General features: G+C 46.5%; 1 protein-coding gene and 1 non-coding gene across 5 annotated transcripts; both read left to right on the top strand.

Annotated features, from left to right (window-relative positions):
• The first annotated feature begins 54,788 nt into the window (after positions 1-54,788).
• Positions 54,789-205,564, top strand: SH3RF1 (SH3 domain containing ring finger 1). 4 transcript variants are annotated; one of them, XM_065907954.1, is made up of 12 exons: positions 54,789-54,913; positions 56,380-56,862; positions 160,898-161,173; positions 161,912-162,007; positions 176,552-176,854; positions 177,868-177,978; positions 185,219-185,367; positions 186,119-186,289; positions 188,663-188,919; positions 190,534-190,838; positions 195,440-195,732; positions 203,661-205,564. In XM_065907954.1, exons 2-12 carry the CDS (start codon positions 56,470-56,472, stop codon positions 203,827-203,829), a joined length of 2,523 nt encoding a protein of 840 aa, XP_065764026.1. In that variant the 5' UTR covers positions 54,789-54,913; positions 56,380-56,469; the 3' UTR covers positions 203,830-205,564. The 4 variants fall into 4 exon arrangements, with proteins under 4 accessions (XP_065764026.1, XP_065764027.1, XP_065764025.1 ...); XM_065907955.1 differs by having other exon boundaries at positions 54,792-54,913; positions 56,375-56,862; positions 185,255-185,367; XM_065907953.1 differs by having other exon boundaries at positions 54,792-54,913; positions 56,375-56,862.
• TRNAC-GCA (transfer RNA cysteine (anticodon GCA)) lies at positions 79,112-79,183 on the top strand. Its single transcript has one exon. It is a non-coding gene; the product is annotated as a tRNA-Cys (tRNA).
• Positions 205,565-211,857: the final 6,293 nt, after the last annotated feature.

The following is a 211,857-nucleotide window of genomic DNA, read 5'->3' as shown; positions in this document are numbered from 1 at the left end:
TCATTTTGTGGCAAATAAAAGGGGGAATAGTAGAAGCAGTGATAGATTTTATTTTCTTGGGCTCCAAAATCACTATGGACAGTGACTGCAGCCTCATTAAGACACTTTCTCCTTGGAAGCTAAGACAAACCTAGACAGCATATTAAAAAGCAGAGACATCACTTTGCTGTGATGTATGTATACAAAATCTGTATGGTCAAAGCTACAGTTTTTCCAGTAGTCATATACAGATGTGATAGTGGGACCATAAAGAAGGCTGAGCACTGAAACATTTTTTTTTTATTTCAATAAAAACTTTTTATTTATATATATATGTATTTACTATTTTTTCATTTATTTATATTAGTTGAAGGCTAATTACTTTACAATATTGTAGTGGTTTTTGCCATACATTGGTATGAATCAGCCATGGATTTACACGTGTTCCCCATCCTGAACCCGCCTCCCACCTCCCTCCCCACCCAATCCCTCTGGGTCATCCTAGTGCACCAGCCCTGAGCACTTGTCTCATGCATCAAACCTGGACTGGCGATCTGTTCCACAATTGATAATATACATGTTTCAATGCTATTCTCTCAGATCATCCCACCCTTGCCTTCTCCCACAGAGTCCAAAAGTCTGTTCTATACATCTGTGTCTCTTTATATGTCTTGCATATAGGGTTATCGTTACCATCTTTCTAAATTCCATATATATGTATTAGTATACTGTATTTGTGTTTATCTTTCTGGCTTATTTCACTCTGTATAATGGGCTCTAGTTTCATCCACCTCATTAGAACTGATTCAAATATATTCTTTTTAATAGCTGAGTAAAATTCCATGGTGTATATGTACCACAGCTTTCTTATCCATTTGCCTGCTGATGGGCATCTAGGTTGCTTCCATGTCCTGGCTATTATAAACAGTGCTGCGATGAACATTGGGGTGCACGTGTCTCTTTCAGATCTGGTTTCCTCAGTGTGTATGCCCAGGAGTAGGATTGCTGGGTCGTATGGCAGTTCTATTTCCAGTTTTTTAAGGAATCTCCACACTGTTCTCTATAGTGGCTGTACTAGCTTGCATTCCCACCAACAGTATAAGAGGGTTCCCTTTTCTCCACACCCTCTCCAGCATTTATTGCTTGTAGACTTTTGGATAGCAGCCATTCTGACTGGCGTGTAATGGTACCTCATTGTGGTTTTGATTTGCATTTCTCTAATAATGAGTGATATTGAGCATCTTTTCATGTGTTTGTTAGTCATCTGTATGTCTTCTTTGGAGAAATGTCTTTCTTTGGCCCATTTTTGGATTGGGTCATTTATTATTCTGGAATTGAGCTGCAGGAGTTGCTAGTATATTTTTGAGATTAATTCTTTGTCTGTTGCTTCATTTGCTATTATTTTCTCCCATTCTGAAGGCTGTCTTTTCACCTTGCTTATAGATTCCTTTGTTGTGAGCACTGAAGAATTGATGCTTTTGAACTGTGGTGTTGGAGAAGACTCTTGAGAGTCCCTTGGACTGCAAGGAGATCAAACCAGTCAATCCTAAAGGAGATCAATCCTGAATATTCATTGAAAGGACTAATGCTGAAGCTGAAGCTCCAATACTTTGCCACCCAAAGGTGAAGAGCCGACTCATTGGAAAAGACCCTGATGCTGGGAAAGACTGAGGGCAGGAGGAGAAAGGGGCAGCAGAGGATGAGATGGTTGGAAGGCATCACTGACTCAATGAACATGAATTTGAGCAAACTCCGGGAGACAGTGAAGGATAGGGAAGCCTGCATGCTGCAGTCCATGGGGTTGCAAAGAGTCAGACAGACTTAGTGACTGAACAACAACAATTTACATGGCAAAAATAAAGGTAATGCAAGACAGTTTAAAAAAAAAAATGTATCTAATATTTATCAAGGTTTTCAAATGTGCGTTTATTGTTAAAAACACTGTTATAATTATTTAATTATACTTAAATCAGTGTCCCCAAAGATTAGAAAGGAAATCAAGCATAAGAAGACTGCATTTTATGACAATTATAGCAATTTTGTAAATTATTCAACAGAAAACATTCTAGATAGTTAATATGGAAATATTGGTTCTGTGTGCTACTCAGCAGAGTCAGGACTCAACAAGATTACAGGCATGTCCATTATTTCTTTGCAAAGCATAAAGTCAAACTGTCTTAATTATCATAGCTTTAGAATGTATCATGAGCATCTGTTCAAGTCATGATGGAATGACAAGGAACAGATTTGCCCTCTGTAAATTTCAGGGCTGTCCAGAGAATCAGAAGAGATAGGAAGCATGTTTATTATAAGAAATTGGCTCACGTGATTATGGAGGCAGATACAGAACCTGCAGTGAGGCCCAGGCTCAAGATTCAGGCAAGGCAGTGGTGCAGGCCTAGTTCTAAGGCCGTTAGCCTGGAGACTGGGGAGAGGCGATGGCGCACAGCCTGGTAGGCGGACACCCAGAAGAGCTGGTGATGCAGGTGGAATCTCAAGCCTGTCTGCTGGAGGCGTTTTCTCATGGTTGGTGGGGCCAGTCTCTGTTCTCTCCTCCAGCTGACTGGATGAGGCCCAGCACATTCATGGAGGGCTCTATGCTACACTCAGAATCCACCGATTTTAACGTCAATCTCACACAGAAGCACTCTTCAAGTAAATACATAAAATTAACCTTCACACCCTCCTTCCTTAAATGACTTCAAAAACAGACAAAGTAAAAAAAAAAAAAACAGACAGAGTACAGTGTTCAGACATTGGACACAAAACCCTACAGAACTATGATGTCTGAGTGAAAGGCAACAGAGGACGGGAACCTTGTCGCTGCCCAGCTCACTGCCTGGGAGAAGCCGTGAGGACGCAGCACAGGGAGGCAGTCAGACTGTGTCGGTCTCCCTTGGATGGGGAGACAGAGCGCAGAGTTTGAGGACACCAAGGGGGCTGAAATTTGCAGAATAAAGCCCTGGATGGGAAAGAGCTGCATGTGAGGAGCTGAAACGAACGGAAGTCTTCCCTCAAGTTCCCACCTTAGTCCTGATTTGTGTGTGTCTGTGTGTGTGCGCGTGTAAATTTCGGGGAAGGTCCTACTGGAATGGAACAGGTGGCACAATCTTTGGAGCAGAGATGGCCAGGAAGCATTTGTGTCCCCGCCTTCTGGAGTGGAAAAACCTGGCAGTCCATGGGGCGTTGGGTAAACGGCTCAGAAAAACATCACCTCACTTGTTCGGTTGCTAAGTCATGTTCAGCTCTTTGTGAGCCCATGGACCGCAGCAGGTCAGGCTTCCTTGTCCTGCACCATCTTCCTGGAGTTTGCTCAATCTCATGTCCATTGAGTCAGTGATGCCATCCAACCATCTCATCCTCTGCCTCCCGCTTCTCCTGCCGTCAATCTTTCCCAGCACAGGGTCTTTTCCAGTGAGTCAGCTCTTCACATCAGGTGGCCAAAGTGTTGGAACTTCAGCTTCAGCATCAATCCTTCCAGTGAGTATTCAGGGTTGATCTCCTTTAGGATTGACTGGTTTAATCTCCTTGCGGTCCAAGGGACTCTGAAGAGTCTTCTCCAGCACCACAGTTTGAAAGCATCAATTCTTTGGCACTCAGCCTGCTTTATGGTCCAACTCTAACAACCATACACCACCTCAGTAGCAATGCAGAATTCTTCCTAGACCTAAGACTGTTCTGACTCTAACCAGATCAACTTGAAGGTAAGCCTCAAAAGGCTTTTGACAAAAGCTAGATCGCTTTTGTCATGTCCGACTCTTTGCGACCCCATGGATTGTAGCCTGCCAGGCTCCTCTGTCCATGGCGTTCTCCAGGGGATCTTCCCAACCCAGGGCTTAAACCTGTATCTCTTCTGTCTCCTGCATTGGCAGGCAGGTTCTTCGCCACTAGTTCTACCTTCTGTCCCCAGCTGTTGGCCACTGCCTGAGGCAGATACGATATTCAACAAGTGCCTCTGGTTCTTTCCACAGATGGCTTTTGGAGAAAAGACCTTTGCACTTAGTGAGCTCTAAGTCAGGTTAAATAGAGCAGCCCTGCCGGTGGGGTCTTCCAGGGAACCCCCAAACCAGTTATATAATCACACTTCTCTGGGAATGAAGCTTTGAAGGTGCTGCAATCTGGATTTGCCCCCTCTAGTGGGTGCTAGGCTGCTGTTTTTCATTGGGATTATGAGCTGCTGATTCTCCAAGCTACTGAGAGGAGCTACCTGAGAGATGAGAGTAAGGCAAGTTAAAATACCACCCACCTCACTGCCCTTGCTGGATTGTCATTTTTTAAAAAAATAAGTGCTTCCCAGATTGCTAAAAGCCTCTGTTTAATTTCCAGAGCTCTGAAGAAGTTAAACTTGAGCACTTATGCTAATTCTATCATTGCTTTTATGGAGGAGAAAATTTTCAGTAGTTCTCCATTTTTACTTATATTAGACAGTAAAAATTTATAGTATAAATTTTCTATAGTTATATAGCAAAGATGTATACTATAAACTCTAAAACATCCACTGAAAGACAGAAAGAGCTATGCTATGTATAATAAACTTAAACCAACAAGAGATAAAATGGAATTATAATGGTTATTCAATTAACAACAAAAAAAGAGAATAAGGGAAACATATGAGAAATGGGACAAGTCAAGAACAAATAAGGAGACGTCAGATTTAAACCCAACCGTATCCATATCAATAATCACAATATGTGTCAATGGCTTAAACATCCCAATTGAAAAGCAGCAGTTGTCAGTTTGGATGAAAGAAAAATAAGAGCCAAGTCTATGCCTGTCTAAGAGAAGCACAGTTTAAATGCATATTGAATAGATAAAAGAAGCTCCTGGGTGCCAGTGACCTGAGGGCAGCTGGTCAAGAAAAGTCCCTGGTGGTGGCTGTCGGGGGCAGAAGCACATGAGGCCTTATGACCCACAAGGTGGTGGGTGGTGACCAAGGTCAACCCAGGCACTACACAGAGAGAAATGTCAGAGCACACCCAGACTTTGAAACTTCAGAGTGAGTCACTTAAGAGAGCATGGCGTAAGAGAGCATGGCGTACGTGACACTCCAGGTGAAAGCGACGAGGCTGGCATGAAGATTGTTGAAGGGGCCATGCGGGTCCAGTGCCTGTTCAGTCTCCACCAGGAGCCGAGGAGACATCTGCGGGTGGCCTCTGCGGCCTTCTTTGGCATTCTACTGTCCCAGACATTGCTAATTCCTCTTCCTCTGTGAACACTTCAACACCACTCATACCACAAAGCTCTGCGCCTCCTACATTGCAGAAAAGTTATTGCTTCGGTTTTCCTTCCCAAAGGGCTTCAGAAGGCTCTTATAGCAGTGACTGTCCTATTCGTCTTTGCATTTCTGACATCTGGCCCCGTGGCTGGCTTAAGCTAGGGATTCAATAAATGTTCGTTGAATGAATGAATACAGAAATCCCTTACAGCCTGTGGAAATTCTAGAAAATAAATTTTGTCTTCAGTATCAAGTTTGAGTCTTGTATTGATTAGACAAAAGCAATGAAAATGACAAACTCCCTGTAGCTGGCCAATAAAAGTGATTGAGGCACATCAGGTAACTCTGATGTTTGGCTCAGAAAGCTTCTTACTGAAAATGGAAATTCAAGACTTCAGTTGAATAAAGCATTCCTGATGGAGAGCACTTGATTAAAAAGAGCTCATTAACGAAAAACAATACTGTTTTTATAAGAACTAAGCTCCTTTCATCCCGCCCTGGTTTGGTCTCAGGCTTCAACAGATAGCACCTTTGGTAGTCATGGACGCCTGCTCCGCCACAGGCCGTGTTTGCAGACGCTCAGGCCCTTCCCTGACGTCACCCTGGAAGAGATTACTAGCTAATTAGCTGGTCACCATTATTGCTTTCGAGCTCCAAGGCAGGGCATCTGGTGAAATCACAAGGACTTCAACAAAATGAGCTTTTTTTTTTTTTTTTGGTGACACCAAAATGCTTCTCAGAACACTGAAATTTTGGATAGTTGGGATGGAATGTACCTGATGAAAGGTGACATGTAGATATTTCAAAGAGCAGAAAAAAAAATTTCTGGGATGGGATGAATACTTTTGACTTTGTCTTCAGATCAGACATGGGGGAAAAAATCTGTTTCTCAGATTTTAGTTTCTGTCTCTTCAACTTCTCTTTCCCAGCAATACATCAGCCATTCTGTCCATTGTATCTTCTCTGAGAATCTGTCTTCAGATTGTTTTCCTCTAAATAGGCAACAGCTTTTCTCCGACTCCTGCCCTCTAGAGCCGTCACCCCACCCTACAGAGGTTCTGTGAGTCCTGTCTCTACTTGCAAAGACCATTCTTGCATTTTCCAAGGGAATTTGGAATTTGTCACTAGTATCTATGTAAATCTATTAGTGGTCACTCTTTATTAAGTCTTCTTAAGTTAAAAATGCTCTGTGTGGATTTTCTGCCCCATGGGGGACTGGAAAGGCAGGGAGGTGGGTCACAGGAGAGGGAAGATGTGTTCTGAAGGGGTTCCCTGAATTGCAGTGCAATTGTTTTAATTCTTATTGCCTTCTCCACTTTTCTTTCTGGGAAATTCCAACATAAATCTTTAACTTTGAGGACTTAAAATTTAAAGTCAACTAATCCATGATTTTAGCCAAAGGCCTTTACAAAATACAGTACCATGTTTAAGCTGAAAACCTTCACTTTTGGCCATAGAAATTTGTACAAAATTTTCACGTTTCTTTGATATATGTACTCACCTAATCAGAGTGTGTCACCAGGAACAACTCGCTTGGTTGTTCCATAGTTGTGAGCTCCATAGTTGGGAAAGTGACTCTATTTAGTTCTCCTTGGCTTCCCTGGGGTGTCCAGAATAGAAGTTAGGAATTCATTGAATGGATGTTTTATGAATATACTTGGGGCAGTTAATACAAATGAGAGGCTTCTTTAGGTCACAGACATGAAACAGTAATCTACTCTGAGGAAGTCACTGGACTGATGGAATTTGCTCCAGACAGAAGTGATTTCTAGCCTGGGGACCTTGGTCAGGTCACTTAAGTCTGTGCATCTGTCAGACAGGACTGCCTCAAAGTCCTACTGAGTGAAATATCATATAAAAGGCCTTATTGAGTGAGACAACATGTAACGTGTGTCTGGCCCTCAGTGAGCACACAATAAACACATGCAGGCATCCTTTTTTTTCTTTCACATTCTGTCTTGAACAGTTCCAAAGTCAGTGTGATGTGGCTGCAGATGCATGAACAAAATGGAACAGGTGGAAAGATGTTCCTCATCCAGCACTGCCCTAAAAATTTCCTACAGCCCCTTTTTGCTGAGATTTGTGCTCATTTAATTACATTATACCCGATTAGTTAAAGACCCTTGGGCAAATTTATGATCCGGGCTTAATATTTTTTAAAATAATTTTTATTTTTGGTTGTGCTGGGTCTTTGTTGCTGTGCTTGGGCTTTCTCTAGTTATAGCAAGTGGGGCTCCTCTTCATTGTGGTGCGCCAGCTTCTTACTGGGTGGCTTCTCTTGTTGCAGCCCCTGGCCTCCAGAGCACAGGTTCAGTAGTTGTGGCATAGGCTTAGTTGCTCTGTGGCATGTGGAACCTTCCCAGATTGAGGCTTGAATCCATGTCCCCTGTTTTGGCAGGCCGATTTTTAACCCCTGCTCCACTAGGGAAGCCCCATCCAGGCTTAATATTAGAAGTAGATACATTTCTCACAAGTGAAATCATGTGTAATTATTAGTCAAATCCATTTCACCTACCATCGGCAATCAAGGCCATTTGAAGTCTGTTAGTTCCTCCGAGCATGGAGCCTAAACAGTAAGTTGTTTGACTGAATTGTTTTCCAGGAGCATGGAGTCAGCTGTGCCTAGCTCAAGCTGAGCTGGTTGAGACTGGATGGGACCCCGACCCTACAGCTGGCTCTGTACCAGTGTCCAGCTGATGGCTTCTAGACTGTGCAGAGGCCTGTAGACCAGGTATACTTCCCTGAATGTTGAGTATGCACCAGTTTCCAACCCTCTTTCCCACACTCTCCATGCCTCAGACTGTCTGGCTTCTTTATTTGTTATTCTATAAAGATCATGAGCCTCTTGCCTTCAGGGGACAGATTTGAGGTCTGGTATTCCATGTCCTCCCTTGACTGCTTCTCAAATAAACTCTCTGCTTCAAATCTCGGCTCTGCTTTGAGCGAAATGAACCTGATTCAGTAACAGGCAACTAGTTTACTGTTGTTGTTTTTGGAACTATAAAGTGTGTAATTGATCTCGTTTGTCTCTTTCCATTGGCTGGTAGAAAACTTAGAATCAAATTTGTCACTTAATCTTTAGAAAAATGTATCCTTTTGTTAGCTTCATTCCTAGTTCTATTTTGTCTATCAATTTTTTCATATTACAGCATGTTTTTACTGACTTGTAATTACTGTGATCTTGATATGTTTCTTATAAGCTGTCTGTAATCCTGGGAAGCATATAGGAGACACAGAGAAATATGTATGATTTGTCATCTTCCATGGCAACAAACATCAGTTGTAAAGGGGAAGTAAAAACAGAAGACCAAAGCACCTTGTTCATTTCCTTTGACAAACCTAATAATGGAGGATTTCCCTGTTCTCTGTGCTATTTTCCCCTCAAAAGCATGCTCATCAAAACTTATTTAGCCTTACTATCTTGTTTTTTTTTTAATTATTATTACAAATAGAAAAGGAATTGATTTCAAGGGTATGCGGTAGGTCACCAGGAGTGCTGGAGAACCATGCCTAAGAAATCACCAAGCTCATGGGCTCACAGTGTGCAGGCCATCAGACTGGTGCGGGTGGGGAGCTGTGGTTCCGAGCTGTAGCCCCTGCCTGCCCCGTCCCCTCCGTCACACGGCTGCTCTGCGGCCCCTGCTGCACCTAGCCTTCTTTTCCCAGCATAGCTGCTCCTTATTCAAAGTCCTGGGTGGAGCTGCTCACTGGCTGAGGCTCATCGCATGATCCTTGTCTAGCTGCAAAAGCACCTGGGAAATGAGTTCTGGTTTTTAACCACCTTCTTCCTGATATGATCTTTTTAACCTTTACAGTGAAAAGAGGGTTCTGTGTCTTTCCACACTCACCAAATAGAGAATGGTCCCAAAATAAGAATGTTCATACCTTAGCGAAATGACAACTGTCAACTCCAGCACCCCCATTTGCCTGCCTTACAGCCCACACGTGCTTTTCCCCCCATACCTACATTTTTTTAAAAAGGATATTATCTAACCAAAATATACAACAGCAACCAAAAAAACAAACAAACAAACAAACAAAAAAAACAAATTTCTATCTCATTCTCTTCCCAATGGTATACAACCCAAAGCCTTGTCAGTTACTGCAAAGAGCTTCCTCCTCCTCTGGTTTGGCACAACTTGGTTCCAATAGTTCTATACTCTACTTAAGTTCCACTATCAATAACACACCCTATATAAAATACTGTGGAAAAGGGAGAAAGAAGCTTTCAACTTTTGAGAAGGTAGCTTGGTGATACTTTAGTTGCTCAGTCGTGTCTGACTCTTGTGACCCCATGGACTGCAGCACCCCAGGCTCCTCTGTCCATGGCATTTCCCAGGCAAGAATACTGGAGTGGGTTGCCATTTCCTTCTCCAGGGGATCTTCCCAACTGGGGGATTGAACCCACACCTCTTATGTCTCCTGCATTGGCAGGCAGATTCTTTATCACCTGGAAAGCTCTTGGTCAAACCCAAAGATGAGTGGGCTTGGCTCCCTCACGGCCCCTCCAGAAGGCCCCGGACTTCTGACCATGTGAAGGGTAGGGGTGGTGGGTTGGGGTCCTAGAGATCTGACACCCCATCTTTAGTCTTTATACCAAAGGAGAGAGGAAAGGGTGTAAGGATTGTCTGTCTTTTTCACCGATATTGATTTCCAGAACATAACAATGTGTTTGCTCATAGATATGTAGATAGGAAGAGTCTTTTTCTCTCTGCATCTGTGTATGCGTCTCCCTCTCTGAGGAAAGAAAAATGATTGAAAGAAAATATACCAAGTTGGGAAACAGTCATTGTCTCTAAGAAATAGTTGACTTTTTCTACTTCCTGTTACTGTGCTTTCTAATGTTCTATAATGATCCGCTTTATTTACATCTACAAAGACACATATAAAATAGTTTTCTATCAAGTGTGAATCATCTTATCTCTTTGCTCTGTGGCAAACAACTAGCTTAAGCACTGATTTAACTTAAAACCAAGAAGATGGATTATTAAGGGCTTCTCAGGTGGCACTAGTGGTAAAGAACCTGCCTGCCAATGCAGGAGATATAAGAGACGCTGGTTCGATGCCTGGACCTGGAAGACCCCCTGGGGGAGGGCATGGCAACCCACTCCAGTATTCTTGCCTGGAGAATCCCATGGACAGAGAAGCCTGGTGGGCTACAGTCCATAGGGTCACAAAGAGTTGGACACAACTGAAGCGACTGAATGCAATACTTGGGTTATTTAAAACTCTATTTCTCTAGAGATAAAATGGCTTGTGTTAGCTAAGAAAGTATACTGCTGGCTATAAAAGTCAATTCTATGGTCCTGGTGATGATGGAATGTTGTGTCTTGACTGTGTTGGTGTCAACATCCTAGCTGTGATATTGTCCTTTGGTTTTACAAGATGTTATCATTGAGAAAAATTGAGGAAAGGGTATAAAGGATCTCTCTGTATTATTTCTTACAACTACATGTGAATGTACAATTATCTCAAAATAAAAAATTCAGTTTTTAAAAAGTCCCTAAAAGATACCACTCTACTATTTCTTAGGTACATTAAAGGCCGAAAGTCTCCACTGTTATTGTCCATGTTGGGGTGATTCTGGAGGTAGATATTTAATATTCTCTCCTCATGACGTTGATGATAAAAATTTTGTTGCCTTGTCTTTTTATACTTTAGGCCACAGATTTGGCCATATCCAAATATCCTTGACCAAGTGGAAGGGTTTTCTGTCAAATAAGAACATGTATTGTTGAGGATCAGCTCTCCTCAGGTCTCCTGTGTTTCTGCACTGACTGCTCTCTGCTCTGGATGATCCTTCAGGGAGGTGTGTTTTGTGAACAGCCTTGGAAAATAGTGCCTCCATTCAAAGCAAAGGACAGGCCCATTAAAAATTTTAAAAATGCCCATTAAAAAATGTGTGGGTTCCCCGGGCTCAGGGTCCCATCTGTAGCACACCCCACTGTGTGTGGAGGTGTCATCTGGTCTCTTTTAGTCATCTGAAGGAGCTGGGGTTCAGGGAGTCAGTGACAATGTGGAAAACCTGCTGGTCCTCAAGCGACTACACTGCTATAAGCTCTGCATGGTCCTTTGTCTCTGACCCAAGAGTCTCCCATCTTCTACCAGCATCCATGAGATTGGACTGGGCTGACTTAGACTGCATGTGGGGTAAACTCAGATCCTTGAGAGCTCCTGACAGTTCTGGTGATTAGGCTGGGGTGCTGATAGAGATGTGACCTCTGGGATAGGAAGGATGAGGGCCTTGTGGTCTAGCTAATGGGATTTGAGGAAAGTCCATGGGAACTGACAGGAGGCATGCTGATGAAATTGTGTAGTCAACAAAATAATACATGGTCTTTCCCTTTAATTGCTTTTAAGGGGGAGAAATTGGGAAGAAGTTTGCAGATGGGGGTATGTTTAAAGAGAGCTGCACCAAAGGTTCCTTGGTGGTTACTCCCTGTGCTCACATGGAGGAATTCCTTCCAATCTGGCAGGTCCACCCATTGTAACAACCAACACCTAGATTTGCCCTGGGTAGGCAGAAGCATCTCCCCTTCAAATAAAAGTACTGAGAGCTGCACCTACACAGTGTATGAAAGGAAGGAAACTCGTGGCTGCAGCAAGCAGAAACCAGATGGGTCATCAGAACAGGGCTGGCTTGTGTGGGAGATGAAGCAGCTTTACTAAGAAAGACTGGCCACAGCCATGTGCCTTGTGGCTCAGCCCCTCACAGCCCCTCATTTGGAGATGAGAGAATATTTGCATAGGGTCCTGGCTGCTGGAGAAAAATTCTGACTGTTCTGGAAGGTTCTCAGAGGAACCCATCAATGAGGCACTGACTAGTCCTGGGGCTCTCACTGCACTGGTTTGGGTTTAAAAAGCTGGTGGAGGTGACCAGTAGGATGAGACCCTGCCAGTGGGTGAAGCTGATGAACCCTGAGAAAGTGAACTCCGGGGACAAAGCAAGGCTGCTGGTGGCTCCATCTGGGTCCCTCCTGCAGACGCCCGTCTCAAGGTGCCGATCTCGTATGAGCCCAGCTGGATCCATCCTCCTGCTGAACATGGCTGCACATCCCCATCAGGGATTCTGCACCAAGCAGAGGATTCTTGGGTCTGCTGCTGAGACCATGGCTGCTGCCGAACCTGGGATTCCTGCCATGAGCTGCCCATTGGTTGTGTGGCGGGGAGGCCACCTTGCCTGGGGTATTACCTCTGTGAGGACCTGGCAGACTGAATTCATCAAAGCTTGGATCCTTCTAGAGGCTGTTGGGGATGCCCCATCATTGTTGACACTTTTCTTGGTTGCAGTGTGGCTGCTGTTGTCTGAGCAGCTGGGACTGCCTGCGGCCCTGTGGCCCTGGGGACTTCTCCGTGGCAGGCTTTTGTCTTTCCGGATGGTTCATCTGAGAATTGTGCACTTTTGTCACAGGAACTATCCGCCATGGTGCTGTGAAGGTCAAGGCATGCAGTAGACCTGTCCCACCCTCGGCACCCACAGGCCCCTGATACTGCTGAGCATTTGAAAGATCTCCTCAACACCAACTCATGAAAGTCCAAGGCAGTGTGGCCATGGAGTCGGCTTCCCCAGAGAGCCGTCAGCGCCTCTCAACTGCCCCCTAGGTAATACCTGCACAGAAGTTGTGAGGACCTCTCTTTTGGACATTCAGGATTCTGTCCTGACAGGCCTGGGCAGGGTGTCTTTCTTTCCCCTGAGAGCAACCCCAGTCTGGCCCGGTTTGTTCAATCTGGAAGGCAGCCTGTCCAGAACAGGGCCTGAGGAACCAGGTTGAGTTCTGGTTCTGATGTGGGGCCTGTCTGGCGGGGGGCTATCCTGGGTCGTGAGCACAGTGGCCATGTGGCGAGTGCACACCTCACCCAGCCTTCCTGCTGTGGCCCCAGGAGCTGATACGGGGGTGTAGCGGGCCTCTCTGCTGCTGCTGCTAAGTCACTTCAGTCGTGTCCGACTCTGTGTGACCCCAGAGATGGCAGCCCACCAGGCTCCCCCGTCCATGATATTTTCCAGGCAAGAACACTGGAGTGGGGTGCCATTGCCTTCTCCTAGCAGGCCTCTCTAGGTCTCATAAAAAACACCCTCATCTCCCTTGCATCTAACCTGTCCAGACAAGAGGTCTGCATGCAAGTAGGAAATTATTACAAAAATAACTGCTGAGATGGGCCATGATCTTGTGGTGCTAGAACAAGGGAAGGGGATAGCCAGGCCCGGGAAGTACAGGTTTGAGAGAGGGAAAACCCTGACCCTCTCCATCTTTCCAAATCGCCCTGACACCCTCCGCAGGAATGGAAGTGCACAGGGGCATTAAGTGCCTTGCTCTTACCTGGTCCTGGGTCTCCAGCCCCTTCCAGACAACTCCAGCCAGGATCTGGTCACCATCCCCCTTAACCCAACATGAGTGTAGTTCCTGTAACAACTCTGGGGTCTGCTGGTGGCCTGGATGAAAGGACAGGCTGGGCTGTCGACCATCAGACAGTCCCACTGAAAACACAGTTTCGACCCAGCTCTTCTGCTGCGCTGGCAGCCCCAGGGCTTGGCATCAGCTGGGGACGGCGTCTGAGGCTCTGCCAGGCACGGCTCCCAATGGATGTGGCACCAACGCTTGTAAACAGCGCTGTCTTTTCAGGTGTTTCCCGGAGACTGTACTTTTTTATAGGTGCCGTGTGTTCACTCACCTTCCTGCTGGAGACGTAGTGACGTGCATGTTAGGAGTCGTCTTCGAGATCTCCAAGTGTTTGTGGGAGCACACCTCCGTCCTGCAAGCTGTCCAGGTAACTTCACCCCTGCCAAGACTGTTCTGGAAAGTAGAATGGCCCATGACTTCTGCCTCATGCAATTGCTAGTCACCCTGCTGTATGTGGAGCAAGGCCACCAGCCAGGAGGGTTTCTGCGGTAGACTCTCATGGTTCATAGCATTTCTTCAACTTGGAGTGGGGCCTCTGGGGGCATGGTCAGGGTTCCCTGTGTGGTTTGGCCTTATCCTAGTGCTTGGAGTCCTGTGGGTAGTAACTCTAGAGAGAGTCTGGGAGAGTTTGAGTAGATTTGGTTTTAGCCGCTGTCAGATCAATCAGCTTGGCTGATGAAGGACAAGTTCATGGAGAAATGTACCAGAAGCTGAGATGGTTGGGTTGGATGGTGGCCCCCTTCCAGCCCCCTGCCCCCCACAAAGATACCCGGAACCTATGAATGTGACTGTACTTAATATTTGTTTTAGTTTATCTGGCTGCTCCAGGTCTTATTTGTGCATGTGGGATCTTTACCAGGGCATGTGGGCTCTAGTTCCCTGAGCAGACATCAAACCTGGGCCCCCTACATGCAGAGCTCAGGATCTTAGACACTGCGTCACCAGGTAAGTCTCAAATGTGACCTCATCTAGAAAAAGGTCTTCTCAGAGGAACTAAGTTAAGAATCTTGAGATGAAGTCCCAGCTTGTCCAGATGGGCCCGCATTCCAGTGACAAGTGCTTGTAAGGGACAAACCGAGGAGACACAGAGGAAGACAGAAGCAGGCTGGAGCTGAAGTGACACAGCTCAGGCACACCGCCCCGGAGCCGCCGGAGCTGAATGGGAGGCGGCTCGGAGCCTCTGGAGGGGACAGGTCTGGGCCATCAGCTTGATTCCAGACTCCACGACTCTGTGTAAGAGTAAGTTATGCTGTTTTGAGGCACCTAATTTATGGTCATTTACTGGGGGTTTCAGGACATGAATACAACCATGTTGAGATGAAGTTTAGTTATTGGTGGGAGAAAATTTTCCATGAGTGTCTCATTTTTTAAGTGAAATATAGTTGATTTATAGTTGTAATAGTTTCAGGAGTACAGCAAAGTGACTATGTGTGTGTATATATATATGTATTCTTTTCTATTATGGTTCATTGTAAGATGTGAATATAATTCCCTGTGCTGTACATTAGGACCTTAACTATTCATTCATTCTATATATAATAGTTTGCATCTGCTAATCCCAAACTTCTCTTTGCTAATCATGTCTGTTTTCTATATCTGTGACTCTATTTGTTTTGTAAATTAGTTCATTTTTATCATTTTTTTATTCTGTATATAAGCAATACCGTCTGATATTTGTCTTTATCTCACTTACTTCAGTCAGTAAGATAATCTCTAGGTCCATCCATGTTGCTGCTTATGGCATTATTTTGTTCTTTTTTATGGCTGAGTCATATTCCACTGTATATATATGTACCACATCTTTATCCATTCGTCTGTCAGTGGACATTCAGATTGCTTCCATGGTGAGTACCTTATTCTTCTGTGTCTTAAAAACTGCCATTTGTCCCAAATTTTCTTTTTGAGGGACAACCTTGGATACAATTGTTATTTTGACTGTGGGTTAAATCTCAGCCTCCTCCCAGTTACTAACAGACTCCTTTCTTAAGTCTTCTGTAATCAGGCTGTGACTACCTCCCTAGCTCTGCTGCCTCCCTCTGCAGATGCCTAACGCAATTCCCTCCCCTCCTTTCAGACTCTCTAAAATATGTGAACATCACTTGTCACAGAGGCAGATCAGTTGTAAACAGATTAATTTATTATAACATTTTGTATTTGTGCCCATGAGGAATGGGAAGTAGAGAAGAGAGAAGTTTTCGCTTTTAAAAATCTGCTGAGTGTGGGAATGGAGACGAGGCGGGTAGAAACATGAACACGTGTTGTTATCTTTGCAAAGTCCCATGGAGTCAAGAGTGCTCTCGTGAGAACAAATCACCCCTTCTTGTCCCCTCAAATGAGACGAGGAGCTGATTTGTCAACAACTCTTCTGCAGGCAAGAGACATACATTCCTCTCCTGGTTCCCCGCCAGCCTGGAGAGCTGAGATAAGGAGTCATATTGGCATGTGTTGAACATTATGAGATGACTACTGGTGCCCTCTGTGGTTAAATGTCCTCAGCGCATCCTGTCAGCAGTGCTATCGTCACAGCTCCAAGCAGGTGGAAGGATGAGGAGTATGGGGTTATTGATGAGGGCTGACTGCAGGCTGTGTGGACCAGAGGCAGCTCCACACACGATTCTCCCTGCCCAGCACCTCAGTCAGCTTTGGGGCTGGGGGCAGAGCCAGAGCCGCACACTGCTTCCACGTCGGGACCCCCCTCCCTGCCACATCCCCCAAACCTGCGGGACCTGGCCACCCAGAGACCCCAGCCCTATGCTGCAGCTGAAGGGGGTATTCAGTGCAGAAATTCACAGGTTTAACCAGAGTAAAAGGCCAAATCCCTTACGACTGTACATTGGAAGTGACAAATACATTCAAGGGGTTAGATCAGATAGACAGAGTGCCTGAAGAACTATGGACGGAGGTTCGTGACATTGTATAGGAGGTGGAGATCTAAACCATCCCCAAGAGAAAGAAATACAGCAAAAAAAAAAAAAAAAAAAAAAAAAAATGGTTGTCTGACGAGGCCTTACAAATAGCTGAGAAAAGAAGAGCAAAGGAGAAAGGAAAAGATATACCCAACTGAATGCAGAGTTCCAAACAGTAGCAAGGAGAGATAAGAAAGCCTTCCTCAGTGATCAATGCAAAGAAATAGAGGGAAACAATAGAATGGGAGATACTAGAGATCTCTTCAAGAAAATTAGAGATACTAAGGGAACATTTCATGCAAAGATGGGCACAATAAAGGACAGAAATGGTATGGACCTAACAGAAGCAGAAGATATTAAGAAAAGGTGGCATGAATACACAGAAGAACTATACAAAAAAGATCTTAATTGCCTGGATAATCATGATGGTGTGATCACTCACCTAGAGCCAGACATCCTAGAGTGTGAAGTCAAGTGGGCCTTAGAAAGCATCACTACAAACAAAGCTAGTGGAGGTGACAGAATTCCAGCTGAGCTATTTCAAATCATAAAAACTGATGCTGTTAAAGTGCTGCACTCATTATGCCAGCAAACCTGGAAAACTCAGCAGTGGCCCCAGGACTGGAAAAGGTCAGTTTTCATCCCAATCCCAAAGAAGGGCAATACTAAAAAATGTTCATACTACTGTACAATTGTGCTCATTTCACATGCTAGCGAAGTAATGCTCAAAATCCTTCAAGCTACACTTCAATAGTATGTGAACCAGAAACTTCGAGATGTACAAGCTGTATTTAGAAAAGGCACAGAAACCAGAGATCAAATTGCCAACATCTGTTGGATCATAGAAAAAGCAACAGAATTCCAGAAAAAACATCTACTTCTGCTTCATTGACTATGCTAAATCCTTAGACTATGTGGACCACAACAAACTGTGGAAAATCCTTAAAAAAATGGGACTATAGACTACCTTAACTGCCTCCTGCGAAAACTGTATGCAGGCTAAGAAACAGCAGAACCAGACATGGAACAATGGACTGGTTCAAAATTGGGAAAGGAGTGCATCAAGGCTGTATATTGTTACCCTGCTTATTTAACTTATACACAGAGTACATCACACAAAATGCCAGGCTGCATGAATCACAAGCTGGAATCAAGATTGCCAGAAGAAATTATCAACAACCTCAGAAATGCAGATGATACCACTCTAATGGCAGAAAGCAAAGAGGAACTAAAGAGCCTCCTGATGAAGGTAAAAGAGGAGAGTAAAAAAGCTGGCTTAAAACTCAACATTCAGGACTTCCCTGGTGGTCCAGTGGTTAAGACTGGGAGCTCCTGGGCGCTCCCAATACAAGTTCAACCCCTGGTCAAGGAACTAGATCTCACTAAGACCTGGAGCAGTCAAATAAATAAAAATCTTTTTAAAAGCTCAACATTCAAAAAACTAAGATCATGGCATCCGGTTTCATGACTTCATGGCAAATAAATGGGGAAAAAATGGAAATAGTGACAGATTTTTGTTTTCTTGGGTTTCAAAATCACTGCAGATGGTGACTACACCCATGAAATTAAAAGACACTTGCTCCTTGGAAGAAAAGCTATGAAAATCTAGACAGCATATTAAAAAGCAGAGACATCACTTTGCCAAAGGTCCATATAGGTGAAGCCATAGTTTTCCAGTGGTCATGTACGAATGTGAGAGTTGGACCATAAAGAAGGCTGAGCCCCGAAGAATTGATGCTTTTGAACTGTGATGCTGAAGAAGACTCTTGAGAGTCCCCTGGACAGCGAGGAGATCAAACCAGTCAATCCTAAAGGAAATCGGTCATGAATATTCATCGGAAGGACTGATGCTGATGCGGAAACTCATCAGTACTTTGGCCACCTGATGCAAAGAACTGACCCAATGTAAAAGATCCTGATGCTGGGAAAGACTGAAGGCAAAAGGAAAAGGGGGTGACAGAGGATAAGATGCTTGGCTATCGTCACAGACTCAATGGACATGAGTTTGAGCAAACTCCAGAAGACAATGAAGGATAGGGAAGCCCAGTGTGCTGCAGTCCATAGGGAAGGTTTCACGCTTTCAAACATGTAGACTGTGAGTGGGGTCTCAGAACCTGCAGAAGCCACTTCCCACCTTGAGATAAAAAAGCATCACCAACAACAGCCATCAGTTGCTTCTGAGGCCCAGCGATGCCCAGCCTAGGAGAGGGACAGGGACCAGGAGCGCAGGGGGAAGAGCCAGGCTGGACTTCATTTTTCAACTGGCCTTTGGGATAAGCTGACATTTCTTTGCCCTTTTCTGAGACCAGAGAGGTAATATACCATTGTAACATTTTCTCTAGAATTCGAGCACTTCACGAGGGCACTCACTGGCCTGCCTACGTGTCCCACACAGGGCAGAACCACACACGTGCCCCAGCCATGCGAGGAAACCCCACTGGCGTGGTCTTTCCTGCGAAACAGCCTTCTTTCTGGGGATCCTCTCCCAGGGATAACTTAGCCTCATCTCGTGGCAAAATGATTCCTTTCTCTCACTCTGCTTGGGCAGCCCCGTGAAAATAAGGCAAACTACTGGCCTGGCCGTACTAATCTCATTCTCATTTTTTCTGAGACCTATGAGTTGTCTCACCCATAATCTGGGTAATTTCAAGACAACATTCCACTTTTAATTACTTTCCTACTTTCTGATGTCTTCCTTTGACGTTTAAGAAAATAATTCACTTACAAACAAAAATGGTTTGCAGATGGCTTTTTTCCCAAAAGAGAAATTTCCAGAATAGGCTATAAATTAAGATAATCAGATGTACTGTTTCCTGGAGATGAATATCAGGATTTGAGATGTTTGGGGGACTTTGTAGAAAGCTTTTAAGACCCTCCAAACTATCACTCCTATTTTTCATCTCACCTCTATTTTTAGGTCTAGAAGGGTGAAGACACTTGTCTGTAGAAATGAAATTGGATCCCTGAGAACTGAGTGTCGGCAGAGCTCCAGGCAGGGACTCTGGCAGGAACACGCAGGTCACACACTCGGCAGAGCCCGAGGCCTTTGCCTGCAGGTCCCGGGGGCACGTCGCTGGCCTGGAGCCAGAACCATGAGCTGTTGGAGCCCTGTGCACTTTGGACCCCTCTACCAGGAGTGTTGCAGAGGTTCCGGGCGTGTTGGTGAGGGAGCCCTGCAGGACTCCCGTGCTGCCGGCTCAAACTCCAGAAACTCAGCCTCCATCTTCTCCTACTCAGCGAATTTCTACTTATTCCCATCTTGGGCTTCAGTTTTTAACAGAAGAGTTGGCGCAATACGAACGTTCCTGTACTTCACCGCAAGAGAAGCGTCTGCCTAGGCTTAGTGCATTTATGAGCATGAATGCCGTGTAAGCTGTTTATACCTCTTGGGTGAGATGTGAAGTCTGGAGGTGACATGTGTGTGTGTCAGAGGCCCCAGGGGAGGGTCCTTCTGCCTTGATGTATATTTGTTTTAGCACGCCATGAAGGGACAAAGGGGCAGGATGTTTAAAAAGCACAGGCTTTGGACACAGAAGCAGCTCTACTGCTAATCAACTGTGTGATGTCTGGGAAGTGATTTGCTTGGGCTCACCTATTTCTTGGGAATAATGACATAGAATTTCCTTAGGTTGCTCTGAGCGTCACCTGCTGACAGTACCAGTCTCGGTGGGCAGTCAGTGAAGACTGTGACCCAACAGCTGTGGAAGATGTTATTCCAGCCTGTTTGTGAAGCAGAAAATGAAAACCACATGATCCTTTCTGAACACCAGCGATGCCCAGGAGACACACAAGCTCCCCGTCCTGTTCTCAGTATTGAAGGATAGCTGAACACGTGTGTGCATGCTCAGGTATGTCTGACTCTTTGTGACCCCATGGACTGTAGCCTGCCAGGCTCCTCTGTCCAAAGGATTTCCCAGGCAAGAATACTGGGGTGGGTTGCCATTTCCTAATTCAGAGGATCTTCCTTACCCAGAGATCGAACCCACATCTGTTTCATCTCCTGCATTGGCAGGCAGATTCCTTACCACTAGCTCTACTAGCATCACCTGGGAAGCTGAACACTATAAAATATACAAAATACAAAACACAATAAGCAAAAGACATCCCACTTATCTAGCATATGTAAAGAACTCCTACAACTCAGCGACAAAGACAATCCAGTTTTTAAAAATGGGCAAGAGATGGTACTTTCTTGGTGATCCAGTGGCTAAAGAGTCTGTGCTTCGAATTCAGGGGCCATGGCAATGGTTTTGATCCCTCATCTGAGAACTAGATCCCACATGCCACAGCTAAGACTCAGTGCAGCCAAATAAATAATTGTTTTTTTTTTTTAATGGGCAAGAGATCTGAATAGACATTTCTTCAAAGAAGACATCAATAAGCTCATGAAAAGATGCTCAACTTCACTCACCATCAGGAAGATGCAAGCCAAAATCACAGTGAGATGCACTTCACATCCATGAGGATGGCTGTGATTACAAGACAGATAATAACACGTGTCAGAAAGGATGTGGGTAAATTGGTACCCTCAGACACTGCTGATGGAAGTGTAACGTGGTGCAGCGACTTTGGAAAACAGCACAGCATTTCCTGGAAAGGTTAAATATAGAGTCACCCTATGACTCAGCAGTCCTACTCAGTTCAGTTCAGTTCAGTCATTCAGTTGTGTCTGACTCTTTGCAACCCCATGAACTGCAGCATGCCAGGCTTCCCTGTCCATCACCAACTCCTGGAGTTTACCCAAACTCATGTCCGTTGAGTCAGTGATGCCATCCAACCATCTCATCCTCTGTTGTCCCCTTCTCATCCTGCCCTCAATCTTTCCCAGCATCAGGGTCTTTTCCAATGAGTCAGCTGTCCACATCAGGTGGCCAAGGTGTTGGAGTTTCAGTCTCAACATCAGTCCTTCCAATGATTATTCAGGACTGATCTCCTTTAGGATGGACTGGTTGGATCTCCTTGCAGTCCAAGGGACTCTCAAGATTCTTCTCCAAAACCACAGTTCAAAAGCATCAATTCTTCGGCACTCAGCTTTCTTCACAGTCCAACTCTCACATCCATACATGACCACTAGAAAAACCATAGCCTTGACTAGACGGACCTTTGTTGGCAAAGTAATGTCTCTGCTTTTTAATATGCTATCTAGGTTGGTCATAACTTTCCTTCCAAGAAGTAAGCATCTTTTAATTTCATGTCTGCAATCACCTTCTGCAGTGATTTTGGAGCCCAAAAAATAAAGTCTGACACTGTTTCCACTGTTTTCCCATCTGTTTCCCATGAAGTGATGGAACCAGATGCCATGATCTTAAGTTTTCTGAATGTTGAGCTTTAAGCCAGCTTTTTCATTCTCCTCTTTCACTTTCATCAAGAGGCTTTTTAGTTCCTCTTCACTTTCTGCCATAAGGGTGGTGTCATCTGCATATCTGAGGTTATTGATATTTCTCCTGGCAATCTTGATTCCAGCTTGTGCTTCCCCCAGCCCAGCGTTTCTTATGATGTACTCTGTATAGAAGTTAAATAAGCAGGGTGACAATATACAGCCTTGTGGTACTCCTTTCCCGATTTGGAACCAGTCTGTTGTTCCATGTCCAGTTCTCACTGTTGCTTCCTGACCTGCATATTACCACATGTGAAATAGATTGCCAGTCCATTTTCGACATATGAGACAAGTGCTTGGGGCTGGTGCACTGGGATGACCCAGAGGGATGGGATGGGGAGGGAGGTGGGAGGGGAGTTCAGGATGCGGAACACATGTACATCCAGAGCTGATTCATGTCAATGTATGGCAAAAACCACTACAATATTGTAAAGTAATTAGCCTCCAATTAAAATAAATTAATTTAAAAAATAATAAATTTAATTAGATCCCATTTGTTTATTTTTGTTTTTATTTTTATCATTTTCAGTTACCACTGTGAAAAATGTAAAGCCTATGTCTAGGTAACTTCTTTGCTGGTGAATGTTCAGTTTTCCTAACATCGTTTGTTGAAGAGATTATCTTTGCTCTATTGCACTGTCTTTGCTCCTTTGTCAAACATCAATTGACTCTCTTCTATTCCATTGATTTATTTTTCCATTCTTCTACCAATACCTCACTGTCTTAATTACTATAGCTGTACCATAAGTTTTGAAGTTAAACAATATCTTTTCCTCCATATTTTATTTGTTGTTCTGGGTCTTTTGCCTCTGCATGTAAACTTTAGAATCAGTTTGTCAAAATCCACAGAAAACCTGCTGGAAGTTTAATTGGGATTGCATTAAATCTGCAGGTCAGGTTGGAAATAACTGACATCTTTACCATACTGAGTCTTACTATCTATGAACATGGGATATCTATTCATTTCTTTAGTTCTTCTTGATTTCTTTCATCGGAGTTTTAAAGTATAGACCTGGGACATATGTTTTTTAGATTTATATTCAAGTATTCCATATTATGGATTGCTGATATCAATTATATTGTGTTTTTAATTTCAAAGTATCCTTGTTTACTGCTAGTATATAGGAAAGCAATTGGTTTTTGCATATTAACCATGTATCTTGCAACCTTATTATAATAACGGATTAGTTTCAGGAGTTTTCTTGTGAATTCTTTTAGATTTTCTACATGGACAATCAGGTCAGCTGCAAACAAAGACAGTTTTATTTCTTCCTTCTCAGTCTGTATGCCTTCAATTTCCTTTTATTTTATTTTATTTTTTTTACATTAGCTAGGACTTCTAGTATGATGGTGAAAATGGGTGGTGAGACAGTGCATCCTTCCCTTTACCTAATCTTAGCAAGAAGTCTTCAACTTTCTGAGCACTAACTATGATGTTAACTGTAGAATTTTGTGTATGTTATTTAGGAAGTTGAGGAAGTTTCCCTCTACTAATGGTTTCTTGAGAGCTTTTATCATGAATGGGTGTTGAATTTTGTCACATGCTTTTCCTGAACCTATTGATACAATTATGTGATTTTTTTTTTTCTTTAGCTTGTTGCTGTGGTGGACCATAAATGTTGAAATAGACTTGCATCCCTGGGATAAGTCCCAGTTAGTCATGGCATAGAATTATCTTTATACATTGTTAAATTTGTTAATTATCCTTGTTGAGGATTTTGCATATATGTTTAAGATAGATATTGGTCTGGCATTTTCTTAATGTCTTAATAATTGTTATTTCTTAAAAATGTTTTTTTTTTTAATTAGGGTAGTGCTGATTTCATAGAATGAGTTAGGAAATATTGACTCTGTTTCCATCCTCTGAAGGAGATTGTAGAGAATTAATATTTCTTTCTTAAATATTTGGAAGAATTCACCAGTGAGCCCGCCAGGTTCCTCTTTCCATGGGGTTTCCCAGGCAAGAAAACTGGAGTGGGTGGCCATTTACTTCTCCAGGGGGTCTTCCTGACCGAGGGATCAAACCTGCATCTTTTGCATCTCCTGCATTGGCAGGCGGATTCTTTACCACTAGCACCACCTTGGAAGTTGAGAAGAAAATAGGATCATATGAAACACTCAATTAAAATCACAAAAGGCAAAAAAAAAAAAAAAGACTAGAAGACAAAAAAAGGGACCTAGAACAAGGATATAAGTAGAAAATAGTAACATCTATGATACACATTAATTCAACCATATCAATAAGCATTTTTAATGTCAGTGGGCCAAAATACACCAAACAAAAGACAGAGACTGTCAAAGTGGATCAAACGAGACCCAACTATATGTTGTCCACAAGAAACCAACTTTAAATATAAAGACGTGTGATTAGAAGTAAAAGGATGGAGGAAGATATGCCATGTAAACAGGAACAAAAAGCAATCAGGAATAACCGTTAATTTCAGACTGAGTAGACTTCAGACTAAAGAAAGTTATCAGGAATTTAAAAAGGGCATTACGTGATGATAAAGGGATCAGTTCTCTAAATCGCATAACAGTCCACAATGTGTATGCACTTAACAACCATTTCAAAATATGAGGCAAAAACTTACTAGATGAATCTAGTGTTATAGTTGGAGACTTCATTTCTATCAGAAATGTACAGCTCTAGCAGGCAGAAAGTCAGTAAGGAAGTAGTTGAAATCAAGAACATCAATCGTCTAGATATACTGGACACATGTACTGTTTCAGCCAGCCACAGCCAGGTACACATTCTTTTCAAGCTCACCTGAAATTTTTTATTTTCAAATTTTTGGTCATGCCACGTATCTTGTGGGATCTTTGTTCCCTAACCTGGGATTGAACCCAGACCTTTGGCAATGAAAGTACCAAGTCCTAACCACTAAACTACCAAGCAAACTTCCAAGCTCACCGGGAACATTTGCTAAGAAAGACCACATTCTCAATCATAAAACACACCTTCACAAATTTAAAAGAGAAGAAAGCACATAATGTCTGTTCCCAGAACACAACGGAAATAAGCTAGAAATAAAAAAATGAAAGATAGGTGGAAAATTCCCAAATACTGGATGTGGAACAACAAACTCCTAAATAACACATGGATTAAAGAAGAAATTTCAGCCCGCCAGGTTTCTCTGTCTGTGGGGTCGCAGAGTCGGACATGACTGAGCACACGTGCACTCCTATTTTCTCCCCCTTAGCACAACAGGTATGCTGCTGCTTTCTTTTTTAGTGGTTGCCCTAGAAGTAATGCTTCCCAGGTGGTTTAGTGGTAAAGAATCCGCCTACCAATGCAGGAGATAACGGGTTTGATCCCTGGGTTGGGAAGACCCTCTGGAGAAGGAAATGGCAACCCACTCCAGAATTCTTGCCTGGAGAATTCCATGGACAGAGGAGCCTGGCGGGCTGCAGTCCATGGGGTCACCGAGAGTAGGACACGTCTGAGCAACTATTATTGCTGTCATTCAGTTCCAGGAATTCAAGCTGGATTTAGAAAAGGCAGAAGAGACAGAGATCAAATCGCCAACAGCCATTGGATCATCGAAGCATGAGAGTTCCAGAAAAACATTTGCTTCTGCTTTACTGGCTGCGCCAAAGCCTTTGTATGGATCACAACAAACTGTGGAAAATTCTTAAAGAGTTGGGAATACCAGACCACCTGACCTGCCTCCTGAGAAACCTGTATGCAGGTCAGGAAGCAACAGATAGAACTGGACATGGAACAACAGACTGGTTCCAAATCGGGAAAGGAGTACCACAAGGCTGTATATTGTCACCTGCTTATTTAACTTATAAGCAGAGTACATCATGAGAAATGCCAGGTTGGATGAAGCACAAGCTGGAATCAAGACTGATAGGAGAAATATCAGTAACCTCGGATATGCAGGTGACACCACCCTTATGGCAGAAAGTGAAGAAGAACTAAAGAGCCTCTTGATGAAAGTGAAGAAGGAGAGTGAAAAAGTTGGCTTAAAGCTCAACATTCAGAAAACTAAGATCATGGCATCTGGTCCCATCACTTCATAGCAAATAGATAGGAAAACAATGGAAACAGTGACAGACTTTATTTTGGGGGGGGCTCCAAAATCACTGCAGATGGTGACTGCAACCATGAAATTAAAAGATGCTTGCTCCTTGAAAGAAAAACTATGACCACCCTAGACAACATATTAAAAAGCAGAGACATTATTTTACCAACAAAGGTCTGTCTAGTCAAGGCTGTGGTTTTCCAGTGGTCATGTATGGATGTGAGAGTTGGACTCTAAAGAAAGCTGAGTGCCGAAGAATTGATGCTTTTGAACTGTGGTATTTGAGAAGATTCTTGAGAGTCCCTTGGACTGCAAGGAGATCCAACCAGTCCATCCTAAAGGAAATCAGTCCTGAGTATTCTTTGGAAGGACTGATGCTGAAGCTGAAACTCTAATACTTTGGCCCCCTGATGTAAAGAACTGACATTTGAAAAGGCCCTGATGCTAGGAAAGATTGAAGGTGGGAGGAGAAGGGGATGACAGAGGATGAGATGGTTGGATGGCATCACCAACTTAATGGACATGAGTTTGAGTAATCTCTGGGAGTTGGTGATGGACAGGGAAGTCTGTCGTGCTGCAGTCCATGGGGTCGCAGAGTCCGACATGACTGAGCGACTGAACTGAACTGAACTCAGTTCACTTATACATTAGCACACATCACCTGTTTATATATGCAAACACAGTGGCTGACTGCTAGATGGGCTTGGCAATGAACAGCCTGTGTATCTGAATCCTGAGGCCCCTCAGTGCTCACCATCCTTTTGGCTGTAATGTAAGCGCTAGACAGCTGCAGCATCCTTTGTTGATATGGCAGTAACAATATAGTTCTCAAGTGTGCTCAGCTTTTTACCCTGTTAGCATGGAGTGGCAACTTCCAGCCCCTAACATGCCAGACCAGAACCAAAAAGTGCTTTTTCAGTCTGTTTTTCTTTAGCTAAAGTGGTTGGAGGCAGGACAAACAGTGGGAACTCAAAATTTGAAATGAATTATTTTGAAATCTCAGAAATCTGATTTTGAGCAGGATTGATTGCATTGACTGGCTTTGAACAAGCATCCTATCTCATCCTTCAGATCCTGGTTGGATTGCAACTGGCCCCTGCAGGTGGGAATCTGTAGGATCAACTCTGAGAGAACAGTGCAGAATGATCTAATCACATCTCACATCAAAGTTGGCTGGGGGACGTGAGTCGTCTACCTCCTATTACACGCTCAGTCTCTCTGGCATCACCTGCCCTGACGTCCCTTCTGCAGTCCTGGTTCTGCCTGCCTTCGGCATCTGCTGTTTTTCAGATCCCGTAGTTCCTTCTCTCCTGTTTCAATTCCTTGTCTGCTTGAGCATGCCCTCACACAATGTCTTCTGAAAAATGCGTGAGGCATAGGCTTGCTGAGTGTTTGTGGGTCTGAAAATAGTTTGCACGTGTCCTGCGTTATTGATAGACTGGCTGACCACAGATCTCAAGGAGAAGAGCCTTGCACAGGTATTCTGTGAGAGAGAGCGTAGGGCCTGCAGTGTGGTGGGGTCCAGGGCGGACAGCGCCTATACCAGGCCACAGAGCTGGGGCCTCAGAAGGGGGTGTGGAGGGCAAGGGTCAGGGCCTCCAAGTTGGAGCCAGCATGGCTCACAGAATCCAGAGATAAGGGGAAGGACTAGGGGAGACCCACCTAGGTGACTAGGAAGGCCAGATTTAGCCAGAGAGAGAAATACAGGCTATCCAGTTAACTTTGAATTTCAGATAAATAATGAATAATTCTTTTACTGTAAATGTCTCCCATGGAGTCTATTTTATCTGGTAACCCTACAGATAAAATACACACATCCATCTGGCCCTCACAGGGTGGCAGGGAATTAACAGTTGAGCTGAAGCCTATATTATCTTCAAGGCTGTGAGAAAACAAACCTTCCTAGCTGAGGAACCTGGGTGGGGCTTGAGGCGGCAGGGCAGAGCAGCTGGGATGAGGAATTGAGAATTTTCCAACTGATACCTTGTCTTTCTACGGGACCTCCTATAGCTCGTGGGATTGGTTTTGCTTAAGAGGTGATCTGAGAGGGCAATGGCACCCCACTCTAGGACTCTTGCATGGAAAATCCCATGGACGGAGGAGCCTGGTAAACTGCAGTCCATGGGGCCACGAAGAGTCAGACATGACTGAGCGACTTCACTTTGACTTTTCACTTTTATGCATTGGAGAAGGAAATGGCAACCCACTCCAGTGTTCTTGCCTGGAGAATCCCAGGGACGGGGTCGCACAGAGTTGGACACGACTTAAGTGACTTAGCAGTAGCAGTAGCAAGAGGTGATCAGTGCTGCAGGTAGGGAAGGATGAGCCGAGCACGCTGTGTGTGTGGTGGAGGGCGGGGGCAGGCAGCCACTGGCAAAACACAGGCTGGAGGAGGGTGTTGGGTTCCACGGAGGGCTGGGCTGCCATCGCCCAGACTCAGGAACAAGAGCTTCATCTTAAAGAGCACAGCAAGAGTGCCGAAAAAGAGTACGGCCACTGATGAGAAGTAAAGAGAGGCCTGAGAAAACAAGTGAAGAAAAATCTCTCGAAGCAGTAGAAATGCAAGGACAGAAACCACAGAGCAAATATAAGGGGACCAGAGGTAAATGCAGAAGTTGTAATGTACGCAGAAGCAGGCATTTGAGAAAGAGAAAAAGCAATCAAGGGAGGAGAGCCGATATTTAGCAAATAGGTGAAGAAAATCTTAACAAAGCTAAAAAAATACTTGAGTCTTCAGACAGAAAGGATTATTTGCGTTCCAAGGAAGGAGCATCAAAAAAAAAAAAAAAAAAAAAACGCACAAGACAGATTCCTGTAAAATGTCATTCCAAGGATAATGATAAAGTTTCACAGTCTCCCAGACAGGAAAAACAAGTCATTGACACAGAAAGAGAGTCAGGCTGGCTGTAGATTTCTATCTGCAACTCTGAAATCAGAGGTCAGCAGGATAGTATCTACTGATAACTGTCAGCATGGGTATAAAGCAAAACCCAACCGCATGTTACTTAAGAAACCCACTTAAACAAATGAGAGAGGTTGAAATTCAGAGGATGTAAGAGAGGCCATTAGATAAATATAAACCAAAAGAAGCCAATTCTGGCCTTTAATATGGGAACAAGCAGGATCGATATTATGTAATGGTAAAAGGCAAATTTATAAAATAGGTGTAACAACCATAAACCTTGTTCACCAGTCAATATAGTAGTTAAATATATAAAGCAAAAACTATTAACACAATGTAGTAAACATGCAATTATAATAGAGGATTTTACTACATATTTTTCAGGGTCAGACAAATCTAGACAAAAATTAAGAAAAAGAGGAATAGAATAAAAGGACCAACAAATTTGACTTGCAAGATATATGGAACTTGTAGAGTTTATTTATAATATGGGCTTCCCTGATAGCTCAGTCAGCAAAGAATCCTCCTGCAATGCGGGAGACCCTGGTTTGATTCCTGAGTCGGGAAGATCCGCTGGAGAAGAGACAGGCTACCCACTCCAGTATTCTTGAGTTTCCCTGGTGGCTCAGCTGGTAAAGAATCCACCTGCAATGTGGGAGACCTGGGTTCGATCCCTGGGTTGGGAAGATCCCCTAGAGAAGGGAAAGGCTACCCACTCCAGTATTCTGGCCTGGAGAATTCCATGGACTTCAGTCCATGGGGTGGCAAAGAGTTGGACATGACTGAGTGACTTTCACTTTTTCTATAATATTAAGATAGTTTTAGGTGTACAGCATAGTGATATGATATTTTTGTAGGTTATGCATCATGCAAGGTTATTACAGTATTATTGACTCTATTCCCTGTGCTGTATGTTACATCTCTGTGACTTACTTATTTGAAAACAGAACTTGCTGCTCTTGGTCCCTTTCACATACTTTATTCATCCCCTACCTTCTGTCCTCTGGCAACCACCATTTGTCTTCTGCATCTAGGTGTCTGTTTCAGTTCTGTGAAGTCTATTCTTTGTTTTGTTTTTTAGATTCCACATTTTTGTGTGTAATCATATCATACAGTGAAAACATATAGTATAGTTGACCATTAGAAATCATGGGTTTGATGGGCTTGAACTGTACTTAGTCCACTTATATGAGGATTTTGCTCTTTTTTCTTTTTTTTAAGGATTTTTCAATAAAATATTGGAAAAAATTCTGGAGATTTATACAATTGGAAAAAAACACATGGATGAACCAAATAGACTAGAAATATCAAAAGAGTTAAGAAAAATATATTTCATGAATGCTTAAAGTATATGTAGATACTAGTCTATCCTTACTCAGGCATAGGTTTTATTTAATATAAAATTAATAATGTATTAGTTTTCTTACTGTTTTATAACTTTGTTTTCAAAGAATTACCTTACTGTAAAGTATGTCTCTGTCTCTCTCATAACAGAAGGAACTGCATATAAGCCTATCATCTTAGGTGAGTGGTTTTTTAAAAGCTATAAAGCAATATTTCTAATACTATATTATAAATATGACTGCATGTCATAAAATTACTATAACAATTGATTCATTAGTGTATAGTTAGGCTACCATAAAAACATTACTACATATTTCTTTTTCACCTTATCTTTCCATTTTTGATGTTTAGTGTTAGTTGTACAAATAACATCTACAGTGTCGTATTGTATCAGACCATGTTGATACTGGTAGTGAAAGACAGATGATTCATCATGCAGACAGGCTACATGAACTTAACAGTTCTGACAAACACAGAACCAGTGATGTAAATGGATTTTCTCTCCCTTATGATTTCCTTGATAACATTTCCTTTTTTCTAGCTTACTTTATTGTAAGAATACAGTGTCTAAGACATATAACATACAAGAATGTATTAATTGTCCATTTATGTTATTGGTGAGGCTTCTGGTCAACAGGAGGCTACTTGTAATTAAGGTTTTGAAGCATCAAAATTGATATGTGAGTTTTCTATTGCCAGAGGGTTGGTACCCTTAACTTCTGTGTTATTCAGGTTTCAACTTGTATTTGTCTTTTGCTGTCTGATTTATTTTTCCAAGCATAATATGCTCTAGGTCCAAGCATGTTGTCACACATGACAAGATCTTATTCTCTTTTGTGGCTCAGTAGTACCACTGTATGTTTATAGACCACTTCTTTATCTGTTCATCTGTTGGTGGACACTTAGGATTCTTCCATATCTTGGCTACTGTGAATAATGCTACAGTGAACATAGGGGAACATATATCTTTTTTAATTAATATTTTCCTTTCCTTCAGATAAAAACCAGAAAAGGAATTGCTAGATCATATGGTAGTTCTAACTTTAATATTTTGAGGAACCACTTTACTGATTTCCACGCTGGCTGCACCAATATACATTCCCACCGACAGTGCACCTGGATCCCCTTCTCTCTCCATCCCTGACAACACTTTTTATTTCTTGTCTTTCTGAGGATAGCTATTCTGACAGCTGTGAGGTGATAGCTTGTTATGGTTTTGACTTACATTTCATTGATGATTAGTGATGTAGAGCATCTTTTCATGTGTCTGTGGCCATCAGCATGTCTTCTTCAGAAAAATATCTATTCAGATCCTCTGTCCATTTTTTAAGCTGGTTTATTTGCTTGTTTGTTTTCGCTTTTGGATTATATGAGTTCTTCATATATTTAGAGTATTTACCCTTATTGTGTTGGTCACTCAGTCATGTCCGTCTCTTTGTGACCCTGTGGAATATAGCCCACCAGGCTCCTGTCCATGGAATTTCCCAGGCAAGAATACTGGAGTGGGGTGCCATGCCCTCCTCCAGGGGATCTTGCTGACCCAGGGATCAAATCTGAGTCTCCTGCATTGCAGGCAGATTCTTTACTATTTGAGTCACCAGTTTCCTCCCATTTAGTAGTTGTCTTATTGTTTTGTTGATGGTTTCCTTTGTTGTATGAAAGCTTTTTGCTTTGGTTTCCCTCACCTGAGGAGACAGATCTGAAAAAAAAATATTGCTGCCACCAATGTCAATGTTTTTTTCTTGTTTTGTGTTTTGTGTTTCCAGATCTTACAGTTAGATCTTGAAAACATTTTGAGTTTATTTCTGTATATTGTGTTAGGGAGTGTTTTAATTTCATTCTTTTACATGTAGCTGTCTAGTTTTCCCTGTACCATTTATTAAAAAGACTGTCTTTTCTCTGTTGTATATTCTTGTTACCTTTTTTGTTGATTAACTGACCATCAGTGTGTGGGTATATTTCTGGGCTCTCTTTTCTGCTCCATTGAAGCCATGAAATTGAAAGAGGCTTACTCCTTGGAAGGAAAGTTATGACCAAACTAGACAGCATATTAAAAAGCAGAAACATTACTTTGCCAACAAAGGTCCATCTAGTCAAGTCCATGGTTTTTCCAGTAGTCATGTATGGATGTGAGAGCTGGACCATAAAGAAAGCTGAGCACAAAAGAATTGATGCTTTTGAACTGTGGTATTGGAGAAGACTCTTGAGAGTCCCTTGGACTGCAAGGAGATCCAACTAGTTCATCCTAAAGGAGATCAGTCCTGAATATTCATTGGAAGGACTGATGTTGAGGCTGAAACTCCAATACTTTGGCCACCTCATGCGAAGAGCTGACTCATTGGAAAAGACCCTGATGCTGGGAAAGACTGAGGGCAAGAGGAGAAGGGGACAACAGAGGATGAGATGGTTGGATGGCATCACTGACTCAATGGACATGAGTTTGAGTAGACTCCAGGAGTTGGTGATGGACAGGGAGGCCTGGTGTGCTGCGATTCATGGGGTCATAAAGAGTCGGACACGACTGAGCCACTGAACTGAACTGAACTGAACTGAACTGAAGTGTATTTCTGGTTTTGTGCCAGTAGCATACTGTTTTGATCATTGTAGCTTTGTAGTGTAGTCTGAATTCAGGGATTCTGATTCCTCCAGCTCTGTTTTTCTCTCTTAAGCTTGCTTTGGCTATTTGGGATCTTTTGTGGTTCCATATAAATTTTAGGATTATTATATTTGTTTTAGGCTGATAGTCATTTGAAAGCTAAATGTTTTTAATTCTCCCCCAGCATTTTATCTTTTAACAACGTATTTTACATCTTCTTGTGTATCCTTTTATTACTTATTATAGTTGATTTTACAACCTTTGATTATGGTTTTTTAAGTGGTTGATCAGCTGCATTTATATTTGCCTTTCCCAGTGAGATTTTTTTCTTCATATATTTTCTTATTTCTTATTATGGCCTTTGCTTGAGCATGATCCTTTAACATTTCTTTGAAGGCTGGTTCAGTGGTGATAAACTATTTTAGTTTTTGCTTTTCTGGGAAACTCTATCTCCTTCAATTCTGAATGATAACCTTGCCAAGTAAAGTGTCCTTGATTGTAGGTTTTTTCCCTTTCAGCAATTTAAATATATCATGCCACTCCCTTCTGGCCTGCTAAGTTACTGCTGAAAAATCAGCTGATGGACTTACGGGGGATTCTGTAGGTGACTCTTTGCTTTTCTCTTGGTGCCTTTAAAATTCTCTCTTCGACTTTTTCCATTTTAATTGTAACATATCTTTGTGTGGCCCTCTTTGGTCCCTCTTCTTTAAGACTCTGTTTTCTGGACCTTGATATCTGTTTCCTTCCCCAGTTTAGGGAAATTTTCTATCATTATTTTATCAAATACATTTTGTGTACTCTTCTTTCTCTTCTCCTTTTGGGACCCCTATAATGTGAATGTTGTGCATTTAATGTTGTCTCAAAGGTCCCATAAACTGTCTTCATTTTTTAAAATTTGTTTTTGTTTTTGCTGCTCTGATGGGGTGGTTCCCACTATCCTGTCTTCCAGGTCACTTAAGCGTTCTTCTGTATCATCTCATCTGCTGTTGTTTCCCCTACTATAGTCTTCATTTCAGTTAGTTTATTCTTCAGAGCTGACTGATTCTCCTTTCCTACTTTCTAATTCCTTATCCAGGTTCTCACCTTGACCTGTATTGTTTCCCAAGGTGCATGAGGCTAGAGCTGAAGGTGAAACTGGCAGGTTAGCTGGAGCACAGACGCCTCTATGTGCTGCCTCTGTCCTGGGACTCAGAGGGAGTTAGCATTCACACTGCTTAAGAGCTGAATCTTAATTTCTTACAGCCCTCTGGTTCTCCCAGTTGCAAGCTCCTCTGGTTTTCAAAACCCTCTAAGCGGGCTTGCCTTCCCAGCGCCGGTCGCCAAGGCTAGGGTGCCCAATGTGCAGTCTGCACCCTCATTCCCTAGGGACCTCAGAGTTTGTGATATCCCCTTCTGCTTTGGGTGCCCTGTGGAGGGTGCGGGTCCTTACTGGATCACGTCTCCACCCTGCCACCTCTCCTCACGTGGTTTTTTCCTTCACGTCCTTGGTTGTAGGAGAACTGTTCTGCCCATCATTATGTCGTTCTCAGAGAGAGCTGTTTCATACATAGTTGTAGTTTTGGTGCATCTGTGGGATGAGGTGAGCTCAAGGTCTTTCTACTTTGCCTTCTTATTTCTTCCTACTTTGCCTCTCTTTTGTATTTTAATGGAACATCAATAAAAGTTAATGTCATCTTTGCTCCCAAATAATATCTAAGATATCTGAACTGATTCACAAAAGTAGAGATTTTATAACCCGCATTCCCTGATTGTTATTTTTTTTAAAAAGGGAACTCCTGTCCACTCCAAAACCCTCCAGTTATTAGAAATTCAGATCCAATATCCTAAATAAACTTCTGTCAAAATATAAATAAAACTGAAATTATAAACCACCTACAAAGCAATGATGGAGGAAGCTTCATACCTAAACATACATGACACAATTCAAACTATTCCAACTGGGAATTTATAGCCTTAAATGCTTTATTTTTAAATAAAAAATAGAAAAATAAATTTAGAGCTCAATCTGAGGAATAAGAACAGCAAGATGAACCAAAAAAAAGTTTAAAAAGTGAATAAAGACAGAAATGAAAGAACGGAAAGCAACAGTAGTTGAAAGGATGCATGCTGCATCACTTCAGTCGTGTCTGACTCTTTGTGACCCCATGGACTATAATCGCCCACCAGGCTCCTCTGGCCCTGGGGTCTCCCAGGCAAGAATACTGGAGTGGGTAGCCATTCCCTTCTCCAGGGGATCTTCCCGACCCAAGGATTGAACCTGGGTCTCCTGTGTCTCCTGCATTGCTGGCAGATTCTTTACCCACTGAGCCACCAGATAAGTCCATCTTAAAGCTGATTTCTTGAGAAAGACCCCGTGAGTAGACGAGCTCCTGGCCTGAGGAGGGAAACGAGAGGGAAGTTATGAAAGCCAGTGCAAGTAGCTGACCCAGCAGGCACAGGCAGGAGGTGCTTCACTCTGTCCCACCACTGCCTTCTGCCATTTTTGTCAGAAACATTTCATTGCTCTTGGTGACATTTCCGGTAGAACCCATGGCTTTTCACCCACTTTGGTTCTAATAGTTGCTCAGTCCTGTTCAACTCTTTGTGACCCCATGGTCTGTAGCCCTCCAGTCTCGTCTGTCCTTGGGATCCTCCAGGCAAGAATACTAGAGTGGGTAGCCATTCCCTTTTCCAGGGCATCTTCCCAACCCAGGGATCAAACCTGGTCTCCTGCATTGCAGGCAGATTCTTTACCATCTGAGCCACCAGTGAAGCCCTTGGTTCTAACAACAGTCCCGTTTTTAGGGACCCTGTGGCTTGATCACATTTAGATGAAATGTGGCCCGTGCTTCCTCCCTTCCCAGCACAGGCCCTTCACTGCCTCTCAAGGCCAGCACTGACGAAGGGGCCGGACTGCCCACTGCACTGGCGCCCCCACCCCCAGGGCCCCCAGAACCTCTGGTGGTCTCTCCTGCTGCGCTTTGACCTTCTGCTTCTCTTGATGTCAGCGTCTGTCCTGGGACATACCCGTGGAGGCCACCACACCACGCCTTTCCCTGGAGCAGCGGATGCATTCACCAGCCTCTGAGATGCTCTGGCCACCATACTCCCTGCCCACTGCCGTTTGTATGTGGAGTTTTGTTCGTGTGTTTGTTTTCTTTTTTAGAATTCAGGTCACCCTGACAGGTAGCCCTCTCTCAAGGAATAATTTCAAGATGACCCACACCCTGCTACCTAACGGTGCTATGAGAGGAACAGAAGCTGTCAGATGCTGGAAACGCTCCTCACTCTGCCGCCAGCCTGTCTTGCTGCCCATGGAAGGTCTGCTCCAGCCCACCCACCCCCTGCAGACTCTGGAGGGGGAGACCCGGGCTCATGCTGTATTCACAGCTGACCCTTGAGCTTCAGGACGCTTGCCCGGTCCCACAGCCAGGGGAGAATGACAGGATCCTTCTCAATCACTCGTCCACGTGGGCAAGTGTAGTTACTGAAGCTCACTTCACCCCATTTGCTGGGGCAGTGGGGGGACCCAGCACACCGCACACTCCCAGCTGGCCTGCAGCCCTAGGCCAACTCTCTCTAGCCCCATGTTGGAAGCTAGTTCTCTCCTTTCTCAGCTGGAGGAGTTGTGGGGCTGTGGTGGGGGTTAGGTGAGCCCAGGGCAGAGCAGGTGTCCGTGGGGATGGATGGTGGGAGCAGGTGTGACTGTCAGAGATGAGCGGGAAAAGTGTCTCGATGAGGGGTTTGCACTGGAAGCCAGCAAGAAGGGTGCCCACAGATCAGGAGAAAATCAAGCCTCAAAGGACTAATGAGAGAAACACCTAACCCTCTGAATACAGCTGAAACCCATGAGAGTGCATACACATGTATATATGTATATAGATACATTGAAAGTTTGAGAAGTAAGAGCATATTTTTGTCTCAAAATACTTTCTAAGAAAATATTTGAGAGAGAAAAATGTAACTCTGCAGTGAAGATACCATCTGAAACAAGCTATCTAACTGCCCATCACCAAATCCACATCATGTGCCCCTGGCGGATGCCAGGACAGGAACACAGCATTGCTTCTGAAGGGGCATAACCCAGATAATGAGGAATCATTTCAAACCCAAGCTTTTCAAAGTATCTGGCCTACAACTTTCCAGAAAATTCAAGAATGAACAAAGTTTTCCAAGGTGAAGAAAGGGGTGTGCTAGCTGCCTGCGAGGTCTTGTTCTGAACTGAGTGAATTTTTGCTCCATAGGACATTGCGGCGGCTCCTCCTCCTCCTCCCTGTTCTCGTTGCTATTATTCACTGTTGGTCAGACGCCCTGGTGGTGATGTCTGAAGGCCAGTGAACCAGTCCTGGTGGTGGTGCCGAGGTTTGTAGGAGAAAGTCTGTGAGGTGACCTGACATCATATTGGCAGCTCACTGTCAGACAGTTCAGGAGAATGGAAGTTCCTCATCTTGTACTCACAACTTTTGTTTCAAAATTAAACAAAATTTGAAAGTTTATGAATAGAAAGTGAAAAGACTAACAACTGGGAAAACTCTGAGCAATGCCTGTATCACAGAGGCACTAATATTTTAACATATGAGGGGCTCTGATTAAGATAGAGAAAATAAGACAAAACCCACATGGCAAGCGAATGATAAACAGAGATTACCTCATTGTTGTCAGGGACGAGCAATTAAAATATTAGCCACCTAACATAAGGTACCTGTCAAACTGATAAGAATTTTAAAGAGTGGCAGCCAGAAAGGGTGACTTGGGATGTGGAGTGATTATTTTCATCCTATGAATGGTAGAAATGTAAATTGTTTAGTTTTTGTGGAGTGAAATCTACCTGGATCTGTTAAAAATGGATATTCCATCACAACTAGTAGAAAGAGAAGTTCTGGAGATTGGATACGCAAACAGTGATACTAGTCAACCCTAGTCACTGTATTATAAACTCAAAGATACTGAGACTAGATCTTAATTGCTCTCAACACAAAACAGAAATGCTCATTGGGTGACATGATAAAAGTGTTAGCTAATGCCAAGGTGGAATCACGTTGTGATGCTCACGTGTATTGAGCCAACTTGCTGTATGCCTCACACTCACACAGTGCTATATGTCAGATATATCTCAAATTTTTAAAGTAAATTATAAATATTTATTTTGTTGTAACTATAAGACAGTGAATGTGGTCAAATCATAGCAAAGAAAGTGTAAAATTTAAAATAGTTTTGTTGGAGTCATGGAATTTTAGTTATATTTGTTTTTGCTTTTAAATTTTTCTTAAAAATTATTTACTGGGTTTCTATAAAATTCACTTTCCGCCATTTTGAAAAAACTTCTCCCAATCACGGAAAACTTTTTTAAAAAGGGGGGGGGAGGGGGGAAGAAAAAATACTTTCTCATGTTCCCAGCACATAGGAACTATTACTTTTGACTTTTCAGTGTACAGATGACTCATTTTTCTGTGTACAAGATTTGGTATGTATGTCTTCAATGCATATATAAAATCTATAAGCATCATCACTATAAATGTCTTTCTTAAGTATCTTGAATCAGGGATCAGTCCAGATTCATTGGAGTCGAAGCTCACACAACTGAGTGCCTCTTTGGGAGGAAAAATGAAAAATTGCCAAGATAAAATTAGGTGTTACCCCATGCACTGTAGTCTGCCAGGCTCCTCCCTTCATGGGATTTCTCAGGCAAGAATACTGGAATGGGTTGCCATTTCCTTCTCGAAGATATATCTCAATTTTAAAAATTCTTTAATGCATTTCCCTCGATGCGGAAATTCCATCCTGGAAAGCCTATTCTGTAGAGACAAGAATCTTCATTGAGATTTTGTTTTTATTTTATTTTTAAAAAATGTATTGAAATGTAGTTGAATTACAACATGTTACTTTCTGCTGTAGAACAAAGTGGATCAGCTATCTGTATACGTGTGGGACACTCGTCTCTTTAGATTTGTCCCGTGTAGGTCATTGCAGAGTGCTCAGTAGAGCTGCCTGTGCTGTATAGTAGATTCTCACTACTCACCTATCTTATATACAGTGGCACGTGTATGTCAGTCCTGATCTCCCGGTTTATCCTGTCCCCTGCAGCTTTGCTTTTAGTAACAAAAAGCAGAACAGTAAATGACTACTAGTAGGGAAATGACTGGGATACAAACACCCCATGGAGAACTTAGCAACCATGATAAGTAAGGAAAGCTCTTTGCCAATTGACTAAAAGGGCTTCCTACAATATATTTGTAGCAGGGGAGAAAGGCAAGATGCAGAGAAATACATAAGGTACATTCCTATTTTTCAGCACAGTTAACTTCCCAATGCATATAAACCATTTATTTTATGCTTGGTTGCAGGAGCAGGTCACAGAATGCTCACCCTCATGGTTACTGCACCATACATTGGTTTGGGGTGAGGAGTGGACACAGATAAGAAGGAGAAGATGGATTTTGATGGTATCACTCCATTTTGATTAATTTCTATTGCTCTACAAACAGTCCTTACAATCTGGATTAACTGATGGCTGAGACACCAGCAGTTTGGGTGAATTAATAGAGAAAGATGGCTACCATGAGACAGTGACAAGTAACAGTCTGCAGACCCACTGCACAACAGAGGAGGCTGGAGCCAGAACCAGCAGCTGGAGGCAGAATGAGTGATGAACACGCTCAGGAAAAAATCTGTGAAGACAGAGGTCCCAGGGAGGTTTAAGAGAAGATTCACAACTGATGCTTATTTTATTCACCAAAGGTGAGTGAGGGACTGGTAAACGGGGGAGGAAGAGAGTGAGCACGAGGGGTGAGCGTCAGAGGCCAAGGACACGTGGACTCAGGGGTGGCGCTCAGGAGAGAATCAGCTTGTGGGAGGTGGGTCTGGAGCTCAGGGCAGGAAGGTTGTGGACAGAGCAGGGCTGTGGGGTATCCTCCTCTCTCCACCCTCCCACCCTGCAGCTTTTCCAGCCCTCACCATTAGACATTTGCGCAGCTTCTGGCGTCAGGAGGAAGGGGAGAAATACAAAAACAAAGGACTAAGCCCAAGATTTGCAAACCTAACATTTTTATATTTTTAAGAAAAAAAAAGTTCCTTAATTTTGTTGTTGCTTAGTTGCTACATCTAAGTGGTGTCCAACTCTTGGGACCCCATGCACTGTAGCATGCCAGGCTTCTCTGTCCGCCACTATTTCTGTGTTTGCTCAAATTCTTGTCCATTGTGTTGGTGATGCTATCTAAACATCTCATCCTTTTGCCTTCAGTCTTTCCCAGCATTGGGGTCTTTTCCAGTTAGTTCACTCTTCACATCAGGTGGGCGAAGTATTGGAGTTTCAGCATCAGTCCTTCCAATGAATACTCAGGGTTAATTTCCTTTAGGATTGACTTGTTTGGTCTTCTTTCAGTTCAAGGGACTCTCAAGACTCTTATTCAAAAGAAAGTTGTGGTACATATACACAATGGAATATTACTCAGCTACGCATTTGAATCAGTTCTATTGAGGTAGATGAAACTGAGGCCTATTATACAGAGTGAAGTAAGTCAGAAAGAAAAACACCAATACAGTGTATTAATGCATGTATATGGAATTTAGAAAGATGATAAAGATGATCCTATATGCAAGACACCAAAAGAGACACAGATGTAAAGAACAGACTTTTGGACTGTGTGGGAGAAGGTGAGGGTGGGATGATTTGAGAGAATAGCACTGAAACATATATATTATATGTGAAATAGATTACCAGTTCAAGTTTGATGCATGAAACAGGGCACTCAAAGCCAATGCACTGGGACAACCCAGAGGGATGGTATGGGGAATGAGGTGGAAGGGGGGTGGGATGGGGGACACATGTACACATGTGGCTGATTCTTGTCAATGTATGGCAAAAACCACCACAATATTCTAAAGTAATTAAATTAAGTTCAGTCGCTCAGTTCTGTCCGACTCTATGCGACCCCATGAATTGCAGCACACCAGGCCTCCCTGTCCATCACCAACTCCCGGAGTTTACTCAAACTCATGTCCATCGAGTCAGTGATGCCATCCAGCCATCTCATCCTCTGTCGTCCCCTTCTCCTCCTGCCCTCAATCTTTCCCAGCATCAGGGTCTTTTCAGATGAGTCAGCTCTTTGCATGAGGCGGCCAAAGTATTGGAATTTCAACTTCAGCATCAATCCTTCCAAAGAACACCCAGGACTGATTTCCTTTAGGATAGACTGGTTGGATCTCCTTGCAGTCCAAGGGACTCTCAAGAGTCTTCTCCAACACCACAGTTCAAAAACATCAATTCTTCAATGCTCAGCTTTCTTTACAGTCCAACTCTCACATCCATACATGACTACTGGAAAAACCATGGCCTTGACTAGACGGACCTTTGTTGGCAAAGTAATGTTTCTGCTTTTTAATACGCTGTCTAGGTTGGTCATAACTTCCCTTCCAAGGAGTAAGCGTCTTTTAATTTCATGGCTGCAATCACCTTCTGCAGTGATTTTGGAGCCCTAAAAAATAAAGTCTGACACTGTTTCCACTGTTTCCCCATCTATTTGCCATGAAGTGATGGGACCAGATGCCATGATCTTAGTTTTCTGAATGTTGTGCTTTAAGTCAACTTTTTCACTCTCCTCTTTCACTTTCATCAAGAGGCTTTTTAGTTCCTCTTCACTTTCTGCCATAAGGATGGTGTCATCTGCATATCTGAGATTATTGATATTTCTCCCAGCAATCTCGATTCCAGCTTGTGCTTCTTCCAGCCCAGCGTTTCTCATGATGTACTCTGAGTGGAAGTTAAATAAGCAGGGTGACAATATACACCTTGACATACTCCTTTTCCTATTTGGAACCAGTCTGTTGTTCCATGTCCAGTTCTAACTGTTGCTTCCTGATCTGCATACAGGTTTCTCAAGAGGCAGGTCAGGTGGTCTGGTATTCCCATATCTTTCAGGATTTTCCACAGTTTATTGTGATCCACACAGTCAAAGGCTTTGGCATAGTCAATAAAGCAGAAATAGATGTTTTTCTGGAACTCTCTTGCTTTTTTGATGATCCAGCAGATGTTGGCAATTTAATCTCTGGTTCCTCTGCCTTTTCTAAAACCAGCTTGAACATCTGGAAGTTCACGGTTCATGTGTTGCTGAAGCCTGACTTGGAGACTTTTGAGCATTACTTTACTAGCGTGTGAGACGAGTGCAATTGTGCGTTAGTTTGAGCATTCTTTGGGATTGCCTTTCTTTGAGATTAGAATGAAAACTGACCTTTTCCAGTCCTGTGACCATTGCTGAGTTTTCGAAATTTGCTGGCATACTGAGTGCAGCACTTTCACTGCATTATCTTTCAGGATTTGAAATAGCTCAACTGGAATTCCATCACCTCCACTAGCTTTGTTCGTAGTGATACTTTCTAAGGCCCACTTGACTTCACATTCCAGGATGTCTGACTCTAGGTGACTGATCACACCATCGTGATTATCTGGGTCATGAATCTTTTTTGTACAGTTCTTCTGTGTGTTCTTGCCACATCTTCTTAATATCTTCTGCTTCTGTTAGGTCCATACCATTTCTGTCCTTTATCAAACCCATCTTTCCATGAAATGTTCCCTTGGTATCTCTAATTTTCTTGAAGAGATCTGTAGTCTTTTCCATTCTATTGCTTTCCTCTATTTCTTTGCATTGATTGCTGAAGAAGGCTTTCTTATCTCTCCTTGCTATTCTTTGGAACTCTGCATTCAAATGGGAATATCTTTCCTTTTCTCTTTTGCTTTTCACTTCTCTTCTTTTCACAGCTATTTGTAAGGTCTTCTCAGACAACCATTTTGCCATTGTGCATTTCTTTTCCATGGGGATGGTCTTGATCCCTCTCTCCTGTACAATGTCACGAACCTCCATCTATAGTTCACCAGACACTCTATCAGTTCTAGTCCCTTAAAGCTATTTCTCACTTCCACTGTATAATCATAAGGGATTTGATTTAGGTCATACCTGAATGGTCTAGTGGTTTTCCCTACTTTCTTCAATTTAAGTCTGAATTTGGCAATAAGGAGTTCATGATCTGAGCCACAGTCAGCTCCTGGTCTTGTTTTTGCTGACTGCATAGAGCTTCTCCATCTTTGGCTGCAAAGAATATAATCAGTCTGATTTTGGTGTTGGCCATCTGGTGATGTCCATGTATAGAGTCTTCTCATGTGTTGTTGGAAGAGGATGTTTGCTATGACCAGTGTTTTCTCTTTGCAATACTCTATTAGCCTTTGCCCTGCTTCATTTCGTACCAAGGCCAAATTTGCCTGTTACTCCAGGTGTTTCTTGACTTCCTACTTTTGCATTCCAGTCCCCTATAATGAAAAGGACATTTTTTTTGATGTTAGTTCTAAAAGGTCTTTTTGGTCTTCATAGAACCATTCAACTTCAGGTTCTTCAGTGTTACTGGTTGGGAAATAGGCTTGGATTATCGTGATATTGAATGGTTTGCCTTGGAAACGAACAGAGATCATTCTGTCATTTTTGAAATTGCATCCAAGTACTGCATTTTAGACTCTTTTGTTGACCATGATGGCTATTCCATTTCTTCTAAGGGATTCCTGCCCACAGCAGTAGATATAATGGTCATCTGAGTTAAATCCACCCATTCCAGTCCATTTTAGTTAGCTGATTCCTAGAATGTCGACATTCACTCTTGCCATCTCCTGTTTGACCACTTCCAATTTGCCTTGATTCATGGACCTAACATTCCACATTCGTATGCAATATTGCTCTTTACAGCATCAGACCTTGCTTCTATCACCAGTCACGTCAACAACTGGGTATTGGTTTTGCTTTGGCTCCATCCCTTCATTCTTTCTGGAGTTATTTCTCCACTGATCTCCAGTAGCATATTGGGCACCTACCGACCTAGGGAGTTCCTCTTTCAGTATCCTATCATTTTGCCTTCTCATACTGTTCATGGGGTTCTCAAGGCAAGAATACTGAAGTGGTGTGCCATTCCCTTCTCCAGTGTACCACATTCTGTCAGACTTCTCCACCATGACCCACCCATCTTGGGTGGCCCCACACGGCATGGCTTTGTTTCACTGAGTTAGACAAGACTGTGGTCCTGTGATCAGATTGGCTAGTTTCCTGTGATTATGGTTTCAGTGTGTCTGCCCTCTGATGCCTTCTCACAACTCCTACCATCTTACTTGGGTTTCTCCTACCTTGGACGTCGGCTATCTCTTCACAGCTGCCGCAGCAAAGTGCAGCCGCTGCTCCTTACCTTGGACGAGGGGTATCTCCTCATGGCCACCCCTCCTGACCATGAACGTGGATTAGCGCCTCCAATTAAAATAAATAAATAAAAATTTTAAAGAAGAGTCTTATCCTATATACCTCAGTGTAAAATAATTATGTCAAAACTAAAAACAGAGCTACCATATGATCCAACAATCCCATTCCTGGTCAAATATCTGGATAAAAACATAATCTGAAAGGATACATGCCTCCCAGTGTTCATTGCAGTGTTGTTTACAATAGCCAGGACATGGAAGCAACCTAAGTATCCATCAGCAGAGGAATGGATAAAGAAGATGCGATACATATGTACAGTGGAATATTGTGTGTGTGTGCTAAGTTGCTTCAGCTGTGTAAGTGATTCTTTGTGACACTATGGACTGTAGCCTGTCAGGCTCCTCTGTCCATGGGATTCTCCGAGCAAGAATACTGGAATGAGTTGTCATTCCTTTCTCCAGGGGATCTTCCTGATGCCGGGATCAAACTTCAGTCTGTTACGTTTCCTGAATTGGCAGGTAGGTTCTTTACCTCTAGCACCACCTGGGAAGAAAAAGAAAGAAGTAATGCCATTTGCAGCAACATGGATGGACGTGGATATGATCATACTGAGTGAAGGAAGTCAGACAGAGACAGACAAATACCATATGACATCACATATGTGAAATCTAAAAAAAATGATACAAAGGAACCTAATTACAAAACAGAAATAGTTTCTAAAAAGCAAAACTGTGGTTACCAAAGGGAAAGGGTGGGGAGGGATAAATTAGGAGTTTAGGATTAACATATACACACTACTGGATATAAAACAGATTAACACCAAGGGCAAGAACTATCTTCAATACTTTGTAATAAACTGTAATAGAAAATAATCTGAAAAGGCATGTGTGTATATATATATATATATATATGTATACACACACACACACACACACACACACACACACACACACACACACTATAAGGGGCTTGGGGCTTCCCTCATAGCTTAGTTGGTAAAGAATCGCCTGTAATGCAGGAAACCCCAGTTCCACTCCTGGGTCAGGAAGATCTGCTGGAGAAGGGAAAGGCTACCCACTAAGTATTCTAGCCTAGAGAATTCCATGGACTGTGTAGTCCATGGGATCACAAAGAGCTGGACATGACTGAGAGACTTTCATTATACGCACAATATATATCTGTGTGTATGTATACACACATACGTATGTATACACACACATATATATTTATATGGTATGTGCTAAGTCACTTCAGTAGTGTCCAGCTCTTTGTGACCCCATGGACTGCAGCCCTCCAGGCTCCTCTCTCCATGACATTCTCCAGGCAAGAATACTGGAGTGGGTAGCCATGCCCTTCTCCAGGAGATCTTCCCGACCCAAAGATCAGACGTGCCTATCCTGGACTCCTGCATTGCAGGCAGATTCCTTACCACTGGGCCAGTGGAGGAGCCTATATATATCTGTGTGTGTGTGTGTGTGTGTGTGTAAAAATCTAAATTACCTTGCTGCACACCAGAAACTAACAACATTGTAAATCTACTGTACTTCAATAATAAAATAATGAAATAAGTAAATAAAATAATCATATTCTTACTGCTACTAAGACTAGTGAAGGTTTACTAAGCTCTTACTAAGTGCCATATAGATACACCAAGTGCTTCAAATGTCTTCTCTCTTTTAAGCTTCACCACAACCTGTGAGGGCGGTACATTGTCTCCATTTTCCAGATGATGAAACTAAGGCTGACAGAGGTTAAATAACTGTCTTAAAGTCATGTGAGTAAACTTTCTAAAGCCCTTCTATTCAAATCTGTCTGAGTCCACAGTCCTATTTATCCTGTTTGTACAATAATTGATATTTGCAATTATGGCCTGGAGTTGTCTGTAAATGTTAACCTCTTGTGTTTTTGATTTCAAAAAATCAGGGAAAGGTGTACTATCTCTCTGATACTTTCATCCGAATAAAAATTGATTTTCCAGAGTGACCCATATTTCAAGAATTCTGGATAGCTGAAGCTTTAACCGTACTTTGCAGCTTCTTACTAAATTTCGGTAATTAAAGTTCTACAAATTGCTTGCAATTGAGTTGCAAGTAAAATTTTTATGAAATGCTATAAAATATAGTGGTTATAAATTCTGAATGCTACATAAATTCTATCTATTGCCATTTCTTTGCAAACATCAATTTTAAAAAGGTTTTTAAATGTTTTTGGCAGAATTTTTTTTCAATGTAATACTTCAATATGTACTTTTCTTGGCAATCCATGAGATTTCCTGGAAGTTCCTGCTGCGTATACACTTACTATGTAAACGTAAAACTTGACTCCCCAGTATAAGCATCAACCATTTGCAAATGCCAGCAGGCTTTATAAGCAATTTGTAGTCTATACAGTCATCATATTTTTCTCGTATTTTTTTCTAATGCTTGGAGCTTGGACCACAGAACTCTTAGAAAGACTATTTTCAAATTCCTTTTGCTTTAAGATCTCTCCATCGTTTGACTAAACATTCCTTCATCTTCCTGGAGTAAATCTTATTTAAAATGTCTAGTCAGCTTACCTGATCACAATTCCTCCAATATGTCAACATAGCCATAACTTCTTTGAACATTTAACCTTTCCTAAACCCCCAGCACCATTGTACAACCACATATAACAGTGTATACAGTTCCTTTTCCTTTATCAAAGGAAAGAATCGTTGGGGAATAAAAATTTGACAGCTCCAGTTACAAGATAATTGTAATACTTTTAAAAAAAGAGAAAAAGAAATGAGACAGATGGTGTACGCTGGAGACATGTGGAAGTTTGCTTGAAAAAAGCTTCAGAAATTCCACTGACACTGAAAAGAAATTATGCAAATTGTCATTTTTGCACAAAAGCCTCATGGAAAACAGGCAAATTATCTTAATCTGTAGTCTTCAACAATCTTGTCTAAGAGAGAGACTATCAAGTGGACTGAAACCCTCCTGGTGTCCTATTTTTTAAAAAGCTCTGTAGCCATTCATTTTTCTTATTTATTTTTACCTATTTGTTGGGTCCACTCATTTTAAATCACAAGGAAAAGAGATTAAATTGAGTGGAATGGTTAAGAATATCTTCTATTTTGCCATGCTTAGGTCTAAGTCATTAATATAAGCCATTGATACCTTTTTTGGATGAGTTATTCAGTACTTTTATCATACACTATGGAATTTACATAGGGGAGTGCTTTATAGTAAATTTGCTAGCTATTTCATCAGATTAATTTATGTGGAATTAAAGGATGATGGAGATTTAATTTTAAATATTATGCTTGTCACTTTAAAGCAAGATTTTCACATTGTACCTTTAAACTTTATATGCTTGTCTGATTTACACATTACCCAAAATTTATAAAAAAAGAAAATAAGAAAATCTGAGGCCAAAGAAGCTATGAGGACAGGAATTCTAAGAAAGAGTGTGAATGTTGGAGTGAAAATTCTGGCATTGTAGGTTGAGGGGACTGAAGGACAGAAAATTAGTGAGCAATCTGATTTCAGTAAAAGGAGGACAATCACATCCTGAATTCAGGCAAGTGTTTGAAGAACAGGTTTGGAGTGTAACACCATCAGTATCTCGTGTGATGAACATGTTTATTTGGGAGCAAGAAGGAGCAAAGGTGACCTGTTAGCTGTAGATAAAAGAAAATGTTATGATGGGATCATTTCAGCTCATTTTGAGATCATGGAATATAGGCTTGTGTCTGAGTGTACATATGAATCAGAGAGAGTAAATGAAGAAAGGCCCACATCTTTGACCCAATATTATAATGAAAACAGAAACCTGGGTCTTACATTATGAGTGTCCCATGAGTGTGAGTGTGTGTTTAAACTGGCCAATTTAAATGCCATTAGAAAAGTCAACCTTTATATTTAATTTGAACAGAGAAAGAGAAGTCTAAAATTTGATAAACAACAACCTTAAAGATATAAGGCACTCCCCTTATATTTCAACCTCAAGTATATAAGGTTCAGACGGTAAAGAAACTGTCTGCAGTATGAGAGACCCAGGTTTGATCCCTGGGTCAGGAAGATCCCCTGGAGAAGAAACTGGTCACCCACTCCAGTATTCTTGCCTGGAGAATTCCATGGACAGAGGAGCCTGGCGGGCTACAGATGGGTTACCAAGAAAGATGATGGAATTTCATTTCCTGAAGATGGTTAGATAAAGTGATGGATAGTCGGGAAGACTGCTTTAGAAGCAAAAAGATCACTTCAAGGTTTAAAGTTTCTAAGTGAAAATGGAGTTTAACAAGAGAAAGTATTTTTCACAGAAAGAAAGACATCCTAGTACATTTTCTTCAGATAAGTTACGTTTATGTTTGAACTTGGGTCAGCAGTCTCTCTGGCATGCTTACAGTGACATTTCACAGTATAAGCTGCCGGACCTTCTGAGGCTTAATGTGGATGACCCTGGACCACATCTGGGTCCTGAGTTAACTCAGGGTAGCCATGCGTGTTTCTCTGGGAAAGCTAATATTTGACTCCCTTATTAACTGATATCCTTTATATAAAAATCTGTGCAGCTTTTATTAAGAGGAGAGACCAAGCCATGGACAGTGGGGTGGGTAGGCAGAAAGGAGACCAGAATGAAGGTAGGTTGCGACACGCGGGTCCTTCCTGTTACTGCGGCAAACCGGCACTGGCTGGAGCTCCTGTACGCTTCCTTGGCTTTATTAACCAAAGCCCAGAGGGCCCTCGAGGGCCTAGCTTCCCTGCTCAGCTCTGGGTGACTAGATCGGTCCTTCCTTAACTGCGGGCCTAGTGTCAGTTTGTTATAACTGTGTGATTCCCAAACCCGTGCTGGTCCTGGTAGGAGAGCATCCCTAGGGACGGGCTGGAAGCCTGCATTTTGAAGGAGCTCTGTCGGTGATTCTGGCTGCACTGAAACTCAGGACCCATCCCCGAAGCCTGGGTCAGGATTAGAGGCACTTATAGAGCCCCGGCGACTCCCCAGTCAGGCAGCTCCTCAGATGTCTCAGGGAGGCTGGAGGAAGGTGCCATTCCCCACCCACTCCTCGGCCTCGCTCCCCAGCATCCATCCTGATTGAGCTGAAGTCCCGGGGAGGGGCCTGTGAATACTCCATCTGCTTGAATTTTTTTGCCAGACAGTGGAGTTTGCAGCATCTTCCCACTCCTGAGACCAAAATAGCCCCTCTGGGTTTGCCTTCTCTGAGCTGCCAAGAGTCCTGTTTCCTGACAACTGTGGTGCCCCAGGACCCCTGTCTTTCTACATGGTAATTCCATCACCCTTAGGTGTCCTTTATGCAGTTAGGTTGGAGATAAATATTTAATTGGGGCTTCCCAGGTGGTGCAGTTGGTAAAGAGTCCACCTGCCAATGCAGGAGACAGATTCAACTCCTGGGTCGGGAAGATCTCCTGGAGGAAGACGACCCACTCCATATTCCTGCCTGGAGAATCTCACGGACTGAGAAGCCTGGCAGGCTACAGTCCACGCGATCACAGAGAACTGGACACGACTGAGAAACTAAGTGAACTTGCACACATACATTTGTTGCCACTTGCTCAGAATGTCACTACTACATCCAGGGCAGACTGTGGAGACAAGAGCGGAGGCCGGGAGGCTGACGAGCAGGGCCAGAGGCCAAGACCCGTGACGGTTGAAGTAAAGGTGCAAAGAAGGCAAAGGCAAGTAGGTAGAAACTGAAATATATTTGGGGGCGGGTAGCTGGCAGACTTGTTGATGGAGAAGAAATGGGAAAAAACACCATGACCCATGGGTTCCTAGTTTAAACACTGGATACATCATGCTGGTATTTACCAATACCATGATAACTGGAGGAGGAATTAGTTTTTTTTTTCCTGTAATAAATATTTATTATGAGTCAAAGGAAGTTGCTTTTAGCGAATATATCTCACAAGCTTTTTGTTTAACCACAAAACTTAAAAATCAAATGGGAAAATCTAGGAAATTGCACAAACATTTGTGGTTGAAAAAGTTATGTAGGTTTTCAATTTGTCATTAAATGTCAATAAACATAGATAAGAACTGTTAGCACAGTAATAGTAAATATGTCAAGTACAACTTTGCCTCACCTGGATCATTTCCAAAGTATCTCTTTGGTTATTATATTCTTGTGGAATTACTGAAGTATTAATATTCTGTAACTTTAACTTTCTGAGGTGGTAACTAATGGTGCACAACAACTTGCTTTTTTAATATATTTATGTTGGGAGAATTAGTTTCTGTCTTTACAGTGTTTCCCATCAGACATCACTGAATTTTGATTCGTTTCAATTTTAAATAAGTCTGGTCACATGAGGCTTCAATATTTTTATAGTATATAACATATATAGCTGATATACAATATTATATGTTACAGGTATACAATACAGTGATTCATAATTTTATAAAGGGCTTCCCTGGTGGCTCAGACAGTAAAGAATCTGCCTGCAATGAGGCAGACCTGAGTTTGATCCCTGGGTTGGAAAGGTCCCTTAGAGAAAGGAATGGCAACCCACTCCGGTATTCCTGCCTGGAGAATCCCATGGACAGAGGAGCCTTGCAGGCTTTAGTCCATGGGGTCACAAGAAGCTGGACACGGCTGAGCAACTAGCATTCTATTTATAGCTATTATAAGATTCTGCTATAGTCCCTGTGTTGTACAATATATCCCTATAGTTTATTTCATAGTGAATAGTTTGTACCTCTTAATCTTCTCCACCTATAACGCCTCTTCCCCCTTCCCTTGCCCAAATGGTAGCCACTAGTTTGTTCTCTGTATCTGTGAGTCTGTTCCTTTTTTTTAATGTTATCTTCAGTAGTTTGTGTATATTTTAGATTCTATATATAAGTGATATCACACAGTATTTGTCCTTCTCTGACTTATTTCACCTCCAAGTCCATCCATGTTTTGTGAATGACAAAATTTCATTCTTTTCATGGCTTTATCCATTCATCTGTCAATGGACACTTATGTTGCTCCATATCTTGGCTATTGTAAATAGTGCAGCTGTGAACACTGGGGTGCGTGTATCTTTTCTAATCAGGGTTTTTAATTTTTTTCCGATAAATACCCAGGAGTGGCATTGCTGGGTCTTGTGGTACTTCTATTTTTAGTGTTTTAAGAAACCTCCACATTGTTTTCCGCAGTGGCCACACCATTTTACATTCCCGCTGACGGTGTAGGAGGGTCGGAGGAGGGATTGGTTTTGAAGGAACTTGGTGAGCAGACACACATGTTTCTGTATGTGTAAGCATGTATACCAGAGCTCAATAAAGAGCATGCTGGATGGGGAATGGAAGAGTCTGACTTGTGTCAAAGCATCATCACTGCCAGCAGGAGCTTCTCGACACCTCATCTTTTCCCGTCTGCAACTGGGGAATGATTATATCTGTCTTCACCACTTCAGAGGGATGCTGAGAAGACGAATGAGATAGTGTTTGGGATAACACTTTGAAGTCTTGGTTGGATGAGAACTGTATGAATCCCAGCTATCATTATCATGTCAGGGCGTGTTTATTTCTCATGTATCTGCTCAGAGTCATAGGGGCCATGTGTATATCATGTGTACATCCTCTCCTTCAGGTTCAGTTCCCAGAAATGGTCAGATGAACGTGTTTTTCTTTCCCTAACCCTCGTTTCACCTATATTATTCTCTTGACAGAATTTTACAGTTATTAATGTTGCTGCAGACTTCTTAAAGACCCTTGGAAGAAAGGATTTTGCCAAGTATAACTTTCCAAGGTGATTATAAAGATAATGATGATACCTTACTATAAAAGAGATGTACAAGTTATAAAGAACCAGGGCTCTGCCTCACAGAATGCTCAACAACAGTCTAGGAAAGGTATGATTTTCCCCCCCACCATTTGACAGAGGGACGGTGGCTCAAGAAGTTCAAATAATTGACCTAAAGCTTTACTGTACATGTTGGAATAATTCAAACTAATGAAAGAATTGTGTTCTAAAAACAGAGTGAATGAGCAGAAGGGATATTGAAAGAACTGAGCCATTTGTGTCACCAGTGTCCCAGGTGACACTTTTGGAATTGTGTGAACATCTTTCATCCCTGTATCCCAAACAATCTCCAGGTCTTTCATAATGGGTTGCTGTTTTTCAGTCACTAAGTCCTGTCTACCTCTTTGCGACCCCGTGAACTGCAGCCTGCCAGGTTCCTCTGTCCATGGGGTTTCCCAGGCAGGAATACTGGAGCGGGTTGCCATTTCCTCCTCCAGGGGATTTTCCCCACCCATGGATTGAACCAGAGTCTTCTGCCTTGACAGGAAGGTTCTTTACCACTGAGCCACCAGGGAAGCCCTTGATAAGGGGTGCAGCTAGGCATTTTCTGGTCTAGAGTTTCAAAAGCTGGACCATTCCACTCAGGGCCTTGTGCGCGTGCATGCATGCATGCTAAGTTGCTTCAGCCATGTCCAACTCTGTGTGACCCAATGGACTGTAGCCCATCAGGCTCCTCTGTCCATGGGATTCTCCAGGCAAGAACACTGGAGTGGGTTGCCATGCCCTCCTCCTCCCGGACCTTGTGTACTGTTCTCTAAATACAAACAAGTAACTAAAACAAGAATAAAATAAAACATAATTGCCCTTTGGTCTCCATAGTCATTACCTGGTTAAGTGTCAGCTTTCCCTTGTAGGTCACACAGCACGCTCAGGTGTGCCTGAGGTGATCTTCGAGAGACATCCTTGGCACAGCAGGAAGAAACTGGACTTGGAATCTAGACATGAGGTTGAGTCTCAGTCCAAAGTGGCTAGCTGTGGTGAGTGAACCTGTCTGAGTTTTGGTTTTAATAACCATAAGTGACATGTAATATTTACCTACTTACTGACTGTAACTGTCCGATCAGCCTTCCCTTCACCCAACATGTTGCAGATGCAGAAGTTGATAGACTAAGTAGTCACTTTCAGGGTGACTTGGTGGATTAGTGGTTTAAAACTGGTCTGTTCTGATCATGTCCCCCCTTGTCTTTCTCAACTCAAATGCAGGTATATATTTGTTCACTTCATTTTTTATTATATGCAGATGTTTTTACTGTTCCAAACTAGGTAGTTATTTTTTTTCTTATTAAGGTTTACATTTATTTGTCAGATAAATACACATTCTAGGAGCTAAAAATGAAACATTTTCAAATAGTATCTACATTTTACAATTCAGTGTGTTATGAACAACTTGAAATAACTTAGTTTGCTTTGAAATCAGCAATGCTCAAAACCAAATCATTTCCATAGCTCCCTCATTCTGCTGCTTGATTTTGCCTCTCTGCACATCTTTCATCACCTTTGACGTTGCTCACTTCTTGTTTTAATCAATAGTTTGAAACTTAAGTATGGGTGATTTACAGTGGTGTGTAAATTTCTGCGTACAGCAAAGTGATTCTATTACACATACACAGACACCCTTTTTAAGTTGTCTTTTCCATGGTGGTTTATCGCAGAATACCAAACAGCTCCCTGTGCTGTACTGCAGGACCTCGTTTATCCATCTTCTGTATGTGTATTCACTCCCTTCTAATGGAGGGCAAGTGGCCTGTCCTTCCTGGCATTCATGCAGTAGACTGTCCGCATATTCAACCGTTAGCGCAAAGCTAATGAGAGAACGGGCTTCCTTGGTGGCTCAGATGGTAAAAAACCTGCCTGCACTGTAGGAGAAGTGGGTTCCATCCATGGCTACCCACTTCAGTATTCTTGCCTGGAAAATCCTATGGACAGAGGAGCCTGGTGGGCCACAGTCCCTGGGATCACAGAGTCAGACACGACTGAGCGACTAACACCCCCGCGGAGGGAGTGGACAGGGCAGCAGTGAGGACCTGACCGTATCTCAAACGTCAAGCAGTGACCGCAGTCAGTGAGAGAGCGGTGACTGCAGGGTCACGGCGTGTCCTTACTCGGGTGGTTCTCGTTTGTCCGCAGTGATTTTGCCGTGGCCCCAGCCGGACCTTAGAGGACCCTTAAGGACTCCCTTAAGAGGGTTGGGCTGGGTGAAGGGCAGACAGCGGTTTCTCGCAAAGGAGTACGTGTCCCCACTTCTCCTTATATTCTGCACACCTTTGAGGAAGGGTAGCTGGGAAAAACGTTTGTTGAGTGGACGGTAATGCAAATAAAATGACAATTTTGAGATCAATGACAAAATTTTAACTTATCTTCCCTCTAAACTGAGTATGAGAAACAACCCCCCACGCCTGTGCACGACGTTTTTTCAAAGGACCTTTCGGTTAACAGGTGTGTGTCTGGCGTTACAGGTGTGTGCGGGGGTGGGGGGAGCGAAGGTAGGCAGAGGCCTCGGGGCTGGTTCCGGCCAGGCTGACCCCGGGTCCAGGGCTGGGCTTCCCGCCCGCCCCGCTTTCCGGGTCCTGGCCCGGTCCCAGTGCTCGCGGTAGGGTCTGTGTCCAGGAACCCAGCGGCGCCCGCGCCTCCTCTGCGGCCAGCGCGTCCCTCCTAGACCTCTCTCCCAGCCTCTGCGGCGGCCGCTCGAGTCCCCTTCACGGCCCTTCCCGGGACCCGCCCCGGCCCCCGGCCCCCAGCAGGGCCCCGACGCCGGAGGAGGGCGGGCGGCGCTCCTTGCCCCTCCTCCCTCCGTCCCTGCCCCTCCTCCCTCCTTCCCTGCTCCTCCTCCCTCTCCCTCCTCCTTCTCCGTCCCTCCCCTCCCCCTCCTCCTTCCCGGCCCCGCCCCATCCCGCGCACCTCCCCTTCCCGCCCAGCCCCGCCCTCCAGGCCCCGCCCATCTCCCGCCTCCTCCTTCCCGGTCCCGCCCCTCCCCTCCCCCTCCCGCCCGGCCCCGCCCCTTCTCTCCAGCGCTCCTCCCCCTCCCGCCCGGCCCCGCCCCCTCCCCTCCCCCTCCCCGGGCCAGGCAGGCGGCGGCGGCGGCGGGAGCGCGCGGGCGACGAGCGGAGCCCAGAGCTGCCCGGCGTCCGAGGCGGGCGAGCGGGAGAGCGCGGGGCGTGCGGACAAAGAGGGCGCCGCGCTGAGGTAGGACCCCCCCACCCCCCGCCCCGAGCCCCCAGCCCCGAGCCCCCCGGGCCAGGTTGGAGAGGGTCGGCCGGCCGGCCCCGGGCACTGCGGCGGCGGGCGCCTGGACGCCCGGCGGGCGGACCTGGCGACGCGGCGCTGCGGGCGCTCCTGAGACCCGAAACTTCCCGAGGGCGCGGGGCTCCTGTCCGGCCAGGCCCGGGGCGGCGGCCAGGCGGCGGGTGGACCCACCCGGCCCGGCCCTGCCTTCCCGGCCGCCGGCCGGGGCGCGAGGTCTGAGCGGGCGGCCCCCTGCAGCAGCCCTGGGGCGCGTCTACACGGGCGGCCCCCGGCACTTGGCCCCGGGATGTCTACGCGGGTGGCCCTAGCAGCAGCCCCGGAGCGCGTCTACGCGGGCGGCCCTAGCACCTGGCCCCGGGCGTCGACGAGGGCCGCCCTGGGCACCTGGCCGCGGCGTCTGCAAGGGCGGCCCCCTGCCTCTGGTCGCGGGAGCGTCTACACTGGCGGCGCGGGCACCTGGCCCGGCGTCCACGCGGGCCCGCAGTACCAGCGGCGACCGGAGCGACGGCCAGGCCCCCGCCCGCATCCACACCGTCACCTGGCTCTCCTGGGCACGCCTACACTGAACCAGGGGTCGAGGAGAGCGGTGCAGGCTCTTTTCTGAATGCTTTTTCCTGAATGGCCCCATTTTCATATTCTGCTCGCGGTTCCCAGTCCAGCATTCCATTCTCAAATTCTTTGGGTGATAATTTTGCCAGATTTTCTGAATGGGATTAGCACAGGCCGTTCAGAAATCGCTTCCGAGTTTGTCAGCCGCTGCCCTGAAGGGCGGTACGTTTATATTTGAGCTGCTTTCAGGCCCATCTTCAGTGTGTCCTTTAGAATTGTCAGCCTTCATCTCGTTTTCCTTGGGCAAGATTAAACAATTCTATTTTTAAGACCAGCGAAGAAACATATGTATTTAATACTGGGATCATTTGCCACAAGCGAACCACTCAAGGAGTGGTTTCTTAACCACCAAAGTGGCTTGAATGCTGGGGAACTTGGTTGGATTTAAAAGGAATTTCAGGTGGAGGAAACAGTTCATTTGCCACTTTCACCTTCTCAGATAAGTTAACGACTTAGTTAAGGCCTCAGGTTTCATTTTGAGAGCCAGAGAAATTATGTTTCTATTGCATTTCATAAGTCCTGTTTATGGTAAGAGTCCCCTGTGGTACTTGATAGCTGTTCCAGCACGGTGAACTGGATGTCTTCACGGATTTAGTGTGAACTGCTTAAAAAGCCTATTTTGTTTCCAGTTGTTGACTCTGGAGCTCAGGCGCCATGTATTCCAAAGCTAAGCTTGGTCCTCTCAGGAAGCACTTCTGTGTGCTGTTGGGTTCCTGGCTCTTCTTTGTGCCTTTACCCCCCAGTGATGGTGCTCCTTCTCTGTCTCTCCCTCCTCTTCCCCGGGGGCCCCAGAGCAGCGTCTGACATGGATGTTACATGAGGCACTTTGAGAGCTGCACACAAGTATGCGTGTCACTGCTGCGTTTCCCTGGGTGAACTAGAGGAAGATGGATGAGTCGGCCCTGCTGGATCTGCTGGAGTGCCCTGTGTGCCTGGAGCGGCTGGATGCCTCTGCCAAGGTCTTACCTTGCCAGCACACGTTCTGTAAACGCTGTTTGCTGGGCATCGTCGGTTCCCGGAATGAACTCAGATGTCCCGAGTGCCGGACTCTGGTTGGCTCGGGTGTGGAGCAGCTTCCGAGCAACATCCTGCTGGTCAGACTTCTGGACGGCATCAAGCAGCGGCCGTGGAAGCCCGGCCCTGTGGGGGGCAGTGGCACCAACTGCACCAGCGCCTTGAGGGCTCAGAGCAGTGCTGTGGCCACCTGCAGCCCCAAAGATGGCCCGAGCTCACAGGGTGGACCCCAGCCGCGGGCGCAAGCCTGGAGCCCCCCGGTGAGGGTGAGTAGCCTGCGGAGGCAGTGCGGTGGTTGTTCCGAGCAGATGTTCGCATGTCTTCTTTATTCTTTGGGTGTTTTCTACATCAACTCATGGCTGAAGGAGCCACATCATTGGAGCAGATAGGAAATTATGTGTCAGAAATTGTTTTTTTCTTTTTTGGAATGAGATTGGATATAAATAATAAGTGGTTTTGTTTTTAGAATTCTCTCCTGGATGGTGGGCCTCTATGGCCTTTTAAGATAAATTTTGAGAAACAGTAGCAATTATTCAGTGAAATCTAAAACACAGCAGTTTTTTTTGTCGAATGTAAAGTGGAAATGTGTTGTGGCTTTACCTTTTTGATTGCATTGGAAGAGTCATAATTATGCATGTATGTGTGCATATGTGTTTGCATATTATAAATAGGTGTGTGGGTAGGTCATAAGTGGGAAATTGAGCTTTAATTTTTATGTGGCTTGGAGCCATTCTGTGGGTTTTATGAATGCACAGCACAGAATTTTCTGGTTGGAGGAATTTTTAACAAATCATGGCCACAGGTAGCAGAGTTTTGTTGCTGTAGCAACAGATTGTCATTGAGAGCCATGCTAAGACAGCAGAGAATCTAGCTTTATGTTGACTTTTATAGGGACTGAAACAAAATGTTTCCATAAGAAAGATTTTTCTGGGGTTTTGGGTTTGGGCTGAAATAATTTCAAGTGTAGCTAAGTATCTCGACAGTTACCACAACAGAAATTTCTAGAAGGTAAGATATTTTGAAGAAATCTGAATTATGTTGCAGGTGATGACATCCTAATGAAACATGCTTTTCTCATTTTTGTAAACCTCAAAAGTAGTTCTGGACATTTAAAGCAAATCTGTTTTTTGTTTTTTTTATCCTGGAAGAAATTATTTTAATGATAGGCCAAATTGAGAAAATGCAGTTTTAAAGAACAGTTAATCTGGATGAGAATATTTTTGTCACATACTCATAGTAAATACACAGAACTGACTTCTTTATGTAATGTAGGAGTGACCTTTGGGATGTTGTTAAATAGTGTCAACTCACAGGTGTGGCTCCATGGGAGCTGTAACAGACGACTGCCTTTCTACCATTCCTCTCCTTCCTTCTCAAGCCCGTCTCTTACTAATTGTGTGTTTGCATCTCTAGGTGGTTAAGTACAGAAAGTGTGTTAATCGCTGGAAAACAGTTTTATCCTCAGGCTCTCAGATTTCTTTTAAGTCACATTTACCATTTTTTTTAAGACAGTGAGAACTTTGTGTTTTGGAGGTTTTCTTTGCATATCTGAAGCCCCCTAGTTATGAAATTGCTTATAGGGTTTTCTTAGATTTTGGTTTTTTTTTTTAAAAGGAGTTTACACGATTAGCATTCACGGACTCATGAATATTTCAAGCTCAGAACCTCTGATCAAGTTGGTCGTTTCTGAGGCACCTGACGCAGGTCTGCTTCTCTTAGCTAGGGACTGGATTTGCCTCTTGGAAGGATTTTGTTTCCTTGTTAATTATGCTGGAGAGTCATAGCTTCTGGCTGTGAATAGAAGCGTCTCATCAGTTGACAGGTTGCCTTACCTGTTGTGAGGAATGTGGTGAATGTTTGATTACTGATAAAAAGAAATTTAAGACAAGGGCTCAGCATTCAACTTGGTGTCCTTTGAATTCTAAGGTTTTGTTTTTTTCTTACATAGAAACTGACAGCGTGATGCTGGAATGTTCATTTATTTGAGCTGCTAATCTCCCAAAATTAACCGACACTTTTCTTAGATATGTTATTTTGAGGTTTTGATGACATCAGTATTATTATTCTGACTGATTATGGTTTTCCTAATTTACTTTGTGTTTCTTCTTTAGCATAAGAAAAATTACTCGTCAAGAAGCTCAACTGAGCTTGAGCCTTATAACTTGGATAAGGTAGTTGAGGCCATTAAAAATAGAAGGTGATGTCTATTACTTGGCGGGGGAGGGGGGGACATGGCACTAAGAGTGGAGGACAAAATAACAAACAAACGAAGTTGTTCGGTAATGTGGGTGGATGCAGATGCTGCAGTTCTTATAAAAAGAACTTTTCCCCCACCTAGTCTAAAATAATTTCTCATTAGCAGTTACTGGTACCTTTTACTTTGAAATATTCAAAATAACCAGGTATACAGAAACAGCACCAGCACCTAAAAGATAAATACATTTCAGAAAATGTTCCTTTATTTCTTATTTCTTTTAAAAAATTTATTTAACAAAGTGATTCAGTTATACATACCTTCTTTTCCTAATCTTTTCCATGATGGTTTATCCCAGTTTCTTGACTATATTTCCCTGCTCTTCAGTAGGACCTAGTGTTTATCCATCCTGTATAGACTAGTTTGCATCTGCTTATCCCAAACTAGGAAATGCTGCTTTTAAAAGTGAGAACCTTGGAGTTGTCCACCAGCCCCTGGGGCGTCCCCTGAGGTGCGAGAATCCCAGATCCTTAGCTGTTCCGACACCAGCCGGGGGATGTGAGAGCCTATACCCACCGTGGCGGAAGCTGGTGCTGATAGCATGTATTATGCTGTTTGGTTACTGGTTATGATCCTGTGAAGAACTGGCTCATTGGAAAAGACCCTGGTGCTGGGAAAGATTGAGGGCGGGAAGAGAAGGGGGCAACAGAGGATGAGATGGTTGGATGGCATCACTGACTCGATGGACATGGGTTTGAGCAGACTCCAGGAGATGGTGAAGGAAGTCTTCAGGGAAGCCTGGCTTGCTGTGGTCCACGGAGTTGCAAAAAGCCGAATGAGACTGAGGGACTGAACAAGAGTAAATCTGCTCCTTGTTCCGTGAGATCGTGGCCATGTGGCTTTCTCATGCGAGTGTCTAAGAGAGACTGGCTGTTATCAGCAGATACGAACATTTCTGACATATGACACACATCCTGTTCCCGGAATTTTAGTGTTTAGTGCCTCATGTGTGTGCGTGCTATCGCTTCAGTTGTGTCCAACTCTTTGCGACCTGCCAGGCTCCTTTGTCCATGGAATTCTCCAGGCAAGGATACTGGAGTAGGTTGCTGTGCCCTTCTCCAGGAGGTCTTCCTGACCAGGGATTGAACCCAAGTCTCCTGTTTCTCCTGCATTGGCAGGCAGGTTCTTTACCCACTGTGCCCCCTGGGAAGCCCTTCTTGCCACATTTTGTTGTCATTCAGTCACTGAGTTGTGTCCAGCTCTTTGTGACCTGATGGACTGCAGCACACCAGGCTTCCCTGTCCTGCACTGTCTCCCGGAGTTTGCTCAAACTCATTCCATTGAGTTGGTGATGCTCTCTAATCTAACCACCTCATCCGTTGTTGCCCCTTCTCCTCCTGCCTTCAGTCTTTCCCAGCATCATGATCTTTTCCAGTGAGTTGACTCTTCACCTCAGGTGGCCAAGTATTGGAGCTTCAGTTCAGCATTTGTCCTTCCAATGAATATCCAGGACTGATTTCCTTTAGGATTGACTGGTTGGATCTCCCTGCAGTCCAAGGGACTCTCAAGAGTCTTCTCCAACACTGTAGCTCAAAAGCATCAATTCTTTGGCACTTAGCTTTCTTTATGGTCCAGCTCTCACATCCATACATGACTATTGGAAAAATCTTAGTTTTGACTAGATGGACCTTTGTCTCATATGAACGATCAAATGGAAAAGTGTTGGGTCGACGTCACTGCAGGGAGCTGACAGCTCTCTACTTCACGTAAAGAATTCCTTAGATCCAAGAGCCAAAGGTGACCAGGGGAATGAGGTGCAGGGCCGGGGTGACTGTAGATAACTGTTTCCATGGACTGAAAAATACCTACTGAAGATGGGTTTTGCATATATAAGTGTATGCACAGTTAGATATGGACAGCGTGTTTGAGTGGTTCCTGTAGAATTATGACTAAAGGAATAGATTTCTGCTTTCCGAGTATGGCCCCGCTGGTTCCATAGCTGACACCTGTGCCCGTGTCCGTCTGTCTAGGTGTTGTTACATAACAGCTTCACACTGCTGCTCCCTCAGCGTGAGCATATTCAGCAACATTGATCCCATGACACCTGGTTGGCACTAACTTGTTTTTCATGTAGTCTTTCCTTTATCTGGCAAATATTGATCAAGCACTTAACTAGGTGCCAAGCACTGCCCTAGCTGCTGAATAGATAGAACTGGGCAAACCAGATGCAGATTCTGCTTAGGAACTTGCGTGTCAATCTGGTGGGGAGACACACCTTTGGTAGTGTGTGAACAGTGCAGCTAGGTCATCCCAGGGGCTCAGTGTTGGGCAGGGAGCTGGGTAGAAGATGGATGAGGGGCAGGTTTAGCATGAGGGTGTATGTGTGTGAGAGAGAGAGAGAGCTGGAGAGAGGATGGGCAGGGGCCTGGTTTAGGGTGAGGGATGTGTGTGTGTGTGTGTGTGTTCACAAACTTCTTGAGGCCAAGGCATTTGAGTTGGGGTCTTCAGGGTGAATGGTGTTAATTAGTTGGGAGGGGCTGGGCAGGAGAAGGGGCAGAGTGTTCCAGGGGCCTGACCCACATGGAATGAGGCCAGGCGCCTGCAACCAAGCGGGGACAGAGTGACAGAAAAGCGAGGGGCAGGCCGTGGCCTGAGATGAGCCCCTGGGGCCACACTGCGTTGGGCACTGGGAGCCGCGCACCATGTGACCACACTGGTCCAGGCTCTGCTCGGAGCCAGAAGGAAGGGCCTCTGGGCCTGAGACAACCGTCAGGCTCAGGCAGAAAAGGTTGGAGCGTGGTGTCTGGGGACCGGGAGATGGGGAAGGCGAGGAGTTCTAGAAACTGGGGCACAGGTGATTCCCCTTCCCCTGTTTTCATTTCTCCCTGGTTACACTTCCCTCTCTCCATGGAGCTGACTGTGAGGGGCTGAGTCGTGCCCTCCCAGATCTAGAAGTTGAAGTCTTGTTCCCTTCTTCCTGGGACTTCCCAGGTGGTACTGAGAAGAACCTGCCTGCAATGCAGGAGACATGAGTTGGATTCCCTGGGTTGGCAAGATCCCCTGGCGGAGAAATGGCAACCCACTCTAGTATGCTTGCCTGGAGAATTCGATGGACAGAGCAGCCTGGAGGGCTCCAGGCCCCGGGGTCACAGAGGCAGCCCTCACTAAGCACGCACACAGGGAGGCCGCAGAGCGCGGGGTGAGATACAGGGGCATCCCTGTGACCGAGGGCGGTGACCCCGGAGTGAGCGTCTGGTCGGGGGCAGGAGGTGGGTGAGAGTGGGCAGGCAGGACCAGCTCCCCTGGCAGCTGGGTCACTGGGCACGCGGGAGCATCCCTCCTAGACAGACTTGGGTGTTCAGGTGGCGGTTCGGACAGGGCATGGTGAGGTGGGGAGGTTTTGATGTTTCCCAGTGGATGAGTCAAAATAGACAAAGGTGTTGTTCGTTTTTGCCAAGCCCTGTCGCAGACATTCTTGACGTTTCCTTATTTATTAATTTATCTCACCCTTGACCCCTGTTCTGTCCCCAGCCTGGCCCCTACCTTGTTCCTGAGTCAGGAGGGCAGTGAGGCTTGGGGCTGGGCTGGGCAGGGAGCCTGCGCCCAGCAGAGAAACGCCAAACGACTCTTGTTTTCTACCACAAATGGATCATGATCTTACCGTGTAAATCTCAACCAACCCTTTGCAGTTAAGGACTATTTTTATTTGAATGATACTGTTGTTTTTAAAATGTAAATTTCAAAATGAGTTCCTGAAAACATCCTGGCCATCAAAAAAAAATTCATCACTTTGAAAGTATAATATGTGTCTTTCTTTATCTCTTTGTATATGTTTGTATGTGTATGCATCTGGTTGTTTTGGTTCTTTACATAAGTGGAATTCCATACTCTGTGTATCTGATGACTAGAATATGTCTGGGAAGTCTTGTCTCAGCACGTATACATCTACCTTCTTAAAAAGAAGACACCTTTTTTTATTGAGTTGTACTGTACACACAGAAACCCACTCTAGTATTCTTACCTGGAAAATCCCACAGAGGAGCCTGGTAGGCTATAGTCTGTGGGGTCACAAAGAGTCGGACACGACTGAGCCACGTCACTTCACTTCACTTCATACACACAGAAGAGTGCATGGATTGTGAGCATGCGAGGCACTAAATTAACACACTTCATTCTTTTTAAATGACCACGTGCTGCTTTTCTCTCCATTTAAGAAATTAAAGATAGTAAGTACTCATCCTAAGAAATTTGTGGTAGAGGAGGATGTACAGGCTCCTACATAGAATGAAGGCTTCTACTGTCTCTGATCCTAATCTCCAGAGGTGACCGCGGTGAGGGTTTTTTGGTGTGTTTTCTTCCCTAAGGAGGAAACTGAGTAGAGACAGGATCCTGTTATGCATGCTGTCAGCCGTGTGCAGTTTTCTGCAGAGTGGCGTCACTCAGAGCTGTCCCTGCTCTGGCTGCTGCACGGGAAGAAAGCCGCATCTTGTGGCCTGGGAGGGTGGCTGGAGACGCCCAGGAGCTTGTGCAGGGCCCCGGCCGCCTCCCCAGGCGCCTTGCTGACCGCCCTGGTCCTGTCAGTGCTGCAGCCAGCGGGCTCTGTCCGGCTGTCTGTCCCTGGCTCGTGCTCCGTCCTGGTATGAGAGGGCCGGTGGATGCCTGCTCGGTGGCGGGCCGGCCCCGTGTTCGCTTCCCGCGGCCGTTGTAAGCCGTGCCGGGTGTAAGCCAGCACTTGGGTGCTGGAGCAGACCTGCCGTCCCGGGCCCGGTCCGACCCCCGGCTGTCCTGCTTGCCCCGAACCCGCGGCCTCTCCCAGCCCCGGGGCCTTGCAGCAGAGCCTTCTGTGGCCGCCTGGTGCACACACGCCTGCCGTCCCCGTCCCTCTGCACGGGGCCTGGTGCCCCGCGTGTCTGTGACCTGGTCTCCCTCCCGCAGCCTGGCGGGCCTCCAGGGTCCCGCCCGGCCACGGTGGAGACGCTGCACGCCTGTGCGAGGTGCAAAGGCCCGGCAGCCCTCGGTGTGAGGCAGCCAGCCTCTTCTCGGCTGCGCCGTGCTGACTGTGGGCTCCTTCACTGCGCATCCCAGCCTTGTCCTCCCGAAGCTTCTGCCATCGTGTGCATAATGTTGTTGTTTAGTCGCTCAGTCGTGTCCGACTCTTTGCGACCCCATGGACTGTAGCCCCCCAGGCTCCTCTGTCCATGGGATTCTCCGGGCAAGAGTACTGAGTGGGTTGCCATGCCCTTCTCCAGGGGATCTTCCTGACCCAAGGGCAAACCTTTGTCTTATGCATTGACAGGTGGATTCTTTACCACTGTGCCACCCGGGAAGCCCTCATACTGTGTATACCCCCTCACTTTTTTCTCTCAAAGACTTCTGAGAGTCGTGACTATAAAAAGAGAACTCGCGACTTCCATGCGCCCTGTGTGTGGGGCTGTCCTTGCCCTGGCCGTCTCTGTGCCCGTACCCCATCCAGAGCATGGGCGCTGGCCTCCGGAAGGCTGGCGGGCCTGTCACTGCAGACACAGACAGCCTGCCAGTGGGCTCCTGGGACAGCAGGACGGGGAGGAAGGCACCAGCGGCAGTTGAGTAGTAGATTATTTGAGTTGCAAAACGTGCGAAAAGGCAGCAGTAAGCAGGGTGTGCCCATGAACCATTAAGTTGCATTTAGTAGAGTGCTGAAAGGCTTGGCCTGTCAAGTTTTAACTTTCTTCCCTTCAATTAAGGAATTAAAATTTTCCCCAAGTATTTTTCAACAAGGACAAAAATTTAGAACACTGTATGTTCACTGTTTATGTAACTCAGCAATGGATGAACAGGGGTGACTTTTCACTAGTGTGTTTAAAATGTAGTGAGTGTTCCTGGACAGCAGAGAACTGCCACGATGAAATGCGAGTTTGCTGGAGCGGTTCCATGCATGCTGCATGCTGAGTCCCTGTGTCATGTCCGACCGGACTGTAGCCCGCCAGGCTTCTCTGTCCATGAAATTCTCTGGGCAAGAACACTGGAGCGGATTGCCATTCCCTTCTCCAGAGGATCTTCCCGACCCAGGAATAGAACCCGGGTCTCCTGCGTTAGCAGGTGGGTTCTTTACCACTGTGCCACCTGGAATGCCCAAGTGCTCCCTGCCTGGTTGTAATTCACATGAAGGAAGCTTCTCCGCCTCCACAAATAGTGCAGCAGCATCAGGGCAGAACGTCATTGTGGGATCCAGCAGCCTGGTATTGATACAAGGTTCCTGGAAGGTGTTTGGACACTAAGGCTGAAAGCTGAATGTTAGATTTCTTAGGAGGCGATTACATTTCCATAGAGCTGAAAATCTTCTGACACTGCTGATTAAATAACTGCTTAGTTATTTTTAGTTAAATAACTTAGTTATTTTTAATTAATTAAATTAATATAAAATTTAATTAAATAACTGCTTAGTTATTCTTAAACATGTATTTTTATAGAACTTTAAAAATTCTTTAACACATTGAACACATAGATGAAACAATGTCAGGAATAAGTTAAACCTCAAACCTTAAATTTTTATTTGCTCAGCTCATTCAAAGGGGTATTTAGTTACCAAATGTGTCAATTTTTTTGTTTTTTTGTTTCTCATGGTTGAGTTTGTCTTTTAAACACACTGATATATTATTTCCAGCATTTCATATATTTTTACTTTTTCTCCCCCACCATTGAGCAACAGTTAAAGAGCTTGTTTTTGACTCTAAATGTATTTGCCATTTTTGGTCAGTCTAATTACTTAAGTTCAGAATTATGTATTTCATTGTATGTGATACTATTAATACTTTTGTTTTCCTATTTTCTGTCTATTTTTAGGACAAGTCCAAAGTATTAGAAGATCTTGAAAGCCCAGACTGTCTTGTACAAGGGTGGTGATTTTGCTGAAAGTGAAATGTTAGGTGAAGGTCCTCAGTAGGAGACAGTGTGGAATGTTTACAGAGTCCAGGAAAGTCCAGCTGTGGCATGGGGCATTCTGGTCTTGCTGCTCACACTGCGAGGATGTCAGGAGGCGGGACGTGAGGACCATCCGTGTGGTGCCAAGTGATGGGGCTGTGGCATCAGTCCTGGCTTGGTGACTCGCCACCAGTGACTTCTCTTCCACAGGCCAGGGTTTCCTGTTTTCTAAAACTCGGGGTTTGTGTATCTGAGTTCCTATGCAGCCCTGAGAATTTTGACCTAATTGCCCATGCCAAGACCAGCTTTGATAGTGAGCGTCCAGGACGGACTGAGGCTAGTGTCTGGATGTTGTCTTGGTGAGACGATGGGAGATGTGCCTCCGTGTCACCCCGGGTCCGGAGCTCCTCAGTGTCCCCGGAGGCATGTCTGTGTCTTCATGGGTGGCAGGCAGGCTGGGCCTTGAGCAGGGGGTGCAGGAAGGCGGGGCGGGGGGGCTGGGGAGCCCGGTGGGGGGCCGGGGTGCTGGCCGGGCTGCCTCTGTGCTGCCAGCTGCCGTCCCCAGGGCTGAGACCGGAGCGTGCCCCAGCTAGCTCTGCTGCCCTGCGGGAGCCTGGGCGTCCCGCATCTGTCCTTCCCACCTGACTGGCTGTCCCGGCAACGTGTTGATGCTGACGGGGGCGGGGGCGGGGGCAGTGGCTGAGCTTCTCTGGGGTCAGACGAGCCTGGGCGGGAGGGCAGTGAGGGCAGCTGTGGACTTGCTCCTCCTCGTGGGCACACTTGGCTTAGGGAGTGAGGAGGGAGGCGCTGGGTCATTTGGAGGAGTGGTCAGGGGGCATCAGGAGGCCATGTGGGTTGAGCGCAGTGGGAGCAGCTGGGTGGATGGGCAGGGGGAGGTGCCAGAGAAATGTGGCTGCTTCAGACGGTTCAGGGGGCCGTGGGCGCTGCTGCTTTCCGTGTCCTGGGAGGGCGTGGTAGCGTGGACTGCGAGGGATTTGGCCCCCGGCAGACCCCCTCTCTGCCCCTCATTTCCTCAACCTGCCATCTCCCTTTCTGGGACCAGGAGGGTCTGCTGTCCAGTGCCTGGGAGCTTGTGGACGCTCAGCACCGTGAGTGCCTTCTGGTCCTCCTAGAATGAGAGCTTTTCATGCCCCATGTCAGCTATGTTGCAAAGTAAGCTGTGTGTGTGTATGTACACGCCCTAGTGCATGCGGGAGTATGTAGTCTGCTGATTTCCTTAATCGACATTTGTCATGTTCATGTCATCAGACATTTTGTTCTGTTTTAAGCAGGCAGCTGAAACTTGAGGTTTCCAAGCTGCTTGTGAGTTAGTGACTGCAAATGTCACCTCTCATTTTGCCCTGGTTCCGCCACCGCTCAGTCTGACCCTGGGCTGGGAGAGGAGCATGGGGGCCTTGTGTCTCTCCCTCCTCCTCCTGGGACCTTAGCGGCTGTGGAATTCCTGATGTGCTGACCATCCGTGACTGTTTCCTCTTCTTCTCTCCCTGCCTCCCTATCTCTCTCTCTCTTTTTGATGCTGCTGCTGCTGCTAAGTCGCTTCAGTCATGTCCGACTCTGTGTGACCCCATAGACGTCAGCCCACCAGGCTCTGTCATCCCTGGGATTCTCCAGGCAAGAACACTGGAGTGGGTTACCATTTCCTTCTCCAATGCATGAGAGTGAAAAGTGAAAGTGAAGTTGCTCAGTCGTGTCCGACTCTTAGCGACCCCATGGACTGTAGCCTACCAGGCTCCTCCTCCGTCCATGGGATTTTCCAGGCAAGAGTACTGGAGTGGGGTGCCATTGCCTTCTCTGAGTTTTGATGACATGGGGGAAATAATAGCTGAAATAATTTAAAATGTTCGTCTTTTGATCTTGTTCTTTGGCAGAGTTTTGGAAAGTCTTAGATTCCCAAATGTCTGTCAGGGAGACTAGATGAACTTTGTAGCTGGGTTCTGATTTTTAAGAATTAGTGTTAGGAAAGATTATGATGTCCCTACCTGGGTCCCTTCATGGATGCTGCATGTAGAATGTGTGCTTTATTCCTTGAGGCCAATTTTTGTTCACCCCACTCACCCTCTCCCACCCCTCCTTCGAGAGCCCACACCATGTTTTTAGACAGATGCTCTGCTCAGTTTATCTGTGTTCTGATCATTTTTTATCTCCTACCCAGAGTAGCTGATGGCTTTTTAAAATGTGACTAGGCCCATCTCTTTTAATTAAAAGACGTTTGCTCCTTGGAAGAAAAGTTATTACCAACTTAGACAGCATATTAAAAAGCAGAGACATTACTTTTCAAACAAAGGTCTATCTAGTCAAAGCTATGATTTTTCCAGTGGTCATGTATGGATGTGAGAAAAGTGAAAGTGAAGTCACTCAGTCGTGTCCAACTCTCTGCGACCCGGTGGACTGTAGCCTACCAGGCTTTTCCATCCATGGGATTTTCCAGACAAGAGTACTGGAGTGGGTTGCCATTTCCTTCTCCAGGGGATCTTCCTGACCCAGGGATCGAACCCGAGTCTCAGGCTTTGTAGGCAGACGCTTTACCCTCTGAGCCACCAGGGAAGCATGGATGTGAGAGCTGGACTATAAAGAAAGCTGAGTGTCAAAGAATTGATTCTTTGGAACTGTGGTGTTGGAGAAGACTCTTGAGACTCCTTGGACTGCAAGGAGATCAAAGCAGTCAATCTTAAAGGAAATCAATCCTGAATATTCATTGGAAGGACTGATGCTGAAGCTGAAACTCCAATATTTTGGCCACCTGATGAGAAGGACTGACTCACTGAAAAGACCCTGATACTGGGAGAGATGGAGGGCAGGAGGAGAAGGGGACGACAGAGGATGCGATGGTTGGGTGGCATCACCGACTTGATAGATGATGAGCAAGCTCTGGGAGTTTGAGCAAGCTCTGGGGGTTGGTGGTGGACAGCGAAACCTGGTGTGCTGCAGTCCATTTCGGGTTGAAGAGAGTCGGACACGACTGAGTGACTTGACTGACTGACTGGGACCCATCTCTGACTAAATAAGTGCATTTATATAGTTGATAACTTTCTGATGAATTTTGAAAATGAAGCAACAGTGAAGGGCTTTGCTGTGCTTCAACTTTTAGTAAGTTTGGGTTTTATGTTTTTTGTTTTTTTTAACGGAGCTTTTATTTATAGCTAAAATATTCACTTCCTGTCTTTGTAGGATAAGAAAGGACACTGACTGGACATTTTAGGAAGATGTTCATCTACTGCATTGTAAAATGTCTTTTGGAAAGGACATTTCAGAAGCTTGTTGGTAACTTATTCCAGAGCCTCCCAGGAATCAGAGCCAGGGAGTTCTTGTTTGTCTTGTTGTTATATCGTGTCCAGCTCCAAGTCCTTGCAGGTTCATCACATTCCTCTCGTCTTGTCCCTCATGGGAAAGAAGCTCTCCCTCGTACCTACCCGGCCGCCTCCCGGGCCATCCCTTATCTGGCCTAAGCACTGCACTTCCTTTATGTGTCCCCCGAGGACCCATTTCCTGACATTTTAGTCATTTTAGTTGCTCTCCTTTGGAAGCCCGCCAGCTTCTCCCCTTGCTTGGGTTTCCGTCTAGGGGTGCCCTGAGCCTGCTCATGGAGTTCTGGAAAGAAGAGAGCCTTGCCCTGGGGAAGGGCCATCACGTGACCCTCCCGAGTGCAATGTTCCTTCTGTCTCTTTAAAAATAACTGCCTGTGTGGCTGACTCATGCTTGCATAGACACTCAGATTTTCTCTTCTTTTAAGTTTGGTTTTCTCCCATCTCTTATTTATTTGAGGCCTTAGTTTTCACTTCCTGATTAAACCACCTCCTGTTTCTGTCATCCTCACAGTGGTCAGTAGCTGTCCATGGGAACTGATAATCCTCTGTCCCAAATGCTGCTTCTGTAATAGTAATTGTCACATGTGGACCCTTGATCTTAAAAACATACTTAATTTGTTATTATATTTAGAGTATTGTATTTATTGTATTGAACCAGAAGCCTTGAAAGTCAAATCTTTACTAAATACCTCCATTTGGTATTTTTTGTTGTTCAGTTGCTCAGTTGTGTCCAGCTCTTTTTGACCCCTTGAACTGCAGCATGCCAGGCTTCCCTGTTCTTCACTATCTCCCAGAGTTTGCTCAGACTCATGTCTATTGAGTTGGTGATGCCACCCAACCATATCATCCTCTGTTGTCCCCTTCTCGTACCCTCCATCTTTCTCAGCAGCCGGGACTTTTCTCTTTGCGTCAAGTGGCCAAAGTATTGGAGCTTCATCTTCAGCATCAGTCCTTCCAATGACTATTCAGGGTTTATTTGGTATTTGACTATTTTCTAATTAATGGTGTTTCAGTTTTGTCTCCTGTACCAAGTTATATGTTACTTGGGAGCAGGAATCTTGTGTTTTACGTCTCTCTTCTGACTTTTACTGCTGAAAAGGCAGTGGGTGTTTGATTCAGGAACTAAATCTTGATGGGCTTGAAAGTTCATATCCCAGAACCCCATGTCCACTTGGACCCTTTTATCTTCTTCCCACATGTGTGCTTTTGACACCTGTAGCTGTATTTGTTCTCCACAGTCTGAGTCAGCTACGAAGGTATTACCAGAGACTATGGAAACTTAACTGCCATCAGACCCTCTCTAGGGGGTGGCCCTCAAAACATTTGTGTGACCCCCACCACAGTGGTCTGGTAGTCATGTTTTCCTAGTTTATTAGAAAGAATGTTCTGCTGAATTGAACCAGAAGTCTTGTTAAAGTATGTGATCTGTTATTTCCTGTCCCCCCATGCAGATCGTCACTCTGACACAAGGAAGATAAAGTGGATCCAATAGGAGCTAGCTCCCAAGGATGATTTTGATCTTTACTAAATACTTGCTTAATTTTGAGAAATTTTATTGAAGTATAGTTGATTTTTTTAGCTCAGTTGCTAAAGAATCCACCTGCAATGCAAGAGACCCCAGTTCAATTCCTGGGTCTGGAAGGTCCGTTGGAGAAGGGAAAGGCTACCCACGCCAGCACTCTGGCCTGGAGAATCCTATGGGCTCTATAGACCGCGGGGTCCCAGAGAGTCAGACACGGGTGAGCGGCTTTCCGCTCACTGCACGAAGTTGGTTTACACTGCTGTGTTAGTGTCCGCTGTACAGTGAGGGGTTCGGTTATATGTGTGTGTTCTTTCCCATTGTGGTTTGTCATAGGACGTGCAGTCGGACCTTGTTGTCTATCCATCCTTTGTATACGGGCTTGCATCTCCTGATGCCAAGCTCCCAGTCTGTCCCTCCCCAGCCCCTCTCCCCCTTGGCACCCACACATCTATTCTGTGTGTCTGTGAGTCTGTTTCTCTTTTGTGGATAAGTCCATTTGTGTTGTATTTAAGGTTCCACTTATAAATGATGTCACGTGGTATTTGTCTTTCTTCTTCTGACTTATAATCCTTCGCTGAGTGTGCTGATCTCTGGGTCCGTCGTGTTGCCGCAGATGGCATTGTTTCGTTCTTTTTGTGACCAAGTAATGTTTCATTGTATATATATGTACCATGTCTTCTTTATCCAGTCCTCTGTTGATCAATATTTGCGTTGTTTCCATGTCTTGGCTGTAGTAAACAGTGCTGTTGTGAACATAGCGGTACATGTATCTTTTCGAATTACAGTTTTTTTCTGGATATGTGCCCATGAGTAGGATTGCTGGATCATGTGGCCACGCTGTTTTTGTTTTTTGGAGAACCTTCACACTGTTCTCCATAGTGGCTGTACCAGTTTACATTCTCAGGTACAGTGTAGGACAGCTCCCATTTCTCCACACCCTCTCCAGCATTCATTGTAGATTCTTTAAGGGTGGCCGTTCTTACTGGCGTGCGGTGATGTTTCATGGCAGTTTTAACCTGCCTTTCTCTAATGATCAGCGATGCTGAGCATCTTTTCTTGCCTGTTGGCCATCAGTGTCTTCTTGGAAGAAATGTCTGTTTAGTTCTCAGGCCCATTTTTCGATTGTCTTGTTGTTGTTGTTTTGTTTTGTTATTGAATTGTATAAGCTGTTTGTATATTTTTAAAATTAAGCCCTTGTCAGTTGCATCATTTGCAAGTATTTTCTCCCAGTCCACAGACTGTCTTTCCATTTAGTTGATGGTCTCCTTTGCTGTATAAAAGCTTGTACATTTGATTACATCCTGTTTGTTTATTTTTGCTTTTATTTCTATTGCCTTGAGAGACTGACCTAAGAAAACATTGGTATGATTTATGTCAGGAAACGTTTAGTCTGTGTTTCCTTCTAAGAGTTCTGTGGTGTCTTGTCTTGCGTCCAAGTCTGTAAGCCATCTTGAGCTTATTTCCGTGTGTGGTGTGGGGATGTGTTCTGACTTTGTCGGTTGACATGTGGCTGACAGCATGAGCTGAAGTACTGAACCCCTCTGGTGCTCTGCCTGCACCCCTGCTTTAGGGGTGAAAACGTGACCTGTAATAAGGCTTGATTTTGGTGTAGATGATAGAGATGCTGAGCAGTCCTGGGGTTGGCAAGAAGCACAGGTGATGATGTGGCTAGCAGTGAAGGCACCTCCACACCCTCAATTCTGCAAGAGGCAACACACAGGGTCAGAATTAAATTGAAATTCCTGATAATGAAGCAGAAAGGGGGCAGTTAGAAGAAAAAATGAGCTCCAAGGGACTCTGCAGTTCTCGAATCCTGAGCCAGCTGTGGTGCAAACATGATCCTGGTTTCTCTGGTGAAGATCCCTGGAAGACTGAGTCCCTGTGGGTGTTAGTATGTCAGGTATTTAACTGGGATTGTGGAAGCACTTTGAGCCATCATGACCTTAGGAGGCTGAGCCGTGAGATGTCCACAGATAAGAAGCTCTAGCTCGGCCCAGTGTTTCTTGGCGGATGAGGAAGGGGTCCGTCCTGAGGAACAGCCCATCAGCAAGGCATGGGAGCCTTAGCATTGCCTCATGCTGGGTTTCTGGGCTTGCTGTGAGCATAGCTCTCTGTCAGAGGAGCGGGATGCCCGGTGAATGTTTATTATGCAGATTCGCGTGTGTTGCTAGGTTTATTTAAGTTTGTCTTTGTGATCCCAGCTTTCTTTACTTCCTGGACTGAGAGGCAAGTTTATTTTTCATGTTGACGTGATACATAAATTTCTCAAGCCCCGCTAGCGACTTTGTTCTCTTTCTAGTAGTGGCATCAGGTCAAGGTCTGGGTAGGGAGTCCACGCGCTGACCGCTGGCTGGTGTCTGACGTCTGTGCCGCTGCAGTCCTGCTGCCACCCACCCACCCCTCCTGTGACTGGGGGGTGTTGGCCCGGGTGGGATTTACTCAACATACCTTATGTTCAGGAGGCTCAGTGATCAAGAGTCCGCCTGCAGTGCAGGAGACACAGGAGGCCTGGGTTCGATCCCTGGGTTGGGATGATCCCCTGGAGGAGGGCATGGCAGCCTACTCCAGGTTGCCCTGAAGAATCTCTTGGACAGAGGAGCCTGGCGGGTTACAGTCCATAGGGTCACAAAGAGTCGGACCTGCCTGAAGCGACTGAGCACACATGTCCAGTGGTAAATGTTGAAATTTAGAAGGTATGAAAACAGGTTGTATTTTGCTCCTTCAGTACACAGTTTTTCCTCTTGTGACTGGATTGAAAGGTCACCATTTCTTGGAAGTTACCAGACACACTGGTAACTTAAATCAAAGAATAGAATAGGTAAGTTAAAGCTAGAGCAAGGCCAAGATTGATTTTAAATTTGATACCTCATATCAATTTTCTTAGTCAGTTGGGTGTAATCTGACAAGTGTGCAGAGTTGCCAGTAATTGTAGCAGTCACATCCTGGATAAGCACTCCACCAGACTGGAGAGGGATTAGATCACAACTGTCTATCAGCAGCTTTAGAAGGAAAACAGCGGCAGTTTTGATGACCACACACCCATTGTAAATGGTGGGAATGATGTTCAGAGCTCGTCGTTTGGGATTCAGGAAGGTAAATTCTTGACTACCTGACCTTGGGGAAAAATTTGTAGCAAGATGTTTTGTGATCTTGAGAGAGTGAAGTCATATTTTAGTAACTTTTGTGTTCTCTTGGTTGCCAGCAGGCAAGCTGTGAAAGAATGTCTGCAGTGCTATTTTGCATTGATACCGCTATCTGAAAAACAGCGCAGTGGTGCACTTCATAAGCTGGAAAACTCAATGTGCCCTGAAGTGTGAGCATGCGGTGCTGCTTGTATATTCCAAGTAACAGCCCCAAGCATCAGGTTGCTTGCCTTCCTGTTACATCTCACACAGACCGGACACTAGAGTCCTAACCCCGTAGACCTACAATCTTTCGATTACTGCTTCCGACTGATAAATACACTTATTTGGCACAAACAGACATGATCAAAGGTGACCTGAACAATATATAGGGTTGATGAGTGAATATGCTGGGCTTTTCTTTAAGGTTTGACCAAAGAAGGATAGCACCCACTGTAGCACAGAGTTTTGTTTAATAAAAACAAAGGTTAAAGACAGGAACTCTTTCTCGTGAACTGTGCAGCGCTAAAGTCATTCAAGAGTAAGGCAGCAGTTTTCTGGACAGCTTTGTGGTTTCCTTGCAGAGGAAGGGAGCCACCTTTGTTCCGTGGCCCTGCGGCATACCTGACAGGTGAGGTCACCCGTGTAGCTGATAGCGGCCACGAGTGCTCCCTGCGCCTCCCAGCTTCGAGTCCTTGGAGCCGGGCTTACGTGTACCTGTCCGTGAAAAGCTTCTGAAGGACAAAAGCCAACCCCAGGGGCAATGTGAACCGTGAATGGACAATAAAAGACAGAGTGCTTCTGTTTCTCAGATAGCCTGTTGAAGAACAAAGGAGCTATTCACTCCTGTGTGACTTTCATGTAGCTACAATGAAGGAGGGAAGGACTGTCGTTGTCGTTTCATGCTTGATCTTAAGGCTGCTCAACTGAGATCTTTGCAAACAATGGTTTTCAGTTATTCAGACTGATGAAGTCCCTGAGGGATGTGCTGCTATGTCTTCTTACCTCTCGTTCCTTTAGGAAGAGGTGAATTTAAGATGTAGGTCCCCACCCCCTGCAGGTGCACGGTGAAAGCATTTAGAGTTGGGTGAAACTCTAGCTGTTGCAGTCGTCTCCTGACTCGTCCCCTGACCCATCTTCTGACTCGTCCCCTGACCCATCCCCTGACCCGTCCCCTGACCCGTCCCCTGACTTGTCCCCTTGCCCCTGCTGTGTCTCTCGGGGTCCCTGGAGTTCCCATCAGTGTGACGTGATGCCTCTTGTCCAAAGGTGCACAGGCAGAGTGCCTGAGCCCCGCCCTTTCCTCCACCTTATCTTTGACGCCTGCGTTGTTGACTCCTGTCACACAGATCTTGTCGTTTATTAAATCACCAAGGCCTGGGGCCTTGGCACCTGCTCTTTGCCCTGCCTGGCGGGAAGGGCTGCCCTTACACACACCTCAACATGGCTCATTCCCCTGCTCCAACTTGCTCTCTTCCTCGGAAGGTCCTCTCTGACCACCGTATCCGAAAAAGCACCTTGTCTCCCGCTGTCCCCGCCCTGGCCTTGTCCTGCTCCTTCTTCTTCGTGGCGCTTTGTTCCTGGAGTTAAGTCGCCCAGTCATGTCCGACTCTGCGAACCCATGGACTACAGCACCCCAGGCCTCCCTGTCCATCACCAACTCTCGGAGCTTACTCAGACTCATGTCCATCAAGTCGGTGATGCCATCCAAGCATCTCATCCTCTGTCGTCCCCTTCTCCTCCTGCCTTCAATCTTTCCCAGCATCAGGGTCTTTTCCAGTGAGTTAGTTCTTCGCATCAGGTGGCCAAAGTATTGGAGTTTCAGCTTCAGCATCAGTCCTTCCATTGAATATTCAGGGTTGGTTTCCTTTAGGATTAACTTGTTTGACCTCCCAAGAGTCTTCTTCAACACCACAGTTTAAAAGCATTAGTTTTTCAGCTTTAAGGCTTCTTTAAGGTTCAACTCTCATATCTGTACATGATTGCTGAAAAAACCATAGCTTTGACTATCCGGACCTTTGTTGGCAAGATGATGCTTTTTAATCTGCTATCTAGGTCTGTCGTAGCTTTTCTTCCAAGGAGAAGAAAAACTTGAAGTGTCTTTTAATTTCTTGGTTGCAGTCAATGTCCTCAGTGATTTTGGAGCCCAAGAAAATAAAGTCTGTCACTGTTTCCATTGTTTCCCCATCTGTTTGCCATGAAGTGATGGGACTGGATGCCATGATCTTAGTTTCTGAATGTTGAATTTTAAGCCAGCTTTTTCACTTTCCTCACTCACCTTCATCAAGAGGCTCTTTAGTTCCTGTTTGCTTTCTGCCATTAGGGTGGCGTCATCTACGAGTATTGGGGACTCCTGACTTGTTTGTTCTTTCCTTTAAATAGATGGTCAGCTCTTTGAAGGCCAGGACTTACACTTTTTTCCTGTCTGTTATCCCAGCAGCTGGAGCAGACCCTCAGTAAAGAATTTGTTACTTGAACAAATCAATGAATGAGTTTTACTTGAGGTACGTTGGGCTCCAGGACTCTGTACACCTCATGCTGAAAAAATGTGGCAAATGGGAAAATGATCGTGAATCATTCAGATGTTTAAGTTGGAACAGAGAACTTTTGTAGTTGAGCACATCCAAGTGTCATATTTGCTTGTTTGGCCATTCATTTGGTATTATTTTGTTTTATGGGGATAAATGTAGAAAGGTTTAAAAAATTATCTTGCTGTGAGCCCTTTTGTTCAAACCAGGAGATGAGCGACGTGACTTGGGGCTGTATCGGCACCTCTGTTTTTAACTTTCGGAAATGATACACGCCCTTTATGACTGATGGAGCGCTTTGTCAGGCCTCCTTCTGTTGAGGCTACCAGGATAAAGAGACCACAGAGAGGAACGTGGTGCTTCTCATGTGTTTCTGCAGATACCGTGCTTCACGCACTGCTGGAGGAGGAGGGATGTTGTTTTGTGTGCCCACGGGTGCTGGAGGAGGGGGTGGAGATGCCATGTCATCTCTGCTGTGTCGTGACTCCTGAATATTCCTGCTGAGGTTTGTGGGGGATGCAAATCAACCCTAAGAGATCCTGTGTTTTTAGCCCAGCCGAAGGGTGGGTTGGTTCTTGTTGGTTCATGTCAGAAGCAGCTTTCCTTTTCCAAGTCTGGTTGCAACTGTGTTTGTTACACGCAGACTCACCGGAGCATCCCCTGGGGGCCCTTGTGTGTCACCAGGGACCACACCACACTGCATGTGCTTCCCCTGGGGAGTGGCCACTTGCGTGTGTCTGGCAGGGGGTCTTTGTGTTTCTCACTCCCAGAAAATTCTGTGCTTCCCTCTTACTGGCACTCGGTCCGTTTCTATGTAGATTTAGAGGCTGTCCCTTCTGCTGCTGCTGGAGAGTCACCAGAAACGGCTCTGAGTGGTTCTCTGAGGTCACTGTGAGTGTCATGCAGGTCATGCTGGAGGGACCCTCGGTCCCATCTGGGGGTGTCACAGCCCCCCCACCCCACCCCAGCCCTGCTCTGGTGACACCGCATGGCTGGCTCCCTCTCCCCTTTCTGTTCCCGTGCTCAGCTCCGGGGTTTGTGGTGCTGCAGGAGGGATGTGCCACCTCCTCAGACTCCAGTCCCCTGGTCAGCAGCCCCTCTGTAGTCTCAGAGCAGTGAGCCTATTCTCTGTGTCCCTGTTTGTTGTGGGGCCTCTCCACCCCTGTGGGTCGCAGCTGTCCTCAGGAGCTTGGACCCCAGCACAGATCAGGGAAGCTGGGTCCACCTTCCAGCTTCAGGCCTGCCCTGTGAGACTGGTCACTGCTGGTCGCTGTCCCAGCTGGGCTCACGTCCGGCACTGCTCTGGACACTGCCCACCATCCATTCGCTCCTTCCATAGACAGTGATTCAGGAGGAAATCCGCAAGCTGGTCCCACCACCTCTCCTGTCCACCTCCCAGCTGCAGACCATCAAGCTTGCCTTTCTTTTTCCACCATCTCACTTCTTGTTTCCTCTTTCTGCCCCTCCTGGCCTGTGTCCGATTCCAGTATCTGACCTTTGTCCTCAGACATCACCTTTTCCCATTTTCCCCAATCAACCCATTGCGCCTTACTCTGTTAAATAGCTGTTAATGTCCTTTTTTCTTTTAAAATTTAAAAAGAAAAAATTATGCAGTTTTTTAAAAGTTGCTTTCGATTTGTATAATCAGAGTATTGACTAAATTCCCCCTGTAGCACAATACATCCTTGAACGTGTCTTACACCCAGTACTTCTCCCCATCTCCATAGCCCTTCCCCATCCTCACTGGTGGGCTTTCCAGGTGGCTAAGTGATCAAGAGGCTGCCTGCCAATGCAGGAGACACAGGGTTGATCCCGGAGTCAGGAAGATCCCCTGGAGGAGGAAATGGCAACCCACTCCGGTATTCTTGCCTGGGAAATCCCATGGACGGAGGAGCCTGGAGGGCTACAGTCCATGAGATAACGAAAGAGTCAGACACAATTGAGTGACTAAAACGATGACAGCATCCTCACTGGTAACCACGAGTTTGTTCTCTAAATCTGTCAGCCTTCTGCTTTTCCGTTATAGTCACTACTTTGTTCTGTTTTCCTCAGTGTCTTTTTTAACGTTAACCATGTTTGATTTGGGATCAAAACCAGTGGAGCATAGAGCATGTGATAAGAGATGGCATGCTCAATACTTTCTCTAATTTTTCTGCGAAATGGAACATTGTCTTCTCCCACCTTCCTTTCTGGATGGAGAGCCATCAGATTTTTCACATTTTTCACCAGCAGTCTTGCAAGATGGGAATTATTATTCCCAGGGAATTATTTTATAGATGAAAACACTTCAGTTGGCCTGTAGTTTCGAAGTTAAGTGATTGCTGGGTAAGTGACTTGCATTAGTGGATCAGGCCCAGTTAATGCACATGTGTGCCTCTCTGAAATGAAAGTTGAAAAATTGAATTTGTTCCCTGGTAATTTGATTTGTAGGAAGTGGGGAACAAAGGATTCCAAACAGGGCTTTTAAAATCAGTTCTAATTAATTGTGTGTGCAGAGGCATCTGTGGAGATGGGGAGGCAATTAGTCTAATTATGTTTAAAATACAGTTGCATGCCTCAACAGACCCTCACCCCCGTGGGCCTATCTTTCTCTGATTTCTCTTTTAGGCAATCAGTGGACTTTTTGGCCATTAAGCATGACCTGGTCAGACTCTGTGGAGCAGAAAAGTGACAGGCTGCAGAGGAGAAGGGCTCGTTCCCTCCTGCTCTGTGATCACAAGTGCCAGCACACCCAGGTAGGATGATTGAGGTGTGCTGGGGACCATTTTTGTTTTCTAACTACTTACCTCCCTCCCGTATCCCCCAACCCACACACCCCTCCCCCTGCTGCCCCACCCAAATCTTATTTTTGAAAAGCTAAGCTCTCTCTGAAATATTTTTCTCATGCTCCAGTTTGGAGTAATCTAGAAGTGAGTCCAGATCGTCCCTGGTAGCTCAATCGGTAGAGAATCTGCCTGCAGTGCAGAAGACCCAGGTTTGATCCCTGGTTTGGGAAAGTCCGCTGAAGATGGAAGTGGCAACCCACTCCAGTATTCTTGCTGGACAATCCCATGGACAGAGGAGCCTGGCGGGCTACAGTCCATGGGGTCACAAAGAGTCAGACATGACTGAGTGACTAAACCACCCAGAAGTGAGTCCTGTTCTGCACATTGTGAACTGATTTGAGTTTCAGAGCAGAACTTGAGGGAGTAGATCTTTGTCTGACAACTTACTCTTAGCATGTAAGACTCAGCTGCTGGCCAGGGGGAGCGGCTGGGCCGCCTGGACCTCTGAAGGCCTTTTATACCCACCACGTCTTCAACTGCTGCAGTTGCAGTGGCTCTGACACCCCTGACAAAACTGTGCTTTTCTTTCTTTTCGATGTAAGCACTTGGTGTTTGCACAGGAGAAGGAACCAAAGACATTTTCTGCCTTTTCATTAAAAACTAACAGTCCGCTTTTCTCTTCCATACATTGGATTTTATGGGAAGAACTGTGCTAGGTGGTCTTCTGCAAATACTCCCCTACTGCCCTCCCTTTGGTTTCTGGTGGCATTAAAAGTGATTTATGAATTACATTTTTGTTTTATAGGATATCCTGCCATTACAAAATGGCAGTCTTTATTACTGACCTACCCCAGCGATTTTGCTTTTTATTTCAGCCGCATTTGCTGTGTTTCTGGCCACATTATTTGTAGCAGAAGCTGAGGTTGACTACCATTGCCATATTGATAGCTGGACCGTGTGGTTTGCTCCTTGCAGGCTTTCTCCCAAAGAGTGGCATGTTGAGGGTAGATGACTGGTGGCGTTAGGCCGGTTGGACCTTTGTTTTCTAACTGCTTTGCTCTTCCTGCTGTTAAGAACACAAGCTTATTGTATTGTTGTCAGTACGGTAGATGTAGGTGTTTGTTCAGTTGCTCAGTCATGTCCAACCGTTCTTTGCAGCCCCATGGACTGCAACACGCCAGGCTTCCCTGTCCTTCACTGTCTGCCGGAACTTGCTCAAACCCATGTCCACTGAGTCAGTGATGCCGTCCAACCATCTCATCCTCTGTCACCCCCTTCTCCTCCTGCCCTTCAATCTTTCCTTCATCAGGGTCTTTTCCAATGAGTTGGCTCTTTGCATCAGGTGGCCAAAGTATTGGCGCTGCAGCTTCAGCATCAGTCCTTCCAATGAATATTCAGGAATGATTTCCTTCAGGATGGACTGAGCAGTACACACATTTTGACAGAGACAGTTAACACGGACATTTGAACACGTCACTTCCTGAGCAGTGAGCCTGTGCACCAGCACTGGGGCCTCTGTTCATGCCTCATCCACAGACACAGGCTTAACAGAGCGGGTCTGTTCAGAGGTGACAGTTTTGGCTTCCTCCCTTCTCGGAGGTTACTCTGCTGAACAATTGGAGTTTGAGAAGTTTATTCTTTAATCTTGGAAACAAAACTACTCTTCTTGTTATGGTAAACATAAGGAATTCCTTTAGCATCTAGTGCAGTCTAGGAATTTGGTTTGTAATAAAGCAGAAGGTTAATGTATTCTTTTAAATAGATGTTTGTGTTTATAGTATTGTGTTCATCTCGTGTGTGTTGATCATCTTTTCATATGTGGAACCTGCGTTTTGCATTACCTTTACTAAAAACCAGGAAACACACATTTTTGCTTTGCTATAATTTCAGTACCATTTTCACACAGAGCCTTATTTACTGTCCTTTTTGTTTCTTATTAATAGACTGTTCAATAATAGTACTATTTATTTTAAAAATTTTTTTCATTTATTTTTATTAGTTGGAGGCTAATTGCTTTACAATATTGTAGTGTTTTTGCCATACATTGACATGAATTGGCCATGGATTTACATGTGTTCCCCATCCCGATTAATAGTACTATTTAAAGACATTAAAGAAATTAACAGGTTATGGCCAACAAAGGTCCGTCTAGTCGAGGCTATGGTTTTTCCAGTGGTCATGTATGGATGTGAGAGTTGGACTATAAAGAAAGCTGAGCGCCAAAGAATTGATGCTTTTGAACTGTGTAGTTGGAGAAGACTCTTGAGAGTCCCTTGGACTGCAAGGAGATCAAACCAGTCCATCCTAAAGGAAATCAGTCCTGGGTGTTCATTGGAAGGACTGATATTGAAGCTGAAACTACAATACTTTGGCCACCTCATGTGAAGAGCTGACTCATTGGAAAATACCCTGATGCTGGGAAAGATTGAAGACAGGAGGGGAAGGGGACGACAGAGGATGAGATGGTTGGATGGCATCACTGACAAAATGGACATGGGTTTGGGGATACTCCAGGAGTTGGTGATGGACAGGGAGGCCTGGTGTGCTGCAGTCCATGTGGTCGCAAAGTCAGACATGACTGAGCGACTGAACTGAACTGAACAGCAGAACTGAAAACCAATGATTAATTTTAGAAAAGTTTAGCACTGGGGTGGCCATTATGTCTTGGTCAAGTATGTGGAACATAAAAAAAACAAAATCATCATTTTGTCCTGCGTCTTATTTTATTAGACAGCCTTCCCATATTCTGTCTTAAGTATTGTCTTAAATATTCCCATTTGCTTTTTAGTTTAGTTAGGGCACGAGGTGTTGTCTTTCGCCTTCAAGTAATTCTGCTTATTGTTAGATGAATTTAAATTATTAACTTGTGGTGGGGAGAATTTAGATTGATTGACATCCTGCCATTGGGACTATAGTGAATTCTTGAGTCTACAGGCAAAAAAAAAAAAAAAAAACCACAATGTATTGTGAAACTCCAGAATTGGGTAGAAAGAGATTGCCTGTATAGCGGCTTTAAAAAAACAAAACAAAACTGGGAAGAGCTTTTACAAAAGCAGCAGGAAGTTCTTACTGAATCAGCACTAGGCCATTGTGTGGAGGGTTTGCAGATTTCTAATTAAGCCACTGGGTACTTACAGTCCTCAGTTCACATGGAAAAATTTGAAAGTGGCAGTGAGGCTACTGTCCAGTGTGTGTGTGTGTGTGTGTGTGTGTGTGTGTACACGCAGGGCTCTGCATGTAATAACTCAATAGCGAACATTAGACAAAAAAAAGTGTCATGCGTGAAAGCAGCAAGAAGAATCCAAATAGACTGGCCTGAAAAAATAATAGGACAACCACTGAAACGTCATTCCATGTAATTTCGAGATGAGACATAGCGCTGGGCCCAGCATAAGGTGAGCCTGTGGAAGCCTGTTACTAAATCAGAAGTGGGCGGGAATGCAGCTCAGAACCTCACTTATTGCTCTTTAGTTGGTTACCCTAGAGACAGACTTTGCATACTGACCCTGGCATCACCAGGGTAGCTCAGTGATTTGAGTGAAAACCTGAATGTATGATCTGAAAATGAGGGTTGACCATAGTCCGTACAGTGCATTACATTTGTGGTTGGGTGGGAACTTCTAGACTTTTGCAGTCATCTTTTGGAAAACAGTGACATAAAGGATCAAAAATAAATTCTGATTATAAAAAGTTCAAACAGGAAAAGCTCAGGACATGACAGCAAGCTTTCTGAAACCCCTGGGGCTGGGCTGTCAGGGCTGATTTGAATGTCAGGCATCCTCGCAGTCTGCAGCTGAACGAGGTAACTGGAGAATGTAGATAACAAGATCAATAGCCAAGGGAGTGCTGGAGATACTGCTTAGAGACTGAAATGAGAGAATCAGCCTAGAATGACCACAGTCCCATGCAGCTCTAGCTTGAAATGATTGCTGAGAACACGTGAGCTTTCGCCCTTTCGCTTGCTCCGTCTGCTGCGTTTTGCCTTCTGGTGTTTGTTCTGAAGTTGCATTGAAAGTGACATCTCAGAGATTCTCCTTGAAAAACACTGATTCAACTAGGGATTGTTCAAAAAGTATCAAATAACGAGTGGAGTTGAAGCCTGGACAGACAGCTCTGATGGAAATGAATACTCTTCCCTGTGGTGTTGTTTTTCTAGACCACCTGGATCAGAAATGCCAGGGTACTTATTAAAAATGCACGTTTCTACTCCCTTCCTCCCCACCCCCCCACCCCCCCACCCCCAGACCCACTGGTTTTGGTTTCCTGGGGCTGGCACTCCGAAATCTATATTTTGAACATCAAGTTCTTAGGCTAGTGTGTAAGGAAAAACACTTCCTAAATATAAATGCAGATCTTTGCTCATAAGACACAGTGATTGAAGGTTTCAAATCTGTCTTAACTTTGGAAACAAGGAAAATTTTGGAAGTGGTATTTCACCCCAAAATTACTGCTTGATAGAAATGATTATGCAGATACTACAACTTGGGCCACTGCACAAGCGAGGTGTCTGTGTGAGGAGAAAAGTTATCATAGAAAGCGTTTGCATGTTTGTGATCAGATTATCCCTCAGTTTAATGATCAAAATGGCTTTAGGCAGAGTATTTCCCTTTTGGAGAGAGTAACAGAGAGTCACTTACCATAATTTTTACTCCTTTGTTAGAAAAAGTTTTCTAATTCAACTAGAAAAACATTTGATCCCATTCCTCCTTTGCCACCAAAGGGAACTGTATTTATAATATTTGGAGCCTGTAAATATTATTATCAGGCTTCCCTGGTGGCTCAGTGGTAAAGAATCCACCTGCCAATGCAAGATACTCGGGTTCGATCCCCTTGATGAGGGCATGGGAACCCACTCTAGTATTCTTGTCTGGAGAATCCCATGGACAGAAGAGCCTGGCGGGCTATAGTCCATGGGGTCACAAAGAGTTGGACAAGACTTAGCGACTAAACAACAACAATAATTACTATTGTTTATATGTGAAATCTTTAGGTTTTATTGGAAATGTGATTGAACTGAAGCTTCATCTCTTATTTTGCAAAAGCAACTTTTGATGTTACACTTCCTGCTGTTTTAACTACCTGGTTGCAAATTTAGGGACTGGCCTTAAGGGCAAAGAACAGGTTGGCTTCGACGGCACGGAGAGCTGTGGAGCGAGCTGGCCTCCCCGCCCCAGCCCAGGTAGTTGAATGACTTTGTCGTGGGCTCTCGGCCCCAGCTTTTGAGTTTTCCTCTTAGAAAGAAGCCAAGTTCTCCTTTCAGTTTGGGTGTGTTTCTGCAACCGCTGACCTGGGCCCAGCCCGGCGTATCCAGCCTGCTCCGTGTTGTGCGTGGAGTTCAGGGGCCCGTGCTAGCAGAGGCCTGTGCTCAGGTTCTTCCCGCCCTCCTGCGCCTCCTTTAGCACGGCGATGGTGACTTACAGCACAGACAGCACCCCACAAGATGAGTCCAGACAGTCCTAGCTAGAAGTGGGGCTAAAGTTCACAGCCTGTGCTCAGTAGTGTGTTTGTTGAATAAAATCTATGTAAGCTCCTCCTACGTGTTATCCAGCCTGCATTTCCTGTATTAATATGAAGGTTTAAACCTGGGTCCATTTCACATAGACTTGAACTGTTGGCATAGCTTTAAATTTGTTGTTGCTGTTTAGTCACTCAGTCATGTCCAACTCTTTGTGACCTCATGGACTGCAGCACGCCAGGCCTCCCTATCCATCACCAACTCCCAGAGCTTGCTCAAACCCATGTCCATTGAGGCAGTGATGCCATCCAACCATCTCATCCTCTGTCACCCCCTTCTCCTCCTGCCCTCAATCTTTCCCAGCATCAGGATCTTTTCCAGTGAGTCAGCTCTTTGCATCAGGTGGCCAAAGTATTGGAGTTTCAGCTTCAGCATCAGTCCTTCCAATGAATATTCAGGGCTAATCTCCTTTAGGATTGTCTGGTTTGATCTCCTTGCTGTCCAAGTCTTTCAAGAGTCTTCTCCAACACCACAGTTCAAAAGCATCAATTCTTTGGTGCTCAGCCTTCTTTATGGTCTAACTCTCACATTTGTACGTTACTATTGGAAAAACCATAGCTTTGAGTAGATGGATTTTTTTAGCACCCAGTAAAATTTTCTACCTCTAAGGAAATGTTTACGAAGAAGGCCCCACTCCCTTCCGAGGCCCCTGCAGTGAGCGGGATGCTGTCTCAGCGAGGCCTCAGCTGGTCACCTAGCTAGAGCTGAGCACCAGCTGTGTAGGCGGGAGAGCAATCTTGCAAGCTGGTGGCCCAAGTTGCAGTTTCTCAAACCACTTCCTTAAATAATCAAGTGAAACTCAGTTCATTGTAAAACTCATGAGAGGTTTTAATTGACCTTCAGAAAGTTGACCATCCTACGATTCCAGGAGTAATTGTCTGTGCTCTGTGAGCCTTACTTGTTGGAGTTCATTATATATTTTTAAAGAGAAGATTTTCATTGATGGATCTTGTGTTGTAATGTGCAGTTAATTATTTGCAGTTCCCTGAGGGTATTTAAAAGACTGTACTCATTTCATTGAGATAGAAATGTTTGATAATGGAAGTAGACATTGCTAAAATGGTTGGAAGCTTTAAACCTTAGATGACGCCTTTTGATTTCTTTGGAAAAGTCTGTGAAGGGCTATTTAGTGAAAAAGCATGTTTGCCTGTTGACTGGCTCCAGGGTTCTCCTGGCAGCTGTCTGTTTTGCATTCGGAGCAGCCCTTGTGACTCTGAGCTCACCCGTCAGCCACTCTCCGGCCCCTGCGCCTGGCCTCACGGGCATCAGCTTCTTTCTGCGAGTGGCTTGCACACCTGGGTGCAGGATGTCCCTCATGGTTTGCCAGAGATGTGTGACATCGTAGAAACAGCCCTTTGTACAAAGCGGGTTGTTTGGTAACCTTCCTTATTGGTGTAATCATGGCCAAAGCAGTAACCCAGGTATGGTTTGTAAAGGCAAAAATCCCACTGAAAGATGGAAGTGAATAGGAAAAAGATCATTGAAGTGTTCCTGAGATGAGCCAGGTATATCTAGTGTGATCTAGCGTTTAAGAACTGGCTCAGGTCAGGTTTGGTCTGTAGATGTTTGTGATCAGGACAGACTTTTTGTTTTAATGGGCTAGTCACCAAAATTAAATGTTTCCAACAGTAATAATAATAAAGACCTGACCAAGCACAGCAGTGGGTACAGCCCTCAGCTTCGAAGGTGCTTGAAAGACTGTGGTATTTCACAGCTGCGAGGGGATCATCACGGTAGAGAAAAAGAGAGTCAGTTCGGGGATTCTTTACTTGTCCATCTTTATTCCTGAAATGGTTAAATAGCCTGAAAATCACATAGGAAGCGAGAGGCTAGGGAGGCTCTGATGGGGCAAAAGTGAGATGGAGGGAAGCATGGTCAGGACCAGGGTTCTCTGGCTGAGTATTCACACAGCCAAGGTGGTTCCGCGTGGACCTGAGGGTCCCTGCAGTGGGAGGTTTTGATTTAGTCCTGAGATCCAGGACCGTAACCCGGGCAGCCGAGGCGGCGAGTGGTGCCTCTTGAAGGGAGTCCAGGGCTGATCCCTGGCCTCGCTGCTGTCATATCTGACCTGAGAAAGTCCTTTTGCCCAGATGGGCAATGGCCCAGGGGTCCAGCCTCTTCCGCAGCTTGGATGCCCTCTCCCCAGAGAGGAGGGAGCACAGGGAACTCTACTCAATACTCTAATGGCCTATGTGGGAAAAGTCTAAAAATGAGAGGATGTACGTATACGTGTAGCTGATTTGCTTTGCTGCACACCTGAAACTAATAGCACTGCTAATCAGTTACACTCCAGTAAAATTGTTTCTTAAATGTAAAGCTCCATATACACATTTTATCACACCAGCCCCTGACTAGGTTAATTTTCAGTAGTGTAAGATATTTTTTAGTATACATACTAAAAACGTGGTTCTTCTCTCTTCCTTTAAAAAAGTCTCCCAGTGTTTTCTTTAGCAAAATTGTGTCTCATAAGCATTTCAGAACTTTGTGTTTGTGGCAGGCTGGTTGTTGATGTGGGTACTCTCCTATGAGCGTGGCAGCCTTTTTCACTCTGGAAATAGGTTCTCCTTTTCTTCTAAATAAATAAGAATCTCCTTTGGACGATGATGCTCTGTGAAAAGTTCCGTGCTTGTAAGTGCGACCCTCTTGTTGCCCCGCCACGTGTCCTGTGTGTCCAGGGGGAGCCTCTTCCAGGCTGGGTTCCCGTCTCAGCGTTCCTCCTCCGTCTGCCGATGCTATCCCCGCTTCTAGCCATCAGGAGACGTTAATCACTGTGCGCTGCACACAGCCAGTTGGCACCACACATTTGGCTCCTTCTGTTGACTCTCTAGTTGGCTGGCAGATTGTGTGCTCATTGAGAAGGGGATGTGTGTGTATTTGTGTTTGTTTATATGCGTGTTACTGGCAGAGGATAAGGCAGGAGCAGAGTTGGACTGGTTAAATACAACCATCTCTCTTCCATTTTCTTTTTTTTCCACCTCACTATATACCAGAGGAAATCACGGGTGTTTACTCAGTTTTCTTTTCTTTTTTATGTATTCTATTTATTTTCTTTTAAAAAAGTTAAAGTATAGTTAATGTACAATATTATACATTACAGGGCTTCCCTGGTGGCTCAGTGGTAAAGAATCTGTCTGCCAATGCAAGAGACGCAGGTCTGATCCCTGAGTTGGGAAGATCCCCTGGAGGAGGAAATGGCAACCTACTCCAGTATTCTTGCCTGGAGAATCCCATGGACAGAGGGGCCTGGTGGGCTACAGCCCATGGGGTTGCCACAATCGGACATGACTTAGCTACTAAATAACAGCAACATTATATGTTACGGGTGTACAACCTGCAAGTGAAAGTCACTCAGTCGTGCCTGACTGTTCGTGACCCCATGGACTATACAGTCCATGGAATTCTCCAGGCCAGAATACTGGAGTGGGTAGCCTTTCCATTCTCCAGGGGATCTTCCCAACCCACGGATCAAACCCAGGTCTCCCGCATTGCAGGTGGATTCTTTACCAGCTGAGTCACAAGGGAAGCCTGTGTACAATACAGTCATTCACATTTTTAAAAGGTTATAATCCATTTATAGTTATTATTAAATATTGACTGTGTTTCCACGTTGTACAGTGTAGCCTTGCAAATTATTTTATTTTTATTTTTATTTTTTCCAGTCAGTGTAGATGCAAATTATTTTATAACTAAATTTGTGCTTCTTAATTCCCCAACCCAAATCGCTCCTCCTTCCTTCCCTTTCCCTAGTGGTAACCATTAGTTTCTTCTCTGTGAAGAAAAGAACAGCGAGTCTGGTTCTTTTTTTGTTTTATTCATTGATTTGTTGTATTTTCTTGATTCCATATGTAAGTGATACCATACAGTATGTGTCTTTCTCTGATTTACTTCCCTTAGTAGTGACACTCTTTAGGTCCCTCCACGTTGCTGTAAGTGGCGTTGCTTCACTTATTTATGGCTGAGTAATACTCCATTGTATGCATGTACCACAGCTGCTTTATCTGTTCGTCTGCTGATGGGCACCAAGGTTGCTGCCGTGTTTTGACTACTGTAAACAGCGCTGCTGTGAACACTGGGGCACGTGTGTGTTTTGAATTAGCGTTTTTGTCTTCTTTGGACACATACCCAGGAGTGGAATTGCAGGATCATATCGCACCTTTATGTTTAGTTTGCTGAGAAACCTCCATGTGGTCAGTCAGCGCGTGTGTTACCTTTTGAGTCTGTGTATTTAACACTTTATTTCCAGAGTGGCAAGGCATGGGGTGCACGTTTGCACATCTCTTCCCCGTGTTGTGAACCCCTCGGCCCTGGTGGCAGGGTGGCCGGCGTTGGGAGCAAATAGAGGGTGAGTCACCAGGGGTGTGCAGGCTGAATCTAATCCCATGAGCAGAGTGATCAGGTGAGGGCCCCTTAGCTGGTGAGCGAGGGTGTCACTGAGGGCAGGCTCAGCCATGACTGGTCACAGACGACTCAGCTGTCTGAGGGCGCCTCATGACCACACTCTCTGCTCACTCGTGCCGTGGGCCCAGTGGGGGGCTGGGGGCGGGGCCTGTGCCTGGGGTCCCCCAGAGCCCCAGGACCACAGAGGCTCCGTCTGAGCTCCTGCTGCTAGGCGGGGACGCCAGCCAGGCTCTGCCTTGCCGAATCCCCCCTCACCCCACCTCCCCCTGAGAGTGACACATTTCACTCGTGCTCACAGTCTGTGGTCCGAACCTCTGCTGGGCCCTGCCCTGCTTGAAGGCGTGGGGGGCACAGCCCCAGAGGGCGGGGCAGAGGAGTCTGTGAGGAGCCTGGCAACTAGCAGGCGGGGACCCAGCCTCTGCCCCAGCACAGTGACCACACAGTGCCCACAGCCGTGCGGAGGGTACGGCGGGTGGCCTGACGGTGTCCATGACGGTTTTGTCACTTAAGACACAGAGGACGTGTCCTTGGAAGAAATTAAGTAAACTCCCCCTACCATGTGCTCATTATTATGTGAGTTGTAATTATTAATATGATGTGCTTCTATACAAGAGGCGGAGAAGCAGGGATGTTAGGAACATGGACTCTGGAGTTAGGCTGCTTGGATTGCTGCAGGTTTCCTGTGTGATCTTGGGTAAGTTACTTAAGCACTCTGTGCTTTAATCGCCTCCTATTTCAATGGGATTAGCAGTAGCACCTATCGTACAGAGTCACTGTATCATTTAACGCTGTGTGTCTGTACTGCTGTTAGCATAGCCAGTGTGGAACTCAGAGTGCATGTTGAGTAACTCTTAGCTGCTATTTTTTATTATGAACTTTGTTGTGCCGCAGAGTAAATGACATCTCTAAAACTGTAAGGAGAAGTCTGACGGCCAGGTTGGCCTGTGAGGGCATCAGTGTGCCGTTGAAGCCAGGTTATACTGATGCATGGATGCTTGTCAGTGTTAATAATTTTGTGCTCATAAGTTTCCTTTGTGTTCATCAAGAGTTAGGGAAGTGTTGCTCTGAGTCCTGTTTCCCATGGTAGGGTTAGAGGTGGAGTCCTATCTTAACACCTTATTGACCAGAAACGTATTAATTAATACCTCAGCCCAAAGGTTATTGACCAGAGAAGTTTCAATATTCACTTACATGACCAAGTCTCTGGCCACAGGCATTAATTTCTGCAAAAGTCTCTAGGACAATAATGTGTTAAGAATAGAACACATTAAGTGTTGTTGACACAATAATGTGTTAAGAATAGAATCAAGTGAAAGAACTTGATTTAATTATCAGATATGCAACCAGGAAATCAGTGAGTGAGAATATAAGTGTGGGAACCCGAGTGAGCAGTCTGGTGTGTAAGCTCTGGAGCAGCGGTGGTCCGGGGAGCAGTCTTGTCCCCAGGGACAGACGTCCAGCAGCGTGTGGACCTTTACATCCTTGACAGAGGAACATGGTACTGCTGGCGTCTCTTGAGTAGAGGAGGGACAGTAAAACCTTCGGCCTTGCGAGTTTTACTCTGGAATGGTTTGGGTGAGGACTGCGTTTCCAGGGCCTTTAGGTGGACTGACTGGCAGAGTGAGGTAAGCATGGGAAAACAGCAGCAGCAACAAACAGGCTTACTCCCCAGTGTTAGGGTGACTTAGGATCAGGGTGGCGGAGGGGGTCTCAGAGCAGAGCAAGCAGGCTTACTCCCCAGTGTTAGGGTGACTTAGGATCAGGGTGGCGGAGGGGGTCTCAGAGCACAGGATGGGCGATCTGATGGGTTACTCAACAGGGACTGGAGACGTTTTAGAGTGGTTCTGGGCAAGGGTGAAGATAGAGAGATGGAGGAGACTGAAGAACCTTGGGCTTACCTGAAAGCTAGATTTATAATTATGTTCCTTAATGAAATGTCAACTTGGAAGGGCAGAGCTGACAAGTATGAAAGAGGAGTGGTCCTGTGAGATAGTGGGGCAGACGGAGGTGGATTGCTGATTAAGCTGCTGATTATCTGGAGGCTATGAAGAAAATCAGACCATGAATTATTGTGGTGAAATACAGAACTTTCATTTTTCCAGAAGCCAAATCACACACACACACACATACAAAAACCAAAAACTAAAGTAACCATATATGTTTTTCATGATTTAAAATGACATTTCTTGTTTATCAGCAAGTGAAAGAGGTGAAGAGTGTAGCAGATCAACACTTATAAGAGCACCTGCCCTGTGGTTAGCTTTCACTAAGTTCCAGTTACCATTAGCGTTGAAGAATGAAGACCATGAATAATCATATTGAGTATGGTTTAAAATTTAAGTTATTTTATTCTGATTCTTTAGAAATGGTGTAATGCACAGACTTAATTACCTTCCAGATGACCAGAATATTAAATTAAGCAGATCAGCTCCTTTACTCAGAGCATCAAGTGTTGCTGTAATCTACTCTGTATTGGTGGCTCAGTGGTGAAGAATCTGCCTGCAATGCCCAAGCCTCAGGAGACTTGGGTTCGATCTCTAAGTTAGGAAGATGGCCTGAGGGAGGAAATGGTAACCCTCTCCAGTATTCTTGCCTGGGAAATCCCATGGACAGAGGATCCTGGTGGGCTGCAGTTCATGGGATAACAGAGAGTCAGACACGACTGAAGAGATATAGCATGCATGCACGCTCTGTATTGGGGCTTAATATTTACATGCAGACAGTCTCCACCATTGATCAGCAGACTCTTAGGTTCTGTCATACTCAGAGTTGCAGTGCTGTGTGATTATTTGATGGGCATGAATCTTACTGGGGGTCTGAGCGGATCAGCATTGAATGTGAACATGCCTTGGCGCAGCCAACTTTCAGGACTGAAGCACAGGGTTCCCACGCTCATCCAGCAGCGTCACTGGGTGTCACTGTGATGTCTTGTGGTGCTGTTTCAGCCGGAAGGTATCTGGCGCAGGTGAGTTCATATGCCCCAGCCACACCAGGGACGTGGTGTGAAGCACGTCTGCCCTTTGATCTTAACTCTGAGGACCGGAGAGGAGAGGGCGGTGGCAGGAGGACACCTGGGTCCTGGGCCGTCTCCGCTGTCGTTCCAGCTCTGTCATGCGGTCCTGTTGAGGCTCCGTGTCCACCATCGGAGGGGTGAGGGCGCCCTGTCCGCCCCCAGCTTTTGGAGGCGAGATCTAATTCTGAGGCTTGGTGGAAACGATGACATGCCATGATTTCATCTATTTTTTTTTTTTTTTTCTGGTTCTTGCTTCCTTTGTTTTATTCCTCATGTTGGACACAATGATCTTTTCCAAATGTGGGTCTGGGCACTAACACCCCTGCTTGCATCTCTCATAGCCCCCCACTGTCTGGAGCAGAGAGCCCCACGAACTGGCGCTGTCCACAGGCTGGGGGGCTGGCATCCACTTAGCCCTCCCGTCGCTGACCCCCGCCATGCCCTTCCTCCAGCTCGCACTGAGAGCAGATGGTTGAGGCATGCCTGCACCTCTGCCTTTGTTCAAGCTGCCCCCCACAGCCTCCCTTCTCCTGTCCACCTGTCTGTCTCCCTGGCCTCGTGCCCCCACCCTTCAGCAAGGAAGCCAGCCCTTTCTTTTGCCAATAATATATGTACTATGTTTTGGATATATTTCCATTCTGGAATTTTAAAAAACTGTTGAAAAACATTTTTCCCCCCACTTTTTCTCCTTCTACACTAACAGATTTTTAAAGAAAGGACCTGATGCTTATATATCATTATATTTCTGAAGTCAAACGGTGCCTGAGAGGTAGTCAGTAATTGATGAAAGTAGTTGAAGAAAGCATTAATTGAAGAGAGATGGTCCAGGCAGAAGTAGAAAAAGATGTCAGTTGTTCAGGACTCTGATGGGAACAGAAGTGGTAGTTGGCGCTTACAGGTCGCTGGAGGAGGAGTGAGTATCCTGTCATAGCTTTGGGGAAAAGCTCACCTGGGCAGGTAAGAATCTTGAGTGGATTAGGGGTTTATTTTCTCAAATTTGGTGCAGCAAGCATGACTGCGGTGTCATGAGGACAGCAGGAATGTAGAGACAGGACACATTCGCTGCAAGCCCTGTGTGGGGCTGTTCTCAGTGCGTCCATGTTATCCCTGTATCCTTGCCTCTCCCGTTTGTTAATGAAGAGATGTGGGTGCTGGGAAGATGAGCAAGCCCAGGGCAAGCGGCTCGTCCACCCAGGCTCCAAGCTTGTGGTCTTCACACTCTGTCTCAGCATCTCTTGTAGCAGGTGGCTCATTGACCAAAGACTGTGTTTTTAACCTGTTGAGCCTAGTATATTGTTTCTACTTAATGACTGTAAACTTCAAGAAGTAGATCTCATGTATAGAATTTTTTTTAATGAGAGTCACTGATATTTGAACAGTTACTATCTTAAGATTGAAAGTGAAAGTGTTAGTCACTCAGTTGTGTCTTTGTGATCCCATGGACTGTAGCTCGACAGGCTCCTCTGTCCATGGGATTCTCCAGGCAAGAATACTGGAGTGGGTAACCATTTCCTTCTCCAGGGGATCTTTCCTACCCAGGGATTGAACGTGGGTTTTCTACATTGCAGATAGGTTCTTTACCTTCTGAGCCATCAGGTGATTAAAGGTGAGACTTTTAGTTTAGATGGAAATATTTCTAGACTTTTATTGAAAAACAGGCTGAGAAACATTTAAAAGCAATTCCACATCTCTTCTAAATTAACCTCAGTTTATTTTCATTGAATATTCTTTTTAACTCAGTAGATGAAGGGAAAAAATAGCCTGTGGAATGCCTTTTATGAATCTGTTGCTTATATACAGTGGATAGAACCTCCATGGCTCTGTTTGAAGGCCAGCATTTTGAGTAAGATATATTTTGACTATTTATAAACATGGTATGGTTTGTTTAGACGTGGATCATTTAAAGCCATCTTGAGTTGAACATTGTTGATTTTAAATGACCTATCCATATAAATACAATTAGAGGCTACAGTACATTTTCATAGCTGTGTTGTTTCAAGTTAATCTTAATCCTAGCTTCAACTTGGTATTGATTATACACTTGATATTTACAAATAGATCCCATAAACTCTCATGGGATGAGCTGGGGCTGGTTTGTTTCCACGTGTGATGAGTCTGCTCTGAGCGCGTGGTGAGTGATGCCCTATGATGTTCTCATTCTCCTGTCTCGGCCCTGGTTAGTCACAAGAGTGTTAGGAAAACATTTCTGAGAGCAGTGAGGTTGAACTCTTAGAGCTGTCAGTGCTTTGGGACGTGTAAATTTTAAATGGTCGATGTGTATTGGCGACCCTCTAAAAGAGAATAATATATATATCCTTTCCCAAACATCAGTTCAGTTCAGTTGCTCAGTTGTGTCTGACTCTTTGCAACCTTATGGACTGCAGCACTCTAGGCTTCCCTGTCCTTGAGCATCTCCCAGACTTTGTTCAGACTCATGTCCATTGAGTTGATGACGCTATCCAACCATCTCATCTTCTGTCACACCCTTCTCCTGCCTTCAATCTTCCCCAGCATCAGGGTCTTTTCCAGTGAAGCAGCTCTTTGCATCAGGTGGCCCAAATATTAGAGCTTCAGCTTCAGCATCAGTCCTTCCAATGAATATTCAGGATTGATTTCCTTTAGGATTTTTTTTTTTCTGAGATATACCAGTTTTTATTTCTAAGTGTTCCAAGGAACACAGTCAATTTGGGAAACAAAAAAGTCATTATTTTAGAGTAAATTATTATTAAAATTGCTCTTTAGAAGGCTCAGAAGCTGCTCCTCTGATGCTTATTTAAAGAAAGTGACCAACAGAAGTATTAGAGAATTGAACTGAGTTTGACAAACCTATTCTTAACTCAATTCACATATTTTAATTATTCTGTGCAAGTCTATTCATTTAATAAAAGAGGGAGAATTGCAAAATATGAATCCATTTCCTTTGATTAAAAAAATAAACAAAAGAAGGTGAGTCCATTTTCCTGCAATTGAGGTTAGAATTAAATTGTGATTTATTTTTATTGGAAAGCAGTGACAGGTGAGCGAACGCTCAGACCTCTTTGGTTAACTGAAAGGAGGCCTTGAGGGTTTCTGGAGAAACTCACTCTTTTGAGGTAAAGTAAAATTAACTTAATGGAAGTGTAACCATAGGTTAACCTGCCTGTAGCAGAATAAATCCTGCTACAGAAAAAATTCTACAGGAGCCTTAGAATCTTCTGTGGAATATGCCCTGAAATGTGTGTGTAGCAGGTATCAAACACTTTGTGATGAAAGAGCTCTTTCATGGGGGCTATCATGCTTTTATTATTATTATTTTTTTAACTCAAAGTGAAGGTATCTTCTAGATTGTACACTTGGAACCATCTGAAATTTCTTTCAAGAAAAAAGATAAAATTTTAGCACTATAAAATTCTAGGAGGTATTTGTGGAATTATTCAGAGAGTTAGTCTAGAACTCATGAATTGAAGCAGGAAATCCAAAGAATTTGTTTGTGTGTGTGAGAGAGAGGAGGAGGGAGGGAGAGAGAGACTCTGCTGTATGTCTGTGTATTTATATGTAAAAATAAAATAGTATGTGTACTAAAGTGCTCAGTTGCTCAGTCATGTCCGACTCTTTGGGACCCCATGGACTGTAGTCTGCCAGGCTCCTCTGTCCATGGGATTGTCCAGGCAAGAATATTGGAGTGGGTTGCCATTTCCTCCTCCAGGGGATCTTCCTGACCCAGGGATCGAACCCGAGTGTCCTGTGTCTCTGCGTTGGCAGGTGGATGCTTTACCACCGAGCCACCTGGGAAGCCCTTATGTACTAACAGATGATTACACACTGTTGGAGGCAGAGCACTGACCCCCTCCTAATGCTGGAACTGGTGAATATGTTGTCACGTGGCAAAGAGGAATTAGGACCACGGGTGGGATTAAGCTTGCTAATCAGCTGTTCCTGAGCTGAGGACATGACCCAGGAGTGCCCAGATGGGTTCAGTGGAGCCCAGGGGCCTTTAGAACGAGGAGAGCAGCAGAGAAGGTCAGAGTGAGGCCGCATAAGAAGCAGTCCAGCCTCTTCTCCTCTGAGTTGGATGAAAGACCCATAAACCAGTGACCTCCGTATGTAAGGGGGTAAAGGTCAGAGGGTGGGTCTTACCTGGAGTCTTCAGAGAGGACTGCATTCTTGTCTACACTTGACTTAAATGAGCCCGTCGAGATCCACTTTGAACTTCTGACCTCAGAACTGTAAGATGATAAATTTCAGTTGTTCAAACGTATGAAGTTTGTTGTAATTTGATACAGCGGCCACAGCAGACTGATACACATGTCAACTGTGAGCTGTTCAGGTCAACTCCTCATGTTTGAAGATCCCCCAGTATTTTCTTGTGCAGATTTTTAGTTCTTATAGAAGATATGCATTTAGCATATGGATCCAGTGGTAATCTGCTTAATGCTCCTGGAAGCAGTTAAAAAGTGACAACAATGAAACAACTTGTTGAAGAAAAATAAGGATTGAAAATGCATTCAATTACTTTCATAGGAAATAAGACCCTTTATAAAATTCAGACCAGGCATTTGGAATTCAGTTACTTCATGACTCCAGGGTCTATGGAGTTGCCTCCATTCACTCTTGTGACATGCTTTTTTTAAAAAAATGTTTTTCTCATGAATGTCCTGAATTGAAGCATTTGCGGTATAGAAGATTCTGCTTGAGAATCCAGGATGTTATGTTTCCCTCTGGGAAATTCCACTGCAGCTGTTCATAACCACTGCTGTTTGACACTCCTGCCTCTTGACATTCCTCTGGAAGTGTCCAGGTTTATCTTGATGGCACTGCCCCACTGCCTGGGGCTGCTAGCTCTCCGCTCTCAAGGTGTGTTTCCAGCCCACTGGTGGAGGGGACTTATGATCAACACGTGATACAGTGAGATGAGTCATGCATGCTCAGGAACCCCCAGCTACCCCTGCCAACTGTTGTCACAGAAGTGAATAATGCTCATGGGCTTTTATAAAAGAAACGTCATGTTGCTGGGGGCTCCACTACAGGTTGTAAAACATAAATCCCAACTTGACACACCTGTTAAGAAAATCCCTGACTTTTGTCACCGTTGATGGTCTCCATGAATTATTTTCCTGTGTACCTATCAGTGAAAGATGGAATATTTGGTGACAGATGCAGTATATTCAAGAGGAACATTTTTAAAATATGTGAAATAGGGAGCAGTTCTTTGTTTCTCATTTGCCATCTCTAATCTATTTAGAGCTGAGTCGATCTGAATTGAGTATTCTGAAAATAGATTATGGATTGGTATTATAACCTAGTGATTTTTTAAATCTCCTACTCCTGTTTAGCATTTTGTAATTGGAGTTAATTGAACTATTTAAATTCTTTGTTGTGTGTTTTTAAAACCAGTTTGGTAATTGAGGTGTGTATAACTTATATTTAGAATTAAGGGTAACTAATTGGACTGCGAGGAGATCCAACTAGTCTATCCTAAAGGAGATCAGTCCTGGGTGTTCATTGGAAGGACTGATGCTGAAGCTGAAACTACAATACTTTGGCCACCTAATGTGAAGAGCTGACTCATTTGAAAAGACCCTGATGCTGGGAAAGATTGAAGGCAGGAGGAAAAGGGGACCGACAGAGGATGAGATGGTTGGATGGCATCACCAACTGAATGGACATGAGTTTGAGTAATCTCCGGGAGTTGGTGATGGATAGGGAGGCCTGGCATGCTGTGGTCCATGGAGTCGCAGAGTCGGACACAACTGAGCGACTGAACTGAACTGAAGGATAGCTAGTACTATTTTTACTTATTCATTCATCATCCAGTCACAGTTTTATAACGGTGACTTTTGACCTGCATGGCAGTTCCGGTGCACTGAAGAGAGCTCTAAAGACTTGCTCTCACTGTCCACAGTGATTTCCTGTGAAGTTGGTGGCTCATCACGGCCAGTTATTCAGAAAGTTTCTAACCTGAAGATATCAGCTGCTGCTTTGTGCTGTTTCTGTTCCTCCCTCTGGGAACGGAGAGTGGTTAAAGGAAGTTGGCGTGAGCTGTGATTGTGTCATTAATTACTTAATTCATCTAAGTATTCTTTTCTCTCCTGTCCCCCACTCTTTTAAATCAAACATGAAAATTTTCCTTCTGATAGCATCTTATGTATTTTGCTTTTCACTGTCATGGAATGGTGGTGTTTCGGTGACCAGGAAAAACTTGATAGAGAGACACAACAGCTGTGGTGGAAAGCAGACCCGTTTTGGTTTATGAATTCAAAGTTGAATTGTAAATGTCAGATGATTGCAAAAAACAAACCCAGTAGCAGTTGAACTTAATTTCAGAAGCAAAATACACTCTTTTATGTACAGCATGTTTTGCCTTGTTTGGAAGCTGCTTCTTCATTCACTTACCAAAGGTACTTAACCGCCCACCTCTTTCATTCACGTTAAATGCATGCAGGAGGAGCGGAGCGTGAGTCCCCGCCTGGGCTGCTCTGCGGTCAGATGGTCCTGGCAGCGGCAGTGGGTGCCGTCCCTCGCTTCGGGGATGATCAGAGCACGATGCTGGCTGGCCTGTGGCATCCTGTCCCTGAGGTGGACCACTGAGGTCGCAGCCTGTCCTTGCAGGCCGGGGTATCCTCTCAGCTTTAGGACCGCATGTTCCCACACCTCTTCTTCCGCCTGCCCCTCCCTCAGGCCACTTCACCACTCATGCCCATGCTTTAGAGGCAGCTTTGAGAAGTGCTGCCCTTCACTCTCCCCTCCAGGTGCCCTCACTGTCCCTCCAGGTGCCTTCACTGTGCCCTCACTGTCCCCTCCAGGTGCCCTCGTGCCCTCACTGTCCCTTCCAGGTGCCTTCACTGTCCCCTCACTGTCCCTCACTGTCCCCCTCTCTGTCCCCTCACTGTGCCCTCACTGTCCCTCACTGTGCTCCTCTCTGTCCCCTCAGTGTCCCTCACTGTGCCCTCACTGCCCCCTCACTGCCCCCTCACTGTCCCCTCACTGTCCCTCACTGCTCCTCTCTGTCCCCTCACTGTGCCCTCACTGTCCCTCACTGTGCTCCTCTCTGTCCCCTCAGTGTCCCTCACTGTGCCCTCACTGCCCCCTCACTGTCCCCTCACTGCCCCCTCACTGTCCCCTCACTGTCCCTCACTGTGTGCTCACTGTTCCCTCACTGTCCCCTCACTGAGCCCCTCACTGCCCCTCACTGTCCCTCACTGCCCCTCACTGTCCCTCATTGTGCCTTCACTGTGCGCTCACAGCCCCCTCACTGTCCCCTCACTGTCCTTCACTGTCCCTCACTGTCCCTCACTGTCCCCTCACTGCCCCCTCACTGTCCCCTCACTGTCCCTCACTGTCCCTCACTGTCTCCTCACTGTGCCCCTCACTGTCCCCTCACTATCCCTCACTGTCCCTCACTGTCTCCTCACTGTGCCCCTCACTGTCCCCTCACTGTGCCCCTACTGCGCCCCTCACTGTCCCTCACTGTGCCCCTCACTGCGCCCCTACTGTCCCCTCACTGTGCCCCTCACTGTCCCTCACTGTCCCCTTACTGCGCCCCTCACTGCGCCCCTCACTGTCCCCTCACTGCACCCCTCACTGTCCCCTCACTGCGTCCCTCACTGTCCCCTCACTGCGCCCCTCACTGTCCCCTCACTGTGCCCCTACTGTCCCCTCACTGTGCCCCTCACTGCGCCCCTCACTGTCCCTCACTGTCCCCTCACTGCGCCCCTCACTGCGCCCCTCACTGTCCCTCACTGTCCCCTCACTGCACCCCTCACTCTATCCCTCACTGCGCCCCTCACTGTCCCCTCACTGCGCCCCTCACTGTCCCCTCACTGTGCCCCTACTGTCCCCTCACTGTGCCCCTCACTGCGCCCCTCACTGTCCCTCACTGTCCCCTCACTGCGCCCCTCACTGCGCCCCTCACTGTCCCTCACTGTCCCTCACTGTCCCCTCACTGCGCCCCTCAATGCGCCCCTCACTGTCCCTCACTGTCCCCTCACTGCACCCCTCACTGTCCCCTCACTGCATCCCTCACTGCACCCCTCACTGTCCCCTCACTGCACCCCTCACTGTCCCCTCACTGCATCCCTCACTGCGTCCCTCACTGTCCCCTCACTGCGCCCCTCACTGTCCCCTCACTGTGCCCCTACTGTCCCCTCACTGTGCCCCTCACTGTCCCTCACTGTCCCCTCACTGCGCCCCTCACTGCGCCCCTCACTGTCCCTCACTGTCCCCTCACTGCGCCCCTCACTGTCCCCTCACTGCATCCCTCACTGTCCCTCACTGCGTCCCTCACTGTCCCCTCACTGCGCCCCTCACTGTCCCTCACTGTCCCCTCCCTGCGCCCCTCACTGTCCCCTCACTGTGCCCCTCACTGTCCCTCACTGTCCCCTCACTATGCCCTCACTGCTCCTCCAGGTGCCCTCACTGTGCCCTCCCTGTGCCCTCACTGCCCCCTCACTGTCCCTCACTGTCCCCTCACTGCCCCCTCACTGTCCCCTCACTGCCCCCTCACTGTCCCCTCTCTGTCCCTCACTGTGCCCTCACTGCCCCCTCACTGTCCCCTCACTGTGCCCTCACTGCCCCTCCAGGTGCCCTCACTGTGCCGTGCCCCTGGCACCGGAGTGACTGAGCTTACCCCATGTCCTGGTTCCATGGCTCCTCCCCCTCCCGTGCCAGCCTTCCTCCCAGCGTTTTCCACACAGCCCCCAGGTGTGATATCAGTCTGCACTGCAGCGGGGTCACCTTGCCGATGGCCCTGTGCTGACGCTGTCCTCACCCTGGGCCCTGACCTCCCCGCCGGCAGCCCCCTGCCAGGGGGGCGCCCGCCGAGTGCCTTGCTGCCGTGGACAGGCTGCCCTCTCAGCCCCGTCGTGCCCGCCATCGCGTGTTCAGGGCCTGTCAGCTTGTGCGCCCAGCCCCGCCACAGGGCCCGTGGCGATGTCCTGTCCCTGCCCCAGGACTGACGTGCCTGGGCTCCCTCTGCGGTCTGTCCTTACCCCAGGCAGCGCGTGCACAGCATGGGGGTCTGCTGAAGGGGTGATCCACCCCAGCCCCCATTCCCTGTGGAAGGCCACTGTGTGCCCCGGTGGGCCCCGAGGGCCTCCAGGCTCAGTTCCCGTCAGCCTGCTTGCTGACGTCTGCTCTTCAGCCTTCAGTCATGCTGCCTGTCTGCACCAGAGCCGGCATCTGCCTGCCGTCCAGCACCCCTGCTGTCCCCACCCCACCAGGGCTGTTGGGACCCCCGTGGCTGCCCCATCACCCCAGCTGCTTTCCCTCCTGGGCTGTTTCCCAAGCCACAGACAGACATCCTCGAGGTTCTCTTCCCCTCGCAGCTCTGTGGGATGGACTCTGAGCCCTGTCCTCTGCTCCCAGCACTGGGGGCCTCCCAGTGACACGTGGAGCACAGTCACAGAGACTGTTTCCCGGTGACACATGGAACACAGGCACAGCAATCGTTTCCCGGGGACACCAGGAACACACAGCGATTGGTTCCTGGGGACACCAGGAACACATAGCGACTGGTTCCTGGGGACACCTGGAACACACAGCGACTGTTTCCTGGTAACACCTGGAACACACAGTGACTATTTCCCAGGGACACTTGGAACACATAGCAACTGTTTTCCGGGGACACCTGGAACATACAGCGACTATTTCCCGGGGACACTTGGAATGCAGTCACAGCGACTGTTTCCCAGGGACACTTGGAACATCAGCACAGAAACTGGTTCCTGGTGATACCTGGGACACACAGGAACTGTTTCCCAGGGACACCTGGAACACACAGTGACTGTTTCCCAGGGACACCTGGAACACACAGTGACTATTTCCCAGGGACACCTGGAACACACAGCGACTGTTTCCCGGGGACACCTGGAAGACAGTCACAGCGACTGTTTCCCGGGGACACCTGAAACACACAGCGACTGGTTCCTGATGACTCCTGGAACACACAGCGACTGTTTCCTGGGGACACCTGAAACACACAGCGACTGGTTCCTGATGACACCTGGAACACACAGCGACTGTTTCCTGGGGACACCTGAAACACACAGTGACTGGTTCCTGATGACACCTGGAACACACAGTGACTGTTTCCTGGGGACACCTGGAACACACAGCGACTGTTTCCCGGGGACACCTGGAAGACAGTCACAGCGACTGTTTCCCGGGGACACCTGAAACACACAGCGACTGGTTCCTGATGACACCTGGAACACACAGCGACTGTTTCCTGGGGACACCTGAAACACACAGCAACTGTTTCCTGGGGACACCTGGAACACACAGCGACTGTTTCCTGGGGACACCTGAAACACACAGTGACTGGTTCCTGATGACACCTGGAACACACAGCGACTGTTTCCTGGTGACACCTGGAACACACAGTGACTGTTTCCTGGGGACACCTGGAAAACACAGTGACTATTTCCTGGGGACACTCGGAGCACAGTCACAGCAACTGTTTATGACAGCAGAGCCACACAGGACCTGGCCAGTGGATCTCAGGGGCGGATGTGCATCTTCTCATCCATGCGGGCTGTTTGGAATGGCGGGGGGTTCTTTGCTGGTTAGAGGGAGGGTCCTGATGGCTTTCGGTGCCGCAGGGGCCGTGATGCCGAGCAGGTGGGACAGGATACCCACCTCTCCTTGCCTCTGCAGCTGCCTCTGCCACCGTCCTGCTCAGGGCCTTGCGTGGCTTTCCCTGTTCCTTGGCCCGAGTCACTTCCTTTTTCTCTTGTTCAGGTCTCTGTGCATGAGTCCTGCTCCTCGGTCCTCCTGCTGATGTCCCTCCAGGCCACTGCGCCTTTCCTCCGCTTTGTTGTTTGTCTCTGTACCTGATGCAGCCTGACGTGAGCTTCCATGTGTTTGTGGGTCTGTCAGTCCTTCTCCTGCTCTGGAGAACAAGCTTGTGAGTGAGTGGAGTGCCGGCCTGCCCTATTCACAGTGCACAGCCCCCCAAACCTGCTGTGACTGCTCAGCGCGAGTGCCCTTCCCTGAGGAGCGGTTTATGGAGGTGACATTGTGGGGGGCAGGGAGCAAGGTCTGATCTCGGTCTGATCTCTGCTGCCCTCGCCCCCCACCAGGCCGGCCCCTCTCCCCCAGCCTGCTGAGACTCTTCTCTGTCCACCCGCACTTCCATTTCCCACCATCCCTGGGGCCTGCAGCTGTACCAAGGCTGACATGGCCAGCCCCCAGAGTGCTCCTGGCCTTGATCTGCATCTCCTCCCCCATGAGTTGAGTAGGTGACCTTCGGTGACTTCCTCAGAGAGGGGCCCCCTGAGGTGTGGGCTTCAGGGTCCTATGGGAGGCCTGGGGAGTGGGCACGTGCAGGGCGACCCTTGTCACCTGTAGGGGCATTGGAGGTGACCTCGTGTGTGCGTCCCCCATAGGGGCTGCAGCTGTGCAGGCATGGGGTGTGACGGGGTGTAGCTCCTCATAACCCTCAGGCACTGGGGGTGCCGTCCACCCCGCTCACATCCAGGGCCACTGTTCGCACTGTGACCATCCAGGGACGCCATCCACACCATTTGTGTCCTGGGGCTCCATCCACACTGCAGACATCCAGGGGCGCTGTCCACACTACGTGCGTCCTGGGGCTTCGTCCACACTGCAGACATCCAGGGCACAGTCCACACTTTGTGTCCTGGGTCTCCGTCCACACTGCAGACATCCAGGGGTGCTGTCCACACTGCGTGCATCCTGGGGCTCCGTCCACACTGCAGACATCCAGGACACTGTCCACACTTTGTGTCCTGGGGCTCCGTCCACACTGCAGACATCCAGGGGTGCTGTCCACACTGCAGACACCCAGGGGCGCTGTCCACACTGTGAGCATCCTGGGGCTCCGTCCACACTGCAGACATCCAGGACACTGTCCACACTTTGTGTCCTGGGGCTCCGTCCACACTGCAGACATCCAGGGGTGCTGTCCACACTGCAGACACCCAGGGGCGCTGTCCACACTGTGAGCATCTTGGGGCTCCATCCACACTGCAGACATCCAGGGGTGCTGTCAACACTGTGCATCCTGGGGCTCCATACTGCAGACATCCAGGGGCGCCATCCACACTGTGAGCATCCTGGGGCTCCGTCCACACTGCAGACATCCAGGGGTGCCATCCACACTGTGAACGTCCTGGGGCTCCATCCACACTGTGGACTTCCAGGGGTGCTGTCCACACTGTGAGCATCCTGGGGCTCCATCCACACTGCAGACATCCAGGGGCGCCGTCGCACCCTGCAGACATCCAGGGGTGCTGTCCACACTGTGAGCGTCCTGGGCCTCCGTCCACCCTGCAGACATCCAGGGGCACTGTCGCACCCTGCGGGGTCCTGGTCAGACAGCGTCCAGACCGCCTTTTCTCAGGAGATCTGGTGACTTAGGGGTGTGATCGGGAGCAAGACGGATCTCCATAAAAGTTAAAGTGTCACAGAGCAGAGAGTTGTTAACCTCCATTCTCTCTCACTTTTAGTTGTAAAGTGCAGTTTAGAAGGTGAAAGATTAACACGGAAACAATAAACTTTCTGAATTTGATCCTCAGGTTATGAGTTCCACTTTTATTAGAGTGAACTTTGTTTTTATTTTGTTCCGGTATTTATCCAACAATGTTGTTAACTTGGAGTTAAACTCTGTTACCTTAAATTCCTGTTAGGGAGTTGTCAAAATATACAGAACAACACCTTATATGCAGGTAATAATGATCGCCACATTGCTGACTTCCTGTTGCAGAGTGTTTTGCCTGGGAGTAAAATAAGTCAACCTTATAAACCAAGCACATGGATTGGATATATGTTATGATTACACAGTACACGTCAGACTTCACAGTGTGACTTGCAGGAGCTAGTGGGGTTCTTTGGATGGGGGAGGGGAAGGAGGCTTAGTTTTAGAAGGGTGAGTTGTACAGTTGATTATATTGGAAGTCTGTGTATCCATTAAGCACCGAGGTTATGTTTTAGCTTAGCAGTTTGGTGTATGTGCTATACAAAGGTGTTAGAATTGTAGAATGCAGATACTGTGTCAATGGTGAAGTAAGAAATTCATGACAAATTTTAGGGAGGAAAGTATGACACATTTTGTCATCTTGGATTTAACAGCTGTGTCCTTTTAAGAGTACCTATGTGTCATCCACTCCAGCTTCATCGAGATGTAATTGACGCACAGCTCTGTGTATGTTTAAGGGTACACCATAATGATCTGCCTTACATACATCATGAGATGATTATCACAGTAAGTTTAGTGAACACCCATCTCGTACATTAAATAAAATAGAAAACAACATTGTCCTTGTGATAAGGACTCTTAGGATTTACACTCTCGACAACTCTCGTACGTGACCTGGAGCAGTGTTAACTATTTGTTTTGTGTGCATGACACCGCTAGTACTTCTCTTTCTGATAACTGAAGTTTTGTACTTTTGACCACCTTCATCCAACTCCCCCCACCCCACCTCTGCTAAGAAATCTGGTTTCTTCTGAGTTTGTCTGTATGTTTTTGAGGTTTAACTGACCTGTATAACCCTGTGCTAGTTCCAGGTATACAGTATAGTGATCCAGTATTTCTCTGTATTTCAAAGTGGTCGCAAACAGTTGTGTTCTCTTACTATAAGGCAGCGTTGTGGATCATGAGGTATATTACTAAGAGTATGGTCTTTATAGGTTGTAATGAAAGGCTGGTGTGGAGGTTTTAGCCTACTGCGTATTTCACCAAACCTTCTTTTCCAATGTCAACATTTTCTAAATTTTCCCAGAACAAACTTGTTAGTATAACGGATCATGGTAAAACTTAACTTATGCAAGAGTTGTCTCTGATAGAGACCAAAACCGGCAGTTTGGGCAGTTTTTGAGTTTTGGTTTTGTGGAAAGTAGATCTTAAAAGGGCATCCAGGTTCAAGTCTGCCGGATAAGGATGCAGCTGTTTCACTGTCCAGGGCACTCAGTTGGAAAGACCAATTTTTGTGTGTGTGTTTGAAGACTTCTCTGAATTCTGTTTATAAACATTGTCAGGAGCAGAGAGTGTCAGGAATCTTCCACTTGAAAGAAGAACGACAAAAGGAGTAAACCTCGCCGGGACTCGCCGTGGTTCGGGGCCACGTGTCTCAGCCCCATGCCTCTGGGATTACTCGCGGTCCCCCGAAAGCGCGGAATGGGTGGTGTCAGCAAGTTGCACGGCACATCGCAGGCGGCGTGTGCCTCCCACTTCTGACGAGCCACTCAGGGCCTTTCAGTGGCAAAGCTGAGTTGTGCTTAAACCATTTTGACATGTGACGTCCAAATTTAACTGAACTTTTAACAGAATTTTAATGTTAGTCTTGTAGCAGAATTGTCTGTCCGCCCTTGAAGGCACATTTTACCTATGCCAGACCTTTGATCTCATATATTTCCATGACACTTGAGACCTCTGCTTTAACTGTGTTCTTGAAAATGATGGTCCTTACCTCATGAAGGGTATGGATGGTACTCTTCCTGAAATCACGTTTTCATGGAAAGTCATGTTCCAGAGCGAGCTGGGAGCCAGGCAGTCAGCTGTCCGGCTGAGGACTCCAGTGTGGTGGAAATGACTTTCCCAGAGCTGGGTGCCCAGGTACTGGACATGGGCCAGCCCGCAAGTTGCTGAAATGTCCAAAGGCCAGACCATGGCTGCTCTCGTAGCGGAACAGGGGTCTCCCCCTCCTCCAGCCACTGTCTCCAAAATGGGCACTTGAGAAGTGCTAGAAGACAGGAATTTATTTTGCAGGAGAGAGGATCACCCAGAAGTTCACTTGGCTCATTCATTGCTGACTGAGGAAAGCTAAGTGTAAATGTTTAATGCTGGAGCTCATGAAATGACATGCATTCAGAATGAGAGGGATTCTTCATCAGTCTTCCTGTGAAGACGCAGCCAGCTCTTGACGTTTTTCTTCCAGTTACAAGAAGTTCATCGTGAAGACAGAGAATTATGTCAGTTTCAATTTCACTGTTAAAACAGTCAGAATTATGCACAGCTTGGGACACAAGCTATTTCCTGTCTTAGTTAGTTTTCTCTAGTTGTAGACAGCCAGTGAGGTGGAGGCATCTTGGCAGACAGGTGATTCACTTTGAGTTGAAGTAAGTTTAGTGTGTCTTTAAAGTATTAATGAAAAGTTGCATTTTTTTTTCCTTGTCTTCCTTCTGTTTTCCCCCTAATTTATACTACCACAAGCTAATTTGAATTGATTGCACAGGTGTAAATTATTAAAAAAAAAAACAAAACCCTGTCTATCCAAGTATCATTTTTGTCACTGAGGCAAGATAAAAACCTCAGAATAAAAAGCACGACATTTAAGTGAACACAATGATTTTACACAAGATGACAAGTAAATAATTGATTTCTGGTGGTTGCTGGCTTGATGAGAGAAGGCAGAGGAGCTCACAGGAAGAAGTGCTCCTGCCTTCCACACTAACAAGCCCCTGGTTTCTGCAGCAGGAGTTCAGGGGCCCCGCTGTGGGTGGGGAGGGCAGCTGTGCCCCCGCCCTGCCCTCGGTGGCCACAGGAGAGCAAATGCAAGCTGCCCTTGTGCACGTCCCTCAAGTACTTGGTGAGGGTGTCAAAGGAGAGTGTGTTCGTTTTTAGCAGGCAGTGTTTAATAGCCTGAAATTAGCTTCTTTTAGGAAGGAAATCTTGAAACTCAAGCATCGACTCCTTTACTTGACATCAGTGTCTTTTCTTAAATGCATCAGTGCCCCCTGCATCACTTGCTCTAAGACCGCACAGAGCAGACGACCCCCCAGACGCTTGGCACCCCGGCCCTGTGCTCGGCGTGACTCCATCCCAAGTCACTGTCTTTCCTGACTCTGTCCCTTCTTCCATATTATTCTCCTTACACCTATCAGACATGCCTTTTAATTTTTTATGCCTTGAGAAATCAGGTACCTGGGTTTACTGTGAGTTCTCTTTTATGTAAGGAAGATTATGAAGGTGTTTGGGTCTTTGGGTGGAGGATTCAGACTTCTGTGCCCAGGGCTGTGTGTTAGAGGGTGGATATGTCCAAAGTCTGATTCCTAAATGCTGTACTTTTTAAGATGCCATGGAAGCAGTTAACCCCTAATTAGTATGAGCAAAATCTACTTCTAGATTACCTGTACTTCTGTGGTGGTGGTTTGTGGTTTAGGTGCTCAGTTGTGTCTGACTCTCTGAGACACCATGGACTCTAGCCCACCAGGATCCTCTGTCCATGGGATTTCACAGGCAAGGATACTAGAGCAAGTTGCCATTTCCTTCTCCAGGAGGTCTTCTTGACCCAGGGATTGAACCCCTGTCTCTTGCTTTGCAGGTGACCTCCTGCATTGCCGGTGGTTTCTTTACCACTAGACACTGGGGAAGCTGCATCAGATTTGATCTTGATGCAAATCCTGGCTACTGCTTATTCTCCATAAGGATGAAAGTGTTCATATTTGATTTCTTCTTGAAAATTCGGTCTGTAGACTGTTCTTGCACTGAAGTGATTTGGAGAATTGTGGCATGTTTCCCAGGGTAATTGAAGAGACCCAGTATTTTTGAACAGTAATGATAGCATTTTCCCCCTCATTTTTAAAGCATTTCTTTTTATTGTAGTGAAATATGTATAACATATAATTTACCATTTCAAGTGTATGGTTCTCGGACATTAAGTCCATTCATGGTGTTGTGTATCCACCTTCCCTACTAAACACTTTCTCTCCGCTCCCCACCCCGAGACCAGGACAGTCTTTTATTCCTCATTGTCAGACACATCTGATCTCATCCAGTCCAGCCTTTGGGGCTTTTCATTCATCCAGAGCCCCTGGTTAGTGCCTGGCTGCATGCCCTCCATGTTTGGGCTCCTTTTCTATTTGTGTGTTTGTGTTTTAATTGACATATAGTTGATTTACAATATTATGTTAATTTCTACTCTGTGGCAAAGTGATTCAGTTATAATATATATACATTTAAAAAATATTCTTTTCCATTGCGGTTTATCCTAGGATATGGAATATAGTTCCCTGTGCTATACGGGAGGACCTTGCTTCTCCATTCCGTATATAATAGTTTACATCTGCTAACCCCGGCCTCCCACTCCATCCCTTCCCCAACCTCCTCTTCCTTGGCAGTCTAGTCTGTTCTCTATGTCTGTTTCTGTCTCATAGACAAGTTCATTTGGGTCATAGTTTAGATTTCACATATAAGTGGTTTCATATGGTATTTGTCTTTCTCTGTCTGATTCACTTCACTTAGTATAGTAATCTCTAAATCCATCCATGATGCTGCTAATGGCATTATTTCCTTCTTATGGCTAAATAGTGTTCCTCTGTGTGTGTGTGTGTGTGTGTGTGTGTGTGTGTCTTATCATATCTTCTTTTCCATTCATGGTGAGAAACTCAGACCCATCCAACAAAGATCAGGTACAAGGCGAGGATGTGCCCTCTCACCAGTTGTTTTCCACATCTTACTGGAAGTCCTTGCCAGTGCAGAAGTAAAAGGTACACAGATTGGGAAGGAAGCGATAAAACTCTTTGTTCCCCCCATTCATTCTTGGTCAGTTCTGCTTATATTTCTTCATTCTTTAAAACAAACAAATTATTGTCTTTGTTCACAGTTGACATGACATGATTGTCTATGTAGAAAATTCTGAAGAATTGATGGAAAAATGGCTAGAGCTAATAAGCAATTGTGGTAAAGTTGCAAACAACAAAATTAGTTTATAAAAATCAGTTGCTATCCTACATACTAGCAACAGAGAAGTGGGGTTTGAAATTAAAAACACAATGCTATTTACAGTATAATCTCCAAATATGAAGTATGTATAAATCTAACAAAATATGTAAAAGATCTATATGAAGAAAACTGCAAAACTCTGATGAAAGAAATCAAAGAACTTAATGAATGGAGAGATAGTCCATTTCCATGGATAGGAAAACTCATTATCGTCAAGATATCAGGTCTTCCAAACTTGATCTTTAAATTCAGTGCAATCCCATTCAAAATCCCAGCAGGCTACTTTGTGAATATCAACAAACTGATTCCAAAATGTGCATGAAAGGCAAAAGAAGCTAGGATAGGCAACACAATATAGAAAAACAAAAAAAGTGGGAGAATCGATGCTACCTGACTTTGACTTAATATAAAGCTACAGTAGCCACCATTGGGTGGTATTGGCAAAAGAATTGTCAAAAGAACTGACAGGCTGACCAGTGGAACAGATGTAAGGCTCAGAAATAGACCCGTATGGATACAGCCAACTCAGTGTTGACATGGGAGCACGTGCAGTGTGGAGGAGAGAAGATGGTCTTCTCAGCAAACGCTGGCAGGGCACCTGGACATCAGCAGACAGTGAAACGGACCTCGGCACACACCTTGTGCTCTTCATAAATTAGCTCAAAATGGCATATAAAACTAGAAGACTCCCTAGAAGATAACACAGGAGAAAATACAGGTGATCTTGGATCTGATGATGTCTTTTTAAATACAACACTAAAGGCATGATCCATCATGGAAACATGGATAAGCTGGACTTTATTAAAGTTTAAATTTTTTTCTGCAAAATACATTGTCTGGAGAATAAGAAGAAAAGCCACAGACTGGAAGCTAATATTTGCAAAAGACATATCTGATGAAGGACTGTTATCCAAAACTTGCAAAAACTCTTAAAACTCAACAGTAAGAAAGCAAACAACTAGGGGTAAAGGGTTAACTGTATAGTGATGAATGGAAACCAAAGTTTTATAGTGAGCATGCTATAGTGTACAGAGAAGTTGAAATATAATGTACATGAATTTTATATAGTAGTATAAGCCAATGATGCTTCAATAAAATTTCAGAAAAGAAAAACAACCCTATTAAAACTGGGCAAAACACCTGAACAGACATCTCACCCAAGAAAGTAAACAGATAGCAAATAAGCATATGAAAAAATGCTCCACATTATATGTCATCAGAGAAATGCAATTTAAAACAACTGTGAGATATTACTACATACCTGTTAGAGTGGCCACTCTCCCACAATCTGCATGGCACAGCCCCCCTCACCCCTCCAAAATAAGAATGACCAAAATCTGGAATGCTGACAACACCATATCTTACTGAAAATGTGGAGCAACAGGAACTTGCATTCATGGTTGAGGGGAGTGCAGAATGGTGCAGCCACTTTGGAAGGCAGTGTAATAGTTGCTTGTAAAACTACTTATACTCTTAGCAGGTGGTCCATCACTTGCACTCCAAGTGAGTCAAAATGTACGTTCACACAGATGTTTAGAGCAGCTTTATTCATAATTGCCAACACATGAAAGCAATTGGATATCCTTCAGTCAGTGAATGGATAAATTGTGGTACATCCAGACAATGGAATATTATTCAGCACTAAAAAGAATAGGCTATCAAGCTGTGAAAAGATATGCAGGAACCATAAAATGCATATTACCAAGGGAAAGAAGCCAATCTGGAAAAGCTGCATGTTTTATATTTCAACCATATGACATTCTGGAAAAGGCAAAACTACGGTGCCAGTAACAGGATCCGTGGTTGCCAGGAGTTACGGGGGACAGGTGGAAGGGTTTTGGAGCAGTGACTCCACCCTCTGCCTGATACTGTAATGACCAGTGAGTGCCGTTACACATGTGTCAGAGCCACAGAATGCCCAACAACTTCAAACGTGAGTTCCAACATGAACTTGGGACTTCAGGTGAGCAAGATGTGTTAGTGTCAGTTCATGGATTAGAGCAAGTGTACCTCTCTAGTGGGGTTACTGATGGTGGGGACTGTGAAGGGGCAGGGGTGTATGGGAATGCTCATACTGTGGCTTACTTTTTTCCTAGGAACCTAAAACTGCCCTAAAAAGAGAAAAGTAGAAGTGATGAAAATATATTTAATATAAATATTGAAAGGAGTACTGATTTATCGTGTCATTCTATTGCTTCAGACTAGAAATTTTTACTTTTTCTTCTGTAATGATTATATCTTTCAGAGACTCTTTTTGAAATGAGATAATGAAGATATCCCAGAAGCATTTATTTCTCGTCAACACTATTAACAAAACACTAACTCATGGTATGAAAGATGAGAGATAAGCTACATTTAGAAAGAAGTATCTGAAACTGGATTTTGTAATTTTTCTTGCATTGTTGGCATTAGAATGTAAAATTTAAGTTAATACCATTGTGCAAAGCCCCACTTGTGAGTGTGGGTCAAAGGGGTGACCATCCAGATAATGTCTTTGGGTGGGGTCAGCACAGTTTTGTGCTGGATTCCTTGGCATCTGACAGATTGCCTGATATAAATGGAAATAAAACTTCTCAATGCTTTTGTCTGCCAGCCACACACATAACATTTGTATATTCACAGTCTAGCCTGTAACTGTCCACTATGAAACATGCTGTGGACACACACAGGACTTCATTCAAGTTGAGGTAATTGGCTGTCTAAGAATGATCATGAACTTCCAGATGTTCAGGCTGGATTTAGAAAAGGCAGAGGGACCAGAAATCAAATCGCCAACATCTGCTGGAGCATCAAAAAAGCAAGAGAGTTCCAGAAAAACATCTACTTCTGCTTTATTGACTATGCCAAAACCTTTGACTATGTGGATCACAACAAACTATGGAAAATGTGAAAGAGATAGGAATACCAGACCCTGACCTGCCTCCTGAGAAATCTGTATGCAGGTCAGGAAGCAACAGTTAGAAGTGGACATGGAACAACAGTCTGGTTCCAAATCAGGAAAGGAGTTTATCAAGGCTGTATATTGTCTCCCTGCTTATTTAACTTATATGCAGAGTACATCATGTGAAATGTCAGGCTGGATGAAGTACAAGCTAGATCAAGAATGCCGGGAGAAATATCAATAACCTCAGATACTCAGATGGCACCACCCTTATGGCAGAAAAGTGAAGAACTAAAGAGCCTCTTGATGAAAGTGAAAGAGGAGAGTGAAAAAATTGGCTTAAAACTCAACATTCAGAAAACTAAGATCATGGCAACCGATCCCATCACTTCATGGCAAATAGATGGGGAAAAACAATGGAAATAGTGAGAGACTTTATTTTCTTGGGCTCCAAAATCACTGCAGATGTTGACTGTAGCCATGAAATTAAAACATGTTTGCTCCTTGGAAGAAAAGCTATGACTGACCTAGACAGCATATTAAGAAACAGAGACATTACTTTGCCAACAAAGGTCCATTTAGTCAAAGCTCTGTTTTTTTCCAGTAGTCATGTATGGATGTGAGAGCTGGACCATAAAGAAAGCTGAGTGCTGAAAAATTGATGCTTTGAACTGTGGTGTTGGAGAAGACTCTTGAGAGTCCCCTGGACTGCAAGGAGGTCCAACCAGTCCATCCTGAAGGAGATCAGTCCTGAATATTCATTGGAAGGACTGATGCTGAAGCTGAAGCTCCAATACTTCGGCCACCTGATGTGAAGAACCGACTCATTGGAAAAGACCCTGATGCTGGGAAAGATTGAGGGGAGGAGGAGAAGGGGACGACAGAGGATGAGATGGTTCAGTGGCATCACTGATGTGATAGACTTGAGTTTGAGTAAGCTCTTGGAGTTGGTGATGGACAGGGAAGCCTGGTGTGCTGCAGTCCATGCAGTCACAAAGAGTTGGACATGACTGAGTGACTGAACTGAAATGAAAGAAGGATTTGACCTAGTACCTCACCTACCATAGATCTGGCTGATGTGGTACCTAGCCTTTTCTGAGTTCTCCAGTGAACGATGGCAGCATGGTGATCTTGGATTTAGGACCATAGAGAATGGATTGAAATTCCAAACCTGCTCAGTTATGGACAACAGTGGAGACTTGTTTTTTTAAGTAGTGTATCAATTCAGTTCAGTCACTCAGTCATGTCCAACTCTTTGTGACCCCATGAATCGCAGCACACCAGGCTTGCCTGTCCATCACCAACTCCCGGAGTTTACTCAAACTCATGTCCATTGAGTTGGTGATGCCATCCAACTATCTCATCCTTTGTTGTCCCTTTCTCCTCCTGCTTTCAATCTTTCCCAGTATCAGGGTCTTTTCCAAAGAGTCAAGTTTTTGCATCTGGTGGCCAAAGTGTTGGAGTTTCAGCTTCAGCATCAGTCCTTCCAATGAATTTTCAGGACTGATTTCCTTTAGGATTAACTGGTTGGATCTCCTTGCAGTCTAAGGGACTCTCAAGAGTCTTTTCCAACACCAATATTTTTTTTTTAAAAGCAGTGTATTGATTTTTAATATTTTCCTTGAAATTTTTTTATAATTTTTTAAACTGAAGTATAGCTGCTGTTCAATATTATATAAGTTACAGGTGTACAGCACAGTGATTCACAGTTTTTAAAGGCTGTAACTCCACTTATAGTTATTACAAAATATTGACTGTGTTCTCTGTGTTGTATGATATATCCCTGTAGCTTATTTTATGCCTAACAGTTGGTACCTCTTATCCTGACCGCTGTGTTGCCCCTTCCCCCACCCCTCTCCCCACTGGTAACCACTAGTTTGTTCTCTGTATCTGTGAGTCTGCTTCTTTTTTGTTATATTCACTAGTTTGTTGTATTTTTTAGATTAGTGGACTTTGTATGGGACTTTGGATTTAAAGGTGTAAATGTTTTTGGTCTCTTGTTCTTATTTGCATTGTCTTGTGAAAATAATTCTGTTTTGATGAACAAGTTGCTTTTGAGTAGCATCAAAATAATGAAATAATTATGCAAAGTTATGCATATTATTATGAAAAGAAATATTTTTCATAAACCACTTAGGTAAATGAGATTCTGTTTCAATAGGTTTTTAAAAAAAATTTAAATACCCCATTAGGCTTGCATCTTTTTTAGAAATAATGAATTGAAGTCTGCATAATGTTTCATTGTCAGTTATGAAATTAGCATTGCTTCATTATTGGCCTCATATTATGCATAATCATAAGTTAAACCATATCTAGAGAATGAGCGAAGCTGTCACACAAAATGTTTTGTCGTAGTGTGGATTAGAAGATGAAGTTTGCAGTTTCAGATGCAAATGATCCTTTTGGAAAGAAGGTGGAAATAAGCAGGAAGGCAAACACAGGAGGAGGAACAGGAAGGAGAAGAGCAGGGAGGAGGAGGGTAAGAAGGCAGAAAGGCTCTTGGGGCTGGGGGCGAGTAAGGAAGGGGGACGGGAGAAAGGAAAGCCTGGAATACACACTGAGGCCATGCATTGTGCCAGCCTGCCTGGGGTGTCATGTATAATCTTAGCTGCCTTTTTTGTTGTTGTTGAGTCACTCAGTTGTGTTTGGTTCTTTGCAACCCTGTAGACTGCAGCACGCCAGGCCTTCCTGTCCTTTACTATCTCTTGGAGTCTACTCAGACTCATGTCCATTGAGTCAGTGATGCCATCCAACCATCTCACCTTCTGTTACCCCCTTCTCCTGCCCTCAGTCTCTCCCAGCATCAGGATCTTTTCAGATGAGTCAGTTCTTCCCAGCAGGTGGCCAGAGCATTGGAGTTTCAGCTTCAGCATCAGTCCTTCCAGTGAACTTTCAGAACCAGTTTCCTTTAGGATTGACTGGTTTGATCTCCTTACAGTCCAGGGGACTCTCAAGAGTCTTCTGCAGCACCACAGTGTGAAAGCATCAATTCTTTGACTCTCAGCCTTCTTTATGGTCCAACTCTCACATCCATACATGACTACTGGAAAAACCAGAGCTTTGACTATACAGACCAACTATACTTTGTTGGCAAAGTAACCTCTCTGCCTTTTAACATGCTGTCTAGGTTTGTCATAGCTTTTCTTCCAAGGAGCAAGCATCTTAATTTCATGGCTGCATATCTGCCTTTACTGTCTCCATTTTGCATGTTATGTCTCACTGTGAGTTAATGGTAGAAACAGGGTTTGAACACATATGATTTCACTTTTCTAGTAATAGTGACTCTCATCATGGGCCAAGCTTGATGTTGAAAATAGTACAATTACAGGCTCCATATAGTCTCTCTCCTCTCTCAGCGTGAGTCCTAGTGGGGAAGATGGCTCCCGGGGCTCCACAGTGGCCTGCAGGGGATGCGTGCTGTCGATGGGAATGCGTGGGAGAACCTCAGACAGACCTGGCATCAGGGAAGACTTTGTGGAGGAGGTGGGTCCTCGTTTGAGAACTGAAGGACAAAGGCAAAGACCGCTGTCCTCTCTTGGGGCAAGCTGTCTGATTTTTATTTTGTTTGGTGTGTGTTTCATCTTTTTCCTCCATTGCTTTTTTTTTTTTTCAACTTGTTTTTATTTTCTGGCCTTAGAACCCAGAGTCTCAAGGAAGTTCTGATGCTATTATTCATTACGGGGGGGTGGCGTGCAGTGGGGACTCTGAGCCTACTTCTCGGCTTTGGGGGCTCTCTAGGAGCTGGGCGGGTGCAGGATGGAGCAGGAGGCAAGTCCGGGCAGCTGCAGACCCCACACTTGACACGGATTCAAGCCTTACTGTCGTCTCACTTTGTCCTTGGGTGTCAGCATGTGATAATGAATTTCGTGTAGCTAAAATGCCTGTCATTTACTGGCCTTTTAGGTTATGTGTATTTGATTTAATAAGGATGAAAAATATTTGTTTACTCAATCATTCGGAAGGGAACATTTGACCTAATGGGTTTCCCTCATGGCTCAGATGGTAAAGAATTTGCCTGCAGGAGACCCGGGTTCGATTGCTGGGTCAGGAAGTTCCCCTGGAGGTGGAACTGGCAACCCACTCCAGTATTCTTGCCTGGAGAATCCCATAGACAGAGGAGCCTCATGGGATACAGTCTGTGGGGTCACAGAGTTGGATACAACTGAGTGACTAACATGTATTTGACTTAATAGCAACATTTTTCAAGTTTTGTTAAAACTTTGTTAAAGCTAATATTAAAATACATTGTGTGTGTGTGTGTGCGTACGTGCACATATGTTTTTTAGAAAGCTTTGTGTTTGTCTTCCTAAAAAGAAGTGTGTCTTTAAGGTTGATCTCTCGTCTTTTTCTCCTGCCCGGTGATAACTGTGGGCTTCCGTGGTGACTCAGACACAAAGAATCTGCATGCAGTGTGGGAGACCCAGGTTCGATCCCTGGGTTGGGAAGATGCCCTGGAGGACGGCATGGCAACCCACTCCAGTATTCTTGCCTGGAGAATCCCATGGACAGAGGAGGCTGGCGGGCTGCAGTCCCTGGGGTCCCAAAGAGTCAGACACGACTCAGCACAGCACAGTGATAACTGCGTCCTTGGTCGATGGCTAGTTCCTTTAGAAACACAGTCAAAGGAAGTAGAGAGGGGGCCCAGTGGGCTCTGTAGGCAATGGAGGACGGATGTAATTCCAGAGAAACTGGGGTGGGTATGAGGGCAAAGGTCATTTCAACTCTGGGCAGCAACTGCTAACACTTGGCAGCCTGAGCCAAGTGTTTTGCATGTTTGTGATGACTTGTTTTAGAATGTAGGAGTCTTGGTGGGGTGTTCAGAAGCCAGCAGATCCCATGTCTTTTTGGACTGCGCTTTGTCCCTGCCTCGTTTCTGTAAAATGGCCATGGTCCTGACTGTAGTTTCCCTGGTTTGTCAAGGCTTGCTGTGTGTCCCACCAGGTACCTTGTCTCCTGAGAGCTTGGGGTGGGTTGCTCAGTATAGCTTGCCTTCATGGCACAGGCCAAGTGGTTGACTTAGACATTTTTTGCTTCATGTATTTAAGTTGATTAAATCCTATGTGCAGTCTTCTTGGACACTAGACTCCAAGGCAGTGTTGGCAGGACCCTGGGTGAGGTCACACAGTTATTGCATGAGGCTGGGGGCCTGCCAGCATCCCCCATATCTGGAATCACGTGTGACGCACAGCGGCATCATTTTCAGGTCACTGGGAGTGGGGTGTCATCCACATCAGCTGGCAGTTCCTATGTCTATTCACGTTTACTCTGCACCCTCTTCAAGGGTGCCCTTTAGTTCCACTCTTCGATCTCCCGAAAGGACTGATCTGAGAGAGTTCAGGCGCGGGGCCTCTCTGGCTGCTGCACTGGCCGCCCTCCAGATACTGACACTGTTTATTCCACTTAGAAACATGAATTAAAAATGTATTTATTGTTCTTCTGTTGGTGGTGAGGGCAAGACCCAATTGTAAAAGGCCCCAGTGGGCTGGAATTGCTCTTTCAGGTTTTTTTTTTTTTGCCGCCAAAGTGGATTTGAGAACTCCTGTGGATATGGTTTGCTTGCTTTCCCAAGTCAGGACTTGGGTTTTTCCCGTGTGCATGTGTGTTTTGTTAAGAAATTCTTCACATATTCCTGGTGTTATCTTTCCTTTCCTTGAGTCAGAAAACTTTCACTGAGTGTCAGTGTGGTGTGTTGGCAAATTCCAAGAAAGGAAAGAACAGAATTTATTAGTCCTGTTAAGAATGTCACTGAGCTCCTCGATGAGTGCCTGGCTGTGTTACCAAGTGAGAAACTATGGCAGGGGACTTTTCTGACAGGTGAGTGTGCGTCAGCCGTTAACGAGATCAGACGCTTTAAAAATAACGCCCGAAGGATGTGCTCTGGGCCACGCTGTACCGCTCCGATTAGCTCTGGGTATTTGACAGGGCTGTAAATTGGCCTCCATTTTGGGGTGATTTTATCTTGTTTTTGCAAAATCGGAGTTCTTAATGTAAAAGAGATTGCATTAATGCACATGGGGCAGTTTGCCATGCTTAGTACTGCCTTATCAGTGGGATTGCAAAAATACAAGCTCCTTCTTGTGATAGGAATGTGACAAGTCATTTCTTTTCCTCCAAGACCGTCCATGTGGTGTTAATTTTTGACCTGATTCATAGGGCCTCTGATACCCTCCATACAGAGTGTGTATAAAACAGCTAGACCAACCATCACTCACTTGCAGCTCTTGCCAACAAAGAAATACTGTGTACTAAATTTGAATCTAGTTTCAAAACAAATGTCAACATTTTAAAATGCAGGATTTACTGGAACGTAAATAGTGTGTTTAGTCCTGCAGTTCCTCCTGACTCCCGCTTGTTCTGTCAGCATGTCGGGCAGCGCCACAAGTTTTCATCTTAATATGTGTCTCCTTCATTCTCTGTCTCTCCTTCGTTCTCTGATGGCTGACTGACACGGGGGATGGAAAGCCCAGCCTCTTACAAAGCCTTCTCTTCAGCAAATCAACTTCTCAGTGTGTCAGATTACTTCAGATTTCAGAAACAACATACGCAGGAGCCCAGCCTCCTCAGAGGGGGGCAGCTAGGCAAGATGCAGTCTTATTTGTGTAAATTAGGTGTGTGTTCAGTAATCATCTTCATACTTGTTGCCAGCATACTGCTGCTGCTGCTGAGTCGCTTCAGTCATCCAACTTTTTACAACCCCTTGGACTGCAGCCCACCAGGCTCCTCTGTCCATGGGATTCTCCAATCAAGAATACTGGAGTGGGTTGCCAGTTCCTCCTCCAGGGATCTTCCTGCCTCAGGGATCAAACCCACATCTCCTATGGCTTCTTCGTTGCAGGCAGATTCCTTACCCCAGAGCTACCAGGGAAGCTGTTGCCAGCATATTTGAAGCATTAAACTTGGCCCATTTGGGGACGTTTTTATGTTTTAGGGTTGTTGGAGGAAAGAGACAAAATTTAATTGTACTAATAGACTGTTTTGATTTTGAAGATGCAACGGCTTTGACAGAATAGGGAGACTTAATGAAATTATCTGCTGGGAGTTCTGTTGAATTAGTGTGATTAAAGATGAACACCTCAAGGTTAAAAGTCACTCTAGCACTCAAGACCTCTAGGAATGTGAATGGGGCTAGTGTTACAGGCTTTAGAAGCAAATTCCTTCTTGTGTCACATTCGATGGAGGATTTGTTTTGGCCTATTACTTCATCTCACTCAGCAGTTCCCCATGACCTGTTACTTGTCCCATGAGTTGTTATTTCCTCAGGATTTAAATGAGGGAACAGTTAGAATGAGGGAGAGGAGAGTGGTATTTTTTGAATCCTCTGTGCCAAGCTCATGCCAGGTACTTTCTTCACAGAGGTCTTATGGGATGAAAATGTTTTAATTCCTGTTTTGCAAAAAGTGCTCAAGATCACACAGCCCTGTCTGTCTCACACAAGGCCTGTGTTCCTTCTTCTGTCATGTTCTCCTAGTCCCCCCATTCCTTTTAGGGGGTCTGGAGGGTATATCAGAGCAGCTGTCTGCTGATTAGAATGGAGAAAAAGAAAGAGGATTATTCAGTCATTCATTCAACACATATTTGTATATGCCAGATATATGGATATATGTATATTTGTATATGTATATTCTAGGTGTGTCCTCAACCAAACAGACTTCCTTTCTTTTATTTAGCAATGACTTAACACATTTATGGGCTTCCCTGGTAGCTCAGACAGTAAAGAATCTGCCTGCAATGCAGGGGACCTGAGTTCAATCCCTGGGTTGGGAAGATCCCCTGGAGGAGGACATGGTAATCCACTCCAGTATTCTTGCCTGGAGAATCTCATAGACAGAGGAGCCTGGATGGCCACAGTCCATGGGATTCCAAAGAGTTGGACATGACTGAGTGACTAACACTTTTTCATACACTTTATACAGTTGTAGACGATCATTCTTATTTGTGATGGGGGTTGCTGAACAATTACAGAACAGCCTTAGGATGTCTCTGTTTCATTGTTCAGTTGCTAAGTCACATCCAACTCTTTGTGACCCCATGAACTCCCGCATGCCAGAAACAGTTTCTTTTCTGCAGAACTTCTTCTTGTCGTTTACTCACTAAGTCGTGCCCGACTCTTTGAGACCCCATGGACTGTAACCTGCCAGGCTCCTGTGTCCATGGCAAGAATCTTGGACTGGAATGGGTTGCTATTTCCTTCTCCAAGGAATCTTCCCAAGCCATTAATATGCTTATGTCAGTCTCATGCAGGATTTCCAAGCTGGGTTGATCACAAACTCTTTTTTCCTAAGAGCTTCTAGCCCAGTGTTGAGGAGAACTCGCACTGCTATCTAGGTACAGAATGCTGTATTTCCCTCCTGTAGTGTTTTTTTTTTTTTTTTTCCTTTTCCCTACTCAGAAAGCACACAATTGTGTCTTTCAAAGTTCTTTTTATTGAAAAACACCTTAGCATTTCTTTTTAAAAATATTGAAATATAGTTGATTTACAGTGTTGCATTAGTTTCAGCTACACAGCAAAGTGATTGTTATACATGTACACATGTCCTCTATTTTTTAGCTTATTTTCCCACATTGGCCATTACAGAGTATTGAGTAGAGTTCCCTGTACTATACAGTAGGTCTTTGTTAGTTGTCTATTTTATATATAGTAGTGTGTATTCTTCAATCCCAGTATCCCAGTTTATACCCCCACCTTTACCTCTTGGTAACCATAGATTTGTTTTCTACATCTGTGAGTCTATTTCTGTATGTAAATAAGTTAATTTTTATCAATTTTTTAGATAACACATAAGTAATATCATATGATATTTGTCTTTGCTTCAGTGTTTCTAATGATAAATTTATTAAATGTTTCTTTAGGTGCACTGATTAAATATCTGATGACAACAATGTATCTAAGGAAGCTTAAACTGATTCTCTTCTTGTTACAAAGTTGCTAGATAAAATTATTATGTTACTTCTTTAGAAATAGGCACTTCCACAGGCCTTGAATTAACTGATACTTTGGTTTCTGAGGCTAGGTATTTACTTCCATTGTGTTTTCAGAGGTTCAGACAATTGTCACAGTGCCTCAAACCCAAATAATAATTATAAGCCGTCTACAAGCTGAAGACTTTCGTTCATTTTAAATTACCCTCTGTAAAGAACCACATCCCCTCCTTTGGAGGAGATGGTAAATTGAAATAGCCCTGCCTGCCCTGGACTCCGTTTCTTGAGCACAGAGGTTCACTGTTTGAGCTTTCAACGTGTGTTCTATTTGCCTGGATGTGTGGGCACAGGAGAAAACAGGGCCCAGAACCAAGGTTGATCTCATCCCAGGAGCCAGCCCCTGCCGAGGAGGTGGGCGTGAAGCTGAGGAGGTGGGGGAGCAGCAGCCTTGTCGGGGCCAGGGCACATGCGCCACCCTCCACCTTCCTGGCTCCCAGGAACTGGGTGGTGCAGCACGCCCCTCAACAGATCTTTACTGAGTGACTCAACTGTGGCTTCCTCTTTAATTCTGTATCTGGAGGTCAGAGGTCACTGAGAGTTCTGGGGAGCTCAAGGTGACCTCGGCCTCAAGTGGTCATTTGCCAGGCGTTGTGGTAATGTAATAGAGAGTGGCCTGGGCACAGCCCTTAGCGCGTGGCCTTGGTGTTCTTCAGGTTCTATCAGCCACCCTGTTACCAGGCAACAGTTAGCGCAGGACCATGAGCAGTCCTGCTCAGCCATTGGTCAGGGCTGCAGTGCCGCCTCCAAGTGAGCAGCCCTTAGTGGCCCACTCAGCCAGCCGTCGGGGGAGCGGTGGTCGTCAGGCTGAGCAGTGAGATAAGAGGCGGGTCTGGTCTTCTCACCCAGCCTCAGGCCAGCGGGTGTGCTGGGGGCCCAGGAGCAGTCTGGGGGCTCTGTCCTGCGGGCTCCGGAGCCTCACCAAGGCCGCTGCTGGCCAAGCCCAGGCCTCCGGGGGGCAGCGACCCTCTCCCCATGCCCGCCTCTGTGATCTGATGGCATCACCCATCTGCATGGGACCTGCCCCCACGTCTGGGCATCCTGAGGAGCCTGAGGCCAGCTGGGTCCTAGGTGCCTGGCTCCCTCAGCCGTGACCGCTGGACGGGCCTGGGGACCTGGCCCCCAGGACCATTCTGATGGCCCTTTTACAGCTGGATAAACAGAAGCTGGAGAGCATTAGATACTGTGCCCAAGGCGCATGTCTCAGAACTGTGGGGGCCCGGTGCAAATCCAGGAGATGGACTCTGCTTCCTTTTGGCTTCACCAGAGTCCTGGGCTGTCAGGGTTCTTCTCCTCTCAGCAGGTGTGGTAGATGGGGTTTCAGTGTTGAGACCTTCTCCCCAGAACTTTTAATAGTAAACCTCTTATTTCCATTGGAAAGATTAAAATCCACATATGATTTGACTGGGAAACCGAGGCTGTGGGGGAACTCGGCAATGCTTTCTGTGTGACGTGACAGAAAGTTACCATGGAAACAGTAACGGTGTTATGAATGCAGAATTATAACCTGGAGCGGGAAATCAGCAACCTGAGGAGACAGAGGCTGAGAAATTGCAGACAAATTCAGCAGCATGCTAAGTCTTTTCAGTCACATCCGACTCTTTGCGACCCTATGGATCATAGCTTACCAGGCTCTTCTGTCCGTGGGATTTTCCAAGCAAGAATACTGGAGTGTGTTGCCATGTCCTTCTCCAGGGGATCTTCCCCACCCAGGCATCCAACCCACATCTCTCATGTCTCCTGCATTGGCAGGCAGGTTCTTTACCACTAGCCCAGTGTGCGGGCTCAGTGCCTGCCACTCTCAGCTTTCGCGAAACATCCGTGTGAAATTACTCTTTTTCCTCTCCCTAGTGTTGTTACTACTTTCAGAACTTGTTGAAAGTAAAATAATTCCCATGTGTGCATATGTATTTTCAGTTCAGCATTTACTGTTTTTTTCCACCCCAACCCCCACCGGATCCTGCCTTTCCAGCCCCCTCTAATCCCTTTTTGAAGATATTCCCAGTGGAGATAAAGTGTTTCCTGGGTTTTGCATCAACAGATTCCCTGTGGAGTGAGTTAGCACTGGTATTTGCTGATTGATAAAGCTGATTCTGGCAGTCAGATGGAGGGAGTAAAATTAAAAAAACAACAACAAAAAAACATTATTTTCCCAGTAGAAACTTAAATTCTAAATTATGTTGTTCCTGTCACTGTTAAGTAAATACAATCCTTTCCCAAAAATGCTTATTTCAAAAACATTGGTAATATGTCTTAAACCTTGTCATAGGAAATTCTTTAGATCCCCGGTAAGTGGGGGTGGCGACAGTCACCCCCTACTCTCTGTGTGTCTGGGGTGCTCTGGTGGGCCCCATGTCTGCCTGGCTCCAGGGCCCTGTGAGATGTCCCTTCTCCTCCTGCTGCTCTCTGACTGAAAGGACTGAGGACTCCAGACAGGCGCCTCCCCGTGGCTCTGCCCTGAAGCCCTAGAAGCTTGTCTGCTGACTCAGTGCCTTAGCCCCACAAGTTCCTGTGGGTGCAGAAGCGTCTTTCTCCCTAGTCTCTTCTGGGCTCTGAAATACCTTGCTAATCTGCGATCAGGAAGAGAAGAGTAACAGAGGCAGAGCTGTCTTTTTAGTAAAAGGGGATTTCAAGCGACCAGACGAGCACGGAGAGCTGAGTGGGTCCCAGGTGTGTATGTGCGGCTGTCAGGTGATGCTGACCTGTGATGCCCAGGAGAGGCTGGGAGGCATGTGCGCCGTGAAGCTCACACATATGATGGGCCTCCCAGCTTTGCGTCGGAGCAGGACCAGCGCCAGGAGGTCACATGTGTGCTTCACTGCTCTATTCGTCTACCAAGCTGTGTTTATCATTCACTTGTCTTGTAGAGATAAAGTTGTGTGCTTTAGCAAATGTGTACAAATATTTTTGAAAAAATGGAAATATACTTGTCATAATGTGTTTTTTGTTGTGACCTATGGCTCATTCTTACTAATGTATACATTTCCTTTTCAATCTTTACTTTGAATTAAGGGTTACTTAAAAATGTTAAAAAAAATTTTTCCATGTGGAAAAGTTTCAAGTTTATCCATGCATTATTGATTTTTAATTGCTTTGTGACTAGGAAATGTGGTCTGTATGATAACTGACCTTGAAAATCCATTGAGAGTTGTTCTGTGACTTAGCACATACAAAGGTTTTCAACATGTATGTGAAGACAATGTGAAATCTCATAGGTGTTCTACCTCTACTGCACTGAACACACTTTGGGATCTCCTAACAAATGATGGGTTTATTAGTTTATCCTGTATTTTTATTAAATTTTATCTGTACATGGTTGAAGCAATTTTAATAAATATACAATATATAGATTTGTTATAACTTCCTGTTAATTTTTTGTCATTATACAGAGGCCCTTTTTTATTGAAGTGTGATTGACTTACAATATTGTATTAGTTTCTGATGTACAACATAGTGATTTGATGTTCTTATACATTGTGAAGTGATGGCCATGATTAGCCTACTAACCTTCTGTCACCATACAAAACTAGGACAGTATTACTGACTATATTCCCTATGCTGTACATCACAGCCCCATAACTTATTTTATAGTTGACTTTCTACCTCTTAGTCTTCCTCACCTGTTTCACTCCTCTCCCCCCGCTCACCGCATTTGACAAGCCCCAGCTTGTTCTCTGTATCCTTGAATCTGTTTCTGTTTTGTATGTGAGCTCATTTGTTTTGTGCTTTAGACTTTACATGTAAGTGAGGTCACACAGTGTTTGTCCTTTGCTGGCTTACTTCACTTACAATAGGTCCATCCATGTTTTCGCAGGTGGCATCATTTCAGTTTTTTTATGGCTGAGTAACATATTCCACATCTCCTTTATCCATTCCCCTGTTGATGAACACAGCATATCTTGGCTATTGTAAATAATACTGCTATGAACATTGGGATGCATGTATCTTTTCAAATTAATGATTTTTTTTAAGATACATGCCTAGAAATAAAATTGCTGGGTCATATGGTAGTTCTATTTTGTATTTTTTGAGGAACCACCATACTGTTGTCCATAGTGGCTTTTACATTCTCATTTCAGACTCCATTTTACATGCAGCTTACATTGCCACCAGCAGTGCAGGAGGGTTCCCTGTGATGCACATCCCCTCCAACACTTGTTTTCCTTTTGACGATGGCCGTTCTGACAGGTGTGAGGTAGTACCTCACTGTGGTTTTTGAGTTGCATTTTCCTGATGATTAGTGATGTTGAGCATATTGGTTTGATGACTGGCTTTATAGTATAATTTGAAGTCAGGAACTGTGAGGCCTCCTGGTTTTTTCTTTTTTTGTGATTTCATATAAATTTTAGAATTTTTTTTCTCCTTCTGTAAAAAAATGACATTGGAATCTTGTAAAAGATTGCACTGAATCTATAGGTGACTGTTCGTAGTATAGACATTTTAACAGTAGTAATTCTTCCAATATTTCTTATCCTCTTTAATACTCATTTGCTTAATGTATTCATTTATATACTTTTAAAGTTTCTTGCAAATTGGATGATTTTTAAAAGGTGAATTAAAAATTTATTTCTATAGGAAATGCATTATTTCTTATAACACAAATTTCTTTCTAATTATATAAATCAGGATCCATGTGTTGAATCCATATAGAATATAATATTAGAAGTTGGAGGAAAAACAAATTGTGGGTTTTGGGGACATGTACAAAAGTATATAATTTTAAATACACATTTATATTGACCAGCCCTATGGAAAATTATAGCATATAAAAGAGTGAAGAACTTGGATTTTTGATGCTCTACTGTGTGTAGATGGATATACACTGCAGAAGAAGAACAATAATATTCATGTATTTAAGGTGTTTTTTATATATATTCATTCATTTGCTGGTAGTCTAAAAATGAGGCCTTTCATTTGTGGTTTAAAGTGATGAAAATTCCACAGTAGCTTGACAATTTCTGACTATAGAAAATACATGAAAGGTGGGTTCAGAGGACTTTGTTTTTAACCTTTTCATTAGGTAATTTAATTTATTCTCTGGCTCAAAAGTAATGCCAGAAAGGGTGGAAAATCTTATTTGATGCAGTAACTTTGGGCCATATGATTTTTCTAAACGACTGTTATGAAACATTATTTTCCCTTCAAAGGAGAACTTTCTCATTATGAGGTGTCACTGTTTAGCAGTTCCAGCAAGTAAATCAACTATAGGTTTCTTGTACAGCAAACAAAAAAAACAACTGTTGGAACTTTTCCTGTCTTCTCTTCCTCAGTGCCCTATAGTCAAGAGTTAACTTTTCTTCATTTTTTAAAAGGATATAGTACTATTCAGGCTTTCCTTGTGGCTCAGCTGGTAAAGAATCTGCCTGCAATGTGGGAGACCTGGGTTTGATCCTGGGTTGGGAAGATCCCCTGGAGAAGGGAAAGTATAAGAATTCTCCAGAATTCTGGCCTGGAGAATTACATGGAGTGTGTGTGTGTGTGTGTGTGTGTGTGTGTGTGTGTGTGTGTGTGTGTATTCATGCAGTATATATGTATATATATATATAGTGTGTATATATATATGTATACATGCAGGTTTAACAAAACATGGTCCACTGGAGAAGGGAATGGCAAACCACTTCAGTGTTCCTGCCTTGAGAAACCCATGAACAGTATGAAAAGGCAAAAAGGTATGACGCTGAAAGATGAACTCCACAGGTGGTAGGTGTCCTTATGCTACTGGAGAAGAGCAGAGAAATACCTCCAGAAAGAATGAAGAGAATGAGCCAAAGCGAAAACAACATCCAGTCGTGGGTGTGACGGGCGATTGAAGTAAAATCTGATGCTATAAGAACAATATTGCGTAGGAACCTGGAATGTTAGGTCCGTGAACCAAGGTAAATTGGAAGTGGTGAAACAGGAGATGGCAAGAGTGAACATTGACATTTTAGGAATCAGTGAACTAACATGGACTGGAATGGGTGAATTTAATTTGGATGACCATTATATCTACTACTGTGGGCAAGAATCTCTCAGAAGAAATTGGAGTAGCCGTCATAGTCAACAACAGCTCAAAATGCAGTACTTGGGTGCAGTCTCAAAAATGACAGAATGATCTCTGTTCTTTTCCAAGGCAAACCACTCAGTACCACAGTGATCCAAGTCTATGCCCCAACCACTAATGCCAAAGAAGCTGAAGTTGAATGGTTCTATGAGGACCTACAAGACCTTCTAGAACTAACACCAAAAAATGATGTCCTTCTCATCATGGGGAACTGGACTGCAAAAGTAGGAGGTTAAGAGATAGCTGGAGTAACAGGCAAGTTTGGCCTTGGAGTAAGTACAAAATGAAGCAGGGCAAAGGCTAATAGAATTTTGCCAAGAGAACGCATTGGTCATAGCAAACACTGTCTTCCAACAACACAAGAGAAGACTCTACGTGTGGACATCATGAGATGTCCAACAAATGTCCACATCAAAATAATATTGATTATATTCTTTGCAGCTGAAGATGGAGAAGCTCTATACAGTCTGCTAAAACAAGACTGGGAGCTGACTGTGGCTCAGATCATGAGCTTCTTATTGCCAAATTCAGACTTAAATTGAAGAAAGTAGGGAAAACCAGTAGACCATTCAAGTATGACCTAAATCAAATTCCTTATGATTATACAGTGGAAGTGACAAACAGATTCAAGGGATTAGATCTGGTAGAGTGCCTGAAGAACTATGAATGGAAGTTCATGACATTGTACAAGAAGCGGTGATCAAGACCACCCTAAGAGAGGCAAAATGATTGTCTGAGGAGGCCTTAAAAATAGCTGAGAAAGGAAGAGAAGCTAAAGGCAAAGGAAACAAGGAAAGATGTACCCATCTGAATGCAGAGTTCCAAAGAATAGCAAGGAGAGATAAGAAAGTTCTCTGGACTTCTTAACTGATCAATGCAAAGAAATAGAGGAAAACAATAGAATGGGAAAGACTAGCAATCTCTTCAAGAAAATTAGAGATACCAGGGGGTCATTTCATGCAAAGATGGGCACAATAAATAACAGATACGGTATGGATCTAAGCAGAAGATACTAAAAATACACCAGAAAGAATACTAGATATAGATATACAGAAAGATACTAGAAATACACCAGCAAGAATACACAAAACAACTATACAAAAAAGATCCTAATGACCCAGATAACCACAATGGTGTGATCACTCACCTAGAGCCAGACATCCTGGAGTGTGAAGTCAAGTGGGCCTTAAGAAGCATCACTGCGAACAAAGATAGTGTAGGTGATGGAATTCCAACTGACCTATTTGAAGTCCTAAAAGATGATGCTGTTAAAGTGCTGCACTCAATATGCCAACAAATTTGGAAAACTCAGAAGTGGCCACAGGCCTAGAAAAGGTCAGTTTTCATTCCAGTCCCAAAGAAAGGCAATGCCAAAGAATGCTCAAACTACCGCATAGTTGCACTCATCTCACACGCTAGTAAAGTAATACTCAAAATTCTCCAAGCCAGGTTTCAACAGTATGTGAACCGAGAACTTCCAGAGCTTCAAGCTGGATTGACAAAAGGCAGAGGAGCCAGAAATCAAATTGTCAGTATCCATTGGATCATAGGAAAAAACAAGAAAATTCCAGAAAAACAATTACTTCTCCTGTACTGACTATGCCAAAGCCTTTGACTGTGTGGATCACAACAAACTATGGAAGATTCTTAAAGTGATGGGAATACCAGACCACCTGACCTGCCTCCTGAGAAATCTGGATGCAGCTCAGGAAGCAACAGTTAGAACTGGAACAACAGACTGGTTCCAAATAGGAAAAGGAGTACATCAAGGCTGTATATTGTCACCCTGCTTATTTACCTTATATGCAGAGTACATCATGAGACATGCCAGGCTGGATGAAGCACAAGCTAGAATCAAGACTGCCAGGAGAAATATCAATAGCCTCAGATATGCAGATGACTCCCCCCTTATGGAGTGAAGAGGAACTGAAGAACCTCCTGTTGAAAGTGAAAAAGGAGAATGAAAAAGCTGGCTGAAAACTCAACATACGAAAAACTAAGATCATGGCATCCAGTCCCACCACTTCATGGCAAATAGTTGAGGAAACAATGGAAACAGTGACAGATTTTATTTTGAGGGGCTCCAAAATCACTACAGATCGTGACTGCAGCCATGAAATTAAAAGACACTTGATCTTTGGAAGAAAAGCTATGACCAACCTAGACAGCATCTTAAAAAGCAGAGGCATTACTTTGCTGACAGAGTTCCATTTAGTCAAAGCTATGGTTTTTCCAGTAGTCATGTATGGATGTGAGAGTTGGATCATAAAGAAAGCTGAGTGTTGAAGAATTGATGCTTTTGAAGTGTGGTGTTGGAGAAGACTCTTGAGAGTCCCTTGGAGTGCCAGAAGGTGAAACCAGTCAATCCAAAAGTCCTGGATATTCATTTTAAGGGCTGATGTTTAAGCTGAAACTCCAATACTTTGGCCACTTGATGCAAAGAACTGGCTTATTGGGAAAGCCCCTGATGCTGGGAAGGATTGAAGGCAGGAGGAGAAGGGGACTACAGAGGATGAGATGGTTGGATGGCATCACTAACTGGATGGACATGAGTTTCAGCAAGCTCTAGGAGTTGGTGATGAACAGGGAGGCCTGGCGTGCTGCAGTTCATGGTATCAAAAAGAGTTTGACATGACTGAGCGACTGATCTGAAGTGAACTGATAGTGCTATTCTAACCATACAGTGCTAGAAAAGTTTCATTATTTATTTGTGGAACAAGTGCTAAGTTCGTTTATGATTTTAATATAAAATGTCAGTAATTTTATTCATATTTAAAGAATTATTATGCCATTCCAGACTCACTGTTATAAAACATAATTTAAGCACAGTTATTCTATGGTCAGCCTGTATGTAATTAAAAGTAAAAATTGTAGAATTATAGATGATCGTTTTTAATGCTTTCAGCAAGAACAGTTTCCTCCCCTGCTGTCTGCAGACTAGAAATGGCGGGTCAGAGTGCGGGCAGAGTTGGTCTCCTCTGAGGCCTCTCTCCATGGCTTGCAGAGACCATCTGTCACGGCCGTCACTCAGCCTCCCCTCTGTGTCTTTTATGGGACCTTTGTTTACTTTCTTTTTCATTGTTTTTAAAGTATAATAGTCAAAACTGTTTTAACAATTTTAAATAGTTGATAATAACAAGTCTTGTTGGATAAAACCAAAGTTGAAAATAAATATCCTGTTGGATGAAACTAAAGCAAAAGTAGACAAATTCACTTGTTAATATATGGGTTGACTTTGAGGAGATAGAGTAAATGATCAGCTTGTTAAAATAGAATGCAGAGCCCTTGTGGGGGACTCAATAAGATGGTTAACCCTCTTGCCAAAGAATAGCAGGAAAGCAGATTAAAATGTAAAAAAAGTGCTCTTGGAGCGATAAGGCGTCTTGCAATAAATGCATGGAAAAATAAACTGACACATCCAGGTGTTAGAATATTGTTCAGTGCTAGGAAGACGCAGGCTATTAAGCCATGCAAAGGCAGAGCGGAGTCCTAAAAACATAGTGCTACATGAAAGAAGCCCATTTGATAAAGCTACTTCCTGTATGATTCCAACTCTGTGATATTTTAGAAAACACGTGAGTATGGACAGAGTGTGGAGATCGGTGCTTGTCAGAGAGTAAGATGGGGAAAGAAGAATAGGTGGAACATGGAGTTTTCTAGCAGTGAAAATACTCTCTCTGTATGATAGTACAATGGTGGATACATATCATTGTACATTTGTCCAAACTCATAGAACATACAGCACCAGGACTGAAGCTTGATGTAGACTGTGTACCTTGTGTGATTATGATGTGTTTACATAGGTTCTTGAGTTATAACAAATGTACCTTTCTGGTGGGAAATATTGTTAATGGGAGAGGCTATACACATGTGAATGGGTCGAGGGCATTTGGGAATTTTCTGTACCTTCCTGTCAATTCTGATGTGAACCTAAAACTTCTCTTTAAAAAATTGTCTTTAAATTTAGGAATATTCTACTTAGAGGCCTTGGGGAGGTTATAAGATAGTGAAGGATTATGGGGCCAGGATCAGGGAGGATGGAGGCCCAACTTCACATCACCTCTTTCTCTGAAACGACATCAGGGTGAGTCCAGAGTACTAGTCCCTTAGGCGTCTGGCAGAAACAAGTTTAAATCCCCTCTGGAAGAATATGTTATCCTAGCCCTCAAATCATTTCTACTAACAGTTTTCCAAAAACAACATCTGACAATCAAAAATAAACACTGGAGAAGGAAGGAAAACATTAGCAAAACCTTGAAAAACAATAGCAGTGGAAAAATACAGACGCTTCATAGATTGGTATTAAGAGGAATAGACTTCCAAATTGTATACTATTTTCAAGGAAAGGCAGGAATTCAAGAGAACTGGAAAGTATAAATAAGAACCAAATGAAAATTCTAGAACTGCAAATTAAAACAACCAGCAGATTAGGTATAACCAAAGACAGATTTAGCAACCTGAAAAATAGGTAAAAGAAATACTCAAAGTTAAACACAAAGAGCAAAAGGATGAAAAACACAGACAAGAGGTGACAGGATGTGGTGAGAGGTTTTAATGTACTTATAAACAGAATCTTGAAAGGAGATGTGAGCTAATATGAAACACAATGATATTTGAACAGGAAGTGACTCAGAACTTAAATGATAGCTTCTATCTACAAACTCACGAAATCCTGTGAACTCTAAGAAGGATAAATAAAAAACAACTCCTACCAAGTCATATTGTTGTAATACTCATGAAAGCAAAAACAGAGAGATGATGTTAGAAGCAACAGGAGGGAAAAAAAGACAAATTACTTTCCAAGCTGCACTTAAGTCAACAGCTGACTTCTTAGCATAAACAGCAGAAGCCAGAAGGCGATGGGGTGGTATCTTTAAACTATGGAAAGAAAATACCTGCCAACCTAGAGTTCTCTGCCCAACAAAAATATCCTTCAAGTGTGTGGGTGAAATAAAGACATTTCAGACAAACAGAAATTGAATGGTTCTGTTGCTAACAGATTTTAAACTAAGGATATATTAGGAGGGGCTATTTAGGTAGGAGAAAAATTATCCCAGCTGGTCAGAAATGCAACTATAAACATGGCTATGAAGAGAAATCTAGTAACTCACTGTATAAAATAGTAACAATGTCTTGTTGGATTAAAATACATGGAGAGTTAAAACACATGCCACATGGGCTTTTGAAAATGGGGAAATGGGAGGTCCAATTGCCGTGAGATGCTGTGACACTCCTCCATGTGTGGTGAGGGGGAGGAGCAGCTGGCACCTCCTGGCTCTCCAAGGGAGGAATGGACTTGCTGTAACCACGTTAGGAATTTGGTGTGAGTGCAAACTGTTTGGATAGGCATATACCACGATCCAGCGCTTTCACTCCCAATGTACACTTATTAATAACAGAGGTTCATACAGAAGACACATTCAAGAATGTTCATGACAGCATATTTATAGTAACTGAAGCCTGAAGAGAGCGCACATGTCCACCTAGATTAGATGGACAGATTGTATATGCATACAATGGATTATGCATTGATGTGAAGGAGTAAGCTGACAAGTACACATAACCACAGGGATAAATTTCACACATGTAGCATGGAGCAGAAGCGGCTTGACACATACACACTGCATGGTTCACTGAAGTAACATCTTTTAAAGGACTGTAGCGCCAGCGTGTCTAAGACTGCGGACTTAGGTGAGAGGCAGGATGGCAGACGCCTTTAGGAAAGGCAGAGGCTGTTTGCTAGCAGGACCAGGTGCAGGCGGCCTGCTGTGCCGGGGTCCGTCTCCTGACTGGTGGTGGCTACGTGTTTCTTGGTGTGGAAGCTCTGTGAACTGCATCTCTCGTTTGTGTATGTTCCTGTGGATGATTTGCTTCACAACAAGGAGGTTAAAACACATACTTGGTCCTGTTTGAACTATGTGGAAAGTCCTGAGATGGAGAACTGTCTTGACTTCATATTCTGTGAGTATGTGTGTGTGTCTGTCTCTCTTTTAATCTCTTGGAGGTTCTCTCGGGACAAGTTCTCAACAGCTCCCATGCTCACTGCCGGCAGTCAGCTAGTCCCTTGTTTCCCTTTGTAACTCTGGCCCAAATATGAAGAAAATCCCCATCTTTTATGTTGCTTTAGTACAGCAGATAAAGATATTTTAAAATATTTTACCAAATATCCAGGGGGTAAAGGGCAGGAGAAAAGCCTAGTAACATCAATGGAACGTAAACCTGGACAAGATTCTTTCTTTCAGGTTTCTAATTCAGCAGCAGCTGATTTAGTCCCGAGGTTCGTGGGCTGTCTTCTTCCATCACCCAGCGAGTGTCTGTTACGTTCTAAATATAGACCTTGTCCTCGGTCCAGTTCCCAGACCCAGGGACCTTCTCTTCATATGACAGGCAGTCCGTGGGGAGACCTCACTGCTCGCGTACATGGGTGGTGGGATGTGCTTGAGGATGGAGCCACGCCATAATGATCACTCGGGCACTCAGCAAACTGAGCATCCTTTGTTTTTGTTATTCAGCCCTTCAGTCGTGTTTGACTCTTTGTGACCCCATGGACTGCAGCACACCAGGCCTCCCTGTCCTTCTCCATTTCCCAGAGCTTGCTCAACCTCATGTCCATTGAGTCAGTGATGCCTTCCAACCATCTCATCCTCTGTTGCCCTTTTCTTCTGTCCTCAGTCTTTCGCCACGTCAGGGTCTTTTTCAGTGAGTTGGCTCTTTGCATCAGGTGGCCAAAGTATTGGAGCTTCAGCTTCAGTCCTTTGTAGCATCCTTAGTAGCGGGGCCAAGTCTGTCTGTCCCAGAGGGAGCAGTTCTGAACACCAGCTTTAACTTGCAGACTTAATACCTCTATATACTGAAGTGGAATGTAACGTCCCTGGAATAGCCACAGGCACTTACTTATATGGAAGGAAAAGGACTCCTCAAATCACTGTGGGTATGAGGTCCTCAGGCTTTGCCTGCTGGAAGCTGACCCTGGGTTCCTGCTGACACTTCAGTCCAAGCGTGTCCGGGGGCGCCCTGCGGCCCTCCATAGCCTCAGATACTCTGCCTGCTCATCCTTACTTCAGCCCGAAACATGATTGTGAAGAAACTTGGGAAGGGTGAACAGTCTGCCTGAGAGCACGCAGCAAACTCAGCATGGTGGAGAGAGAGTCCACGACTCATTTTTTCCCTAAGGACCCCCCTTTTTCTGATGACACAGGAGATACTTGGTTTATTTTTAAGTTGGGATTCTGCGCCAATGACCCTCGAAGCAGAGAATTTTTGACTTGAAACATCTGCAGAGAGGCCGGCAGGCGTGCCTTGGTGCGTGTGCTGTGCCCGAGTCCTCCCCCGCCGGGACTCCGCCTGCCTGGCGTCTCAGCCAGAGTGTGATGGGCAGGGAGCGCCTGCTGCTCTCCTGGCTGTGCCCGCTCGGCCCCACGTGGGGACCAGCTCAGTAAAGGAACTGAAATGCCAGCAGAGTGTCGGTGCTGGGTGTTGAGGCCGTGTGTCTGACTGCAGGGAGCCCTTCCTGAGTTGATTGAAGTGGTTTGGGGCAGGCATTGTGTTCATTGTTGTGATCAGTGGTCACTTTATTCTGAAGGCACTTGAATGTTGCATCAGTGGAAATAGAATTGTGAGAAGCACAGAGTGCTTCAGCTTAGACATTTGGCAAAGCTTCTACTTGGACCAGGAAGAGTCTCTTCAGAATAACTTTTAAAGCCAAAGCTGTCTTTACCAGAATGAGAAAATTTAAATGTAGTCCCAGAAATTTTCATTTGTGTGTGTTTGGAAGTTTTTTTTTTTCTTTTCCACGAGACATAACTTGTTGAAGATGTCAAGGCAGCAACATAATTCCATTGAAAAAGTCAGTTACAAGTGATCCATTGATAAATTAATTCCCTAGTGACGCAGCCGCCAAAATATTGGAGCAGAAAAGAGCATGTGTTTCACACTCCTTGCTGAAAGCTTGACGCACACACGCCAGACTGATATAGGGAGTATGGAAGAAATTATCTGGCCAATTCTGGCCACTTCTGCACAAAGCTCTTCATTTAGAATTTACTGAACTGTGGCAGGCAGGTTGAAATTATTAAGTAAGCCAGAAAAGCTTTAAAGATTTTGGGTATGTCGGTGTTTGGGGATGTGGGCTTTTTTCCTGTTAGCTGTTCAGTGAATTATAATGATTACAACTATGTTTTCATCCTTTTCTGTACCGTGCATGAGGGAAGGGGTCCAGAAGTGATGGAGGAGACAGGTGTGTGGCTCCCCGGTATTCCTGTTCCTGAAGTTCCGGCTTTGGTCCACCCCTCAGTCTCCGCGGCGCCTTGGGCGTCTCCCCTGCTGCAGGGCGGGGTGCATGGGGCTGCCTGGTGGGGGAGGGACCCGTGGTCTCTGGGCAAAGCAGTGATGGGAGGGGAAGGCTCAAGGATGTGCACCAGTGTGAGGCGTCTTTATTGTGTTGGATTTCACATGAAGAGTGAACGGGTCCTGGGAAGGCTGTTTTCCTCCACTCGTGCCTTGGAGTCAGGGATATCATATTCGTTTCCGAGGCCTGCTGTTGTCAATTCCCAGCCACAAGCCTAGAGAGAAGAGGCTGGGACGAGGTGAGACAGGTCCCGTCTCTTGGGAGTCGCTGGGGAGGGGTCGTTACCTGCCTTCCCAGCCCTGGGGGACTCACTGCCAGCCTCCCTCGCCCGGTGTTCTCTGAAGGCGCCTCCATCGCTCTGCAGCCCCTGTCCCTCAGCACGGCCCCTCTGTCTCCACACGGCTGCGTGTAGGGGCACCGCTTCTCGCACAGGGGCCCAGCCCATCCCGGCTGACAGCATGTGGACAGATCACACCTGCAGACCCTGTTTCCACATGCAGCCTGCCTCCTCCTCTGCCATCCTGTGGACACAGCTCTTCTTCCTGCCTCTCCTTTCCTGTCCACATCAATTTGGAGAGTGAGGGCCAGTGAGTAGTGTTCACCTTTCAATTAAAATATTTTCCTGAAACAAAAGAATGATGCTCCCCGAGAGTCATAGTTCTTTTCTGTGCAGCTAAACTGTGCAGCTGAGACTACAATTCACTCTTAAATTTTTAGAATTCTCTCTCTGTTGTACATAGGATATTTCAATTGAGACATTCTGGGGTCAAAAGATACCATTTCCTTCTGGCCCTCTGTCCTGGGATTTGTCCCTGCCCAGCTCTGGGCTCCCCACCTGCACGGGCCGTGTCTTCCTCGTACATCATTTTACCTGCAGAGTCCAGCGCAGAGCTTCGTGCCTGATGTGTACCTGGTGAATACTTACTTGTAGGGTGTGAGACTGTAAAGAATAGCCTCTTTGTATGTATGGAAGGAAACCTTGATTCGCTCAGTTCAGTTCAGTTGCTCAGTCATGTCTGACTCTTAGCGACCCCATGGACTGCAGCACGCCAGGCCTCCCTGTCCATCACCAGTTTCCAGAGTTTACCCAAACTCATGTCCATTGAGTCGGTGATGCCATCCAACCATCTCATCCTCTGTTGCCCCTTTCTTTTCCCGCCTTCAATCTTTCCCAGCATCAGAGTCTTTTCAAATGAGTCAGCTCTTCACAGGCCAAAGTACTGGAGTTTCAGCTTCAGCATCAGTCCTTCCAATGAACACCCAGTACTGATCTCCTTTAGGATGAACTGGTTGGATCTCCTTTCAGTCCAAGGGACTCTCAAGAGTCTTCTCCAACACCACACTTCAAAAGCATCAATTCTTTTGGCACTCAACTTTCTCTATAGTCCAATTCTCACATCCATACATGACTACTGGAAAAACCATAGCCTTGACTAGATGCAAGTTTGTTGGCAATGTAATGTCTGTGCTTTTCAATATACTGTCTAGGTTGGTCATAACTTTCCTGCCAAGGAGGAATCGCCTTTTAATTTCATGGCTGCAGTCACCATCTGCAGTGACTTTGGAGCCCCCCCAAATAAAGTCAGCCGCTGTTTCCATTGTTTTCCCATCTATTTGCCATGAAGTGATGGGACCAGATGCCATGATTTTAGTTTTCTGAATATTGAGTTTTAAGCCAACTTTTTCACTCTCCTCTTTCACTTTCATCAAGAGGTTCTTTAGTTCTTTGCTTTCTGCCATAAGGGTGGTGTCATCTGCATATCTGAGGTTATTGATATTTCTCCTGACAATCTTGATTCCAGCTTGTTCTTCCTCCAGCTCAGCGTTTCTCATGATGTACTCTGCATTAAAGTTAAATAAGCAGGGTAACAATATACAACCTTGACGTACTCCTTTTCCTATTTGGAACCAGTCTGTTGTTCATGTTCAGTTCTAACTGTTGCTTCCTGAGCTGCATACAGATTTCTCAAGAGGCAGGTCAGGTGGTCTGGTATTCCCATCTCTTACAGAATTTTCCACAGTTTGTTGTGATCCACACAGTCAAAGGCTTTGGCACAGTTAATAAGCAGAAGTAGATGTTTTTCTGGAACTCTCTTGCTTTTTTGATGATCCAGCGGATGTTGGCAATTTGACCTCTGGTTCCTCTGCCTTTTCTAAAACCAGCTTGAACATCTGGAACTTCAAGGTTCACATATTGTTGAAGCCTGGCTTGGAGAATTTTGAGCATTTCTTTACTAGCGTGTGAGATGAGTACAATTGTGCAGTAGGTTGAGCATTCTTTGGCATTGCCTTTCTTAGGGATTGGAATGAAAACTGACCTTTTCCAGTCCTGTGGCCACTGCTGAGTTTTCCAAATTTGCTGGCATATTGAGTGCAGCACTTTCACAGCATCATCTTTTAAGGGTTTGAAATAGCTCAACTGGAATTCCATCATCTCCACTAGCTTTGTTCATAGTGATGCTTTGTTTGTAGTGATGACCCAAACTTGTCCCTTTCAGGTGATATGTCATTGTAAGAAGCAGATGACACAGACAGCATACTTGCAAAAATGTGGAATGAGAAGGCTTCATCTTGGTGGTCCTGTAACTAGGACCACTTGAAAACTGGGAGGAGCACCAAGAATTTGAGTTAGGAAGTGAAAGCCTTCTCTTGCAGATAATCCCTTGAGTGTGTAATCTTGTCCGTTGCTGTTGTCCACTGGTTTCACTGGAGGTGGTGCTCTCCGAGCGGTAATTTAGAGTACACCCTGGGGCACAGCATCTGTCTTGGCATATTCCTTGTTGAGCCAGTGTGCAAAAAAATAGCGGTACCTTTTACCCCAGCTGATAGCGAAGTCAGGGATCTTTTCTGGATCAGCCGCATCATCCAGAGATAGGCATCTCCTCCTGAGTGGCTCCTGGATCATTAGTGATGGCTGTGGACTGAGGTGAAAGTCCTGAGGCTTCACTGAATGCAGGATGTCATCATATTATTCAGTTTGAATGAATGTCTGGAAAGGAGAAGAGCAGCTCACCTCAGGCAAGGCTCAGGAAGCAAAGAAGTTGTGATGGGGTGAAGCCGAGGTCTGGCAGCCCCCTGGCCCTTGCACTCCCTACCTGACAGCCTGCATTGGTTCCCCTGCAGGACCTCACCGTCTGGTTTTCTGGGATCTTCCAGCTGCAGGGTCAGGCGTGTGCCTGTGTGAGGTGCCCTGCATTGCAGGTGGACCTGGAAGCATGCCTGTATTTAGGGTGATGCTGTCAGTAGTCAGTTTGGGAAGACGCAGGTGCCCCCCGGGAGAGCTCCTGCTCCAGCGCGTGGATATTGGAGGCACGGTGGGGTCACGGTCTGCCTGCCTATGGGATGCTCGGGTCTGGTGCCTCCACGCGTGAAGGTCTGCGTGTCACCAACAGCCGCGCTCAGGCTCTTGGTGCCTCTCCCCCACCGCCAGTCACAGATTCAGGCCCAGTAATGACTTGAGCTTTTATTGCTTTTAAAAACAAACAAACCTTCCTTTGAGCCCTGCTAATGGACAAAACCTGTCAGCTCGAGCTTTGTACGCTCATAAACTTTGTGATGTTATAGAAATGAACCATCCCTTTTCTACATACTTCTCTTGGCAGAGGCTTCCAACAAGCAGTCATGTCCAAACTGATTTGTTTCTTGTTGACATAAAAAAATTTTTTTGAGCAGTTATTAAAAACTCTTGGAAAACACTACTAAAAGCCACCTTTGTCCTTCCTTTTTGTGGCAGAAAAAAGCTGTTCCTTGCCTACTGACCTATGCTGTAGGTCTTTGGGGAGGTGGAGGGGCTGTCTGAGGTCTAGACCTGCCTCCTTTCTGTCCTTCTTCAGCAAGAAAGGAGTGTAGTCATTAACAGGGGCCCAAAGCAGTCACTTGTGTACAGGGGACACTTTTCCCATCAACCCTTTAAGTCACATGAGAGCAAGACTGTACCTGAAGACCCCACACGAGTCTGTAATTGGGACAGATAAAGTTTCTCCTTGATTGGAAATTGTGAAGGTTGATTTTTATGTTATGTTAGTTTCCATTCTCTCAACATCTCCATCATCATATTTTTGAGGAGTTTTGAAATTTCAAGGTGACGTTAGGTAGGAAATTAAGAATACTTTGGAAGAGAGGATGTTTTGGCATCTTAATTATGCATGTGTTGAAACACAGTGGTCCTGCTTCACAGGTCCTCGTGTCCAAGCACTTGCTTGGGAGTGATTTTTTCCGTCAGCCTCTTTTGTAAATGATTATGTCTTACCTGATTTGCATGTGAAAATCTACTGTATCTAGCAAATCAGTGGTAACAATGTGTTTCTTTTAATTTATAGAGTAAGACTCAAATAACTAAAATTATTAACTTGATTGCATTCAGTCAAGGATATGTAGTATATATGGTTTCCCTTGCTGTGCAAAAGCTTTTAAGTTTAATTAGGTCCCATTTATTTTCGCTTTTGTTTTCATTACTGTAGGAGACAGATTTTAAAAAATATTGCTTTGATTTATGTCAAAGAGTGTTCTGCCTATGTTTCACTCTAGGAGTTTTGTAATATCAGGTCTTGTATTTTTAGGTCTATAACAGATGATTGGATGGCATCACCAACTCAATGGACATGGGTTTGAGCAAACTCTGAGAGATAGTGAAGAACAGACAAGCCTGGCATAGTGCAGTCCATAGGGTCACAAAGACCTGGCCATGACTTAGTGACTGAACAACAATGGGACGTTTGGGGTTTATTTTTATAGACGGTGTTAGGAAGTGTTCTAACCTCATTCATTTACATGTTGCTGTCCAGTTTTCCCAGAACCACTTATCGAGCAGGCTTATCTTTTCTCCATAAAGTGTTGTTAACTCTTTTTTTGTAGATTAATTGTCAGTAGGTGCGTGGGTTTCTCTCTGAGCTTTCTGTGCTTTCCTTTTGATCTGCATTTCTGTTTTTGCTCCAGCACCACACTGTCTTCATTGCTGTAGCTCTGGAGTGTAGTCTGGAGTCAGAAAGTGATTCCTCCAGCTCCGTTCTTTCTCAGTATCGTTTTTGCTATTCAGGGTCTTTTGTGTTTCCATTGTAAAGTTATTTGTTCTAATTCTGTAAAAAATGCCAATTGGTGATTTGATAGCGATTACATTGAATCTTTAGATTGCCTCGGGTAGTATGGTGATTTTTGGCAATATTGATTCTTCTAATCCAAGGACACAGTATGTCTTTACATCTGTTTGTGTGGCTTTCGGTTTTTCCCATCAGTGATTTATAGCTTTTGGAGTACAGGTCTTTTGTCTCTGTAGGAAACCATAAACAGAATGAAAAGATGACTCGCCGAATGGGAGAAAATGCTTGCAAATGATGTGACCATCAAGGGATTAGTCTCTGAAGTATACCAACAGTTTATGCAGCTCAACAACAACAACAACAGAAGAAAAACTTACTCAAAAATGGGCAGAAGACCTAGGCAGACACTTCTCCAGAGAGGACATACAGATGGCCAACAGGCACATGAAGAGATGCTCAACTTTGCTAATTGTTTGAGAAATGCAAAACAAAAGTGCAATGAGGCACCACCTCCACTGCTCAGAATGGCCCTTTTAAAAAGTCTACAAATAATGAATGCTGAGGAGGGTGTGGAGAAAGGGAACCCTCCTACACTGTTGGAGGGAATGTAAATTGGTGCATCACTATGGAGAATAGCATGAAGCTTCCTCAGAAGACTAAAACTAGAGTTACCATATGATCCGGCAACCCTACTCCTGGGCATACATGTGGAGAAAATTCTAATTTGAAAAGATACACGCACCCCAGTGTTCACAGCAGCGCTTATTCACAATAGCTAAGACATGGAAACAGCCTAAGTGTCCCTCAGAGATGAATGGATAAAGAAAATGTAACCATTTTCTACACATTCATGTATCATCAGGGTGCCTCAAAGTTCGCCATGAGTTTGCTTTCCTTCTACCTAAAAGAACTTATTAATCTTCAGGAGTCCTCTATTAAAAGGTTTTTCCAAAGTGAATGTTTGTGCAGAGAATTTTGGACTGGGACACCAGGTATGGAGCGGGGAGCAGGTGGGTGCCAGCCACATCAGGGAGGGAAGAACGAGGCCCGCCAGGCTCCCCGGTCCATGGGGTTCTCCAGGCAGGAGTACTGGAGTGGGTTGCCACTTCCTCCCCCGGGGATCTTCCCAACCCAGGGCTGGAACCACCTGGTACAGTGTAGGCAGATTATTTACCACTGCACCACCTGAGAAGCCAGAGGGGACAGATGTTAAAATTTATGGAGACAAAGAGTAAAAGTGTCTGAGTTTGCTCCATGTGCATAGGACTCTGGCGTAAATTCGTATTTTTCACTGTCCTACAGTGTATTTGAGATGCTTCTACCGAGTCTTATTTACTTGGGTAGACAAGAGCGACAACCAGAGCCTAAACCAAGGAAAGGAAAACAAAAACAAATCAGGCTGGGGAGGGGCTGGGGTGAGACCCCGTGGGTCACGGTGCGCGGGGCGCCCACCTTGCTCTCTGGCGATGCCTTTAAGCTCCGGCCTGGGCAGCGGTTGTTAGTGTCCCTGCTGGTGCAGGGCGCAGAGTGACCTGTTCCCACTGTAGTGGGCTAGTCGGGTGACGGCTGGAGTCGGGAGGTGGGTCAGTGTTTGTGTGAGTGGGGCTCGGGAGAGCCTGGTGACACACGCTTCTCCTCAGCAGGTGCGCTTTTGACCCTCACTGCTGCTTCCTTCGGGGACAGCCCGTCCCAGGCCACGCAGCACGTCGGATGCTGAGGGGAGGAGCCGTTCTGGCTGCCTGGGCTGCATCTGCCTCCTTGTCCCTCGCTGTGATCCACGCGGTGTGCTGGCCCCTGGGCTCGGAGCTGCGAGGTTTCCTGTAGTTGAGCCTGGCAATCCATGCAGGGGCTGAGGCTGGGGGGCGGGTTAGGGGCTGCTCTGCGTGCCGGCAAGGGGTCCAATGCCGCCTTGCCATCCTCTAGGACGCTGACAGCAGACGGCAGTCAGAGGGCTCTGTGTCCACACGGTGATCTGGCGTCACCACCAAGGCTTCTGCTGAAGCTTAGTGGGAGGAATGAGTTTTAGGAAAAAAAAAAAAATACAGAGTTCTGATAAGATGCTGTTTGGAAGGTCCAACCAACTCTTTGAAGTAGAACACTGTAAAATGTATTCAAAGTAAATCGTATTTCACTTGGAAGCAAACACAGTTCCAAGAATGAGCTAAGGTAAACAGCGGGTGGCCTGGCCCGGTGTTTCGTGGGGCCGCCTCTGGGCTGGGCCCCCTCAGCCGTCTCCCCTGGCCGTGAGCCCCGCAGCGCTGCCTGCTGTCCTCGTGTGACCCGGGCAGTGTGCGGAGTCCCCACAGACGGATGAGATGGGGGCCGCGCCTGTCCTGCGGCCTTGTACCTCCTTGGACTGGCCGGGGGAGCGAGCGTTGGCTCTGGGTTCACACGCGGTGTTGGCTTTCTTGCTCCTGCACTGAATCACCAGAAACTTCGGCTGAAACAATGCAAATTTACTTCCTTACAGCTTGGTAGGTCAGAGTCTCCCTGGGCTGACCCCACGGCAGAGGTGCGCCCAAGTGCTCCCGGGATCCTCCAAGAATGTTTCCTGCCTTTTCCTCGGTCTGCAGGCCATGCGGCCCTGGGCCGGGGTCCTCCTCCACCTTCCCGCCTCGTGAGGCTTAGCCATTGTATCACGTCCATCGCCAGCAGCATGCCCCCATCACCGCTGCCTCTGCCTCCCAGCTCTGTGGGAGTGTTTCTGATTATCCTGTGATCCCCGTGGCCCACTCAGTCCAGGACAAGCACCCCAGATGAAGGCTCTGAACTGCACCTTTGCTGAGTCTCACTGGCCCACTAAAGCAACATCTCAGGGTTTAGGGTCCTGGCTTTGGCACTGACCAGCTATGTGATGTTGGCCTTAGATTTGCCTTTTTGCCCCGGTGTGCTGGAGTTGGGCTAAATAATCGTGCAGGTTCCTTCCAGCAACAGTACCCTGTGAATCTGTGCCTCCGAAGAGGGATCAGGTAACTCTCATGGACCCTGTCTGTGAGAACCAAGGCTTTAATGCCTTTACCATCAGCTTTGTGAGTGTCTGTGTATGTGTTCAGCCCATGCACACTTGTGCTATTTGCTATTCAGTCACTCAGGGAATTGGATCAATGAAAATATGTTTAGAATCTTTTGTCTGTTTTCTTACCCCTTAATTCCATGGAAACTGGTCTCCATGTATGTAAGCAACTTGAAAATAAGATTTATTTTAAAACATGTTAACACTTAGTTTACTTTTAAAATAGTAGATTACACAGTTAACATGAAGTCAAAATGATGTTCAGTTGCTAGGTTATTCCAACTCTCTGCAACCCCATGGACTGCATAACACCAGGCTTCCCTGTCCATCACAATCTCCCAGAGCTTGCTCAAACTCATATCCATTGAGTTAGTAATGCTGTTTACCATCATCCCATCCTCTGTCAGCCTCTACTCCTTTTGCCTTCAATCTATCCCAGCATCAGGTTCTTTTCCAATGAGTCAGCTCTTCGCATCAGGTGGCCAAAGTTTTGGAGCTTCAGGTTCAGCATTAGTCCTTCCAATGAACGTCCAGGAATAATCTCCCTTAGGATGGACTGGTTGGATCACCTTGCAGTCCAAGGGGCTCTCAAGAGTCTTCTGTAGCACCACAGTTTGAAAGCATCAGTACTTTGGCACTCAGCCTTCTTTATGGTCCAACTTTCACATCCATACATGACTACTTGAAAAACTGTAGCTTTGACTATATGGACCTTTGTTGGCAAAGTGATGTCTGCTTTTTAATACAACATCTAGATTTGTCATAGCTTTTCTTCTAAGGAGAAAGTGTCTTTTAATTTCATGGCTGCAGTTACCATTCTCAGTGATTTTGGAGCCCAAGAAAATAAAGTTTGTCACTGTTTCCATTGTTCCCCCATCTATTTGCTATGACATGCTGGAGTCCATGGGGTCTCAAAGAATCGGACATGACTTAGCGATTAAACACCATTTCCCATGAAGTGATGGGACCGGATGCCATAATCTTAGTTTTCTGAATGTTGAGTTTTAAGCCAGTTTTTTCACTCTCCTCTTTCACCTTCATCAAGAGACTCTAGTTCCTCTTCACTTTCTGCCATGAGGGTGTTGTCATCTGCATATCTGAGATTGTTGATATTTCTCCTGGCAATCTTGATTCCAAGCTTGTGCTTCATCCAGTCCAGCATTTCTCATGATGTACTCTGAATTTAAGTTAAATAAGCAGGGTGACAATGTACAGCCTTGATGTACTCCTTTCCCAGTTTGGAACCAGTCCGTTGTTCCATGTCTGGTTCTAACTGTTGCTTCTTGACCTGCATATAGGTTTCTCAGGAGGCAGGTAAGGTGGTCTGCTATTCCCATCTCTTTCAGAATTTTTCACAGTTTTTTGTGGCCTACACAGTCAAAGGCTTTAGCATTGTCAGTGATACAGAAATAGATGTTTTTCTATGAAATGTGCCTCATTATAAAATTATTAACTTGTAAAATGGCTTGAGTGAAAGTTGCTCAGTCATGTTCGACCCTTTGCAACCCCATGGACTAGAGTCCACCAGGCTTCTCTGTCCATGGAATTCTTCAGGCAAGAATACAGGAGTAGGTTGCCATTTCCTTCTGCAAGGGATCTTCCCGACTATGTAAAATATATAAAATAGTTTATATTAGAGTAATCCTCTTAGTGATGTGGACATATACAATGGGTTGTGAATGTTCTTTTGTGTTTAAATAAGCTTTCCTTGCATTTACAAATTTATTGTGTGTTTGTTAAGATCAGCGTGGAGATCTTTCAGTGCTTGATTTTATAACTTTTTTTCTGTTCTTGCAAATGCTGTCATTTTTTTAGTTTTTATCTTCTTATTTAAATAGAGAATGAAAAATATCTCCTTGGTGCAAGTGGCTTTTCATAAAGATCTGTAGGGTACAAGCTGAGGAAATCTTTAATTAAATATCTTTTTTCAAAAGAATTTAACATTGGAGATAAAAAGTTGAGCAGAGACTTCTCCTCAGTCCATTTGTGTCCAGCAGGCAGCCGGTGGGAGCTGGTACAGGATCCCCGACATCCCTAGCCTCAGGATGACAGAACTATGCAGACACACTGCACTGTACACGGCTCATCGTCCTGTAACTAGCTGCCGCCCCTTTGAAGAGTGGCGGACCTCAGCAGTGCCCTTGGCTGCGGGTTTGGAGTAGGTGTTTGGGTGAAAAGGAGGCATGTCTCATTGAGGAGCACAGCCGAGGGGGGCCGGTGTGCAGCGCTCGCTGTCGGCCTGGAGCCGCTGTCGGGGAAACCCTCCCTTCTACCAGCAGTGACCTTGGCCTGTTGTGACGTCCCTTTAGCTTTAGGCCCAGGAGCTGCACATAAAGAAGTGTAACGCTGGCCTTTAGCGTCACCCTGTCAGGCTTGTAAAGGCTCCATCCTGAGGCGAGTGTGAGCTCTGGGGTCAGCAGAGGTGTAGCTTTGGTTTCTGTGGCCCTTCAGTGGGAGCCGTGGCGATTGCCGACCTGCCGGCTGTCGTGAGCGTGGAGCGCGCGCTGTCAGTGCTCAGCTAGTCCTGTTGCTGCCTTCCATTTCCAGCCCTCTCCTCCCAAGCCTTTGGAGCGCTTCTGTCATCGGCTCAGGTGTGTCTGGCTGTGCTGGCTCTCCCCTGCTGCCAGCCTTCCTCTCCTTGCGGTGCACAGGCTTCTCGTGTGGAGCACGGGCTTAGCTGCCCTTCAGCATGTGAGACCTCCCCAGGCCAAGGACCAAACCCGTGTCCCCTGCATTGACAGGCGGATTCTCAGCCACTGTCCCACCAGGGAAGTCCCCTTTTCAGGCCTTCTAACACGGTTCTAGACCATTCGCTGTGTATTTAGAGGCTGTGTTACTAATACTCCTCTTAAGCTGGGATACAGAGAAGGAACAAGGTGCTCCGTCACGAAGGTAAAGCATGTGGAAGCCACAGTCCAGTTGTTTAAGAAAAAGGGGACCCACGCTGTCACCACACTCACACCCCTCGCTTCTGTACAAGAGCCTGTGATGCCCTCACCTGTGATTCCACCCTGAGCTTCAGGAGAGATGAACGTTGAAGTGTGACGCTGCATCCTGGCAAGTCAGGTCAGAGATGGTGGTGTGGGGGGCCTGCTCTTACGTTTCTGCAAGACTTCATGAGAAAAATAATGGCTTTGTTTTAGACATCTGAAAATATCCTCTTTCTGATGAACCAAGTCTTTGTGACTGTGGTTTTAAGAATTCTTCTTGTGTCACCTCTCCATCCACCTGTTTACAGGAGCTTGTCAATGAGTAGATACTAGGTCCTCATGAGTACACGTTGGATTCTGAAGTTCACACGCCAAGTGACTGCCACGCTTCTCAGCAGTTAGTGAACTAATAGCCCTTTTTGAGTGGAGGGAAGGTGTGTACATTTTTATTTTCTTCAAAGCTAGACTGTTCATTCTGCCGCTTCTTGTGGTCTGCAGCAACTAGAGGTCAACTCTCACTGTGAAGTCATGCTGATGGGAGCACCAGAAGTTCTTGCAGGAAAGTGAGGAGCGTGATCGTGGACACAGCCCCCAATTTTTAAACAGCCGAACTTATTATATACATATGCTCCTTTTTTATGTCCATGAAGGAACTTATTAGCACAGCAAACTAAAACCTGTGTATTTATTGTGAGATACGGAGCCTGAATGACAAGTGGGTGAAGTGAGGGTGTTACTGGCATTCTGCTGATACTGCATTAATGTGTGAGAGTCGATGATTTGTGCAACTGAATATCCTCATCAGTGAGGGGAGGGCCTGGAGCTGGCAGTGAGGGTCGAGTGTTTAGGGTTCACCAGCTTCACTTCATTGTCTTTTAAAGGCTACTGTATAGTTGGTGAAGAAAAATATAGGAGGCTTCAGCTGCTATTTACAGTGCTTGATTTCTAAAGTGAGGTTGTCCATATAGGGTTATCTTTTGTCTTATTCATCATCTTTGAATGTTAAAAAACAAGATAATCTATTACAATTTATAGTGAATATCTTTGAACTTTATACACTGCCTTCCTTTTTCTTATGCATTTTATCTTTGAAGTTGTACCTATTCATAGAAAATATGCAACCACACAGCAGAGTCTAAAGTGAAAAACACAAGTATCTGTCTTTTCCTAGCTAGTCCTAAATTCTAGAGGTAGGTGCTTACTCTGTTTTCTGTAGTTCTTCTGCTGGTTACCTGTACAACCTTAGAAGGTGCTTCCATTTCTTGATTGCTGAGCCTTAGTATCAATTTCAGATACCCTGTCATAAAATTTAAATGTCTTCTCCCACCTCCCACCTCCTCTTCCCGAACAGCTGGTTTTTGTCCAGCATATGATTTTTTTTTTGCATGATTAGAGATGATAATATTCCCTTCTGTGGCTCTAATTAAGGCTTCTTTGCTGTGTGTGGAGATTAACCCTAAAAATTGAAACCGCATACAAACAGCACTTGCAGTGTTGGGATTATGTACCCATTAGAACTGCAGTGAATCCGGGTCCATGAAGAAGGACACATAACCTGTGTTGGGGGTCCTGCCCCACTGCAAGTGGGATGGGTCTAGCTCCTATGTCTGGTGGGTCCTCTTTACATTTCTTTCCTTTTCCTCATGTCTCCCCAATCATATGGGAGAAACATTTCTTGCATCAGGTGTCATCTCTCTAGTGAGTGGGTGTGGGTTTTGCATAGGCGTTGCCTCCTTGAAAAAAAATTTTTTTTCATCTGAAATGCACAGGGCATAAATCTCCTGAGATTTTGTGTGTTCAAAGATATCTTTGTTTTGTCCATGCACATAAGGAACAGGTTAAGGATTTTCTGATGATGTTTATTATAAGATATTGAATACAGTTCCCTGTCCTTATTGTTCATCTATATTATATATAGTAGTTTGTTTCTCTTAATCTCATACTCGCAGTTGATCGCTCTCTGCCCTGCCCCATTGGTAACCATAAGTTTGTTTTCTATGTCTGTTAGTCTGTTTCTGTTTTATAAATAAGTTCATTCATATCATCTCTTTAAGATCACGTGTATAAGTAATATATGATATTTGTCTTTGTCTGTCTTCCTTCACCCAGTATGATGATCTCTAGGCCCATCCATGTTGCTGCAAATGGCATTATTTCATTCTCTTTAGTGGCTGAGTAATATTCATATATATATGAATATATGTATATATATGTGTCTATATATATATTCTACATTTCTTTTCCATTCATCTGTTGATGGACATTTAGTTAGGTTCCTTTCACATCTTGACTGTTGTAAATAGTGCCACTGTGAACACTTGGGTGCATGTACCTTTTCAACCTGTGGTTTTCTCCAGATACACGCCCAGGAGTAGGACTGCTAGACTATACGGTAATCCTGCTCTTGGTTCTCCATATGTTCTCCATAGTGGCTGCACCAGTTAACACCCCCACCAGCAGTGCGCTGCGGGTTTCCTTCTCCACACCCTCTGCAGCATCTCTTATTTGTAGAGTATCTGATAACAGCCACTCTGACCTGCATGAGCTGGTGCCTCATTGTTCTTCTGATCTGCGTTTCTCTAATAATTAGCTGTATTGAGCATCTTATCATGTACCCATTAGCCATCTTCATGTCTTCTTTGGAGAAATGTCTATTTAGATCTGCCCATTTTTTGTTGGGTTGTTCAGTTTTTGAATATGAGCTGTTTGTGTATTTGGGAAACTAAGCCCTTTTCGGCTGCATCATTTGCTGTTGGTTGTCATTTTATTTTGTCGATGGTTTCCTTTGCTGCACGAAGCTTGTAAGTGTAGGTTGGTTTCATGTGTTTATCTTTGCTTTTACCCCTGTTACTTTGGGGGAGTGGGACACTCGCCATCTTGGTCTTTGGCCCTGCCTTATATATTTTTCTATCCAGCCATTGAAATGCTTTTAGTGTTTTATAAGTTTTAGTGTATTTATAATTTTTGATAAAAGAATTTGACTATCTTAGAAGTAAATATAATTTGACTACTCACACCAAAGGCTTTTTGGTCTGTTTTTTATTTTTTTAGATATCAACTAAAAACTTTAGGTTTGAGATATAGTTCACATACTAATAAAATTCACCCATTTACAGCCACTGAAATTTTCCTGATTTCACTTGCTTTCAAGTCGTCTTTTCTAAGTTCTTAAAAATTTCTGGTATGCTAATACATGTTTGCTGGAAAAGGTCAGTTTTTATTCCAATCCCAGAGAAAGACAATGCCAAAGAATGTTCAAACTACTGCACAATTGTACTCATTTCACACACTAGCAAAGTAATGCTCAAAATTCCCTAAGCCAGGTTTCAGCAGTGTGTGAACCATGAACTTTCAGATGTTCAATCTGGATTTAGAAAAGGCAGAGGAACCAGAGATCAAATTGCCAATATCCATTGGATCATAGAAAAAGCAAGAGAATTTCAGAAAAATATCTACTTCTGTCTCACTGACTTTGACTATGTGGATCACAGCAAACTGTGGAAAATTTTTCAAGAGATGGGAATACCAGACCACCTTACCTGCCTCCTGAGATATCTATATGCCTGTCAAGAAGCAACAGTTAGAACTGGACATGAAAAAACAGTTTGGTTCCGAATTGGGAAAGGAGTACGTCAAGGCTGTATATTGTCACCCTGCTTATTTAACTTACATGCAGAGCATATCATGCGAAATGCCGGGCTGCATGAAGCACAGGCTGGAATCAAGACTGCGGGGAGAAATATCAATAACCTCAGATATGCAGACGACACCACCTTTATGGCAGAAAGCAAAGAGGAACTAAAGAGTCTCTTGATGAAGGTGAAAGAGGAGAGTGAAAAAACCCTTAAAACTTAGCATTAAGTTTTAAGGCTTAAAACTCAGCATTCAGAAAATTAAAATCATGGCATCTGGTCCCATCACTTCATGGCAAATAGATGGGAAACAGTGGAAACAGTGACAGACTTTTTCTCGGGCTCCAAAGTCACTGTGGACAGTGAGTGCAGCCATGAAACGGCTCCTTGGAAGACGCTTGCTTCCTTGGAAGGAAAGCTATGACAAATCTAGACTGCACATTAAAAAGCAGTGACATCACTTTGCCAACAGAGGTCCGTATGGTTAAAGCTCTGGTTTTTCCAGTAGTCATCTATAGATGTGAGGGTTGGACCATAAAGTTGAGCACCAAAGAATTGATGCTTTTGAACTGTGGTATTGGAGAAGACTGTTAAGAGTCCCTTGGACTTCAAGGAAATCAAATCAGTCAATCCTAAAGGAAGTCAGTCCTGAATATTCATTGGAAGGACTAATGCTGAAGCTGAAGCTCCAATACTTCGGCTGCCTGATGGGAAGAACTGACTCATTATGAAAAATCCTGATGCTGGGAAAGATTAAAGGCAAGAGGAGCAGAGGACGACAGAGGATGAGATGGTTGGATGGCATCACTAACTTGATGGGCAGGAGTTTGAGCAAGCTCCGGGAATTGGTGATGGACAGGGAAGCCTGCGTGCTACAGTCCATGGGGTCACATGGACTGAGTTAGACATGACTGAGCGACCGAACTAAACTAAATGCATGTTTTCCCTCTTTTTCTAGAACTGCTATGGGTTAGTCGCTCAGTCATGTCCGACTCTTTGCGACCCCATGGGTTATAGCTCACCAGACTTCTCTGTCCATGGGATTTCCGAGGCAGGAATGCTGGAGTGGGTTACTGTGTCCTCCTCCAGGGATCCTCTGGACCCACGAACTGGATCTGGGTCTCCTGCATCGCAGGCAGATTCTTTACCACCTGAACCACCAGGGACTCGGGCAACTAAACACCTGTGTTTAGCCACGACTGCACACTGCCTTGATTTGCATCTCTTCCCTTGATTTCCTTGCTTAGGTCAGATAAAACAACCAAAGTATAAGCAGATGCCCATCTCAGTGCCCTGACCTTCTGTTGGGTTGTTGCATGTCAGCGGACATTACATAGGCCACCCCACTAACTTCTTACGCAGAGTTCCTGGTCGTAGGACACAGAGTTCCTGGCCGTAGGACACCAGACACGCCCTGGCAACTAGGCCAGAGGGTATGAGGTGGGTGGTGGGGGGAGCAGACAGAAGCGCCTCTCATCGCTTAGGATTGTGAGGTTGCTGTGCAAGGGTGTGGGGAGGAGGGACCTCGTCTTTCAGTAAATACACTTACTGTGTGTAAGGCCCAGAGCTGGATCCTGCAGGGACTCAGGACCGTGTCAGAGACTACCCCTGCCCTCAGAGTGTTTTATGCCTCATACTGTTACTAGTTAAGAATGCAAGTGTATATTTAAAAGGTGCAGTTAAGCCAACAGGGAACCATAGACAGCCATCTGGGATCCAGAAGGAGATGCACATCTCTATTAAGGAATAAGAAAGGGGTTGGACACTGTTGTATTTGAGTTGTGTCTTGTAGGGTAGATGGGCTTCTGACACGTGGCCATGGGGTCTGGGGAAGAGGTCTCTTCACATGGAGAGAGTGTCGGAGAAATGTCCCAGGGGTGGGGGAAGCGAGCCTGTGTTAGAAACTAGGGAGTTAGAATATTGGACGCCTACTGGGAAAGGAGGGTGCGGTATTTGAGAAAATTGTTTGGGGTCTCAAGTTGAAGGAGAAGAGTTTGAACTGAGTTTGCTGGAAGGGAATTGGGAAAAGCCTGATCTGATAGAAATGATAGATTTAACCAGATGGGTGTGGTAGATCTCTTGGCGTGAAATCCAGTGAGCTGATCCTGGTCTGCCCACTGGGCTATCAGGATGCAAATGGGAGACCCGACCCTGGTCTCACAGTGCTCACAGCCTGCGGACAGGACAACCTAGCTGCTTTACCCAAAGAATCGTTCAGTTATAACACATTTTTAAAAACATAGATATGTAGTAGATTTTTAGCTATAATTGAATCCATTCCCGTGGCCATCTCAAATGATCTAGTTTCTCATCTCAAATTTTATTATGAACACAGCTAGAATGATCAGTTACCTTCTTATGCCGTATGTCATCGTTGTTTTCAGTCGCTAAGTTGTATCCGAATTGTTGCAACCCTATGAGCTGCAGCTCACCAGGCTTCCCTGTCCTTCACTGTCTCCTGCAGCTTGCTCAAATTCATGTCCATCGAGTCGGTGATATCATCCAACCATCTCATCCTCTGTCTTCCTCTTCTCTTCCTGCTCTCAATCTTTCCCAGCATCAGGGTCTTTTCCAATGACAAAATGTGGTCCACTGGAGGAGGGACTGGCAAGCCACTCCAGTATTCTTGCCTTGAGAACCCCAGGAACAGTATGAAAAAAAATGCCGTATATATTGGATGTTTATTACAAGTAGTCTCGCTTAGCTTATACTCGCTGCTGTATGTTTAATCATCTAGAAATATAAAAAACAATTTATCTCTTTATGATTTATCTTGGTTGAGTGTTAGTGTTAGTTGCCCAGTCGTGTCTGACGCTTTGTGACTCCCTGGACTGTAGCTTGCCAGACTCCTCTGTCTGTGGGATTCTCCAGGCAAGAATACTGGAGTGGGTACCCATTCCCTTCTCCAGGGGATCTTCTCTACCCAGGGATCAAACCTGTGTTTTCCGAATTGCAAGCAGATCCTTTACCATCTGAGCCACCAGGGAAGCCCCTCATTTTGTTTGAAAATACCTTTAATTCATATCCTGTTCTTTGATCATTTAGAGAAAGATAGAAGAGTTAGATTTGGGCTTATCAGAAGTATCTTAGTAAATCTTTCAAGTTTCTCTTATTTCTTATTTTCAGAAATCATTATACTTGAATTGGAATACTGGGTTTTTTGGGGTTTTTTTGTGAGTACTTCAGTAAAACAAGTACTTCAGCTTGTTTCAAAATAATCTGCAATTGATAAAAATTATTGCACATGGGTATTTCTTTTCCTCTTATATCATCATATATTTGGAGAAATTACGGCATAAAGACAGTGTTTTTCAGTAACACTCATCTCACCCACAGAATATTTTCAAGTATCTTAAGCATCCTTTTAAGACAAAGTCAAAGGTGAAAGAGCTTAGTTGAAAAGGCCAGAAGATTGTACCCTGAATGCTTTTTGAAAGCCCAAATCCCAGAACTTTTGCGCCTAAGCGTTTGTTTCCTCACTGAAGATGTTGATAGCGCCGTCTGGGTTCACAGGGTTGACCTTCCACCCTGAGAGTAGATTGTTCCACAGTGAGATGTCCCGCCCTGAGATCACGTGCCGTCTGCACACTGGCTCCGCCAGCAGAGCGTCCCTCCGAAAGCAGTGACGGTGACAGCACATTGTGTATCCCTCTGCATGGAAGGCATTCGCGGTGAGAGGAAGGGCCGAGCATGTGGCCCGCAGCCGAGCCTCGGCTCTCCTGTAGCCTGGACCCTGGGGCCTTGAGGCCGCATTTAGGCCCTGCAGCTCCTTCACACCGCAGGTGTCTTCTTCCCAAATGTGCCCTCAGGGAGCCTGCCCACACCTCATCACCTCCGCATGCTGGAGAGCCCACCCCTAAAGAGGGAACAGAGACGGAGCCAGCAGGAATGAAGGCACCCTCTCAGATGGTCTGGGAGCCACAGGAGTCATCGAGATCGCAGGGTGCCCTGTCTTCCTGTGCCTTTGGGCAGAACTCATCTAGTGAGAAGTTGGATTCTTCCAAGTCTCCAGTGACAGAGGTGTCATAATTCACTGCAGTACTGAACAGCCCTTGCTGTCAGGAAATCCTTTCATCCCACTTAAATAATGCATGCATCCATTTCAGCCTGTGTTTTTCCATCAGCAAATATGCAGCTGACTTGCTCTCCCTGCATGAGACTTCTCTGTTGTATTTGAAGACTGACTGCCCCACAAATACATCTCCGCTTCTGCAGCTTGTCTTTCATAGTGTCTTCAAATATTATGTAGAGAGAATAGGTGAGATGTAGGTGAAGTCATCTGCCTCTCGCTCCCCACCGAGAGCCCTGTCACTGTGTGCTCCTCCTGTGTGTGGGTTTCAGCCTGTGTCCAGACCTTCCAGGGAGGGGTCCCGGCACTGCTGGGGGTCAGACGGCCGCAGAATCCAGCTCTCTGCCTCGGTGGTGGGCTTCCTTCCTGCTGGGCTGGTCTCTGCTTCTGCACTGCAGGTCTCTCGTTTGCCCAGTTAGGCTTGCTCCTGACTGAGATACTTGTGTATCTCCCCCCCCTCCCCATGCGTACATAGTTACAGATCTGGCATATGGGGTCATTTCTAGGTTTTTTTCACTGTGCTGCCACTGGTTTATTTTTAAAGCATTTTAATATTGAAGTAAAACTTACATTAAGTGAATTACAGCATGAAAATCCTCAAGTGTGGAATTATACCGAGTTTTGACACATGTCTACAGCTGACTAACCAACATCCCAGCCAAGATATAAAATACATCTATTTTCTCATGCCTTGTGAGGATTTCTTTACAGTAGTTTGGCTTTACCTATTTTCAAAGTCATGTAAATGTAATTTGTATATATGTATTCTGATACGACTCTAATGGCAGAAAGTGAAGAGGAACTAAAGAGCCTCTTGATGAGGATGAAAGAGGAGAGTGAAAAAACTGGCTTGAAACTCTACATTAAATAAACTAAGATCATGACATCAGTCTCATTACTTCGTGGCGAACAGAAGGGAAAAAAGTGGAAACAGTGACAGATTTTATTTTCTTGGGCTCCAAAATTGCTGCAGATGGTGACTGCAGTCATGAAATTAAAAGACACTTGCTTCTTGGAAGGAAAGTTATGACAAACCTAAACAGTGTAATAAAAAAGCAGAGACATCACTTAGCCAACAATGGACCATATAGTCAAAGCTGTGGTTTTTCCAGTAGTCATGTATGGATATGAGAGTTGGACCATAAACAAGGCTGAGCGCCAAAGAATTGATGGTTTCTAATTGTAGTGCTGGAGGAAACTCTTGAGTCCCTTGGACAACAAGGAGATCAAACCAGTTGATCCTAAAGGAAATCAACCCTGAATATTCATTGAAAGGACTGATGCTGAAACTCCAATCCTTTGGCCACCTGATGCAAAGAACCAGCTCACTGGAAGAGACCCTGATGCTGGGAAAGATTGAAGGCAAAGGGAGAAGGGGGTGACAGAGGATAAGATGGTTAGATAGCGTCACCAACGCAATGGACATGAATTTGAGCAAACTCCAGGAGATAGTGAAGGACAGAGGAGCCTGGCTTGCTTCAGTCCATGGGGTCACAAGGAGTTGGACAGGACTCAGTGACTGAACAATTCTGATATATGTTTATTCTATTATATGTTTATTCTGATTTTCCATTCATAAGTATCAGTGAAGTGTCCTTTTCTCTGTGTTAAAATAGCTGAGGAGTCCAGTGTTGGTCTTCGGCAGATGGGCCACCTGGGTTTTCAGTGCTCACATTGTCAATAGCTCTGCAGGGAGCCTTTCTGTGCAGATCTTTGTGTGGACACACCTTCATTTCTTGGATTAACACCCAGGACTGGAATTGTGGGGCCATGAGTAGCTGCGTTTGTAACTTTATAAGAAACTGTTGAGTACTTTTCCAGAGTGGTTACACCGTTTTAAATGCCCACTCGCAGCATGCGTGAGTTGTTGGCTCTGTATCATTAACATTTTCTGTTGTCAGCCGTTAAAATTTTAATCATCCTAATGGATATGAAGTAATAACTCATTGTGGTTTTAGTTTATATTTCCCTGATGACTAGGGATGTTGAGCACGTCTACAGTTCCTTTTTGAAGTGTGTGTTCAGATCTTTTGTCTGGTTTTCAGCTGGGTTGGTGGGTTGTTATTTATTTGCAGTTCTTTATATTTCTGAATTTAAGTCCATTGTCAGATACAGGTATTGCAAGTGTTTTCCCCTATATGTAGCATGAATTTTTATTTTTTCATTGTCTCTTTCGATGGACAGAATTTTTCAGTTTTGATAAAGTTCAACTTGTAAATGTTAATGTTTAGTTAAGAATGGGGGGGAGGCAAAGGAGACTTCCCTCATCATTAAGATATTATTCTGTGTGTTTTCCTGGAAAACTTACAGGTTTATATTTTACATTCGATTCTGAGATCCATCTCAGGTTGTTTTTATATGTGGTGTGAGGTAGGGGTCTCTCCCATGGACTTCTAACAGTTCCACATCCATTGCTGAAAAGACTTTGTTTTCCCCAGTTGAATTGCCTTGACACGTTTACTTGATTGTCCATACGTGTGCAGTCTCCTCCAGTGCTGTTTTAATTCTGAAAATGTGAGCTGTCTTTCACAGTTAATGTCATGTTTAAATTATATGAGCATCTCTCTCCACTACATTAATGAAAACACTGGACAAAAAAAAAGAAAACTCTAACCCAGGCAGTTGAACTGGAGACGTTGCCTGACCGACCGTCCTGCTCAGGGTCAAAGCCTGCCCCCACACGCCCCTCCCCGGTGCCCCGGCTCACCCCCGTTCCCGGCTTTCTGTGAGGGTTGGAAGGGGGCCTGGCAGGGCCCCGGGGCAGAGGGGAGCAAAGGCAGGCTTGGGGCAGGGCCCTTGCCGGGGACCCAGGTGTTTCCCAAATAGATAGAAAGTTGATGCTTTACCAGGAAATAGCCCTCATTCTGCCATGAATCCTCACGACAGCAGATCAAGTTACTGTCGCTAATTTTCCCAATAAATGTGCTGCTGTCTGTGAACTCTTGTTATAATTATTAAAAGTGATGAAACAGAAAACTAACAGGGCGACGCGTGACATGAGTTTCCTTCGTTTTATTTCAGTGGCTGCATTCTCAGGAGCTCTCTGCCCTTAGAAACATCCATAAGATTTGTTTTGTGCAATGGTTTGTCAGTTGGGCACTCCATTTTTAAGGTCATTCAAGAAAAAATAGAATGTATCAGTTGTGTGACTGCTTCCTCCTAACTGCCAGAGGAGTCTGTAAGATGTTTGTTTGCTGTGGTTTGCGGCAGGCTTGGCTTCGCGTGTTTCGGACGCCAACAGTGCAGTCAGTGCAGAGCCCTCAGCTGCCCTCTTCCAGAGCGTGTCCTGTTCTTAGCGCTGTCTCCAGCACACACTGAGGTGGACGCCAGTCAGCCGCAGCGGCTCTTGCTTCTGCAGGTGTTCCTTGCGCACGGGTGCCAGCTCCCCGGCAGCCCCAGGGCTGGGGGGTGACATGCCTCCCTCCTCCCCCTGCCCTTCCTCTGTCCACCGTGCGTGTCCACCACGCGCTGTGCCCGGAGGAGGTGCTGGGGACAGGCCACACGGTGTGCAGCCATGCATCCCCATGGGGCACAGCTCCCAGGTGTGGGGGTGTGCGGTCAGCGTGTCCGTAGCTGGTGAGCCTGACCCACCGTAGAACCGTCTCTGAAGCAGCTGACCCTGTGGAGGTGGTGTTTGCCATAGAGCCATCACAGTTCAGCACTCAGCCCACCAGCGATGAGGTTCATCCAGCAGGGCTATGATCACGGGCACCCAGGTGGGTGCTCGTGCGGGCCCGCAGCCGCGGTGCCCAGGTACCCTGGTCTCGTGGGGACCAGGCTGGGTGAGGTGAGGGCCGTGTGCAGCGGGCTCAGGACGAGCAGCCCCTCCCCCCGGCGGCAGCATCCAGTCTGGTCCTGAAGCAGGCGTGGCCGGTACGTGTGGAAACGGACCGTCCTGGGGACCTTCACGCACCCCAAACTTGGTCTTATTTATGGGTAATTCCAAACAACAGGAGCATTTGTCCCAGACAGACAGGAAACTGTAAGCGGGGGAAAGCTGGCCTCCTTGTCACCTCAGGACGTGTCCCTCTGGGGACATACTGGGGACCCTCCAGGTAGGAATGTGGTGGGGGCCGGGTGCCTTTGGTGAGCTCCAATGGAAGACTGTCAGTCTGTCCAGGCTGCCTCATGAAACACCCCAGATGGGGCAGCTTGTAAATGACAAGCCCAATTTCTCAGCACCGTAGCATCCAGCAAGTCCAGATCAGCTATCTGGAGGAGTCCCCCTGTCCACTGCTCGTGCCCCTCGCTGCGCCCTCCCTGGGCAGAAGGGACGTGGGGTTTCTGTGGGTACCAGCTCCACTGTGGAGGGCCCCACCTCCTGCCCTGAGCACCCACCTGCTCAGCATCACCTTTGAGGAGTGGGTTTCAACATCCGGACCACAGGAGCACATTCAGACAGCAGCGTGGAGGCGAGGCACCTCGGAGACTGGAGTGTGAGAGCAGACTGGTTCACCTGCTGAACAGGTGAACATGGCAGGACGGTGTCCACATAGCGGGGCTCAGTTCTTTCTGGAAGTTCTGGAAGTCAAGTTGCAATCAGTTTATACCAATTGAGATACAACTCAGTCATTAAACTTTACACATTTTATTGCTGTCCCTATGACAGGAGTATCTTCTAAATGTTCTTTTTAGTAGGCCATTGAATCTTTCTTACTTTATGGAGCAGTAAGAAATGCATGAAGGAATTTGAATTTAGAGGGGTTGCTGTGCATGTGTATTTGGGCACTGGCATTTAGAGTCTATAAAATCAATTGGCAGTGAAGGTTTTATTTGCATGTGAGGACCTCAGCTAGATCACCATGCAGCTCTTTGCTAGATGTACTGGAGTACACCCATGGGGCAGAAATGGGTCAGAAAGCAGTGAGTCAGAAGTGTTTGTGCGCCTCTCTCCTGAGGATTTTAATATCCTATAAAATACCTATGTATGGAACGGAGAAGCAAAAACATTAGAAAAGTAAAACAGGCACATGTCATAGTTATTCTTTTTTTATAGGAGCAAAGCAGTCACTGTTTACTGAAGTGTATTTTTGGGTTAAGAACTGTTGTCAAAGCTCCTGTTGCCTGCACTGCCCAGCTCTTTGCTGAGGCCTGAGGGCAGCTGCAGAGCGCGCTTGGCCGCCTCTGGCTCTCTCTGCTCCTGAGCCTCCCTTTCATATGTAGCCAAGTGAAATGTAAACTCTTTGGATGCCGGAGGCCTTGCCCAGGAAGCAGTTTGGGAAGGCAGCCGAAGGTCTGGGGGCCAGGCAAGGCTGCGACCCCCAGCCTTTCCAGGAGGTGCCCGAGGGGCCCCTGTGGCTCCCAGCTCTCGGGATGGTTTTTGCACAAGGAAAATGCAGTCTTGCTTGCTTTTCAATCCCTTTACTCTTTATACTTCATTGTCTGCAGTCTCTGTGAGGATCAGCCTCTTAAAGATCAGTGAACTTTGCAGGGTTTGAAGTCAGGGTGAGAATCATTTTATTTAGCCCAGGAAGTTTTCTTTGGGGAAGTCTGACCCAATCTGACTTTTCAGTCTCTTAGAATTTAATTGAACCAGCCCAGCGGAGCAGGACAGGGCCGGGACCCAACGTCCGCTGGTGGGTTAGAGTGTCGTCGACCCCTGGCTGCCTCCTCCAGGGTTCCTGGTCACTGAGAGAACCCAACATGCAAGGCAGTGAGTTTCCGGCTGCAGGCACCAGGCTATAACCAGGCTATTGCCTGAAGTTTACTCCTGCCACTCATTGTATTAAGAGTACTGGGTGATCTTTGTTGTTCAGTTGCTCAGTCCTGTCCGACTCTTTTCAACCCCATGGACTGCAGCACGCCAGGCTTCTGTGTCCTTCACCATCTCCTGGAGCTTGCTCAAACTCATGTCCATTGAATCAGTGATGCCGTCCAACCATCTCGTCCTCTGTCATCCCCTTCTCCTGCCTTCAGTCTTTCCCAGCATCGGGGTCTTTTCTCTTGAGTTAGTTCTTCATATCAGTTGGCGGAAGGTTTGGAGCTTAAACTTAGCATCAGTTCTTCCAACAAATATTCAGGGTTGATTTCCTTTAGGATGGACCTCCTTGCAGCTTTTGGCACTCAGCCTTCTTTTTGGTGCAGTTAATATCAGAATTTAAGTTTTTAATGAGTTTTTAAATTTTATGCCAGCAAGCCAGACTTAGCGGTACTTCCACGTCCTTAAAAACCATGAATAGGGTGACTAAATTAGCCTTAGGAACAGAACGCCGTCTCGGGGCCGGGAGTGGTCTGCTGTTCTTTCCTCGTGTGACATGATTTTGTTTGCTCTTGGTGACACACACACACGCGTGCAGTTTTTTATGTGGGATTGTCTTCCTAAGACAAAGTGTGTATTTGATCTGGACTTACTAACAACCACAGTGAAACAGTTGAATTTTCAGACATTTTGGGACACTTCTTTCATTAAAACTCCCCTCTTTCCTTCAGGGAATACCTCAGTTACCATGTGCCAAAGCATTATACAACTACGAAGGCAAGGAGCCCGGGGACCTTAAGTTCAGCAAAGGCGACATCATTGTCCTGCGGCGACAGGTGGATGAGAACTGGTACCACGGAGAGGTTGGCGGGGTCCACGGCTTCTTCCCTACCAACTTCGTGCAGATCATCAAACCGTTACCTCAGCCCCCGCCCCAGTGCAAAGCACTTTATGACTTTGAAGTTAAAGACAAGGAAGCTGACAAAGATTGCCTTCCATTTGCAAAGGTAAAGTTAGAGCACATTGCCTGCTTTTTGCCAGCTCTTCTGTGTGCCTGCATGTGTGAACTCTGGCCTGTGCAGAAACATACAATAGTTTCATGTGAACTCTGTGCTTCTAAAAATAGCTGGAAGCAGACTTCTCAGATCAGAAAGACAGTAATTTTGTGCACAGAGTGTTCTCTATGAAAGATAATTTTGGTTGATGCTCTGTATGGTATCATTTTCATATTTTGGGCCTAAATGTAATTCTAAGCTATGTTTTTGGGTGGGTGCATGCCACTCGGGGATTTTAATTCCCTGAATTAAGAATAACAAAATGAAGCATCTTTACTTCCTTATTTTATATGTAAATTTCTTTGCTGAAAAGCATACCAGACTGTATCTATTGAATTGATAAAATGCTTTGGGATTTTGACCAGAATGTTGTGGTTTTTCGGTAAAGAAAAACTGTAGGATGTACATTTAAATGGGCTTTTGGTGTTTATTGGAGAGAAGGTGAACAGAGCCTGAGAGGCCACCTCGAACAGGAGTTCAGGGTGGGGGTGGGATGGCAGGTGCCAACAGGCTGTTCGTTTACAGCTGTCTGGTCTGGTGCTGTTCGGTTCATCACCTCCTGTGGTCACATCCTAAAGACATGGCATCTTAATTCATGTGCTGTTACAACTTGAGTCTCCTGTTAAAAAGAAAATCAGGTGGCGTGCTTCCTAGGGTCAGGTGGAGTAATGTCCATTGATGTCTCTTTAGGACGACGTTCTAACTGTGATCCGCAGAGTGGATGAAAACTGGGCTGAAGGCATGCTGGCAGACAAAATAGGAATATTTCCAATTTCATATGTTGAGGTGAGTCAGTGTGTGGAAGCGTCAATCGTGTTAGTATTCTGCTTAGCAGACCAGTCTTAAGTGTGCAGGGTGAGCATTCTGAAGTCCTCATGATCATTTCTCAGTATATACACACATTGCCTCCTTGTTGCACACCTTAAGTGATACAATGTTGCATCTCCCTTTCTTGGATAAAACTAGGGAACAAAGAAAGTCAGAAACCTAGTCCACTTAAGGAAAAAAAAGCCCTCATAGCAGAAAGCCCCAGGAATGCCCTTGTTCTAGATTGTGGGGTGGAATTCCTCCATCCTGCCCCACAGTTCCTGAGGACCAGGGGACGGTGAGATGTTTGAGCTCTGTACTTTGTCCCCTGCTAAGAGCGTTGGCGTGTCTGTCGAGTGGGATCCTGAGCTGCCTGCAGCCTCTGTGTTCCATTTGCAGTTTTGGGGTCAGAGGCTGGTGAGGTCCTGACTAAGGTGGGAGATGCGTGTATCTGCGTGTTTATGTGCCACCCCTCAGAACTCAAACACTGATTTGCAGGGTAGCCTCCAGTCAGCATTAAATAAGCGATAAACTGCCCACGCTTCATCCCAGCAGCCAGTTAGCCACCCTCCCCACTTTAATCAGCTTTATTCAGAAACATACAGTCAATCCTCAGCAAAGTCTCTTTAGGAGTATGTATAAAGTAATATGTTGTATTAAGGAATAAACGAACTAAATTAAAATGAACTAGGAAGTTATAATTTACAATAGGCCTTATAACATCATGGGCTTCCCTGGTGGCTCAGATGGTGAAGAGTCTGCCTGCAGTGCGGGAGACCCAGGTTCAGTCCCTGGGCTGGGACAATCCCCTGGAGAAGGAAACGGCAACCCACTCCAGTATTCTTGCCTGGTGAATCCCATGAACAGAGAGGAACCTGGCATGCTACAGTCCATGGGGTGGCAGAGTCGGACACAACTGAATGACTTCACTTTCACTTTATAACATCATATATGATAAAGTTTCATGCCCTTTAGTCATAAGAATTTTATAGAAAAAACAAAGGGGTATTTATATATAGTTATGACTGATTTGCATTGTTGTATGTCAGAAACCAACACAAAATTGTAAGCAATTTTCCATCAATTAAAAAATAAAATTAAAAAAAAATAATTTAATGCCAAAAACAAAGTTGAAGACGTTTCAGAGACTAAAACACCAGCTCAGACAACCCTGCAAGGTTAGCTGAGATCCCAGAAGGCTTCTGGGAAGAAGCGAGTTCTCAGCGACGTCTCTGTGGTGGGTAGATAGCGCTTCACCAAGAAAATGGAAAAGATGCCTTTTTACAGCAGAAAGGACACTCACACGGGATGACTAGCGTGTGCACAGGCCAGAAAGTAAGAGGCGCATAGGCTGTTTGGGAAATTGAAGGTAATTCTGTTTTTGAGATGTCAACGAATGTATCTTAAGCATGTAACAAAGTAAAACCATGTCACTTTTGTTCCTGTGTTTTCACCTTGAGGCATTTGTTTTGACACGATCCTGAGAACAAAAATGACAAATTGTGTCATTAGAGCCAGCGTTCAGTCTCCCCCATAGACAGCGAAATGGCCCTCGTTTCCATAAAAAATTACTGTGACTACCATATACCCATCGAAAGGTAATTCAGATTGTGTACACGCCTTGAGTTTTAGTCGTATCCTTCAAATGTTCCTGTTTATTTTTTTTCCTTCTTTGGAAGTAAAGAACAGAGGAAACCCTCAGCTCTCAGGTAACCCTTCCAGTACATTGTTTGCATATTCTAACTGTGGTCGGGGGAAAGTTACGTGCATTTCCGGGTGTGTGGATGGTTACTCTCGGGAGCGTGGGCACACGAGCTTAGTAGTGAGCCTGTCTTCACCTGTATGAGCCGAGCTACAAGCCAGCGCTTGGCGTGCAAGTGCTGGCCTCCACTGCAGGCAGGTGTGCGAGAGGACTGCCGTGCTTTTGTTACCAGGTGGGTGTAGAATTGCGTGATGGGCATGAATGATCCACCCACAGCAAACCCAAAGTCAGAGAGTCATTTGAGTCATGGGGATTATTTACTCTGACTTCAGTTGGGAAGATAAACGTCTGCCCAGGTGGAAAGTACTTGCATTCTCCTGCCTCTTGATTTCACAAGAGTAGTTTCCTCATTTGAACCACAGTTTTGCCAGTTGAGACGAGTGAACAGATCGTCTCTCTTGGGGGGAGGGTGGGGGCTGGGAGCTTGTCGTTGATGTCTGGCCATTGGATGGACATTGCTGACACCTGGAGATTGGCATGGGGTTCAGCCTTTACGGGAGGAGGTGGGTAGATTTCAGTAGCAACCTATAAAATTCAACTGTTCAAGTAAAGCACAGGTGGCTGTACAGGGCAGCTTCGCATGGAGTGAAGCCAGCTAGGGTTGGGAATCACAAACTGGGGCTCTTTCCTGAGTAATGTCTTTCTCTTGCTCCATAAACCCCTTCGGGGCTCAGACTGTCCCTGCTATAAAAACAGACGATGTTACAGAAACCCAGTTGTAAATTATTTTCTTATATCTTGTAGACACACATTTAGGTCTCTACCATGTTAGGTGCCTCTGATTTTTGCACGGTGCTGCAAAAATTTTGCAAACTTACCCCTGAGGATCGAGCAGGTACGTGTGATGATGTGTCTCAGGGGCCTCACCCCGCTGTGACCTGTGCACTGCGGTCCAGAGCTCAGGCCAGACATGACCCAGAGGACAGCCGCACAGTCCTTAAGGGCCCCAGTGTCCCATCCCCTGAGGAAGTCAGCTCAGGGCCAAGTCCCCAGAGCAGCAGCCGGGCTGTCACAGCCTCACCAGCAGGGCTGGAACCCCAAGTCCTGTTGGGCGCTGGTCTGCAGAGATGCCCACGGGTGGGGCTTGCCCGTGGCAGCAGCTCTGACCAGGATGGCTGGAGTGGGGGGCGGGCCTGCAGCAGGATCTTGGGCCGAGTCGGGAGCTCAGCATCAGCAGTGGGTGAGGAGAGAGCTGTGTGGGAAACCCAGGGCATTAGAGGCGCTGCCGGGGTGCTTCCCCTCCCGTTACCCCCCCAACCCCTTCCTCTGTCTCCTGTCTCAATCCCACCCTGCTCCGGCACCAGGACTGGGTATCCTGCTCCTGATCTGTATCACAGGGAGTGACAAAAGACCTCTGATTAAAGTACCAGAATCTTTGGGGTTTGAACAGAGGAGAGGCTGGTGGGAGGTGAGCAGGAAGAGAATGGCCATCTGAATGTCCTTGAATTCTGCCCCTCAGCTCTCTGTGAAGAGGAGGGGTCTTTGCCTTGATCACAGCATACCCCCCCTGGAGACTTGCCCATTGGAGCCTCGAGGCTGTGGATTCTGTTGTTGGATGCATCTTCCTGGACGTGGGAAACTAGTAAGGAAGGACGATAGACGTTCCCTAGGGAAACCCAGGGGACTCTTGGAGAAACCACATCAAGATATGTGTAAAAGGCTGTGTTTGTCAAGGACTGAATGTGGTTTCAGAAGAAACCAGTAGCTTGCTAGTTTCTTTGTTCAGAAATACGAGGCTCCTCCAAAACCGCATGGAAGATTTTAACACCCTCATTAATTCAGAGCTGACTCACTCACATTTCAGGGTCATTTGGACAAAGATGACATGACTCTTGGCATGCCAGAAGTTGGGATGAAGTAAGTGCTAAATATGCCATTTTGGATGATACTCAAACATTGTTGTGTATTGTGGGCTTATGAGCCCACATTTTTATTAAATCTAGTCATTCATGTAAACTATCATCCAGTTTTTCCAACAAAAAAAATTTAGCAGCTCTGCTGCAGCTGGAATATAAAAGTGGAGGTGGCCTGAAGTGGGCATGGCCTGTGGACTGCAGTCTTGTTCTGTGGTTGGTGCTGGCAGGGGCGGGGTGGTGTCAGGGGGTGGGAGCAGGCCGGATCCCTCAGATCTCTGCCCGGTGACCCCTCTGCGGGCACACCTGCCCTCAGTGCCTCGTGCAGAGTGATTCTTCCTCTGCAACTGCCCTGCCTCACACACAGGGCACTGTGGTCCTGGAAGAACTTGGACTCTGAGCCCAGAGGCCCGGGATCCCAGTCCTGGCTGGACCAGCGGTTGTGGAGTGACTGTGTCCTCATCTGTAAAACAGAGCTGCGGGGTGAGCTAGGCTGGCAGCGCTCTGCAGTGCCCGCACCTGTGAGAGGTGTGGTGCTGCGGGGCGACTGCAGCTGTCAGCGCTGCACTTGTAGTTTCTGCACCGCGCAGTGTCCCCTGTCTGTGTCTCCTCTGAGGGTGTTGCCCTCTGCCCTGGGCTCCCCTTGGTGGGACTTAAGCTCCTGGGCCCCGCGTCTTTCCCTCTGGCTCACCTGGGCTCCCGCGCACAGCGCTACTCCTGGTCGCCTCACTGAATGCTGGTTGAACGGGCAACCTGAGGACCTGGTGAGCCGACACCGGTAACGAACTGGACTTGGACGTTGCTAACGTTCACCTCATTCAGCGAGAATTGACATTCTGTCGCCAGCTTACCTTGGTGTTACATGCGGACACCACCATCCTCGAAGCACAGAGTCTCTCCAGTGATTCTGGAAGTTGTTTTTTTGTTTGTGTTTTAATGAAGCTGGATGAGTGCTTGGTTAGGCCTAGTTTAGACTTTTCCAGACTAGGGTAACAGTATCGACACCCTGTGGATTAGACCCTGGAGCCTCTCCAGGTGGTCTCCCTGATTGTTTGTGAGATGAATTCTCACCTGCTTGGTACTGTTCCTTTGGCCCACTTTGAGCAGAAGTCAGGTGGCCTAATTGTTAAGAATCCTCATTTTTCTAAAGTAACTTTATGGAGTTATCAGTGACACACAGCAAACCGTGCGTGTTGAAGGTGTAATGATTGGGTGGTGGTTGTTGTTTTGAACTTTCAGAATCAGCTTGTAGACAAATCTTGGGAGATATTCCTGTGGCCAGAGAACAGAAGTGTGTCATCAGCCCTGACTGTGGAAAACCACACGTGTATCTCCAGGAGCACATGTGCAGCTTTCAGGGGAGTGAGAGCCGTGGACGTAGGGGCTTGGGAAATGTCGTCCGTGCTCCAGGGAGTTACATGTGGAGGTTTAGGTGCAGAGTTTGAATTTGCCAAGGTGCCCCTCAGAGGAGCTAAGAGCATGGTTCACTTTCCTCCTTCACCTAGAGTCTTTGCCCTAGAGAATGAGAGCCAAGGATCAGAGCCATTGGCTTTGATCTCTCGGTCAGAGAAAGCAGACTGAACAATGTAAAAGAATATTCTGTCATTCATATTGAAGGGTGTATTCTTTTACTTTCAGATGCAAAAGTGAAATGTTCATTTCATTGAAATCATTTTTTTAAAACAAAAAGTGTAGGAAAATTGGGGAGAAGTTGTAAAGAGAATTACTATATTGCTTGGCTTCCCCAATACCCCTTCAATTCTGAGGTAATTTTTGTAAAGTTGTTGGAAAGTCAGGAAGACAGTCAGTTGTCATACTTTCTCCTTCAGTTTTGAGGTAAATTAATTTTTATAAATGCAGTTCAGAGATACTGTTCAGGATTCAGCAAGGGAGACTTACTGCGTGCCCAGCGTCGTACGTTCCTTCCCCTGCAGGTCGAGCTGGCCGAGTCCCCAGCCCTGGGTTGAGTAGTGTCTTCAGCCCTGTGGGCTCTGCCCTGAGCTGAGGCTTTTCAGGTCTTCTGAGTGTTGTCAGCTTGATGTAACTGATAGTGGCATTTTGTTTTACCACAGTGACGGAAGTGAGAGCCAGGACTCTGAAGTTCTCAGGGCAGGTCAGCTCTGACGCCAGGAAAAGCCCTGCTCACTGGGGACAGCTGGAGGCAACCTGCCCAGACCTACTCAGAAAAAAAGGAAGTTAGGCCAGGCTTTACTCGGCAGTTTACACTCCATCTATTACGCAGCAGCCTCTTCCCCATTTAAGAGTTTCCTTTTGTTTTCCATGAGGAACACCCCCCGAGAGCTGAGATTCTAAAGAGGGGTTAATGTTTCTTTATTTCTTGCTGCATGAGCGGGCAGTTCCATAGAACACAAACACGCTCGCATCCTGTCGAGCCTGGAGCAGAGGCCAAGTGAATGACCAGCTGGTGTCTAACGTATGCAGTGCTTTACCCCAGAATCCAACAGCTCTTTAGCCTGGCCGCATCCCCCTGGGCCCTCGCTAAGCTGGTCCCTTGGAATTTCTGTCTTTACAGCTCATCAGGGATGTTTCTTTGTCCATGTGTCTGTGGAAACTCACCTCTCTTCGGGGTCCTGATGGAAACGGTCCTTTCTCAGGAAGCTGTTTTTTCCTGATTCTCCTTTGTGGAAACAAAACACGAAGTCCTTGCGTCAGACTTCCCCGGTTGCAGCTTGTCCGTTCTCACAGCCTGGCTTGTGCCTAGAGGGTAGTGATGTGTGTGCAGGATTCCGTGTTTTCCTGGGAGCCTCGTCGTACGTGAAGAATACTGTTAATCATTTTATTTCTCTGATATAATCGTGCTGCAGAGGAGTTGGGGAGAGGTAACTCTTAGGCGCATCGCGTGTCATTTTGGTAAATACCCTTTCCTTCTCCTGTGTGCTTTAACGGCAGCACGTGTCTGAGCCTGCCTTTCTCTACACAATTGTAGTGCCACTCTCCGTCAGTTTTTGTGACTGTGAGATGAGAATTCTGGGAGCTACACTGTAGTTTAGTTGTTTTTCCATTTTTAAAATAAGCGTCTTGTTTGGGGACACCCACCCAGTGGCTGAGAGGTGATTTGTGGTCTTCCTTCAACAGCTGGGCCTGCCCTAGACCCCTGCCTTGTGTGGCCTCCGAACTCACGTGCTGAGAGCTACTCTCCCTAAGCCTGGCAGAGTCACTAGGATCGTCAAGGTTCACTTGAGAAGTGTTGAGGACATTGTGATATTTTATCAAGAATAATGACAGCTTTTCAAGTTTGAACACCCAGAAGGTTGATTTTCAGAAGTGATGAAATATTCAACAGCGTCAGATTACTGAGGTTGCCTTTTTTAAGAGAGAAATCATACCTTAATCAAAACCACCATATTTTAAGGCCTTAAATTTTGTCAGTTGAAGTTCTTATTACACTGTTATGTACATACTAAATTCGGCAGTGGCTGAGGCTTTTTATCAAGCAAGGGTTGAGGCCTGTGCCGTGTCCTGAGAGGCAGAATGAGAGTGTGCTCTGTTCTGCACATGTGTGTGGCCTGTTTCATCTTAACTGTGAAGCCCCCGGGGACAGGCCCCAGTGGTGAGGGTCAGGAGGTGTGCGCAGCCGCCCTGATGGCGGCGACGTGGCGGGTTCCCTGCCTCACGGCTGTTGAACAGACGTTTCTCTGCAGGCGGGAGGAAGGGGAGTCCCGCCCCGCGCAGCGCTGGGCCCCGCGCTGGCCCTCCTGGTGCGGCGTCCTGGGGGAGGCTCTCCCCGCGCCCCTGCTCCCCTGGGCGGGGCCACACCTTGTGCCTGATTTCCCCCTCAGGTGTTGACGCTGGGCTCCCGTCCTGGGAGGGGCAGCCTCTCGCCTCCCGCAGGCTGTTCCCCTGTCTGCACGCCCCTCCGTCCTTCCTTTCCTGCCGGGATTCCCAGGGCTGGCTCCGCAGTCCCTGTGGTCATCCGACTGCCGACTAGCTGTGTTCCCTCTGCTCTCCTCTTCCCTTGCTCCCCCAGTACTGGCGACTCCTGCCATGCTGCTCCCCCTTCCTTTCCTTGTAAGGGTTACCATCACGACCACTGCCCCCAGCTGCTGCCTCTGTGGGCTGCAGGGCAGAGGCTGGGGGTCTTCTCACCTGCGGTTCTGGGCACCCTCCTGGCCCTGTGTGTTCTCCGAGACAGAGAGAGACCCCAGCTAGCAACACCTGCAGGGCTTCCACGCTTGGTTGCAGAGTGCGTGCGTGTGTGCTAAGGCACTTCGGTCATGTCTGATTCTTTCTAACCCTATGAACTGTTGCCCACCAGGCTCCTCTGTCCGTGGAATTCTCCAGGCCAGAATACTGGAGTGGGTTTCCATTTCCTCCTCCAGGGGATCTTCCCGACCTAGGGATCCAACTTGAGTCTCCTAAGACTGCTGCAGACTGCTTTTGTTTTGATTGTTGTTCAGATGGAAAAATCAGGGTATCTTACAGAAGCTTACGTGTGTAGCTTGCTAAGCTTGTGACAGTCGCTCAGAGAACGTAGGGGCAGGGGCATGTCCCCTCCAGGTCTGACTGCAGTCGTTGTAGGCCTGAGGTCCCCTCCTCTGTGTGCCCTGAAGGGGTCTTTGTGTTCCGGGTTGAGAAAAAGCATTTGTACATCGTATGTACGTGAACTTCCTAGCTCGTCAAGTGAAACTTCCTAGCTCGTGTATGATATCTGAAAGACAGGAGATGCACGTGGTGACTGGACAAGTGACAGGCAGGCCGGGCCTTCACGGTGAGAGCAGGGCGTGTCTCTGTCGCCTCACGGTGGCGACGCGTGTTCCTCTGCCCCTGGGCACGCAGGGCGGAGGTCCCCGTCCTGCTTCATGAGGAAACTGAAACCGGGACATTTGAGCGTCCCCCAGGACTACTCAGCTGGGGAGGCAGAGACCCGAGTCCCCCTGGGCCTTTCACCTCCAGGCTTGGAGCGTGGCTTTCTGGAGAGTACTTTCCTCAGCTTCCTGAACGAAAATTCTTTCAGGCTTCTGATGGCGTGCTACCCCCTTCATCCCTTACATCTCAAAATCAGAAACCTGAAGAAGAGCACTCCAGAACCTTCCAGTATTTATTTTCTGACAGCCAGGCCCACCAGAGGGGAGGACAGCTAACATGCCCTCCGAGCTCGGGGCTGGGGCTCCCTCCTGACTGGACGTGGGGCAAGTCCCCGAGAGCCTTCCCGGTCCTGTGGCATGGGGGCTGGGTGCCGCGCGCCCCACCAGCTGTGCCGGCTCAGGACAGCTGCCGCGTGGGCAGGGACCGCTGAGGCCCTTCCTGTCCCACACGTTCCATGTGTTCAGTGAGCCTTAGGAGGTGCCCCCTGGGCCCCCCATGCGTCTTGGGGGCCCACTCACGCTGTGGCCGTCTCGGCTGGGATGTGGGGCAGGTGCCCAGCGCACACTGGGTGGCAAAGCTCGTACAGAGAAAGAATGTGCCTATCTCAGAAACTTCCGTATTGATTACATGCCATAGTGGTGATGTCTGGGGCATATTAAATAAAATGCATTATTAATTTTACCTGCTGCTTTTTATTCTTTAAAATGGGGCTACTGGAAAATTTCACACCACACCTGCGGCTACTGTTCCGCCTAGCTGGGTAGCGCTGGTCTAGAGGCCGCCCTCCCCACCTCCACCCTTCGATGGTCCTGAGACACCAGCGTTTTTATTCTGTACAGACGCCGAAATGGAGCTGCTACCTGGGGAAGACTTTTTCGGACCGTTTAAAGACACTCCTGAGAAAGGGTCTTTCAGTCTGCTGGTTATTCCTCTACTCTGGGGGAGTCTTGTTTTATGAATAAAGACTAAGCTTGCTCTTGTATTTAGATCATCCAGAAACAAAAGCCTTGTTATGCAAATTGCAGCGAACAATGAGAAACTGATGAACATACAAACTCCCCGTGGCCACTGCGTGAAAGCACTTTGCAGAGGCTGTAATGTGAGGCAGACGCTTTCACTTCCACTTCAAGGGGCTGAGGCGTGAGTTCCCCCACACAGCATCGTCCCTGGGGACGGGCGCTGGCCTGGCAGTGCAGCAGACAGGTCTCTATCCAGACCCTCACTTCTGAAGGTGGGTTTTCAGAGCTGGCAGGAAAGGATGGGGTTATGTAAATTGCTGGGCTATGTGGAAGGACGAACGCTCCATCCCTGTCTCTGTCTTTATACAGAACAAAATGTCCACATTGTTAAAATACCCAGACGGACAAAGGGAGGAACTATAAATACACTGGGAGAAAAGTGATTTTATTTTTAAAAAATAATTGTGGAAAAAGAAGATTTTTAAAGTATGATGTTAGCTTAAGATACCATAGTGGAAAAGATGAATAGATTTGCACATCCAAGAAATATTTATGTATGACAAATATGTATCAAGTTAAAAGCTAAACTGGAACAACATTTCTAACTCAATGGGTATATGTTGTTGTTCAGTTGCTAAGGCGTGTCTGATTCTTGTGACCACATGGACTGCAGCACACCAGGCTTCCCTGTCTGTCACCGTCTCCCAGAGTTTGCTCAGGTGCATGTCCATTGAGTTGGTGATGTCATCCAACCGTCTCATCCTCTGTTGTCCCCTTCTCCTCCTGCCTTCAATCTTTCCCAGCATCAGGGTCTTTTCCAATGAGTCAGTTCTTTGCATCAGGTGACCAAAGGATTGGAGCTTCAGTTTTAACATCAGTCCTTTCAGTACATATTCAGGGTTGATTTTCTTTAGGATCGACTGGTTTGATCTCCTTGCAGTCCAAGGGACTCTCAACAGTCTTTTCTAGCACCACAGTTTGAAGGCATCAGTTCTTTTACGCTCAGCCTTCTTTATGATCCAACCCTCACGTCCATACATACCTACTTGGAAAAACCATAACTTTGACTGTACGGACCTTTGTCAGCAAAATGATGTCTTTGCTTTTTAATACAATATCTAGGTTTGCCCTAGCTTTTCTTCCAAGGAGGATATATCTACTCTTGTATATGTATATATATATATACATGCATACATAGTATTCCAATATATTAAAGAAAGATTTATATGCTATATAAAGAGAACTCATAAATGTATAAGAAAAATACCATCTTAATAGAAAAATGGATAGTGTGGGAATAAGTGATTCCTAGGGAAAGAAAAAAACATGCTTAATTTCATTAATAGAGAAGAACAAATTATAAGAAAACACAAATTGCCTCTTCATCTGATAGAGATTTTAAAAAATGGTAATGCCTAATACTGTAACTTCTAGAAATTTTAACAAAACATCAATAACGCCTGATACTGCTAACGGTATGAGAAACAGGGACTTTTTATTCCCTTTTTCGTCAGAGGTGATGGGAACGGACACTTTTTTGGAAATGCAACTTGGCAGTATCATTCGAAAATGCTTTAGGCTGCATTTAACCTGACAGCTTCACTTTTGAGAGTTTGCCTTGTGGATGTGGCTATACAGGCAGGATGCGCGAAAGAAGATGGGTGGGTACCACACAGCCAGCCTGCCTCTGTTCACAGGAAAGGCTTCTCATGAGATGCTGTGAGTGGAGAGAGTATAGTTTCTTTCGTGTTAAAGTTAACCAGGTCGCCAGTCCAAGTTTGATGCATGAGGCAAATGCTCAGGGCCGTTGCACTAGGAAGACCCAGAGGGATGGGATGGGGAGGGAGGTGGGACGGGGGTTCAGGATGGGGAACACATGTAAATCCATGGCTGATTCATATCAATGTATGGCAAAAACCACTACAATATTGTAAAGTAATTAGCCTCCAACTAATATAGATAAATGAAAAATAATAATAATAAAATAAAAATAATAAACCAGGCAGGTGCTTAATTAACATCTCCATGGAATTTACATGCAAGGGAGTATTCCGAACTGTCAAACAGGAGAGGTCTGGGAAACAGGTCTGGGGTGGTCTGGGGAGGAGATGAAACTGGCCGGGCCCTGGCACCTTTCACTCGTATAATCTACACTATTTCCTGTTTAAAATAATGAGCATATGTTCCTTATATAATCTATATTTAAAGTCTTTATTTGCCTTTTATTGAAAACCCATCCCGTTGAGGAGCAAACACTCTGTTATGAATTAGAAGAGGTTCCTCTATGCAGACCTACTGTGTCCATGCTCTGAGGCTCAGAATCCAGAGACCACATCCCCTGTAGGGCTTTATGGAAAACAGTGACTATTCAGCTTTGTTCTCATTAGATTTTTTTGTTCTCGTTTAGAAAAAGTTAAGTCCTGTCTTTTAAAAAGACGGTATTCTCTTTGACAAAGAGGCCAACCACACACACAAAGTATCTTCATATTTCTTAAATTGCCTTGTTATTACTGCTGTTATTATGTCAGTATTTTTCCCCATGTTTATTTATGCCTCTCAGTAAGACTAATTCTTTGTCTGTTTCAGAGTTTTCCCAAAGGGGATATTATCGGTTTTCAGATCAAGAAATCCCGTGCGTCCGTGCTGTCCACTCCAGGGTGCTGCGTTTCCCCTCGTGTCCACCCTCGGCAGCTGGTCCACACCCAGGGCTGGAGGAGGGTGTTCTAGGGCACAGAACAGGCGTTCTGAGGGTGGGCAGAGCGTGCATGAACATGGGTTGTGGCCAGAGAAGGCTGTGCAGAGAAAGCTGCACAGGAATTCAGACAGACTTCCTCCGGGAGATCACTGACCCCTGAGGCTGGCTGAGAGGTTTTAGCTCCTAAAATGTCACAGGGCAGCCAGGTCAGCAAAGGCCACATACAGCCCATGGCCAACTTGAAATCAGATTGCATTCCAACAGTGTGTAAGCACGAGTGAACGCTGTGGGTGTGTGGGTGTGTGTGTGTGTGTGTGTGTGTGTGTGTACTTGAAGAAACAGAACTCCGTGGCGTTCCGTGGAAAGGCATCAGGTCCTTGCTCTCCTGTCTGATTCGCTCACCGTGGAAAGAGGTGTGCCCGGCCCCCTGAGCTCTAGCATTGCAGAGTGGGTCTTCTGTCTCGCTGGGTGATGGGTTTGGGGTAAGAAGGATGGAGGAGTTGGTCTGTCTGATGGGATCTCAGACCCTCGTCCCCAACCTGGGCAGGAATAAGAAGCCCTGCCTGACACAGCCCACCACTCAGTGCCCAGGCCTTGGGCCACGCCTGTGGTGGAAACAGAGGCCTTGCTTCCTTGGGCACTTGATTCTTTCGGAACCACTCCAAAGATGGGGTGGCTAGACTGAGGCAGCAGCATGAATTTTGATGAGATCGGGTGTTTTCGGGTGGTATGGCCATAGAGGGCACCATCGTGAATCCTGGGTCTCTTGGCCACATGCCGTGATGGCCCCTTCCTAGCAGCCCAGCCCCCATCTCCAGCACAGTGGCATTGCAATCCATCCCACCCCCCAGCACTTGGGCATTACCGGGCACTACTCCCCACAAGTCTTGAAAGTTACCACGTGGAAAGAACCCTTGCCTTGAAGGAGGGATGAGCTCGTGCTAGAAAAACTGTCAGACCAGGTTCTGACTGGGTCCCCAGGGAGCAAGGGCTTCAGGGCTCAGACACCACGCCTCCCAAGCTGCTGCTCCTAGAACAAGAGTGAGACCTTGAACTTCACCAACAGGATTCCCGTCCTTCCAGGAGGACATCCTCAACCATAGGTGGGAGACAGCCCTAGCCTGTTAAGATGTGACAGTGCATTTGGAAGGACACTTTCCGTCCTGGAAGGATGGAAGGAGGTGCCTGCAGAGTGCAGGAATGGGACAGTGTCCACTGTCCTCGGGATTTCCAGGTTCCCTCTGAGTAGCTGGGCTTCCCTGGTGGCTCAGATAGTAAAGAATCTGCCTGCAATGCAGGAGACCAGGGTTTAGTCCCTGGGTCGGGAAGATCCCCTGGAGAAGGGAATGGCAACCCACTCCTGTATTCTTGCCTGGGAAATCCCATGGACAGAGGAACCTGGCGGACTACGGTCCACGGGGTCGCAAAGAGTCGGACATGACTGAGCGACTTTCACATCTGAGGAGTTTACTTGTCGTCTGCACGTTGGCTCAGAGGTTATACACTCTTGTGTATAACCATTGCACTCAGCGTTTCCCATTACTGCACTGTCTGGGTGCAGCTGGCTGTCATGGGAGCTTTCTGGAAGTACTGTTTCTGCCCTCAGAGAGCACAAGCTACCTGTGTTTTTCCTCTCTTGCCAGTGTTCCCAGCCCCGTGGGGCGGCTCTGCCCTGGCTTTGCACTCAGACAGCTTTTCAAACAGGCCAGTTCACCTGCCAACAGGACTTGCGTTTCAGGTCTTAGCCTGTTATAATTCAAAATGCAAGCTCGGGAAAGTAATGGGCATGTGGCAGAACAATGGTAACCAGGAGCTTCTAGTGACGTTTCTGGGAGGCTCCTGCACAGGGCAGGGAGGCGGGAAGTGAATTCGCTTGGAAGTGTGCACGTGTTCACGGCCACGGTCACTGCCCGGAAGCAGCCCGGCTGAGCCGAAACCGGTTGTCACCAGGCCGACCACACTCCCTACTGCTCACTGTTCTCTGTGTTTCCTCTGGAGGCTGAAATGTCTTTGTTACCATATCTTTGGCTGATTCATGTTGAGCTTTGACAGAAAATAATGAAATTCTGTATAACAATTATCCTTCAATAAAAAATAAAAAGACAGCTAATCATAGAAGGCATGTTTATGTATAGAACCCTGAAATAGATACAGTAAACCATCATTAAGTGAAAAAAGCAATTAGATATTCTGAAGATTCTTGGGGGGAAGTGTTCTCAACCTTGATATTAGGTTGGAATTGGTTGTTCTTGGCTTTGCATGTGTCTGTGATGTAGGAACAGTGCAGTCCCATATTGAGACAAGACACCACCCGTGGGAAAAGCGTGTACTTGCACACAGAGATTTTGAAGGACTGACACTCAGCTTTAGACACAAGTGTGTCGAGAGTCCCTGTCGTGTGACCTCGTCTCTCTTGTCGGTTTGCAGTTTAACTCCGCAGCCAAGCAGCTGATCGAGTGGGACCAGCCCCCCGGGCCAGGGGTTGCGGCTGGCGAGGGCACTCCGGCCACCACCCCGAGCAGCACGGCCCCCAAGCAGCCGGACGGCAAGAAGAACACCAAGAAGCGGCACTCGTTCACCTCGCTGAGCATGGCCAGCAAGGCGTCGCAGGCCGCCCAGCAGCGCCACTCCATGGAGATCAGCCCCCCGGTCCTCATCAGCTCCAGTAACCCCGCGGCCGCGGCACGCATCGGCGAGCTGGCCGGGCTCTCCTGCAGCGCGCCCTCTCAGGTACGGGCCGCCGCGGAGCTCTAAGGGACATGAATCCTAGCAGCACAGACTTAGCTGTGAAGACCGGCATGTGCTGCTCAACCCACCTTGGCAGCGCCTTGTCCCGGGGAACTGAAAGTTCCTTCAGGCCCCCTGGGAACTCATACGGAGCCTGTCTTTGTCTTGAGCATCTTCTTCCTAATTGTTGGGACTGAGGCAACTAGGTTTAGGATTGAGTTCTTGTTACGCAAAGCAGCAGTTTTGGTGTAACACTGTTTCCTGAAGAGCAAGGTCACAGGCAGTCACCCTCCTTCCACCTTTAATTGTGGAAGAAGGACGGCCCATCTGGGCAGGAAGCACCCTCCTCCAGCTGTCTGCAGTCACACTGGGGTGCAGCAGCAGTGAAATCCATCCCGTAACTGAGCACAGGCACGAAGGGACCTGAATAACTCAGCTTCTTCCTAGTGAATTCGTCTCAGGTAGTGCTGTGGATCAGACACCTTTGGACACAGGTCGTTTGGTTAGGCGTTGTTCCCTGAAGGGTTTTGTAAGCAATTGCCTGCAATCCGTCAGCACATCTGGGTAGCTACGCTTTAATTACGGGTCCCCACGGGAAGGTCAGGTCCTGAGACGTGATCCTGAAGATGGAGCCATGTGCGTGACGTAGGTTCAGTGTGCTGGCGGACAGGTGAGCATCCAGAGAGGCCCCTGAACAGGATCCTTGGGGAGATGCTGATGGGCTGGCTCATCGTGCGCCAGGTAGGTCCCAGCCACACCCATGTGAGGCAGTGGCCGTGGGATCCTACACGTGAGATGTCGAGACCAGTGTTTATCAAGTGACTCCTTGGCGTCTGACACACGTGATGCCCTCCGCACGTTTGGGCTCAGTAACCTGAATAGGACTCTGCCTTGCCCCAGTAACAGACACTGCAGGTTTTGTATGTTTCATTGTGACTTGGCTTCCCCAGGTTTAGCTGCTCTCGTCTGTTTTGTTAGGTGTGTCTTCTATGTATTGACTCCTGTTTCCTTGGCAGGTTCACATAAGTACCACCGGCCTGATTGTGACCCCACCCCCCAGCAGCCCCGTGACCACCGGCCCCTCGTTCACGTTCCCGGCGGAGGCCCCTTACCCAGCCACCCTGGCGGTGAGTATAACCCTCCCGTCCACTCGCCCACCCCTGCCTGCTGGCCTGGCCCCTCCACCCTGCTGACACTTACTGAGGGTGAAGGAGGTCTCTATCCTTCACCTCTGTCTCTCTTAATTTTAGCAAAAAATTACATAGGCTCAGGCCTGCAGCCGGCACTTTATTTTAGCAGTGGAGGTGGGTGGCCTTGAGGTGACAGGACCTCTTTTAGTGTTCATTAAAGTTCAGCCTGGGGTTTTCTGCAGGCTTATTACCCTTTGCTTCTGTCAGGTTTCTGGTCGGGCTGATTTATCCAGGGACTGAGGAGGCTGGACTCCCCAGGCTGGGTGGTGCCTGGGTCCCCAGAGCATGGATTCTTGGCTCTGATCTCATTTCCACTCTGGGTCCCTGGTCTCCTGTTGGTCTGTGTGGTCAGGGTGCCAGGGGGCTCTCAGATGAGTGATTCTCCCCACAAGCCCACAGCCTGCAGATGCAATCTGACTCGGGGGGGACACCCTAGTGGGGAAAACAAATAGGAGGGTCAGGGCAGTCATGGGAGGCTGATGCAAAGAGGAACCCCAGGGGAAGAAAGCTGAAAGAGCAGAGACAAGGAACGCAACCCTGGGAAGCAGAAAGCAAGGATCCAAGGATTGCGCTTCCCAAGCTTGCAGGTGAACTGTGGGGAATGAGCGTCTCGCGTCCAGACCACGACCTTGTTACATGTTCAGACTCTTTCTTCCAGTGTGAGGGGAGTGAGGAGAGACGAGATCCCTGTCGCCCCTCTCCCAGGGGGACCCCGCCCTCCGCCCGCCTCACAGGGTCTCTGCTGGCTGTGCTGCCCGGGGACGCTGTGGCCAGCGGTGGGGTCCTGACTCCCCTCTCCCAGGGGGACCCCGCCCTCTGCCTGCCTTACAGGGTCTCTGCTGGCTGTGCTGCCCGGAGACGCTGTGGCCAGCAGCGGGGTCAGGCCTGGGGCAGGGAACCAGCCCCGTTGCGCGTGAATGATGCGGCTGAGAGGTCACGCAGCCTCCTTGGGCCTCTGTGTTCCCTCCTGTAAGATGAAAGGCATCCTGTCTGCCCCAGGGAGGTGGCACCTCCTGGGCCTGGAGGGGGGACTGTGACAGCTGCCCACCGCCCTCTGTCAGCGCCGTGGCAGCTGTGACGTGCCTGCCGCTTTGCTCAGATCCTGGGGTCTGGCTCATCATTAGGGTCCTCTCTGTTCTCCACACAGGGGTGGCGAGGCTTCCCAGGGCCTGATTTGTGTTCAGGCTGTGGACTTTGTATGTTGTGAAGATGGAAGACCGAAGGCCAGGCCTGCATCTACCCCAGGCCTGGACCTCACTGCATGTTGTTGGCTCCATCTAGCCGTGTTTTCCTCATTTCCTTTTGCCTCATTTTTCTTTTATTTATCATGTCTTGATGTATTTTATGAGTAGTTGGAAGCTGACTTTGAAGTAAGGTGGGCTATAAATAAATGCAGGATTGGTATCTAGCTGGTAGACACTAGTACACTAGAGACTAGTGTAGACTTTTCAAAGCTTTCTGTAGAGTTAAGTAAGCATGTTCTTGTATTTAAATAGAAGTTAATAAGTTCCAATTAACATTCAAGCCATTTTTTGTTAATGTTTCTAGAACAATTACAGCTTCCTTGATACAACAACTATGTAGGGTGGGAGAAGTTGCGTTGATTCCTTTGGGGAGAAGGGGGAGTCAGGTAACTTTTACGGAAAGGTGGTTTGCCTGAGGTTCCACTGGCCCTGGGTGCTTCACCCAGAATCAGGTTTCTCAGTCTTCCTGCCCTCTCAGCCCCAGAGAAGACCCTGTCTGTCCATCCTTCCTTCCTTCCCACCCACCCCAGTACCTTCACACGCTGTTGGAATTTCCATTTCTAAATGGCTACTTCATGTGGCAAAGTTCTAACTTGATTTCTTAAGGGAAAAATGGCCGATTTTTTTGATCATAGAAGAATTAATTAGTGGAAAGATGTAGAGTTGACTGTGCTTCAGCCCTTGTGGGCTGATTATTTTACGATAAGGGAATGGCCAGTTGCTCTTAGCTGGGTGCATACTAGGGCATCCTGGGCACCAGTCCCACAAAATTAATTTACACTCAGTCACTTCATCCCAGGGTCATATCAGAGGGCCTGAATGTTCAGCAAGAGGATTTATTAACAGTGTGTCTCTGCCAGTTCCGCTTAATGGAAAACTAATTATAAGCAGACCCATGGCCTGTTGTCCCAGGAGATGCCTGGCTCTCAGAGCCCAGAGTTGGCAAGCAGGAGTGCTGGATTTAATGTGTTAGGTTTAAGTGGGAAAATCTCTGTAACAGGTACCCTCTGAATCTTCCATCAACCTGGCGAGTGTCCTGTGTAAAATGTGAAATCTTCCCAAGACCTAGAGTGCAGTCACAGCAAGAGCAGGTGGCATGATGGGAAGGACACCGCCCTTTTTCTGGTGTGGATTTTGGGTGCTGAGGGCCACGGCTGGACCAGGGAGTGATCATCGTTTCTAGCACTTCTTCACAAGTTGTAACTTTTCAGTCTCTTACGCAGAATGAACTTGTGGGCATATTGTCCTAAATGTCTCACATGTAATGGTTTAAATGTTAAATATCTAACATTAGAAACAACACTGGTATTCCATGTAATTCAGAGATGGACTGTTCACAGCAGGGCGGGTTTTCCTCCACCCGGTTCCCTGGGGAGGAGGGTGCAGATCTCGCTCCTGTGTGAAACAAGGGAGGGGTGACCCCCGGGGCCAGCCAGGAGGGTTAGTCACAAGATGGCACAGGGCAGCCGGGGCAGCAAAGGCCACATGCAGCTCGTGGCGAACTTGAAATCGGATTGCATTCCAACCATGTGTAAGTTCCACTAAACCGTGTGTGGGCGCGTGTGTATACCTAAAAGTAAATGATGTCAGCTTCCCAGAACAGCCAAGATGTACTTGGCCATTGTCGCCCACGGTGGAGGGTCCAGAGGGTCAGGGCAGGGCCCTGGATGTAGGGGCAGGACCGTCACGCTTGGCAGTCGGAGAGGCAGAAGTGGCACCTTTGGAATTGGCAGGATGTGGACCAACTTCACAGTGACCGCAGAGAAGGGCTCAGCATCTCGGGGACCGAGGTCTGCTAATCTGGATCGGACTGTCCCGAAAGCAGTGGGAGACAGGAGGTTTTCTTATTCCCGAAGACCACATCGAGCACCTGCACCTCCCGTGGGCAGAGCTGGGCGCTGGCAGCACGCAGACGGTGAGGCAGGGTATGGCTCCACGGCCGCATGAATCCAACCACCAGAGCCTGCCCCCGAGCCTCCACTCCTGGGCGCCAGAGCCGTGTTGCTGAGAGGTCCGTGGACAGCACGTGGCCACATGCATCATTTTTGCAAGTCGGGGAGCACACGTGCACCCCTCTCCTCATGTGTCAGAGCTGGAACCATGTATCCACAGCTGTGAGAGGAGGTCCATTCCCAGAGAGAATTAATTAATCTTCCTAATTACCAGATCCTTAATTACACCTCCCCTTCAGACACCATCTTCCAAGCATCTGTTTCTAGCATTTTAAGTACTTTCATTTTTTTTCTTTTTTTTGTAGCTGTGCGTATGACTGACTGACTTGAATCTGCTAGGTATCCAGATGAGACAAAAGCTCACTTCCCATCTTCTTAACTTTACTGAATCCTGATGCCTGTGTTTTTTTAATCACTGATATCAATGTTTCCATTTTTCTACTTCCTACTCATCATTCAAAAAAGGCAAGATACTCAGTTGCACACACACTGCTGTGTGCAAGGGGTTGATGCTGCAGGAATTAGTGGCACCACTGCCCCGAGGGGATGACCGGCCGCCATCCCTCTATTGGCCAAGCAGCTGAGTTCACTGCACAAGCAGAGCGTTTACAGAGGTTGAAAGTGGATTCATTGGAATCAGATGTTTAGGAAGGATGGAATTGGGGGATGTTGAGTGGTATTTGCTCAGAGGACCCAGAAATGCCCAGTCTTATGCTGGCAGTCACCTTCTACCCCAGAAGGAGAGGGGGGTGCGCACATAAAGTACAGTCAGGAAGAAAATGGACCCTTAACGTAGCCTGGAAGAGAGTGGATATGTGTCTATGTAAGGCTGAATCACTGCTGTGAACAAGAGACTGACACAACATTGTAAATCAGCTATCCTCCTATAAAAAAGTTAATTAAAGAGAGAGAGGACGGATCATTTACAATCAGAACCCCAAGCTCCAAGCAGAGTGCTTTCCTGGTCAGTGGCCTGTAGCCCTCACCCATGGTTAAGACCTCGTGGAGCTCAGCGCTTGGGCACCTCCCAGCTGGTTGCTGGAAGGGGAGAGGGCAGGGGGGCGCCAGTGAGGAGGGGCCTACAGCCCGGCCTTGAACTCTTGCTCACTGTCTCATGGCCCGACGGTAGCCTGGACCCAGCCAGCTGGACAGGGCGCTTTGTTCTTGGAGGGAAACTGAGGGCGGCCTGCAGGGGCTGAGTGGGGACTGGAGTCTGCACGGCGTTTCTGACACTAGCCCTATGCTGCCTCCTTGTCCCAAGATCAGTGGGTGGGGAACACAGTCTGGATATGGCGGACCTGACCGTTTCCCATCAGCTGACCCCCGAGCCCTGATTTTAGGGAGCATCCTCGTGGCCTCCAGACATCAGTGCTGGTAGCTAAGGGTCTGGACCTGCAGAAGCACAAGCAGAACCTCATCTCAGCGACCACGAGACCACGGCTAGTCCCCTGCGTCGGATCCCGGAGGCCCGGCCACAGCCTCCCAAGCCTCAGCCGTTCCTCACCACTCAGTGGAAGCCGGCCAGCTGCAGGAGGCCCCGGCGAGGGGGAGGCTGAGGTTCCCACAGGACGGCTCACAGCAGGTTCCTCCCGGGCATCTTTGTCCCCGGAGTCTTTCAGTGTGGGCTGTTCACCAGCACCCGTGGGGCCTCCTGGCCGGCCCAGCCCTGGACGTGCCAGGGCCCTGGCATCTGACCAGCCTCACAGGACAGCCACATCGGGGAATCCAGTTGTGATGTCTGCTCCGTGTGCTTATCCTCCAACACACGCACACACATATGCATGTTTTCCCGAAGACACGCAGCCCAGTGCTGGGGTATGCCAGATGTCAAGTGAGTCCTAACTTAGGCTTTGTAAAATTAATACACACCAAACATTTCCTTTCTATACTTACTAACTGTAGGAGATGATCTTTTCTTCAGTTCAGTTCAGTCGCTGTGTAATGTCCAGCTCTTTGTGACCCCCATGGACTGCAGCACACCAGGCTTCCCTGTCCTTCACCATCTCCCGAAGCTTGCTCAAACTCATGTCCATTGAGTTGATGATGCCATCCAACCATCTTATGGTCTGTCACCTTCTTCTGCCTTCAGTCTTTCCCACCCTCAGGGTCTTTTCCAATGAGTCAACTCCTCACATCTGGTGGCCAATGTATTGGAGCTTCAGCATCAGTCCTTCCAATGAATATTCAAGATTGATTTCCTTTAGGATTGTCTGGTTTGACCTCCTTGCAGTCAAAGGGACTCTCAAGAGTCTTCTTCAGCACCACAGTTGGAAAACATCAGTTCTTCTGCGCTCAGCCTTCTTTATGGTCTGACTCTCGTGACCTTTTCTTACATTTTGTTAATGTAATGTGGCCTGCGTTTTTGTCAGGCCTGTAGATTTCCTTCTCTTTTTCTGCCTTCTTCTAGGGCCAGTGAGTACAGGCTCTACTGACATGAAGGTGCAGTTTCCCTCTCCCCTTTGCCAGTGGAATTCTCCTCAGAGCCGAGTATGCCCTTGACTCTGAGTCCTTCCAGGGGCGGGTGGCCTGAATTCCTTTTGTCCGCTCGTCGCCTGCGCCTCCGCGGCCACACAGCTGTGAGGTGGGGCCTGGAGAGACCCAGAGGAGGCGGCTCAGTGGCGACCTCGGGCGCTGCCGAGCTGCTGTGCGCAGTGGCCCGCGGGCCCGCCTGGCTCACGTGCGCTGCCTCCTGCCAGGGTTGTTTCTCGCACTTTGTCCTGAGACCAGCGGCTCAGGTGCGCGGCCTTTTCCTGGTTAAGGGTCGTGAGGGCTCCAGGCCCCATGAGTGCCCTCCTGGAGTCACAGCGCGGCCTGTTGTGTGACTGTCCGCCTGGCCTTGCCTGCCCTGGGAGCGCTGTCAGTGCGTTTGTCCTGCCTCGGCCGCAGCGTGGGGAAAGTCTTCTCCATTGTAGGAAAATGGAACATGATGTGCGCAACAGTTGCAGCGTGCATCTAGAAACTTGAGGTCCTCTCCTGCCATGTTTCTGAACCGTGTGACTTAACAGGCAGATGAAGTAACTGCTGATGGTGTCAGATTTTTTTCCAGACAACAGGAACCAGTTGGTGTTCTTTGTGTTCAGAAACCATGGGGTTTTTCTTCCGCTATTCTGACATGGAGACACCACGTGCCCTGCCCAAGTTGCAGTCTTCAGCCTCTTTATTTCTCTTTTGATGCAGTTTTACACTGAGTGGTTCAGAGATTTGGGGCAGGTGGGCGAGGTGGGGGGTTCAGGTGAGTCTGTGTGTGCCTGTTTGCTCAGTATCCAGACCCTAAAGAATGACCTGGGCTGTGTCAATTAGAAAGTAGCAGGCGCTCCATTCATTCTGGAAAGGCGTGGAGTCTTATGGGCAGAGCCCGTAGAGGGACCGGCAGCTGCTTGCGGTGTCCTTGTTAAAGATTACCAGCCTTGATAGTCCTGAGCTTAAGAAGCTGGCAGAGCTAGCAAGAAAGGAATAAACAAAAGCAGCAAGCATGGCCCTGCGACTGGGGTCACTGTTGTTTGTGGTTTGGGAAGCCCAGACGTCCGGGGAAATTTTCTTCCATGGGCATGGTGTACGGTGCCGCTGGATTGTCTGCTCCTGTGTTGAAGTTTCGGGTTGCAGAAACAGTCACAGATTCATCCCCAGCAAGCCGTGTGCTGTCAGAGCTGCCCCTTGGAAGGCATTTGGATCCTGATCCTAGTTTGTGCTTAGAAGTGCCATTAATCTTGAAATTGCATGCAATCTTGTAATTTTTTTCTTTCCCTCCCCCCAGTTGTCATTACTTACCTGTTTGCTAGAAGGGTTGCTGTGGCTCTAAGGCCCTAAAGGAGAATAGAGAGGAGTCTTTTAAAAGGAGGCTTGGGTATCGTGTGCAGGAGCTACTCTGTTAGGTTCCACCGACGTCTTTTTTTTTTATGGGTTTCTGATTCCTTTTCCCTCCCACTTACTGGGAGAGATGTAAATAAGTCATCTGTTCTTTCTTTTTCTTTCTCTCTCCAGACTCTGAATCCTCCTCTCCCCCCGCCCCCTCTCCAGGCGGCCACCCCCACGGGCACTGCTGTTGCTGCTGCCGCCGGGATGGGCCCCAGGCCTGCAGCTGGACCCACGGACCAGACCACACACCCGCGGCCACAGCCCCGCCCCAGCGTGTAAGTGCGGGGTCCTTTCTGCCCCCGGACCGAACCCAAATAGAGAGGCAGAGAACAACTTTCTGGGGGGAGCTGGTGCCAGACTGGTGTCTTCTACCCAACCGTGTTTGTGATTAGGAAACTAGTGGTCTAAGGATGGGCCTTCTTGGCCTTCCTCTGCGAGTGCTACCCAGGTTTTGTCCCCGCCTTCACCCCCAGGTAAGGATACGAGGGGACAGGGAGGGCCCCGGGCTGTTGCGCTCTGTCCGTGGTTGGACTTGGTTTGCCTCTGACTCGCAAGTTCAGCGTCTGCCCCGACTGAGCCCACGGATGCAGGTGCCACCCATTGCTGGTTCAGTGTGTGCAGGGAGGCTGTGTGCCGAGCTTCCTGGAGGGATTTGGGACCACGTGCCCTCGACGAGGCTGCTTCCCAGGTCTCACCAGGGCCATCTGCAGGGCCCAGTGGGCATCTGATGCCCTGCTGCAGGTGTGCACACGGGGGCGTGGCATCGCCCATGAGTACCGTTTGGCAGGATCAGCGCCTTTCACTGGGAGGGCCGGGGGGAGGTTCAGAGTCAGGCAGCTTCTGCCTTTTCAGAGTGGATGACCGCCATTCAGTGGAGAGTGATCGAGGCTGCCCCCAGGTTAAAGGATTCTACTTTCTGTTTACTTTTGTACAGAACATTCAAGGCTTCTTGCCAGAGAAGAGTTCTGCGCATCGTGTGGTATGTCTGTTACTCACCTTGAAGTCAGATGTTTTTTCCGCTTCTAGGTATGTTGCCATTTATCCTTACACTCCCCGGAAAGAGGACGAGCTGGAGCTGCGGAAGGGGGAGATGTTTCTCGTGTTCGAGCGCTGCCAGGACGGCTGGTTCAAGGGGACGTCCATGCACACCAGCAAGATTGGGGTTTTTCCTGGCAATTACGTGGCACCCGTCACAAGGTACAGCTCTGAGCAAGCGGCTTGCTGAGCCCTGAGTGCAGAAACTTTGTCCTTTCCCATGATTCCCAGCCTATCCACAGTTCCTTATCATGTTACAATTACACAGCCAGCATTTTAGAGGTCCCTGCCTGTATTTGCCAAAGTCCCTTCTAATCCTCAAGATTTTAGCTTACTCTTCACATGCGGAGAAGGCAGTGGCACCCCATTCCAGAACTCTTGCCTGGAAAATCCCATGGACGGAGGAGCCTGGTAGGCTGCAGTCCATGGAGTCGCTAAGAGTTGGACACGACTGAGCGACTTCACTTCACATGTGAAATTGTAGATTTCTCCCAATACAGGTGCTGGTTTTAAATTATTTTCTTTAAGTCACATGTGAGAAGACTCTGCTACACTGTTTTCAGTATTTTTCTGCTAGGAAATTAGTGCTGTTTGACATAAACACAAGTGATGTTATTAATCCTCTTGTTTACGTGATGCTTACCTGACACCTGGCGCACAGACTTCTATGTTCCACACATTAACGCCAGGGCCTCAAACAGCTCCCTGGTGTGTGTGCTGTTATCCCCACTCAACAGTGAGCAGGTTGAGGTGGAGAGGTTAAACAATTTGAGGTCACCCGATGAAGAGGCGCTGAAAGCCAGGTGTGTATTCCAATAGCTTGGTGATTACATCTGAATTCTCACAATTACTTTTTATAATGCAGTCAGAAATGAAACTCCTTTAACATGACATGAGCCCCTCACCCTTCTCAGGGGAGGGCAGTTTTGCTCCCCAGGGGATCTTGGCAGTGTCTGGGCATGCTTCTGATCGTCGTGATGGGGGAGCAAGTGCTACTCGCCGCCCATGTATAGAAACCAGGGATGCGTATGACACCCTGCAGGGCAGCACAGGCTTCGCAGAAGGGAGCTGTCTGGCCCCAAATGTCACCAAGGCTGAGAAACCTGTTCTAGGATAGCAGGAGGCAAGCACTTTGGATGTGTTGATATATACTCTTCACTTTGTTTAAGTTTAGTCCCCGTTCTGGGCACTGCGGAAGCTTGCTCTGGGATGACCGTGATGACCTATAATGGGGTCAGTGCTGAGGAAACCCCGGGTTTTGGCCACTGGTCTCTTAATAATGGTCCAGCTTAATTGTGTTAAATCATTTCTCAAAGCCCTTGATTTTGAATAAGTGGCTGAATGAACTGACATGCTGTCAGATGTCGGTCTCAGTCCTCAGGCTGGCTGGCAGCCTAATCCAATGAAGATCACTGTCATTGCAGATGGCAACAGAACATTAGCTCCAATTAGACTTGCAGATTTTTCATCAGTGTAAACCTTCTTGTCGGTATATGCTAAAATCTACATTCACAGCCCAGAAGATGGTAGCTCTGTCTTCCCTGGTGGGATAAAACAAACAAACAAAAACCATAACAACTAAGGGAGATAAACCAAGCAACAACCACATGTCGACTTTCCGAAGAAAGCATTTTCCTAAGACTCAAATGCAAACTATCAAAAGTCTCTGGAGAGACGCTTCCTGATGGAAAATTCTCTGTTATTCCTCATGGTAAATAATGAGGTTTGAGTTAATGAAGCCTTCTGCTTGGTAGAAAGTTACTATCTATAGAACTGTTGTTTAAATCAATTTAGAATATTAAAAAGTATGTTACATAAAGCTACACTGGACCTAATTTAATGAGATTCAGCCGGTAGGTAGTTGTTGAGGGCCGGCTGTGCCGCTGTAGCCACGTGCAGGAAGGGTGGGAAACAGCCACTGCACACTGCCCTGCTGTCAGGAAACTTGTCCTGAGTCGGGAGTATTTCACTGGGAATTGGCTGAAAAAACCCCACATCATGCTTTGTGATCAAGGGTCACAGAGGAAATCCACCTGAAACAGAGGACAGTCCCGAGGTCCTGGGCCTGAGGCCAGGCTGCTTGGGAGGACAGGACTGAAGTGCAGGTGAGGGGGAGGTGGGGTGAAGGGAGCCGTAGGGACATTACAGGAGTGTGTGCGCACGCGTGCCGGTAAACGGGGCAAGTACAGAGAAGCCGTACGTGAGCCCAGCTGTGCCAGCCTAGACGCTGTGCTCTGACGGGCCAGAGAGGAAGCGTGCCGGCCCTGGACGCCCGTGGGGAGGGTTACCTCCAGACGGGAGCCGAGCCGAGAAGCTGTGTCACCAGCGGAGTGCGGTGCAACCTTTCTCCCACTCAGAAGATGTTTCCAGAGCTTTCTCCGCCTCAGGGCCGTTGTTCCTTGAATGTGTTTTTCTTAACCTTTGGTCAGATAATTGCATTCCTAAAGTGTTACATCTTTAAGCTCTGCATCATTTTCTTTGGCGTTAGTCGTCCTGTCTCCCTCTTGCTGATGGACTGGGTTTCTGTCTTGGCAGGGCTGTGACCAGTGCTTCCCAAGGCAAAGTCCCCATGTTGACGACTGGCCCAGTGAGTCGCGGGGGGGTCCCGGCCAACCCTCCCCCCGCAGGCGGACCTGCCCAGAAGTCCCCGGGGAACGGCGTGGCTGGCGGTCCCGGGGTCCCCACGGCTGTGGTGTCGGCAGCTCACATCCAGACAAGCCCCCAGGCTAAGGTCCTGCTGCACGTGTCCGGACAGATGACTGTCAACCAGGCCCGGAGCGCTGCAAGGACAGGTGGGCGCTGGGCCGCAGCCCTGGGAGAGGGGCCCGAGCAGCTGCAGGCCTGGTGCAACCAGAGGCTGCAAGGATGTGAAGACGGTCTGAGAGAGCAAGGTGGAACTTTGGGACAGTCTAGCAGAGAAAGGTGGAACTTTAAGACAGTCTGGCAGGGGAAGGTAGAACTTTAAGACAGTCTGAGAGAGGGAGTGGAACTTTAAGACAGTATGACAGAGGAAGGTGGAACTTTAAGATAGTCTGACAGAGGACAGTGGAACTTTAAGACAGTCTGACAGAGGAAGGTAGAACTTTAAGACAGTCTGACAGAGCGAGGTGGAACTTTAAGACAGTCTGAGAGAGGAAGGTGGAACTGTAAGACAGTCTGACAGAGTGAGGTGGAACTTTAAGACAGTCTGACAGAGTGAGGTGGAACTTTAAGACAGTCTGACAGAGGAAGGTAGAACTTTAAGACAGTCTGACAGAGGGAGGTGGAACTTTAAGACAGTCTGACAGAGGAAGGTAGAACTTTAAGACAGTCTGAGAGAGGGAGTGGAACTTTAAGACAGTCTGACAGAGGAAGGTAGAACTTTAAGACAGTCTGACAGAGCGAGGTGGAACTTTAAGACAGTCTGAGAGAGGAAGGTGGAACTTTAAGACAGTCTGACAGAGTGAGGTGGAACTTTAAGACAGGCTGACAGAGGAAGGTAGAACTTTAAGACAGTCTGACAGAGGGAGGTGGAACTTTAAGACAGTCTGACAGAGGAAGGTAGAACTTTAAGACAGTCTGACAGAGGAAGGTGGAACTTTAAGATAGTCTGACAGAGGACAGTGGAACTTTAAGACAGTCTGAGAGAGGAAGGTGGAACTGTAAGACAGTCTGACAGAGTGAGGTGGAACTTTAAGACAGTCTGACAGAGTGAGGTGGAACTTTAAGACAGTCTGACAGAGGAAGGTAGAACTTTAAGACAGTCTGACAGAGGGAGGTGGAACTTTAAGACAGTCTGACAGAGGAAGGTAGAACTTTAAGACAGTCTGACAGTGAGGTGGATCTTTAAGACAGTCTGACAGAGTGAGGTGGAACTTTAAGACAGTCTGACAGAGGGAGATGGAGCAAGACAATGAATAACTGAAGCAGGGGCCAGCACAGAGTCAGCACCATCACTGTACATCGGCTCTGTTTCAGACACAGTCAGACCTTAAATAGCTTTGTTTTTCCTGAAGTGTTTGGAATGTCCCAGGGGTCTTGGTTAACAGTGATAGAGAAAACGTGTTCAGTTCTGTCCGAAAGTCCACAGGAAGGAAGGGAGGTACCGAGAAAAGGGAGAATAGGAGGCAACGCTGGGACCAGCCTGCTCTGCCCTGCGAGTGTGTGGGGGTGTCGCCTCGGCCAGAGCCCGGGGCCTGCTGCACCCCTGGGTGTTGTCGCCCTGCAGGCGCCCGGCAGACATGGCAGCAGACAGTGTCATGGGACACAGTGGGGCGCTGACCCAGGATCAGGGAGGGGATGATGTCCAGGGCCCCCAGAGGGTCAGAGCATCTAAACCGCCATGGTTTCTCATCACTGTGACACGCGCAGGGCTCGGTGAGCAACGAGGCTCCAGCTCACACTTTCCTTCTCTCTTCCCTGTCCAGTCTCTGCGCACAGCCAGGAGCGCCCCACGGCGGCCGTAACACCCATCCAGGTTCAGAGCACCCCAGGGCAGTCCCACCACCCCCTGGCGTCGCCGCAGCCCCCTGCCCCGCTGGGCCCCCCTGTCCACGCGGCTGCCAGCGGCCTTGGCCGGGTCGGAGGCCCCCTGGCCTGTGCCACAGCCCCAGGGGGCATCCCCGCCGCCTCCCTGGAGCCTGAACCCAGCGGCCGCCCCGCAACCCTGCTCCCAGGGACACCCACCTCCCCTGACAGCGGCTCGGCAGCCAGGCCAGACAAGGACGGCAAGGTGAGCCCCGGCGGCTGCTGACCCACTCACGGTGCGGGAGGTGGGGTTCCATTCAGCTCTGGGGCTTGTCTCCTAGCCGCTGACTGCCCTACCGCCTCGCTGCCCTGAACTCCTCCTGGTGAGTGAGCTTTGCTTCTGGTTAACTGTTCTGCAGAAATGCACTTAGGATACGAAGGAGTTGAAACTGTTGATCCAAAGTGTTGCTTGTGGATTCATTGTCCCTGCACTGTATTTGATTATAATGTGTAGATGTGAATAGTTTTTCTCTTGACTTGAGATATAGGGGGAAATTAACTTCTAACTTGATCTTTGTTATAAAAATCCTTTGGGCCCGAATTTCAAAGAAATTCTAAGTGGAAAGCTATGTTTGAAAGACTGACCTGAGGCTGGGCTGGAGACAGAGGAGTGTGTGGTGGTTGAACACGCACAGAAAGAGCAGCGTGCAGCAGACTCTGGTAATCGTGCTGCAGGCGTGACTTCAGTCCGTGCCCCTGTGCTCCCCCCAGACTGCTCGCCAGCTCTGGGAAGCTGTGGGAGCACACCTGCTTCCATGGTCATGTACGTCGCTCTGTTTAAATGACCAGGGAGCCTGTGAGCAGGGCTTTATAAGGAAATAAACCTAACAGCCTACTAAAAAGTTAATATTTAATTGTTGAGTTGACATGAGTGCTTTTGCAAAAGATCGGTATCTCTTCAATGTTTATGATTAACTACATTAAACTTGTACTCCGGCTCACGTGGTCAACCCTGCCAGGATCTTCAGAAAGTAAACTTCCTTTACAGTTTTGATTTGAAGGTTCCAGGACAAGGCATCAGGGCCTTGCCTCAGGGAATCGGGCTCTGGAGCCCCAGGCCTCCGAAGGAAGAATTCACAGAATCTGCAGGATGCCTGTGCTAGGGAGAATAACGGCCCCCAAGGAGGTCCGTGTCCTGATCCCTGAAATTTGAGAATACATTTCCTTACGTTGCAGAAGGGGTCTTACAGATGTGGTTCAATTAAAGGTTTAAAGACTAGTGGATTAGCTGAGTGAGCCCAGTATAAGCAAAAGGATCTTCTAAGTGAGGAAGGAGGATCAGGGCCGGAGGGAGAGACCAGAAGCGTAGAGCAGTGACCTGTTTGCCCCGCTCAGTCCCCCTGCTGACAGGTGGCCACCGGCCTCTGTGAGGATGCCCTGTGGCCCTGTGTCCCTGCTGTGGAGCATCAGCGCTGTCTTCAGGCAGCTCGAACTCCTGGAAAGTTCCGTCAGCACACACCTGTCTCGCTGTGACTTCAGACCTTCACACTGTGCTTTGAGGGGCTGCATAGAAAACGATGGTCTCCTTTCTACGTGATCCCTGCAGGGAGTTCAGGGTTATCGTCTTTTCATAAAGGCTTCACTCTTGAAGGGTTTTCCCCCATATTCTTCATGTCACAGATTTCTAATTTCCCTTTCTAAGTCTGCCACCTCATTTAATGTTCCCAGTTCATTCAAGAGATTGTCCCAATGGCTATAAACTCAGTGACCCAAAATTACTGCAAGGAAAATCACTTCACCCCCATCACTCCATCATCTTGCCAGAACACTCAGAGAGAGCTTGGCGGATGCCTGGTGAGATCCAGCTGTCTCTCGTTCTCCCATCCAAACAGTCCCCCAGTTGCCTCACCATTTCTGCTGTAACCTGTTAGCCCGCATCTCGTGGAGGAGACTTCCTCGGTCTCACTTCCTTTCCTGAGTCAGCCCTTCATCAGATACCCCGTTTTAGGGGTGGTCCCCTAAAACCCCATTTCCCAGGTGGTCTGCAAGCGCTCTTGTGGTTGTCTCTGAAAATGAGGACCACGCATGCCTTTCTTTGGCCTGTTGAGTTGACCTTGGTCCCAGGTTCACCAGGATCTATCAGAGATCAGCTGGTTCCAGCTATTAATTTCCTCAGTACGCTGGGGTAGATCAGCCTGTTGGGAGGAGTGGTTTCATCTGCGAATCCCAGTTCCTCCCCCGTTTCCCTGCTACCAAGGTTTGTTCTTCCTGTCTGGCTGAAAGTGACTCTTCATGCATCTAAGGACCACCATCCACCCCAGACACCAGATCCATGTTTTTCTTGTTCCCAACAAAACTTTAAAGCAGCACACACCCCACCCCCCAGCTTTTTTGGTCATTTGCATTTTTGTAAGTTAAGTTCATTCTGGCCTTCAGCGTCTTGAATTGCCACGGCTGTGGTATGCTCTTCTTGGGGGCCCTTCTCCTGATCTTTTCGTGGAGGCCTTTCTGTCACTTCCTGGAGCATCACATAAGTACCTTCATTATCGGGCACTTCTGCACCTTCACCTGCTGGGGTGATTTACAGTATATGCTGGGAGCCTCTTCCTGGAGAGCCTACCCACTGCTCTTGAAGCTTCAAGATTTCCTACTGAATTTCAGGCCATGCATATATTTTCTTGTAACTTTTAAAATCAATTCTCACTAATTACTAGAGAAATACAAATCAAAACTACAATGAGGTATTAATATCACCTCACATTGGTCAGAATGGCCATGATCAAAAAGTCTACAAATGAGAAGGCTGGAGTGGGTGTGAAGAAAAGGGAACCCTTGTACACTGCTCCCTAGTGATGACTAGCACAGAGAACAGTGTGGAGGATTCCTAAAAATCTAAAAATAGTGACTGTGTGACCCAGTAATCCCATTTCTGGGCATATACCAAGAGGAAGCCATAATTCAGAAGGATACGTGCACCCCATTGTTCATAGCAGCACTGTTTACAACAGCCAAGACGTGGAAACAGCCTAAGTGTCGATCAGCACAGGAGTGGGTCCAGGAGGTGTGGTCCGTGATACAGTGGACCGTCGCTCAGTCACAAGGAAGAACAAAATGATGCCGTTTGCAGCCACGCGGATGGACCTAGAGACTGTCAGACTGAGTGAAGTACGGCAGACACAGAAAGACGAGTGTCATATAATATTGCTGATGTGTGGAATATAAAAAGAAGAAGGGCACAAACAAACGTATCTCCAAAGCAGAGTGGACTCACAGATGTGGAAAGCAAACATGGTGAACAGGAGCTAAGAGAGGCAGAGGCAGGTTGGGGTTCGCCTGTGCACACTGCTGCAGAAGTAGATGGCTGATCAGAGCCTGGTGTGTAGCTCAGGGAACCCTGCTCGCTGCTCTCTCATGACGTCTGTGGGGAAGGGCCCCTGCCCTGTGGCTTAGCAGATGCTGTGGGCCGCGCTAGGTAAATGGGGCCAGTGGTGCCGACCGCCTGGGATGATTGGTCATCTGATAAACGGTTACCTTTATTTCCTTCTGCCAGACTGTCTCTAACTGAACTCTGTTATTATGGATTTCCCCCCCGCCCCAAGGGATATTTTACTGAGTTTGAACTAAGTCAGTATTCAGGAAGAATTGCTCTCCTCGAGGGCTGCTTACAAATCTCCTTCCCTGTTAGTGGACCTTAATAGTCCCAGTTTGCCTAGAGAGCATTCTAAAGGGTTATTTTTCTCAACTGTTGCATTTTCAGACCATGTTTTCAGTCAGAGGACTTGATGACACAGTTGACACGTTAGTAAAGCAATTTAAAATGATGATTGTTATTACCTGTGCTTGGGCATCAGAAGAATATTGACACTTGGGTTCTGGGCACAGAGGAGAGCCAGCCCTAGATCTGATTTCCTAGCAGAGCAAAGACCAAAAGGAAAAGACCACAGGACACCAAGATCCACGAGGTGGCTTCTATGGCGTGAGGTTGATGGGAGTAATTTATACACTTGCTTGCAAAAAGAGACATAAAATGTTTTTATTATACTGATGGGCTTTTTTTAAATTTTGTAGTTGTTTTTGTTAAAGAATCCGCCTGAATACAGAAGATCCAGGTTTGATCCCCGGGTGGGGAAGATCCCCTGGAGAAGGAAATGGCAACCCACTCCAGTATTCTTGCTTAGAGAATCCCATGGACAGAGAAGCCTAGCTATAGTCCATGAGGTCATAAAGAGTCGGACACGACTGTGGAACTAACACTTCACACTTTCAGAGTTGTTTTTTTAATTAAAGAAGTATTTGCACAACAGATATGGTTTGACTTCTGTTATTATCGGTTTGTTAAATTTCATCAATGTGGTGATGAGTGAATATGACTTAGCCCTTCACCCTGATCAAGACATCATCCCCTTTGAGGGATAAGCCTCAGGTCTATGGCTGTGGAGTAAAATGCTAAAAAGGAAGTGGGTTTATGTTAATTGAGTCTAGCACACAAGAATTGGAGATAGAACAGGCAGAATTTCAGGAAATTAAAGCTATCGTCCGAAATTTCCATTTTGTCCTAAAGTGTCTACTTTGCCTTCACCAAGCCTGGGAAGTGAATTGGTGGGATTTTGGTTTCCCTTCCTTTTTATCTGCTCATCCCACCTCCATGGAGTTTGGTGACAAGCACTTGAATGTCCAGAACCAGGGAAGATGTGCGGTTGGGTGGGGGTTGTGCAGAGAGGTGAAGGACGTTGAGCACACAGCCCCAGGAGCCGGACCAAGAGTCCCAGACAGCCTCAGGGGTCCCTTGGAAAGCTCAAATCTGAACTTGAAACTCTACCAACAGACCCGTGTCTCCAACCCATACACTTTTTTTTATTTTCTTAGAAAGAGAAAAAGGGGCTGTTGAAGCTGCTGTCTGGGGCCTCCACCAAGCGCAAGCCGCGGGGATCACCACCGGCCTCACCCACGCTGGATGCCGAGCTGGGGGCCGAGCTATCCTGCGGGCCCCCGGGAGCCCCCTGCGCCTGCCCCGGGCCCTGCGATGCGGACACCGTGGCCCCCGGCCCCCAGCGCAGGGCCTGCTCCCTGGACTCGGCCCCCGTGGCGCCGCCCCCCCGGCAGCCCTGCTCATCCCTGGGCCCCGCAGCCAGTGAGGTGCGGCCCGCCGTGTGTGAGAGGTGGGTTCTCGTCGTGGGCACTGGGAGCCGGCAGGTCTGCGGCACCTGCGGCGTCCTAGGCTCCTTTCTGGGGTCTGCGGCCACAGCCGGCACTGGCTCCTGTCTCCCTCGGGTGGCGTGCTCCATCTCTGCGGTCCCCTCTGCATCCTCACCCCTTTCCGTCATGTCTCCAGAGCTCTCCTCTACGGGGCAGTGGTCACAGTGGCCCTGGTCCCTGCCTTCTCCTGGCTCCTCGTTCGCGGCCAGCCAGCCACCCTCGTTTCATCTTTGGCCCTTTTTATCGAAGGTTTATGAACACCACTACCTGCTCATTGTAAAGCTGCTGGAGTGTTCTGTCCCCCAGAGTTCTCTTCGGGTTCTTCCTGAGCCAGAATGTGGCAGAGTTCTCCTGGCCCGACCCCTGCCAACCCAATGATGGGGTTCCGTTACCCTCAGAACAGTGAGCCCTGTGCAGTAACTGTGGCCTCAGGTCACCTTTACAGTTAGGAGTTGTCCTGTCTGTTTCACCACTGGGGCTCTCGGAGCGTGTTAGCAGAGAAAATCTACTTAATAAGACAGAAACCTGTTAGGAAAAAAGTAAAGCCAATCCGAGAGCAAAAAACCAAAACCAAAAACCTGCTCGGATCATATGAATTAAAAATGCAGCATGGTGTGCTGCCTGAGAAGATGGCATGAGGCACCCTGAAACTAGAGGAGTGCTTTCCCATAACGTTAGCACAAGTATGTAAGCATTGCTGGAGGAGGTGCCGTCCGTCTCTGCAAGCCCGGGTCCCTCTGTCCCTGCGTCTCACACAGAGCACGTTTCTCATCTGTGGAGGTGTCGCCTTTGGGGCAGCATTTTCTGTTAGTGATTCAAGATCTTACTGTCAAGTGTTACACTTTACGATGACTTAAATCCACCTGAACGCTGTATTTCAGATGAACACTCGTACCCACCGAAACCTGAGGCCTGCATTCAGACGGTTTGGGGGGCTTGCTTTATTACCCAGAAGTAACTCGGAAAAGAATTAATCAAACAATCTATATGCCTTAAATACAAAGTACACCATTCGCTGTGCACTTTTATGGGGACACAAGATAATTCTGTGTAGTTCTGACCCTTCTAAAACCAGTTTTGAAAAGAGACATTACCCTGAAGAGTGTTTCTGCCTCACCGGTAAAACATTCTGTCTTTCCCCTCATCCTCTGGGCTCTCAGCCAAGCTTTGAGATTTTGCCCCAAGTTCACGTCACCCTTCATTCCAAGAGTTCTGCTTTTTCCTGCGGTGTTTCTTGGCTCTCCAGGGAGGGCGCCTGTGGCCCTGGACCCAGTCCAGTGACTCGTTTACTCTCTCTGGGCCACAGAGGCGGTTCCTCGCGCCCCGACCCTGAAGTGCAAGTCCCTCTGCAAGCCGAGCCTCCCCGCTCCCCTGTCATTGGTGGTATCCGTGTGTCTCCCTGGGGGGCCGCTTCACTGTACCAGACCCCCCCACCAGGCTCTCCCGCCCCCCGCCCCCAGCACTGGCTCTTTCCAGAGGCCAGTCTCCAAGCTTCTGCACCCCAGCCCGGCTCACAGAGGGACGCCTTGCTCACAGCGGGTCGCCTTGCTTGCAGAAGGCTCCCACAGTCCAGAGCATCTCAACAGGAGGGGCCGCAGGCGGCTCCCCCTCCAGACAAGGAGCAGGCAGGTTTCCTGCTGATCACGTGGGCAGGGCACACAGGGATCCTCTGCTGGGTATGTTATGGAAGCATTTCCATTTTTACAAGTGGGAAAGTGGTCTTTGGAGAGAATTTCTGCCCCGCATTTATATTTTTATAATCCACGTGCTCAGTGGGATATTGAATATAATAGCCAGCCTTACCAGCTTCTCACAGCCTTTTTGCCATCCTACAGTGATGGTGATGGTGATGGTATGTGTCTAACTTAGCTTCTTAGGTCTGCCTGACTTATAGACACAACAGGGAAAATGTGTGGAAGCAAGTAGCATAGGAAAACAGTCTATTATCCTGTTATCTTATCCACTGGGAAGGAAATTTTTTGGTTACTCAAAAACTACCAAGGATGTATTTTAGGGATTACCTCTTTTGGGATTTTAAAAATTTCAGTCTAAGAAAAAGTATTTCATGCTAAAAATGCAGGGAAGGTTAGCTTTCACATCAGTCTAATTTAGGAAGCATTTCAGGATCTTAGCGTCCTCAACTCACAGTCTAAATGTCACGACTCCTGCCCCCACAAAATGCAAGAGCGTGGGGCTCTTCTGGTAGAATTTTTCCTTCTAGAGTTCCACAGAAATATTTTTAATGTCTAATATCAGTGTAGTATGAGATAGGATTCATCTGCAGATGAGAGTGACAACAGGCACAAAATTTCCTCTCGAAGTGGGACCCTGCCCGGTAAATCCCAAGTGGCAGAAAGCAGCTCTGCCTCTCACACTATGAGGAGGGAGGGAGGCGCCTGGAGGTGTGTGGACAGACCTGGGGTCAGCTGAGCCTGTTCTCTGAGGACCAGAAGGAATCTTTCGTGTTTGTGAGAGAGACTGAGGAAAACAAGCAAGAAATACTGTATTCTGGGGGCAGAATAAAATTGATGACAGTAGAGGTGATAAAGCAGATATTGCAGGCTCTATTTTGGAAGGACTGAGGAAAAATAATTAGGAAATTGCAAAGAGAACATAGAAATAAAATATTTCAGAAGGGATGGCAAATAAAAGAAAGTATGTGTGACAGTTTTTTTCCTTACAAAAAAGAAATTACAGATAAAGGACACAGAGCAAGTCATCTCCGTATATTTTTTTAAGTTTAGGATTTAAACTGATAAGCCCATCTGCTAAATTGGAAAAGGACCTCTGATCTTTGATCAGGAACCATACCAAAAACATACAAATTGGACAGAGATAGATTTATAGAAAGACAACTGGGCTTAAACAGAATGATTAATTTGAGGCTGTGACATGAAGCCACTGGATGAAGCAATGAGCGTCAGTCACTCAGACTTCAAGCAAACTACAAAGCAGCAAGTTTCGTTTTGCTAGTGACATACTAGTAGCAGAGGTCACCCACCCAGACCAGGACAGTGGGCACCCTGCCCGCCATAGCCTGGGCACTCGCCTTGGGCTAAATCAGGAGAGATTAGAAACAAAAAGGCGTGAACTACAGAAGACATGAGAAAGACCAAAAAAACTAAGGAAGTGGAAAATTTGTGCTAATGAAAGTGAGGAGCGCCCCTCTAAGCAGAAGCCGGAATAGCTGAGCCTGGGCCGAAGGACTGCCCTGGGGTGTCCGTGGAGGCTTTTTGCGCAGCAGGCATCTTTCTCTTGCATTCCACCTCGGTGGTCATCCGCCAAGCCTCAGTGTCCCACGAGAGGCTGAGGCCCGCTCAGGGCCGGGTCTGTGAGCTGCTCTCGTGGCCTCTCGTCACCCCCGGCTTTGTCTGAAAAGAGCAGGAGGCGCCTCCCGACAGCCAGGAGCCACGTAGCTTTTGATGGTTTCTCCTCCTTTCCTCCCTGCTTCCCTGTCTTTCCTTCTTTCCCTTCTCCTTTCTTTCCGCTTCCCATTAATTTTTTGAAGTATTTATCTGTCTGGCTATGCCAGGCCTCAGTTGCGGCCTGAGGGATTAGCTCCCTAACCGGAGGTTGAACCCTGGCCGGGCTCCTGCACTGGGAGTGGGGAGTCTTAGCCCCTGGACCACCAGGGAAGTCCCTGCATTAATTTGTAAATTCATTTATCTTTTTTTAAATTGGGCTGAAATGTCCATAAAATTTGCCCTTTTTTTTCAGGTATACGGTTCAGTAGCATTAAGTACATTCACACTGTATTATAACCATCACTGCCATCCATTTCTAGAGCTTTTCATCACCCCGTTAAACACTAGCTTCCCATTCCTGCCCTCCCCAGCCCCCGACAAGCCCCCTTCTAGTTTCTGTCTCTCTGGGTCTGACTAGTCTCCACACCTCATAGGTGGAATTGTGTGTGACTGATTTCACTTAGCGTAATATTTTGAAGGTTCATCCATGTGGTAACCTCCGTCAGAATTTCATTCCTTTTTGAGGAACGTTGTACATTTGGAAAAATCACTTTGCTGTACAATTAAACCTTTCCTTTGGTCCTTGGACGTTCTCGTGGAGGGTGGCCCTGTGTACTGTGCTAAGGACCATGCCCAGGGCTTCTGGACTCTGGTCAGGGGTGAGGTTTCCTTCAGTCGCGGGTCAGATGGGGCACGGCTTTGAGAGCCTGCTGGGCGTGGGTGGGCTCGGGTCTGTCCGAGGGAGCCCCCAGGGGACCGCGTGAGCCCAGGCCTGGGGCTGGGGCAGAGGCCGCACCCGGGGCACTGTGCAGGTAGCTGTGAGTGCACGTGCGTGGGGACAGCCATCAGCTGCAGCTGCAGAGACAGGCCCTCGGGCGCCTCACACGCCAGACTGGGGAGCAGCCTTGCCCGAGGAGTTGGGAAACTGTAAGGCAAGTTGAGCGAGAAATAGCTGCAAATCGAGCTGGCAGTTAAGAAAGTTAGTATTTTGATCGTGTGCAGAATGGAGTGGGGACGGGAGGAGATTGGAGGCTGGGAGGACAGGCAGGTTCTTTGCTCAGGTGGGAGGGGGCAGAGCGGCGAGGCTGGGGTGCAGATGTGGAAGGTGGACCCCAGGTCCGTGGCAGCTGTGGGAGAGAAATATGGCACCTGAGGCTCAGGACGCCCCAGAATCCCTGCTCAGAACACCCGAGGGGTCATGGCTGGGCAACAGGTGTTGGGCTCTATGGCTGCACTCACGTTGCCGGGGTCAGTGAGCATGGCCTGGGCAAAGCTGCTCCATGCCTGGGATGGTGGCCCGCTGTGCCCAGCGTTGGTCGTGAGCGTGCCTGTTGGGAATCTGTGTGCACGCCACTCTTCGGGCCAGGGCCAGGATCTGAGCAGAGTCTCTGCTGCAGCCGGTGGTCTCCCTACGGTCCAAGGTCACGGCTTTCGCTCCTCTCGGCCCAGGAGGCTTGTCACTCAGCCATGAAAACCCTCTCCCCTGGGGACCAAGTAGGAAGATTGTGGTCTTAGCTTGGCAGCAGTTCTAGTTCAGAAAATGTTTGACAGAGTTGGTTTAGTGCATTTTCTAAAATGCAAATGTTAATCTAGTCACTTTGTTCAAGAACAGTTTTTGTTCCATTTCACCTTTAAGGCAGCTCACGGAGGACCAGGGGTGAGCTTGAGCTTCATCAGAGATTGGCTCTGAATATGATGAGTTACTTGTGTGCATCTTTCTGTAATTATGGAGCTTTGCTCAAATGTTAACCTGCCCCAGATAGCAGCGTGGCTTTTCACAGGCTCTTCAGCCTGTTGGCGTCGGATTTGAGACATCCTGTCATCTGGATCCCTTCCTCCAGAGTAGCCCACGATGGACTCATTCGTCCTGCTTCGCAAGCTGTCAGAGAAGGGCTTCCACAGCCCTGGCTCTGTCATTCTAAAGTTGGTCAGGGGTGTGGTCAGGCTGCTGTCCTCCAGGCCATACCTCTTGGAAGCAGCAGGCGCCCGCCCGCCTGCTCTTACCTGAGACGCACGGTCGTGGTGGGACCTGGCGCTCAGGGTGTGAACTCTGTGACAGACACGTGCTGAGTGTATCATACCCATGTTGTTCCCACTGGTAACACCTGTGTGGGTCACGGCCGTCCTAGTGCAAAGATGAGGAAACTGAGGCTCAAGCAAAAACTGCTCTGAGCATAAGCCCCAGGTCCGCTTCTCACAAGAGGCCAGGCCTCCCTACCCACCCGCAGGCTTGCTCGCAGGCTGTCCTGTTTCTGGCTTCCCAGGACCTCTCACGAACAGCCAGGCAGCCTCTGTGCTGCGCTTCTGCTCCACATCCTGAGCGGTAACTTGGTTCCCGAGCCCAGAGTCACCCGGGAATGGTCCAGGCGGCTGCTGGGCCTGTGTAGAGATGCCTTTATTAATCGAGTCATAGCCTGAGGCTCTTGCTCAGGTCCTCGCATGAATGGATTCTGGTCCTTATGTGTTGGATGCTGGTAAAACCAGTGATCCTCCAGAAGGACTGTGCTCCGATGGGTTTCATGAGGTTGGGGCAGTTCTTTAGACCAGTTCTGATGACCATTTTTTCAGCCATGACATTCTCTATGTGCTGTTAAGAGTGAGTCCTAGGAGACTAGAAGTTCGTTTTCTGACTTTGAGAACCAAATGAGAGTAGAAACTCAGCCCCTTTTATAGCTCTGTTGTTGTTGTTTAGCTGCTAAGTTGCATCCAGCTCTTGGCAGCCCTGTAGACTGTACCCCCGGGCTCCTCTGTCCACAGGGTTCCCAGGCAAGAATAGTGGAGTAGGTCACCGTTTAGGCTCAAAGTTCATTTTCTGACTTTGAGAACCAAATGAGAATAGAAACTCAACCACTTGTATAGCTTAATTGATTAGCATCAGCCAGTGAGAGAGGTGTGTCCACATTTATAAGTTATCCTTTGCTGTGTCACACATTAGTCTAGAACTCGGAGGTTTAAATTAACTGTGAACATGTATTGTTTCACAGTTCTGGAGGTTAGGACTTTGGGGATGGCTTACAGGGAGGGTCCTGGCTTAGGGCATTTTTTGAGGTTAGTGTCCAGACGTCCACCTGAGCTGCAGTCTTGCAATGGCTTGAGTGGGAAGAGAAGACCCCTTCCAGGTGGCTGCTCACATCGCCACCGACTTTTGGAAAGAGACCTCTGTTACCTGGCCTGCACACCTGTGCACGGGGCGGTGAGTCGCCTGGCAGCGTGGGTGGTTTCCTGGAGACAGCAGAGTGGGGGCCGCCGCACACCCATTAGGACCCTGCCTCAGCACCCCGGATCATCATTTGTGCAGGCTTCTTTGGTCACACAGGTGGGCAGAGACCACACAGGGTGAAACACAGCTCCTCTCCCCCTGGCTTCCGTGAATCTTCAGCGTAATTTTGCAGAAGGAAACAAGCCTAGAAGCAGGGGGTAGATGACCTTACACCAGCCAGGCTTCGGGAATCTTGAAATGATAATTACGCCTTTTCCCAGTGACCCCTGAGTTGAGAACGCTCAGGGGAGCAGACCATTTGTCTGACCCGTGGCGATCAGAGCCCCAGCCTCCTGTCTGGCGGTAGACTGAGCGGGTGGCCCCAGTCCCCACTCCTTGTGTGAACCTTGGGACAAGCTGCCCTGAGAAAAGTTGGGTGTGTAAGGAAGAGTTTCCCTGGAGTCCAGCCTCATCCAGCTCAGTCCTCGGTCGCTCGTGGACCTTTATGCGCGTTTAAGCGCTGGTCACAGCAGGTCTCTACTCCACAGGGGAAGGTAGCGGTGTGAGTCGTTTTACCAACATCGTAGGCAGATTTGTGCTCTGTCAACATCTGAGGCATGCACACTGGCTTTGCCTGACTCTGAGCAGCTGTAACTGAGCCTCCACCTTCCCTCTCCCTCCCCCACTTCTATTGTCATCATTCTATCATCTGCCTCTGCCTCCTTCCTCCCCTCCCTCCATCATCTATCATCCTCTCCCTGCCTCCTCCCGCCCCTCATCATCTGTCTATTCCCCCATCTATCTACCATCCATCTATTCCCCCATCTATCTACCATCTGTCTCTTCCCCCATCTATCATCTATTCCCCCATCTATCTTTCATTTATTTTCTCCCCACCATGTATCATCTCTCTATCTGTTCTCTGTCACCCATCTATCTACCATCTATCTATTCCCCCATCTATCTACCATCTATCTATTCCCCCATCTATATTTCATTTATTCTGTCTACCCGCATGTATCATCTCTCTATCTATTCTGTATCACCCAACTATCTATCATCTATCTATTCCCCCGTCTATCTACCATCTATCTATTCTCTGCCCCATCTATCATCTATCCCCCCATCGGTCTATCATGTCCTCTCTCTCCCCCTGCATGGACCATCTCTCTCTGCTCTGAAGCCTGACTGTCTGTCGTCTCTCATCTCTGTCCTCTCCGCCCCGCAGACACCGGGTGGTGGTCTCCTACCCGCCGCAGAGCGAGGCAGAGCTGGAGCTCAAGGAGGGAGACATCGTGTTCGTGCACAGGAAGCGGGAGGACGGCTGGTTCAAGGGCACACTGCAGCGGAACGGGAAGACGGGGCTCTTCCCCGGGAGCTTCGTGGAGAACATCTGAGGAGCGCCGGGGCCGGACCGCATCTGTCTCCCCCTCCCTCCGACGGCCAGCGGGCACGTTGCCCCTTGCCGTGGCCATCGGCCACCTGCCTTCTGCTGTCTGATTCACTCCACAGAGGCACCTAGCTGAGACGGACAACTGTTTACAAGGCTTAACTAATTTATTTGCTTTTTTAAACTTGAATTTTTCCTGTAATAGATGAATTCTTTGGATTATGATTTTGAGAAGTTATTAATTTATGGAACAGTAGCTGATGAGAGGCTGGGTGACCCCCTGTTGGGAGCAACAGAGTCCCCTCGGTGCAGAAGATGCCCCAGGGCTTCCCTGCTGGCTCTGCGGTAAAGGCGGCCCCACCCTCCCGGGCTCACTCCCCTGCTTTGGGTCACAGATGCCGGCTGTCGCGCTTGGCGGTCTCTCTGGGAAGTCAGGGCCCGCGAGTGAACCCTGGGCACTGAGGGAGTCCCCAGGTGGCGAGGTGGGAACCTGTCTTTCTGGTTGGGCCTGGAGTCACCCCAGAACCCAGTCCTCACTTTAATCGTGAGGGTCTCCGATTTCCTAGGAGAAGGAGGGATAAAGCACAACCCTTGGGGAGCTCGTGTTCAGAGATAGGTTTAGTTGCATTCCAGAAGCAGCTCGGCTCCGTGGCTGGACGTCGAAGAACCGCGGTTGCGCCCTGTCTGCGGACAGTCCTGCATGTCCCCGCGCTGTCACCGCAGGCGGCCTCCGTGTGTGGTGCAGAAGGGCCTCCTGAGGGCCACAGGCGTTCATGGGGCGCTTCCCATGCCCCCCACCCCCGGGTGGGGCTGGACCCCACACAGAGGCCGCAGGGGATGCCGCGGCCATGCGGCTGGGCCGGGCAGCCCCTCGTCTGTCCAGGTCACCCCGAGCTCCTGTCCCCAGGCGGCTGAGGCCAGGGCTGCGCCCCTTGCAGGACACGGGTGGGCTGAGCCCACAACCCGCGCCGCCCCCACCCCAGCCAGCCACACAGCCTGGCTCAGGGCCCCTCGAAGCAGAGCCAAGGAGGGGGCCTGGCAGCGGCAGAGGCCGCGGCCACAGTTTTCTCGTGAGAAAGCAGAAACAAAACCCTTCTCATTTTTTACCTTTAAGAATTACAACTAGGGAGTCAAAACATGAGCTGAGAGTCTTCTTACAAGCAGTTTTATGGTCTTAAAGAGATATATTATGTGGTTGAAATGAAATCATTCCTAAATTAACCATTTTTTATAAGACACTGTACATTATGTTCCTGTGTATTGAATTTTTTTAAAAAAATACTGGGATATTCATGTAATATATAAAGTTTTGGTGAAATGAACTTCAGCTAGAAAAAAAAGCTGCCATCAGCTTTCATCTGTGTAAGTTGACACCAATGTGTCATAATATTCTTTATTTTGGGAAATTAGTGTATTTTATAAAAATTTTAAGAAGTAAAAAGACTACTACCAGATAAGATCACTTTTTTACCTGTCTTTTCTCCATATTTTAAGCTATGTGATTGAAGTACCTCTGTTAATAGATTCCTGGTATGAAGTTGGTTTAAATTTCATCTGTTAATAGATCACTTAGATAATATAATGTATGGGTTTTCTGTTGGTTTTCGGGCACAGTAGATGGAGACTTTGTAACAAGGGCTTGTTACTTGGTGATAGGGTAATGATAAAATTGCAGTTTATCATTCCTTTTCATGTTAATAATTTGAAGACTGGAGAAAAGGTTCAAGATTAAAATTTGATGTTCAAACTTTATGACTCCTTTACTTTTTTCTCTTCTTTTCTTTTTTAAACATGGGACACATTTGACATCATTTCTACTTCATAAAAATTCTTTGCCTGTGCCACAGACAAATGGCACCTACAATAGTCAGCTTGCTGGCTGTGATAGACTTTAGCCCTCCAGTCCGCAAACCTTGTTGGTTATAAAGTCCTCTTAAAAGAGTGTGTGGCATCTCACCAGGGAGTGGGTGACACGCCTGCTGCCCTTTCCCCATTCATGGTGGCTAAATCATCTGGTGACTCCACAAGTCTTTCTTAGCTACGGGAGTGCCAGACCTAAACCATCTGTGGCAGAGCCTGTAGGTCTCAGCAAGGCTTGGGAGCATCGTCTGCAGACTCACTGTGACTTTAGTCTCCCCTGGAAGCCAAAAAGTCCTAAGTTTAAAAAGACTGTGTCTACCAGGTTAAAAATATATGTATTTTCCTAATTTAATTTTTGTTGTTGTTGTTGAGTTGCTAAGTCATGTCCAATTCTTTGTGACCCCGTGGACTGTAGTCTGCCAGGCTCCTCTGTCCATGGGGTTCTCCAGGCAAGAATACTGGAGTGGGTTGCCGTTTCCTTCTCCAGGGGATCTTCCCGACCCAGGGATCAAACCCGTGTATCTAACATCTCCTGCTTTGGCAAATGGGTTCTTTACCACTACTGCCACTTTAGTTTTGCCAAAAGTGACCTCTGTAACCAGGCGAGCGAGACAGTGATGACTTAGTTTCCTCCTGTTTCTGCCCCGCCTCCTCCCTGGGTTACAGTGAGGAGGAGGAAACCACAGCCCTGTATTGAAAAGTGCTATTTTAACATGTGCATTGTTTTCACCTCCGCTTTCAAATATTTCACTTTATTCTCCCAGAGTGTACGCTTGTAGCCTTGGCTGAGTCTGACTGCGTTTAGAAGGAGCAAGTGAAGGTGGTATTTCCCACTGTGGTGCATGTACATTTCTGTTCCTAGTGAGAACAGGGCAGTGTTTTCATCCTCCAAAACTCAGTTAATTATTTCAATCAGAGTTCTTTACAGTATTAGGGTTCAAGTTTAGGAAATGCTTTTAATAGCTATTAGAGTAAGTTGTAAGCTCATTGTGTGTATCTGTGTGAAATTTTTAAAGATGGTTTCAAGCCAGTAAAATGATGCTCTTATTAAGGTAGCAGCCTATTCACATTGTTCCTTTCCAAGAAGAATATGCCAACCCACCAGAATGGAAGGGATGTCCCATAAGGATTGCCATGTCCAGGCTGAGCATGGGCTTGCCTTTCCTTGACTCCTGTGAACACCTGGCTCTGCCCCTGGTGGTGAATTGCACCAGAGACTGGAAGGAGCTAATAGGTGGCTGGTGTGAACTGTGGATGTCTGAAAATGCCCTCTTTCTGGTTTACAAGGGAGTATTCATTCTACTTCTCTTGTCTTTCCTGCTAATAACTTTTATTAACTTTCTGACTTGGCTATTTAGGTTTCTATCTTTAAAACAGCAGCTTGATCTCACTTGATGCCAAGTCTTGTTCTGCAGCTGTCTTGACCCCGGGAGGTGAGACCTGCAGGTGGCAGTGGTCTTCGAGCCACCACCTTGTACCATGGTTACGGGTCAGACAACCTGAGTGATGTTCTAAAGCCCAGAGCTGGCAGAGTGAGCCTCTCAATATCTGTTGCCCTCTTCCCCCTTATTAACTGATTCCTGGGCGATGCCCTCAGCTGAAAAGCCCCAGGTTCCAATTTCCTTCAGATACAGCCACGTTACTGAGTTATTGCTGAGATGGAAGCAAAGTGTCAAAGGGAACTTCTGTGAAGCTTCTAAAAGGGAGGAGGCAAACGCCCTCTGGCTGTTTTCTTTTTCCTTCTTGCAGCCTGCAATGTAGACGTGATGGCTGGTGCTCCAGCAGCTATCTTGAGTCATAAGTGACCTTTAAGATGGAAGCCACATTTTAGCATGACGGGGGAGAAAGAGAAAGAAAGAAGACACTTGAGATCCTTATAACCTTCCAGCCTTCAGGCCATCCTTAACTACTTATCTTCAGATATGGTCTGTGTGAAAATAAACCCCATGACTGTGCTCTGATCTCACCCACATTCAACCTGATGCCAATATTACCTAGCGGTTCCTCAAAAAATGAATGCAAATATGCTGAAAGATGATCTACCTCACAAAGATGTGCATGAGCAACTATGAAATCTCTTTCACCTATGAAATCAGAAACTAAAAAAATTAGAAATTAGGAGCACGTATTTTGCTGATGAAAATGTGATTTGATTAAAAAAAAAAATCTAGGGAGAGCAGTCTGGAAAATATCAAAATTGCAAATGCATTCACCCATTCTGAGAATCTGTTTTCCAGAGGCCCTTATTTGTCAAGTGTAAAATGCCAGTACCTTGTCGATCACAGCAAAATATTGGCAACAACCCGTGTCTAGCAATAGGACACTGGTGATGTTTGTGCAGAGAAAGCTGCACAGCCGTCACGAGCTACGTGACGGGGGACAAAGATGAGGCAGAATGCTCCACCGCTTAGTGAGAAGTCAGGAGGTGGGGAAGAAGGCGTGCGTTAGCTGTTAGCTCATGCTCGATGCACTGTCTCTGGCAGGAGACAAGGGGAATTGCCGGGGCGGTGGTCTCCAGCACTCAAGATGGGACCCGTGCCAGCTTCCTTCCTGAGTCTCCCCTCGGACAGACAGAGAACCTCAGCTCCTGGCCTGTGGGGATCACAGAGTCAGAGGGATGAGCAGACATTGGAAATGCGTTAGAGAGTTGAGATCTGAGAAATCAAGGGATACACACTTCAGAGAGAAATATCGATCATCTCACTGCGGGTCAAGAGCAGACAGAAAAACGACATCACTGGGGAAGAGAAGCACCGCTCCAGGTGTCCACCACTGCTATGAGTGAAAGCTCACTCTCCATAAGAGCCCAGGGTGTACCTGACGTGATTGTCCACAAAGGATTGGCTTTGACTCCTCCGTTTACTTTGAGAACTTGAGAGCCAGCTGACTTGTTTCATGGTACAGTGGATTCCATGAAGACCTTCCAAGATAAAATATACTCATGCCCAGATCAGCAGTGAGTTCTTCTGGGGCCCCTGTGTGTGTTCCCAGGTGCAGAACCCTGAGAAACACCTGCTATGGTCCGGAGCCAGGGGAAAGACCACCGTAAGAGTCTTACGGTGCAGGCTTCCAGACTCATCGAGGACGGGTGTGAGACGAGCAGGCTTCTGCTGGTGCTGTCGGTCCCGGTGTTCATGTGGACACTTCCGGCTGAGTTGTTGGCAAACCCCCGCAATGCCCCGCATCACCCAGCAAACAGACTCAGGTGTGCAGCATGACCCTGTAGTCCAGGTGGATGAGCAAGCGTTCTCTGCTGGCCAGACTCCATCTCCCGGACCTCACGTGCTCCCCAAAGGGAGTCAAAGCCCCTGCAGAATCAAGGGTCCCTTGACCTGCATGTCACACCCTCTCAGCACAGACACTGGGGCCAGAAGATAAGGAGCAGTTAAAAAGAAATAGAAAACCAAGCCCTCCTCATGGAGCAGAAAGTGAGCAGGTCGGATATAAAATTCAGAGTGTCTTTGCTGGCCCCGGTCTTCCTCCAGCTCTTTCCGTAGCTTCTCTAGCTCACACTTTAAGGAGTTCCATTATTTTTGTAAGTGGAGTCCCTGAAAGACCTAATATCAAAGGAAATCAGTATGCCACAGCCTGCCGGCCCTTAAATCTAGACACCTAGTTGATAGCTAGAAGAATCTAAAGGCAGTTGAACATTTGAGTTGCTGTGTTCAGGCTGGGGATTCTGAATATAGGTGGACGTAGGGGAGAAATAAACATATCAGTGTTTGTTCTCCAGAGCAGTGCCATCCATCTGCTCTGGCGAGTGACGGAGTGTCTCATACCTGCACCTTCTAGTCCGAGCACCGCCCATCTCCTGTGGCTGCCATGACCAAGGAACTGAATCCCTCTAATCGGATTGCATTTTGTTGTTGTTCAGTAGCTCAGTCATATCCGACTTTGCGATCCCATGGACTGCAGCACGCCAGGCTTCCCTATCCTTCACTATGTCCCAGAGTTTGCTCAAACTCGTGTCCATCGAGTTGGTGATGCCATCCAACCCTCTCATCCTCTGTCACCCCCTTCTCCTCCTGCCCTCAATCTTTCCCAGAATCAGGGTCTTTTCCAATGAGTCACCTTTTTTGCCAAAGTATTGGACCTTCAGCCTTAGCATCCGAAGTTTCAATGTAAATAGTCACACATCGCTAAGAATCAGGTGGAGTGACAGATTTGAGTCAGGAAGAGAATTGAGGTCCCCTAAGCCTGTGGTGTATGGAGTAGATGCTGCTTCTCTGCAGACAGAGGCCAGTGAGTCCTCCGTGGTTGCCCCACATCTTCCAAGTGTGTCTTCACATGGTGCTGAGTTCACAAAGGGCCACAAGGATGAACACGTGACTCTCTGGGGCTGTCAGGGCAATGGTCAGGGGATCTGCCTTCTGTGAGCTAATGAAAGTTGTCAGCAGACTGGGGTTGAGGTTTATAGAGAAAACAGAATTTGAGCCCTGTAATTACACATGAAACAGTCCCCTCCCCTGGGAACAAGGCCTTGCTTCTCACTCCCCCCCACCCCCAAAAAGTCAGTTCCCTGCAGGCTGGAGCTTTATCTTGACCATCAGAGCTAGGCCATTCCTTCTGCCAGTGGAAATTGAAAACTTGGTGGAATTATCTTTTCGCTGCTTTTGAGAACTCAAGGATGTTGCAAGACATAAAGCAAACACGTCCTTTTGGGTTAGACCAGTATCCTTATCAGTGATGTCACTGGAGCACATTCAAGAGATTTTGTAAAGGCAGCTGCAAAGTGAAGACAGCGGCCTGGCTGCCAGCTCCCTTTCGACACCCAGCGTCACCCAGGGTTGCTTGTGAGCCCCCCTCCTTCCCCTCCTATGGAAAGGTCTAGTGAGCGCTCTGCTGGGACCTGATGCTCATGGAGGATGCTGGTTTCGTGAGGGAGGGTCTGGGGCTTCCCTGGTGGGTCAGACGGTAAAGAATCCGCCTGCAATGCAGAAGACTCGGGTTTAATCCCTGGGTTGGGAAGATCCCTGGAGAAGGGAAAGGCTACCCACTCCAGTGTTCTGGCCTGGAGAATCCCATGGACTGTATGGTCCACGGGTTCGCAGAGTCAGACGCGACTGAGTGGTGAGCTCGCACATCCATGCCAGAGCAGCGGGGCCCACACAGCGCTGCGCCCGGGAGTCCCCGGGGCACGGACACACCTCCCTCCGCCCGGGTGGGGCAGGCTGCTGTGCCCTCCGGCCCGGGCCCGGCGGCCCTGGGCCCCTGTCAGTGCGTGTCCACAGGCAGCTGGCCCCGCCGGGTCGGCAATTGTGGGCTTGCTGTGATGTGGTGGCCATGGCGGACATCAAAGCTGGGCTCGAGTCTCTCCCCTCTCTGCTGGAACCGTCCTGTCTGTGGTTTCCTGCCCACCGGGACAGGGGCGTGGACCTGGCCTGTCATCCTCTGGCCCCTGTCATCACCGTGGCGCGATGAGGCTGACGGAACAGGGCTCCACACAGAAAAGCTGTAATGATCCTGCCACCAGCTGAACGCGCCCAGCGGCGTAGGCAAAGCAGATCAGACGCAGGCTTTAAAAGTCAGAATCTTATCCTTTGATCCTGAGCCGACCCGTGCCAGAGAAGCACTTTTTCTCTCCCTAAAAAAACCCTGTTTCGCATCATTTCTGTCCTGTCTGTGCGCCTGCCTCTCTCCCTGCCCTTGCCCCCTTCGTGTTGGTGTTGGAACCCAGTCCTCGGGGTAGTGGGGGCGTTGTGAACCCCCTTGGTATGAGTGTTGACTGGTGGAGCCTGGTGTGCGGTAGAAACGATTTACCAACCATCCTCCAGAAATTCCCATCTGAAGAGCCTTTGAGGGTTTTTTTAATTGTTGTTTGTTTGTTTTTACCTTTTCTCTCTTTAGTTTTAGTTGTGTTAAGTCATTATCAAAGTTCTGGTATACAATGAAAAATTGCTTAGCAGAGTTGAATCAGAGTAGGGGAAAAGCTTATTAAATGGTTTCCTTAAATTCAGATTCTTAAGGGGCTGAAAAATATTTTCTTTTTTAAAAAATTATTTTAATTGGAGGATAATGGCTTCACAATATTGTGTTGATTTCTGCTATATATCAACATTAATCAGCCATAGGTATACATATGTCCCCACCTTCTTGAACCTCCCTCCTACCCTCCCACCCCTGAAATACATTTTTAGTTGCCTGAGATTAATAACACACATGCCCTGCTCTATTT

This window comes from Muntiacus reevesi, chromosome 17 (genome assembly GCF_963930625.1).
Source record: "Muntiacus reevesi chromosome 17, mMunRee1.1, whole genome shotgun sequence".
NCBI classification, from domain to species: Eukaryota; Metazoa; Chordata; class Mammalia; order Artiodactyla; family Cervidae; genus Muntiacus; species Muntiacus reevesi.
The sequence above is the reverse complement of the archived record's forward strand: the minus strand, read 5'-3'. Positions and strand labels throughout refer to the sequence as shown.

Bases quoted from the DNA above. Each gene is read 5' to 3' on its own strand.
- SH3RF1 (XM_065907954.1), top strand. From the start codon at position 56,470: ATGGATGAGTCGGCCCTGCTGGATCTGCTGGAGTGCCCTGTGTGCCTG. The intron at 177,979-185,218 runs GTGAGTATAACC...TTCTCTCTCCAG, and splicing joins CTTACCCAGCCACCCTGGCG to ACTCTGAATCCTCCTCTCCC. The intron at 190,839-195,439 runs GTGAGCCCCGGC...TTATTTTCTTAG, and splicing joins GGCCAGACAAGGACGGCAAG to AAAGAGAAAAAGGGGCTGTT.